Source organism: Balaenoptera borealis (assembly GCF_965194805.1).
Source record: "Balaenoptera borealis genome assembly, contig: HAP1_SCAFFOLD_336, whole genome shotgun sequence".
NCBI classification, from domain to species: Eukaryota; Metazoa; Chordata; class Mammalia; order Artiodactyla; family Balaenopteridae; genus Balaenoptera; species Balaenoptera borealis.
Window position 1 is genome coordinate 465,018 of NW_028123856.1, and position 285,511 is coordinate 750,528.

The window sequence follows — 285,511 nt, forward strand, 5'->3', positions numbered from 1 at the left end:
TTCTACCTCAGACCCTGACACTGTTCCTAACGAAGGGCCTGATACTACTCCCAACACAGGCACTGACACTCTCCCTATCTAAGGCCTTGACACTACTTTTAACTCATGCCCTGATGCTGTTCCCCCAAAAGACCCTGAGACTATTCCTAACTCAGGCACTGACACTCTCCCTAACTAAGACCCTGACACTACTCCCATCGCAGCCACTGACACTGTCCCTAATGCCCTGACACTACTTCCAACTCAGGCACTGACCCTGTCCCTAACTAGGCCCTGACACTACTCCCAACTCAGGCACTGACACTGTCCCTAATTAAGACCCTGACATAACTCCCAAATCCGGCACTGACACTTTCTCTAACTAAGGCCCTGAAAGTACTCACAACTCAGGCCCTGACACTGTTCCTAACTACCGGTCTCAGACTACTCCTAACTTAGGCCCTGACACTATTCCTAACACAGTCACTGACACTCTCCCTAACTAAGGTCCTGAGACTATTCCTAACTCAGAACCTGACACTGTCCATCACTTACGCCATGTCACTACTCCCAACTCAGGCACTGACGCTGTTCCTAACTAAGGGTCTGACACTACTCCAAACTGAGACACTGACACTCTTCCAAATTAAGGCCTTGACACTACTCTTAACTCAGGCCCTGACACTGTCCATAATAAAGACCCTGACAAAAATCCCAACTTAGGCACTGACAATGTCCGTAACTAAGGCCCTGACACTATTCCCATCTCAGCCACTGGCACTGCCCCTAACTATGGCCCTGACATTACTCCCAACGCAAGCACTGGCGCTGTCCCTAACTAAGGCACTGGCACTACTCCCAACTCGCCCTGGCGCTGTCCCTAACTAAGGCTCTGACACTACTCCCAATTCAGGCAATGACAGTGTCCCTAACTGAGGCAATGATACTACTCCCAACTCAAGCACTAAGGCTCTGGATCATTGTGATGACAAGCGCCATGGAGCACTGTGATGACAAGGGCCATGGAGAATTGTGATGACGGGTCCTGGAGCATTGTGGTGACAAGGGCCATGGAGCATTTGGATTACAGGGGTCATGGGGCATTGTGATGAAAGTGGTCATGGGGCATTGTGATGAAAGTGGTCATGGAGCATTGTGATTAAAGTGGTCATGGAACATGGTGATAAAAGTGGTCATGTAGCATTGTGATGAAAAGTGCTATGGAGCATTGGGATGACAGGGGTCATGGAGCATTGTGATGACAAATGCGTAGAGATTTGTGATGACGAGGACCATGGAGCATTGAGATTATAAGGATCATGCAGCATTGTGATGACAGGGGCCATGGATCATTTTAATGACAAGGGACATGGAGCATTGTGATGACAGATGTCATGGAGCATTGTGGTGACCAGCGGCATGGAGCATTGTGAAGAAAGGGGTACTGTAACATTGTGATGAAAGGGTCAAGGAGCATTTTGATTACAAGGCTCATGGAGCATTGTGATGACAAGGGCCATGGAGCATTGTGATGACAGGGCTCATGTGGCATTATGATGACAGTGGTCATGGAGCAATGTGATGAACGTTGTCATGGAGCACTGTGATTACAGGGGCCATGGAGAACTGTGATGACAAAGGCCAGGGAACATTGTGATGACAGGGGTCATGGAACCTTGTGATGAAAACGGACCTGGAGCATTGTGATGAAAGGGGTCATGGCTCATTGTGATGACAGGGGGCCTGGAACATTGTGATGACAGGGGCCATGAAGCATTGTGATGACAAGAGTCATGGAGACTTGTGATGACAGGGGGCATGGAGCTTTGTGATTTCACAGGCATGTAGCATTTTAGACAAGGGTCATGGAGCATTGTGATGATAAGGGCATGGAGCATTGTGATGACAATGGCATGTAGCATTGCGATGACAAAGGTCATGGAGCATTGTGATGACAGGGGTTATGGAGCACTGTGATGACAAGGGCGTGGAGCATTGTGATGAGAGTGGTCATGGAACATTGTGACGATAAGGGCATCGAGCCGAGTTAGGGACAGTCTAGCGGCCTTGGCACTAAATTCAGTGCCTGAATTAGGCACAGCATAAGGTTTTTATTTAGCATAAGAGGTAGGACATTAGCTCGGGACAGGGTTAGGGTAAAGGCTTGGAATCGTGTCAGGAAATGACCTAAGGATAGTGTGAAGACCTTTGTTACTGAGACTCTCAGGGACTTATTCAGAAGCAGTGTTAGGGCTTCAGATAGGGACAGCATCAGGGCCTGACTTAGGGAGAGCAACAGGGCCTGAGTGAGGCCTAATGCCAGGCCCTTAGCTGGGGACACTGTCAGGGAATGACTTAGGAGCAGCATCAGTGCCTTTGTTGGATCAGCTTTAGGCTCTTAGTTAAAGACATGACCGGAGCCCTAGTTAGTCACAGCGTCAAGGCCTCAGTTAGGGAAAGCTTCAGGGTCTGAGTTACAGACAGCCTCAGGTCTTCACTTAAAGACAGCGACAGGGCTTTCTTAGGGACAGTGTCAGGACCTTGGTTAGAAATGGGTCAGGATATTAGCTCAGGAGAGTGTCAGGATTTTATATTGCTGGCAGCAGGGCCTATATTAAGGACAGATTCCGGGCCTTTGTTAGATTCAGTGTCATGGCCTTAGTTAGGAGTAGTCAGGGCCTTAGTTAGGGAGAGCATTAGGGTTTCAGTTAGCATAAGATGCAGGAGATTATCTCGGGACAGAGTCAGGTTCCAGGTCAGAGATAGTGAAAGGAAATGATCAAGGGATAACGAGAAGACCTTAGTTATTGAGAGCATCAGGGCCTTAGTTAGCAGCAGCGTGAGTGCCTTAATCAGGACCAGCGCCAGGGCTTGATGCATGGACAGCATCAGAGCCTAACTAAGGTACAGCAACAGGGCCTAAGTGAGGCCTATCTTTAGGGCCTGAGTAAGGGACAGTATCAGGGCATGACTTAGGAGCAGCATAAAGGCCTCTGTAAGATCAGCATTAGGGTCTTCGTTAAAGCTATTATCAGGGCCTCCTTTAGGGAGAGCCTCAAGGCCTCACTTAGGGACAGCGTCAGGGCTTAATTTGGGAAAGTTTCAGGACCTTGGTAAGACATGGGTCAGGCTATTAGCTCAGGATAATATCAGGTGTTCAGATATTGACGGCAGCAGGGCCTTACTTAGAGGCAGTGTCAGGGCCTAAGTTAGGACTAGCATCAGAGCCTTTGTTAGGTACAGTGTCAGTGACTGAGTTAGGTGTAGTGTCAGAGCCTTAGTTAGGGACAGTGTCAGGGCCTGCATTAGGACGAGCCTCCAGGCCTCAGTTAGGGACAGGTTCCCGGCCTCGGACCTAAATTCAGGGCCTCATTTAGGGACAGAATCAGGGATTTAGCTAGCATAAGGGGATCTACAGCTGAAAGCAACCTGAACACCACCACAAGCAGATGCAGAAGTGAACCATGCACGCTCCTATGAAGGAATATTCCACAGCAGTTGAGTACATTTTGTTTAATGTTAGTAACACCATAAAAATTAGGTTTTGAAGAACGCTATATTCAGAAGATGAAAGAATCTCGTTCTAAAGAATCTCTTTAGCTAATCTCGACATTAGCTAAAGAGAAGGTTAGGTTAAGGTCTAAGGAGAGTGTCAGGAAATGACCTAAGGATAGTGTCAAGACCTTAGTTACTTAGCACATCAGGACCTAATTTAGGAGCCGTGAGTGTCAGGGCTTCGGGTAGGAACAGCGTCAGAGCCTGACTTAGGGAGTGGGACAGGGCCTGAGTGAGGCCTAGCGTCAGGGCCTTAGCTAGAGACAGTGTCAGGGCATGACTTAGGAGCAGCATAAGAGCCAAGGTAGGATCAGCCTCAGGGGCTATGTGAAAGATATTATCAGGGCCTCTGTTAGGGACAGCCTCAAGGCCTCACTTAGAGACAGCATCAGGGCTTCCTTAGGGACAGTTTCAGGACCTTGGTAAGAGATGGGTCAAGAAATTAGCACAGGATAGTGTCAGGACTTGAGATATTGACGGCAGCAGGGCCTTAGTTAGGGACAGTGTCAGGCCCTGAATTAGGACGAACATCGAGGCCTTAGGTACGGACAGGGTCACAGCCTCGAGAGAATTTTAGGCCCTTAGTTAAGGACAGCAGCAGGGCTGTAGTTAGCATAAGAGGCACGACATTTGCTAGGGACAGGGTCAGGTTATGGTCTAGGGATAGTGTCAGGAAAGGACCTAAGCATAGTGTCAAAACCTTAGTTACTGAGAGTATCAGATCCTTATTTCGAACCAGTGTCAGGGCTTCAGGTAGGGACAGCATCAGAGCCTGACTTAGGGAGAGCGACAGGGCCTGAGTGAGGCCTAGGGTCAGGCCCTTAGCTGAGGACACTGTCATGGCATGACTTAGGAACAGAATCAGCGCCTCTGTTGGATCAGCCTTAGCGTCTTTGTTACAGATATGATCAGGGCCTGACTTAGTCACAGCTTCAAGGCCTCAGTTAGGGAAAGCTTTAGGGCCTGAGTTAGGGACAGCCTCAGTTCTTAACATAGGGACAGCGTCAGGGCTTTCTTAGGGACAGTGTCAGGACCTTGGTTGGAAATATGTCAGGATATTAACTCAGGCTAGTGTCCAGTTTTTAGTTATTGCTGACAGCAGGGCCTATATTAGGGGCAAATTCTGAGCCTCACTTAGAGACAGTGTCAGGGCCTGAGTTAGGACTAGCATCAGAGCCCTTGGAAAGTACAGTTTCAGGGACTGAGTTAGGTGCAGTGTCAGGGCTTTAGTTAGGGACAGTGTCAGCGCCTCAGTTAGGATGAGCCTCCAACCTCAGTTAGGGACAGGTTGACGGCCTCGGGACTAATTTCAGGCTCTTAGTTAGAGACAGCATCAGGGATTTAGTTAGCATAAGAGGCTCGACAATAGCTAAAGACAAGTTTAGGTTAAGATCTAGGGATAGTGTCAGGAAATGACCTAGGGATAGTGTCAAGACCATAGCTAATTAGAGCATCAGTGCCTAATTTAGGCCCAGTGTCAGGGCTTCCGTTAGGGACAGAGTCTTAGCCTGACTTAGGGAGAGCGACAGGGCCTGAGTGATGCCTAGAGTCAGGGCCTTAGCTACGGACCGCGTCAGGGCATGACATAGGATCAACATAAGGATCTCTGTAAGATCAGCATTAGAGTTTAGTTAAAGACATTACCAGGACCTCTGTGAGGGACAGCCTCAGGGCCTCACTTAGGGACAGTGTCAGGGCTAACTTTGGGAGAGTTTCAGGACCTTGGTAAGACATGGGTCAGGATATTAGCTCAGGATAATGTCAGGACTTTTGATATTGATGGTAGCAGCGCCTACTTTAGGAAAAGTTTCAAGGCGTTAGTTAGGAGTAGCGGGCCTCTGATAGGTCCAGTGTCAGATCCTCAGTTAGCAATAGTGTTAGGGCCTTAGTTAGGGACAGTGTCAGGGCCGGATGTAGGGCGAGCATCTAGGCCTTAGTTCGGGACAGTTTCATGGTCTTGGGACTAAATTCAGTGCCTGAGGTAGGCACAGCCTAAGGGCTTCAGTTAGCATAAGAGGCAGGACATTAGCTAGTGACCGTGTCAGTTTAACATCTAGGGATATTGTCAGGAAATGACCTAAGGATAGTGTGAAGACCTTTGTTACGGAGACTCTCAGGGCCTTATTCAGAACCAGTGTTAGGGCTTCAGGTAGGGACAGCATCAGAGCCTGACTTAGGGAGAGCGTTAGGGTCTGAGTGAGGCCTAGCATCAGACACTTAGTGGGGGACACTATCGGGGCATGACTTAGGAGCAGCATCAGGGCCTCTGTTGGATCAGCCTTAGGGTCTTAGTTAAAGACATGATCAGGGTCTGAGTTAGTCACAGCATCAAGGCCTGAGTTAGTTAGGGAAAGCTTCAGGGCCTCACTTAGGGACAGCGTCAGGGCTTACTTTGGGACAGTTTCAGGACCTTGGTAAGACATGGGTCAGGTTATTAGCTCCGGATAATATCAGGTGTTCAGATATTGACGGCAGCAGGGCCTTAGATAGAGGCAGTGTCAGGCCCTGAGTTACGACTAGCATCAGAGCCTTTGTTAGATACAATGTACGGGACTGAATTAGGAGTAGAGTCAGGGCCTTAGTTAGTGACAGTGTCAGGGCCTGACTTAGGGAGAGCGACAGGGCCTGCGTGAGGCTTAGCATCAGGCCCTTAGCTGCGCCCACTGTCAGGGCATGACTTTGGAGCAGCATCAGCGTCTTTGTTGGATCAGCATTAAGGTCTTCGTTAGGTACATGATCAGGGCGTGAATTAGTCACAGCTTCAAGGCTTCAGTTCAGGAAAGCTTCAGGGCCTGAGTTAGGGACAGCCTCCGTTCTTCACTTAGGGACAGCGTCAGGGCTTACTTTGGGACAGTTTCAGGACCTTGGAAAGACATAGGTCAGGATATTAGCTCAGGATAATGTCAGGACTTTTGATAGTGATGGCAGCAGGGCCTTAGTTACAGACGGTTTCAGGGCCTGAGTTAGGCCTAGCATCAGAGACTTTGTTAGGTACAGTGTAAGGGACTGAGCTAGGAGTAGTGTCAGGGCCTTGCTTAGGGACAGTGTCAGGGTCTGATTTAGGTGTACTCTCTGAGACCTAGTTAGGGACAGTGCTAGGGCCTGAGTTAGGATTAGTGTCAAGGCCTTAGTTAGGACCAATTTTAGGGCTTTAGTTTGGACTAGCAACAAAGCCTTTGTTAGGTATCATGTCGGGGCCTCAGTTAGGTGTAGTGTCAGGGCCATTGTTAGGGACAGTATCAGGGCCTGACTTAGGAGAAGTTCAGGGCCTTAGCCAGGGAAAGTGTCAGGGCCTTAGTTAGGGACATTATCAGGGCCTGAATTAGCAGTAGTGTCAAAAGCCCTTAGTGAGGAGAGTAAGGAGTAAGTCAGGACTCAGGCCCTGGCACTGTTCTTAAATAAGGCCCTGACATTACCTGTAACACAGGTCCTGATCTGATTCCTATCATAGGCGCTGATGTTGGACTTAACTAAGGCCCTGACACTGGTCCTCACTAAAGCTGTGACACTACTCTTAACTCAGGCCCTGACACTGTCCCTAACAAAGCCTCTGACACTACTCCTAAATCAGGCACTAACACTGTCCCTAACTAAGGCCCCGACACTACTGCTTACTCAGGCCCTGACACTGTCTCTAACTAAGGCCCTGATACTACTCCAAACTCAGCACTGACACTGTCACTAACTAAGGCCCTGACACTATTCATAGCTCACGCCCTAACACAACTCCTAAATCATGCCCTGACAATGTCCCTAACTAAGGCCCTGACATTATTCCTAACTCAGGCGCTGACACAATACTTAAGGAAGGCCCTGGCATTACCCCTAACTCAGGCCCTGAAAAGTTCCCTAACTAAGGCCGACACAACTCCTAACTCCGGTACTAACACTGTCCCTAAATAAGGCCCTGAAACTATTCCTAACTGAGGCGCTGATACAATACCTAACGAAGGCACTGATGCTACTCCTACCTAAGGCCCTAACACTACTCCTATCTCAGGCACTTACCCTGTCCCTAACTTAGGCCCTGACTCTACTCCTGACTCAGACACTGACACTGGCCCTAACTTAGGCCGTGACACTACTCCTAACTAAGCAGCTGACATTGTCCCTAACTAACGCCCGGACACTACTCCTTACTCAGACACTGACAATGTCACTAACTAAGGCCGTGACACTACTCCCAAAATAGGCACTGAGACTGTCCCTAAATATGCCCTAACAGTACTCCAAACTCAGGCACTGACACTGTCCTGAACTAAGGCCCTGATACCACTTCCACCTCAGGGACTGACATTCTCCCTAAGTAAGCCCTGACATTACTTCCAATTCCGGCATTGACACTTTCGCTAACTAAGGCCCTGAAACTATTCACAACTCAGGCCCTTACGCTGTTACTAACTACCGGTCTCAGACTACTCCTAACTCAGGCCCTGGCACTGTCCATAACTTAGGCTCTGGCACTATTCCTAACTCAGACACTGACGCTGTCCCTAACTAAGGGTCTGACACTACTACCAACTCAGACACTGACACTCTCCCTAACAAAGGCCCTGACACTACTCTTAACTAATACCCTGACACTGTCCCTAACAAAGACCCTGACACTATTCCCAACTCAAGCGCTGTCACTCTCCCTAACTAAGACCGTGACACTACTCCCATCTCAGCCACTGACACTGTCCCTAAGGCCCTGACACTACCTCCAACTCAGGCACTGACACTATCCCTAACTACAGCCCTGACACTTCTCCTAACTCAGGCACTGACACTGTCCCTAAATAAGGCCCTGACACTACTCCCAAAGTAGGCACTGACATTGTCCCTAACTAAGGTCTTGACATTAATCTCAACTCAGGCACTAACACTGTCCCTAACTAAGGACTTGACACTAATCTTAACTCAGGCCCTGGCACAGTCCCTAACAAAGGCCTGCCACTACCACCAACTCTGGCACTGAGACTGTCCCAAACTACGGCCATCACACTACTCCTAACTAAGGCAATGATGCTGTCCCTAAGTAAGGCCCTGACACTACTCCCAACTCAGGCACTGACGTTGTCCCTAACTAAGTCTCTGACACTACTCCCAACACAAGCATTGACACTCTCCCAAACTAAGGCCCTCACACTACTACTTACTTAGGCACTGACACGCAACCTAACTAATGCCCTGAGACTATTTCTACCTCAGACCCTGACACTGTCCCTAACGAAGGGCCTGATACTACGCCCAACACAGGCACTGACAATCTCCCTAACTAAGGCCCTGACATAACTCCCAACTCCGGCACTGACACTTTCTCTAACTAAGGCCCTGAAACTACTCACAAGTCAGGCACTGACCCTGTCCCTAACTAGGCCCTGACACTACTCACAACTCAGGCCCTGACACTGTTCCTAACTACCGGTCTCAGACTACTCCTAACTTAGGCCCTGACACTATTCCTAACACAGTCACTGACACTCTCCCTAACTAAGGTCCTGAGACTATTCCTAACTCAGACCCTGACACTGTCCATCACTTAGGCCATGTCACTACTCCCAACTCAGGCACTGATGCTGTTCCTAACTAAGGGTCTGACACTCCTCCAAACTGAGACACTGACACTCTTCCAAATTAAGGCCTTGACACTACTCTTAACTCAGGCCCTGACACTGTCCATAATAAAGACCCTGACAAAAATCCCAACTTAGGCACTGACAATGTCCGTAACTAAGGCCCTGACACTATTCCCATCTCAGCCACTGGCACTGCCCCTAACTATGGCCCTGACACTACTCCCAACGCAAGCACTGGCGCTGTCCCTAACTAAGGCACTGGCACTACTCCCAACTCGCCCTGGCGCTGTCCCTAACTAAGGCTCTGACACTACTCCCAATTCAGGCAATGACAGTGTCCCTAACTGAGGCAATGATACTACTCCCAACTCAAGCACTAAGGCTCTGGATCATTGTGATGACAAGCGCCATGGAGCACTGTGATGACAAGGGCCATGGAGAATTGTGATGACGGGTCCTGGAGCATTGTGGTGACAAGGGCCATGGAGCATTTGGATTACAGGGGTCATGGGGCATTGTGATGAAAGTGGTCATGTAGCATTGTGATGAAAAGTGCTATGGAGCATTGGGATGACAGGGGTCATGGAGCATTGTGATGACAAATGCGTGGAGATTTGTGATGACGAGGACCATGGAGCATTGAGATTATAAGGATCATGTAGCATTGTGATAACAGGGGCCATGGAGCATTTTAATGACAAGGGACATGGAGCATTGTGATGACAGAGGTCATGGAGCATTGTGGTGACCAGCGGCATGGAGCATTGTGAAGAAAGGGGTACTGTAACATTGTGATGAAAGGGTCAAGGAGCATTTTGATTACAAGGCTCATGGAGCATTGTGATGACAAGGGCCATGGAGCATTGTGATGACAGGGCTCATGTGGCATTATGATGACAGTGGTCATGGAGCAATGTGATGAACGTTGTCATGGAGCACTGTGATTACAGGGGCCATGGAGAACTGTGATGACAAAGGCCAGGGAACATTGTGATGACAGGGGTCATGGAGCCTTGTGATGAAAACGGACCTGGCGCATTGTGATGAAAGGGGTCATGGCTCTTTGTGGTGACAGGGGGCCTGGAACATTGTGATGACAGGGGCCATGAAGCATTGTGATGACAAGAGTCATGGAGACTTGTGATGACAGGGGGCATGGAGCTTTGTGATTTCACAGGCATGTAGCATTTTAGACAAGGGTCATGGAGCATTGTGTGACAAGGGCATGGAGCATTGTGATGACAATGGCATGTAGCATTGCGATGACAAAGGTCATGGAGCATTGTGATGACATGGGTTATGGAGCACTGTGATGACAAGGGCGTGGAGCATTGTGATGACAGTGGTCATGGAACATTGTGACGATAAGGGCATCGAGCCGAGTTAGGGACAGTCTAGCGGCCTTGGCACTAAATTCAGTGCCTGAATTAGGCACAGCATAAGGTCTTTAGTTAGCATAAGAGGTAGGACATTAGCTCGGGACAGGGTTAGGGTAAAGGCTTGGAATCGTGTCAGGAAATGACCTAAGGATAGTGTGAAGACCTTTGTTACTGAGACTCTCAGGGACTTATTCAGAAGCAGTGTTAGGGCTTCAGGTAGGGACAGCATCAGGGCCTGACTTAGGGAGAGCAACAGGGCCTGAGTGAGGCCTAATGCCAGGCCCTTAGCTGGGGACACTGTCAGGGAATGATTTAGGAGCAGCATCAGTGCCTTTGTTGGATCAGCTTTAGGCTCTTAGTTAAAGACATGACGGAGCCCTAGTTAGTCACAGCGTCAAGGCCTCAGTTAGGGAAAGCTTCAGGGTCTGAGTTACAGACAGCCTCAGGTCTTCACTTCAAGACAGTGACAGGGCTTTCTTAGGGACAGTGTCAGGATCTTGGTTAGAAATGGGTCAGGATATTGGCTCAGGAGGGTGTCAGGATTTTAGTTATTGCTGGCAGCAGGGTCTATATTAAGGACAGATTCCGGGCCTTTGTTAGATTCAGTGTCATGGCCTTAGTTAGGAGTAGTCAGGGCCTTAGTTAGGGAGAGCATTAGGGTTTCAGTTAGCATAAGATGCAGGAGATTATCTCGGGACAGAGTCAGGTTCCAGGCCAGAGATAGTGAAAGGAAATGACCAAGGGATAACGAGAAGACCTTAGTTATTGAGAGCATCAGGGCCTTAGTTAGCAGCAGCGTGAGTGCCTTAATCAGGACCAGCGCCAGGGCTTGATGCATGGACAGCATCAGAGCCTAACTAAGGTACAGCAACAGGGCCTAAGTGAGGCCTATCTTTAGGGCCTGAGTAAGGGACAGTATCAGGGCATGACTTAGGAGCAGCATAAAGGCCTCTGTAAGATCAGCATTAGGGTCTTCGTTAAAGCTATTATCAGGGCCTCCTTTAGGGAGAGCCTCAAGGCCTCACTTAGGGACAGCGTCAGGGCTTACTTTGGGAAAGTTTCAGGACCGTGGTAAGACATGGGTCAGGCTATTAGCTCAGGATAATATCAGGTGTTCAGATATTGACGGCAGCAGGGCCTTACTTAGAGGCAGTGTCAGGGCCTAAGTTAGGACTAGCATCAGAGCCTTTGTTAGGTACAGTGTCAGTGACTGAGTTAGGTGTAGTGTCAGAGCCTTAGTTAGGGACAGTGTCAGGGCCTGCATTAGGACGAGCCTCCAGGCCTCAGTTAGGGACAGGTTCCCGGCCTCGGACCTAAATTCAGGGCCTCATTTAGGGACAGAATCAGGGATTTAGCTAGCATAAGGGGATCTACAGCTGAAAGCAACCTGAACACCACCACAAGCAGATGCAGAAGTGAACCATGCACGCCCCTATGAAGGAATATTCCACAGCAGTTGAGTACATTTTGTTTAAAGTTTGTAACACTATAAAAATTATGTTTTGAAGAAAACTATATTCAGAAGATGAAAGAATCTCGTTCTAAAGAATCTCTTTAGCTCATCTCGACATTAGCTAAAGAGAAGGTTAGGTTAAGGTCTAGGGAGAGTGTCAGGAAATGACCTAGGGATAGTGTCAAGACCTTAGTTACTTAGCACATCAGGACCTAATTTAGGAGCAGTGAGTGTCAGGGCTTTGGGTAGGAAGAGCGTCAGTGCCTGACTTAGGGAGTGGGACAGGGCCTGAGTGAGGCCTAGCGTCAGGGCCTTAGCTAGAGACAGTGTCAGGGCATGACTTAGGAGCAGCATAAGAGCCACGGTAGGATCAGCCTCAGGGGCTATGTGAAAGATATTATCAGGGCCTCTGTTAGGGACAGCCTCAAGGCCTCACTTAGAGACAGCATCAGGGCTTCCTTAGGGACAGTTTCAGGACCTTGGTAAGAGATGGGTCAAGAAATTAGCTCAGGATAGTGTCAGGACTTGAGATATTGACGGCAGCAGGGCCTTAGTTAGGGACAGTGTCAGGCCCTGAATTAGGACGAACATCGAGGCCTTAGGTACGGACAGGGTCACAGCCTCGAGAGTAATTTTAGGCCCTTAGTTAAGGACAGCAGCAGGGCTGTAGTTAGCATAAGAGGCACGACATTTGCTAGGGACAGGGTCAGGTTATGGTCTAGGGATAGTGTCAGGAAAGGACCTAAGCATAGTGTCAAAACCTTAGTTACTGAGAGTATCAGATCCTTATTTCGAACCAGTGTCAGGGCTTCAGGTAGGGACAGCATCAGAGCCTGACTTAGGGAGAGCGACAGGGCCTGAGTGAGGCCTAGCGTCAGGCCCTTAGCTGAGGACACTGTCAGGGCATGACTTAGGAACAGAATCAGCGCCTCTGTTGGATCAACCTTAGCGTCTTTGTTACAGATATGATCAGGGCCTGACTTAGTCACAGCTTCAAGGCCTCAGTTAGGGAAAGCTTCAGCGCCTGAGTTAGGGACAACCTCAGTTCTTAACATAGGGACAGCGACAGGGCGTTGTTAGGAACAGTGTCAGGACCTCGGTTAGAAATATGTCAGGATATTAACTCAGGCTAGTGTCCAGTTTTTAGTTATTGCTGACAGCAGGGCCTATATTAGGGGCAAATTCTGAGCCTCACTTAGAGACAGTGTCAGGGCCTGAGTTAGGACTAGCATCAGAGCCCTTGGGAAGTACAGTGTCAGGGACTGAGTTAGATGCAGTGTCAGGGCTTTAGTTAGGGACAGTGTCAGCGCCTCAGTTAGGATGAGCCTCCAACCTCAGTTAGGGACAGGTTGACGGCCTCGGGACTAATTTCAGGCTCTTAGTTAGAGACAGCATCAGGGATTTAGTTAGCATAAGAGGCTCGACAATAGCTAAAGACAAGTTTAGGTTAAGATCTAGGGATAGTGTCAGGAAATGACCTAGGGATAGTGTCAAGACCATAGCTAATTAGAGCATCAGTGCCTAATTTAGGCCCAGTGTCAGGGCTTCCGTTAGGGACAGAGTCTTAGCCTGACTTAGGGAGAGTGACAGGGCCTGAGTGATGCCTAGAGTCAGGGCCTTAGCTACGGACAGCGTCAGGGCATGACATAGGATCAACATAAGGGTCTCTGTAAGATCAGCATTAGAGTTTAGTTAAAGACATTATCAGGAACTCTGTGAGGGACAGCCTCAGGGCCTCACTTAGGGACAGTGTCAGGGCTAACTTTGGGAGAGTTTCAGGACCTTGGTAAGACATGGGTCAGGATATTAGCTCAGGATAATGTCAGGACTTTAGATATTGATGGTAGCAGCGCCTACGTTAGGAAAAGTTTCAAGGCGTTAGTTAGGAGTAGCGGGCCTCTGATAATCCAGTGTCAGATCCTCTGTTAGCAATAGTGTTAGGGCCTTAGTTAGGGACAGTGTCAGGGCCGGATGTAGGGCGAGCATCTAGGCCTTAGTTCGGGACAGTTTCATGGTCTTGGGACTAAATTGAGTGCCTGAGGTAGGCACAGCCTAAGGGCTTCAGTTAGCATAAGAGGCAGGACATTAGCTAGTGACCGTGTCAGTTTAACATCTAGGGATAGTGTCAGGAAATGACCTAAGGATAGTGTGAAGACCTTTGTTACGGAGACTCTCAGGGCCTTATTCAGAACCAGTGTTAGGGCTTCAGGTAGGGACAGCATCAGAGCCTGACTTAGGGAGAGCGTTAGGGTCTGAGTGAGGCCTAGCATCAGACACTTAGTGGGGGACACTATTGGGGCATGACTTAGGAGCAGCATCAGGGCCTCTGTTGGATAAGCCTTAGGGTCTTAGTTAAAGACATGATCAGGGTCTGAGTTAGTCACAGCATCAAGGCCTGAGTTAGTTAGGGAAAGCTTCAGGGCCTCACTTAGGGACAGTGTCAGGGCTTACTTTGGGACAGTTTCAGGACCTTGGTAAGACATGGGTCAGGTTATTAGCTCCGGATAATATCAGGTGTTCAGATATTGACGGCAGCAGGGCCTTAGATAGAGGCAGTGTCAGGCCCTGAGTTACGACTAGCATCAGAGCCTTTGTTAGATACAATGTACGGGACTGAATTAGGAGTAGAGTCAGGGCCTTAGTTAGTGACAGTGTCAGGGCCTGACTTAGGGAGAGCGACAGGGCCTGCGTGAGGCTTAGCATCAGGCCCTTAGCTGGGCACACTGTCAGGGCATGACTTTGGAGCAGCATCAGCGTCTTTGCTGGATCAGCATTAAGGTCTTCGTTAGGTACATGATCAGGGCGTGAATTAGTCACAGCTTCAAGGCTTCAGTTAAGGAAAGCTTCAGGGCCTGAGTTAGGGACAGCCTCAGGTCTTCACTTAGGGACAGCGTCAGGGCTTACTTTGGGACAGTTTCAGGACCTTGGAAAGACATAGGTCAGGATATTAGCTCAGGATAATGTCAGGACTTTTGATAGTGATGGCAGCAGGGCCTTAGTTACAGACGGTTTCAGGGCCTGAGTTAGGCCTAGCATCAGAGACTTTGTTAGGTACAGTGTAAGGGACTGAGCTAGGAGAAGTGTCAGGGCCTTGCTTAGGGACAGTGTCAGGGTCTGATTTAGGTGTACTGTCTGAGACCTAGTTAGGGATAGTGCTAGGGCCTAAGTTAGGATTAGTGTCAAGGCCTTAGTTAGGACCAATTTTAGGGCTTTAGTTTGGACTAGCAACAAAGCCTTTGTTAGGTATCATGTCGGGGCCTCAGTTAGGTGTAGTGTCAGGGCCATTGTTAGGGACAGTATCAGGGCCTGACTTAGGAGAAGTTCAGGGCCTTAGCCAGGGAAAGTGTCAGGGCCTTAGTTAGGGACATTATCAGGGCCTGAATTAGCAGTAGTGTCAAAAGCCCTTAGTGAGGAGAGTAAGGAGTAAGTCAGGACTCAGGCCCTGGCACTGTTCTTAAATAAGGCCCTGACATTACCTGTAACACAGGTCCTGATCTGATTCCTATCATAGGCGCTGATGTTGGACTTAACTAAGGCCCTGACACTGGTCCTAACTAAAGCTGTGACACTACTCTTAACTCAGGCCCTGACACTGTCCCTAACAAAGCCTCTGACACTACTCCTAAATCAGGCACTAACACTGTCCCTAACTAAGGCCCCGACACTACTGCTTACTCAGGCCCTGACACTGTCTCTAACTAAGGCCCTGATACTACTCCAAACTCAGCACTGACACTGTCACTAACTAAGGCCCTGACATTATTCGTAGCTCACGCCCTAACACAACTCCTAAATCATGCCCTGACAATGTCCCTAACTAAGGCCCTGACATTATTCCTAACTCAGGCGCTGACACAATACTTAAGGAAGGCCCTGGCATTACCCCTAACTCAGGCCCTGAAAAGTTCCCTAACTAAGGCCGACACAACTCCTAACTCCGGTACTAACACTGTCCCTAAATAAGGCCCTGAAACTATTCCTAACTGAGGCGCTGATACAATACCTAACGAAGGCACTGATGCTACTCCTACCTAAGGCCCTAACACTACTCCTATCTCAGGCACTGACCCTGTCCCTAACTTAGGCCCTGACTCTACTCCTGACTCAGACACTGACACTGGCCCTAACTTAGGCCGTGACACTACTCCTAACTAAGCAGCTGACATTGTCCCTAACTAACGCCCGGACACTACTCCTTACTCAGACACTGACAATGTCACTAACTAAGGCCGTGACACTACTCCCAAAATAGGCACTGAGACTGTCCCTAAATATGCCCTAACAGTACTCCAAACTCAGGCACTGACACTGTCCTGAACTAAGGCCCTGATACCACTTCCACCTCAGGGACTGACATTCTCCCTAAGTAAGCCCTGACATTACTTCCAATTCCGGCATTGACACTTTCGCTAACTAAGGCCCTGAAACTATTCACAACTCAGGCCCTTACGCTGTTACTAACTACTGGTCTCAGACTACTCCTAACTCAGGCCCTGGCACTGTCCATAACTTAGGCTCTGGCACTATTCCTAACTCAGACACTGACGCTGTCCCTAACTAAGGGTCTGACACTACTACCAACTCAGACACTGACACTCTCCCTAACAAAGGCCCTGACACTACTCTTAACTAATACCCTGACACTGTCCCTAACAAAGACCCTGACACTATTCCCAACTCAAGCGCTGTCACTCTCCCTAACTAAGACCGTGACACTACTCCCATCTCAGCCACTGACACTGTCCCTAAGGCCCTGACACTACCTCCAACTCAGGCACTGACACTATCCCTAACTACAGCCCTGACACTTCTCCTAACTCAGGCACTGACACTGTCCCTAAATAAGGCCCTGACACTACTCCCAAAGTAGGCACTGACATTGTCCCTAACTAAGGTCTTGACATTAATCTCAACTCAGGCACTAACACTGTCCCTAACTAAGGACTTGACACTAATCTTAACTCAGGCCCTGGCACAGTCCCTAACAAAGGCCTGCCACTACCACCAACTCTGGCACTGAGACTGTCCCAAACTACGGCCATCACACTACTCCTAACTAAGGGAATGATGCTGTCCCTAAGTAAGGCCCTGACACTACTCCCAACTCAGGCACTGACGTTGTCCCTAACTAAGTCTCGGACACTACTCCCAACACAAGCATTGACACTCTCCCTAACTAAGGCCCTCACATTACTACTTACTTAGGCACTGACACGCAACCTAACTAATGCCCTGAGAGTATTTCTACCTCAGACCCTGACACTGTCCCTAACGAAGGGCCTGATACTACGCCCAACACAGGCACTGACAATCTCCCTAACTAAGGCCCTGACATAACTCCCAACTCCGGCACTGACACTTTCTCTAACTAAGGCCCTGAAACTACTCACAAGTCAGGCACTGACCCTGTCCCTAACTAGGCCCTGACACTACTCACAACTCAGGCCCTGACACTGTTCCTAACTACCGGTCTCAGACTACTCCTAACTTAGGCCCTGACACTATTCCTAACACTGTCACTGACACTCTCCCTAACTAAGGTCCTGAGACTATTCCTAACTCAGACCCTGACACTGTCCATCACTTAGGCCATGTCACTACTCCCAACTCAGGCACTGACGCTGTTCCTAACTAAGGGTCTGACACTACTCCAAACTGAGACACTGACACTCTTCCAAATTAAGGCCTTGACACTACTCTTAACTCAGGCTCTGACACTGTCCATAATAAAGACCCTGACAAAAATCCCAACTTAGGCACTGACAATGTCCGTAACTAAGGCCCTGACACTATTCCCATCTCAGCCACTGGCACTGCCCCTAACTATGGCCCTGACACTACTCCCAACGCAAGCACTGGCGCTGTCCCTAACTAAGGCACTGGCACTACTCCCAACTCGCCCTGGCGCTGTCCCTAACTAAGGCTCTGACACTACTCCCAATTCAGGCAATGACAGTGTCCCTAACTGAGGCAATGATACTACTCCCAACTCAAGCACTAAGGCTCTGGATCATTGTGATGACAAGCGCCATGGAGCACTGTGATGACAAGGGCCATGGAGAATTGTGATGACGGGTCCTGGAGCATTGTGGTGACAAGGGCCATGGAGCATTTGGATTACAGGGGTCATGGGGCATTGTGATGAAAGTGGTCATGGAGCATTGTGATGAAAGTGGTCATGGAACATGGTGATAAAAGTGGTCATGGAGCATTGTGATGAAAAGTGCTATGGAGCACTGGGATGACAGGGGTCATGGAGCATTGTGATGACAAATGCGTGGAGATTTGTGGTGACGAGGACCATGGAGCATTGAGATTATAAGGATCATGCAGCATTGTGATGACAGGGGCCATGGAGCATTTTAATGACAAGGGACATGGAGCATTGTGATGACAGAGGTCATGGAGCATTGTGGTGACCAGCGGCATGGAGCATTGTGAAGAAAGGGGTACTGTAACATTGTGATGAAAGGGTCAAGGAGCATTTTGATTACAAGGCTCATGGAGCATTGTGATGACAAGGGCCATGGAGCATTGTGATGACAGGGCTCATGTGGCATTATGATGACAGTGGTCATGGAGCAATGTGATGAACGTTGTCATGGAGCACTGTGATTACAGGGGCCATGGAGAACTGTGATGACAAAGGCCAGGGAACATTGTGATGACAGGGGTCATGGAGCCTTGTGATGAAAACCGACCTGGCGCATTGTGATGAAAGGGGTCATGGCTCTTTGTGGCGACAGGGGGCCTGGAACATTGTGATGACAGGGGCCATGAAGCATTGTGATGACAAGAGTCATGGAGACTTGTGATGACAAGGGGCATGGAGCTTTGTGATTTCACAGGCATGTAGCATTTTAGACAAGGGTCATGGAGCATTGTGTGACAAGGGCATGGAGCATTGTGATGACAATGGCATGTAGCATTGCGATGACAAAGGTCATGGAACATTGTGATGACATGGGTTATGGACCACTGTGATGACAAGGGCGTGGAGCATTGTGATGACAGTGGTCATGGAACATTGTGACGATAAGGGCATCGAGCCGAGTTAGGGACAGTCTAGCGGCCTTGGCACTAAATTCAGTGCCTGAATTAGGCACAGCATAAGGTCTTTAGTTAGCATAAGAGGTAGGACATTAGCTCGGGACAGGGTTAGGGTAAAGGCTTGGAATCGTGTCAGGAAATGACCTAAGGATAGTGTGAAGACCTTTGTTACTGAGACTCTCAGGGACTTATTCAGAAGCAGTGTTAGGGCTTCAGGTAGGGACAGCATCAGGGCCTGACTTAGGGAGAGCAACAGGGCCTGAGTGAGGCCTAATGCCAGGCCCTTAGCTGGGGACACTGTCAGGGAATGATTTAGGAGCAGCATCAGTGCCTTTGTTGGATCAGCTTTAGGCTCTTAGTTAAAGACATGACGGAGCCCTAGTTAGTCACAGCGTCAAGGCCTCAGTTAGGGAAAGCTTCAGGGTCTGAGTTACAGACAGCCTCAGGTCTTCACTTCAAGACAGTGACAGGGCTTTCTTAGGGACAGTGTCAGGATCTTGGTTAGAAATGGGTCAGGATATTGGCTCAGGAGGGTGTCAGGATTTTAGTTATTGCTGGCAGCAGGGCCTATATTAAGGACAGATTCCGGGCCTTTGTTAGATTCAGTGTCATGGCCTTAGTTAGGAGTAGTCAGGGCCTTAGTTAGGGAGAGCATTAGGGTTTCAGTTAGCATAAGATGCAGGAGATTATCTCGGGACAGAGTCAGGTTCCAGGCCAGAGATAGTGAAAGGAAATGGCCAAGGGATAACGAGAAGACCTTAGTTAATGAGAGCATCAGGGCCTTAGTTAGCAGCAGCGTGAGCGCCTTAATCAGGACCCGCGCCAGGGCTTCATGTATGGACAGCATCAGAGCCTAACTAAGGTACAGCAACAGGGCCTAAGTGAGGCCTATCTTTAGGGCCTGAGTAAGGGACAGTATCAGGGCATGACTTAGGAGCAGCATAAAGGCCTCTGTAGGATCAGCATTAGGGTCTTCGTTAAAGCTATTATCAGGGCCTCCGTTAGGGATAGCCTCAAGGCCTCACTTAGGGACAGCGTCAGGGCTTACTTTGGGAAAGTTTCAGGACCTTGGTAAGACATGGGTCAGGCTATTAGCTCAGGATAATATCAGGTGTTCAGATATTGACGGCAGCAGGGCCTTACTTAGAGGCAGTGTCAGGGCCTAAGTTAGGACTAGCATCAGAGCCTTTGTTAGGTACAGTGTCAGTGACTGAGTTAGGTGTAGTGTCAGAGCCTTAGTTAGGGACAGTGTCAGGGCCTGCATTAGGACGAGCCTCCAGGCCTCAGTTAGGGACAGGTTCCCGGCCTCGGACCTAAATTCAGGGCCTCATTTAGGGACAGAATCAGGGATTTAGCTAGCATAAGGGGATCTACAGCTGAAAGCAACCTGAACACCACCACAAGCAGATGCAGAAGTGAACCATGCACGCCCCTATGAAGGAATATTCCACAGCAGTTGAGTACATTTGTTTAAAGTTTGTAACACTATAAAAATTATGTTTTGAAGAAAACTATATTCAGAAGATGAAAGAATCTCGTTCTAAAGAAGCTCTTTAGCTAATCTCGACATTACCTAAAGAGAAGGTTAGGTTAAGGTCTAGGGAGAGTGTCAGGAAATGACCTAGGGATATTGTCAAGACCTTAGTTACTTAGCACATCAGGACCTAATTTAGGAGCAGTGAGTGTCAGGGCTTCGGGTAGGAACAGCGTCAGAGCCTGACTTAGGGAGTGGGACAGGGCCTGAGTGAGGCCTAGCGTCAGGGCCTTAGCTAGAGACAGTGTCAGGGCATGACTTAGGAGCAGCATAAGAGCCACGGTAGGATCAGCCTCAGGGGCTATGTTAAAGATATTATCAGGGATTCTGTTAGGGACAGCCTCAAGGCCTCACTTAGAGACAGCATCAGGGCTTCCTTAGGGACAGTTTCAGGACCTTGATAAGAGATGGGTCAAGAAATTAGCTCAGGATAGTGTCAGGACTTTAGATATTGACGGCAGCAGAGCCTTAGTTAGGGACAGTGTCAGGCCCTGAATTAGGACGAACATCGAGGCCTTAGGTACGGACAGGATCACAGCCTCGAGAGTAATTTTAGGCCCTTAGTTAAGGACAGCAGCAGGGCTGTAGTTAGCATAAGAGGCACGACATTTGCTAGGGACAGGGTCAGGTTATGGTCTAGGGATAGTGTCAGGAAAGGCCCTAAGCATACTGTCAAAACCTTAGTTACTGACAGTATCAGATCCTTATTTAGAACCAGTGTCAGGGCTTCAGGTAGGGAAAGCATCAGAGCCTGACTTAGGGAGAGCGACAGGGCCTGAGTGAGGCCTAGCGTCAGGCCCTTAGCTGAGGACACTGTCAGGGCATGACTTAGGAACAGAATCAGCGCCTCTGTTGGATCAGCCTTAGCGTCTTTGTTACAGATATGATCAGGGCCTGACTTAGTCACAGCTTCAAGGCCTCAGTTAGGGAAAGCTTCAGGGCCTGAGTTAGGGACAGCCTCAGTTCTTAACGTAGGGACAGTGACAGGGCTTTCTTAGGGACAGTGTCAGGACCTTGGTTAGAAATATGTCAGGATATTAACTCAGGCTAGTGTCCAGTGTTTAGTTATTGCTGACAGCAGGGCCTATATTAGGGGCAAATTCTGAGCCTTACTTAGAGACAGTGTCAGGGCCTGAGTTAGGACTAGCATCAGAGCCCTTGTAAAGTTCAGTGTCAGGGATTGAGTTAGGTGTAGTGTCAGGGCTTTAGATAGGGACAGTGTCAGCGCCTCAGTTAGGATGAGCCTCCAACCTCAGTTAGGGACAGGTTGACGGCCTCGGGACTAATTTCAGGCTCTTAGTTAGAGACAGCATCAGGGATTTAGTTAGCATAAGAGGCTCGACAATAGCTAAAGACAAGTTTAGGTTAAGATCTAGGGATAGTGTCAGGAAATGACCTAGGGATAGTGTCAAGACCATAGCTAATTAGAGCATCAGTGCCTAATTTAGGCCCAGTGTCAGGGCTTCAGGTAGGGACAGAGTCTTAGCCTGACTTAGGGAGAGCGACAGGGCCTGAGTGATGCCTAGAGTCAGGGCCTTAGCTACGGACAGCGTCAGGGCATGACATAGGATCAACATAAGGGATTCTGTAAGATCAGCATTAGAGTTTAGTTAAAGACATTATCAGGACCTCTGTGAGGGACAGCCTCAGGGCCTCACTTAGGGACAGTGTCAGGGCTAACTTTGGGAGAGTTTCAGGACCTTGGTAAGACATGGGTCAGGATATTAGCTCAGGATAATGTCAGGACTTTAGATATGGATGGTAGCAGCGCCTACGTTAGGGAAAGTTTCAAGGCGTTAGTTAGGAGTAGCGGGCCTCTGATAGGTCCAGTGTCAGATCCTCTGTTAGCAATAGTGTTAGGGCCTTAGTTAGGGACAGTGTCAGGGCCGGATGTAGGGCGAGCCTCTAGGCCTTAGTTCGGTACAGTTTCATGGTCTTGGGACTAAATTCAGTGCCTGAGGTAGGCACAGCCTAAGGGCTTCAGGTAGCATAAGAGGCAGGACATTAGCTAGTGACCGTGTCAGTTTAACATCTAGGGATAGTGTCAGGAAATGACCTAAGGATAGTGTGAAGACCTTTGTTACGGAGACTCTCAGGGCCTTATTCAGAACCAGTGTTAGGGCTTCAGGTAGGGACAGCATCAGAGCCTGACTTAGGGAGAGCGTTAGGGTCTGAGTGAGGCCTAGCATCAGACACTTAGTGGGGGACACTATCGGGGCATGACTTAGGAGCAGCATCAGGGCCTCTGTTGGATCAGCCTTAGGGTCTTAGTTAAAGACATGATCAGGGTCTGAGTTAGTCACAGCATCAAGGCCTGAGTTAGTTAGGGAAAGCTTCAGGGCCTCACTTAGGGACAGCGTCAGGGCTTACTTTGGGACAGTTTCAGGACCTTGGTAAGACATGGCTCAGGTTATTAGCTCCGGATAATGTCAGGACTTTAGATGTTGATGGCAGCAGCCCTTAGTTAGAGACAGTGTCAGGCCCTGAGTTACGACTAGCATCAGAGCCTTTGTTAGATACAATGTACGGGACTGAATTAGGAGTAGAGTCAGGGCCTTAGTTAGTGACAGTGTCAGGGCCTGACTTAGGGAGAGCGACAGGGCCTGAGTGAGGCTTAACATCAGGCACTTAGCTGGGCACACTGTCAGGGCATGACTTTGTAGCAGCATCAGCGTCTTTGCTGGATCAGCATTAGGGTCTTCATTAGGTACATGATCAGGGCCTGACTTAGTCACGGCTTCAAGGCTTCAGTTAAGGAAAGCTTCAGGGTCTGAGTTAGGGACAGCCTCAGGTCTTCACTTAGGGTCAGCGTCAGGGCTTACTTCGGGACAGATTCAGGACCTTGAAAAGACATAGGTCAGGATATTAGCTCAGGATAATGTCAGGACTTTTGATAGTGATGGCAGCAGGGCCTTCGTTACAGACGGTTTCAGGGCCTGAGTTAGGCCTAGCATCAGAGACTTTGTTAGGTTCAGTGTAAGGGACTGAGTTAGGAGTAATGTCAGGGCCTTGCTTAGGGACAGTGTCAGGGTCTGATTTAGGTGTACTGTCTGAGACCTAGTTAGGGACAGTGCTAGGGCCTGAGTTAAGATTAGTGTCATGGCCTTCTTTAGGACCCGTTTCAGGGCCTTAGTTTGGAATAGCATCAGAGCCATTGTTAGGAATCCTATGAGGGCCTGAGTTAGGCATACTATCAGGGCCTTAGTTAGGGACAGTTTTAGGGCCTGAGTTAGGATTCGTGTCAAGGCCTTATTTAGGACCAATTTTAGGGCTTTAGTTTGGACTAGCAACAAAGCCTTTGTTAGGTATCATGTCGGGGCCTCAGTTAGGTGTAGTGTCAGGGCCATTGTTAGGGACAGTATCAGGGCCTGACTTAGGAGAAGTTCAGGGCCTTAGCCAGGGAAAGTGTCAGGGCCTTAGTTAGGGACATTATCAGGGCCTGAATTAGCAGTAGTGTCAAAAGTCCTTAGTGAGGAGAGTAAGGAGTAAGTCAGGACTCAGGCCCTGACACTGTTCTTAAATAAGGCCCTGACATTACCTGTCACACAGGTCCTGATCTGATTCCTATCATAGGCGCTGATGTTGGACTTAACTAAGGCCCTGACACTGGTCCTCACTAAAGCTGTGACACTACTCTTAACTCAGGCCCTGACACTGTCCCTAACAAAGCCTCTGACACTACTCCTAAATCAGGCACTGACACTGTCCCTAAATAAGGCCCTGACATACACCTAACTCAGGCCCTGGCACTGTCTCTAACTAAGGCCCTGATACCACTCCAAACTCAGCACTGACACTGTCACTAACTAAGGCCCTGACACTATTCATAGCTCACGCCCTAACACAACTCCGAAATCATGCCCTGACAATGTCCCTAACTAAGACCCTGACACTACTCCTATCTCAAGCAATGACACTGTCCATAACTTAGGCCCTGACTCTACTCCTGACTCAGGCACTGACACTGGCCCTAACTTAGGCCGTGGCACTACTCCTAACTAAGCAACTGACACTGTCCCTAACTAAGGACCGGACACTACTCCTTACTCAGGCACTGACAATGTCACTAACTAAGGCCGTGACACTACTCCCAAAATAGGCCCTGAGACTCTCCCGAAATATGCCCTGACAGTACTCCCAACTCAGCCACTGACACTGTCCCTAACTTAGGTCCTGACACTACTCCCAAACGAGGCACTGACATTGTCCCTAACTAAGGCCTTGGCATTACTCTCAACTCAGGCACTAACTCTGTCCCTAACTAAGGACTTGACACTACTCTTAACTCAGGCCCTGGCACAGTCCCTAACAAAGACCTGCCACTACCCCCACCTCTGGCGCTGAGAGTGTCCCTAACTATGGCCATCACACTACTCCTAACTCAGGCACTGACGCTGTCCCTAAGTAAGGCCCTGACACTACTCCCAACTCAGGCACTGACGCTGTCCCTAACTAAGGCTCTGACACTACTCCCAACTCAGGCACAGACGCTGTCCCTTACTAAGTCTCTGACACTACTCCCAACACAGCCATTGACACTGTCCCTAACTAAGGCCTTCACACTACTACTTACTTAGGCACTGACACGCTACCTAACTAAGGCCCTGAGACTCCTTCTACCTCAGACCCTGACACTGTCCCTAACGAAGGGCCTGATACTATTCCCAACACAGGCACTGACACTCTCCCTAGCTAAGACCCTGACAGTACTCCCATCTCAGCCACTGACACTGTCCCTAATGGCCTGACACTACTTCCAACTCAGGCACTGACACTGTCCCTAACTAGGTCCTGACACTACTCCCAACTCAGGCACTGACACTGTCCCTAACTAAGGCCCTGACATAACTCCCAACTCCGGCACTGACACTTTCTCTAACTAAAGCCCTTACATACACCTAATTCAGGCCCTGACACTGTCTCTCACTAAGGCCCTGATACCACTCCAAACTCAGCACTGACATTGTCACTAACTAAGGCCCTGACACTATTCATAGCTCATGCCCTAACACAACTCCTAAATCATGCCCTGACAATGTCCCTAACTAAGACCCTGACACTACTCCTATCTCAAGCATTGACACTGTCCTTAACTTAGGCCCTGACTCTACTCCTGACTCAGGCACTGACACTGGCCCTAACTAAGTCCCGGACAGTACTCCTTACTCAGGCACTGACAATGTCACTAACTAAGGCCGTGACACTACTCCCTAAATCGCATTGAGACTGTCCCGAAATACGTCCTGACAGTACTCCCAACTCAGGCACTGACACTGTCCCTAACTAAGGCCCTGACACTACTCCCAAACTAAGCACTGACATTGGCCCTAACTAAGGCCTTGACATTACTCTCAACTCAGGCACTAACACTGTCCCTAACTAAGGACTTGACACTACTCTTAACTCAGGCCCTGGCACAGTCCCTATCAAAGGCCTGCCACTACCCCCAACTCCGGCACTGAGAGTGTCCCTAACTACGGCCATCACACTACTCCTAACTCAGGCACTGACGCTGTCCCTAAGTAAGGCCCTGACACTACTCCCAACGCAGGCACTGACGCTGTCCCTTACTAAGTCTCTGACACTACTCCCAACACAGGCATTGACACTGTCCCTAACTAAGGCCCTCACACTACTACTTACTTAGGCACTGACACCCTACCTAACTAAGGCCCTGAGACTACTTCTACCTCAGACCCTGACACTGTCCCTAACGAAGGGCCTGATACTACTCCCAACACAGGCACTGACACTCTTCCTAACTAAGGCCTTGACACTACTTTTAACTCATGCCCTGATGCTGTCCCCAAAAAAGACCCTGAGACTATTCCCAACTCAGGCACTGACACTCTCCCTAACTAAGACCCTGACACTACTCCCATCTCAGCCACTGACACTGTCCCTAATGCCCTGACACTACTCCCAACTCAGGCACTGACACTGTCCCTAACTAAGGCCCTGACATAACTCCCAACTCCGGCACTGACACTTTCTCTAACTAAGGCCCTGAAACTACTCACAACTCAGGCACTGACCCTGTCCCTAACTAGGCCCTGACACTACTCCCAACTCAGGCACTGACACTGGCACTAACTAAGGCCCTGAAACTGCTCACAACTCAGGCCCTGACACTGTCACTAACTAAGGCCCTGAAACTGCTCACAACTCAGGCCCTGACACTGTTCCTAACTACCGGTCTCAGACTACTCCTAACTTAGGCCCTGACACTATTCCTAACACAGTCACTGACACTGTCCCTAACTAAGGCCCTGAGACTATTCCTAACTCAGACCCTGACACTGTCCATAACTTAGGCCATGTCACTACTCCCAACTCAGGCACTGACGCTGTTCCTAACTAAGGGTCTGACACTACTCCAAACTGAGACATTGACACTCTTCCAAATTAAGGCCTTGACACTACTCTTATCTCAGGCCCTGACACTGTCCATAATAAAGACCCTGACAAAAATCCCAACTTAGGCACTGACAATGTCCGTAACTAAGGCCCTGACACTATTCCCATCACAGCCACTGACACTGTCCCTTACTATGGCCCTGACACTACTCCCAACGCAAGCACTGGCACTGTCCCTAACTAAGGCCCTGGCACTACTCCCAACTCGCCTTGGCACTGTCCCTAACTAAGGCTCTGACACTACTCCCAATTCAGGCAATGACAGTGTCCCTAACTGAGGCAATGATACTACTCCCAACTCAAGCACTAAGGCTCTGGATCATTGTGATGACAAGCGCCATGGAGCATTGTGATGACAAGGGCCATGGAGAATTGTGATGACGGGTCCTGGAGCATTGTGGTGACAAGGGCCATGGAGCATTTTGATTACAGGGGTCATGGGGCATTGTGATGAAAGTGGTCATGGAGCATTGTGATGAAAAGTGCTATGGAGCATTGGGATGACAGGGGTCATGGAGCATTGTGATGACAAATGCGTGGAGATTTGTGATGACGAGGACCATGGAGCGTTGAGATTATAAGGATCATGCAGCATTGTGATGACAGGGGCCATGGAGCATTTTAATGACAAGGGACATGGAGCATTGTGATGACAGAGGTCATGGAGCATTGTGGTGACCAGCGGCATGGAGCATTGTGAAGAAAGGGGTACTGTAACATTGTGATGAAAGGGTCAAGGAGCATTTTGATTACAAGGATCATGGAGCATTGTGATGACAAGAGTCATGGAGACTTGTGATGACAGGGGGCATGGAGCTTTGTGATTTCACAGACATGTAGCATTTTAGACAAGGGTCATGGAGCATTGTGATGAAAGGGGTCATGGAGCATTGTGATGATAAGGGCATAGAGCATTGTGATGACAATGGCATGTAGCATTGCGATGACAAAGTTCATGGAGCATTGTGATGACAGTGGTCATGGAACATTGTGACGATAAGGGCATCGAGCCGAGTTAGGGACAGTCTAGCGGCCTTGGGACTAAATTCAGTGCCTGAATTAGGCACAGCATAAGGTCTTTAGTTAGCATAAGAGGTAGGACATTAGCTCGGGACAGGGTTAGGGTAAAGGCTTGGAATCGTGTCAGGAAATGACCTAAGGATAGTGTGAAGACCTTTGTTACTGAGACTCTCAGGGACTTGTTCAGAAGCAGTGTTAGGGTTTCAGGTAGGGACAGCATCAGGGCCTGACTTAGGGAGAGCGACAGGGCCTGAGTGAGGCCTAATGTCAGGCCCTTAGCTGGGGACACTGTCAGGGAATGACTTAGGAGCAGCATCAGTGCCTTTGTTGGATCAGCTTTAGGCTCTTAGTTAAAGACATGACCGGAGCCCAAGTTAGTCACAGCGTCAAGGCCTCAGTTAGGGAAAGCTTCAGGGTCTGAGTTACAGACAGCCTCAGGTCTTCACTTAAAGACAGCGACAGGGCTTTCTTAGGGACAGTGTCAGGACCTTGGTTAGAAATGAGTCAACATATTAGCTCAGGAGAGTGTCAGGATTTTAGTTATTGCTGGCAGCAGGACCTATATTAAGGACAGATTCCGGGCCTTTGTTAGATTCAGTGTCATGGCCTTAGTTGGGAGTAGTCAGGGCCTTAGTTAGGGACAGCATTAGGGTTTCAGTTAGCATAAGATGCAGGAGATTATCTCGGGACAGAGTCAGGTTCCAGGCCAGAGATAGTGAAAGGAAATGGCCAAGGGATAACGAGAAGACCTTAGTTAATGAGAGCATCAGGGCCTTAGTTAGCAGCAGCGTGAGCGCCTTAATCAGGACCCGCGCCAGGGCTTCATGTATGGACAGCATCAGAGCCTAACTAAGGTACAGCAACAGGGCCTAAGTGAGGCCTATCTTTAGGGCCTGAGTAAGGGACAGTATCAGGGCATGACTTAGGAGCAGCATAAAGGCCTCTGTAGGATCAGCATTAGGGTCTTCGTTAAAGCTATTATCAGGGCCTCCGTTAGGGATAGCCTCAAGGCCTCACTTAGGGACAGCGTCAGGGCTTACTTTGGGAAAGTTTCAGGACCTTGGTAAGACATGGGTCAGGCTATTAGCTCAGGATAATATCAGGTGTTGAGATATTGATGGCAGCAGGGCCTTAGTTCGAGGCAGTGTCAGGGCCTAAGTTAGGACTAGCATCAGAGCCTTTGTTAGGTACAGTGTCAGTGACTGAGTTAGGTGTAGTGTCAGAGCCTTAGTTAGGGACAGTGTCAGGGCCTGCATTAGGACGAGCCTCCAGGCCTCAGTTAGGGACAGGTTCACGGCCTCGGACCTAAATTCAGGGCCTCATTTAGGGACAGAATCAGGGATTTAGCTAGCATAAGGGGATCTACATCTGAAAGCAACCTGAACACCACCACAAGCAGATGCAGAAGTGAACCATGCACGCTCCTATGAAGGAATATTCCACAGCAGTTGAGTACATTTTGTTTAAAGTTAGTAACACTATAAAAATTATGTTTTGAAGAAAACTATATTCAGAAGATGAAAGAATCTCGTTCTAAAGAATCTCTTTAGCTAATCTCGACATTAGCTAAAGAGAAGGTTAGGCTAAGGTCTAGGGAAAGTGTCAGGAAATGACCTAGGGATATTGTCAAGACCTTAGTTACTTAGCACATCAGGACCTAATTTAGGAGCAGTGAGTGTCAGGGCTTCGGGTAGGAAGAGCGTCAGAGCCTGACTTAGGGAGTGGGACAGGGCCTGAGTGAGGCCTAGCATCAGGGCCTTAGCTAGAGACAGTGTCAGGGCATGACTTAGGAGCAGCAGAAGAGCCACGGTAGGATCAGCCTCAGGGGCTATGTTAAAGATATTATCAGGGCTTCTGTTAGGGACAGCCTCAAGGCCTCACTTAGAGACAGCATCAGGGCTTCCTTAGGGACAGGTTCAGGACCTTGATAAGAGATGGCTCAAGAAATTAGCTCAGGATAGTGTCAGGACTTTAGATATTGACGACATCAGGGCCTTAGTTAGGGACAGTGTCAGGCCCTGAATTAGGACGAACATCGAGGCCTTAGGTACAGACAGGATCACAGCCTCGAGAGTAATTTTAGGCCCTTAGTTAAGGACAGCAGCAGGGCTGTAGTTAGCATAAGAGGCACGACATTTGCTAAGGACAGGGTCAGGTTATGGTCTAGGGATAGTGTCAGGAAAGGACCTAAGCATAGTGTCAAAACCTTAGTTACTGAGAGTATCAGATCCTTATTTAGAACCAGTGTCAGGGCTTCAGGTAGGGAAAGCATCAGAGCCTGACTTAGGGAGAGTGACAGGGCCTGAGTGAGGCCTAGCGTCAGGCCCTTAGCTGAGGACACTGTCAGGGCATGACTTAGGAACAGAATCAGCGCCTCTGTTGGATCAGCCTTAGCGTCTTTGTCAGATATGATCAGGGCCTGACTTAGTCACAGCTTCAAGGCCTCAGTTAGGGAAAGCTTCAGGGCCTGAGTTAGGGACAGCCTCAGTTCTTAACATAGGGACAGCGACAGGGCTTTCTTAGGGACAGTGTCAGGACCTTGGTTAGAAATATGTCAGGATATTAACTCAGGCTAGTGTCCTGTGTTTAGTTATTGCTGACAGCAGGGCCTATATTAGGGGCAAATTCTGAGCCTTACTTAGAGACAGTGTCAGGGCCTTAGTTAGGACTAGCATCAGAGCCCTTGTAAAGTACAGTGTCAGGGATTGAGTTAGGTGTAGTGTCAGGGCTTTAGATAGGGACAGTGTCAGCGCCTCAGTTAGGATGAGCCTCCAACCTCAGTTAGGGACAGGTTGACGGCCTCGGGACTAATTTCAGGCTCTTAGTTAGAGACAGCATCAGGGATTTAGTTAGCATAAGAGGCTCGACAATAGCTAAAGACAAGTTTAGGTTAAGATCTAGGGATAGTGTCAGGAAATGACCTAGGGATAGTGTCAAGACCATAGCTAATTAGAGCATCAGTGCCTAATTTAGGCCCAGTGTCAGGGCTTCAGGTAGGGACAGAGTCTTAGCCTGACTTAGGGAGAGCGACAGGGCCTGAGTGATGCCTAGAGTCAGGGCCTTAGCTACGGACAGCGTCAGGGCATGACATAGGATCAACATAAGGGTCTCTGTAAGATCAGCATTAGAGTTTAGTTAAAGACATTATCAGGACCTCTGTGAGGGACAGCCTCAGGGCCTCACTTAGGGACAGTGTCAGGGCTAACGTTGGGAGAGTTTCAGGACCTTGGTAAGACATGGGTCAGGATATTAGCTCAGGATAATGTCAGGACTTTAGATATGGATGGTAGCAGCGCCTACATTAGGGAAAGTTTCAAGGCGTTAGTTAGGAGTAGCGGGCCTCTGATAGGTCCAGTGTCAGATCCTCAGTTAGCAATAGTGTTAGGGCCTTGGTTAGGGACAGTGTCAGGGCCGGATGTAGGGCGAGCATCTAGGCCTTAGTTCGGTACAGTTTCATGGTCTTGGGACTAAATTCAGTGCCTGAGGTAGGCACAGCCTAAGGGCTTCAGGTAGCATAAGAGGCAGGACATTAGCTAGTGACCGTGTCAGTTTAACATCTAGGGATAGTGTCAGGAAATGACCTAAGGATAGTGTGAAGACCTTTGTTACGGAGACTCTCAGGGCCTTATTCAGAACCAGTGTTAGGGCTTCAGGTAGGGACAGCATCAGAGCCTGACTTAGGGAGAGCGTTAGGGTCTGAGTGAGGCCTAGCATCAGACACTTAGTGGGGGACACTATTGGGGCATGACTTAGGAGCAGCATCAGGGCCTCTGTTGGATCAGCCTTAGGGTCTTAGTTAAAGACATGATCAGGGTCTGAGTTAGTCACAGCATCAAGGCCTGAGTTAGTTAGGGAAAGCTTCAGGGCCTCACTTAGGGACAGCGTCAGGGCTTACTTTGGGACAGTTTCAGGACCTTGGTAAGACATGGCTCAGGTTATTAGCTCCGGATAATGTCAGGACTTTAGATGTTGATGGCAGCAGCCCTTAGTTAGAGACAGTGTCAGGCCCTGAGTTACGACTAGCATCAGAGCCTTTGTTAGGTACAATGTACGGGACTGAGTTAGGAGTAGAGTCAAGGCTTTAGTTAGTGACAGTGTCAGGGCCTGACTTAGGAAGAGCGACAGGGCCTGAGGGAGGCCTAGCTTCAGGCCCTTAGCTGGGCACTCTGTCACGGCATGACTTTGGAGCAGCATCAGCGTGTTTGCTGGATCAACATTAAGGTCTTCGTTAGGTACATGATCAGTGCCTGAATTAGTCACAGCTTCAAGGCTTCAGTTAAGGAAAGCTTCAGGGCCTGAGTTAGGGACAGCCTCAGGTCTTCACTTAGGGACAGCGTCAGGGCTTACTTTGGGACAGTTTCAGGACCTTGGAAAGACATAGGTCAGGATATTAGCTCAGGATAATGTCAGGACTTTAGATAGTGATGGCCGCAGGGCCTTAGTTACACACAGTTTCAGGGCCTAAGTTAGGCTTAGCATCAGAGACTTTGTTAGGTACAGTGTAAGGGACTGAGTTAGGAGTAGTGTCAGCGCCTTGCTTAGGGACTGCGTCAGGATCTGAGTTAGGTGTACTGTCTGAGACCTAGTTAGGGACAGTGTTAGGGCCTGAGTTAGGATTAGTGTCAAGGCCTTATTTAGGAACAATTTCAGGGCCTTAGTTTGGACTAGCATCAGAGCCATTGTTAGGAATCGTTTGAGGGCCTGAGTTAAGGCATACTGTCCGGGTCTTAGTTAGGGACAGTTTTAGGGCCTGAGTTAGGATTAGTGTCAAGGCCTTATTTAGGACAAATTTTAGGGCTTTAGTTTGGACTAGCAACAGAGCCTTTGTTAGGTATCATGTCAGGGACTAACTTAGGTGTAGTGTCAGGGCCATTTTTAGGGACAGTTTCAGGGCCTGATTTAGGAGAAGTTCAGGGCCTTAGCCAGGGAAAGTGTCAGGGCCTTCGTTAGGGACAGTATCAGGGCCTGAAATAGCAGTAGTGTCAAAAGTCCTTAGTGAAGAGAGTAAGGAGTAAGTCAGGTGTCAGGCCCTGACACTGCCCTTAACTAACGCCCTGACACTGCGCGTAACACAGGCTCTGATCTGATTCCTATCATAGGCCCTGATGCTGGTCTTAACTAAGGCCCTGACACTGGTCCTAACTAAAACTGTGACACTACTCTTACCTCAGGCCCTGACACTGTCCCTAACAAAGCCTCTGACACTACTCCTAACTCAGGCATTGACTATGTCCCTAACTAAGGCCCTTAGACTATTTCTACCTCAGACCCTGACACTGTCCCTAACTAAGGCCCTGATACTACTCCCTACTCAGGCACTGACACTCTCCCTAATAAGGCCCTGATACTACTCCCATCTCAGGAACTGACACTATCCCTTACTAATGTCCTGACACTACTCCCACCTCAGGCACTGAAACTGTCCCTAAATAAGGCAGTGAAAATACTCCCAATATAGGCACTGACACTCTCCCTAACTAGGCTCTGATACAACTCCAGTATCAGGCACTGACACTGTCCCTTACTAAGGCCCTGACATTACTCCCAACTCAGGCACTGATACTGTGGCTAACGTAGATCCTTACATTACTCACAACACAAACCCTGACACTGTCCTTAAATACCGCTCTCACACTACTCCTAAATCAGGCCCTAACACTATTTCGTAACACAGTCACTGACACTGTCCCTAACTAAGGCCCTGAGAATGCTCCTTACTCAGGCCCTGACTCTGTCCCTAACCAAGGCCGTGACTCTACCCCTAACTCAGGCCCTGACACGATAACTAAGAAAGACCCTCACACTACTCCTAACTCTGGCAATGACACTGGCCATAACTTAGGCCCTGACACTACTTCTAACTCAGGCACTGACAATCTCCCTAACTAAGGCCTTAACACTACTCTTAGCTAAGGCCCTGACACTGTCCGTAACATAGACCCTGACACTACTCCCAACTCCTGCAATGGCGCTGTCCCTAAGTAAGACCTTGACACGACTCCCAAATCAGGCACTGACACTGTCCCTAACAAGCCCCTGGCACTACTCCCAACTCAGGCACTAACACTGCCCCTAAATAAAGCCCTGACACTACTCCCAACTCAGGCAATGATGCTGTCCCTAACTAGGGCCCTAACACTACTCCCAAGTCAGGCACAAACGCTGTCCCTAACTAAAGCCCTGACTCTCTTTCCAGCTCAGGCACTGACGCTGTCTCTAACTAAGGCTATGAGACTACTCCCAAAACAGGCATTCACACTCTCCCTAACTAAGGCCTTGACACTACTCTTACCTCATGCCCTGACACTGTCCCTAACTAAGACCCTGAGACTACTCCCATTTCAGCCACTGACACTGTCCCTAAGGCCCTGACACTACTTTCAACTCAGGCACTGATATTGTCCTTACCTAAGCCCCTGACACTATTCTCAACTCAGGCACTAACACTATCCCTTACTAATGCCCTGACACTACATGCAACTCAGGCACTCACACTGCCCCTAACTAGTCCTAACTAGACACGTCTCCCAACTCAGGCACAGACACTGTCTCTAACTAAGGCCCTGAAAATACTCCCAAATTCGGCACAGACACTTTCGCTAACTAAAGCCCTGAAACTACTGACAACTCAGCCCTGACACTGCTTCTAACTACCGGTCTCAGATCACTCCTAATTCAGGCCCTGACACTATTCCTAACACAGTCACTAACACTTTCCCTAACTAAGGCCCTGAGACTACTCCTAACTGAGTTCCTGACATAGTCCGTAATATAGACCCTGGCACTCCTCCCAACTGAGGCAAAGATGCTGTCCCTAACTAAGGGTCTGACACTACTCCCAACTCAGGCACTGACACTCTCTCAAATTAAGGCCTTGAAAATACTCTTAACTCAGGCCCTGACACTGTCCATAATAAAGACCCTGACACTAATCCCAACTCAGCCACTGACACCATCCCTAACTATGGTGCTGACACTACTCCCAACTCAGGCACTGGCGCTGTCCCTAACTAAGGCACTGGCACTAATTCCAACTCAGGCCCTGAAGCTGCCCCTAATTAAGACCCTGACACTACTCCCAACTCAGGCACTGACACTGTCCCTAAATAAGGCCCTGACACTACTCCCAAATAAGACGCTGACACTGTCCCTAACTAAGGTCCTGTCACTACTCTCAACTCATGCACTAACACTGTCTCTAACTAAGGCCTTGACACTACTCTTAACTCAGGCCCTGACACTCTCCCTAACAAAGACTCTGACACTATTCCCAGCTCAGGCACTGATATTGTCCCTAACAAAGGCCCTGACACTACTCCCAACTAAGCCATTGACACTTTCCCTAACTACGGCCCTAACACTACTGCTAACTCAGGCACTGACACTGTCCCTTACTAATGTCCTGACACTACTCCCAACTAAGGCACTGACATTGTTCCTAACAAAGGCCCTGACATTACTCCCAACATAGGCTCTGAGACTGTACCTAAATATGCCCTGACAGTACTCCCAACTCAGGCATAGACACTGTACCTAACTAAAGCCCAGAGACTACTCATAACTCATGCAATGACATTGTCCCTAACTAAGGCCCTGACACTACTCCCATCTAAGACACTGACACTGTCCCTAACTAAGGCCCTGTCACTACTCTCAACTCAGGCACTAACACTGTCCCTATCTAAGGACTTGACACTACTCTTACCTCAAACCCTGGCACAGTCCTTAACAAAGGCCCTGACACTACCCCACTTCAGACACTGAGAGTGTCCCTAACTACAGCCCTCACACTACTCCCAACTAAGGCACTGATGCCGTCCCTAAGTACATAAGGCCCTGACACTACTCCCAACTCAGGCACTGATATTGTCCCTAACTAAGGCCCTGATATTACTCCCAACCCCAGCACTGACACTTTCGCTAACTAAGGCCCTGAAACTACTCACAACTCAGGCCCTGACACTATTCCTAACACAGTCACTGACACTGTCCCTAACTAAGGCCCTGAGACTACTCCTAACTCAGGCCCTGACATAGTCCATAACATAGGCCCTGGCACTACTCCCAACTGAGGCAAAGACGCTGTCCCTAACTAAGGGTCTGACACTTCTCCCAACTCAGACACTGACACTCTCCCAAATTAAGGCCTTGGAAATACTCTTAACTCAGGCCCTGATACTGTCCATAACAAAGAACCTGACACTAATCCCAACTCAGACACTGACACTGTCCCTAACTAAGACCGTGACACTACTCCTAACTCAGGGCCTTACACTGTCCCTAACTAAGGCCGTGACACTACTCCTAACTCAGGCCCTGACAATGTCCGTAACTAAGGCCCTGACACTTCTCAACTCAGGCACTGACACTGTCCCTAAGTTAGGCCGTGATATTCCCCCTATTCAGGCACTGACACTCTCCTTATCTAAAGCCTTGACACTATTGTTAACACAGTCACTGACACTACCCCTAACTAAGGCCCTGACACTACTCTGTTCTCAGTCACTGACCCTGTCCCTAAGTAAGGTCCTCAAAATAATCCTAACTCAGGCCCTAGCACTATTCCGAACTCAGGCACTGACACTGACAATAACTAAGGCCATTACACTACTTCTAACTCAGGCCCTGACACTGTCCGTAACATAGGGCCTGGCACTACTCCCAACTCAGGCAATGACGGTGTCCCTAACTAAGGGTCTGACACTACTCCCAACTCAGACACTGACATGCCACCAAATTAAGGACTTGACACTACCCTTAACTCAGGCCCTGACACTACTCTTAACTCAGGCCCTGACACTGTCTGTAATAAAGACCCTGACACTAATCCCAACTCAGGCACTGACACTGTCTGTAACTAAGGCCCTGACGCTACTCCCATCTCAGCCACTGACACCGTCCCTAACTATGGCCTTGACACTACTACCAACTCAGGCACTAACGATGTCACTAACTAAGGCCATAACACATCTCCCAACTCAGGCACTGGTACTGTCCCTAACTAAGGCTCTAACACTACTCCTAACTCAGACACTGACACTCTCCCTAATTAAGGCCCTAACACTACTCCCAACTCAGGCACTGACACTGTCCCTAACTAAGGCCCTGACTCCACTCCTAACTCAGGCACTGTCACTGTCACTAACTAAGGCCATTACAATACTCTTAACTCAAGAACTGACACTCTCCATAACGAAGGCTTTGACACAATACTTAAATCGTGCCCTGACACTGTCCTTAACTAACACGCTGACACTACTCCCAACTCAGTCACTGACACTGTTCCTAACTTAGGCCCAGAGACTACTCCCATTTCAGGCCCTGACACTGTCCTAAACTAAGGCACTGATACTACTCCCAACTCAGGCACTGACACTGTCCCTAACTAAGACGCTGATACTACTCCTAACTTAGGCCCTGACACTATAACTAAAAAGGCCCTCACACTACTCCTAACTCAGGCACTGACACTGTCCCTAACTAAGAGCCTGCCACTACTCAGAACTCAGACACTGAAGCTGTCCTTAAATAAGGCTCTGACACTATTCCCAATTTTGGCAGTGACGCTGTCCCTAAGGCCTTGACACTACTCCCAATTCAGGCAATGACACTGTCCATAATAAAGACCCTGACACTAATCACAACTCAGGCACTGACACTGTTCCTAACTAAAGCCCTGACACTACTCCCAACTCAGGCAATGACACTGTCCCTAACTAAGGCCCTGACGCTGTCCATAACTAAAGTCCTGATTCTGTTCCCAACTCAGGCACTGACGCTGTCCCTAATTAAGGCTCTGACACTACTCCCAACTCAGGCACTGAAACTATCCCTAACTAAGGAACTGACATTACTCCCAATTAAGCCACTGACACTGTTGCTAACTACGGCCTTGACACTACTCCTAACTCAGGCACTGACACTGTCCTTTACTAATGTCCTGACACTACTCCCAACTCAGGCACTGATATTGTTCCTAACAAAGGCCCTGACACTACTCCCAAAATAGGCAATGAGACTGTCCCTAAATAGGCCCTGATAGTATTCCAAACTCAGGCACTGAGACTGTCCCTAACTAAAGCCCTGAGACTACTCCTAATTTAGCCCTAAAATTGTCCCTAACTAAGGGTCTGACACTGCTCGCAACTCCGACACTGACAAACTCCCTAACTAAGGCCTTAATACTACTCTTAGCTAAGACCCTGAAACTGTCCATAACTAGGCCCTGAAACTATTCCCAACTCAGACACTGATAGTGTCCCTAACTACGGGCTTCACACTACTCCCAAATCAGACACTGATGCCGTCCATAAGTAAGGCCCTGACACTACTCCCAACTCAGGCACTGACGCTGTCCCTAACTAAGGCCCTGAGACTACTCCCAACTCAGGCACTGACACTGTCCCTAACTAAGTCCCTGACACTACTCCGAACACAGGCTCTGACACTGTCCTTAACTAAGGACCTCACACTACTCCCAATTCAGGCTCTGACACTGTCCCTAACTTAGGCCCTGACACTACTCCTTACTTAGGCACTGACACGCTCCAAAACTAAGGCCCTGAGACTATTTCTACCTCAGGCCCTGACACTATTCCTAACTAAGGCCCTGATACTACTCCCAACTCAGGCACTGACACTCTCCCTAACTAAGGCCTTGACACTATTCTTAACTCATGCCCTGACACTGTCCATAACAAAGACCCTGACACTATTCCCAACTCAGGCACTGACACTGTCCCTATCTAAGGCCTTGACACTAGTCTTAACACAGGCAATGACACTGCCCCTAACTAAGGCTCTGACACTACTCTCAATTCAGGCATTGACACTTTAAGTAACTAAGAACCTGACACTACTCCTAACTCAGGATCTGACACTGTCCTGAATTAAGGTCGTGACACTACTCCTAACTCAGGCACTGGCACTGTCCGTAACAAAGTCCGTGACACTATTCTGAACTCACGGCCTTACACTGTCCCTAAATAAGGCCCTGAGACTACTCCCAACTCAGGCACTAACACTTTCCATAACTAAGACCCTGACACTTCTCCTAATTCTGACACTGACACTGTCAATAATTAAAATCTTGACACTACTCCTAACTCAGGCACTGACACTGACCATAACTAAATCCGTGACACTACTCCTAATGTAGGCCCTGACACTGTCCCTAAGTAAGGCCCTGACACTTCACATAACTCAGGCACTGACACTCCCCATAACAAAGGCCTTGACACTACTCAACACAGGCCCTGAGAATGTCCATAACAAGGGCCCTGACACAACTGCTAAACCAGGCACTGACACTGTCCCTAAATGAGGCCCCCACACAACTCCTAACTTAGGCCCTAACACTACTCCTAACTCAGGCACTGACACTGTCCCTAACTAAGGCCCTCACACTACTTGTATCTGAGCCCCTAACACTACTCCTAATCCAGGCACTGACACTGTCCCTAACTAAGGCCCTGACACTATTCCCAACGCAGGTGCTGACACTATCCCTATCTAAGGCCATGACACTACTCCCAAATCAGGAACTGACACTTTCTGTAACTATGACCCTGACATTACTCCTAACTCAGGCACTGACACTGTCCCTAATTAAGGTCATGACCCTACTTCTAACTCAGGTACTGACACTGTCCCGAACTAAGGCCGTGACACTATTCTTAGCTAAGGCACTGACACTGTCCCTAACTAAGGCCCTCACACTACTCCTAACAGAGGCCCTAACACTACTGCTAACTCAGGGAGTGACTCTCTCCTTAACTAAGGCCCTCACACTACTCCTAACTCAAGTCCTAACACTACTTTTAACTCAGGCACTGACCCTGTCACTAACTAAGTCTGGGACACTACTCCTAACTCAGGGCCGTACAATGTCCCTACCTAAGGCTGTGACACTACTCCTAACTCAGGCACTGACACTCTCCGTAACTAAGGCCTTGACACTAGTGTAAACACAGGACCTGACACCATCCCTAACTAAGGCCCTGACTCTACTCTTAACTCAGGCTGTGACTTTGTCCCTAACTAAGGCCCTCACACTACTGTTAACTCAGGCCTTAACATTACTCTTAACTCAGGTACTGACACTGTCCCTAACTAAGGCCATGTCACTTCTCATAACTCAGGCACTGACACTGTCTCTAACGAAGGGCCTGAGACTACTCCTCACTCAGACCCTGACACTGTCCCTAACTAAGGCCCTGACACTACTCCCTCCTCAGGCACTGACACTTTCCAGAACTAAAACCCTGGCACTTCTCCTAACTCAGGCACTGACACTGTTCTTAACTAAGTTTGTGACACGACTCCTAACTCAAGCATGGATACTGTCCCTAACTAAGGCCGTGACAGTACTCCTAACTCAGGTACTGACACTGTCCGTAACAAAGGGATGACACTACTCGTAACTCAGGCACTGACACGGTCCCTAACTAAGTCCCAGAGACTACTCATCACAGAGACCCTGACACTGTCCCTAACTAAGGCCCTAACACTACTCCCAACTGAGGCACTGACACTTTCTGTAACTAAGACCCTGACACTACTCCTAACTCAGGCACTGACACTCTCCCTACCTAAGGCCTTGACACTACTCTTAACACAGGCACTGACACAGTCCCTAACAAAGGCCCCGACTCTACTCCTAACTCAGGCACAGACTCTATCCCTAACTATGTCCTGACACTACTCCTAACTCAGGCACTGACACTGACCCTAACTAAGGCAGTGACACTACTCCTAACTCAGGCCCTGATACTGTCCCTAACTAAGGCCCTTACACTACTCCTTTCTCAGGCACTGACACATTTTCCCTCCAGGATCACTGAGTACCTCCAGACCCCTGTGGGCCTGCTGAGCCACATCAAGGCTCATAGGTACCTGAGAGGCCCTCTGTGTATGCCGAGTGATGGGCAACACTCTGCACGTTCCTTCAGGAGAGCTACATTTCGAGAACACTGGAACAGCATCACGACCAGAGTTCTAGCCAGTCCAACGTGCCCTGGAAGTCTTCATCATGGCCCTCGTCTGAGCTGCCATGAGAAAGCATGCTGCTTAGAATTCTTTGAGGACCTCGTACCTGAAGTCACTCTACTCAAGGAGAAAGCCAGCATCCTACCATGCTGTGTCGCTCACGGGACACTCAACGTGAGGGCTCACCTCAAGGTAGGGCCCTGAATTGCCATGCAGAAGCGGAGGCATGCAGCAGTTTCCATGAGGCCGTAGTCTCTGCTCTGCAGCATTTTAATGCCAGTATGCTTTTCAGGACACCTAGGAGCCTCACGTGGGCACCTTATTCCCTGCAAGAACACTGAGCATCCCCAGGCTGCACTGTGCCTGCAAAGTAACGTCCAGGCCCGTAGCCCTTCGGACTCACTCTGTGTAGGGCGAGTGTAGGGAAACACAGTGCACTCTTTCTTGGGACATCTTGATTTCTCCAGCACTCGCAGAGGTTCACGAACAACTTTCTAGCGAGTTCCAACATGCCGTGGATGTCGCACTCATTCCCTAGTCGGAGCTGCACTGAGAAAAAGCCTCGGCTTCGCATTCCATCTTGGACCTCCTACCTGCAGTCACCCTGCCTCCAGGAGAAAGTCGGCTTGCCTTCCTATTGCCACTAAAACACAGTTCTTCCTGTAGCACTGCAGGCTTTTGAAGAGCCATAGGCCCAGAAGCCTAGCTAGGGCATTTCTTGGTTGAGGCAATTCACTAGATGCAGAACACCCTGCCTCGAGAAGTTGATTCAGGGAAGGATATAGTGTGTACTCTGTGTGTCTTTTGACTTGTTAGACACCACAGGGATGTATGCTGCGTGTGCCCATGGAAATTGGGGCGTGATTGTACTAGCCTTGCTTTTCCATTTGGAAAGCTCCATTCATGCTGCCTTGAAGCTACCTGAAATTCTCTGCTGTTGACAGGCCTCTGGCCACTGTAGGCATGGGTCTGGGAAGAAAATGAGTTTTCTCCGGCTACACAAGATGCTTCCATGGCCGGGTTGGGGCTCATCCTGCCATGTGCTTGAGCTAAAGGGAAACTCATCGTGAATAATTGCCTTGAGGAAAGGCCCTGGTAACAATGTAGAAAGGGAGGCATGCAGCTGTTTCCTTGTGGTCCTAGATGCTGTTCCATTATATTTTAAAGGAAGTACCCTTTTCAGGACTCCTAGTCCCCTCTGGTGTGCATCATTCTCCCACCAAGATCACTGGGTGCCTCCAGTCCCCTGTGGGCCTGCCGAACAACATTGAGGCCCATAGGTCCCTCGGTGGCCCTCTGTGCCTGCCGATTGTTGGGCAACACAGTGCACATCACTTCAGGAGAGCTACATTTCCAGGGCACTCGAACAGCCTCAGGATCATATTTCTAGGCAGTCCAACATGCCCTGGAAGTCTTCGTCATAGCCCTTGTCTGAGCTGCAGTGAGAAAACACTCTGCTTAGAATTCTTCGCGGACCTCGTACCTGAAGTCACTCTACTCAAGGAGAAAGTCAGCAACCTACCATGCTGTGTCACTTACGGGACACTCAACGTGAGGACTTGCCTCGAGGTAAGGCCCTGAATTGCCATGAAGAAGCGGAGGTGTGCAGCACTTTCCATGAGGCCGTATTTGCTGCTCTGCAGTATTTTAAAGCCAGTACCCTTTTCAGGACACCTAGGAGCCACACGCGGGAACTGTATTCCATGCAAGAACACTGAGTATCCCCAGGCTCCCCTGGGCCTTCTAAGCAACATCCAGGCCTGTAGTCCTTCAGAGTCACTCTATGTATGCCGAGTGTCGGGCAACACACTGCACTCTTTCCTGGGACTGCTTGAAGTTTCCACCACTCCCACAGGTTCACAAACATGGGAGGTAGGAGTAGTAGTGTCTGTGGTAGAAGTAGGAGCGCTCGTGGTGGTTGTAGGTGTAGTAGTTCCTGTGGTAGAATTAGTGGCACTTTTGAAGGTGGTAGGAGTAGTAGTGACTGTGGTAGAAGTAGTGGCAATGGTGGTGGTGTTAGGAGTAGCAGGTTCTGTGGTAGAAGTCGGAGTGCTCCTGGTGGTGGTAAGAGTAGTAGTCTCTGTGGTAGAAGTAGGAGCGCTAGTGGTGGTGGTAGTAGTTGCATGGTCTGTGGTAGAAGTAGGAGGGATCATGGTGGTAATAGGAGTATTAGTGTCTGTGGTAAAAGTAATTTTGCTCGTGGTGGGAGTAGGAGTAGCAGGTATTGTGGTAGAAGTAGTACCACTCGTGGTGGTGGTAAGAGTAGTCATTTCTGAGGGAGAAATAGGAGCACTCTTGTTGTTGGTAGGAGTAGTAGTTTCTGTGGTAGAATTTGTAGCACTTGTGGTGGTGGTAGGAGTAGCAGGGCCTGTGGTAGAAGTAGGTGATCTCGAGGTAGTGGTAGGTGTAGCAGGGTCTGTGGTAGACGTAGTTGCGATCGTGGTTGTCGTAGGAGTAGCAGATTCTGTAGTAGATGTAGGAGTGCTCGTGGTGGTTGTAGCAGTTGCAAGGTATGTGGTCGAAGTAGGAGCGCTCGTGGTCGTGGTAGGAGTAGTAGTGTCTGTGGTAGAAATATGAGCGCTCATGGTGTTCGTAGGAGTAGTACTGTCTGAGTTAGAAGTAGGAACGTTCGTGGTGTTGGTAGGAGTAGTAGTGTCTGTGGTAGAAATAGGATCGCTCGTGATGGTGGTAGGAGTAGTAGATCCTGTGGTAGAAATACTTGTGCTTGTGGTGGAGGTAAGAGTAGCATATTCTGTGTTAGAAGTAGGAGAGCTCGTTGTGGTGGTCGAGTTGCACAGTCTGTGGTAGAAGAAGTAGTGCTCATTTTGGTGGTAGTAGTAGTTTCTCTGGTAGAAGTAGGAGAGCTAGTGGTGATGGTAGGAGTCGTAGTCTCTTTGGGAGAAGTAGGAGCGCTCGTGGTGGTGGAAGGAGTAGTACTATCTATGGTAGAAGTAGGAGCTCTCGTGGTGGTGGTGGGATTAGTAATGTCTGAGCAAGAAGGAGGATTGCTCATCTTTGTGGTAAGAGTAATAGTGTCTGTGGTAGAAGTAGTATCACTCGTGATGGTGGTAGGAGTAGCAGGTTCTGTGAAAATATGGGATCGTTCTTGTGGGTTGTGGTAGTAGTAGTTTCTGGGGTAGAAGTAGGGACTCTTGCTGTGGTGGTAGGAGAAGTAATTTCTGTGTTAGAAGTAGTTGTGCTCGTGGTGTTGGTAGGATTAGTAGTTTCTGTGGCAGAAGTACGATCACTCTTGGTGTTGGTAGGAGTAGTAATTTCTGTTGTAGAAGTAGGATCGCTCGTGATGGAGGTAGAGGTTGCAGGACCTTTGGTAGAAGTAGGTGCTCTCGTGGTGGTGATAGGAGTTGAAGGTGTTGTGGTACAAGTAGTTCCACTCATGGTGGTGGTAGAGTAACAGGTTTTGTGGTAGAAGTAGTAATGCTTGTGGTGGTGGTAGGAGTTGCATATTCTGTGGTAGAAGTAGGAGTGCTCATGGTGGTGGTAAGGTAGTAGTTTGTTTGATAGAAGTAGGAGCGCTTGTTGTGTTGGTAGGAGTAGTAGTGTCTGTGGTAGAAGTAGGAGCGCTCTTGGTGGTGCTTGGAGTAGTAGTGTCTTTGGCAGAAGTAGGAGCGTTCATGGTGGTGGTAGGAGTAGTACTGTCTCTGGTAGTAGTAGTTGTGCTCATGGTGGAGGTAGGAGTAGTAGTTTCTGCGGTAGAAGTAGGAGTGCTCGTGTTGGTGGTAGGAGTAGTAGTTTCTGTGGTAGAAGTAGGTGCTCTCGTGGTGGTGGTAGGATTAGTAGTGTCTGAGATAGAAGTAGTGGTGCTTGTACTGGTAGTAGGAGTAGTAATGTCTTTGGTAGAAGTATGAGCGCTCGTGGTGGTGGCAGGGGTAGTAGTGTCTGTGGTAGAATTATGAGTGCTCTTGGTGGTGTTAAGAGTAGTAGTTTCTGCGGTAGAAGTAGGAGTCCTCGTTGTGGTGCTAGGAGTCATACTTTCTGTGGTAGAAGTCACAGTGCTGATGGTGGTGGTAGGAGTAGGAGGGTCTGTGGTACGTATGTGCTCTCGTGGTGGTCAAAGGGGTAGTAGTGTCTGTGTTTGAAGCAGTGATTCTCGTGGGGATGGTGGGAGTAGTAATGTGTTTTGTAGCTGTATAAGCACCCACGATGGTGGCAAGAGTAGTAGTGTCTGTAGAAGAAGTAGGAGCACTCATGGTGGTCGTAGGAGTAGTAGTGTCTGTGTTAGAAGCAGTGGTTCTCGTGGGGGTGCTAGGAGTAGTTATGTCTTTTGTAGTTGTATGAGCGCTCGTGGTGGTGGCAGGAGTAGTAGTGTCTGTGGTAGAAGTAGGAGCACTTCTGGTGGTGTTAGGAGTAGTAGTGTCTGTGTTAGAAGCAGTGGTTCTTGTCGGGGTGGTAGGAGTAATAATGTCTTTGTAGTTGTATAAGCGCTTGTGGTGTTGGTAGGAGTAGTAGTTTCTGTGGTAGAAGTTGGAGCGCTCGTGGTGGTGTTAGCAGTAGTAGTGTCTTTGGTAGAAGTAGTTGCATTCGTGGTGGTGCTAGGAGTAGTAGATTCTGACGTAGAAGTAGGAGCACTCGTGGTGGTGGTAGTAGTAGTAGTTTCTGCTGTAGAAGTAGGAACGTCCATGGTGGTGGTAGGAGTAGTAGTTTCTGTGGAAGAAGTAATTGCGCTCGTGGTGATGGTAGAAGTAGTAGTGTCTGTGGTAGAAGTAGTATTGCTCGTGGTGGTGGTAGGTGTTTCATGTTCTGTGGTAGAAGTAGGAGCACTCATGGTGGTGGTAGGGTAGTAGTTTCTTTGATAGAAGTAGAAGTGCTCGTTGTTTTGGTAGGAGTAGTAGTGTCTGTGGTAGAAGTAGGAGCGCTCGTGGTGGTTCTTGGAGTAGTAGTGTCTGTGGTAGAAGTAGGATCGCTCATGATGGTGTAGGAGTAGCAAGGCCTGTGGTAGAAGTAGATGCTCTCATGGTGGTGGGAGTAGTAGTTTCTGCCGTAGAGGTAGTAGCACTTGTGGTGGTTGTAGGAGTAGTATTTTATGTGGTAGAAGTAGTAGCGCTCGTGGTGGTGGTAGAAGTAGTAGTCTCTGTGGAAGAAGTAGGAGCTCTAGTGGTGGTGGTACTAGTTGCATGGTCTGTGGTAGAAGTAGGAGTGTTCATGGTGGTGTTAAGAGTAGTAGTGTCTGTGGTAGAAGTAGGAGCACTCGTGGTGGTAGTAGGGGTAGTAGTGTCTGTGGTCAAAGTAGTGGCAATCTTGGTGGTAGTAGGGGTAGTAGTGTTTGTGGTCAAAGTAGTGGCCCTCGTGGTGGTGGTAGGAGTAGTTGTGTCTGTGGAGAAGTAGGAGCGCTCATGGTGTTGGTAGGAGAAATAGTGTCTGTGGTAGAAGTAGGATCGCTCATGGTGGCGGTAGGAGTAATAGTTTCTGTGGTAGAAGTATTTGCGCTCGTGGTGGAGGTAGGTGTAGTGTTGTCTGTGGTAGAAGTCGGAATACTCGTGGAGGTGGTAGGAAGAGTATTCTCTGTGGTAGAATTAGGAGTGCTCATTTTGGAGGTAGGAGTTGCAAAGTCTGTGGTAGAAGTAGTAGTGCTCGTGGTGGTGGTAGTAGTAGTTTCTTTGGTAGAAATAGGAGAGATAGTTGTGTTGGTAGGAGAAGTAGTTTCTTTGGTAGAAGTAGGAGCTCCCATGGTGGTGGAAGTTTTAGTACTGCCTGTGGTAGAAGTAGGAGCGCTCGTAGTGGCGGTGGTAGTAGTAGTGTCTGTTCTAGAAGGAGGAGTGCTTGTCTTGGTGGTAAGAATAGTAGTGTCTGTGGTAGAAGTAGTATTGCTCATGGTGGTGGTAGGTGTTGCATGTTCTGTGGTAGAAGTAGGAGCACTCATGGTGGTGGTAGGGTAGTAGTTTCTTTGATAGAATTAGGAGCACTCGTTGTGTTGGTAAGAGTAGTAGTGTCTGTGGTAGAAGTAGGATTGCTCATGGTGGTGGTAGGAGAAGCAGGGGCTGTGGTAGAAGTAGATAGTCTCGTGGTGGTGGGAGAAGTAGGAGGTTTTGTGGGAGAAGTAGGAGCACTCGTGGTGTTGGTGGTAGTAGTTGTTTCTGGGGTAGAAGTAGGAGCTCTCGTTGTGGTGGTATGAGTAGTAGTTTCTGTGGTAAAAGTCCCAGTGCTCGTGATGGTGGTAGGAGTAGCAGGGTCTGTGGTACAAATAGGTTCTCTCGTGGTGGTGGTAGGATTAGTAGTGTCTGTGTTAAAAGCAGTGGTTCTCGTGGGGGTGGTAGGAGTAGTAAAGTGTTTCATAGTTGTATGAGCCCTCGTGGTTGTGTCAGGAGTAGTAGCATCTGTGGTAGTAGTAGGAGTGCTCATGGTGGTGTTAGGAGTAATAGTGTCTGTGGTAGAAGTAGTTGTGCTCTTGGTGGTGATAGGAGTAGTAGTTTCTGTGGTAGAATTAGGGGCACTCGTGGTGGTGGTAGAAGTAGTAGTGTCTGTGGAAGAAATAGGAGCGCTAGTGTTGGTGGTAGATTTTTCATGGTCTGTGGTAGAAGTAGGAGGGCTCCTAGTGGTGATAGGGGTAGTAGTGTCTGTGGTTGAATTAGGAGCGCTCATGGTGGTGGTGGGAGTAGCAGGGCCTGTGGTAGAAGTAGGTGTGCTCCTGGATGTTGTAGGAGTAGCAGGGTCTGTGGTAGAAGTAGTTGCAATCGTGTTGGAGTTAGAAGTAGCAGATTGTGTGGTAGAAGTAGGAACGCTCGTGGTGGTGTTAGGAGTTGCACGATCTGTGGTAGAAGTAGGAGTGCTCGTGGTCCTGGTAGGAGTAGTAGTGTCTGTGGTAGAAGTAGTTGCGCTCGTGGTGGTGGTAGAAATAGTAGTGTCTGTGGAAGAATTAGGAGCGCTAGTGGTGGTGGTAGTTTTTGCACAGTCTGTGGTAGAAGTAGGAGGGCTCATAGTGCTGATAGGTGTAGTACTGTCTGTGGTACAATTAGGAGTGCTCATTGTGGTGGTAGGAGTAGCAGGGCCTGTGGTAGAAGTAGGTGCTCTCATGGTTGTGGTAGGAGTATCAGGGTCTGTGGTAGAAGTAGTTGCAATAGTGGTGGTGTTAGGAGTAGTTGTGTCTGTGGTAGAAGTACTTGCGCTAGAGGTGGTGGTAGAAGTAATAGTTTCTGTGGTAGAAGTAGGAGCGTTGGGCTTCCCTGGTGGCGCAGTGGTTGAGAGTCTGCCTGCCAATGCAGGGGACACGGGTTCGAGTCCTGGTCTGGGAAGATCCCACATGCCGCGGAGCAACTAGGCCCGTGAGCCACAGCTACTGAGCCTGCGCGTCTGGAGCTTGTGCTCCGCCACAAGAGAGGCCGCGACAGTGAGAGGCCCGCACACTGCGATGAAGAGTGGCCCCTGCTCGCTGCAACTAGAGGAAGCCCTCGCATAGAAAACAAAGACCCAACACAGCCAAAAATAAATAAATTAATTAATTAAAAAAAAAAAAAAAAAAAAAAAGAAGTAGGAGCGTTGCTGACAGTGGTAGGGGTAGTAGTATCTGTAGTAGAAGTAGGAGCGCTCGTGGTGCTGGTGGGAGTAGTAGTTTCTGTGGTAGAAGTAGGAGCGCTCGTTGTGGTGGTAGGAGTTTCAGGGCCTGTCGTTAAAGAGGGTGGTCTCGTGGTGGTTGTAGGTTTAGTAGTGTCTTTGGTAGAAGCAGTGGTTCTCTTGGGGGTGGTAGGAGTAGCAATGTCTTTCATAGTTGTATGAGCGCTCGTGGTGGTGGCAGGTGTAGTCATATCTGTGGTAGAAGTAGGATGCTCGTGGTGGTGTTAGGAGTAGTACTTTCTGTGGTAGAAGTGTTTGTGCTCATGGTGGTGGTAAGAGTAGTAGTTTCTGCCGTAGAAGTTGGAGCACTCTTGGTGGTCGTAGGAGTAGTAGTTTCTGTGGTAGAAGTAGTTGCGCTCGTGGTGCTGGTAGAAGTAGTAGTGTCTGTGGAAGAAGTAGGAGCGCTAGTGGTGGTGGTAGTTGTTGCACTGTCTGTGGTAGAAGTAGGAGGGCTCATAGTGGTGATAGGGGTAGTAGTGTCTGTGGTAGAATTAGGAGCGCTCGTGGTGAAGGTAGGAGTAGCAGGGCCTCTGGTAGGAGTAGGTGCTCTCGTGGTTGTGGTAGGAGTAGCAGGGTCTGTGGTAGAAGTAGTTGCAATTGTGGTGGTTTTAGGAGTAGCAGAACCTGTGGTAGCAGTATTAGCGCTCGTGGTGGTTGTAGGTGTTGCATGGTCTGTGGTAGAAGTAGGAGTGCTCATGGTCGTGGTAAGAGTAGTAGTGTCTGTGGTAGAAGTATTTGCGCTCATGTTGATATTAGGAGTAGTAGTGTCTGTGGTAGAAGTAGGAGCACTAGTGGTGGTGGTAATAGTTGCATGGTCTGTGGTAGAAGTAGGAGGGCTCGTGGTGGTGATAGGAGTAGTAGTGTCTGTGGTAGAAGTAGTTGCACTCGTGGTGGTGGTAGAAGTAGTAGTTTCTGTGCTAGAAGTAGGAGCATTCCTGGTGGTGGTAGAGGTAGTAGTGTCTGTAGTAGAAGTAGGGGCACTCGTGGTGCTGGTGGGAGTAGTTGTTTCTGTGGTAGAAGAAGGAGCGCTTGTGGTGGTGGTAGGAGTAGCATGAACTGTGTTAGAAGTAGGAGCGCTTGTTGTGGTGGTAGAAGTTGCACAATCTGTGGTAGAAGTAGTAGTGCTTGTGGTGGTGGTAGTAGTAGTTTCTCTGTTAGAAGTAGGAGAGCTAGTGGTGATGGTAGGAGTAGTAGTGTCTTTGGTAGAAGTAGGAGCGCTTGTGGTGGTGGAAAAAGTAGTACTTTCTGTTGTAGAAGTTGGAGTGCTCGTGGTGGTGGTGGGAGTAGTAGTGTCTGTGCTAGAAGGAAGAGTGCTCGTCTTGGTGATTATGGTAGTAGTGTCTGTGGTAGAAGTAGTATTGCTCATGGTGGTGGTAGGTGTTGCATGTTCTGTGGTAGAAGTAGGAGCGCTCATGGTGGTGGTAGGGTAGTAGTTTCTTTGATAGAAGTAGGAGTGCTCGTTGTGTTGGTAAGAGTAGTAGAGTCTGTGGTAGAAGTAGGATGGCTCACGGTGGTGGTAAGTGTAGCACGAACTGTGGTAGATGTAGGTGCTCTCCTGGTGGTGGGAGGAGTAGGAGGTTTTGTGAGAGAAGTAGGAGCGCTCGTGGTGGTGGTGGTAGTAGTAGTTCCTGGGGTAGAAGTAGGAGGTCTCCTTGTGGTGGTAGGAGTAGTAGTTTCTATGGTATAAGCAGGAGCACTAGTGGTGGTGGTAGGTGTAGTAGTGCCTGGGGTAGAAGTAGTTGCGCTCGTGGTGTTGATAGGAGCAGTAGTGTCTGTGGAAGAAGTAGGAGCGAACATGGTCTTGGTAGTTGTAGTTTCTGTGATAGAAGTAGAAGAGCTCATGGTGGTGTTAGTAGTAGTACGTTCTTTGGTAGAAGTAGGAGCACTCGTGGTCGTGGTAGGAGTAGAACTGTCTGTGGTAGAAGTAGGAGCACTCATGGTGCTAGTGGGAGTAGTAGTGACTGTGGTAGAAGTAGGAGTGCTCATGGTGGTCGTAGGAGTAGCAGGGTCTGTTGTAGAAGTAGGTGCTCTCGTGGTGGTGGTAGGATAAGTAATGTCTGTGATAGAAGTAGTGGTGCTCATAGTGGTAGTAGGAGTAGTAATGTCTTTGGTAGAAGTATGAGCATTCGTGGTGGTGACAGGAGTAGTAGTGTCTGTGATAGAAGTATGAGCGCTCGTAGTGGTGTTAGGAGTAGTCTTTTCTGCGGTAGAAGTAGGAGTGCTCGTTGTGGTGGTAAAAGTAATAGTTTCTGTGGTAGAAGTCGCAGTGCTCGTGGTGGTGGTAGGAGTAACAGGGTCTGTGGTACAAGTAGTTGCTCTTGTGGTGGTGGTAGAAGTAGTAGTGTCTGTGGTAGAAGTAGAGGTGCTCGTGATGGTGGCAGGAGTGGTAATGTTTTTGGTAGAAGTACGAGCGCTTGTGGTGGTGGTAGGAGTAGTACTGTCTGTGGTAGAAGTAGGAATGCTAGAGGTGGTGGTAGGAGTTGCAGGGTCTGTGGTACAAGTAGGTCCTATCATGGTGGTAGTAGGAGTAGTAGTGTCTGTGGTAGAAGCAATGGTGCTCTTGGGGGTGGTAGGAGTAGTAAGGTCTTTCGTAGAAGTATGAGTGCTCGTGGTGGTGGCAGGAGTAGTAGGAGTGTCCATTGTAGAAGTAGGAGCGCTTGTGGTGGTGTTAGGAGTATTAGTGTCTGTGGTAGAAGTAGTTGCACTCGTGGTGGTGGTAAGAGTAGTAGTTTCTGCCGTAGAAGAAGGTGCGCACCTTGTGGTGGTAGGAGTAGTACTTTCTGTGGTAGAAGTAATTGCGCTCGTGGTGGTGGTAGAAGTAGTAGTGTCTGTGGTAAAAGTTTGAGCGCTCGTGGTTGTGTTCAGAGTAGTAGTTTCTGCAGTAGAAGTAGGAGTCTTCTTTTTGGTGGTAGGAGAAGTATTTTCTGTGGTAGAAGTCTCAGTGCTCATGGTGGTGGTAGGAGTAGCAGGGTCTGTGGTACAAGTAGGTGCTCTCGTGGTGGTCGTAGGAGTAGTAGTGTCTGTGTTACAAGTAGTTGTGCTCATGGTGGGGGTAGGAGTAGCAGGTATTGTAGTAGAAGTAGTACCGCTCATGGTGGTGGTAGGAGTAGTCGTTTCTGTGGGAGAAGTAGGAGCACTCTTGGTGTTGGTAGGAGTAGTAGTTTCTGTGGTAGAATTAGGAGCGCTCATGGTGGTGGTAGGACTAGTAGTGTCTGTGGTGGAAGAAGGAGCGATAGTAGTGGTGGTAGTAGTTGCATGGTCTTTGGTGGATGTAGGAGGGCTCGTGGTGTTGGTAGGAGTAGCAGGGTCTGTGTTAGAAGTAGTTGCACTCATGGTATTGGTAGGAGTTGCACGGTCTGTGGTAGAAGTCAGAGCCCTCGTGATGGTGGTAGCTGTTGTAATGTCTGTGGTTGAAGTAGGAGCACTCGTGGTGGTGGTAGCAGTACTTTCTGGGGTAGAAGTAGTTGAGCTAGTGGTGGTGGTAGGAATAGTAGTGTCTGTGGGAGAAGAAGGATTGCTCGTGGTGGGGGTAGGAGTGGTACTGTCTGTGGTAGAATTAGGAGGGCTTGTGGTGTTAGTAGTAATAGAAGAGTCTGTGGTAGAAATAGGAGTGTGCATTGTGTTGGTGGGAGTAGTAATTTCTGTTATAGGAGTAGGAGTGCTCGTGGTGGTGGTAAGAGTAGTAGTGTCTGAAGTAGTAGTAGGAGTGCTCGTGATGGTGATAAGAATATTAGTGTCTGTGGTAGAAGTAGTAGCGCTTGTGGTGGTGGTAAGAGTAGAAGTTTCTGTAGTAGAAGTAGGAGCACTCCCGGATGTGGTAGGAGTAGCAGGGACTGTGGTACAAGTAGGTGCTCTCGTGGTGTTGGTAGAGGTACTAGTGTCTGTGGTAGAAATAGGTGCGCTCGTGGTGGTTGTAGGAGTAGTAGTGTCTGTGGAGCAAGTAGGAGCACTAGTGGTGGTGGTTGTAGTTGCACGGTCTGTGGTACAAGTAGGAAGGCGCGTGGTGGTGATAGGATTATTAGTGTTTGTGGTAGAAGGAATTGCGCTGGTGGTTGTTTTAGGAGTAGCAGGTTTTGTGGTACAAGTAGTTGCACTCGTGGTGGTGGTAGGAGTAGCAGGTACTGTTTTAGAAATAGTACCACCTGTGGTGGTGGTAGGAGTAGCAGGTTTTGTGGTACAAACAGATGCGCTCGTGGTGGTGGTAGGAGTAGTAGTTTCTGCCGTAGAAGTAGGAGCACTCGTGGTGGTGGTAGCTGTTGCATGGTCCATGGTAGAAGTAGGAGGGCCCGTAGTGGTGATAGGGGAAGTAGTGACTGTGGTAGAATTAGCAGTGCTCATGGTGGTGGTAGGAGAAGCAGGGCTTGTGGTAGAAGTAGGTGCTCTCATGGTTGTGATAGGAGTAACAGGGTCTGTGGTAGAAGTAATTGCAATCATGTTGGTGTTAGGAGTAGCGATCAGACTACTTGTAACTGAGGCCCTAACGCTACTCCTAACTCAGGCACTGAAAATCTCCCAACTAAGACCTTGACACTACTCTTAACACAGGCACTGACACTGCCCCTAACTAAAGCCCTGACAATACTGCTGACACAGGCACTGACACTGTCCCTAACTAAGGCCCTCACACTACCCTTAACAAAGTCCGAGACACTACTCGTAACACAGGGCCTTACACTGTCTCTAACTAAGGCTCTAACACTACTTCTAACACAGGCACTTACACTGTCCCTAACTAAGGCCCTCACACTACTCCTAACTCAGGCCCTTTCACTACTCCTAAATCAGGCACTGACACTGTACCTAAATAAGGCCCTGAGACTACTCCCAACACAGGTGCTGACACTGTCCTTACTAAGGCCCTGCCACTACTCCTAACACAAGTGCTGACTCTGTCCCTAAATAAGGCCCTCAAACTACTCCTAACTTTGGCCGTAACAGTACTCCTAACGCAGGGCCTGACACTGTCCCTAAGTAAGGCCCAGACACTAAGCCTAACTCAGGCACTGACACTATCCCTAATAAAGGCCCTCACACTACTCCTATCTCAGGCCTTAACACTACTCCTAACTCAGGAACTGACACTGTCCCTAACTATGTCCTTGACACTACTCCTAACTCAGGGACCTACATTTTCCTAATTAAGGCTCTGACACTACTCCTAACTAACACACTGAAACTGTTCCTAACTACGGCCCTGACACTACTCCTAACTCAGACTCTGACACTGTCCCTAACTTATGCCCTGACACTACTCCCATCTCAAGCACTGACACTCTCCCTAAGTAAGGCCTTAACACTACTCTGAACACAGACACTGACACTGTCAATATCTAAGGCCCTGACACTCCTCTCAACACAGGCAGTGACACTGTCCCTAAATAAGGCCGTGGCACTACTCCTAACGCAGGCCCTCACACTGTCCCTAAATAACGCCCTGACAGTACACCTAAATAATTCCCGACACTCTCCCTAATTAAGGCCTGGGCACTACTCTTAACACAGGCACTAGCACTGTCCCTAACTAAGGCTCTGACACTACTCTTAACTCAGGCACTGACACTGTCCCTACCTAAGGCCCTCTCACTACTCCTAACACAATCACTTACACTGTCCCTAACTAAGGCCCTAACACTACTGCTAACTCAGGCACTGACACTCTGCTTAACAAAGGCCTTGACACTACTCTTAACACAGGCAGTGACACTGCCCCTAACTAAGGCCCTGACACTACTCCCAACTCAGGCACTGACACATTGCGAAAGTAAAACCCTCACACTACGCCTAACCCAGGCACTGACTCTGTCCCTAATTAAGGTCGTGACACTACTCCTAACTCAGGCACTGAACTGTCCCTAACTAAGGGATGACACTACTCCTAATTCAGGCCCTAACACTATACCTAACACAGGCACTGATTCTGTCCCTATCTAAGTCCGTGACTCTATTCCTACTTCAGGGCCTTACACTTTCACAAAGTAAGACCCTCACATTACTTGTAACACAGGCACTAACACTACTCTTAATTCAGGCAGTGACACTATCCCTAACTAATGCCCTGACACTACTCCTATCTCAGGCAATGACACTGTCCCTAACTAAGCCGATGACACTACTCCCAACACAGGCGCTGACACTTTTCCTAACTAAGGCCATGTCACTTCTAACACAGGCACTGAGCCTGTCCCTAACTAAGGCCCTGAGACTACTCCTCACTCAGACACTTACCCTGCCCCTAACTAAAGCCCTGACACTACTCCCAACTCAGGCACTGAAACTTTCCCTAATTAAGACTCTGACATTACTCCTAACTCAAACACTGACACTGTCCCTAATTAAGGTCATGACACTACACCTAACTCAGGCCCTGACATTATCCATAAGTAAAGCCCTGACAATACACCTAACTCAGGCCCCGACACTCTCCCTAACTAAGGCCTGGGCACAACTCTTAGCACAGGCACTGGCACTGTCCCTAACTAAGGCCCTGACACTACTCCTAGATCAGGCCCTGAAACTACTCCCTACTCTGGCACTGACACCCTTGCTAACTAAGGCCCTGAAACTACTCCCAACACAGCTGCTGACACAGTCCCTCACTAAGGCCATGACACTACTCCTAACTGAGGCACTGACACTGTCCCTAACTAAGACCTTGAGACTATTCCTCACTCAGACCCTGACACTGTCCCTAACTAAGGTCCTGAGAGTACACGTAACTCATTCCCTGACGCTCTCCCTAACTAAGGCCGTGACACTACTCCTAACACTGGCCCTATCACTAATACCAACTCAGGCACTGACACTGTCCCTAACTAAGTCCGTGACACTATTCCTAACTCAGGGTGTTACAGTGTCCCTAACTATGGCTCTGAGACTACTCCTACCTCAGACCGTGACACTGTCCCTAACTAAGGCCCTGACACTACTCCCTCCTCAGGCACTGACACTTTCCGTAACTAAAACCCTGACACTTCTCCTAACTCAGGCACTGACACTTTCCCTAATTAAGTTTGTGACACTACTCCTAACTCAAACACTGACACTATCCCTAACGAAGGCCCTAACACTACTCCCAACACAGGCACTGACACTATCTTTAACAAGACCCTGACACTACTCCTAACTCAGGCACTGACACTCTCCCTAACTAAGGCCTTGACACTACTCTTAACACAGGCACTGACCCTGTCCCTAACAAAGGCCCCGACTCTACTCCTAACTCACGCACTGACTCTGTCCCTAACTATGTACTCACACTACTCCTAACTCAGGCCCAAACAGTACTCCTAACTCAGGCACTGACACTGACCCTAACTAAGCCATGACACTACTCCTAATGCAGGCCGTGACACTGTCCCTAACTAAGGCCCTGACACTACTCCCAACACAGGCAATGGCACTATACTTAACACAGGATCTGACACTACTTCTAACTTATGGACTGACACTGTCCATAACGAAGGCCGTGACACTACTCCTAACTAAGGCCCTGACACTGTCCCTAACTAAGGCCCTTACACTACTCCTTTTTCAGGCAGTGACACATTTTCCCTCCAGGATCACTGAGTACCTCCAGACACCTGTGGGCCTGCTGAGCAACATCAAGGCTCATAGGTCCCTGGGAGGCCCTCTGTGTATGCTGAGTGATGGGCAACACTCTGTACGTTCCTTCAGGAGAGCTACATTTCGAGAGCACTCGAACAGCATCAGGACCAGAGTTCTAGCCAGTCCAACGTGCCCTGGAAGTCTTCATCATGGCCTTCGTCTGAGCTGCCATGAGAAAGCACGCTGCTTAGAATTCTTTGAGGACCTCGTTCCTGAAGTCACTCTACTCAAGGGGAAAGCCAGCATCCTACCATGCTGTGTTGCTCACGGGACACTCAACGTGATTACTCGCCTCAAGGTAAGGCCCAGAATTGCCATGCAGAAGCGGAGGCATGCAGCAGTTTCCTGAGGCCGTAGTCTCTGCTCCACAGCCTTTTAATGCCTGTATGCTTTTCAGGACACCTAGGAGCCTCACGTGGGCACTCTATTCCCTGCAAGAACACTGAGTATCCCCAGGCTGCACTGGGCCTGCAAAGCAACATCCAGGCCCGTAGCCCTTTGGACTCACTCTGTGTAGGACGACTGTAGGGCAACACAGTGCACTCTTTCTTGGGACATCTTGATTTCTCCAGCACTCGCACAGGTTCATGAACACCTTTCTAGCGAGTTCCAACATGTCGTGGATGTCGCACTCATTCCCTAGTCTGAGCTGCACTGAGAAAAAGCCTCGGCTTCGCATTCCATCTTGGACCTCCTACCTGCAGTCACCCTGCCTCCAGGAGAAAGTCGGCTTGCATTTCTATTGCCACTAAAACATAGTTCTTCCTGTAGCACTGCAGGCTTTTGAAGAGTCATAGGCCCAGAGGCCTAGCTAAGGCACTACTTGGTTGAGGCAATTCACTAGATGCAGAATACCCTGCCTCGAGAAGTTGATTCAGGGAAGGAATCAGTGTGTACTCTGTGTGTCTTCTGAGTTGTTAGAAACCACAGGGATATATGCTGCATGTGCCCATGGAAATGGGGGTGTGATGGTACTAGCCTTGCTTTTCCATTTGGAAAGCTCCATTCATGCTGCCTTGAAGCTCCCTGAAATTCTCTGCTGTTGACAGGCCTTTGGCCACTCTAGGCATGGGTCTGGGAAGAAAATGAGTTTTCTCTGGCTACACAGGGTGCTTCCATGGCTGGGGTGGGGCTCATCCTGCCATGCACTTGAGCTAAAGGGAAACTCATCGTGAATAATTGCCTTGAGGAAAGGCCCTGGTAACCATGTAGAAAGGGAAGCATGCAGCTGTTTCCTTGTAGTCCTAGACGCTGTTCCACTTTATTTTAAAGGAAGTACCCTTTTCAGGACTCCTAGTCCCCTCGGGTGTGCATCATTCTCCCACCAAGTTCACTGAGTGCCTCCAGTCCCCTGTGGGCCTGCCAAACAACATCAAGGCCCATAGGTCCCTCGGTGGCCCTCTGTGTCTGCCGAATGTTGGGCAACACACTGCACGTTACTTCAGGAGAGCTACATTTCGAGAGCACTCGAACAGCATCAGGATCACATTTCTAGGCAGTCCAACGTGCCCTGGAAGTCTTCATCTTAGCCCTCGTCTGAGCTGCAGTGAGAAAACACTCTGCTTAGAATTCTTCGCAGACCTCGTACCTGAAGTCAATCTACTCAAGGAGAAACTCAGCAACCTACTATGCTCTGTCACTCATGGGGCACTCAAAGTGAGGACTTGCCTCGAGGTAAGGCCCTAAATTGCCATGAAGAAGCGGAGGTGTGCAGCACTTTCTATGAGGCCGTATTGGCTGCTCTGCAGTATTTTAAAGCCAGTACGATTTTCAGGACACCTAGGAGCATCACGTGGGCATAGTATTCCATGCAAAAACACTGAGTATCCCCAGGCTCCCCTGGCCTTCTAAGCAACATCCAGGCCTGTAGTCCTTCGGAGTCACTCTGTGTAAGTCGAGTGTCGGGCAACACACTGCACTCTTTCCTGGGACTGCTTGATGTTTCGATCATTCCCACAGGTTCACGAACCTGCGAGGTAGGAGTAGTAGTGTCTGTGGTAGAAGTAGTAGCGTCCGTGGTGGTGGTAGGAATAGTAGTTTCTGTGGTAGAAGTAGAAGGGCTCGTGGTGGTGTTAGGAGTAGTAGTGTTTGTGGTAAAAGTAGGAGTGCTAGTGGTAGTGGTAGTAGTTGAACGGTCTGTGGTAGAACAAGGAGCGCTCTTGGAGATGGTAGGAGTAGTAGTGACTGTGGTAGAAGTAGTGGCAATGGTCGTGGTGTTAGGAGTAGCAGGTTCTGTGGTAGAATTAGGAGCGCTCCTGGTGGTGGTAGGAGTAGTAGTGTCTGTGGTAGAAGTAGGAGCGCTAGTGGTGGTGGTAGTAGTTGCACGGTCTATGGTAGAAGTAGGAGGTTTCATGTTGGTAATAGGAGTACTAGTGTCTTTGGTAGAAATAGTTGAGCTCGTTTTGGAGATAGGAGTAGCAGGGCCTGTGGTAGAAGTAGGTGATCTCTAGGTGGTGGTAGGTGTAGCAGGCTCTGTGGTAGAAGTAGTTGCAATCATGGTTGTCGTAGGTGTAGCAGATTCTGTAGTAGATGTAGGAGCCCTCGTGGTGGTTGTAGGAGTTACAAGGTATGTGGTAGAAGTAGGAGAGCTCGTGGTCGTGGTAGGAATTGTAGTGTCTGTGGTAGAAGTATGAGCGCTCGTGTTGGTGGTAGGTGTAGTAGTGTCTGTGGTTGAAGTAGAAGCACTAGTGGTAGTGGTAGTATTTGCATGACCTGTGGTAGAAGTAGGAGGGCTCGTGGTGGTGATAGGAGTTGTACTGTCTGTGGTAGAAGTAGTTGGACTCGTGGTGGAGGTAGGAGTAGTAGTGTCTGTAGTAGAAGTAATTGCACTTGTGGTGGGGGTAAGAGTAGTAGTGTCTGTAGTAGAAGTAGGAGCGCTCACGGTGGTGATAAGAGTAGGAGTTTCTGTGGTAGAAATACTTGCACTCATGGTGGTGGTAATAGTAGTAGTGTCTGTGGTAGAAGTAGGAGGGCTCGTGGTGGTGGTAGTATTTTCATGGTCCGTGGTAGAAATTGGAAGGCTCGTGTTGATGATAGGCTTAGTAGGGTCTGTGGTAGAAGTAGGTGTGCTGGTTGTTTATTTAGGAGTAGCAGGTTGTGTGGTAGAAGTACTAACGTTCATGGTGGTGGGAGTAATAATAGTGTATTTGGTAGAAGTAGTTGCTCTCATGGTGGTGGTAGGAGTAGTAATGTCTGTGGTAGAAGGATGAGCGCTCATGTTAGTGGTAGGTTAAGTAGTGACTGTTGTTGAAGTAGGAGCGCTAGTGGTGGTGGTAGTAGTTGCATGGTCTGTGGTAGAAATAGGAGTGTTCGTGGTGGTGGTAGGAGTAATAGTGTCTGTGGTAGAAGTAGGATCGCTCATTGTGGCAGCAGGAGTAGTAGTTTGTGTGGTAGAAGTAGGAGTGCTCGTGGTGGTGGAAGGAGTAGTACTGTCTGTCGTAGAATTAGGAGTGCTCGTGGTGGTGGTGGTTGTAGTAATGTCTGTTCTAAAAGGAGGATCGCTCATCTTGGTGGTAAGAATAGTAGTGTCTGTGGTAGAAGTAGTATCGCTGGTGGTGATAGTAGGTGTTGCATGTTCTGTGGTAGAAGTAGGAGCGCTCATGGTGGTGGTAGTGTAGTAGTTTCTTTGATAGAAGTAGAAGCGCTCGTTGTGTTGGTAGGAGTTGTAGTGTCTGTGGTAGAAGTAGGAGTGCTCGTGGTGGTGTTTGGAGTAGTAGTGTCTGTTGTAGAAGTAGGATCGCTCGTGGTGGTGGTAAGAGTAGAACGGCCTGTGGTAGAAGTAGATGCTCTCGTGGTCGTGGGAGGGGTAGTAGTTTCTGCCATAAAAGTAGGAGCGCTCCTGGTGGTTGTAGGAGTAGTATTTTCTGTGGCAGAAATAGCAGCACTGTTGGTGTTGGTAGGAGTAGTAGTTTCTATGGTAAACGTAGGATCGCCCATGGTAGTGGAAGGAGTAGCAGGGCCTTTGGTAAAAGTAGGTGCTCTCATGGTGATGGTAGAAGTAGCAGGTTTTGTGGTAGAAGTAGGATCACTCGTGGTGGTGGCAGGAGTTGCATGTTCTGTGGTAGAAGTAGTAGCGCTCATGGTGGTGGTAGGGTAGTAGTTTCTTTGGTAGAAGTAGGAGCGCTCATGGTGTTGGTAGGAGGAGTAGTGTCTGTGGTAGAAGTAGCAACTCTTGTGGTGGTGCTTGGAGTAGTAGTGTCTGTGGTAGAAGTAGGAGCACTAGTCCTGCTGGTATTAGTTGCATGGTCTCTGGTAGTAGAGGGGGGCTCGTGGTTGTGATAGCAGTAGTAGTGTCTGTGGTAGAAGTAGTTGTGCTCGTTGTGAGGGTAGGAGTAGTAGTGTCTGTGGTAGAAGTACAAGAACTCATGGTGGTGGTAGGAGTAATAGTGTCTGTAGTAGAAGTAGGAGCGCACATGGTGGTGGTAGGAGTAGTAGTTTCTGTGGTAGAAGTAGGAGCACTCTTGGTGTTGGTAGGAGTAGTAGTTTCTTTGGTAGAATTAGCAGTGCTCGTGGTGGTGATAAGAGTAGCAGGGACTGTGGTAGAAGAAGATGCTCTCGTGGTGGTGGTAGGAGTAGAAGGGTGTTTGGTAGAAGTAGTTGCAATCGTGGTGGTGGTAGGAGTAGCAGATTCTGTGGTAGAAGTAGGAGCATTCGTGGTGGTGGTAGATGTTGCATGGTCTGTGGTAGATGTAGGAGCGCTTGTGGTTGTGGTAGGAGTAGTAGTGTCTGTGGTCAAAGTAGTTGCGCTCGTGGTGGTGGTAGGAATAGTAGTTTCTGTGGTAGAAGTAGGATGCTCGTGGTGGTGGTAGGAGTAGTTGATTCTGGGGTAGAAATAGGAGCACTCGTAGTGGTGGTAGGAGTAGCAGTTTCTGTGTTAAATGTGAGAGTGCTCGTGGTTGTGGTAGGAGTTGCACGGTCTGTTGTAGAAGTAGGATCGCTCGTGGTCGTGGTAGGAGTAACAAGGCCTGTGGTAGTAGTAGGTGCTCTCGTGCTGGTGGGAGGAGTAGCAGGTTTTGTGGGAGAAATAGGAGCGCTCGTGTTGTTGGTGGTAGTAGTAGGCTCTGTGGTAGAATTAGGAGGTCTCGTTGTGGTGGTAGAAGTAGTAGTTTTTATGGTACAAGTAGGAGTGCTCGTGGTGGTGGTAGAGGTATTAGTGTCTGTGGTAGATGTAGTTGAACTCGTGGTGGTAGTATGAGTAGTAGTTTCTGCCGTAGAAATAGGACCATTTGTGGTGGTGGTAGGAGTAGTAATTTCTGTGGTAGAAGTAGGAATACTTGTGGTGCTGGTGGGAGTATTAGATTCTGTGTTAGAAGTAGGAGCGCTCGTGGTTGTGGTAGGAGTTCTAGGGCCTGTGGTAGAAGTAGGTGCGCTCATGGTGGTGGTAGGAGTAGAAATTTCTGTAGTAGAAGTAGGAGCGCTCATGGTTGTGGTAGGGGTAGCAGTGTCTGTGGTACAAGTAGGTGCTCTCGTGGTGTTGGAAGGAGTACTAGGGTCTGTGGTAGAAGTAGGTGCACTCGTGGTGGTTGTAGGAGTAGTAGTGTCTGTTGTAGAATTAGGAGCACTAGTGGTGGTCATTGTAGGTGCACGGTCTCTGGTACAAGCAGGAAGGCTCGTTGTGGTGATAGGATTTAGTGTCTGTGGTAGAAGTAATTGCACTGGTGGTTGTTTTAGGAGTAGCAGGTTCTGTGGTAGAAATATGAGCACTCGTGGTGGTGGTGGGAGTAGTAGTGTCTGTGGTAGATATAGGAGCTCTAGTGGTGGTGGTAGTAGGTGCACGCTCTGTGGTAGAAGTAGGAGGGCTCGTGGTGGTGATAGGAATTGTAATGTCTGTGGTAGAAGTATTTGCACTCGTGGTGGATGAAGGAGTAGTAGTGTCTGTAGTAGAAGTAATTGCACTCATGGTGTTGGTAGGAGTAGTAGTGTCTATGGTAGAAGTAGGAGTGCTCATGGTGGTGGTAGTATTTGCATGGTCAGTGGTAGAAGTAGGAAGGCTAGTGTTGGTGAGAGGCTTAGTAGTGTCTGTGGTAGAAGTAGTTCCGCTGGTTGTTTGTTAGGAGTAGCAGGTTGTGTGGTAGAACTACTAACGTTCGTGGTGGTGGTAGGAGTAGTAGTGTCGTTGGTAGAAGTAGTTGCTCTCGTGGTGGTGATAGGAGTGGTAATTTCTATGGTAGATGTATGAGCACTCATGGTAGTGGTAGGTTTAGTAGTGACTGTGGTTGAAGTAGGAGCGTTAGTGGTAGTGGTAGTAGTTTCATGGTCTGTGGTACAAGTAGGATTGCTCGTGGTGGTGGTAGGTGTATTAGTGTCTGTGGTAGAAGTAGGATCGCTCGTGGTGGTGGTAGGCATAACAGGATTTGTGGTAGAAGAAGGAGCAATCGTGGTGTTTGTGGTAGTAGTAGTTTCTAGGGTAGAAGTAGTGGCTCTCGTTCTGGTGGTAGGAGTAGTAGTGTGTGTGGTAGAAGTAGTTGTGCTCGTGGAGGTGGGAGAACTAGTAGTTTCTGTGGTAGAAGGAGGAGCACTCTTGGTGGTAGGAGTAGTAGTTTCTGCGGTAGAAGTATGATCGCTCATGATGGAGGTAGGAGTAGCAGGGCCTATGGTAGAAGTAGGTGCTCTCATGGTGTTGGAAGGAGTAGCATGTTTTGTGGTGCAAGTAGTTGCACTCGTGGTGGTGGTAGGAGTAGCAGGTTTTGTGCTAGAAGTTGTATTGCCTGTGGTGGTGGTTGGAGTTGAATGTTCTGTGGTAGAATTAGGAGCACTCATGGTGGTGGTAGGGTAGTAGTTACTTTGGTAGAAGTAGGACTGCACGTTTTGTTGGTAGGAGTAGTAGTGTCTGTGGTAGATGTAGGAGTGCTCATGGAGGTGCTTGGAGTAGTAGTGTCTGTGGTAGAAGTAGGAGCACTGGTGGTGTTGGTAGGAGTAGTACTGTCTGTGGTAGTAGTAGTTGTGCTCTAGGTGGAGGGAGGAGTAGTAGTTTCTGTGGTAGGGGTGCTCGTGTTGGTGGTAGTAGTAGTAGGTTCTGCGGTAGAAGTAGGAACACTCAGGGTGGTGGTAGGAAGAGCAGGGTCTGTGGTAAAAGTAGGTGCTCTCGTGGTGGTGGTAGGATTAGTAGCGTTTGTGACAGCAGTAGTGGTGTTCGTAGTGGTAGTAGGAGTAATACTGTCTTTGGTAGAAGTATGAGCGCTCGTGGTGGTGGCAGGGGTAGTAGTGTCTCTGGTAGAAGTAGGAGCGCCTGTGGTGGTGTTACAAGCAGTAGTTTCTGTCGTAGAAGTCGCAGTGCTCTTGGTGGTGATAGGAATAGCAGGGTCTGTGGTACAAATAGGTTCTCTTGTAATGGTGGTAAGAGTAGTAGTGTCTGTGTTAGAAGCAGTGATTCTCGTGGGGGTGGTAGGAGTAGTATTGTCTTTCATAGTTGTATGAGCACTCGGGGTGGTGGCAGCAGTAGTAGTGTCTGTGGTAGAAGTAGTTGTGCTCATTGTGGTGGGAGCATGTATTATGGTATAAGTAGGAGTGATAGTGATGGTGGTAGGCACAGTAGTGTCTGTGTTAGAAGGAAGAGCGCTAGTTCTCCTGGTAGTAATTGCACGGTCTCTGATAGAAGTAGGAGGCTCATGGTTGTGATAGCAGTAGTAGTGTCTGTGGTAGAAGTAGTTGCGCTCGTGGTGGGTGTAGGAGTAGTAGTTTCTGTGGTAGAAGTACTGGCACTCGTGTTGGTGGTAGGAGTAGTAGAGTGTGTGGTAGAAGTACTTGCAGTCGTGGTGGTGGTAAGAGTAGTTTTGTCTCTGGTAGAAGTTCTTACACTCGGGGTGGTGGTAGGAGTAGTAGTGTCTGTGGTAGAAGTAGGAGAGCTCTTGTTGTTGGTAGGAGTATTAGCTTCTGTAGTAGAAGTACTTGCTCTCGTGTTGGTGGTGGGAGAAGTATTTTCTGTAGTAGAAGTACTTGTGCTCATGTAGGTGGTAGGAGTAGTCTTTTCTTTGGTAGAAGCAGGAGCACTCGTGGTGGTGGTAGGAGTATTTGATTCTGTGTTAGAAGTAGGAGCCATTGTTGTGGTGGTAGGAGAAGTAGTGTCTGTGGTAGAATTAGGAGTGCTCATGGTTGTGGTAGTAGTAGCAGGGCCTGTGGTAGAAGTAGATGCTCTCGTGGTTGTCATAAAAATAGCAGGGTCTGTGGTAGAAGTAGTTGCAATCATGGTGGTGGTAGGAGTAGTACTGTCTGTGGTAGAATTAGTTGCGCTCGTGGTGGTAGTAGGAATAGTAGTTTCTGTAGAAGAAGTAGGAGCTCTCTTCCTGTTGGTAGGAGTAGTAGTTTCTGTTGTAGAAATAGGATCGCTCGTGATGGAGGTCGAGGTAGCAGGGCCTGTGGTAGAAGTAGGTGCTCTCGTTGTGTTGGTAGGAGTAGAAGGTTTTGGGGTACAAGAAGATCCACTCGCGGTGGTGGTAGGAGAAGCAGGTATTGTGGTAGAAGTAGTAACACTTGTGGTGGTGGTATGAGTTGCATGTTCTGTGGTAGAAGTAGGAGCGTTCATGGTGGTGGTGGGGTAATAGTTTATTTGATAGAAGTAGGAGCGCTTGTTGTGTTGGCAGGAGGAGTAGTGTCTGTGGTAGAGGGAGGAGATCGCTCATGGTGCTTCTTGGAGTAATAGAGTCTGTGGTAGAAGTAGGAGCACTCGTGATGGTGTTAGTAGTAGTAGTGTCTGTGGTAGATGTAGTTCGCACGTGGTGGTGATAGGAGCAGTATTTTCTGCAGTAGAAGTAGAAGTGTTCGTTGTGGTGGTTGGAATAGTAGTTTCTGTGGTAGAAGTAGGAGTGCTCTTGGTGGTGGTAGGAGTCACAGGGTCTGTGGAACAAGTAGGTGCTCTTGTGGTGGAGGTAGGAGTAGTAGTTTCTGTGGTAGAAGGACTGGTGATCGTGGGGCAGGTAGGAGTAGTAAAGTCTTTCAGAAATATGTGCACTCGTGGTGCTGGTAGGAGTAGTAGTGTCAGTGGTAGTAGTAGTTGCACTCGTGGTGGTGGTAGAAGTAGTAGTTTGTGTGCTAGAAGTACTAGTGCTCGTGGTGGAGGTAGTAGTATTGTCTGTGGTAGAAGTACGGGAACTCGTGGTGGTGGTAGGAATAGTTCTGTCTGTGGTAAAAGTTATTGTGCTCGTTCCCGTGGTATTAGTAGTAGTTTCTGTGGTAGAAGTAGGAGCATTCCTGGTGGTGGTAGGAGTACTAGTGTCTGTACTAGAAGTAGGGGCGCTCGTGGTGCAGGTGGGTGTTTTAGTTTCTGTGGTTGTATTAGGAGTGCTCATTGTGGTGGTAGGAGTTGCCGTGCCTGTGGTAGAAGTAGGTGCTCTCGTGGTGGTACGAGTAGCAGGGTCTCTGTTAGAAGTAGTTTTGCTCGTGGTGGCGGTAGGAGCAGCATGTTCTGTGTTAGAAGTAGGAGCGCACTTGGTGGTGGTAGGAGTTGCACAGTCTGTGGAAGAAGTAGGAGCGTTCGTGGTCTTGGTAGTAGTAGTTTCTCTAGTAGAAGTAGGAGAGCTCGTGGTGGTGTTCAGAGTACTAGATACTTTCTTAGAGGTAGGAGCGCTCGTGGTGGTGTTAGGAGTAGGACTGTCTGAGGTAGAAGTAAGAGCACTCGTGGTGTTGGTGGGAGTAGTAGTGACTGTGGTAGAAGTAGGAGCACTCATCTTGGTTGTAGGTGTATTAGTGTCTGTAGTAGAAGTTGTTGCGCTCGTGCAGTGGTAGGAGTAGTAGTTTCTGTGGTAGAAGCAGGAGCGCTCGTGGTGGTGTTAGGAGTAGTTGATTCTGTGGTAGAAGTAGGATTGCTCGTGGTGGTGGTAGGTGTAGTAGTGTCTGTGGTAGAAGTAGGATCGCTCGTGGTGGTGGTAGGCATAACAGGTTTTGTGGTAGAAGAAGAAGCACTCGTGGTGTTTGTGGTAGTAGTAGTTTCTAGGGTAGAAGTAGTGGCTCTCGTTCTGGTGGTAGGAGTAGTAGTGCTCTGGTAGAAGTAGTTGTGCTCGTGGGGGTGGGAGAACTAGTAGTTTCTGTGGTAGAAGTAGGAGCACTCTTGGTGGCAGGAGCAGTAGATTCTGTGGTAGAAGTATGATTGCTCGTGATGGAGGTAGGAGTAGCAGGGCCTGTGGTAGAAGTAGGTGCTCTCGTCGTGTTGGAAGGAATAGCATATTTTGTGGTACAAGAAGTTGCACTCGTGGTGGTGGTAGGAGTAGCAGGTTTTGTGCTAGAAGTAGTATCGCCTGTGGTGGTGCTAGGAGTTGCATGTTCTGTGGTAGAAGTAGGAGTGCTCATGGTGGTGGTAGGGTAGTAGTTTCTTTGGTAGAAGTAGGAGTTCTCATTTTGTTGGTAGGAGTAGTAGTGTCTGTGGTAGATGTAGGAGTGCTCGTGGAGGTGCTTGGAGTAGTAGTGTCTGTGGTAGAAGTAGGAGCACTGGTGGTGGTTGTAAGAGTAGTATTGTCTGTGGTAGTAGAAGCTGTGCTCGTGTTGGTGGTAGTAGTAGTAGTTTCTGTGGTAGAAGTAGGAGCGCTCAGGGTGTTGGTAGGAATAGCAGGGTCTGTGGTAGAAGTAGGTGCTCCCGTGGTTGTGGTAGGATTAGTAGCGTTTGTGATAGCAGTAGTGGTGATCGTAGTGGTTCTAGGAGTAATAATGTCTTTGGTAGAAGTATGAGCGCTCGTGGTGGTTGAAGGTGTAGTAGTGTCTTTGGTAGAAGTATGAGTGCCCATGGTGGTGTTATGACTAGTAGTTTCTGTGGTAGAAGTCGCAGTGCTCGTGGTGGTGATAGGAATAGCAGGGTCTGTGGTACAAATAGGTTCTCTTGTGATAGTGGTAAGAGTAGTAGTGTCTGTGTTAGAAGCAGTGGTTCTTGTGGGGGTGGTAGGAGTAGTATTCTGTTTCGTATTTGTATGAGCATTCGTGGTGGTGACAGGAGTCGTAGTGTCTGTGGTAGAAGTAGTTGTGCTCATGGTGGTGGTAGAAGTAGCAGGTATGGTGGTAGAAGTAGGAGGGATAGTGATGGAGGTAGGCGTAGTAGTGTCTGTGTTAGAAGGAAGAGCGCTAGTCCTCCTGGTAGTAATTGCATGGTCTCTGATAGAAGTAGGAGGCTCATGGTTGTGATAGCAGTAGAAGTGTCTGTGGTAGAAGTAGTTGTGCTCGTGGTGGGTGTAGGAGTAGTAGTTTCTGTGGTAGAAGTACTGGCACTCGTGTTGGTGGTAGGAATAGTAGTGTCTGTGGTAGAAGTACTTGCACTCGTGGTGGTGGTAAGAGCAGTAGTGTCTGTGGTAGAAGTACTTACACTCGGGATGGTGGTAGGAGTAGTACTGTCTGTGGTAGAAGTAGTTGCGCTCGTGGTGGTAGTAGGAATAGTAGTTTCTGAAGAAGAAGTAGGAGCTCTCTTCCTGTTGGTAGGAGTAGTAGTTTCTGTTGTAGAAATAGGATCGCTCGTGATGGAGGTCGAGGTAGCAGGGCCTGTGGTAGAAGTAGGTGCTCTCGTTGTGTTGGTAGGAGTAGAAGGTTTTGGGGTACAAGAAGATCCACTCGCGGTGGTGGTAGGAGAAGCAGGTATTGTGGTAGAAGTAGTAACACTTGTGGTGGTGGTATGAGTTGCATGTTCTGTGGTAGAAGTAGGAGCGTTCATGGTGGTGGTAGGGTAGTAGTTTCTTTGACAGAAGTAGGAGCGTTCGTTGTGTTGATAGGAGGAGTAGTGTTTATGGCAGAGGGAGGAGAGCTCATGGTGTTTCTTGGAGTAATAGTGTCTGTGGTAGAAGTAGGAGCGCTCGTGATGGTGTTAGGCATAGTAGTGTCTGTGGTAGATGTAGTTCGCTCGTGGTGGTGGTAGGAGCAGTAGTTTCTGCAGTAGAAGTAGCAGTGTTCGTTGTGGTGGTTGGAGTAGTGGTTTCTGTGGTAGAAGTAGGAGTGCTCTTGGTGGTGGTAGGAGTCACAAGGTCTGTGGAACAAGTAGGTGCTCTTGTGGTGGAGGTAGGAGTAGTAGTTTCTGTGGTTGAAGGACTGGTGATCGTGGGGCAGATAGGAGTAGTAAAGTCTTTCATAGAAATATGTGCACTCATGGTGATCGTAGGAGTAGTAGTGTCAGTGGTAGTAGTAGTTGCACTCGTGGTGGTGGTAGGAGTAGTAGTGTCTGTGGTAGAAGTAGGAGAGCTCGTGGTGGTGGTAGGAATAGCACTGTCTGTGGTAGAAGTTGTTGTGCTCGTTCCCGTGGTATTAGTAGTAGTTCCTGTGCTAGAAGTAGGAGCGTTCCTGGTTGTGGTAGGAGTACTAGTGTCTGTAGTAGAAGTAGGGGCGCTCGTGGTGCTGGTGGGAGTTTTTGTTTCTGTGGTTGAATTAGGAGCGCTCATTGTGGTGGTAGGAGTTGCAGTGCCTGTGGTAGAAGTAGGTGCTCTCAGGGTGGTGTTACGAGTAGCAGGGTCTCTGTTAGAAGTAGTTTTGCTCGTGGTGGTGGTAGGAGCAGCATGTTCTGTGTGAGAAGTAGGAGTGCACTTGGTTGTGGTAGGAGTTGCACAGTCTGTGGAAGAAATAGGAGCGCTCGTGGTCTTGGTAGTAGTAGTTCCTCTAGTAGAAGTAGGAGAGCTCGTGGTGGTGTTCAGAGTACTAGATACTTTGTTAGAGGTACGAGCGCTCGTGGTGGTGGTAGGGCAATAGTTTCTTTGATAGAAGTAGGAGCGCTCATTGTGTTGTTAGGAGGAGTAGTGTCTGTGGTAGAGGGAGGAGATCGCTCATGGTGCTTCTTGGAGTGATAGTGTCTGTGGTAGAAGTAGGAGCGCTCGTGATGGTGTTAGGAGTAGTAGCGTCTATGGTAGATGTAGTTCGCTCGTGGTGGTGATAGGAGCAGTATTTTCTGCAGTAGAAGTAGGAGTGTTCGTTGTGGTGGTTGGAGTAGTAGTTTCTGTGGTAGAAGTAAGAGTGCTCTTGGTGGTGGTAGGAGTAACAGGGTCTGTGGCACAAGGAGGGGTTCTTCTGTTGGTGGTAGGTGTAGTAGTTTCTGTGGTTGAAGGACTGGTGATCGTGGGGCAAGTAGGAGTAGTAAAGTCTTTTGTAGAAATATGCGCACTCGTGCTGGTGGTAGGAATAGTAGTGTCAGTGGTAGTAGTAGTTGCACTCGTGGTGGTGGTAGGAGTAGTAGTTTGTCTGTTAGAAGTACTTGTGCTCCTGGTGGAGGTAGTAGTATTGTCTGTGATATAAGTACGGGAACTCGTGGTGGTGGTAGGAATAGTTCTGTCTGTGGTAGAAGTTGTTGTGCTCGTTCCCGTGGTATTAGTAGTAGTTTCTGTGGTAGAAGTAGGAGCGTTCCTGGTGGTGGTAGGAGTACTAGTGTCTGTACTAGAAGTATTGGCGCTCGTGGTGCTGGTGGGTGTTTTAGTTTCTGTGGTTGAATTAGGAGCGCTCATTGTGGTGGTAGGAGTTGCCATGCCTGTGGTAGAAGTAGGTGCTCTCGTGGTGGTACGAGTAGCAGGGTCTCTGTTAGAAGTAGTTTTGCTCGTGGTGGCGGTAGGAGCAGCATGTTCTGTGTGAGAAGTAGGAGCGCACTTGGTGGTGGTAGGAGTTGCACAGTCTGTGGAAGAAGTAGGAGCGTTCGTGGTCTTGGTAGTAGTAGTTTCTCTAGTAGAAGTAGGAGAGCTCGTGGTGGTGTTCAGAGTACTAGATACTTCCTTAGAGGTAGGAGCGCTCGTGGTGGTGGTAGGAGTAGGACTGTCTGTGGTAGAAGTAGGAGCGCTCGTGGTGTTGGTGGGAGTAGTGGTGACGGTGGTAGAAGTAGGAGCACTCATCTTGGTTGTAGGTGTATTAGTGTCTGTAGTAGAAGTTGTTGCGCTCGTGCTGGTGGTAGGAGTAGTAGTTTCTGTGGTAGAAGCAGAAGCGCTCTTGGTGGTGTTAGGAGTAGTTGATTCTGTGGTAGAAGTAGGATTGCTCGTGGTGGTGGTAGGTGTAGTAGTGTCTGTGGTAGAAGTAGGATCGCTCGTGGTGGTGGTAGGCGTAACAGGTTTTGTGGTAGAAGAAGAAGCATTCGTGGTGTTTGTGGTAGTAGTAGTTTCTAGGGTAGAAGTAGTGGCTCTCGTTCTGGTGGTAGGAGTAGTAGTGCTCTGGTAGAAGTAGTTGTGCTCGTGGGGGTGCGAGAACTAGTAGTTTCTGTGGTAGAAGTAGGAGCACTCTTGGTGGTAGGAGCAGTAGATTCTGTGGTAGAAGTATGATCGCTCGTGATGGAGGTAGGAGTAGCAGGGCCTGTGGTAGAAGTAGGTGCTCTCGTCGTGTTGGAAGGAGTAGCATATTTTGTGGTACAAGTAGTTGCACTCGTGGTGGTGGTAGGAGTAGCAGGTTTTGTGCTAGAAGTAGTATCGCCTGTGGTGGTGCTTGGAGTTGCATGTTCTGTGTTAGAATTAGGAGTGCTCATGGTGGTGGTAGGGTAGTAGTTTCTTTGGTAGAAGTAGGAGTGCTCATTTTGTTGGTAGGAGTAGTAGTGTCTGTGGTAGATGTAGGAGTGCTCGTGGAGGTGCTTGGAGTAGTGTTGCCTGTGGTAGAAGTAGGAGCACTGGTGGTGGTGGTAAGAGTAGTGTTCTCTGTGGTAGTAGAAGCTGTGCTCGTGGTGGAGGGAGAATTAGTAGTTTCCGTGGTAGAAGTAGGAGTGCTCGTGTTGGTGGTAGTAGTAGTAGTTTCTGTGGTAGAAGTAGGAGCGCTCAGGGTGTTGGTAGGAATAGCAGGGTCTGTGGTAGAAGTAGGTGCTCCCGTGGTTGTGGTAGGATTAGTACCGTTTGTGATAGCAGTAGTGGTGATCGTAGTGGTTCTAGGAGTAATAATGTCTTTGGTAGAAGTATGAGCGCTCGTGGTGGTTGAAGGTGTAGTAGTGTCTTTGGTAGAAGTATGAGCGCCCATGGTGGTGTTATGACTAGTAGTTTCTGTGGTAGAAGTCGCAGTGCTCGTGGTGGTGATAGGAATAGCAGGGTCTGTGGTACAAATAGGTTCTCTTGTGATAGTGGTAAGAGTAGTAGTGTCTGTGTTAGAAGCAGTGGTTCTCGTGGGGGTGGTAGGAGTAGTATTCTGTTTCGTATTTGTATGAGCATTCGTGGTGGTGACAGGAGTCGTAATGTCTGTGGTAGAAGTAGTTGTGCTCATGGTGGTGGTAGAAGTAGCAGGTATGGTGGTAGAAGTAGGAGGGCTAGTGATGGAGGTAGACGTAGTAGTGTCTGTGTTAGAAGGAAGAGCGCTAGTCCTCCTGGTAGTAATTGCACGGTCTCTGATAGAAGTAGGAGGCTCATGGTAGTGATAGCAGTAGAAGTGTCTGTGGTAGAAGTAGTTGCGCTCGTGGTGGGCGTAGGAGTAGTAGTTTCTGTGGTAGAAGTACTGGCACCAGTGTTGGTGGTAGGAACACTAGTGTCTGTGGTAGAACTATTTGCACTCGTGGTGGTGGTAAGAGCAGTAGTGTCTGTGGTAGAAGTACTTACACTTGGGGTGGTGGTAGGAGTAGTACTGTCTGTGGTAAAAGTAGGTGCGCTCGTGGTGGTAGTAGGAATAGTAGTTTCTGTAGAAGAAGTAGGAGCTCTCTTCTTGTTGGTAGGAGTAGTAGTTTCTGTTGTAGAAATAGGATCGCTCGTGATGGAGGTCGAGGTAGCAGGGCCTGTGGTAGAAGTAGGTGCTCTCGTTGTGTTGGTAGGAGTAGAAGGTTTTGGGGTACAAGAAGATCCACTCGCGGTGGTGGTAGGAGAAGCAGGTATTGTGGTAGAAGTAGTAACACTTGTGGTGGTGGTATGAGTTGCATGTTCTGTGGTAGAAGTAGGAGCGTTCATGGTGGTGGTAGGGTAGTAGTTTCTTTGACAGAAGTAGGAGCGTTCGTTGTGTTGATAGGAGGAGTAGTGTTTATGGCAGAGGGAGGAGAGCTCATGGTGTTTCTTGGAGTAATAGTGTCTGTGGTAGAAGTAGGAGCGCTCGTGATGGTGTTAGGCATAGTAGTGTCTGTGGTAGATGTAGTTCGCTCGTGGTGGTGGTAGGAGCAGTAGTTTCTGCAGTAGAAGTAGCAGTGTTCGTTGTGGTGGTTGGAGTAGTGGTTTCTGTGGTAGAAGTAGGAGTGCTCTTGGTGGTGGTAGGAGTCACAAGGTCTGTGGAACAAGTAGGTGCTCTTGTGGTGGAGGTAGGAGTAGTAGTTTCTGTGGTAGAAGGACTGGTGATCGTGTGGTTGGTAGGAGTAGTAATGACTTTCGTAGACATATGTGCACTCATGGTGGTGGTAGGAATAGTAGTTTCAGTGGTAGTAGTAGTTGCACTCGTGGTGGTGGTAGGAGTAGTAGTGTCTGTGGCAGAAATAGGAGAGCTCGTGGTGGTGGTAGCAATAGTACTGTCTGTCGTAGAAGTTGTTGTGCTCGTTCCCGTGGTATTAGTAGTAATTCCTGTGGTAGAAGTAGGAGCGTTCCTGGTTGTGGTAGGAGTACTAGTGTCTGTAGTAGAAGTAGGGGCGCTCGTGGTGCTGGTGGGAGTTTTTGTTTCTGTGGTTGAATTGGGAGTGCTCATTGTGGTGGTAGGAGTTGCAGTGCCTGTGGTAGAAGTAGGTGCTCTCAGGGTGGTGTTACGAGTAGCAGGGTCTCTGTTAGAAGTAGTTTTGCTCGTGGTGGTGGTAGGAGCAGCATGTTCTGTGTGAGAAGTAGGAGTGCACTTGGTGGTGGTAGGTGTTGCACAGTCTGTGGAAGAAATAGGAGCGCTCGTGGTCTTGGTAGTAGTAGTTCCTCTAGTAGAAGTAGGAGAGCTCGTGGTGGTGTTCAGAGTACTAGATACTTTGTTAGAGGTACAAGCGCTCGTGGTGGTGGTAGGGTAATAGTTTCTTTGACAGAAGTAGGAGTGCTCGTTGTGTTGTTAGGAGGAGTAGTGTCTGTGGTAGAGGGAGGAGATCGCTCATGGTGCTTCTTGGAGTAATAGTGTCTGTGGTAGAAGTAGGAGCGCTCGTGATGGTGTTAGGAGTAGTAGTGTCTGTGGCAGATGTAGTTCGCTCGTGGTGGTGATAGGAGCAGTATTTTCTGCAGTAGAAGTAGGAGTGTTCGTTGTGGTGGTTGGAGTAGTAGTTTCTGTTGTAGAAGTAGGAGTGCTCTTGGTGGTGGTAGGAGTAACAGGGTCTGTGGTACAAGGAGGTGTTCTTCTGTTGCTGGTAGGTGTAGTAGTTTCTGTGGTTGAAGGACTGGTGATCATGGGGCAGGTAGGAGTAGCAAAGTCTTTCGTAGAAATATGCGCACTCGTGGTGGTGGTAGGAGTAGTAGTGTCAGTGGTAGTAGTAGTTGCACTCGTGGTGGTGGTAGGAGTAGTAGTTTGTGTGCTAGAAGTACTTGTGCTCGTGGTGGAGGTAGTAGTATTGTCTGTGGTAGAAGTACGGGAACTCGTGGTGGTGGTAGGAATAGTTCTGTCTGTGGTAGAAGTTGTTGTGCTCGTTCCCGTGGTATTAGTAGTAGTTTCTGTCGTAGAAGTAGGAGCGTTCCTGGTGGTGGTAGGAGTACTAGTGTCTGTATTAGAAGTAGGGGCGCTCGTGGTGCTGGTGGGTGTTTTAGTTTCTGTGGTTGAATTAGGAGCGCTCATTGTGGTGGTAGGAGTTGCCGTGGCTGTGGTAGAAGTAGGTGCTCTCGTGGTGGTACGAGTAGCAGGGTCTCTGTTAGAAGTAGTTTTGCTCGTGGTGGTGGTAGGAGCAGCATGTTCTGTGTTAGAAGTAGGAGCGCACTTGGTGGTGGTAGGAGTTGCACAGTCTGTGGAAGAAGTAGGAGCGTTCGTGGTCTTGGTAGTAGTAGTTTCTCTAGTAGAAGTAGGAGAGCTCGTGGTGGTGTTCAGAGTACTAGATACTTCCTTAGAGGTAGGAGCGCTCGTGGTGGTGGTAGGAGTAGGACTGTCTGTGGTAGAAGTAGGAGCGCTCGTGGTGTTGGTGGGAGTAGTGGTGACTGTGGTAGAAGTAGGAGCACTCATCTTGGTTGTAGGTGTATTAGTGTCTGTAGTAGAAGTTGTTGCACTCGTGCTGGTGGTAGGAGTAGTAGTTTCTGTGGTAGAAGCAGGAGCGCTCGTGGTGGTGTTAGGAGTAGTTGATTCTGTGGTAGAAGTAGGATTGCTCGTGGTGGTGGTAGGTGTAGTAGTGTCTGTGGTAGAAGTAGGATCGCTCGTGGTGGTGGTAGGCATAACAGGTTTTGTGGTAGAAGAAGAAGCACTCGTGGTGTTTGTGGTAGTAGTAGTTTCTAGGGTAGAAGTAGTGGCTCTCGTTCTGGTGGTAGGAGTAGTAGTGCTCTGGTAGAAGTAGTTGTGCTCGTGGGGGTGCGAGAACTAGTAGTTTCTGTGGTAGAAGTAGGATTGCTCATGATGGAGGTAGTAGTAGCAGGGCCTGTGGTAGAAGTAGGTGCTCTCATGGTGGTGGTAGGAGTAGCAGGTTTTGTGGTACAAGTAGTTACTCTTGGTGGTGGTAAGAGTAGCAGGTATTTTTGTACAAATAGTATCACCTGTGGTGGTGGTAGATGTTCCATGTTCTGTGGTAGAAGTAGGAGTGCTCATGGTGGTGGTAGGGTGGTAGTTTCTTTGGTAGAAGTAGGAGGGCTTGTAGTGGTGATAGGAGTAGTAGTGTCTTTGGTAGAATTAACAGCTCTCATGGTGGTGGTAGGAGTAGCAGGGCCTGTGGTAGAAGTAGGTGCTCTCGTGTTTGTGGTAGGTGTAGCAGGGTCTGTGGTAGAAGTAATTGCAATCGTGGTGGCGTTAGGAGTAGCCCTCACAGTACTTGTAACTCAGGCACTAATATTACTCCTAACTCAGGCATTGACAGTGTCCCTAACTAAGGTGCTGACACTACTCCTATCACAGGCACTGACACTGTCCCTAAGATGCTGACACTACTCCCAACACAGGCACTGACACTGCCCCTAACAAAGACCCTGACACTACTGCTAACTGAGGCATTGACACTGTCCCTAAATAAGGCCCTCACACTACTCCTAACTCAGGCCCTAACACTACTCCTAACTCAGGTACTGAATCTGTCCCTAAGTAAGTCCTTGTCACACTCCTAACTCAGGGCCTTACAATGTCCCTAAATAAGACTCTGACACTACTCCTAACTCAGGCCCTGACAATGTTCGTAATTAAGGCCCTGACACTTATCCTAACTCAGGCACTGAACCTTTCCCTAACTAAGGCCCTGAGACTACTCCTCACTCAGACCCAGACACTGTCCCTAACTAGGGCTTTGACACTTGTCCCAACTTAGGCACTGACACTGTCTCTATCTAAGGCCTTGACACTACTCTTAACACAGGCACTGACACTGCCCCTAACTAAGGCCCTGACACTACTCCCAACTCAGGCATTGACAATTTCAGTAACTAAGACCCTGACACTACTCCTAAATCAGGCACTGACAATGTCCCTAACTAAGGCCGTGACACTACTCTTAACTCAGGCACTGACACTCTTCCTAACTAAGGCCTTGACACTACTCTTAACAAAGGCACTGTCACTGTCCCTAAATAAGGACCTCACACTACTCCTAACATAGGCCCTAACACTACTCCTAACTCAGGCAGTGTTTCTCCTTAACTAAGGCCCTAGCACTACTCCTCTCAGGCCTTAACACTACTCCTAACTCAGGCCCTGACACTGACCCTAACTAAATCCGTGACACTTCTCCTAACTCACGGCCTTACAATGTCCCTAACTAAGGCCCTGACACTACTCCTAACTCAGGCCCTGAAACTACTCCCTATGCAGGCACTAACACTGTCCCTAACAATGGCCCTGACACTTCTCCCAACAAAGGCGCTGAAACAGTTCCTAACTAAAGCCAAGACACTATTCCTAACTCAGGCACTGACACTGTCCCTAACTAAGGGATGATACTACTCCTAACTCAGGCACTGACACTGGCTCTAACTAAGGCCCTCACACTACTCCTAACTTAGGCCCTAACACAACTCTTAACTCAGACACTGACGCTGTCCCTAACTAAGACCGTGACACTACTCCTAACTCAGGGCATTGCACTGTCCTGAACTAAGGCTCAGAAAATACTCTTAACTCAGGCACTGACACTATCCCTACCTAAGGCCCTCCCACTACTCATAACACAATCACTGACACTGTCCTTAACTAAGGCCCTAACACTACTGCTAACTCAGGCACTGACACTCTCCTTAACAAAGGCCTTGACACTACTCTTAACACAGGAAGTTACACTGACCCTAACTAAGGCCCTGACACTACTCACAACTCAGGCACTGACACTTTCCGAAAGTAAAACCCTCACACTACGCCTAACTCAGGCATTGACACTATCCCTAATGAAGGTAGTGACACTACTCCTGACTCAGGCACTGACACTGTCCCTAACTAAGGCCGTAACACTACTCCTAACTCAGGCACTGACACTGTCCCTAACTAGGGATAGACACTACTCCTAATTCAGGCCCTAACACTATTCCTAAAACAGGCACTGACTCTGTCCCTATCTAAGTCCGAGACACTATTCCTACTTCAGGGCCTTACACTTTCACAAACTAAGGCCCTCACACTACTTGTAACTCAGGTACTAACACTACTCCTAACTCAGGCAGTGTCACCTTCCCTAACTAAGGCCCTGACACTAATCCTATCTCAGGCACTGACACTGTCCCTATCTTAGGCCCTGACACTACTCCCAACTCAGGCACTGACACTGTCCCTAATGAAGGTCGTGACACTACACCTAATTCAGGCCCTGACACTGTCCATAAGTAAAGCCCTGACAATACACCTAACTCAGGCCCCGACACTCTCCCTAACTAAGGCCTGGGCACTACTCTTAGCACAGGCACTGGCGCTGTCCCTAACTAAGGCCCTGACACTACTCCCAACACAGCCGCTGACACAGTCCCTCACTAAGGCCATGAAACTACTCCTAACTGAGGCACTGACACTGTCCCTAACTAAGGCCTTGAGACTATTCCTCACTCAGACACTGACACTGTCTCTAACTAAGGTCCTGACACTACACCTAATTCAGGCACTGACAATGTCCCTAACTAAGTCCGTGACACTACTCCTTACTCAGGGCGTTACAGTGTCCCTAAACATGGCCCTGAGACTACTCCTACCTCAGACCCTGACACTGTCTCTAACTGAGGCCCTGATACTACTCCCATCTCAAGCACTGACACTATCCCTAACTAAGGCCTTAACACTACTCTGAACACAGACACTGACACTGTCAATAACTAAGGCCCTGACACTACTTTCAACTCAGGCACTGACACTGACCCTAACTAAGTCGTGACACTACTGCTAATGCAGGCTGACATTGTCCCTAACTAAGGCCCTGACACTACTCCCAACACAGGCAATGGCACTGTACATAACACAGGATCTGACACTACTTCTAACTTATGGCCTGACACTGTCTGTAACGAAGGCCATGACACTACTCCTAACTCAGGCCCTGACACTGTTCCTAACTAAGGCCCTTACACCACTCCTTTCCCAGGCACTGACACATTTTCCCTCCAGGATCACTGAGTACCTCCAGACCCCTGTGGGCCTGCTGAGCCACATCAAGGCTCATAGGTCCTTGGGAGGCCCTCTGTGTATGCCGAGTGATGGGCAACACTCTGCACGTTACTTCAGGAGAGCTATATTTCGAGAGCACTCGAACAGCATCAGGATCACAGGTCAAACCAGTGAAACGTGCCACTGAAGTCTTCATCATGACCCTCGTCTGAGCTGCCATGAGAAAACACTCTGCTTAGCATTCTTCGAGGACCTTGTCCCTGAAGTCACTCTACTCAATGAGAAAGTCAGCATTCGACCATGCTGTGTCGCTCACGGGACACTCAACGTGAGGACTTGCCTCGAGGTAAGGCCCTGAATTGCTCTGCAGAAGCAGAGGCATGCAACAGTTTCCATGAGGCCGTAGTCGCTGCTCTGCCGCATTTTAACGCCAGTACGCTTTTAAGGACACCTAAGTGCCTCGCCTGGAAACCCTAATCCCTGCAAGAATACTGAGTACCCCCAGGCTCCCCTGGCCCTTCTAAGCAATATCCAGGGCCGTAGCTTTCGGAATCACATTGTGTATGCCGAGTATAGGGCAACAGAGTTCACTGTTTCTGGGGACATCTTGATTTACCCAGCACTCGCACAGGTTCATGAGCACAGTTCTAGCAAGTTCCAACATGCCGTGGAAGTCGCAATCATTCCCTAGTCTTAGCTGCACTGAAAAAAACACTCGGCTTCGCCTTCCATCCAGGACCTCCTACCTGAAGTCACCCTGCCTCCAGGAGAAAGTCGGCTTGCGTTCCTATTGCAACTAAAGCACAGTATTTCCTGTAGCATTGCAGACTTTTGGAGAGGCATGGGCCCAGAGGCCCAGCTAGGGCGTTCCTTGGTTGAGGAAGTTCTCAACATGCAAAACACCCTGCCTCGAAAAGTTGATTCAAGGAAGGAACCAGTGTGTCCTCTGTGTCTCTTTGGACTTGTTAAAAACCACAGGGATGTATGCTTCGTGTGCCCATGGAAATGGGGGCGTGTTGGTAGTAGATTTGCTTTTCCATATTGAAAACTCCATTCATGCTGCCTTGAAGCTCCCTGAAATACTCTGCTCTTGACAGGCCTCTGGCTACTGTAGGCATGAGTCTGGGAAGAAAATGAGTTTTCTCTGGCTACACAGGGTGATTCATTGGCCGGGGTGGGGCTCATCTTGCCATGCTCTAGAGCTAAAGGGAATCTCAACGTGAGTCCTTGCTTAGAGGTAAGGCCCTGAGTATCCATGCGGACAGGGAGGCATGCAGCTCTTTCCATGAGCTCTTACTCTCCGTTCTGCTTTATTTGAAAGGAAGTACCCTTTTCAGGACTCCTAGGACCCTAGGGTGAGCATCATTTTTGTTCCAAGATCACTGAGTACCTCCACACCCCTGTAGGCCTGCTGAGCAAAAACGAGGCCCTTTGGTCCCTCGGAAGTTCTCTGTCTCTGCTGAGTCATGGGCAACACACTGCGCTCTTTCTTGTGATATCTTGATTCACAGCACTTGCACAGGTTCAAGAGCAATGTTCCAGCAAATTCCAACATGCCGTGGAAGTCGCACTCATTCCCTAGTCTGATCTGCACTGAGAAAAACACTCGGCTTCACCTTCCATCCAGCACCTCCTACCTGAAGTCACCCTGCTTCCAGTAGAAAGTCCGCTTCCATTCCTATTGCAACTAAAGCAAATATTTTCCTGTAGGACTGCACGCTTTTGAAGAGGCACAGTCCCAGAGGCCTAGCTACGGCGTTCCTTTGTTGAGGCCGTTCACTAGATGCAGAACACCCTGCCTCGAGAAGTAGACTCAGGGAAGCAACCAGTGTGTACTCTGTGTCTCATTTGACTTGTTAAATACCACAGAGATATATGCTGCCTGTGCCCATGGAAATGGGGGCATGATGGTACTAGCCTTGCTTTCCATTTGGAAAGCTCTATTCTTGCTGCCGTGAAGCTCCCTGAAATTCTCTGCTGTTGACAGGACCCCAGGCACTGTAGGCATGGGTTTGGGAAGAAAATGAGTTTTCTCTGGCTACACACGGAGCTTCATTGGCCCGGGGAGGGGCTCACGTTGCCATGCTCTAGAGCTAAAGGCAATCTCAACGAGAGTCATTGCCTCGAGGTAAGGCCCTGAGTAGCCCTGCAGAAAGGGAGGCATGCAGCTCTTTCCATGAGCTCTTAGTGGAGGTTCTGCTTTATTTGAAAGGAAGTACCCTTTTCAGGACTCCTAGGCCCTTCGGGTGAGCATCATTTTATTTCCAAGTTCACTGACTCCCTCCACACCCCTGTGGGCCTGCTGAGCAGCATTGATTCCCATACATCCCTCGGAGGCCCTCTGTGTCTGCCGAGTCTCGGGCAACACACTGTACGTTACTTCAGGAGAGCTACATTTCCAGAGAACTCGAACAGCATCAGAACCACATTTCTAGGCAGTCCAACATACCCTGGAAGTCTTCGACATTGCCCTCGTTTGAGCTGCCCTGAGAAAACACTCTGCTTAGAATTTATCGAGGACCTCTTTCCTGAAGTCACTCTATTCAAGGAGAAATACAGCATCCTAACATGCTGTGTCGCTCACAGGGCAAGCAACGTGAGAACTTGCCTCGAGGTAAGGCCCTGAAATGCTATGCACAAGCGGAGGCGTGTAGCAGTTTCCATGAGACCATAGTCGCTACTCTGCAGCATTTTAACGCCAGTACGCTTTTCAGGACAACTAGGTGCCTCGCCTGGAAACCCTATTCCCTGCAAGAACACCGAGTACACTCAGGCTCCCCTGGCCCTTCTAAGCAATATCCAGGCCCGTAGCTTTCCGACTCACAGTGTGTATGCCGAGTGTAGGGCAACACAGTGCACTCTTATTGGGATATGTTGATTTAGCCAGCACTCGCACAGGTTCACAAGCACCATTCTACCAAGTTCCAACATGCCAAGGAAGTCGCACTCATTCCGTAGTCTGAGCTGCACAGAGAAAACACTAGGCTTCTCCTTCCATCCAGGACCTCCTACCTGAAGTCACCCTGCCTCCAGGAAAAAGACGGCTTGCGTTCCTATTGCAACTAAAGCACAGTTTTTCCTGTAGCACTGCAGGCTTTTGAAGAGGCACAGGTCCACAGGCCTAGCTAGGGCTTTCCTTGGTGAGGCCGCTCACTAGATGCAGAACACCCTGCCTCGAGAAGTTGATTCAGGGAAGAAAACAGTGTGGACTCTGTGTCTCATTTAACTTGTTAAAAACCACCGAGATGTATGCTGCCTGTGTCCATTGAGATAGGGGCATGATGGTAGTAGCCTTGCTTTCCATTTGGAAAGGTCCATTCTTGAGGCCGTGAAGCTCCATGAAATTCTCTGCTGTTGCAGGCCCCTGGCCACTGTAGGCATGGGTGTGGGAAGAAAACGAGTTTTCTCTGGCTACACACGGAGCTCCTTTGGCTGGGTTGGGGCTCACCTTGCCATGCTCTAGAGCTAAAGGGAATCTCAACGTGAGTCCTTGCCTCGAGGTAAGGCCCTGATTAGCCATGCAGAAAGGGAGGCATGCAGCTCTTTCCATTAGCTCTAAGTCGCTGTTCTTATTTACTTTAAAGGAAATACCCTTTTCAGGACTCCTAGGACCCTCGGATGAGAATAATTTTTGTTCCAAGGTCTCTGAGTACCTCGACACCCCTGTAGGCCTGCTGAGCTACAACGAGGCCCATTGTTCCCTCAGGGGTCCTCTGTGTCTGCTGAGTCATGGGCAACACACTACACTCTTTCTTTTGATATCTTGATTCACAGCACTCGGAAAGGTTCAAGAGCAACGTTTTAGCAAGTTCCAACATGCCGTGGAAGTCGCACTCATTCCCTAGTCTGAGCTGCACAGAGAAAAACACTAGGCTTCTCCTTCCATCTAAGACCTCCTATCTGAAGTCATCCTGCCTCCAGGAGAAAGATGGCTTGCGTTCTTATTGCAACTAAAGCACACTTTTTCCTGTAGCACTGCAGGCTTTTGAAGAGGCACGGGCCCAGAGGCCTAGCTATGTTGTTCCCTGGTGAGGGCGTTCACTAGATGCAGAACACTCTGCCTCGAGAAGTTGATTCAGGGAAGCAACCAGTGTGTACTCTGTGTCTCTTTTGACTTGTTAGAAAACACAGAGATGTATGCTGCCTGTGCCCATGGAAATGGGGGCATGATGGTACTAGCCTTGCCTTCCATTTGGAAAGCTCCATTCTTGCTGCCGTGAAGCTCCCTGAAATTCTCTGCTGTTGACAGGCCCCTGGCCACTGTAGGCATGGGTGTGGGAAGAAAATGAGTTTTCTCTGGCTACACACGGAGCTTCTCTTGCCGGGGTGCGGGGCTCACCTTGTCATGCTCTAGAGCTATAGGGAATCTCAACGTGAGTCCTTGCCTCGAGGTAAGGCCCTGAGTAGGCCTGCAGAAAGGGAGGCATGCAGCTCTTTCTAAAGCCTTTAGTCGCTGTTCTGCTTTACTTTAAAGGAAGTACCCTTTTCTGGACTCCTAAGCCCCTTGGGTGAGCATCATTTTCGTTCCAAGATCACTGAGTACCTCCACACCCCTGTAGTCCTGCTGAGCAACAACGAGGCCCATAGGTCCCTCGGAGGCCCTCTTTGTCTGCCGAATCAGAGGCAACACACTGCACTCTTTTTGGGTCATCTTGATTTACCCAGCACTCGCACAGTTTCATAAGCACCGTTCTAGCAAGTTCCAACATGCCGTGGAAGTTGCACTCATTCCCTAGTCTGAGCTGCACAAAGAAAAACACTCGGTTTCGCCTTCCATACAGGACCTCCTACCTGAAGACACCCTGCCTCTAGGAGAAAGTCGGCTTGCGTTCCGATTCCAACTAAAGCACAGTTTTTCCTGTAGCACTGAGGCTTTTGAAGAGGCAAGGGCCCAGAGGCCCAGCTAGGGCATTCCTTGGTTGACTCAGTCCACTAGATGCAGAACACCCTGCCTGGAGATGTTGATTCAGTGAAGGAATTAGTGTGTACTCTGTGTCTCTTTTGACTCGTTAGAAAACACAGGGATATATCCTGCGTGTGCCCATGGAAATGTGGGCGTGATACTAGCCTTGCTTTTCCATTTGGAAAGCTCCATTCTTGGTGCCGTGAAGCTCCCTGAAATTCTGTGCTGTTGACAGGCCTCTGGCCACAGTAGGCATGGGTCTGAGAAGAAAATGAGTTTTTTCTGGTTCCACACGGAGCTTCAGTGGCCGGCGTGTAGCTCATCTAGCCCTGCTCTAGAGCTAAAAGGTATCTCAACGTGAGTCCTTGCCTCGAGGTAAGGCCCTGAGTAGCCCTGCAGAAAGGGAGGCATGGAACTCTTTCCAAAGCCTTTAGTCGCTGTTCTGCTTTACTTTAAAGGAAGTACCCTTTTCAGGACTCCAGGTCCCTCGTGTGAGCATCATTTTCGTTACAAAATCTCTGAGTACCTCCACACCCCAGTAGGCCTGCTGAGCAACAACGAGGCCCATTGGTCGCTCGGAGGTCCTCTGTATCTGCTGAGTCATGGGCAACACACTACACTCTTTCTTGTGATATCTTGATTCACAACACTCGCACAGATTTAAGAGAATCGTTCTAGCAAGTTCCAACATGCCGTGGAAGTCGCACTCATTCCCTAGTCTGAGCTGCACAGAGATAAACACTAGGCTTCTCCTTCCATCCAAGACCTCCTACCTGAAGTCACCCTGCCTCCAGGAGAAAGATGGCTTGCGTTCCTATTGTAACTAAAGCACAGTTTTTCCTGTAGCACTGCAGGCTTTTGAACAGGCACGGGCCCAGTAGCCTAGCTAGGGCTTTACTTAGTGAGGCCGTTCACTAGATGCAGAACACCCTGCCTCGAGAAGTTGATTCAGGGAAGCAACCAGTGTGTACCCTGTGGTTCTTTTGACTTGTTAGAAACCACAGAGATGTACGCTGCCTGTGCCCAGGGTAATGGGGGCATGATGGTACTAGCCTTGCTTTCCATTTGGAAAGCTCCATTCTTGCTGCCGTGAAGCTCCTTGAAATTCTCTGCTGTTGACAGGCCCCTGGCCAATTTAGGCATAGGTGTGGGAAGAAAAGGAGTTTTCTCTGGCTACACACGGAGCTTCATTGGCCCGGGTGGGGCTCTCCTTGCCATGCTCTAGAGCTAAAAGGAATCTCAACGTGAGTCCTTGCCTCGAGGTAAGGCCCTGAGTAGCCCTGCAGAAAGGGAGGCACGCAGCTCTTTCCATGAGCTTTTAGTGGAGGTTCTGCTTTATTTTAAAGGAAGTACCCTTTTCAGGACTCCTAGGCCCCTCGGGTGAGCATCATTTTGGTTCCAAGATCACTGACTTCCTCCACACCCCTGTTGGCCTCCTGAGCAGCATTGAGTCCGATACGTCCCTCGGAGGCCCTCTGTATCTGCCGAATCTCGGGCATCACACTGTACGTTACTTCAGGAGAGCTACATTTCCAGAGCACTCGAACAGCATTAGAACCACATTTCTAGGCAGTCCAACATTCCCTGGAAGTTTTCGACATTGCCCTGGTCTGAGCTGCCCTGAGAAAACACTCTGCTTAGAATTTATCGAGGACCTCGTTCCTGAAGTCACTCTATTCAAGGAGAAATACAGCATCCTAACATGCTGTTTCGCTCACAGGGCCAGCAACGTGAGAACTTGCCTCGAGGTAATGCCCTGAAATGCTATGCACAAGCGGAGGCGTGTAGCAGTTTCCATGAGGCCGTAGTCGCTGCTCTGCAGCATTTTCACCCTAGTACGCTTTTCAGGACACCTAGGAGCCTCGCCTGGAAATCCTTTTACCTGCAAGAACACCGAGTACCCTCAGGCTCCGCTGGCCCTTCTAAGCAATATCCAGGCCGATAGCTTTCCGACTCACAGTGGGTATGCCGAGTGTAGGGTAACACAGTGCACTCTAATTGGGACATCTTGATTTAGCCAGCACCTGCACAGTTTTATGAGCACCGTTCTAGCAAGTTCCAACATACCGTGGAAGTCGCAATCATTCCCTAGTCTGAGCTGCACACAGAAAAACACTAGGCTTCTCCTTCCATCCAGGACCTCCTACCTGAAGTCACCCTGCCTCCAGGAGAAAGATGGCTGCGTTCCTATTGCAACTAAAGCACAGTTTTTCTTGTAGCACTGCAGGCTTTTGAAGAGGCACGGGTCCAGAGGCCTAGCTAGGGCTTTCCTTGGTGAGGCCGTTAAGTAGATGCAGAACACCCTGCCTCGAGAAGTTGATTCAGGGAAGCAACCAGTGTGGACTCTGTGTCTCATTTGACTTGTTAAAAACCGCAGAGTTGTATGCTGCCTATGCCCATGGAAATGGTGGCATTATGATACTAGCCTTGCTTTCCATTTGGAAAGCACCATTCCTGCTGCCGTGAAGTTCCCTGAAATTCTCTGCTGTTGACAGGCCGCTGGCCACAGTAGGCATGGGTCTGAGAAGAAAATGAGTTTTTTCTGGTTCCACACGGAGCTTCAGTGGCCGGCGTGTAGCTCATCTAGCCCTGCTCTAGAGCTAAAAGGAATCTCAACGTGAGTCCTTGCCTCGAGGTAAGGCCCTGAGTAGCCCTGCAGAAAGGGAGGCATGCAACTCTTTCCAAAGCCTTTAGACGCTGTTCTGCTTTACTTTAAAGGAAGTACCCTTTTCAGGACTCCAGGTCCCTCCTGTGAGCATCATTTTCGTTACAATATCTCTGAGTACCTCCACACCCCAGTAGGCCTGCTGAGCAACAACGAGGCCCATTGGTCGCTCGGAGGTCCTCTGTATCTGCTCAGTCATGGGCAACACACTACACTCTTTCTTGTGATATCTTGATTCACAGCACTCGCACAGATTTAAGAGCAACGTTCTAGCAAGTTCCAACATGCCGTGGAAGTCACACTCATTCCCTAGTCTGAGCTGCACAGAGAAAAACACTAGGTTTCTCCTTCCATCCAGGACCTCCTACCTGAAGTCACCCTGCCTCCAGGAGAAAGATGGCTTGCGTTCCTATTGTAACTAAAGCACAGTTTTTCCTGTAGCACTGCAGGCTTTTGAACAGGCACGGGCCCAGTAGCCTAGCTAGGGCTTTACTTAGTGAGGCCATTCACTAGATGCAGAACACCCTGCCTCGAGAAGTTGATTCAGGGAAGCAACCAGTGTGGACTCTGTGTCTCATTTGACTTGTTAAAAACCAAAGAGTTGTATGCTGCCTATGCCCATGGAAATGGTGGCATTATGGTACTAGCCTTGCTTTCCATTTGGAAAGCTCCATTCTTGCTGCGTGAAGCTCCTTGAAATTCTCTGCTGTTGACAGGCCCCTGGCCAATGTAGGCATGGGTGTGGGAAGAAAATGAGTTTTCTCTGGCTACACACGGAGCTTCATTGGCCGGGGTGGGGCTCACCTTGCCATGCTCTAGAGCTAAAGGGAATCTCAACGTGAGTCCTTGCCTAGAGGTAAGGACCTGAGTAGCCCTGCAGAAAGGGAGGCATGCAGCGCTTTCCATGAACTCTGAGTGGAGATTCTGCTTTATGTTAAAGGAAGAACCCTTTTCAGGACTCCTAGGCCCCTCGGGTGAGCATCATTTTTGTTCCAAGATCACTGACTTCCTCCACACCCCTGTAGGACTGCTGAGCAACAACGAGGCCCATTGGTCTCTCGGAGGTCCTCTGTGTCTGCTGAGTCATGGGCAACACACTGCACTCTTTCTTCTGATATCTTGATTCACAGCACTCGCACAGGTTAAAGGGCAACGTTCTAGCAAGTTCCAACATGCGGTGGAAACGCACTCATTCCCTAGTCTGAGCTGCACAGAGAAAAACACTAGGCTTCTCCTTCCATCTAAGACCTCCTACCTGAAGTCATCCTGCCTCCAGGAGAAAGACTGCTTGCGTTCCTATTGCAACTAAAGCACAGTATTCCTGTAGCACTGCAGGCTTTTGAAGAGTCACGAGCCCAGAGGCCTAGCTAGGGCATTCCTTGGTGAGGCCGTTCACTAGATGCAGAACACCCTGCCTCGAGAAGTTGATTCAGGGAAGCAACCAATGTGGACTCTGTGTCTCTTTTGACTTGTTAGAAACCACAGAGATGTATGCTGCCTGTGCCAATGGTAATGGGGGCATGATCTTACTAACCTTGCTTTCCATTTGGAAAGCTCCATTCTTGCTGCCGTGAAGCTCCCTGAAATACTCTGCTGTTGACAGCCCTCTGGCCACTGTAGGCATGGGTGTGGGAAGAAAATGAGTTTTCTCTGGCTACACACGGAGCTTCATTGGCCGGGGTGGGGCTCACCTTGCCATGCTCTAGAGCTAAAGGGAATCTCAACGTGAGTCCTTGCCTCGAGGTAAGGCCCTGAGTAGCCCTGCAGAAAGGGAGGCATGCAGGTCTTTCCATGAGCTCTAAGTCGCTGTTCTGCTTTACTTTAAAAGAAGTACCCTTTTCAGCACTCCTAGGCCTCTTGGGTGAGCATCATTTTTGTTCCAAGATCCCTGAGTACCTCCACACCCCTGTAGGCCTGCTGAGCAACAACGAGGCCCATTGGTCCCTCGGAGGTCCTCTGTGTCTGCTGAGTCATGGGCAACACACTGCAATCTTTCTTGTGATATCTTGATTAACAGCACTCGCACAGGTTCAAGAGAAACGTTCTAGCAAGATCCAACATGCCTTGGAAGTCGCACTCATTCCCTAGTCTGAGCTGCACAGAGAAAAACACTAGGCTTCTCCTTCCATCTAAGACCTACTACCTGAATCACCCTGCCATCAGGAGAAACACTGCATGCCTTCTTATTGCAACGAAAGCACAGTTTTTCCTGTAGCACTGCAGGCTTTTGAAGAGGCACAGGCCCAGAGGCCTAGCTAGGGCGTTCCTTGGTGAGGCCGTTCACTAGATGCAGAACACCCTGCCTCGAGAAGTTGATTCAGGGAAGCAACCAATGTGGACTCTGTGTCTCTTTTGACTTGTTAGAAACCACAGAGATGTATGCTGCCTGTGCCAATGGTAATGGGGGCATGATGGTACTAGCCTTGCTTTCCATTTGGAAAGCTCCATTCTTGCTGCCGTGAAGCTCCCTGAAATTCTCTGCTGTTGACAGCCCTCGGGCCACTGTAGGCATGGGTGTGGGAAGAAAATGAGTTTTCTTTGGCTACACACGGAGCTTCATTGCCCGGGGTGGGGCTCACCTTGCCATGCTCTAGAGCTAAAGGGAATCTCAACGTCAGTCCTTGCCTCGAGGTAAGGCCCTGAGTAGCCCTGCAGAAAGGGAGGCATGCAGCTCTTTCCATGAGCTCTTAGTGGAGGTTCCACTTTATGTTAAAGGAAGTACCCTTTTCAGGACTCCTAGGCCCCAGTGGGCCTGCTGAGCAGCATTGATTCCCATACGTCCCTCGGAGGCCCTCTGTGTCTGCCGAGTCTCGGGCAACACACTGTACGTTACTTCAGGAGAGCCATATTTCCAGAGCAGTCGAACAGCATCAGAACCACATTTCTAGGCAGTCCAACATGCCCTGGAAGTTTTCGACATTGCCCTCGTCTGAGCTCCCCTGAGAAAACACTTTTCTTAGAATTTATCGAGGACCTCTTTCCTGAAGTCACTCTATTCAAGGAGAAATACAGCATCCTAACATGCTGTGTCGCTCACAGTGCAAGCAACGTGAGAACTTGCCTCGAGGTAAGGCCCTGAAATGCTATGCAGAAGCGGAGGCGTGTAGCAGTTTCCATGAGGCCGTAGTCGCTGCTCTGCAGCATTTTAACACCAGTACGCTTTTCAGGACACCTTGGTGCCTCGCCTGGAAACCCTGTTCCCTGCAAGAACACCGAGTGCCCTCAGGCTCCCCTGGCCCTTCTAAGCAACATCCAGGCCCGTAGCTTTCCGACTCACAGTGTGTATGCCGAGTGTAGGGCAACGCAGTGCACTCTAATTGGGACATCTTGATTTAGCCAGCACCTGCACAGTTTTATGAGCACCGTTCTAGCAAGTTCCAACATGCCGTGGAAGTCGCACTCATTCCCTAGTCTGAGCTGCACAGAGAAAAACACTAGGCTTCTCCTTCCATCCAGGACCTCCTACCTGAAGTCACCCTGCCTCAGGAGAAAGACGGCTTGCGTTCCTATTGCAACTAAAGCACAGTTTTTCCTGTAGCACTGCAGGTTTGGAAGAGGCAAGGGCCCAGACGCCTAGCTAAGGCTTTCCTTGGTGAGGCCGTTCACTAGATGCAGAACACGCTGCCTCGAGAAGTTGATTCAGGGAAGCAACCAGTGTGTACTCTGTGTCTCATTTGACTTGTTAAAAACCACAGAGATGTATGCTGCCTGTGCCCATCTAAATGGGGGCATGATGGTACTAGCCTTGCTTTCCATTTAGAAAGCTCCATTCTTGTTGCCGTGAAGCTCCCTGAAATTCTCTGCTGTTGACAGGCCTCTGGTCACTCTAGAATTGGTGTGGGAAGAAAATGAGTTTTCTCTGGTTACACACGGAGCTTCTTTGGCCGGGGTGGGGCTCACCTTGCCATGCTCTAGAGCTAAAGGGAATCTCAACGTGAGTCCTTGCCTCGAGGTAAGGCCCTGAGTAGCCCTGCAGAAAGGGAAGCATACAGCTCTTTCCATTAGTTCTTAGTCGCTGTTCTGCTTTACTTTAAAGGAAGTACCCTTTTTAGGACTCCTAGGCCTCTCGGGTGAGCATCATTTTTGTTCCAAGATCCCTGAATACCTCCACACCCCTGTAGGCCTGCTGAGCAGCAACGAGGCCCACTGGTCCCTCGGAGGTCCTCTGTGTCTGCTGAGTCATGGGCAACACACTGCACTCTTTCTTGTGATATCTTGATTCACAGCACTCGCACAGGTTCACGAGCACCGTTCTAGCAGGTTCCAACATCCCGTGGAAGTCGCACTCATTCCCTAGTCTGAGCTGCACCGGGAAAAACACTAGGCTTCTCCTTCCATCTAAGACCTCCTACCTGAAGTCACCCTGCCATCAGGAGAAACACTGCTTGCGTTCTTATTGCAACTAAAGCAGAGTTTTTCCTGTAGCACTGCAGGCTTTTGAAGAGGCACGGGCCCAGAGGCCTAGCTAGGGCGTTCCTTGGTGAGGCTGTTCACTAGATGCAGAACACCCTGCCACGAGAAGTTGATTCAGGGAAGCAACCAGTGTGGACTCTGTGTCTCTTTTGACTTGTTAGAAACCACAGAGATGTATGCTGCCTGTGCCCATGGTAATGGGGGCATGATGGTACTAGCCTTGCTTTCCATTTGGAAAGCTCCATTCTTGCTGCCGTGAAGCTCCCTGAAATTCTCTTCTATTGTCAGCCCTCTGGCCACTGTAGGCATGGGTGTGGGAAGAAAATGAGTTTTCTTTGGCTACACACGGAGCTTCATTTACCGGGGTGGGGCTCACCTTGCCATGCTCTAGAGCTAAAGGGAATCTCAACGTGAGTCCTTGCCTCGAGGTAAGGCCCTGAGTAGCCCTACAGAAAGGGAGGCATGCAGCTCTTTCCATGAGCTCTTTTTTTTTTTTTTTAACATCTTTATTGAAGTATAATTGCCTTACAATGGTGTGTTAGCTTCTGCTTTATAACAAAGTTAATCAGTTATACATATACAATATGTTCCCATATCTCTTCCCTCTTGCATCTCCCTCCCTCCCACCCTCCCTATCCCACCCCTCTAGGTGGTCACAAAGCACCGAGCTGATCTCCCTGTGCTATGCGGCTGCTTCCCACTAGCTATCTATTTTACATTTGGTAGTGTATATATGTCCATGACACTCTCTCACCCTGTCACATCTCACTCGCCCCCCCCCCATATCCTCAAGTCCATTCTCTAGTAGGTCTGTGTCTTTATTCCCGTCTTGCCACTAGGTTCTTCATGGCTTTTTTTTTTCCCCTTAGATTCCGTATATATGTGTTAGCATACTGTATTTGTTTTTCTCTTTCTGACTTACTTCACTCTGTATGACAGACTCTAACTCCATCCACCTCATTACAAATACCTCCATTTCATTTCTTTTTATGGCTGAGTAATATTCCATTGTATATATGTGCCACATCTTCTTTATCCATTCATCTGTCGATGGACATTTAGGTTGCTTCCATGTCCTGGCTATTGTAAATAGAGCTTCAATGAACATTTTGGTACATGACTCTTTTTGACCTATGGTTTTCTCAGGGTATATGCCCAGTAGTGGGATTGCTGGGTCGTATGGTAGTTCTATTTGTAGTTTTTTAAGGAACCTCCATACTGTTCTCCATAGTGGCTGTATCAATTTACATTCCCACCAACAGTGCAAGAGAGTTCCCTTTCCTCCACACCCTCTCCAGCATTTATTGTTTCTAGATTTTTTGATGATGGCCATTCTGACCGGTGTGAGATGATATCTCATTGTAGTTTTGATTTGCATTTCTCTAATGATTAATGATGTTGAGCAATCTTTCATGTGTCTGTTGGCCATCTGTATATCTTCTTTGGAGAAATGTCTATTTAGGTCTTCTGCCCATTTTTGGATTGGGTTGTTCGTTTTTTTGTTATTGAGCTGCATGTGCTGCTTGTAAATCTTGGAGATTAATCCTTTGTCAGTTGCTTCATTTGCAAATATTTTCTCCCATTCTGATGGTTGTCTTTTGGTCTTGTTTATGGTTTCCTTTGCTGTGCAAAAGCTTTTAAGTTTCATTAGGTCCCATTTGTTTATTTGTGTTCTTATTTCCATTTCTCTGGGAGCTGGGTCAAAAAGAATCTTGCTGTGATGTATGTCATAGAGTGTTCTGCCTATGTTTTCCTCTAAGAGTTCGATAGTGTCTGGTCTTACACTTAGGTCTTTAATCCATTTTGAGTTTATTTTTGTGCATGGTGTCAGGGAGTGTTCTAATTTCATACTTTTACATGTACCTGTCCAATTTTCCCAGCACCACTTATTGAAGAGGCTGTCTTTTCTCCACTGTATATGCTTGCCTCCTTTATCAAAGATAAGGTGACCATATGTGCGTGGGTTTATCTCTGGGCTTTCTATCCTGTTCCATTGATCTATATTTCTGTTTTTGTGCCAGTACCAAACTGTCTTGATTACTGTAGCTTTGTAATATAGTCTGAAGTCAGGGAGCCTGATTCCCCCAGCTCCATTTTTCGTTCTCAAGATTGCTTTGGCTATTCGGGGTCTTTTGTGTTTCCATACAAATTGTGAAATTTTTTGTTCTAGTTCTGTGAAAAATGCCAGTGGTAGTTTGATAGGGATTGCATTGAATCTGTAGATTGCTTTGGGTAGTAGACTCATTTTCACAATGTTGATTCTTCCAATCCAGGAACATGGTATATCTCTCCATCTGTTTGTATCATCTTTAATTTCTTTCATCAGTGTCTTATAATTTTCTGCATACAGGTCTTTTGTCTCCTTAGGTAGGTTTATTCCTAGATATTTTATTCTTTTTGTTGCAATGGTAAACGGGAGTGTTTTCTTAATTTCACTTTCAGATTTTTCGTCATTAGTGTATAGAAATGCAAGAGATTTCTGTGCATTAATTTTGTATCCTGCTACTTTACCAAATTCATTGATTAGCTCTAGGAGTTTTCTGGTAGCATCTTTAGGATTCTCTATGTATAGTATCATGTCATCTGCAAACAGTGACAGCTTTACTTCTTCTTTTCCGATTTGGATTCCTTTTATTTCTTTGTCTTCTCTGATTGCTGTGGCTAACACTTCCAAAACTATGTTGAATAATAGTGGTGAGAGTGGGCAACCTTGTCTTGTTCCTGATCTTAGTGGAAATGGTTTCAGTTTTTCACCATTGAGGACAATGTTGGCTGTGGGTTTGTCATATATGGCCTTTATTATGTTGAGGAAAGTTCCCTCTATGCCTACTTTCTGCAGGGCTTTTATCATAAATGGGTGTTGAATTTTGTCGAAAGCTTTCTCTGCATCTATTGAGATGATCATATGGTTTTTCTCCATCAATTTTTTAATATGGTGTATCACATTGATTGATTTACGTATATTGAAGAATCCTTGCATTCCTGGGATAAACCCCACTTGATCATGGTGTATGATCCTTTTAATGTGCTGTTGGATTCTGTTTGCGAGTATTTTGTTGAGGATTTTTGCATCTATGTTCATCAGTGATATTGGCCTGTAGTTTTCTTTCTTTGTGACATCTTTGTCTGGTTTTGGTATCAGGGTTATGGTGGCCTCGTAGAATGAGTTTGGGAGTGTTCCTCCCTCTGCAATATTTTGGAAGAGTTTGAGAAGGATAGGTGTTAGCTCTTCTCTAAATGTTTGATAGAATTCACCTGTGAAGCCATCTGGTCCTGGGCTTTTGTTTGTTGGAAGGTTTTTAATCACAGTTTCAATTTCAGTACTTGTGATTGGTCTGTTCATATTTTCTATTTCTTCCTGGTTCAGTCTCGGCAGTTTGTGCATTTCTAAGAATCTGTCCATTTCTTCCAGGTTGTCCATTTTATTGGCGTAGAGTTGCTTGTAGTAATCTCTCATGATCTTTTGTATTTCTGCAGTGTCAGTGGTTACTTCTCCTTTTTCATTTCTAATTCTATTGATTTGAGTCTTCTCCCTTTTTCTCTTGATGAGTCTGGCTAATGGTTTATCAATTTTGTTTATCTTCTCAAAGAACCAGCTTTTAGTTTTATTGATTTTTGCTATTGTTTCCTTCATTTCTTTTTCATTTGTTTCTGACCTGATCTTTATGATTTCTTTCCTTCTGCTAGCTTTGGGGTTTTTTTGTTCTTCTTTCTCTAATTGCTTTAGGTGCAAGGTTAGATTGTTTATTCGAGATGTTTCCTGTTTCTTGAGGTAGGCTTGTATTGCTATAAACTTCCCTCTTAGCACTGCTTTTGCTGCGTCCCATAGGTTTTGGGTCGTCGTATCTCCATTGTCATTTGTTTCTAGGTATTTTTTGATTTCCCCTTTGATTTCTTCAGTGATCACTTCATTATTAAGTAGTGTATTGTGTAGCCTCCATGTGTTTGTATTTTTTACAGATCTTTTCCTGTAATTGATATCTAGTCTCATAGCGTTGTGGTCGGAAAAGATACTTGATACGATTTCAATTTTCTTAAATTTACCAAGGCTTGATTTGTGACCCAAGATATGATCTATCCTGGAGAATGTTCCATGCGCACTTGAGAAAAATGTGTATTCTGTTGTTTTGGGGTGGAATGTCCTATAAATATCAATTAAGTCCATCTTGTTTAATGTATCATTTAAAGCTTGTGTTTCCTTATTTATTTTCATTTTGGATGATCTGTCCATTGGTGAAAGTGGGGTGTTAAAGTCCCCTACTATGATTGTGTTGCTGTCAATTTCCCCTTTTATGGCTGTTAGTATTTGCCTTATGTATTGAGGTGTTCCTATGTTGGGTTCATAAATATTTACAATTGTTATACCTTTCTCTTGGATCGATCCCTTGATCATTATATAGTGTCCTTCTTTGTCTCTTATAATATTCTTTATTTTAAAGTCTATTTTGTCTGATATAAGAATTGCTACTCCAGCTTTCTTTTGATTTCCATTTGCATGGAATATCTTTTTCCATCCCCTCACTTTCAGTCTGTATGTGTCTCTAGGTCTGAAGTGGGTCTCTTGTAGACAGCATATATATGGGTCTTGTTTTTGTATCCATTCAGCCAGTCTGTGTCTTTTGGTGGGAGCATTTAATCCATTTACATTCAAGGTAATTATCGATATGTATGTTCCCATTCCCATTTTCTTAAATGTTTTGGGTTTGTTATTGTAGGTGTTTTCCTTCTCTTGTGTTTCCTGCCTAGAGAAGTTCCTTTAGCATTTGTTGTAAAGCTGGTTTTGTGGTGCTGAACTCTCTCAGCTTTTGCTTGTCTGTAAAGGTTTTAATTTCTCCATCAAATCTGAATGAGATCCTTGCTGGGTAGAGTAACCTTGGTTGTAGGTTTTTCTCCTTCATCACTTTAAGTATATCCTGCCACTCCCTTCTGGCTTGCAGAGTTTCTGCTGAAAGATCAGATGTTAACCATATGGGGATTCCCTTGTGTGTTATTTGTTGTTCTTCCCTTGCTGCTTTTAATATGTTTTCTTTATATTTAATTTTTGACAGTTTGATTAATATGTGTCTTGGCGTGTTTCTCCTTGGGTTTATCCTGTATGGGACTCTCTGTGCTTCCTGGACTTGATTAACTATTTCCTTTCCCATATTAGGGAAGTTTTCAACTATAATCTCTTCAAATATTTTCTCAGTCCCTTTCTTTTTCTCTTCTTCTTCTGGGACCCCTATAATTCGAATGTTGGTGCGTTTAATGTTGTCCCAGAGGTCTCTGAGACTGTCCTCAGTTCTTTTCATTCTTTTTTCTTTATCCTGCTCTGCAGTAGTTATTTCCACCATTTTATCTTCCAGGTCACTTATCCTTTCTTCTGCCTCAGTTATTCTGCTATTGATCCCATCTAGAGTATTTTTAATTTCATTTATTGTGTTTTTCATCGTTGCTTGGTTCCTCTTTAGTTCTTCTACGTCCTTGTTAAATGTTTCTTGCATTTTGTCTATTCTATTTCCAAGATTTTGGATCATCCTTACTATCATTATTCTGAATTCTTTTTCAGGTAGACTACCTATTTCCTCTTCATTTGTTAGGTCTGGTGTGTTTTGACCCTGCTCCTTCAACTGCTGTGTGTTTTTCTGTCGTCTCATTTTGCTTATCTTACTGTGTTTGGGGTCTCCTTTTCACAGGCTGCAGGTTCGTAGTTCCCGTTGTTTTTGGTATCTATCCCCAGTGGGTAAGGTTGGTTCAGTGGGTTGTGTAGGCTTCCTGGTGGAGGGGACTAGTGCCTGTGTTCTGGTGGATGAGGTTGAATCTTGTCTTTCTGGTGGGCACGTCCACGTCTGGTGGTGTGTTTTGGGGTGTCTGTGGCCTTATGATTTTAGGCAGCCTCCCTGCTAATGGATGGGGCTGTGTTCCTGTCTTGCTACTTGTTTGGCATAGGGTGTCCAGCCCTGTAGCTTGCTGGTCGTTGAGTGAAGCTGGGTCTTGATGTTGAGATGGAGATCTCTGAGAGATTTTTGCCGTTTGGTATTACGTGGAGCTGGTAGGTCTCTTGTGGACCAGTGTCCTGAAGTTGGCTCTCCCACCTCAGAGGCACAGCCCTGATGCCTGGCTGGAGCACCAAGAGCCTTTCATCCACACAGCTCAGAATATAAGGGAGAAAAAAATAGAAAGATAAAAAGAGGATAAAATAAAATAAAGCTATTATAATAAAAAATAAGAAAAAAAATTTTTAAGAGTAAATGTATTCAGAAAAATTTTTTTTTTAATTTTTAGAAACAGATTTATTAAATTTTTATGGTAAAAAATAAGAAAAAGATTTTTAAGAAAAAAATTTATTAAGAAAAAAATTTTAATTTTTTAAAATAAAAAATATGAAAAAACTTATTAAAAAATTTTTTAATTTCTAAAAATAGAAAATACGGAAAAAATTATTAAGAAAGCATATATTAGGAAAAAAAATTTTTTTAAGTAAAAAAAAAAAAAAAAAAAAAAAAATGGACGGACCTAACCCTAGGAATGATGGTGAAAGCAAAGCTATACAGACAAAATCTCACCCAGAAGCATACACATATACACTCACAAAAAAAGGAAAAGGGGAAATTAATATATCCTGCTCCTAAAGTCCACCTTTTGAATTTGGGATGATTCGTTGTCTATTCAGGTATTCAACAGATGCAGGCACATCAAGTTGTTTGTGGAGCTTTAATCAGCTGCTTCTGAGGCTGCTGGGGGAGATTTCCCTTTCTCTTCTTTGTTCGTACAGCTCCCAGCGTTCAGCTTTGGATTTGGACCCGCCTCTGCGTGTAGGTCGCCTGAGGGCATCATTTCCCCGCCCAGACAGAACGGGGTTAAAGGAGCAGCTGCTTCGGGGGCTCTGGCTCACTCAGGCGGGGGGAGGGAGGGGTACGGAGGAGGCGGGGCGAGCCTGCGGCGTCAGAGGCGTCGTTGCAGCAGCCTGAGGCGCGCCCTGTGTTCTCCAGGGGAAGTTGTCCCTGGATCACGGGAGCCTGGCAGTGGCGAGCTGCACCGGCTCCCGGGAGGGGCAGTGTGGAGAGTGACCTGGGCTCGCACACAGGCTTCTTGGTGGCAGCAGCAGCAGCCTTAGCGTTTCCTACCAGTCTCTGGGGTCCGTGCTGTTAGCCGCGGCTCACGCCCGCCTCTGGAGTTCGTCTAGGCGGCGCTCTGAATCCCCTCTCCTTGCGCGCCGCGAAACAAAGAGGCAAGAAAAAGTCTCTTGCCTCTTCGGCGGCTGCAGACCTCCTCTCCGGTTCCCTCCTGGCTCGCCGCGGCACGCCAACCTCTTCAGGCTGTGTTCACGCCGCCAACCCCAGTCCTCTCCCTGCGATCCGACCGAAGCCCGCACCTCAGCTCCCAGCCCCGCCTGCCCCAGCGGGTGAGCAGACAAGCCTCTCGGGCTGGTGAGCGCTGCTCGGCGCTGAGCCTCTGTGCGGGAATCTCTCCGTTTTTCCCTCTGCGCCCCTGTTGCTGTGGGATCCGCGCTGATAGCCGCGGCTCGCACCCGTCTCTGGATTTCGTTTAGGCAGCGCTCTGAATCCCCTCTCCTTGCGCGCCGCGAAACAAAGAGGCAAGAAAAAGTCTCTTGCCTCTTCGGCAGCTGCAGACTTTTTCCCGGACTCCCTCCCGGCTCGCACCAAAGCCCGAGCCTCAGCTCCCAGCCCCCGCCTGCCCCGGCGAGTGAGCAGACAAGCCTCTCGGGCTGGTGAGTGCTGGTTGGCGCCGAGCCTCTGTGCGGGAGTCTCTCCGCTTTGCCCTCCGCACCCCTGTGGCTGCGCTCTCCTCCGCGGCTCCGAAGTTTCCCCCCTCTGCCACCCGCAGTCTCTGCCCACAAAGGGGCTTCCTAGTGCCTGGAAACCTTTCCTCCTTCACGGCTGCCTCCCACTGGCGCAGGACCCGTCGCTATTCTTTTGTCTGTGTTATTTCTTTTTTCTTTTACCCTACCCAAGTACGTGGGGATTTTCTTGCCTTTTGGGAGGTCTGACGTCTTCTGCCAGCGTTCAGTGGGTGTTCTGTAGAAGCAGTTCCACGTGTAGATGTATTTCTGCTGTATCTGTGGGAAGGAAGGTGATCTCCGCGTCTTACTCTTCCGCCATCTTGCCCCTACTCCCAGCAATATATTCTTATATCTGTCTCTAGAAGATCATCTGTTCATTTTCCATAGACAACTGATGTTGAAGCTTTTCTTTTCCTTTGTGCTTAGTCCAGTCTCACTTGCTTGTAGGGCACTGCGTACAGAAGCCTCACACCCAGCCCATCAGATACTAGTGAGAAACGGTTACACGGGTACCTCAGTCAGACGTGCGCAGAAGCCTCCAAGAGCTCTTAGTGGAGGTTCTGCTTTATGTTAAAGGAAGTACCCTTTTCAGGACTCCTAGGCCTGTGTGGGCCTGCTGAGCAGCATTGATTCCCATACGTCCTCGGAGGCCCTCTGTGTCTGCCGAGTCTCGGGCAACACACTGTACGTTACTTCAGGAGAGCTATATTTCCAGTGCAGTCGAACAGCATCAGAACTACATTTCTAGGCAGTCCAACATGCCCTGGAAGTTTTCGACATTGCCCTCGTCTGAGCTGCCCTGAGAACACACTCTTCTTAGAATTTATCGAGGACCTCTTTCCTGAAGTCACTCTATTCAAGGAGAAATACAGCATCCTAACATGCTGTGTCGCTCACAGTGCAAGCAACGGGAGAACTTGCCTCGAGGTAAGGCCCTGAAATGCTATGCAGAAGCGGAGGTGTGTAGCCGTTTCCATGAGGCCGTAGTCGCCGCTCTGCAGCATTTTAACGCCAGTACGCTTTTCAGGACTCCTAGGTGCCTCGCCTGGAAACCCTGTTCCCTGCAAGAACACCGAGTACCCTCAGGCTCCCCTGGCCCTTCTAAGCAATATCCAGGCCCGTAGCTTTCCAACTCACAGTGTGTATGCCGAGTGTAGGGCAACACAGTGCACTCTTATTGGGACATCTTGATTTAGCCAGCACTCGCACAGGTTCACAAGCACCATTCTAGCAAGTTCCAAAATGCCGTGGAAGTCGCACTCATTCCCTAGTCTGAGCTGCACAGCGAAAACACTAGGCTTCTCCTTCCATCCAGGACCTCCTACCTGAAGTCACCCTGCCTCTATGAGAAAGACGGCTTGCGTTCCTATTGCAACTAAAGCACAGTTTTTCCTGTAGCACTGCAGGCTTTTGAAGAGGCACAGGCCCAGAGGCCTAGCTAGTGCTTTCCTTGGTGAGGCCGTTCACTAGATGCAGAACACCCTGCCTCGAGAATTTCATTCAGGGAAGCAACCAGTGTGTACTCTGTGTCTCATTTAATTTGTTAAAAACCACCGAGATGTATGCTGCCTGTGCCCATGGAGATGGGGGCATGATGGTACTAGCCTTGCTTTCCATTTGGAAACCTCCATTCTTGAGGCAGTGAAGCTCTCTGAAATTCTCTGCTGTTGACAGGACCCTGGCCACTGTAGGCATGTGTCTGGGAAGAAAATGAGTTTTCACTGGCTACACACGGAGCTTCTTTGGCCGGGGTTGGTCTCACCTTGCCATGCTCTAGAACTAAAGGGAATCTCAACGTGAGTCCTTGCCTCGAGGATAGGCCCTGAGTAGCCCTGCAGAAAGGGAGGCATACCGCTCCTTCCATTAGCTCTTAGTCGCTGTTCTTCTTTACTTTAAAGGAAGTACCCTTTTCAGGACTACTAGGCCCCTTGGCTTAGCATCATTTTTGTTCCATGCTCTCTGAGTACTTCCACACCCCGTTAAGCCTGCTGCGCAACAACGAGGCCCATTGGTCCCTCGGGGGTCCTCTGTGTCTGCTGAGTCATGGGCAACACACTGCACTCTTTCTTGTGATATCTTGATTCACAGCACTCACACAGGTTCACGAGCACCGTTCTGGCAAGTTCCAACATGCCGTGGAAGCCGCACTCATTCCCTAGTCTGAGCTGCACAGAGATAAACACTAGGCTTCTCCTTTCATCCAGGACCTCCTACCTGAAGTCACCCTGCCTCAGGAGAAAGACGGCTTGCGTTCCTATTGCAACTGAAGCACATTATTTCCCGTAGCACTGCAGGCTTTTGAAGAGGCACAGGCCCAGAGGCCTAGCTAGGGCGTTCCTTGGTGAGGCCGTTCACTAGATGCAGAACACCCTGCCTCGAGAAGTTGATTCAGGGAAGCAACCAGTGTGTACTCTGTGTCTCTTTTGACTTGTTAGAAACCACAGAGATGTATGCTGCCTGTGCCCATGGAAATGGGGGCATGATAGTAGTAGCCTTGCTTTCCATTTAGAAAGCTCCATTCTTGCTGCGTGAAGCTCCCTGAAATTCTCTGCTGTTGACAGCCCTCTGGCCACTGTAGGCATGGGTGTTGGAAGAAACTGAGTTTTCTCTGGCTACACACGGAGCTTCATTGACCGGGGTGGGGCTCACCATGCCATGCTCTAGTGCTAAAGGGAATCTCAACGTGAGTCCTTGCCTCGAGGTAAGGCCCTGAGTAGCCCTGCAGAAAGGGAGGCATGCAGGTCTTTCCATGAGCTCTAAGTCGCTGTTCTACTTTACATTAAAGGAAGTACCCTTTTCAGGACTCCTAGGCCTCTCGGGTGAGCATCATTTTTGTTCCAAGAACCCTGAGTACCTCCACACCCCTGTAGGCCTGCTGAGCAACAACGAGGCCCATTGGTCCCTCGGAGGTCCTCTGTGTCTGCTGAGTCATGGGCAACACACTGCACTCTTTCTTGTCATATCTTGATTCACAGCACTCACAGAGGTTCACGAGCACCGTTCTAGCAAGTTCCAACATGCCGTGGAAGTCGCACTCATTCCCTAGTCTGAGCTGCACAGAGAAAAACACTAGGCTTCTCCTTTCATCCAGGACCTCCTACCTGAAGTCATCCTGCCTCCAGGAGAAAGACGGCTTGCGTTCCTATTGCAACTAAAGCACAGTATTCCTGTAGCACTGCAGGCTTTTGAAGAGGCACGGGCCCAGAGGCCTAGCTAGGGCGTTCCTTGGTGAGGCCGTTCACTAGATGCAGAACACCCTGCCTCGAGAAGTTGATTCAGGGAAGCAACCAGTGTGTACTCTGTGTCTCTTTTGTCTGTTAGAATCCACAGAGATGTATGCTGCCTGTGCCAATGGTAATGGGGGCATGATGGTAATAGCCTTGCTTTCCATTTGGAAAGCTCCATTCTTGCTGCCGTGAAGCTCCCTGAAATTCTCTGCTGTTGAAAGCCCTCTGGCCACTGTAGGCACGGGTGTGGGAAGAAAATGAGTTTTCTTTGGCTACACACGGAGCTTCATTGGCCGGGGTGGGGCTCACCTTGCCATGCTCTAGAGCTAAGGGGAATCTCAACGTGAGTCCTTGCCTCGAGGTAAGGCCCTGAGTAGCCCTGCAGAAAGGGAGGCATGCAGGTCTTTCCATTAGCTCTAAATCACTGTTCTGCTTTACTTTAAAGGAAGTACCCTTTTCAGGACTCCAACTCCTCTCGGGTGAGCATCAGTTTTGTTACAAGGTCCCTGAGTACCTCCACACCCCTGTAGGCCTGCTAAGCAAAAACGAGGCCCATTGGTCCCTCGGAGGTCCTCTTTGTCTCCTGAGTCATGGGCAACACACTGCACTCTTTCTTCTGATATCTTGATTCACAGCACTCGCACAGGTTCAGGAGCAACGGTCTAGCAAGTTCCTACATGCCGTGGAAGTCACACTCATTCCCTGGTCTGAGCTGCACAGAGAAAAACACTAGGCTTCTCCTTCCATCCAGGACCTCCTACCTGAAGTCCCCCTGCCTCCAGGAGAAAGACGGCTTGCGTTCCTATTGCAGCTAAAGCACAGTATTTGCTGTAGCACTGCAGGCTTTTGAAGGCGCACGGGCCCAGAGGCCTAGCTAGGGCTTTCATTTGTGAGGCCGTTCACTAGATGTAGAAAACCCGGTCTCGAGAAGTTGATTCAGGGAAGCAAGCAAGTGTACTCTGTGTCTCTTTTGACTTGTTAGAAACCACAGAGATGTATGCTGCCTGTGCCCATGGAAATGGGGGCATGATGGTACTAGCCTTGCTTTCCATTTGGAAAGCTCCATTCTTGTTGCCATGAAGCTCCCTGAAATTCTGTGCTGTTGACAGGTCCCTGGCAACTCTAGCATTGGTGTGGGAAGAAAATGAGTTTTCTTTGGCTACACACGGAGCTTCATTGGCCGGGGTGGGGCTCACCTTGCCATGCTCTAGAGCTAAAGGGAATCTCAACGTGAGTCCTTGCCTCGAGGTAAGGCCGTGAGTAGCCCTACAGAAAGGGAGGCATGCAGCTCTTTCCATGAGCTCTTAGTGGAGGTTGTGCTTTATGTTAAAGGAAGTACTCTTTTCAGGACTCCTAGGCCCCCGTGGGCCTGCTGAGCAGCACTGATTCCCATACATCCCTCGGAGGCCCTCTGTGTCTGCCGAGTCTCGGGCAACACACTGTACGTTATTTCAGGAGAGCTATATTTCCAGAGCAGTCGGACAGCATCAGAACCACATTTCTAGGCAGTCCAACATGCCCTGGAAGTTTTCGACCTTGCCCTCGTCTGAGCTGCCCTGAGAAAACACTCTTCTTAGAAATTATCGAGGACCTCTTTCCTGTAGTCACTCTATTCAAGGAGAAATACAGCATCCTAACATGCTGTGTCGCTCACAGTGCAAGCAACGTGAGAACTTGCCTCGAGGTAAGGCCCTGAAATGCTATGCAGAAGCGGAGGCGTGTAGCAGTTTCCATGAGGCCGTAGTCGCTGCTCGGCAGCATTTTAACGCCAGTACGCTTTTCAGGACACCTAGGTGCCTCGCCTGGAAACCCTGTTCCCTGCAAGAACACCGAGTACCCTCAGGCTCCTTTGGCTCTTCTAAGCAATATACAGGCCCGTAGCTTTCCGACTCACAGTGTGTATGCCGACTGTAGGGCAACACAGTGCACTCTAATTGGGACATCTTGATTTAGCCAGCACCTGCACAGTTTTATGAGCACCGTTCTAGCAAGTTCCAACATGCCGTGGAAGTCGCACTCATTCCTTAGTCTGAGCTGCACAGAGAAAAACACTAGGCTTCTCCTTCCATTCAGGACCTCCTACCTGAAGTCACCCTGCATCAGGAGAAAGACGGCTTGCGTTCCTATTGCAACTAAGGCACAGTTTTTCCTGTAGCACTGCAGGTTTGGAAGAGGCCAGGGCCCAGACGCCTAGCTAAGGCTTTCCTTGGTGAGGCCTTTCACTAGATGCAGAACACGCTGCCTCGAGAAGTTGATTCAGTGAAGCAACCAGTGTGTACTCTGTGTCTCATTTGACTTGTTAGAAACCACAGAGATGTATGTTGCCTGTGCCCATGGAAATGGGGACATGATGGTACTAGCATTGCTTTCCATTTGGAAAGCTCCATTCTTGTTGTCATGAAGCTCCCTGAAATTCTCTGCTGTTGACAGGCCCCTGGCCACTCTAGCATTGGTGTGGGAAGAAAATGAGTTTTCTCTGGCTACACACGGAGCTTCATTGACCCGGTTGGGGCTCACCTTGCCATGCTCTAGAGCTAAAGGGAATCTCAACGTGAGTCCTTGCCTCGAGGTAAGGCCCTGAGTAGCCCTGCAGAAAGGGAGGCATGCAGCTCTTTCCATGAGCTCTTAGTGGAGGTTCTGCTTTATGTTAAAGGAAGCACCCTTTTCAGGACTCCTAGGCCCTTCGTGTGAGCATCATTTTTGTTCCAAGATCACTGACGCCCTCCACACCCCTGTGGGCCTGCTGAGCAGCATTGATTCCCATACGTCCCTCGGAGGTCCTCTGTGTCTGCCGAGTCTCTGGCAACACACTGTACTATACTTCAGTAGAGCTATATTTCCAGAGCAGTCGAACAGTATCAGAACCACATTTCTAGGCAGTCCAACATGTCCTGCAAGTTTTCGTCGTTGCCCTCGTCTGAGCTGCCCTGAGAAAACACTCTTCTTAGAATTTATCGAGGACCTCTTTCCTGAAGTCACTCTATTCAAGGAGAAATACAGCATCCTAACATGCTGTTTCGCTCACAGTGCAAGCAACGTGAGAAGTTGCCTCGAGGTAAGGCCCTGACATGCTATGCAGAAGCGGAGGTGTGTAGCAGTTTCCATGAGGCCGTAGTCGCTGCTCTGCAGCATTTTAACGCCAGTACGCTTTTCAGGACTCCTAGGTGCCTGGCCTGGAAACCTATTCCCTGCAAGAACAGCAAGAACCCTCAGGCTCCCCTGGCCCTTCTAAGCAATATCCAGGCCCGTAGCTTTCCGACTCACAGTGTGTATGCCGAGTGTAGGGCAGCACAGTGCACTCTTATTGGGACATCTTGAGTAAGCCAGCACTCATACAAGGTTCACGAGCACCGTTCTAGCAAGTTCCTACATGCCGTGGAAGTCGCACTCATTCCCTGGTCTGAGCTGCACAGAGAAAAACACTAGGCTTCTCCTTCTATCTAAGACCTCCTACCTGAAGTCACACTGCCATCAGGAGAAACACTGCTTGCGTACTTATTGCAACTAAAGCACAGTTTTTTTGTAGCACTGCAGGCTTTTGAAGAGGCACGGGTCCAGAGGCCTAGCTAGGGCGGTCCTTGGTGAGGCCGTTCACAAGATGCAGAACACCCTGCCTCGAGAAGTTGATTCAGGGAAGCAACCAGTGTGTACTCTGTGTCTCTTTTGACTTGTTAGAATCCACAGAGATGTATGCTGCCTGTGCCAATGGTAATGGGGGCATGATGGTACTAGCCTTGCTTTCCATTTGGAAAGCTCCATTCTTGCTGCCGTGAAGCTCCCTGAAATTCTCTGCTGTTAACAGCTCTCTGGCCACTGTAGGCATGGGTGTGGGAAGAAAATGAGATTTCTTTGGCTACACACGGAGCTTCATTGGCCCGGTTGGGGCTCACCTTGCCATGCTCTAGAGCTAAAGGGAATCTCAACGTGAGTCCTTGCCTCGAGGTAAGGCCCTGAGTAGCCCTGCAGAAAGGGAGGCATGCAGCTCTTTCCATGAGCTCTTAGTGGAGGTTCTGCTTTATGTTAAAGGAAGCACCCTTTTCAGGACTCCTAGGCCCTTCGTGTGAGCATCATTTTTGTTCCAAGATCACTGACGCCCTCCACACCCCTGTGGGCCTGCTGAGCAGCATTGATTCCCATACGTCCCTCGGAGGCCCTCTGTGTCTGCCGAGTCTCTGGCAACACACTGTACGTTACTTCAGTAGAGCTATATTTCCAGAGCAGTCGAACAGCATCAGAACCACATTTCTAGGCAGTCCAACATGTCCTGCAAGTTTTCGTCGTTGCCCTCGTCTGAGCTGCCCTGAGAAAACACTCTTCTTAGAATTTATCGAGGACCTCTTTCCTGAAGTCACTCTATTCAAGGAGAAATACAGCATCCTAACATGCTGTTTCGCTCACAGTGCAAGCAACGTGAGAACTTGCCTCGAGGTAAGGCCCTGAAATGCTATGCAGAAGCGGAGGTGTGTAGCAGTTTCCATGAGGCCGTAGTCGCTGCTCTGCAGCATTTTAACGCCAGTACGCTTTTCAGAACTCCTAGGTGCCTGGCCTGGAAACCTATTCCCTGCAAGAACAGCAAGAACCCTCAGGCTCCCCTGGCCCTTCTAAGCAATATCCAGGCCCGTAGCTTTCCGACTCACAGTGTGTATGCCGAGTGTAGGGCAACACAGTGCACTCTTATTGGGACATCTTGAGTTAGCCAGCACTCATACAGGTTCACGAGCACCGTTCTAGCAAGTTCCTACATGCCGTGGAAGTCGCACTCATTCCCTGGTCTGAGCTGCACAGAGAAAAACACTAGGCTTCTCCTTCCATCCAGGACCTCCTACCTGAAGTCACCCTGCCTCCAGGAAAAAGACGGCTTGCGTTCCTATTGCAACGAAAGCACAGTTTTTCCTGAAGCACTGCAGACTTTTGAAGAGGCACGGGCCCAGAGGCCTAGCTTAGGCTTTCCTTGGTGAGGCCGTTCACTAGTTGCAGAACACCCTGCCTCGAGAAGTGGATTAAGGGAAAAAAACAGTGTGTACTCTGTGTCTCATTTGACTTGTTAAAAACCACAGAGATGTATGCTGCCTGTGCCCATGGAAATGGGGGCATGATGGTACTAGCCTTGCTTTCCATTTGGAAAGCTCCATTCTTGCTGCCGTGAAGCTCCCTGAAATTCTCTGCTGTTGACAGGCCTCTGGTCCCTCTACATTGGTGTGGGAAGAAAATGAGTTTTCTCTGGCTACACACGGAGCTTCTTTGGCCGGGGTGGGGCTCACCTTGCCATGCTCTAGAGCTAAAGGGAATCTCAACGTGAGTCCTTGCCTCGAGGTAAGGCCCTGAGTAGCCCTGCAGAAAGGGAGGCATTCAGCTCTGTCCATTAGTTCTTAGTCGCTGTTCTGCTTTACTTTAAAGGAAGTACCCTTTTCAGGACTCCTAGGCCTCTCGGGTGAGCATCATTTTTGTTCCAAGATCCCTGAGTACCTCCACACCCCTGTAGGCCTGCTGAGCAACAACGAAGTCCATTGGTCACTCGGAGTTCCTCTGTGTCTGCTGAGTCATGGGCAACACACTGCACTCTTTCTTGTCATATCTTGATTCACAGCACTCGCACAAGTTCAAGAGCACCGTTCTAGCAAGTTCCCACATGCCGTGGAAGTCGAACTCATTCTTTAGACTGAGCTGCACAGAGAAAAACACTAGGCTTCTTCTTCCATCTAAGACCTCTTACCTGAAGTTACACTGCCATCAGGAGAAACACTGCTTGCATTCTTATTGCAACTAAAGCAGAGTTTTTCCTGTAGCACTGCAGGCTTTTGAAGAGGCACGGGCCCATGGGCCTAGCTAGGGCGTTCCTTGGTGAGGCCGTTCACAAGGTGCAGAACACCCTGCCTCGAGAAGTTGATTCAGGGAAGCAACCAGTGTGTACCCTGTGGTTCTTTTGACTTGTTAGAAACCACAGAGACGTATGCTGCCTGTGCCAATGGTAATGGGGGCATGATGGTACTAGCCTTGCTTTCCATTTGGAAAGCTCCATTCTTGCTGCCGTGAAGCTCCCTGAAATTCTCTGCTGTTAACAGCTCTCTGGCCACTGTAGGCATGGGTGTGGGAAGAAAAAGAGATTTCTCTGGCTACACACGGAGCTTCATTGGACAGGTTGGGGCTCACCTTGCCATGCTCTAGAGCTAAAGGGAATCTCAACGTGAGTCCTTGCCTCGAGGTAAGGCCCTGAGTAGCCCTGCAGAAAGGGAGGCATGCAGCTCTTTCCATGAGCTCTTAGTGGAGGTTCCGCTTTATGTTAAAAGAAGCACCCTTTTCAGGACTCCTAGGCCCTTCGGGTTTGCATCATTTTTGTTCCAAGATCACTGACGCCCTCCACACCCCTGTGGGCCTGCTGAGCAGCATTGATTCCCATACGACCCTCGGAGGCCCTCTGTGTCTGCCGAGTCTCTGGCAACACACTGTACTTTACTTCAGTAGAGCTATATTTCCAGAGCAGTCGAACAGCATCAGAACCACATTTCTAGGCAGTCCAACATGTCCTGCAAATTTTCGACATTGCCCTCATCTGAGCTGCCCTGAGAAAACATTCTTCTTAGAATTTATCGAGGACCTCTTTCCTGAAGTCACTCTATTCAAGGAGAAATACAGCATCCTAACATGCTGTGTCACTCACAGTGCAAGCAACGGGAGAACTTGCCTCGAGGTAAGGCCCTGAAATGCTATGCAGAAGCGGAGGCGTGTAGCAGTTTCCATGAGGCCGTAGTCGCTGCTCTGCAGCATTTTAACGCCAGTACGCTTTTCAGGACTCCTAGGTGCCTGGCCTGGAAACCCTATTCCCTGCAAGAACAGCAAGTACCCTCAGGCTCCCCTGGCCCTTCTAAGCAATATCCAGGCCCGTAGATTTCCGACTCACAGTGTGTATGCCGAGTGTAGGGCAACACAGTGCACTCTTATTGGGACATCTTGAGTTAGCCAGCACTCATTCAGGTTCACGATCACCGTTCTAGCAAGTTCCTACATGCCGTGGAAGTCGCACTCATTCCCTGGTCTGAGCTGCACAGAGAAAAACACTAGGCTTCTCCTTCCATCCAGGACCTCCTACCTGAAGTCACCCTGCCTCCAGGAAAAAGACGGCTTGCGTTCCTATTGCAACTAAAGCACAGTTTTTCCTGAAGCCCTGCAGACTTTTGAAGAGGCACGGGCCCAGAGGCCTATCTTAGTCTTTCCTTGGTGAGGCCGTTCACTAGATGCGGAACACCCTGCCTCGAGAAGTGGATTAAGGGAAAAAAACAGTGTGTACTCTGTGTCTCATTTGACTTGTTAAAAACCACCGAGATGTATGCTGCCTCTGCCCATGGAAATGGGGGCATGATGATACTAGCCTTGCTTTCCATTTGGAAAGCTCCATTCTTGCTGCCGTGAAGCTCCCTGAAATTCTCTGCTGTTGACAGGCCTCTGGTCCCTCTACATTGGTGTGGGAAGAAAATGAGTTTTCTCTGGCTACACACGGAGCTTCTTTGGCCGGGGTGGGGCTCACCTTGCCATGCTCTAGAGCTAAAGGGAATCTCAACGTGAGTCCTTGCCTCGAGGTAAGGCCCTGAGTAGCCCTGCAGAAAGGGAGGCATTCAGCTCTTTCCATTAGTTTTAGTCGCTGTTCTCCTTTACTTTAAAGGAAGTACCCTTTTCAGGACTCCTAGGCCTCTCGGGTGAGCATCATTTTTGTTCCAAGATCCCTGAGTATCTCCACACCCCTGTAGGCCTGCTGAGCAAAAAAGAGGCCCATTGGCCCCTCGGAGTTCCTCTGTGTCTGCTGAGTCATGGGCAACACACTGCACTCTTTCTTGTCATATCTTGATTCACAGCACTCGCACAAGTTCACGAGCACCGTTCTAGCAAGTTCCCACATGCCGTGGAAGTCGAACTCATTCTTTAGACTGAGCTGCACAGAGAAAAACACTAGGCTTCTTCTTCCATCTAAGACCTCTTACCTGAAGTTACACTGCCATCAGGAGAAACACTGCTTGCATTCTTATTGCAACTAAAGCAGAGTTTTTCCTGTAGCACTGCAGGCTTTTGAAGAGGCACGGGCCCATGGGCCTAGCTAGGGCGTTCCTTGGTGAGGCCGTTCACAAGGTGCAGAACACCCTGCCTCGAGAAGTTGATTCAGGGAAGCAACCAGTGTGTAGCCTGTGTTTCTTTTGACTTGTTAGAAACCACAGAGATGTATGCTGCCTGTGCCAATGGTAATGGGGGCATGATGGTACTAGCGTTGCTTTTCATTTGGAAAGCTTCATTCTTGCTGCCGTGAAGCTCCCTGAAATTCTCTGCTGTCAACAGCTCTCTGGCCACTGTAGGCATGGGTGTGGGAAGAAAATGAGATTTCTCTGGCTACACACGGAGCTTCATTGGCCCGGTTGGGGCTCACCTTGCCATGCTCTAGAGCTAAAGGGAATCTCAACGTGAGTCCTTGCCTCGAGGTAAGGCCCTGAGTAGCCCTGCAGAAAGGGAGGCATGCAGCTCTTTCCATGAGCTCTTAGTGGAGGTTCTGCTTTATGTTAAAGGAAGCACCCTTTTCAGGACTCCTAGGCCCTTCGTGTGAGCATCATTTTTGTTCCAAGATCACTGACGCCCTCCACACCCCTGTGGGCCTGCTGAGCAGCATTGATTCCCATACGTCCCTCGGAGGCCCTCTGTGTCTGCCGAGTCTCTGGCAACACACTGTACTTTACTTCAGTAGAGCTATATTTCCAGAGCAGTCGAACAGCATCAGAACCACATTTCTAGGCAGTCCAACATGTCCTGCAAGTTTTCGTCGTTGCCCTCGTCTGAGCTGCCCTGAGAAAACACTCTTCTTAGAATTTATCGAGGACCTCTTTCCTGAAGTCACTCTATTCAAGGAGAAATACAGCATCCTAACATGCTGTTTCGCTCACAGTGCAAGCAACGTGAGAACTTGCCTCGAGGTAAGGCCCTGAAATGCTATGCAGAAGCGGAGGTGTGTAGCAGTTTCCATGAGGCCGTAGTCGCTGCTCTGCAGCATTTTAACGCCAGTACGCTTTTCAGGACTCCTAGGTGCCTGGCCTGGAAACCTATTCCCTGCAAGAACAGCAAGAACCCTCAGGCTCCCCTGGCCCTTCTAAGCAATATCCAGGCCCGTAGCTTTCCGACTCACAGTGTGTATGCCGAGTGTAGGGCAGCACAGTGCACTCTTATTGGGACATCTTGAGTAAGCCAGCACTCATACTGTTTCACGAGCACCGTTTTAGCAAGTTCCAACATGCCGTGGAAGTCGCACTCATCCGTACACTGAGCTGCACAAAGAAAAACACTAGGCTTCTCCTTCTATCTAAGACCTCCTACCTGAAGTCACACTGCCATCAGGAGAAACACTGCTTGCGTACTTATTGCAACTAAAGCACAGTTTTTTTGTAGCACTGCAGGCTTTTGAAGAGGCACGGGTCCAGAGGCCTAGCTAGGGCGGTCCTTGGTGAGGCCGTTCACAAGATGCAGAACACCCTGCCTCGAGAAGTTGATTCAGGGAAGCAACCAGTGTGTAGCCTGTGTCTCTTTTGACTTGTTAGAATCCACAGAGATGTATGCTTCCTGTGCCAATGGTAATGGGGGCATGATGGTACTAGCCTTGCTTTCCATTTGGAAAGCTCCATTCTTGCTGCCGTGAAGCTCCCTGAAATTCTCTGCTGTTAACAGCTCTCTGGCCACTGTAGGCATGGGTGTGGGAAGAAAATGAGATTTCTCTGGCTACACACGGAGCTTCATTGGCCCGGTTGGGGCTCACCTTGCCATGCTCTAGAGCTAAAGGGAATCTCAACGTGAGTCCTTGCCTCGAGGTAAGGCCCTGAGTAGCCCTGCAGAAAGGGAGGCATGCAGCTCTTTCCATGAGCTCTTAGTGGAGGTTCTGCTTTATGTTAAAGGAAGCACCCTTTTCAGGACTCCTAGGCCCTTCGTGTGAGCATCATTTTTGTTCCAAGATCACTGACGCCCTCCACACCCCTGTGGGCCTGCTGAGCAGCATTGATTCCCATACGTCCCTCGGAGGCCCTCTGTGTCTGCCGAGTCTCTGGCAACACACTGTACGTTACTTCAGTAGAGCTATATTTCCAGAGCAGTCGAACAGCATCAGAACCACATTTCTAGGCAGTCCAACATGTCCTGCAAGTTTTCGTCGTTGCCCTCGTCTGAGCTGCCCTGAGAAAACACTCTTCTTAGAATTTATCGAGGACCTCTTTCCTGAAGTCACTCTATTCAAGGAGAAATACAGCATCCTAACATGCTGTTTCGCTCACAGTGCAAGCAACGTGAGAACTTGCCTCGAGGTAAGGCCCTGAAATGCTATGCAGAAGCGGAGGTGTGTAGCAGTTTCCATGAGGCCGTAGTCGCTGCTCTGCAGCATTTTAACGCCAGTACGCTTTTCAGAACTCCTAGGTGCCTCGCCTGGAAACCTATTCCCTGCAAGAACAGCAAGAACCCTCAGGCTCCCCTGGCCCTTCTAAGCAATATCCAGGCCCGTAGCTTTCCGACTCACAGTGTGTATGCCGAGTGTAGGGCAACACAGTGCACTCTTATTGGGACATCTTGAGTTAGCCAGCACTCATACAGGTTCACGAGCACCGTTCTAGCAAGTTCCTACATGCCGTGGAAGTCGCACTCATTCCCTGGTCTGAGCTGCACAGAGAAAAACACTAGGCTTCTCCTTCCATCCAGGACCTCCTACCTGAAGTCACCCTGCCTCCAGGAAAAAGACGGCTTGCGTTCCTATTGCAACGAAAGCACAGTTTTTCCTGAAGCACTGCAGACTTTTGAAGAGGCACGGGCCCAGAGGCCTAGCTTAGGCTTTCCTTGGTGAGGCCGTTCACTAGTTGCAGAACACCCTGCCTCGAGAAGTGGATTAAGGGAAAAAAACAGTGTGTACTCTGTGTCTCATTTGACTTGTTAAAAACCACAGAGATGTATGCTGCCTGTGCCCATGGAAATGGGGGCATGATGGTACTAGCCTTGCTTTCCATTTGGAAAGCTCCATTCTTGCTGCCGTGAAGCTCCCTGAAATTCTCTGCTGTTGACAGGCCTCTGGTCCCTCTACATTGGTGTGGGAAGAAAATGAGTTTTCTCTGGCTACACACGGAGCTTCTTTGGCCGGGGTGGGGCTCACCTTGCCATGCTCTAGAGCTAAAGGGAATCTCAACGTGAGTCCTTGCCTCGAGGTAAGGCCCTGAGTAGCCCTGCAGAAAGGGAGGCATTCAGCTCTGTCCATTAGTTCTTAGTCGCTGTTCTGCTTTACTTTAAAGGAAGTACCCTTTTCAGGACTCCTAGGCCTCTCGGGTGAGCATCATTTTTGTTCCAAGATCCCTGAGTATCTCCACACCCCTGTAGGCCTGCTGAGCAACAACGAGGCCCATTGGTCCCTCGGAGTTCCTCTGTGTCTGCTGAGTCATGGGCAACACACTGCACTCTTTCTTGTCATATCTTGATTCACAGCACTCGCACAAGTTCACGAGCACCGTTCTAGCAAGTTCCCACATGCCGTGGAAGTCGAACTCATTCTTTAGACTGAGCTGCACAGAGAAAAACACTAGGCTTCTTCTTCCATCTAAGACCTCTTACCTGAAGTTACACTGCCATCAGGAGAAACACTGCTTGCATTCTTATTGCAACTAAAGCAGAGTTTTTCCTGTAGCACTGCAGGCTTTTGAAGAGGCACGGGCCCATGGGCCTAGCTAGGGCGTTCCTTGGTGAGGCCGTTCACAAGGTGCAGAACACCCTGCCTCGAGAAGTTGATTCAGGGAAGCAACCAGTGTGTACCCTGTGGTTCTTTTGACTTGTTAGAAATCACAGAGACGTATGCTGCCTGTGCCAATGGTAATGGGGGCATGATGGTACTAGCCTTGCTTTCCATTTGGAAAGCTCCATTCTTGCTGCCGTGAAGCTCCCTGAAATTCTCTGCTGTTAACAGCTCACTGGCCACTGTAGGCATGGGTGTGGGAAGAAAAAGAGATTTCTCTGGCTACACACGGAGCTTCATTGGACAGGTTGGGGCTCACCTTGCCATGCTCTAGAGCTAAAGGGAATCTCAACGTGAGTCCTTGCCTCGAGGTAAGGCCCTGAGTAGCCCTGCAGAAAGGGAGGCATGCAGCTCTTTCCATGAGCTCTTAGTGGAGGTTCCGCTTTATGTTAAAAGAAGCACCCTTTTCAGGACTCCTAGGCCCTTCGGGTTTGCATCATTTTTGTTCCAAGATCACTGACGCCCTCCACACCCCTGTGGGCCTGCTGAGCAGCATTGATTCCCATACGACCCTCGGAGGCCCTCTGTGTCTGCCGAGTCTCTGGCAACACACTGTACTTTACTTCAGTAGAGCTATATTTCCAGAGCAGTCGAACAGCATCAGAACCACATTTCTAGGCAGTCCAACATGTCCTGCAAATTTTCGACATTGCCCTCATCTGAGCTGCCCTGAGAAAACATTCTTCTTAGAATTTATCGAGGACCTCTTTCCTGAAGTCACTCTATTCAAGGAGAAATACAGCATCCTAACATGCTGTGTCACTCACAGTGCAAGCAACGGGAGAACTTGCCTCGAGGTAAGGCCCTGAAATGCTATGCAGAAGCGGAGGCGTGTAGCAGTTTCCATGAGGCCGTAGTCGCTGCTCTGCAGCATTTTAACGCCAGTACGCTTTTCAGGACTCCTAGGTGCCTGGCCTGGAAACCCTATTCCCTGCAAGAACAGCAAGTACCCTCAGGCTCCCCTGGCCCTTCTAAGCAATATCCAGGCCCGTAGATTTCCGACTCACAGTGTGTATGCCGAGTGTAGGGCAACACAGTGCACTCTTATTGGGACATCTTGAGTTAGCCAGCACTCATTCAGGTTCACGATCACCGTTCTAGCAAGTTCCTACATGCCGTGGAAGTCGCACTCATTCCCTGGTCTGAGCTGCACAGAGAAAAACACTAGGCTTCTCCTTCCATCCAGGACCTCCTACCTGAAGTCACCCTGCCTCCAGGAAAAAGACGGCTTGCGTTCCTATTGCAACTAAAGCACAGTTTTTCCTGAAGCCCTGCAGACTTTTGAAGAGGCACGGGCCCAGAGGCCTATCTTAGTCTTTCCTTGGTGAGGCCGTTCACTAGATGCGGAACACCCTGCCTCGAGAAGTGGATTAAGGGAAAAAAACAGTGTGTACTCTGTGTCTCATTTGACTTGTTAAAAACCACCGAGATGTATGCTGCCTCTGCCCATGGAAATGGGGGCATGATGGTACTAGCCTTGCTTTCCATTTGGAAAGCTCCATTCTTGCTGCCGTGAAGCTCCCTGAAATTCTCTGCTGTTGACAGGCCTCTGGTCCCTCTACATTGGTGTGGGAAGAAAATGAGTTTTCTCTGGCTACACACGGAGCTTCTTTGGCCGGGGTGGGGCTCACCTTGCCATGCTCTAGAGCTAAAGGGAATCTCAACGTGAGTCCTTGCCTCGAGGTAAGGCCCTGAGTAGCCCTGCAGAAAGGGAGGCATTCAGCTCTTTCCATTAGTTTTAGTCGCTGTTCTCCTTTACTTTAAAGGAAGTACCCTTTTCAGGACTCCTAGGCCTCTCGGGTGAGCATCATTTTTGTTCCAAGATCCCTGAGTATCTCCACACCCCTGTAGGCCTGCTGAGCAAAAAAGAGGCCCATTGGCCCCTCGGAGTTCCTCTGTGTCTGCTGAGTCATGGGCAACACACTGCACTCTTTCTTGTCATATCTTGATTCACAGCACTCGCACAAGTTCACGAGCACCGTTCTAGCAAGTTCCCACATGCCGTGGAAGTCGAACTCATTCTTTAGACTGAGCTGCACAGAGAAAAACACTAGGCTTCTTCTTCCATCTAAGACCTCTTACCTGAAGTTACACTGCCATCAGGAGAAACACTGCTTGCATTCTTATTGCAACTAAAGCAGAGTTTTTCCTGTAGCACTGCAGGCTTTTGAAGAGGCACGGGCCCATGGGCCTAGCTAGGGCGTTCCTTGGTGAGGCCGTTCACAAGGTGCAGAACACCCTGCCTCGAGAAGTTGATTCAGGGAAGCAACCAGTGTGTAGCCTGTGTTTCTTTTGACTTGTTAGAAACCACAGAGATGTATGCTGCCTGTGCCAATGGTAATGGGGGCATGATGGTACTAGCGTTGCTTTTCATTTGGAAAGCTTCATTCTTGCTGCCGTGAAGCTCCCTGAAATTCTCTGCTGTCAACAGCTCTCTGGCCACTGTAGGCATGGGTGTGGGAAGAAAATGAGATTTCTCTGGCTACACACGGAGCTTCATTGGCCCGGTTGGGGCTCACCTTGCCATGCTCTAGAGCTAAAGGGAATCTCAACGTGAGTCCTTGCCTCGAGGTAAGGCCCTGAGTAGCCCTGCAGAAAGGGAGGCATGCAGCTCTTTCCATGAGCTCTTAGTGGAGGTTCTGCTTTATGTTAAAGGAAGCACCCTTTTCAGGACTCCTAGGCCCTTTGTGTGAGCATCATTTTTGTTCCAAGATCACTGACGCCCTCCACACCCCTGTGGGCCTGCTGAGCAGCATTGATTCCCATACGTCCCTCGGAGGCCCTCTGTGTCTGCCGAGTCTCTGGCAACACACTGTACTTTACTTCAGTAGAGCTATATTTCCAGAGCAGTCGAACAGCATCAGAACCACATTTCTAGGCAGTCCAACATGTCCTGCAAGTTTTCGTCGTTGCCCTCGTCTGAGCTGCCCTGAGAAAACACTCTTCTTAGAATTTATCGAGGACCTCTTTCCTGAAGTCACTCTATTCAAGGAGAAATACAGCATCCTAACATGCTGTTTCGCTCACAGTGCAAGCAACGTGAGAACTTGCCTCGAGGTAAGGCCCTGAAATGCTATGCAGAAGCGGAGGTGTGTAGCAGTTTCCATGAGGCCGTAGTCGCTGCTCTGCAGCATTTTAACGCCAGTACGCTTTTCAGGACTCCTAGGTGCCTGGCCTGGAAACCTATTCCCTGCAAGAACAGCAAGAACCCTCAGGCTCCCCTGGCCCTTCTAAGCAATATCCAGGCCCGTAGCTTTCCGACTCACAGTGTGTATGCCGAGTGTAGGGCAGCACAGTGCACTCTTATTGGGACATCTTGAGTAAGCCAGCACTCATACTGTTTCACGAGCACCGTTTTAGCAAGTTCCAACATGCCGTGGAAGTCGCACTCATCCGTACACTGAGCTGCACAAAGAAAAACACTAGGCTTCTCCTTCTATCTAAGACCTCCTACCTGAAGTCACACTGCCATCAGGAGAAACACTGCTTGCGTACTTATTGCAACTAAAGCACAGTTTTTTTGTAGCACTGCAGGCTTTTGAAGAGGCACGGGTCCAGAGGCCTAGCTAGGGCGGTCCTTGGTGAGGCCGTTCACAAGATGCAGAACACCCTGCCTCGAGAAGTTGATTCAGGGAAGCAACCAGTGTGTAGCCTGTGTCTCTTTTGACTTGTTAGAATCCACAGAGATGTATGCTTCCTGTGCCAATGGTAATGGGGGCATGATGGTACTAGCCTTGCTTTCCATTTGGAAAGCTCCATTCTTGCTGCCGTGAAGCTCCCTGAAATTCTCTGCTGTTAACAGCTCTCTGGCCACTGTAGGCATGGGTGTGGGAAGAAAATGAGATTTCTCTGGCTACACACGGAGCTTCATTGGCCCGGTTGGGGCTCACCTTGCCATGCTCTAGAGCTAAAGGGAATCTCAACGTGAGTCCTTGCCTCGAGGTAAGGCCCTGAGTAGCCCTGCAGAAAGGGAGGCATGCAGCTCTTTCCATGAGCTCTTAGTGGAGGTTCTGCTTTATGTTAAAGGAAGCACCCTTTTCAGGACTCCTAGGCCCTTCGTGTGAGCATCATTTTTGTTCCAAGATCACTGACGCCCTCCACACCCCTGTGGGCCTGCTGAGCAGCATTGATTCCCATACGTCCCTCGGAGGCCCTCTGTGTCTGCCGAGTCTCTGGCAACACACTGTACGTTACTTCAGTAGAGCTATATTTCCAGAGCAGTCGAACAGCATCAGAACCACATTTCTAGGCAGTCCAACATGTCCTGCAAGTTTTCGTCGTTGCCCTCGTCTGAGCTGCCCTGAGAAAACACTCTTCTTAGAATTTATCGAGGACCTCTTTCCTGAAGTCACTCTATTCAAGGAGAAATACAGCATCCTAACATGCTGTTTCGCTCACAGTGCAAGCAACGTGAGAACTTGCCTCGAGGTAAGGCCCTGAAATGCTATGCAGAAGCGGAGGTGTGTAGCAGTTTCCATGAGGCCGTAGTCGCTGCTCTGCAGCATTTTAACGCCAGTACGCTTTTCAGAACTCCTAGGTGCCTCGCCTGGAAACCTATTCCCTGCAAGAACAGCAAGAACCCTCAGGCTCCCCTGGCCCTTCTAAGCAATATCCAGGCCCGTAGCTTTCCGACTCACAGTGTGTATGCCGAGTGTAGGGCAACACAGTGCACTCTTATTGGGACATCTTGAGTTAGCCAGCACTCATACAGGTTCACGAGCACCGTTCTAGCAAGTTCCTACATGCCGTGGAAGTCGCACTCATTCCCTGGTCTGAGCTGCACAGAGAAAAACACTAGGCTTCTCCTTCCATCCAGGACCTCCTACCTGAAGTCACCCTGCCTCCAGGAAAAAGACGGCTTGCGTTCCTATTGCAACGAAAGCACAGTTTTTCCTGAAGCACTGCAGACTTTTGAAGAGGCACGGGCCCAGAGGCCTAGCTTAGGCTTTCCTTGGTGAGGCCGTTCACTAGTTGCAGAACACCCTGCCTCGAGAAGTGGATTAAGGGAAAAAAACAGTGTGTACTCTGTGTCTCATTTGACTTGTTAAAAACCACAGAGATGTATGCTGCCTGTGCCCATGGAAATGGGGGCATGATGGTACTAGCCTTGCTTTCCATTTGGAAAGCTCCATTCTTGCTGCCGTGAAGCTCCCTGAAATTCTCTGCTGTTGACAGGCCTCTGGTCCCTCTACATTGGTGTGGGAAGAAAATGAGTTTTCTCTGGCTACACACGGAGCTTCTTTGGCCGGGGTGGGGCTCACCTTGCCATGCTCTAGAGCTAAAGGGAATCTCAACGTGAGTCCTTGCCTCGAGGTAAGGCCCTGAGTAGCCCTGCAGAAAGGGAGGCATTCAGCTCTGTCCATTAGTTCTTAGTCGCTGTTCTGCTTTACTTTAAAGGAAGTACCCTTTTCAGGACTCCTAGGCCTCTCGGGTGAGCATCATTTTTGTTCCAAGATCCCTGAGTATCTCCACACCCCTGTAGGCCTGCTGAGCAACAACGAGGCCCATTGGTCCCTCGGAGTTCCTCTGTGTCTGCTGAGTCATGGGCAACACACTGCACTCTTTCTTGTCATATCTTGATTCACAGCACTCGCACAAGTTCACGAGCACCGTTCTAGCAAGTTCCCACATGCCGTGGAAGTCGAACTCATTCTTTAGACTGAGCTGCACAGAGAAAAACACTAGGCTTCTTCTTCCATCTAAGACCTCTTACCTGAAGTTACACTGCCATCAGGAGAAACACTGCTTGCATTCTTATTGCAACTAAAGCAGAGTTTTTCCTGTAGCACTGCAGGCTTTTGAAGAGGCACGGGCCCATGGGCCTAGCTAGGGCGTTCCTTGGTGAGGCCGTTCACAAGGTGCAGAACACCCTGCCTCGAGAAGTTGATTCAGGGAAGCAACCAGTGTGTACCCTGTGGTTCTTTTGACTTGTTAGAAATCACAGAGACGTATGCTGCCTGTGCCAATGGTAATGGGGGCATGATGGTACTAGCCTTGCTTTCCATTTGGAAAGCTCCATTCTTGCTGCCGTGAAGCTCCCTGAAATTCTCTGCTGTTAACAGCTCACTGGCCACTGTAGGCATGGGTGTGGGAAGAAAAAGAGATTTCTCTGGCTACACACGGAGCTTCATTGGACAGGTTGGGGCTCACCTTGCCATGCTCTAGAGCTAAAGGGAATCTCAACGTGAGTCCTTGCCTCGAGGTAAGGCCCTGAGTAGCCCTGCAGAAAGGGAGGCATGCAGCTCTTTCCATGAGCTCTTAGTGGAGGTTCCGCTTTATGTTAAAAGAAGCACCCTTTTCAGGACTCCTAGGCCCTTCGGGTTTGCATCATTTTTGTTCCAAGATCACTGACGCCCTCCACACCCCTGTGGGCCTGCTGAGCAGCATTGATTCCCATACGACCCTCGGAGGCCCTCTGTGTCTGCCGAGTCTCTGGCAACACACTGTACTTTACTTCAGTAGAGCTATATTTCCAGAGCAGTCGAACAGCATCAGAACCACATTTCTAGGCAGTCCAACATGTCCTGCAAATTTTCGACATTGCCCTCATCTGAGCTGCCCTGAGAAAACATTCTTCTTAGAATTTATCGAGGACCTCTTTCCTGAAGTCACTCTATTCAAGGAGAAATACAGCATCCTAACATGCTGTGTCACTCACAGTGCAAGCAACGGGAGAACTTGCCTCGAGGTAAGGCCCTGAAATGCTATGCAGAAGCGGAGGCGTGTAGCAGTTTCCATGAGGCCGTAGTCGCTGCTCTGCAGCATTTTAACGCCAGTACGCTTTTCAGGACTCCTAGGTGCCTGGCCTGGAAACCCTATTCCCTGCAAGAACAGCAAGTACCCTCAGGCTCCCCTGGCCCTTCTAAGCAATATCCAGGCCCGTAGATTTCCGACTCACAGTGTGTATGCCGAGTGTAGGGCAACACAGTGCACTCTTATTGGGACATCTTGAGTTAGCCAGCACTCATTCAGGTTCACGATCACCGTTCTAGCAAGTTCCTACATGCCGTGGAAGTCGCACTCATTCCCTGGTCTGAGCTGCACAGAGAAAAACACTAGGCTTCTCCTTCCATCCAGGACCTCCTACCTGAAGTCACCCTGCCTCCAGGAAAAAGACGGCTTGCGTTCCTATTGCAACTAAAGCACAGTTTTTCCTGAAGCCCTGCAGACTTTTGAAGAGGCACGGGCCCAGAGGCCTATCTTAGTCTTTCCTTGGTGAGGCCGTTCACTAGATGCGGAACACCCTGCCTCGAGAAGTGGATTAAGGGAAAAAAACAGTGTGTACTCTGTGTCTCATTTGACTTGTTAAAAACCACCGAGATGTATGCTGCCTCTGCCCATGGAAATGGGGGCATGATGATACTAGCCTTGATTTCCATTTGGAAAGCTCCATTCTTGCTGCCGTGAAGCTCCCTGAAATTCTCTGCTGTTGACAGGCCTCTGGTCCCTCTACATTGGTGTGGGAAGAAAATGAGTTTTCTCTGGCTACACACGGAGCTTCTTTGGCCGGGGTGGGGCTCACCTTGCCATGCTCTAGAGCTAAAGGGAATCTCAACGTGAGTCCTTGCCTCGAGGTAAGGCCCTGAGTAGCCCTGCAGAAAGGGAGGCATTCAGCTCTTTCCATTAGTTTTAGTCGCTGTTCTCCTTTACTTTAAAGGAAGTACCCTTTTCAGGACTCCTAGGCCTCTCGGGTGAGCATCATTTTTGTTCCAAGATCCCTGAGTATCTCCACACCCCTGTAGGCCTGCTGAGCAAAAAAGAGGCCCATTGGCCCCTCGGAGTTCCTCTGTGTCTGCTGAGTCATGGGCAACACACTGCACTCTTTCTTGTCATATCTTGATTCACAGCACTCGCACAAGTTCACGAGCACCGTTCTAGCAAGTTCCCACATGCCGTGGAAGTCGAACTCATTCTTTAGACTGAGCTGCACAGAGAAAAACACTAGGCTTCTTCTTCCATCTAAGACCTCTTACCTGAAGTTACACTGCCATCAGGAGAAACACTGCTTGCATTCTTATTGCAACTAAAGCAGAGTTTTTCCTGTAGCACTGCAGGCTTTTGAAGAGGCACGGGCCCATGGGCCTAGCTAGGGCGTTCCTTGGTGAGGCCGTTCACAAGGTGCAGAACACCCTGCCTCGAGAAGTTGATTCAGGGAAGCAACCAGTGTGTAGCCTGTGTTTCTTTTGACTTGTTAGAAACCACAGAGATGTATGCTGCCTGTGCCAATGGTAATGGGGGCATGATGGTACTAGCGTTGCTTTTCATTTGGAAAGCTTCATTCTTGCTGCCGTGAAGCTCCCTGAAATTCTCTGCTGTCAACAGCTCTCTGGCCACTGTAGGCATGGGTGTGGGAAGAAAATGAGATTTCTCTGGCTACACACGGAGCTTCATTGGCCCGGTTGGGGCTCACCTTGCCATGCTCTAGAGCTAAAGGGAATCTCAACGTGAGTCCTTGCCTCGAGGTAAGGCCCTGAGTAGCCCTGCAGAAAGGGAGGCATGCAGCTCTTTCCATGAGCTCTTAGTGGAGGTTCTGCTTTATGTTAAAGGAAGCACCCTTTTCAGGACTCCTAGGCCCTTCGTGTGAGCATCATTTTTGTTCCAAGATCACTGACGCCCTCCACACCCCTGTGGGCCTGCTGAGCAGCATTGATTCCCATACGTCCCTCGGAGGCCCTCTGTGTCTGCCGAGTCTCTGGCAACACACTGTACTTTACTTCAGTAGAGCTATATTTCCAGAGCAGTCGAACAGCATCAGAACCACATTTCTAGGCAGTCCAACATGTCCTGCAAGTTTTCGTCGTTGCCCTCGTCTGAGCTGCCCTGAGAAAACACTCTTCTTAGAATTTATCGAGGACCTCTTTCCTGAAGTCACTCTATTCAAGGAGAAATACAGCATCCTAACATGCTGTGTCACTCACAGTGCAAGCAACGGGAGAACTTGCCTCGAGGTAAGGCCCTGAAATGCTATGCAGAAGCGGAGGCGTGTAGCAGTTTCCATGAGGCCGTAGTCGCTGCTCTGCAGCATTTTAACGCCAGTACGCTTTTCAGGACTCCTAGGTGCCTGGCCTGGAAACCCTATTCCCTGCAAGAACAGCAAGTACCCTCAGGCTCCCCTGGCCCTTCTAAGCAATATCCAGGCCCGTAGATTTCCGACTCACAGTGTGTATGCCGAGTGTAGGGCAACACAGTGCACTCTTATTGGGACATCTTGAGTTAGCCAGCACTCATTCAGGTTCACGATCACCGTTCTAGCAAGTTCCTACATGCCGTGGAAGTCGCACTCATTCCCTGGTCTGAGCTGCACAGAGAAAAACACTAGGCTTCTCCTTCCATCCAGGACCTCCTACCTGAAGTCACCCTGCCTCCAGGAAAAAGACGGCTTGCGTTCCTATTGCAACTAAAGCACAGTTTTTCCTGAAGCCCTGCAGACTTTTGAAGAGGCACGGGCCCAGAGGCCTATCTTAGTCTTTCCTTGGTGAGGCCGTTCACTAGATGCGGAACACCCTGCCTCGAGAAGTGGATTAAGGGAAAAAAACAGTGTGTACTCTGTGTCTCATTTGACTTGTTAAAAACCACCGAGATGTATGCTGCCTCTGCCCATGGAAATGGGGGCATGATGGTACTAGCCTTGCTTTCCATTTGGAAAGCTCCATTCTTGCTGCCGTGAAGCTCCCTGAAATTCTCTGCTGTTGACAGGCCTCTGGTCCCTCTACATTGGTGTGGGAAGAAAATGAGTTTTCTCTGGCTACACACGGAGCTTCTTTGGCCGGGGTGGGGCTCACCTTGCCATGCTCTAGAGCTAAAGGGAATCTCAACGTGAGTCCTTGCCTCGAGGTAAGGCCCTGAGTAGCCCTGCAGAAAGGGAGGCATTCAGCTCTTTCCATTAGTTTTAGTCGCTGTTCTCCTTTACTTTAAAGGAAGTACCCTTTTCAGGACTCCTAGGCCTCTCGGGTGAGCATCATTTTTGTTCCAAGATCCCTGAGTATCTCCACACCCCTGTAGGCCTGCTGAGCAAAAAAGAGGCCCATTGGCCCCTCGGAGTTCCTCTGTGTCTGCTGAGTCATGGGCAACACACTGCACTCTTTCTTGTCATATCTTGATTCACAGCACTCGCACAAGTTCACGAGCACCGTTCTAGCAAGTTCCCACATGCCGTGGAAGTCGAACTCATTCTTTAGACTGAGCTGCACAGAGAAAAACACTAGGCTTCTTCTTCCATCTAAGACCTCTTACCTGAAGTTACACTGCCATCAGGAGAAACACTGCTTGCATTCTTATTGCAACTAAAGCAGAGTTTTTCCTGTAGCACTGCAGGCTTTTGAAGAGGCACGGGCCCATGGGCCTAGCTAGGGCGTTCCTTGGTGAGGCCGTTCACAAGGTGCAGAACACCCTGCCTCGAGAAGTTGATTCAGGGAAGCAACCAGTGTGTAGCCTGTGTTTCTTTTGACTTGTTAGAAACCACAGAGATGTATGCTGCCTGTGCCAATGGTAATGGGGGCATGATGGTACTAGCGTTGCTTTTCATTTGGAAAGCTTCATTCTTGCTGCCGTGAAGCTCCCTGAAATTCTCTGCTGTCAACAGCTCTCTGGCCACTGTAGGCATGGGTGTGGGAAGAAAATGAGATTTCTCTGGCTACACACGGAGCTTCATTGGCCCGGTTGGGGCTCACCTTGCCATGCTCTAGAGCTAAAGGGAATCTCAACGTGAGTCCTTGCCTCGAGGTAAGGCCCTGAGTAGCCCTGCAGAAAGGGAGGCATGCAGCTCTTTCCATGAGCTCTTAGTGGAGGTTCTGCTTTATGTTAAAGGAAGCACCCTTTTCAGGACTCCTAGGCCCTTTGTGTGAGCATCATTTTTGTTCCAAGATCACTGACGCCCTCCACACCCCTGTGGGCCTGCTGAGCAGCATTGATTCCCATACGTCCCTCGGAGGCCCTCTGTGTCTGCCGAGTCTCTGGCAACACACTGTACTTTACTTCAGTAGAGCTATATTTCCAGAGCAGTCGAACAGCATCAGAACCACATTTCTAGGCAGTCCAACATGTCCTGCAAGTTTTCGTCGTTGCCCTCGTCTGAGCTGCCCTGAGAAAACACTCTTCTTAGAATTTATCGAGGACCTCTTTCCTGAAGTCACTCTATTCAAGGAGAAATACAGCATCCTAACATGCTGTTTCGCTCACAGTGCAAGCAACGTGAGAACTTGCCTCGAGGTAAGGCCCTGAAATGCTATGCAGAAGCGGAGGTGTGTAGCAGTTTCCATGAGGCCGTAGTCGCTGCTCTGCAGCATTTTAACGCCAGTACGCTTTTCAGGACTCCTAGGTGCCTGGCCTGGAAACCTATTCCCTGCAAGAACAGCAAGAACCCTCAGGCTCCCCTGGCCCTTCTAAGCAATATCCAGGCCCGTAGCTTTCCGACTCACAGTGTGTATGCCGAGTGTAGGGCAGCACAGTGCACTCTTATTGGGACATCTTGAGTAAGCCAGCACTCATACTGTTTCACGAGCACCGTTTTAGCAAGTTCCAACATGCCGTGGAAGTCGCACTCATCCGTACACTGAGCTGCACAAAGAAAAACACTAGGCTTCTCCTTCTATCTAAGACCTCCTACCTGAAGTCACACTGCCATCAGGAGAAACACTGCTTGCGTACTTATTGCAACTAAAGCACAGTTTTTTTGTAGCACTGCAGGCTTTTGAAGAGGCACGGGTCCAGAGGCCTAGCTAGGGCGGTCCTTGGTGAGGCCGTTCACAAGATGCAGAACACCCTGCCTCGAGAAGTTGATTCAGGGAAGCAACCAGTGTGTAGCCTGTGTCTCTTTTGACTTGTTAGAATCCACAGAGATGTATGCTTCCTGTGCCAATGGTAATGGGGGCATGATGGTACTAGCCTTGCTTTCCATTTGGAAAGCTCCATTCTTGCTGCCGTGAAGCTCCCTGAAATTCTCTGCTGTTAACAGCTCTCTGGCCACTGTAGGCATGGGTGTGGGAAGAAAATGAGATTTCTCTGGCTACACACGGAGCTTCATTGGCCCGGTTGGGGCTCACCTTGCCATGCTCTAGAGCTAAAGGGAATCTCAACGTGAGTCCTTGCCTCGAGGTAAGGCCCTGAGTAGCCCTGCAGAAAGGGAGGCATGCAGCTCTTTCCATGAGCTCTTAGTGGAGGTTCTGCTTTATGTTAAAGGAAGCACCCTTTTCAGGACTCCTAGGCCCTTCGTGTGAGCATCATTTTTGTTCCAAGATCACTGACGCCCTCCACACCCCTGTGGGCCTGCTGAGCAGCATTGATTCCCATACGTCCCTCGGAGGCCCTCTGTGTCTGCCGAGTCTCTGGCAACACACTGTACGTTACTTCAGTAGAGCTATATTTCCAGAGCAGTCGAACAGCATCAGAACCACATTTCTAGGCAGTCCAACATGTCCTGCAAGTTTTCGTCGTTGCCCTCGTCTGAGCTGCCCTGAGAAAACACTCTTCTTAGAATTTATCGAGGACCTCTTTCCTGAAGTCACTCTATTCAAGGAGAAATACAGCATCCTAACATGCTGTTTCGCTCACAGTGCAAGCAACGTGAGAACTTGCCTCGAGGTAAGGCCCTGAAATGCTATGCAGAAGCGGAGGTGTGTAGCAGTTTCCATGAGGCCGTAGTCGCTGCTCTGCAGCATTTTAACGCCAGTACGCTTTTCAGAACTCCTAGGTGCCTCGCCTGGAAACCTATTCCCTGCAAGAACAGCAAGAACCCTCAGGCTCCCCTGGCCCTTCTAAGCAATATCCAGGCCCGTAGCTTTCCGACTCACAGTGTGTATGCCGAGTGTAGGGCAACACAGTGCACTCTTATTGGGACATCTTGAGTTAGCCAGCACTCATACAGGTTCACGAGCACCGTTCTAGCAAGTTCCTACATGCCGTGGAAGTCGCACTCATTCCCTGGTCTGAGCTGCACAGAGAAAAACACTAGGCTTCTCCTTCCATCCAGGACCTCCTACCTGAAGTCACCCTGCCTCCAGGAAAAAGACGGCTTGCGTTCCTATTGCAACGAAAGCACAGTTTTTCCTGAAGCACTGCAGACTTTTGAAGAGGCACGGGCCCAGAGGCCTAGCTTAGGCTTTCCTTGGTGAGGCCGTTCACTAGTTGCAGAACACCCTGCCTCGAGAAGTGGATTAAGGGAAAAAAACAGTGTGTACTCTGTGTCTCATTTGACTTGTTAAAAACCACAGAGATGTATGCTGCCTGTGCCCATGGAAATGGGGGCATGATGGTACTAGCCTTGCTTTCCATTTGGAAAGCTCCATTCTTGCTGCCGTGAAGCTCCCTGAAATTCTCTGCTGTTGACAGGCCTCTGGTCCCTCTACATTGGTGTGGGAAGAAAATGAGTTTTCTCTGGCTACACACGGAGCTTCTTTGGCCGGGGTGGGGCTCACCTTGCCATGCTCTAGAGCTAAAGGGAATCTCAACGTGAGTCCTTGCCTCGAGGTAAGGCCCTGAGTAGCCCTGCAGAAAGGGAGGCATTCAGCTCTGTCCATTAGTTCTTAGTCGCTGTTCTGCTTTACTTTAAAGGAAGTACCCTTTTCAGGACTCCTAGGCCTCTCGGGTGAGCATCATTTTTGTTCCAAGATCCCTGAGTATCTCCACACCCCTGTAGGCCTGCTGAGCAACAACGAGGCCCATTGGTCCCTCGGAGTTCCTCTGTGTCTGCTGAGTCATGGGCAACACACTGCACTCTTTCTTGTCATATCTTGATTCACAGCACTCGCACAAGTTCACGAGCACCGTTCTAGCAAGTTCCCACATGCCGTGGAAGTCGAACTCATTCTTTAGACTGAGCTGCACAGAGAAAAACACTAGGCTTCTTCTTCCATCTAAGACCTCTTACCTGAAGTTACACTGCCATCAGGAGAAACACTGCTTGCATTCTTATTGCAACTAAAGCAGAGTTTTTCCTGTAGCACTGCAGGCTTTTGAAGAGGCACGGGCCCATGGGCCTAGCTAGGGCGTTCCTTGGTGAGGCCGTTCACAAGGTGCAGAACACCCTGCCTCGAGAAGTTGATTCAGGGAAGCAACCAGTGTGTACCCTGTGGTTCTTTTGACTTGTTAGAAATCACAGAGACGTATGCTGCCTGTGCCAATGGTAATGGGGGCATGATGGTACTAGCCTTGCTTTCCATTTGGAAAGCTCCATTCTTGCTGCCGTGAAGCTCCCTGAAATTCTCTGCTGTTAACAGCTCACTGGCCACTGTAGGCATGGGTGTGGGAAGAAAAAGAGATTTCTCTGGCTACACACGGAGCTTCATTGGACAGGTTGGGGCTCACCTTGCCATGCTCTAGAGCTAAAGGGAATCTCAACGTGAGTCCTTGCCTCGAGGTAAGGCCCTGAGTAGCCCTGCAGAAAGGGAGGCATGCAGCTCTTTCCATGAGCTCTTAGTGGAGGTTCCGCTTTATGTTAAAAGAAGCACCCTTTTCAGGACTCCTAGGCCCTTCGGGTTTGCATCATTTTTGTTCCAAGATCACTGACGCCCTCCACACCCCTGTGGGCCTGCTGAGCAGCATTGATTCCCATACGACCCTCGGAGGCCCTCTGTGTCTGCCGAGTCTCTGGCAACACACTGTACTTTACTTCAGTAGAGCTATATTTCCAGAGCAGTCGAACAGCATCAGAACCACATTTCTAGGCAGTCCAACATGTCCTGCAAATTTTCGACATTGCCCTCATCTGAGCTGCCCTGAGAAAACATTCTTCTTAGAATTTATCGAGGACCTCTTTCCTGAAGTCACTCTATTCAAGGAGAAATACAGCATCCTAACATGCTGTGTCACTCACAGTGCAAGCAACGGGAGAACTTGCCTCGAGGTAAGGCCCTGAAATGCTATGCAGAAGCGGAGGCGTGTAGCAGTTTCCATGAGGCCGTAGTCGCTGCTCTGCAGCATTTTAACGCCAGTACGCTTTTCAGGACTCCTAGGTGCCTGGCCTGGAAACCCTATTCCCTGCAAGAACAGCAAGTACCCTCAGGCTCCCCTGGCCCTTCTAAGCAATATCCAGGCCCGTAGATTTCCGACTCACAGTGTGTATGCCGAGTGTAGGGCAACACAGTGCACTCTTATTGGGACATCTTGAGTTAGCCAGCACTCATTCAGGTTCACGATCACCGTTCTAGCAAGTTCCTACATGCCGTGGAAGTCGCACTCATTCCCTGGTCTGAGCTGCACAGAGAAAAACACTAGGCTTCTCCTTCCATCCAGGACCTCCTACCTGAAGTCACCCTGCCTCCAGGAAAAAGACGGCTTGCGTTCCTATTGCAACTAAAGCACAGTTTTTCCTGAAGCCCTGCAGACTTTTGAAGAGGCACGGGCCCAGAGGCCTATCTTAGTCTTTCCTTGGTGAGGCCGTTCACTAGATGCGGAACACCCTGCCTCGAGAAGTGGATTAAGGGAAAAAAACAGTGTGTACTCTGTGTCTCATTTGACTTGTTAAAAACCACCGAGATGTATGCTGCCTCTGCCCATGGAAATGGGGGCATGATGATACTAGCCTTGCTTTCCATTTGGAAAGCTCCATTCTTGCTGCCGTGAAGCTCCCTGAAATTCTCTGCTGTTGACAGGCCTCTGGTCCCTCTACATTGGTGTGGGAAGAAAATGAGTTTTCTCTGGCTACACACGGAGCTTCTTTGGCCGGGGTGGGGCTCACCTTGCCATGCTCTAGAGCTAAAGGGAATCTCAACGTGAGTCCTTGCCTCGAGGTAAGGCCCTGAGTAGCCCTGCAGAAAGGGAGGCATTCAGCTCTTTCCATTAGTTTTAGTCGCTGTTCTCCTTTACTTTAAAGGAAGTACCCTTTTCAGGACTCCTAGGCCTCTCGGGTGAGCATCATTTTTGTTCCAAGATCCCTGAGTATCTCCACACCCCTGTAGGCCTGCTGAGCAAAAAAGAGGCCCATTGGCCCCTCGGAGTTCCTCTGTGTCTGCTGAGTCATGGGCAACACACTGCACTCTTTCTTGTCATATCTTGATTCACAGCACTCGCACAAGTTCACGAGCACCGTTCTAGCAAGTTCCCACATGCCGTGGAAGTCGAACTCATTCTTTAGACTGAGCTGCACAGAGAAAAACACTAGGCTTCTTCTTCCATCTAAGACCTCTTACCTGAAGTTACACTGCCATCAGGAGAAACACTGCTTGCATTCTTATTGCAACTAAAGCAGAGTTTTTCCTGTAGCACTGCAGGCTTTTGAAGAGGCACGGGCCCATGGGCCTAGCTAGGGCGTTCCTTGGTGAGGCCGTTCACAAGGTGCAGAACACCCTGCCTCGAGAAGTTGATTCAGGGAAGCAACCAGTGTGTAGCCTGTGTTTCTTTTGACTTGTTAGAAACCACAGAGATGTATGCTGCCTGTGCCAATGGTAATGGGGGCATGATGGTACTAGCGTTGCTTTTCATTTGGAAAGCTTCATTCTTGCTGCCGTGAAGCTCCCTGAAATTCTCTGCTGTCAACAGCTCTCTGGCCACTGTAGGCATGGGTGTGGGAAGAAAATGAGATTTCTCTGGCTACACACGGAGCTTCATTGGCCCGGTTGGGGCTCACCTTGCCATGCTCTAGAGCTAAAGGGAATCTCAACGTGAGTCCTTGCCTCGAGGTAAGGCCCTGAGTAGCCCTGCAGAAAGGGAGGCATGCAGCTCTTTCCATGAGCTCTTAGTGGAGGTTCTGCTTTATGTTAAAGGAAGCACCCTTTTCAGGACTCCTAGGCCCTTCGTGTGAGCATCATTTTTGTTCCAAGATCACTGACGCCCTCCACACCCCTGTGGGCCTGCTGAGCAGCATTGATTCCCATACGTCCCTCGGAGGCCCTCTGTGTCTGCCGAGTCTCTGGCAACACACTGTACTTTACTTCAGTAGAGCTATATTTCCAGAGCAGTCTAACAGCATCAGAACCACATTTCTAGGCAGTCCAACATGTCCTGCAAGTTTTCGTCGTTGCCCTCGTCTGAGCTGCCCTGAGAAAACACTCTTCTTAGAATTTATCGAGGACCTCTTTCCTGAAGTCACTCTATTCAAGGAGAAATACAGCATCCTAACATGCTGTTTCGCTCACAGTGCAAGCAACGTGAGAACTTGCCTCGAGGTAAGGCCCTGAAATGCTATGCAGAAGCGGAGGTGTGTAGCAGTTTCCATGAGGCCGTAGTCGCTGCTCTGCAGCATTTTAACGCCAGTACGCTTTTCAGGACTCCTAGGTGCCTGGCCTGGAAACCTATTCCCTGCAAGAACAGCAAGAACCCTCAGGCTCCCCTGGCCCTTCTAAGCAATATCCAGGCCCGTAGCTTTCCGACTCACAGTGTGTATGCCGAGTGTAGGGCAGCACAGTGCACTCTTATTGGGACATCTTGAGTAAGCCAGCACTCATACTGTTTCACGAGCACCGTTTTAGCAAGTTCCAACATGCCGTGGAAGTCGCACTCATCCGTACACTGAGCTGCACAAAGAAAAACACTAGGCTTCTCCTTCTATCTAAGACCTCCTACCTGAAGTCACACTGCCATCAGGAGAAACACTGCTTGCGTACTTATTGCAACTAAAGCACAGTTTTTTTGTAGCACTGCAGGCTTTTGAAGAGGCACGGGTCCAGAGGCCTAGCTAGGGCGGTCCTTGGTGAGGCCGTTCACAAGATGCAGAACACCCTGCCTCGAGAAGTTGATTCAGGGAAGCAACCAGTGTGTAGCCTGTGTCTCTTTTGACTTGTTAGAATCCACAGAGATGTATGCTTCCTGTGCCAATGGTAATGGGGGCATGATGGTACTAGCCTTGCTTTCCATTTGGAAAGCTCCATTCTTGCTGCCGTGAAGCTCCCTGAAATTCTCTGCTGTTAACAGCTCTCTGGCCACTGTAGGCATGGGTGTGGGAAGAAAATGAGATTTCTCTGGCTACACACGGAGCTTCATTGGCCCGGTTGGGGCTCACCTTGCCATGCTCTAGAGCTAAAGGGAATCTCAACGTGAGTCCTTGCCTCGAGGTAAGGCCCTGAGTAGCCCTGCAGAAAGGGAGGCATGCAGCTCTTTCCATGAGCTCTTAGTGGAGGTTCTGCTTTATGTTAAAGGAAGCACCCTTTTCAGGACTCCTAGGCCCTTCGTGTGAGCATCATTTTTGTTCCAAGATCACTGACGCCCTCCACACCCCTGTGGGCCTGCTGAGCAGCATTGATTCCCATACGTCCCTCGGAGGCCCTCTGTGTCTGCCGAGTCTCTGGCAACACACTGTACGTTACTTCAGTAGAGCTATATTTCCAGAGCAGTCGAACAGCATCAGAACCACATTTCTAGGCAGTCCAACATGTCCTGCAAGTTTTCGTCGTTGCCCTCGTCTGAGCTGCCCTGAGAAAACACTCTTCTTAGAATTTATCGAGGACCTCTTTCCTGAAGTCACTCTATTCAAGGAGAAATACAGCATCCTAACATGCTGTTTCGCTCACAGTGCAAGCAACGTGAGAACTTGCCTCGAGGTAAGGCCCTGAAATGCTATGCAGAAGCGGAGGTGTGTAGCAGTTTCCATGAGGCCGTAGTCGCTGCTCTGCAGCATTTTAACGCCAGTACGCTTTTCAGAACTCCTAGGTGCCTCGCCTGGAAACCTATTCCCTGCAAGAACAGCAAGAACCCTCAGGCTCCCCTGGCCCTTCTAAGCAATATCCAGGCCCGTAGCTTTCCGACTCACAGTGTGTATGCCGAGTGTAGGGCAACACAGTGCACTCTTATTGGGACATCTTGAGTTAGCCAGCACTCATACAGGTTCACGAGCACCGTTCTAGCAAGTTCCTACATGCCGTGGAAGTCGCACTCATTCCCTGGTCTGAGCTGCACAGAGAAAAACACTAGGCTTCTCCTTCCATCCAGGACCTCCTACCTGAAGTCACCCTGCCTCCAGGAAAAAGACGGCTTGCGTTCCTATTGCAACGAAAGCACAGTTTTTCCTGAAGCACTGCAGACTTTTGAAGAGGCACGGGCCCAGAGGCCTAGCTTAGGCTTTCCTTGGTGAGGCCGTTCACTAGTTGCAGAACACCCTGCCTCGAGAAGTGGATTAAGGGAAAAAAACAGTGTGTACTCTGTGTCTCATTTGACTTGTTAAAAACCACAGAGATGTATGCTGCCTGTGCCCATGGAAATGGGGGCATGATGGTACTAGCCTTGCTTTCCATTTGGAAAGCTCCATTCTTGCTGCCGTGAAGCTCCCTGAAATTCTCTGCTGTTGACAGGCCTCTGGTCCCTCTACATTGGTGTGGGAAGAAAATGAGTTTTCTCTGGCTACACACGGAGCTTCTTTGGCCGGGGTGGGGCTCACCTTGCCATGCTCTAGAGCTAAAGGGAATCTCAACGTGAGTCCTTGCCTCGAGGTAAGGCCCTGAGTAGCCCTGCAGAAAGGGAGGCATTCAGCTCTGTCCATTAGTTCTTAGTCGCTGTTCTGCTTTACTTTAAAGGAAGTACCCTTTTCAGGACTCCTAGGCCTCTCGGGTGAGCATCATTTTTGTTCCAAGATCCCTGAGTATCTCCACACCCCTGTAGGCCTGCTGAGCAACAACGAGGCCCATTGGTCCCTCGGAGTTCCTCTGTGTCTGCTGAGTCATGGGCAACACACTGCACTCTTTCTTGTCATATCTTGATTCACAGCACTCGCACAAGTTCACGAGCACCGTTCTAGCAAGTTCCCACATGCCGTGGAAGTCGAACTCATTCTTTAGACTGAGCTGCACAGAGAAAAACACTAGGCTTCTTCTTCCATCTAAGACCTCTTACCTGAAGTTACACTGCCATCAGGAGAAACACTGCTTGCATTCTTATTGCAACTAAAGCAGAGTTTTTCCTGTAGCACTGCAGGCTTTTGAAGAGGCACGGGCCCATGGGCCTAGCTAGGGCGTTCCTTGGTGAGGCCGTTCACAAGGTGCAGAACACCCTGCCTCGAGAAGTTGATTCAGGGAAGCAACCAGTGTGTACCCTGTGGTTCTTTTGACTTGTTAGAAATCACAGAGACGTATGCTGCCTGTGCCAATGGTAATGGGGGCATGATGGTACTAGCCTTGCTTTCCATTTGGAAAGCTCCATTCTTGCTGCCGTGAAGCTCCCTGAAATTCTCTGCTGTTAACAGCTCACTGGCCACTGTAGGCATGGGTGTGGGAAGAAAAAGAGATTTCTCTGGCTACACACGGAGCTTCATTGGACAGGTTGGGGCTCACCTTGCCATGCTCTAGAGCTAAAGGGAATCTCAACGTGAGTCCTTGCCTCGAGGTAAGGCCCTGAGTAGCCCTGCAGAAAGGGAGGCATGCAGCTCTTTCCATGAGCTCTTAGTGGAGGTTCCGCTTTATGTTAAAAGAAGCACCCTTTTCAGGACTCCTAGGCCCTTCGGGTTTGCATCATTTTTGTTCCAAGATCACTGACGCCCTCCACACCCCTGTGGGCCTGCTGAGCAGCATTGATTCCCATACGACCCTCGGAGGCCCTCTGTGTCTGCCGAGTCTCTGGCAACACACTGTACTTTACTTCAGTAGAGCTATATTTCCAGAGCAGTCGAACAGCATCAGAACCACATTTCTAGGCAGTCCAACATGTCCTGCAAATTTTCGACATTGCCCTCATCTGAGCTGCCCTGAGAAAACATTCTTCTTAGAATTTATCGAGGACCTCTTTCCTGAAGTCACTCTATTCAAGGAGAAATACAGCATCCTAACATGCTGTGTCACTCACAGTGCAAGCAACGGGAGAACTTGCCTCGAGGTAAGGCCCTGAAATGCTATGCAGAAGCGGAGGCGTGTAGCAGTTTCCATGAGGCCGTAGTCGCTGCTCTGCAGCATTTTAACGCCAGTACGCTTTTCAGGACTCCTAGGTGCCTGGCCTGGAAACCCTATTCCCTGCAAGAACAGCAAGTACCCTCAGGCTCCCCTGGCCCTTCTAAGCAATATCCAGGCCCGTAGATTTCCGACTCACAGTGTGTATGCCGAGTGTAGGGCAACACAGTGCACTCTTATTGGGACATCTTGAGTTAGCCAGCACTCATTCAGGTTCACGATCACCGTTCTAGCAAGTTCCTACATGCCGTGGAAGTCGCACTCATTCCCTGGTCTGAGCTGCACAGAGAAAAACACTAGGCTTCTCCTTCCATCCAGGACCTCCTACCTGAAGTCACCCTGCCTCCAGGAAAAAGACGGCTTGCGTTCCTATTGCAACTAAAGCACAGTTTTTCCTGAAGCCCTGCAGACTTTTGAAGAGGCACGGGCCCAGAGGCCTATCTTAGTCTTTCCTTGGTGAGGCCGTTCACTAGATGCGGAACACCCTGCCTCGAGAAGTGGATTAAGGGAAAAAAACAGTGTGTACTCTGTGTCTCATTTGACTTGTTAAAAACCACCGAGATGTATGCTGCCTCTGCCCATGGAAATGGGGGCATGATGGTACTAGCCTTGCTTTCCATTTGGAAAGCTCCATTCTTGCTGCCGTGAAGCTCCCTGAAATTCTCTGCTGTTGACAGGCCTCTGGTCCCTCTACATTGGTGTGGGAAGAAAATGAGTTTTCTCTGGCTACACACGGAGCTTCTTTGGCCGGGGTGGGGCTCACCTTGCCATGCTCTAGAGCTAAAGGGAATCTCAACGTGAGTCCTTGCCTCGAGGTAAGGCCCTGAGTAGCCCTGCAGAAAGGGAGGCATTCAGCTCTTTCCATTAGTTTTAGTCGCTGTTCTCCTTTACTTTAAAGGAAGTACCCTTTTCAGGACTCCTAGGCCTCTCGGGTGAGCATCATTTTTGTTCCAAGATCCCTGAGTATCTCCACACCCCTGTAGGCCTGCTGAGCAAAAAAGAGGCCCATTGGCCCCTCGGAGTTCCTCTGTGTCTGCTGAGTCATGGGCAACACACTGCACTCTTTCTTGTCATATCTTGATTCACAGCACTCGCACAAGTTCACGAGCACCGTTCTAGCAAGTTCCCACATGCCGTGGAAGTCGAACTCATTCTTTAGACTGAGCTGCACAGAGAAAAACACTAGGCTTCTTCTTCCATCTAAGACCTCTTACCTGAAGTTACACTGCCATCAGGAGAAACACTGCTTGCATTCTTATTGCAACTAAAGCAGAGTTTTTCCTGTAGCACTGCAGGCTTTTGAAGAGGCACGGGCCCATGGGCCTAGCTAGGGCGTTCCTTGGTGAGGCCGTTCACAAGGTGCAGAACACCCTGCCTCGAGAAGTTGATTCAGGGAAGCAACCAGTGTGTAGCCTGTGTTTCTTTTGACTTGTTAGAAACCACAGAGATGTATGCTGCCTGTGCCAATGGTAATGGGGGCATGATGGTACTAGCGTTGCTTTTCATTTGGAAAGCTTCATTCTTGCTGCCGTGAAGCTCCCTGAAATTCTCTGCTGTCAACAGCTCTCTGGCCACTGTAGGCATGGGTGTGGGAAGAAAATGAGATTTCTCTGGCTACACACGGAGCTTCATTGGCCCGGTTGGGGCTCACCTTGCCATGCTCTAGAGCTAAAGGGAATCTCAACGTGAGTCCTTGCCTCGAGGTAAGGCCCTGAGTAGCCCTGCAGAAAGGGAGGCATGCAGCTCTTTCCATGAGCTCTTAGTGGAGGTTCTGCTTTATGTTAAAGGAAGCACCCTTTTCAGGACTCCTAGGCCCTTCGTGTGAGCATCATTTTTGTTCCAAGATCACTGACGCCCTCCACACCCCTGTGGGCCTGCTGAGCAGCATTGATTCCCATACGTCCCTCGGAGGCCCTCTGTGTCTGCCGAGTCTCTGGCAACACACTGTACTTTACTTCAGTAGAGCTATATTTCCAGAGCAGTCGAACAGCATCAGAACCACATTTCTAGGCAGTCCAACATGTCCTGCAAGTTTTCGTCATTGCCCTCGTCTGAGCTGCCCTGAGAAAACACTCTTCTTAGAATTTATCGAGGACCTCTTTCCTGAAGTCACTCTATTCAAGGAGAAATACAGCATCCTAACATGCTGTTTCGCTCACAGTGCAAGCAACGTGAGAACTTGCCTCGAGGTAAGGCCCTGAAATGCTATGCAGAAGCGGAGGTGTGTAGCAGTTTCCATGAGGCCGTAGTCGCTGCTCTGCAGCATTTTAACGCCAGTACGCTTTTCAGGACTCCTAGGTGCCTGGCCTGGAAACCTATTCCCTGCAAGAACAGCAAGAACCCTCAGGCTCCCCTGGCCCTTCTAAGCAATATCCAGGCCCGTAGCTTTCCGACTCACAGTGTGTATGCCGAGTGTAGGGCAGCACAGTGCACTCTTATTGGGACATCTTGAGTAAGCCAGCACTCATACTGTTTCACGAGCACCGTTTTAGCAAGTTCCAACATGCCGTGGAAGTCGCACTCATCCGTACACTGAGCTGCACAAAGAAAAACACTAGGCTTCTCCTTCTATCTAAGACCTCCTACCTGAAGTCACACTGCCATCAGGAGAAACACTGCTTGCGTACTTATTGCAACTAAAGCACAGTTTTTTTGTAGCACTGCAGGCTTTTGAAGAGGCACGGGTCCAGAGGCCTAGCTAGGGCGGTCCTTGGTGAGGCCGTTCACAAGATGCAGAACACCCTGCCTCGAGAAGTTGATTCAGGGAAGCAACCAGTGTGTAGCCTGTGTCTCTTTTGACTTGTTAGAATCCACAGAGATGTATGCTTCCTGTGCCAATGGTAATGGGGGCATGATGGTACTAGCCTTGCTTTCCATTTGGAAAGCTCCATTCTTGCTGCCGTGAAGCTCCCTGAAATTCTCTGCTGTTAACAGCTCTCTGGCCACTGTAGGCATGGGTGTGGGAAGAAAATGAGATTTCTCTGGCTACACACGGAGCTTCATTGGCCCGGTTGGGGCTCACCTTGCCATGCTCTAGAGCTAAAGGGAATCTCAACGTGAGTCCTTGCCTCGAGGTAAGGCCCTGAGTAGCCCTGCAGAAAGGGAGGCATGCAGCTCTTTCCATGAGCTCTTAGTGGAGGTTCTGCTTTATGTTAAAGGAAGCACCCTTTTCAGGACTCCTAGGCCCTTCGTGTGAGCATCATTTTTGTTCCAAGATCACTGACGCCCTCCACACCCCTGTGGGCCTGCTGAGCAGCATTGATTCCCATACGTCCCTCGGAGGCCCTCTGTGTCTGCCGAGTCTCTGGCAACACACTGTACGTTACTTCAGTAGAGCTATATTTCCAGAGCAGTCGAACAGCATCAGAACCACATTTCTAGGCAGTCCAACATGTCCTGCAAGTTTTCGTCGTTGCCCTCGTCTGAGCTGCCCTGAGAAAACACTCTTCTTAGAATTTATCGAGGACCTCTTTCCTGAAGTCACTCTATTCAAGGAGAAATACAGCATCCTAACATGCTGTTTCGCTCACAGTGCAAGCAACGTGAGAACTTGCCTCGAGGTAAGGCCCTGAAATGCTATGCAGAAGCGGAGGTGTGTAGCAGTTTCCATGAGGCCGTAGTCGCTGCTCTGCAGCATTTTAACGCCAGTACGCTTTTCAGAACTCCTAGGTGCCTCGCCTGGAAACCTATTCCCTGCAAGAACAGCAAGAACCCTCAGGCTCCCCTGGCCCTTCTAAGCAATATCCAGGCCCGTAGCTTTCCGACTCACAGTGTGTATGCCGAGTGTAGGGCAACACAGTGCACTCTTATTGGGACATCTTGAGTTAGCCAGCACTCATACAGGTTCACGAGCACCGTTCTAGCAAGTTCCTACATGCCGTGGAAGTCGCACTCATTCCCTGGTCTGAGCTGCACAGAGAAAAACACTAGGCTTCTCCTTCCATCCAGGACCTCCTACCTGAAGTCACCCTGCCTCCAGGAAAAAGACGGCTTGCGTTCCTATTGCAACGAAAGCACAGTTTTTCCTGAAGCACTGCAGACTTTTGAAGAGGCACGGGCCCAGAGGCCTAGCTTAGGCTTTCCTTGGTGAGGCCGTTCACTAGTTGCAGAACACCCTGCCTCGAGAAGTGGATTAAGGGAAAAAAACAGTGTGTACTCTGTGTCTCATTTGACTTGTTAAAAACCACAGAGATGTATGCTGCCTGTGCCCATGGAAATGGGGGCATGATGGTACTAGCCTTGCTTTCCATTTGGAAAGCTCCATTCTTGCTGCCGTGAAGCTCCCTGAAATTCTCTGCTGTTGACAGGCCTCTGGTCCCTCTACATTGGTGTGGGAAGAAAATGAGTTTTCTCTGGCTACACACGGAGCTTCTTTGGCCGGGGTGGGGCTCACCTTGCCATGCTCTAGAGCTAAAGGGAATCTCAACGTGAGTCCTTGCCTCGAGGTAAGGCCCTGAGTAGCCCTGCAGAAAGGGAGGCATTCAGCTCTGTCCATTAGTTCTTAGTCGCTGTTCTGCTTTACTTTAAAGGAAGTACCCTTTTCAGGACTCCTAGGCCTCTCGGGTGAGCATCATTTTTGTTCCAAGATCCCTGAGTATCTCCACACCCCTGTAGGCCTGCTGAGCAACAACGAGGCCCATTGGTCCCTCGGAGTTCCTCTGTGTCTGCTGAGTCATGGGCAACACACTGCACTCTTTCTTGTCATATCTTGATTCACAGCACTCGCACAAGTTCACGAGCACCGTTCTAGCAAGTTCCCACATGCCGTGGAAGTCGAACTCATTCTTTAGACTGAGCTGCACAGAGAAAAACACTAGGCTTCTTCTTCCATCTAAGACCTCTTACCTGAAGTTACACTGCCATCAGGAGAAACACTGCTTGCATTCTTATTGCAACTAAAGCAGAGTTTTTCCTGTAGCACTGCAGGCTTTTGAAGAGGCACGGGCCCATGGGCCTAGCTAGGGCGTTCCTTGGTGAGGCCGTTCACAAGGTGCAGAACACCCTGCCTCGAGAAGTTGATTCAGGGAAGCAACCAGTGTGTACCCTGTGGTTCTTTTGACTTGTTAGAAACCACAGAGACGTATGCTGCCTGTGCCAATGGTAATGGGGGCATGATGGTACTAGCCTTGCTTTCCATTTGGAAAGCTCCATTCTTGCTGCCGTGAAGCTCCCTGAAATTCTCTGCTGTTAACAGCTCACTGGCCACTGTAGGCATGGGTGTGGGAAGAAAAAGAGATTTCTCTGGCTACACACGGAGCTTCATTGGACAGGTTGGGGCTCACCTTGCCATGCTCTAGAGCTAAAGGGAATCTCAACGTGAGTCCTTGCCTCGAGGTAAGGCCCTGAGTAGCCCTGCAGAAAGGGAGGCATGCAGCTCTTTCCATGAGCTCTTAGTGGAGGTTCCGCTTTATGTTAAAAGAAGCACCCTTTTCAGGACTCCTAGGCCCTTCGGGTTTGCATCATTTTTGTTCCAAGATCACTGACGCCCTCCACACCCCTGTGGGCCTGCTGAGCAGCATTGATTCCCATACGACCCTCGGAGGCCCTCTGTGTCTGCCGAGTCTCTGGCAACACACTGTACTTTACTTCAGTAGAGCTATATTTCCAGAGCAGTCGAACAGCATCAGAACCACATTTCTAGGCAGTCCAACATGTCCTGCAAATTTTCGACATTGCCCTCATCTGAGCTGCCCTGAGAAAACATTCTTCTTAGAATTTATCGAGGACCTCTTTCCTGAAGTCACTCTATTCAAGGAGAAATACAGCATCCTAACATGCTGTGTCACTCACAGTGCAAGCAACGGGAGAACTTGCCTCGAGGTAAGGCCCTGAAATGCTATGCAGAAGCGGAGGCGTGTAGCAGTTTCCATGAGGCCGTAGTCGCTGCTCTGCAGCATTTTAACGCCAGTACGCTTTTCAGGACTCCTAGGTGCCTGGCCTGGAAACCCTATTCCCTGCAAGAACAGCAAGTACCCTCAGGCTCCCCTGGCCCTTCTAAGCAATATCCAGGCCCGTAGATTTCCGACTCACAGTGTGTATGCCGAGTGTAGGGCAACACAGTGCACTCTTATTGGGACATCTTGAGTTAGCCAGCACTCATTCAGGTTCACGATCACCGTTCTAGCAAGTTCCTACATGCCGTGGAAGTCGCACTCATTCCCTGGTCTGAGCTGCACAGAGAAAAACACTAGGCTTCTCCTTCCATCCAGGACCTCCTACCTGAAGTCACCCTGCCTCCAGGAAAAAGACGGCTTGCGTTCCTATTGCAACTAAAGCACAGTTTTTCCTGAAGCCCTGCAGACTTTTGAAGAGGCACGGGCCCAGAGGCCTATCTTAGTCTTTCCTTGGTGAGGCCGTTCACTAGATGCGGAACACCCTGCCTCGAGAAGTGGATTAAGGGAAAAAAACAGTGTGTACTCTGTGTCTCATTTGACTTGTTAAAAACCACCGAGATGTATGCTGCCTCTGCCCATGGAAATGGGGGCATGATGGTACTAGCCTTGCTTTCCATTTGGAAAGCTCCATTCTTGCTGCCGTGAAGCTCCCTGAAATTCTCTGCTGTTGACAGGCCTCTGGTCCCTCTACATTGGTGTGGGAAGAAAATGAGTTTTCTCTGGCTACACACGGAGCTTCTTTGGCCGGGGTGGGGCTCACCTTGCCATGCTCTAGAGCTAAAGGGAATCTCAACGTGAGTCCTTGCCTCGAGGTAAGGCCCTGAGTAGCCCTGCAGAAAGGGAGGCATTCAGCTCTTTCCATTAGTTTTAGTCGCTGTTCTCCTTTACTTTAAAGGAAGTACCCTTTTCAGGACTCCTAGGCCTCTCGGGTGAGCATCATTTTTGTTCCAAGATCCCTGAGTATCTCCACACCCCTGTAGGCCTGCTGAGCAAAAAAGAGGCCCATTGGCCCCTCGGAGTTCCTCTGTGTCTGCTGAGTCATGGGCAACACACTGCACTCTTTCTTGTCATATCTTGATTCACAGCACTCGCACAAGTTCACGAGCACCGTTCTAGCAAGTTCCCACATGCCGTGGAAGTCGAACTCATTCTTTAGACTGAGCTGCACAGAGAAAAACACTAGGCTTCTTCTTCCATCTAAGACCTCTTACCTGAAGTTACACTGCCATCAGGAGAAACACTGCTTGCATTCTTATTGCAACTAAAGCAGAGTTTTTCCTGTAGCACTGCAGGCTTTTGAAGAGGCACGGGCCCATGGGCCTAGCTAGGGCGTTCCTTGGTGAGGCCGTTCACAAGGTGCAGAACACCCTGCCTCGAGAAGTTGATTCAGGGAAGCAACCAGTGTGTACCCTGTGTTTCTTTTGGCCTGTTAGAAACCACAGAGATGTATGCTGCCTGTGCCCATGGTAATGGGGGCATGATGGTACTAGCCTTGCTTTCCATTTGGAAAGCTCCATTCTTGCTGCCGTGAAGCTCCCTGAAATTCTCTGCTGTTAACAGCTCTCTGGCCACTGTAGGCATGGGTGTGGGAAGAAAATGAGATTTCTCTGGCTACACACGGAGCTTCATTGGCCCGGTTGGGGCTCACCTTGCCATGCTCTAGATCTAAAGGGAATCTCAACGTGAGTCCTTGCCTCGAGGTAAGGCCCTGAGTAGCCCTGCAGAAAGGGAGGCATGCAGCTCTTTCCATGAGCTCTTAGTGGAGGTTCCGCTTTATGTTAAAGGAAGCACCCTTTTCAGGACTCCTAGGCCCTTCGGGTTTGCATCATTTTTGTTCCAAGATCACTGACGCCCTCCACACCCCTGTGGGCCTGCTGAGCAGCATTGATTCCCATACGACCCTCGGAGGCCCTCTGTGTCTGCCGAGTCTCTGGCAACACACTGTACTTTACTTCAGTAGAGCTATATTTCCAGAGCAGTCGAACAGCATCAGAACCACATTTCTAGGCAGTCCAACATGTCCTGCAAATTTTCGACATTGCCCTCATCTGAGCTGCCCTGAGAAAACATTCTTCTTAGAATTTATCGAGGACCTCTTTCCTGAAGTCACTCTATTCAAGGAGAAATACAGCATCCTAACATGCTGTGTCACTCACAGTGCAAGCAACGGGAGAACTTGCCTCGAGGTAAGGCCCTGAAATGCTATGCAGAAGCGGAGGCGTGTAGCAGTTTCCATGAGGCCGTAGTCGCTGCTCTGCAGCATTTTAACGCCAGTACGCTTTTCAGGACTCCTAGGTGCCTGGCCTGGAAACCCTATTCCCTGCAAGAACAGCAAGTACCCTCAGGCTCCCCTGGCCCTTCTAAGCAATATCCAGGCCCGTAGATTTCCGACTCACAGTGTGTATGCCGAGTGTAGGGCAACACAGTGCACTCTTATTGGGACATCTTGAGTTAGCCAGCACTCATTCAGGTTCACGATCACCGTTCTAGCAAGTTCCTACATGCCGTGGAAGTCGCACTCATTCCCTGGTCTGAGCTGCACAGAGAAAAACACTAGGCTTCTCCTTCCATCCAGGACCTCCTACCTGAAGTCACCCTGCCTCCAGGAAAAAGACGGCTTGCGTTCCTATTGCAACTAAAGCACAGTTTTTCCTGAAGCCCTGCAGACTTTTGAAGAGGCACGGGCCCAGAGGCCTATCTTAGTCTTTCCTTGGTGAGGCCGTTCACTAGATGCGGAACACCCTGCCTCGAGAAGTGGATTAAGGGAAAAAAACAGTGTGTACTCTGTGTCTCATTTGACTTGTTAAAAACCACCGAGATGTATGCTGCCTCTGCCCATGGAAATGGGGGCATGATGGTACTAGCCTTGCTTTCCATTTGGAAAGCTCCATTCTTGCTGCCGTGAAGCTCCCTGAAATTCTCTGCTGTTGACAGGCCTCTGGTCCCTCTACATTGGTGTGGGAAGAAAATGAGTTTTCTCTGGCTACACACGGAGCTTCTTTGGCCGGGGTGGGGCTCACCTTGCCATGCTCTAGAGCTAAAGGGAATCTCAACGTGAGTCCTTGCCTCGAGGTAAGGCCCTGAGTAGCCCTGCAGAAAGGGAGGCATTCAGCTCTTTCCATTAGTTTTAGTCGCTGTTCTCCTTTACTTTAAAGGAAGTACCCTTTTCAGGACTCCTAGGCCTCTCGGGTGAGCATCATTTTTGTTCCAAGATCCCTGAGTATCTCCACACCCCTGTAGGCCTGCTGAGCAAAAAAGAGGCCAATTGGCCCCTCGGAGTTCCTCTGTGTCTGCTGAGTCATGGGCAACACACTGCACTCTTTCTTGTCATATCTTGATTCACAGCACTCGCACAAGTTCACGAGCACCGTTCTAGCAAGTTCCAACATGCCGTGGAAGTCGAACTCATTCTTTAGACTGAGCTGCACAGAGAAAAACACTAGGCTTCTTCTTCCATCTAAGACCTCTTACCTGAAGTTACACTGCCATCAGGAGAAACACTGCTTGCATTCTTATTGCAACTAAAGCAGAGTTTTTCCTGTAGCACTGCAGGCTTTTGAAGAGGCACGGGCCCATGGGCCTAGCTAGGGCGTTCCTTGGTGAGGCCGTTCACAAGGTGCAGAACACCCTGCCTCGAGAAGTTGATTCAGGGAAGCAACCAGTGTGTACCCTGTGTTTCTTTTGGCCTGTTAGAAACCACAGAGATGTATGCTGCCTGTGCCCATGGTAATGGGGGCATGATGGTACTAGCCTTGCTTTCCATTTGGAAAGCTCCATTCTTGCTGCCGTGAAGCTCCCTGAAATTCTCTGCTGTTAACAGCTCTCTGGCCACTGTAGGCATGGGTGTGGGAAGAAAATGAGATTTCTCTGGCTACACACGGAGCTTCATTGGCCCGGTTGGGGCTCACCTTGCCATGCTCTAGATCTAAAGGGAATCTCAACGTGAGTCCTTGCCTCGAGGTAAGGCCCTGAGTAGCCCTGCAGAAAGGGAGGCATGCAGCTCTTTCCATGAGCTCTTAGTGGAGGTTCCGCTTTATGTTAAAGGAAGCACCCTTTTCAGGACTCCTAGGCCCTTCGGGTTTGCATCATTTTTGTTCCAAGATCACTGACGCCCTCCACACCCCTGTGGGCCTGCTGAGCAGCATTGATTCCTATACGACCCTCGGAGGCCCTCTGTGTCTGCCGATTCTCTGGCAACACACTGTACTTTACTTCAGTAGAGCTATATTTCCAGAGCAGTCGAACAGCATCAGAACCACATTTCTAGGCAGTCCAACATGTCCTGCAAATTTTAGACATTGCCCTCGTCTGAGCTGCCCTGAGAAAACATTCTTCTTAGAATTTATCGAGGACCTCTTTCCTGAAGTCACTCTATTCAAGGAGAAATACAGCATCCTAACATGCTGTGTCACTCACAGTGCAAGCAACGTGAGAACTTGCCTCGAGGTAAGGCCCTGAAATGCTATGCAGAAGCGGAGGCGTGTAGCAGTTTCCATGAGGCCGTAGTCGCTGCTCTGCAGCATTTTAACGCCAGTACGCTTTTCAGGACTCCTAGGTGCCTGGCCTGGAAACCCTATTCCCTGCAAGAACAGCAAGTACCCTCAGGCTCCCCTGGCCCTTCTAAGCAATATCCAGGCCCGTAGATTTCCGACTCACAGTGTGTATGCCGAGTGTAGGGCAACACAGTGCACTCTTATTGGGACATCTTGAGTTAGCCAGCACTCATTCAGGTTCACGATCACCGTTCTAGCAAGTTCCTACATGCCGTGGAAGTTGCACTCATTCCCTGGTCTGAGCTGCACAGAGAAAAACACTAGGCTTCTCCTTCCATCCAGGACCTCCTACCTGAAGTCACCCTGCCTCCAGGAAAAAGACGGCTTGCGTTCCTATTGCAACTAAAGCACAGTTTTTCCTGAAGCACTGCAGACTTTTGAAGAGGCACGGGCCCAGAGGCCTATCTTAGTCTTTCCTTGGTGAGGCCGTTCACTAGATGCGGAACACCCTGCCTCGAGAAGTGGATTAAGGGAAAAAAACAGTGTGTACTCTGCGTCTCATTTGACTTGTTAAAAACCACCGAGATGTATGCTGCCTCTGCCCATGGAAATGGGGGCATGATGGTACTAGCCTTGCTTTCCATTTGGAAAGCTCCATTCTTGCTGCCGTGAAGCTCCCTGAAATTCTCTGCTGTTGACAGGCCTCTGGTCCCTCTACATTGGTGTGGGAAGAAAATGAGTTTTCTCTGGCTACACACGGAGCTTCTTTGGCCGGGGTGGGGCTCACCTTGCCATGCTCTAGAGCTAAAGGGAATCTCAACGTGAGTCCTTGCCTCGAGGTAAGGCCCTGAGTAGCCCTGCAGAAAGGGAGGCATTCAGCTCTTTCCATTAGTTTTAGTCGCTGTTCTCCTTTACTTTAAAGGAAGTACCCTTTTCAGGACTCCTAGGCCTCTCGGGTGAGCATCATTTTTGTTCCAAGATCCCTGAGTATCTCCACACCCCTGTAGGCCTGCTGAGCAAAAAAGAGGCCAATTGGCCCCTCGGAGTTCCTCTGTGTCTGCTGAGTCATGGGCAACACACTGCACTCTTTCTTGTCATATCTTGATTCACAGCACTCGCACAAGTTCACGAGCACCGTTCTAGCAAGTTCCAACATGCCGTGGAAGTCGAACTCATTCTTTAGACTGAGCTGCACAGAGAAAAACACTAGGCTTCTTCTTCCATCTAAGACCTCTTACCTGAAGTTACACTGCCATCAGGAGAAACACTGCTTGCATTCTTATTGCAACTAAAGCAGAGTTTTTCCTGTAGCACTGCAGGCTTTTGAAGAGGCACGGGCCCATGGGCCTAGCTAGGGCGTTCCTTGGTGAGGCCGTTCACAAGGTGCAGAACACCCTGCCTCGAGAAGTTGATTCAGGGAAGCAACCAGTGTGTAGCCTGTGTTTCTTTTGACTTGTTAGAAACCACAGAGATGTATGCTGCCTGTGCCCATGGTAATGGGGGCATGATGGTACTAGCCTTGCTTTCCATTTGGAAAGCTCCATTCTTGCTGCCGTGAAGCTCCCTGAAATTCTCTGCTGTTAACAGCTCTCTGGCCACTGTAGGCATGGGTGTGGGAAGAAAATGAGATTTCTCTGGCTACACACGGAGCTTCATTGGCCCGGTTGGGGCTCACCTTGCCATGCTCTAGATCTAAAGGGAATCTCAACGTGAGTCCTTGGCTCGAGGTAAGGCCCTGAGTAGCCCTGCAGAAAGGGAGGCATTCAGCTCTTTCCATTAGTTCTTAGTCGCTGTTCTCCTTTACTTTAAAGGAAGTACCCTTTTCAGGACTCCTAGGCCTCTCGGGTGAGCATCATTTTTGTTCCAAGATCCCTGAGTATCTCCACACCCCTGTAGGCCTGCTGAGCAACAACGAGGCCCATTGGTCCCTCGGAGTTCCTCTGTGTCTGCTGAGTCATGGGCAACACACTGCACTCTTTCTTGTCATATCTTGATTCGCAGCACTCGCACAAGTTCACGAGCACCGTTCTAGCAAGTTCCAACATGCCGTGGAAGTCGAACTCATTCTTTAGACTGAGCTGCACAGAGGAAATACACTAGGCTTCTTCTTCCATCTAAGACCTCTTACCTGAAGTTACACTGCCATCAGGTGAAACACTGATTGCATTCTTATTGCAACTAAAGCAGAGTTTTCCCTGTAGCACTGCAGGCTTTTGAAGAGGCACGGGCCCATGGGCCTAGCTAGGGCCTTCCTTGGTGAGGCCGTTCACAAGACGCAGAACACCCTGCCTCGAGAAGTTGATTCAGGGAAGCAACCAGTGTGTACCCTGTGTTTCTTTTGACTTGTTAGAAACCACAGAGATGTATGCTGCCTGTGCCCATGGTAATGGGGGCATGATGGTACTAGCCTTGCTTTCCATTTGGAAAGCTCCATTCTTGCTGCCGTGAAGCTCCCTGAAATTCTCTGCTGTTAACAGCTCTCTGGCCACTGTAGGCATGGGTGTGGGAAGAAAATGAGATTTCTCTGGCTACACACGGAGCTTCATTGGCCCGGTTGGGGCTCACCTTGCCATGCTCTAGATCTAAAGGGAATCTCAACGTGAGTCCTTGCCTCGAGGTAAGGCCCTGAGTAGCCCTGCAGAAAGGGAGGCATGCAGCTCTTTCCATGAGCTCTTAGTGGAGGTTCCGCTTTATGTTAAAGGAAGCACCCTTTTCAGGACTCCTAGGCCCTTCGGGTTTGCATCATTTTTGTTCCAAGATCACTGACGCCCTCCACACCCCTGTGGGCCTGCTGAGCAGCATTGATTCCCATACGACCCTCGGAGGCCCTCTGTGTCTGCCGAGTCTCTGGCAACACACTGTACTTTACTTCAGTAGAGCTATATTTCCAGAGCAGTCGAACAGCATCAGAACCACATTTCTAGGCAGTCCAACATGTCCTGCAAGTTTTCGTCGTTGCCCTCGTCTGAGCTGCCCTGAGAAAACACTCTTCTTAGAATTTATCGAGGACCTCTTTCCTGAAGTCACTCTATTCAAGGAGAAATACAGCATCCTAACATGCTGTTTCGCTCACAGTGCAAGCAACGTGAGAACTTGCCTCGAGGTAAGGCCCTGAAATGCTATGCAGAAGCGGAGGTGTGTAGCAGTTTCCATGAGGCCGTAGTCGCTGCTCTGCAGCATTTTAACGCCAGTACGCTTTTCAGGACTCCTAGGTGCCTGGCCTGGAAACCTATTCCCTGCAAGAACAGCAAGAACCCTCAGGCTCCCCTGGCCCTTCTAAGCAATATCCAGGCCCGTAGCTTTCCGACTCACAGTGTGTATGCCGAGTGTAGGGCAGCACAGTGCACTCTTATTGGGACATCTTGAGTAAGCCAGCACTCATACTGTTTCACGAGCACCGTTTTAGCAAGTTCCAACATGCCGTGGAAGTCGCACTCATCCGTACACTGAGCTGCACAAAGAAAAACACTAGGCTTCTCCTTCTATCTAAGACCTCCTACCTGAAGTCACACTGCCATCAGGAGAAACACTGCTTGCGTACTTATTGCAACTAAAGCACAGTTTTTTTGTAGCACTGCAGGCTTTTGAAGAGGCACGGGTCCAGAGGCCTAGCTAGGGCGGTCCTTGGTGAGGCCGTTCACAAGATGCAGAACACCCTGCCTCGAGAAGTTGATTCAGGGAAGCAACCAGTGTGTACTCTGTGTCTCTTTTGACTTGTTAGAATCCACAGAGATGTATGCTGCCTGTGCCAATGGTAATGGGGGCATGATGGTACTAGCCTTGCTTTCCATTTGGAAAGCTCCATTCTTGCTGCCGTGAAGCTCCCTGAAATTCTCTGCTGTTAACAGCTCTCTGGCCACTGTAGGCATGGGTGTGGGAAGAAAATGAGATTTCTCTGGCTACACACGGAGCTTCATTGACCCGGTTGGGGCTCACCTTGCCATGCTCTAGAGCTAAAGGGAATCTCAACGTGAGTCCTTGCCTCGAGGTAAGGCCCTGAGTAGCCCTGCAGAAAGGGAGACATGCAGCTCTTTCCATGAGCTCTTAGTGGAGGTTCTGCTTTATGTTAAAGGAAGCACCCTTTTCAGAACTCCTAGGCCCTTCGTGTGAGCATCATTTTTGTTCCAAGATCACTGACGCCCTCCACACCCCTGTGGGCCTGCTGAGCAGCATTGATTCCCATACGTCCCTCGGAGGCCCTCTGTGTCTGCCGAGTCTCTGGCAACACACTGTACTTTACTTCAGTAGAGCTATATTTCCAGAGCAGTCGAACAGCATCAGAACCACATTTCTAGGCAGTCCAACATGTCCTGCAAGTTTTCGTCGTTGCCCTCGTCTGAGCTGCCCTGAGAAAACACTCTTCTTAGAATTTATCGAGGACCTCTTTCCTGAAGTCACTCTATTCAAGGAGAAATACAGCATCCTAACATGCTGTTTCGCTCACAGTGCAAGCAACGTGAGAACTTGCCTCGAGGTAAGGCCCTGAAATGCTATGCAGAAGCGGAGGTGTGTAGCAGTTTCCATGAGGCCGTAGTCGCTGCTCTGCAGCATTTTAACGCCAGTACGCTTTTCAGAACTCCTAGGTGCCTCGCCTGGAAACCTATTCCCTGCAAGAACAGCAAGAACCCTCAGGCTCCCCTGGCCCTTCTAAGCAATATCCAGGCCCGTAGCTTTCCGACTCACAGTGTGTATGCCGAGTGTAGGGCAACACAGTGCACTCTTATTGGGACATCTTGAGTTAGCCAGCACTCATACAGGTTCACGAGCACCGTTCTAGCAAGTTCCTACATGCCGTGGAAGTCGCACTCATTCCCTGGTCTGAGCTGCACAGAGAAAAACACTAGGCTTCTCCTTCCATCCAGGACCTCCTACCTGAAGTCACCCTGCCTCCAGGAAAAAGACGGCTTGCGTTCCTATTGCAACTAAAGCACAGTTTTTCCTGAAGCACTGCAGACTTTTGAAGAGGCACGGGCCCAGAGGCCTAGCTTAGGCTTTCCTTGGTGAGGCCGTTCACTAGTTGCAGAACACCCTGCCTCGAGAAGTGGATTAAGGGAAAAAAACAGTGTGTACTCTGTGTCTCATTTGACTTGTTAAAAACCACAGAGATGTATGCTGCCTGTGCCCATGGAAATGGGGGCATGATGGTACTAGCCTTGCTTTCCATTTGGAAAGCTCCATTCTTGCTGCCGTGAAGCTCCCTGAAATTCTCTGCTGTTGACAGGCCTCTGGTCCCTCTACATTGGTGTGGGAAGAAAATGAGTTTTCTCTGGCTACACACGGAGCTTCTTTGGTCGGGGTGGGGCTCACCTTGCCATGCTCTAGAGCTAAAGGGAATCTCAACGTGAGTCCTTGCCTCGAGGTAAGGCCCTGAGTAGCCCTGCAGAAAGGGAGGCATTCAGCTCTGTCCATTAGTTCTTAGTCGCTGTTCTGCTTTACTTTAAAGGAAGTACCCTTTTCAGGACTCCTAGGCCTCTCGGGTGAGCATCATTTTTGTTCCAAGATCCCTGAGTACCTCCACACCCCTGTAGGCCTGCTGAGCAACAACGAAGTCCATTGGTCACTCGGAGTTCCTCTGTGTCTGCTGAGTCATGGGCAACACACTGCACTCTTTCTTGTCATATCTTGATTCACAGCACTCGCACAAGTTCAAGAGCACCGTTCTAGCAAGTTCCCACATGCCGTGGAAGTCGAACTCATTCTTTAGACTGAGCTGCACAGAGAAAAACACTAGGCTTCTTCTTCCATCTAAGACCTCTTACCTGAAGTTACACTGCCATCAGGAGAAACACTGCTTGCATTCTTATTGCAACTAAAGCAGAGTTTTTCCTGTAGCACTGCAGGCTTTTGAAGAGGCACGGGCCCATGGGCCTAGCTAGGGCGTTCCTTGGTGAGGCCGTTCACAAGGTGCAGAACACCCTGCCTCGAGAAGTTGATTCAGGGAAGCAACCAGTGTGTACCCTGTGGTTCTTTTGACTTGTTAGAAACCACAGAGACGTATGCTGCCTGTGCCAATGGTAATGGGGGCATGATGGTACTAGCCTTGCTTTCCATTTGGAAAGCTCCATTCTTGCTGCCGTGAAGCTCCCTGAAATTCTCTGCTGTTAACAGCTCACTGGCCACTGTAGGCATGGGTGTGGGAAGAAAAAGAGATTTCTCTGGCTACACACGGAGCTTCATTGGACAGGTTGGGGCTCACCTTGCCATGCTCTAGAGCTAAAGGGAATCTCAACGTGAGTCCTTGCCTCGAGGTAAGGCCCTGAGTAGCCCTGCAGAAAGGGAGGCATGCAGCTCTTTCCATGAGCTCTTAGTGGAGGTTCCGCTTTATGTTAAAAGAAGCACCCTTTTCAGGACTCCTAGGCCCTTCGGGTTTGCATCATTTTTGTTCCAAGATCACTGACGCCCTCCACACCCCTGTGGGCCTGCTGAGCAGCATTGATTCCCATACGACCCTCGGAGGCCCTCTGTGTCTGCCGAGTCTCTGGCAACACACTGTACTTTACTTCAGTAGAGCTATATTTCCAGAGCAGTCGAACAGCATCAGAACCACATTTCTAGGCAGTCCAACATGTCCTGCAAATTTTCGACATTGCCCTCATCTGAGCTGCCCTGAGAAAACATTCTTCTTAGAATTTATCGAGGACCTCTTTCCTGAAGTCACTCTATTCAAGGAGAAATACAGCATCCTAACATGCTGTGTCACTCACAGTGCAAGCAACGGGAGAACTTGCCTCGAGGTAAGGCCCTGAAATGCTATGCAGAAGCGGAGGCGTGTAGCAGTTTCCATGAGGCCGTAGTCGCTGCTCTGCAGCATTTTAACGCCAGTACGCTTTTCAGGACTCCTAGGTGCCTGGCCTGGAAACCCTATTCCCTGCAAGAACAGCAAGTACCCTCAGGCTCCCCTGGCCCTTCTAAGCAATATCCAGGCCCGTAGATTTCCGACTCACAGTGTGTATGCCGAGTGTAGGGCAACACAGTGCACTCTTATTGGGACATCTTGAGTTAGCCAGCACTCATTCAGGTTCACGATCACCGTTCTAGCAAGTTCCTACATGCCGTGGAAGTCGCACTCATTCCCTGGTCTGAGCTGCACAGAGAAAAACACTAGGCTTCTCCTTCCATCCAGGACCTCCTACCTGAAGTCACCCTGCCTCCAGGAAAAAGACGGCTTGCGTTCCTATTGCAACTAAAGCACAGTTTTTCCTGAAGCCCTGCAGACTTTTGAAGAGGCACGGGCCCAGAGGCCTATCTTAGTCTTTCCTTGGTGAGGCCGTTCACTAGATGCGGAACACCCTGCCTCGAGAAGTGGATTAAGGGAAAAAAACAGTGTGTACTCTGTGTCTCATTTGACTTGTTAAAAACCACCGAGATGTATGCTGCCTCTGCCCATGGAAATGGGGGCATGATGGTACTAGCCTTGCTTTCCATTTGGAAAGCTCCATTCTTGCTGCCGTGAAGCTCCCTGAAATTCTCTGCTGTTGACAGGCCTCTGGTCCCTCTACATTGGTGTGGGAAGAAAATGAGTTTTCTCTGGCTACACACGGAGCTTCTTTGGCCGGGGTGGGGCTCACCTTGCCATGCTCTAGAGCTAAAGGGAATCTCAACGTGAGTCCTTGCCTCGAGGTAAGGCCCTGAGTAGCCCTGCAGAAAGGGAGGCATTCAGCTCTTTCCATTAGTTTTAGTCGCTGTTCTCCTTTACTTTAAAGGAAGTACCCTTTTCAGGACTCCTAGGCCTCTCGGGTGAGCATCATTTTTGTTCCAAGATCCCTGAGTATCTCCACACCCCTGTAGGCCTGCTGAGCAAAAAAGAGGCCAATTGGCCCCTCGGAGTTCCTCTGTGTCTGCTGAGTCATGGGCAACACACTGCACTCTTTCTTGTCATATCTTGATTCACAGCACTCGCACAAGTTCACGAGCACCGTTCTAGCAAGTTCCCACATGCCGTGGAAGTCGAACTCATTCTTTAGACTGAGCTGCACAGAGAAAAACACTAGGCTTCTTCTTCCATCTAAGACCTCTTACCTGAAGTTACACTGCCATCAGGAGAAACACTGCTTGCATTCTTATTGCAACTAAAGCAGAGTTTTTCCTGTAGCACTGCAGGCTTTTGAAGAGGCACGGGCCCATGGGCCTAGCTAGGGCGTTCCTTGGTGAGGCCGTTCACAAGGTGCAGAACACCCTGCCTCGAGAAGTTGATTCAGGGAAGCAACCAGTGTGTAGCCTGTGTTTCTTTTGACTTGTTAGAAACCACAGAGATGTATGCTGCCTGTGCCAATGGTAATGGGGGCATGATGGTACTAGCCTTGCTTTTCATTTGGAAAGCTTCATTCTTGCTGCCGTGAAGCTCCCTGAAATTCTCTGCTGTCAACAGCTCTCTGGCCACTGTAGGCATGGGTGTGGGAAGAAAATGAGATTTCTCTGGCTACACACGGAGCTTCATTGGCCCGGTTGGGGCTCACCTTGCCATGCTCTAGAGCTAAAGGGAATCTCAACGTGAGTCCTTGCCTCGAGGTAAGGCCCTGAGTAGCCCTGCAGAAAGGGAGGCATGCAGCTCTTTCCATGAGCTCTTAGTGGAGGTTCTGCTTTATGTTAAAGGAAGCACCCTTTTCAGGACTCCTAGGCCCTTCGTGTGAGCATCATTTTTGTTCCAAGATCACTGACGCCCTCCACACCCCTGTGGGCCTGCTGAGCAGCATTGATTCCCATACGTCCCTCGGAGGCCCTCTGTGTCTGCCGAGTCTCTGGCAACACACTGTACTATACTTCAGTAGAGCTATATTTCCAGAGCAGTCGAACAGCATCAGAACCACATTTCTAGGCAGTCCAACATGTCCTGCAAGTTTTCGTCGTTGCCCTCGTCTGAGCTGCCCTGAGAAAACACTCTTCTTAGAATTTATCGAGGACCTCTTTCCTGAAGTCACTCTATTCAAGGAGAAATACAGCATCCTAACATGCTGTTTCGCTCACAGTGCAAGCAACGTGAGAACTTGCCTCGAGGTAAGGCCCTGAAATGCTATGCAGAAGCGGAGGTGTGTAGCAGTTTCCATGAGGCCGTAGTCGCTGCTCTGCAGCATTTTAACGCCAGTACGCTTTTCAGGACTCCTAGGTGCCTGGCCTGGAAACCTATTCCCTGCAAGAACAGCAAGAACCCTCAGGCTCCCCTGGCCCTTCTAAGCAATATCCAGGCCCGTAGCTTTCCGACTCACAGTGTGTATGCCGAGTGTAGGGCAGCACAGTGCACTCTTATTGGGACATCTTGAGTAAGCCAGCACTCATACTGTTTCACGAGCACCGTTTTAGCAAGTTCCAACATGCCGTGGAAGTCGCACTCATCCGTACACTGAGCTGCACAAAGAAAAACACTAGGCTTCTCCTTCTATCTAAGACCTCCTACCTGAAGTCACACTGCCATCAGGAGAAACACTGCTTGCGTACTTATTGCAACTAAAGCACAGTTTTTTTGTAGCACTGCAGGCTTTTGAAGAGGCACGGGTCCAGAGGCCTAGCTAGGGCGGACCTTGGTGAGGCCGTTCACAAGATGCAGAACACCCTGCCTCGAGAAGTTGATTCAGGGAAGCAACCAGTGTGTACTCTGTGTCTCTTTTGACTTGTTAGAATCCACAGAGATGTATGCTTCCTGTGCCAATGGTAATGGGGGCATGATGGTACTAGCCTTGCTTTCCATTTGGAAAGCTCCATTCTTGCTGCCGTGAAGCTCCCTGAAATTCTCTGCTGTTAACAGCTCTCTGGCCACTGTAGGCATGGGTGTGGGAAGAAAATGAGATTTCTCTGGCTACACACGGAGCTTCATTGGCCCGGTTGGGGCTCACCTTGCCATGCTCTAGAGCTAAAGGGAATCTCAACGTGAGTCCTTGCCTCGAGGTAAGGCCCTGAGTAGCCCTGCAGAAAGGGAGGCATGCAGCTCTTTCCATGAGCTCTTAGTGGAGGTTCTGCTTTATGTTAAAGGAAGCACCCTTTTCAGGACTCCTAGGCCCTTCGTGTGAGCATCATTTTTGTTCCAAGATCACTGACGCCCTCCACACCCCTGTGGGCCTGCTGAGCAGCATTGATTCCCATACGTCCCTCGGAGGCCCTCTGTGTCTGCCGAGTCTCTGGCAACACACTGTACTATACTTCAGTAGAGCTATATTTCCAGAGCAGTCGAACAGCATCAGAACCACATTTCTAGGCAGTCCAACATGTCCTGCAAGTTTTCGTCGTTGCCCTCGTCTGAGCTGCCCTGAGAAAACACTCTTCTTAGAATTTATCGAGGACCTCTTTCCTGAAGTCACTCTATTCAAGGAGAAATACAGCATCCTAACATGCTGTTTCGCTCACAGTGCAAGCAACGTGAGAACTTGCCTCGAGGTAAGGCCCTGAAATGCTATGCAGAAGCGGAGGTGTGTAGCAGTTTCCATGAGGCCGTAGTCGCTGCTCTGCAGCATTTTAACGCCAGTACGCTTTTCAGAACTCCTAGGTGCCTCGCCTGGAAACCTATTCCCTGCAAGAACAGCAAGAACCCTCAGGGTCCCCTGGCCCTTCTAAGCAATATCCAGGCCCGTAGCTTTCCGACTCACAGTGTGTATGCCGAGTGTAGGGCAACACAGTGCACTCTTATTGGGACATCTTGAGTTAGCCAGCACTCATACAGGTTCACGAGCACCGTTCTAGCAAGTTCCTACATGCCGTGGAAGTCGCACTCATTCCCTGGTCTGAGCTGCACAGAGAAAAACACTAGGCTTCTCCTTCCATCCAGGACCTCCTACCTGAAGTCACCCTGCCTCCAGGAAAAAGACGGCTTGCGTTCCTATTGCAACGAAAGCACAGTTTTTCCTGAAGCACTGCAGACTTTTGAAGAGGCACGGGCCCAGAGGCCTAGCTTAGGCTTTCCTTGGTGAGGCCGTTCACTAGTTGCAGAACACCCTGCCTCGAGAAGTGGATTAAGGGAAAAAAACAGTGTGTACTCTGTGTCTCATTTGACTTGTTAAAAACCACAGAGATGTATGCTGCCTCTGCCCATGGAAATGGGGGCATGATGGTACTAGCCTTGCTTTCCATTTGGAAAGCTCCATTCTTGCTGCCGTGAAGCTCCCTGAAATTCTCTGCTGTTGACAGGCCTCTGGTCCCTCTACATTGGTGTGGGAAGAAAATGAGTTTTCTCTGGCTACACACGGAGCTTCTTTGGCCGGGGTGGGGCTCACCTTGCCATGCTCTAGAGCTAAAGGGAATCTCAACGTGAGTCCTTGCCTCGAGGTAAGGCCCTGAGTAGCCCTGCAGAAAGGGAGGCATTCAGCTCTTTCCATTAGTTTTAGTCGCTGTTCTCCTTTACTTTAAAGGAAGTACCCTTTTCAGGACTCCTAGGCCTCTCGGGTGAGCATCATTTTTGTTCCAAGATCCCTGAGTATCTCCACACCCCTGTAGGCCTGCTGAGCAAAAAAGAGGCCCATTGGCCCCTCGGAGTTCCTCTGTGTCTGCTGAGTCATGGGCAACACACTGCACTCTTTCTTGTCATATCTTGATTCACAGCACTCGCACAAGTTCACGAGCACCGTTCTAGCAAGTTCCCACATGCCGTGGAAGTCGAACTCATTCTTTAGACTGAGCTGCACAGAGAAAAACACTAGGCTTCTTCTTCCATCTAAGACCTCTTACCTGAAGTTACACTGCCATCAGGAGAAACACTGCTTGCATTCTTATTGCAACTAAAGCAGAGTTTTTCCTGTAGCACTGCAGGCTTTTGAAGAGGCACGGGCCCATGGGCCTAGCTAGGGCGTTCCTTGGTGAGGCCGTTCACAAGGTGCAGAACACCCTGCCTCGAGAAGTTGATTCAGGGAAGCAACCAGTGTGTAGCCTGTGTTTCTTTTGACTTGTTAGAAACCACAGAGATGTATGCTGCCTGTGCCAATGGTAATGGGGGCATGATGGTACTAGCGTTGCTTTTCATTTGGAAAGCTTCATTCTTGCTGCCGTGAAGCTCCCTGAAATTCTCTGCTGTCAACAGCTCTCTGGCCACTGTAGGCATGGGTGTGGGAAGAAAATGAGATTTCTCTGGCTACACACGGAGCTTCATTGGCCCGGTTGGGGCTCACCTTGCCATGCTCTAGAGCTAAAGGGAATCTCAACGTGAGTCCTTGCCTCGAGGTAAGGCCCTGAGTAGCCCTGCAGAAAGGGAGGCATGCAGCTCTTTCCATGAGCTCTTAGTGGAGGTTCTGCTTTATGTTAAAGGAAGCACCCTTTTCAGGACTCCTAGGCCCTTCGTGTGAGCATCATTTTTGTTCCAAGATCACTGACGCCCTCCACACCCCTGTGGGCCTGCTGAGCAGCATTGATTCCCATACGTCCCTCGGAGGCCCTCTGTGTCTGCCGAGTCTCTGGCAACACACTGTACTATACTTCAGTAGAGCTATATTTCCAGAGCAGTCGAACAGCATCAGAACCACATTTCTAGGCAGTCCAACATGTCCTGCAAGTTTTCGTCGTTGCCCTCGTCTGAGCTGCCCTGAGAAAACACTCTTCTTAGAATTTATCGAGGACCTCTTTCCTGAAGTCACTCTATTCAAGGAGAAATACAGCATCCTAACATGCTGTTTCGCTCACAGTGCAAGCAACGTGAGAACTTGCCTCGAGGTAAGGCCCTGAAATGCTATGCAGAAGCGGAGGTGTGTAGCAGTTTCCATGAGGCCGTAGTCGCTGCTCTGCAGCATTTTAACGCCAGTACGCTTTTCAGGACTCCTAGGTGCCTGGCCTGGAAACCTATTCCCTGCAAGAACAGCAAGAACCCTCAGGCTCCCCTGGCCCTTCTAAGCAATATCCAGGCCCGTAGCTTTCCGACTCACAGTGTGTATGCCGAGTGTAGGGCAGCACAGTGCACTCTTATTGGGACATCTTGAGTAAGCCAGCACTCATACTGTTTCACGAGCACCGTTTTAGCAAGTTCCAACATGCCGTGGAAGTCGCACTCATCCGTACACTGAGCTGCACAAAGAAAAACACTAGGCTTCTCCTTCTATCTAAGACCTCCTACCTGAAGTCACACTGCCATCAGGAGAAACACTGCTTGCGTACTTATTGCAACTAAAGCACAGTTTTTTTGTAGCACTGCAGGCTTTTGAAGAGGCACGGGTCCAGAGGCCTAGCTAGGGCGGTCCTTGGTGAGGCCGTTCACAAGATGCAGAACACCCTGCCTCGAGAAGTTGATTCAGGGAAGCAACCAGTGTGTACTCTGTGTCTCTTTTGACTTGTTAGAATCCACAGAGATGTATGCTGCCTGTGCCAATGGTAATGGGGGCATGATGGTACTAGCCTTGCTTTCCATTTGGAAAGCTCCATTCTTGCTGCCGTGAAGCTCCCTGAAATTCTCTGCTGTTAACAGCTCTCTGGCCACTGTAGGCATGGGTGTGGGAAGAAAATGAGATTTCTCTGGCTACACACGGAGCTTCATTGGCCCGGTTGGGGCTCACCTTGCCATGCTCTAGAGCTAAAGGGAATCTCAACGTGAGTCCTTGCCTCGAGGTAAGGCCCTGAGTAGCCCTGCAGAAAGGGAGGCATGCAGCTCTTTCCATGAGCTCTTAGTGGAGGTTCTGCTTTATGTTAAAGGAAGCACACTTTTCAGGACTCCTAGGCCCTTCGTGTGAGCATCATTTTTGTTCCAAGATCACTGACGCCCTCCACACCCCTGTGGGCCTGCTGAGCAGCATTGATTCCCATACGTCCCTCGGAGGCCCTCTGTGTCTGCCGAGTCTCTGGCAACACACTGTACTTTACTTCAGTAGAGCTATATTTCCAGAGCAGTCGAACAGCATCAGAACCACATTTCTAGGCAGTCCAACATGTCCTGCAAGTTTTCGTCGTTGCCCTCGTCTGAGCTGCCCTGAGAAAACACTCTTCTTAGAATTTATCGAGGACCTCTTTCCTGAAGTCACTCTATTCAAGGAGAAATACAGCATCCTAACATGCTGTTTCGCTCACAGTGCAAGCAACGTGAGAACTTGCCTCGAGGTAAGGCCCTGAAATGCTATGCAGAAGCGGAGGTGTGTAGCAGTTTCCATGAGGCCGTAGTCGCTGCTCTGCAGCATTTTAACGTCAGTACGCTTTTCAGAACTCATAGGTGCCTCGCCTGGAAACCTATTCCCTGCAAGAACAGCAAGAACCCTCAGGCTCCCCTGGCCCTTCTAAGCAATATCCAGGCCCGTAGCTTTCCGACTCACAGTGTGTATGCCGAGTGTAGGGCAACACAGTGCACTCTTATTGGGACATCTTGAGTTAGCCAGCACTCATACAGGTTCACGAGCACCGTTCTAGCAAGTTCCTACATGCCGTGGAAGTCGCACTCATTCCCTGGTCTGAGCTGCACAGAGAAAAACACTAGGCTTCTCCTTCCATCCAGGACCTCCTACCTGAAGTCACCCTGCCTCCAGGAAAAAGACGGCTTGCGTTCCTATTGCAACGAAAGCACAGTTTTTCCTGAAGCACTGCAGACTTTTGAAGAGGCACGGGCCCAGAGGCCTAGCTTAGGCTTTCCTTGGTGAGGCCGTTCACTAGTTGCAGAACACCCTGCCTCGAGAAGTGGATTAAGGGAAAAAAACAGTGTGTACTCTGTGTCTCATTTGACTTGTTAAAAACCACAGAGATGTATGCTGCCTGTGCCCATGGAAATGGGGGCATGATGGTACTAGCCTTGCTTTCCATTTGGAAAGCTCCATTCTTGCTGCCGTGAAGCTCCCTGAAATTCTCTGCTGTTGACAGGCCTCTGGTCCCTCTACATTGGTATGGGAAGAAAATGAGTTTTCTCTGGCTACACACGGAGCTTCTTTGGCCGGGGTGGGGCTCACCTTGCCATGCTCTAGAGCTAAAGGGAATCTCAACGTGAGTCCTTGCCTCGAGGTAAGGCCCTGAGTAGCCCTGCAGAAAGGGAGGCATTCAGCTCTGTCCATTAGTTCTTAGTCGCTGTTCTGCTTTACTTTAAAGGAAGTACCCTTTTCAGGACTCCTAGGCCTCTCGGGTGAGCATCATTTTTGTTCCAAGATCCCTGAGTACCTCCACACCCCTGTAGGCCTGCTGAGCAACAACGAAGCCCATTGGTCCCTCGGAGTTCCTCTGTGTCTGCTGAGTCATGGGCAACACACTGCACTCTTTCTTGTCATATCTTGATTCACAGCACTCGCACAAGTTCAAGAGCACCGTTCTAGCAAGTTCCCACATGCCGTGGAAGTCGAACTCATTCTTTAGACTGAGCTGCACAGAGAAAAACACTAGGCTTCTTCTTCCATCTAAGACCTCTTACCTGAAGTTACACTGCCATCAGGAGAAACACTGCTTGCATTCTTATTGCAACTAAAGCAGAGTTTTTCCTGTAGCACTGCAGGCTTTTGAAGAGGCACGGGCCCATGGGCCTAGCTAGGGCGTTCCTTGGTGAGGCCGTTCACAAGGTGCAGAACACCCTGCCTCGAGAAGTTGATTCAGGGAAGCAACCAGTGTGTAGCCTGTGTTTCTTTTGACTTGTTAGAAACCACAGAGACGTATGCTGCCTGTGCCAATGGTAATGGGGGCATGATGGTACTAGCCTTGCTTTCCATTTGGAAAGCTCCATTCTTGCTGCCGTGAAGCTCCCTGAAATTCTCTGCTGTTAACAGCTCTCTGGCCACTGTAGGCATGGGTGTGGGAAGAAAAAGAGATTTCTCTGGCTACACACGGAGCTTCATTGGACAGGTTGGGGCTCACCTTGCCATGCTCTAGAGCTAAAGGGAATCTCAACGTGAGTCCTTGCCTCGAGGTAAGGCCCTGAGTAGCCCTGCAGAAAGGGAGGCATGCAGCTCTTTCCATGAGCTCTTAGTGGAGGTTCCGCTTTATGTTAAAAGAAGCACCCTTTTCAGGACTCCTAGGCCCTTCGGGTTTGCATCATTTTTGTTCCAAGATCACTGACGCCCTCCACACCCCTGTGGGCCTGCTGAGCAGCATTGATTCCCATACGACCCTCGGAGGCCCTCTGTGTCTGCCGAGTCTCTGGCAACACACTGTACTTTACTTCAGTAGAGCTATATTTCCAGAGCAGTCGAACAGCATCAGAACCACATTTCTAGGCAGTCCAACATGTCCTGCAAATTTTCGACATTGCCCTCATCTGAGCTGCCCTGAGAAAACATTCTTCTTAGAATTTATCGAGGACCTCTTTCCTGAAGTCACTCTATTCAAGGAGAAATACAGCATCCTAACATGCTGTGTCACTCACAGTGCAAGCAACGGGAGAACTTGCCTCGAGGTAAGGCCCTGAAATGCTATGCAGAAGCGGAGGCGTGTAGCAGTTTCCATGAGGCCGTAGTCGCTGCTCTGCAGCATTTTAACGCCAGTACGCTTTTCAGGACTCCTAGGTGCCTGGCCTGGAAACCCTATTCCCTGCAAGAACAGCAAGTACCCTCAGGCTCCCCTGGCCCTTCTAAGCAATATCCAGGCCCGTAGATTTCCGACTCACAGTGTGTATGCCGAGTGTAGGGCAACACAGTGCACTCTTATTGGGACATCTTGAGTTAGCCAGCACTCATTCAGGTTCACGATCACCGTTCTAGCAAGTTCCTACATGCCGTGGAAGTCGCACTCATTCCCTGGTCTGAGCTGCACAGAGAAAAACACTAGGCTTCTCTTTCCATCCAGGACCTCCTACCTGAAGTCACCCTGCCTCCAGGAAAAAGACGGCTTGCGTTCCTATTGCAACGAAAGCACAGTTTTTCCTGAAGCACTGCAGACTTTTGAAGAGGCACGGGCCCAGAGGCCTATCTTAGTCTTTCCTTGGTGAGGCCGTTCACTAGATGCGGAACACCCTGCCTCGAGAAGTGGATTAAGGGAAAAAAACAGTGTGTACTCTGTGTCTCATTTGACTTGTTAAAAACCACCGAGATGTATGCTGCCTGTGCCCATGGAAATGGGGGCATGATGGTACTAGCCTTGCTTTCCATTTGGAAAGCTCCATTCTTGCTGCCGTGAAGCTCCCTGAAATTCTCTGCTGTTGACAGGCCTCTGGTCCCTCTACATTGGTGTGGGAAGAAAATGAGTTTTCTCTGGCTACACACGGAGCTTCTTTGGCCGGGGTGGGGCTCACCTTGCCATGCTCTAGAGCTAAAGGGAATCTCAACGTGAGTCCTTGCCTCGAGGTAAGGCCCTGAGTAGCCCTGCAGAAAGGGAGGCATTCAGCTCTTTCCATTAGTTTTAGTCGCTGTTCTCCTTTACTTTAAAGGAAGTACCCTTTTCAGGACTCCTAGGCCTCTCGGGTGAGCATCATTTTTGTTCCAAGATCCCTGAGTATCTCCACACCCCTGTAGGCCTGCTGAGCAAAAAAGAGGCCCATTGGCCCCTCGGAGTTCCTCTGTGTCTGCTGAGTCATGGGCAACACACTGCACTCTTTCTTGTCATATCTTGATTCACAGCACTCGCACAAGTTCACGAGCACCGTTCTAGCAAGTTCCCACATGCCGTGGAAGTCGAACTCATTCTTTAGACTGAGCTGCACAGAGAAAAACACTAGGCTTCTTCTTCCATCTAAGACCTCTTACCTGAAGTTACACTGCCATCAGGAGAAACACTGCTTGCATTCTTATTGCAACTAAAGCAGAGTTTTTCCTGTAGCACTGCAGGCTTTTGAAGAGGCACGGGCCCATGGGCCTAGCTAGGGCGTTCCTTGGTGAGGCCGTTCACAAGGTGCAGAACACCCTGCCTCGAGAAGTTGATTCAGGGAAGCAACCAGTGTGTACCCTGTGGTTCTTTTGACTTGTTAGAAACCACAGAGACGTATGCTTCCTGTGCCAATGGTAATGGGGGCATGATGGTACTAGCCTTGCTTTCCATTTGGAAAGCTCCATTCTTGCTGCCGTGAAGCTCCCTGAAATTCTCTGCTGTTAACAGCTCTCTGGCCACTGTAGGCATGGGTGTGGGAAGAAAAAGAGATTTCTCTGGCTACACACGGAGCTTCATTGGACAGGTTGGGGCTCACCTTGCCATGCTCTAGAGCTAAAGGGAATCTCAACGTGAGTCCTTGCCTCGAGGTAAGGCCCTGAGTAGCCCTGCAGAAAGGGAGGCATGCAGCTCTTTCCATGAGCTCTTAGTGGAGGTTCCGCTTTATGTTAAAAGAAGCACCCTTTTCAGGACTCCTAGGCCCTTCGGGTTTGCATCATTTTTGTTCCAAGATCACTGACGCCCTCCACACCCCTGTGGGCCTGCTGAGCAGCATTGATTCCCATACGACCCTCGGAGGCCCTCTGTGTCTGCCGAGTCTCTGGCAACACACTGTACTTTACTTCAGTAGAGCTATATTTCCAGAGCAGTCGAACAGCATCAGAACCACATTTCTAGGCAGTCCAACATGTCCTGCAAATTTTCGACATTGCCCTCATCTGAGCTGCCCTGAGAAAACATTCTTCTTAGAATTTATCGAGGACCTCTTTCCTGAAGTCACTCTATTCAAGGAGAAATACAGCATCCTAACATGCTGTGTCACTCACAGTGCAAGCAACGGGAGAACTTGCCTCGAGGTAAGGCCCTGAAATGCTATGCAGAAGCGGAGGCGTGTAGCAGTTTCCATGAGGCCGTAGTCGCTGCTCTGCAGCATTTTAACGCCAGTACGCTTTTCAGGACTCCTAGGTGCCTGGCCTGGAAACCCTATTCCCTGCAAGAACAGCAAGTACCCTCAGGCTCCCCTGGCCCTTCTAAGCAATATCCAGGCCCGTAGATTTCCGACTCACAGTGTGTATGCCGAGTGTAGGGCAACACAGTGCACTCTTATTGGGACATCTTGAGTTAGCCAGCACTCATTCAGGTTCACGATCACCGTTCTAGCAAGTTCCTACATGCCGTGGAAGTCGCACTCATTCCCTGGTCTGAGCTGCACAGAGAAAAACACTAGGCTTCTCCTTCCATCCAGGACCTCCTACCTGAAGTCACCCTGCCTCCAGGAAAAAGACGGCTTGCGTTCCTATTGCAACTAAAGCACAGTTTTTCCTGAAGCCCTGCAGACTTTTGAAGAGGCACGGGCCCAGAGGCCTATCTTAGTCTTTCCTTGGTGAGGCCGTTCACTAGATGCGGAACACCCTGCCTCGAGAAGTGGATTAAGGGAAAAAAACAGTGTGTACTCTGTGTCTCATTTGACTTGTTAAAAACCACCGAGATGTATGCTGCCTCTGCCCATGGAAATGGGGGCATGATGGTACTAGCCTTGCTTTCCATTTGGAAAGCTCCATTCTTGCTGCCGTGAAGCTCCCTGAAATTCTCTGCTGTTGACAGGCCTCTGGTCCCTCTACATTGGTGTGGGAAGAAAATGAGTTTTCTCTGGCTACACACGGAGCTTCTTTGGCCGGGGTGGGGCTCACCTTGCCATGCTCTAGAGCTAAAGGGAATCTCAACGTGAGTCCTTGCCTCGAGGTAAGGCCCTGAGTAGCCCTGCAGAAAGGGAGGCATTCAGCTCTTTCCATTAGTTTTAGTCGCTGTTCTCCTTTACTTTAAAGGAAGTACCCTTTTCAGGACTCCTAGGCCTCTCGGGTGAGCATCATTTTTGTTCCAAGATCCCTGAGTATCTCCACACCCCTGTAGGCCTGCTGAGCAAAAAAGAGGCCAATTGGCCCCTCGGAGTTCCTCTGTGTCTGCTGAGTCATGGGCAACACACTGCACTCTTTCTTGTCATATCTTGATTCACAGCACTCGCACAAGTTCACGAGCACCGTTCTAGCAAGTTCCCACATGCCGTGGAAGTCGAACTCATTCTTTAGACTGAGCTGCACAGAGAAAAACACTAGGCTTCTTCTTCCATCTAAGACCTCTTACCTGAAGTTACACTGCCATCAGGAGAAACACTGCTTGCATTCTTATTGCAACTAAAGCAGAGTTTTTCCTGTAGCACTGCAGGCTTTTGAAGAGGCACGGGCCCATGGGCCTAGCTAGGGCGTTCCTTGGTGAGGCCGTTCACAAGGTGCAGAACACCCTGCCTCGAGAAGTTGATTCAGGGAAGCAACCAGTGTGTACCCTGTGTTTCTTTTGGCCTGTTAGAAACCACAGAGATGTATGTTGCCTGTGCCCATGGTAATGGGGGCATGATGGTACTAGCCTTGCTTTCCATTTGGAAAGCTCCATTCTTGCTGCCGTGAAGCTCCCTGAAATTCTCTGCTGTTAACAGCTCTCTGGCCACTGTAGGCATGGGTGTGGGAAGAAAATGAGATTTCTCTGGCTACACACGGAGCTTCATTGGCCCGGTTGGGGCTCACCTTGCCATGCTCTAGATCTAAAGGGAATCTCAACGTGAGTCCTTGCCTCGAGGTAAGGCCCTGAGTAGCCCTGCAGAAAGGGAGGCATGCAGCTCTTTCCATGAGCTCTTAGTGGAGGTTCCGCTTTATGTTAAAGGAAGCACCCTTTTCAGGACTCCTAGGCCCTTCGGGTTTGCATCATTTTTGTTCCAAGATCACTGACGCCCTCCACACCCCTGTGGGCCTGCTGAGCAGCATTGATTCCCATACGACCCTCGGAGGCCCTCTGTGTCTGCCGATTCTCTGGCAACACACTGTACTTTACTTCAGTAGAGCTATATTTCCAGAGCAGTCGAACAGCATCAGAACCACATTTCTAGGCAGTCCAACATGTCCTGCAAATTTTAGACATTGCCCTCGTCTGAGCTGCCCTGAGAAAACATTCTTCTTAGAATTTATCGAGGACCTCTTTCCTGAAGTCACTCTATTCAAGGAGAAATACAGCATCCTAACATGCTGTGTCACTCACAGTGCAAGCAACGTGAGAACTTGCCTCGAGGTAAGGCCCTGAAATGCTATGCAGAAGCGGAGGCGTGTAGCAGTTTCCATGAGGCCGTAGTCGCTGCTCTGCAGCATTTTAACGCCAGTACGCTTTTCAGGACTCCTAGGTGCCTGGCCTGGAAACCCTATTCCCTGCAAGAACAGCAAGTACCCTCAGGCTCCCCTGGCCCTTCTAAGCAATATCCAGGCCCGTAGATTTCCGACTCACAGTGTGTATGCCGAGTGTAGGGCAACACAGTGCACTCTTATTGGGACATCTTGAGTTAGCCAGCACTCATTCAGGTTCACGATCACCGTTCTAGCAAGTTCCTACATGCCGTGGAAGTCGCACTCATTCCCTGGTCTGAGCTGCACAGAGAAAAACACTAGGCTTCTCCTTCCATCCAGGACCTCCTACCTGAAGTCACCCTGCCTTCAGGAAAAAGACGGCTTGCGTTCCTATTGCAACTAAAGCACAGTTTTTCCTGAAGCACTGCAGACTTTTGAAGAGGCACGGGCCCAGAGGCCTATCTTAGTCTTTCCTTGGTGAGGCCGTTCACTAGATGCGGAACACCCTGCCTCGAGAAGTGGATTAAGGGAAAAAAACAGTGTGTACTCTGTGTCTCATTTGACTTGTTAAAAACCACCGAGATGTATGCTGCCTCTGCCCATGGAAATGGGGGCATGATGGTACTAGCCTTGCTTTCCATTTGGAAAGCTCCATTCTTGCTGCCGTGAAGCTCCCTGAAATTCTCTGCTGTTGACAGGCCTCTGGTCCCTCTACATTGGTGTGGGAAGAAAATGAGTTTTCTCTGGCTACACACGGAGCTTCTTTGGCCGGGGTGGGGCTCACCTTGCCATGCTCTAGAGCTAAAGGGAATCTCAACGTGAGTCCTTGCCTCGAGGTAAGGCCCTGAGTAGCCCTGCAGAAAGGGAGGCATTCAGCTCTTTCCATTAGTTTTAGTCGCTGTTCTCCTTTACTTTAAAGGAAGTACCCTTTTCAGGACTCCTAGGCCTCTCGGGTGAGCATCATTTTTGTTCCAAGATCCCTGAGTATCTCCACACCCCTGTAGGCCTGCTGAGCAACAAAGAGGCCCATTGGTCCCTCGGAGTTCCTCTGTGTCTGCTGAGTCATGGGCAACACACTGCACTCTTTCTTGTCATATCTTGATTCACAGCACTCGCACAAGTTCACGAGCACCGTTCTAGCAAGTTCCAACATGCCGTGGAAGTCGAACTCATTCTTTAGACTGAGCTGCACAGAGAAAAACACTAGGCTTCTTCTTCCATCTAAGACCTCTTACCTGAAGTTACACTGCCATCAGGAGAAACACTGCTTGCATTCTTATTGCAACTAAAGCAGAGTTTTTCCTGTAGCACTGCAGGCTTTTGAAGAGGCACGGGCCCATGGGCCTAGCTAGGGCATTCCTTGGTGAGGCCGTTCACAAGGTGCAGAACACCCTGCCTCGAGAAGTTGATTCAGGGAAGCAACCAGTGTGTACCCTGTGTTTCTTTTGACTTGTTAGAAACCACAGAGATGTATGCTGCCTGTGCCCATGGTAATGGGGGCATGATGGTACTAGCCTTGCTTTCCATTTGGAAAGCTCCATTCTTGCTGCCGTGAAGCTCCCTGAAATTCTCTGCTGTTAACAGCTCTCTGGCCACTGTAGGCATGGGTGTGGGAAGAAAAAGAGATTTCTCTGGCTACACACGGAGCTTCATTGGACAGGTTGGGGCTCACCTTGCCATGCTCTAGAGCTAAAGGGAATCTCAACGTGAGTCCTTGCCTCGAGGTAAGGCCCTGAGTAGCCCTGCAGAAAGGGAGGCATGCAGCTCTTTCCATGAGCTCTTAGTGGAGGTTCCGCTTTATGTTAAAAGAAGCACCCTTTTCAGGACTCCTAGGCCCTTCGGGTTTGCATCATTTTTGTTCCAAGATCACTGACGCCCTCCACACCCCTGTGGGCCTGCTGAGCAGCATTGATTCCCATACGACCCTCGGAGGCCCTCTGTGTCTGCCGAGTCTCTGGCAACACACTGTACTTTACTTCAGTAGAGCTATATTTCCAGAGCAGTCGAACAGCATCAGAACCACATTTCTAGGCAGTCCAACATGTCCTGCAAATTTTCGACATTGCCCTCATCTGAGCTGCCCTGAGAAAACATTCTTCTTAGAATTTATCGAGGACCTCTTTCCTGAAGTCACTCTATTCAAGGAGAAATACAGCATCCTAACATGCTGTGTCACTCACAGTGCAAGCAACGGGAGAACTTGCCTCGAGGTAAGGCCCTGAAATGCTATGCAGAAGCGGAGGCGTGTAGCAGTTTCCATGAGGCCGTAGTCGCTGCTCTGCAGCATTTTAACGCCAGTACGCTTTTCAGGACTCCTAGGTGCCTGGCCTGGAAACCCTATTCCCTGCAAGAACAGCAAGTACCCTCAGGCTCCCCTGGCCCTTCTAAGCAATATCCAGGCCCGTAGATTTCCGACTCACAGTGTGTATGCCGAGTGTAGGGCAACACAGTGCACTCTTATTGGGACATCTTGAGTTAGCCAGCACTCATTCAGGTTCACGATCACCGTTCTAGCAAGTTCCTACATGCCGTGGAAGTCGCACTCATTCCCTGGTCTGAGCTGCACAGAGAAAAACACTAGGCTTCTCCTTCCATCCAGGACCTCCTACCTGAAGTCACCCTGCCTCCAGGAAAAAGACGGCTTGCGTTCCTATTGCAACTAAAGCACAGTTTTTCCTGAAGCCCTGCAGACTTTTGAAGAGGCACGGGCCCAGAGGCCTATCTTAGTCTTTCCTTGGTGAGGCCGTTCACTAGATGCGGAACACCCTGCCTCGAGAAGTGGATTAAGGGAAAAAAACAGTGTGTACTCTGTGTCTCATTTGACTTGTTAAAAACCACCGAGATGTATGCTGCCTCTGCCCATGGAAATGGGGGCATGATGGTACTAGCCTTGCTTTCCATTTGGAAAGCTCCATTCTTGCTGCCGTGAAGCTCCCTGAAATTCTCTGCTGTTGACAGGCCTCTGGTCCCTCTACATTGGTGTGGGAAGAAAATGAGTTTTCTCTGGCTACACACGGAGCTTCTTTGGCCGGGGTGGGGCTCACCTTGCCATGCTCTAGAGCTAAAGGGAATCTCAACGTGAGTCCTTGCCTCGAGGTAAGGCCCTGAGTAGCCCTGCAGAAAGGGAGGCATTCAGCTCTTTCCATTAGTTTTAGTCGCTGTTCTCCTTTACTTTAAAGGAAGTACCCTTTTCAGGACTCCTAGGCCTCTCGGGTGAGCATCATTTTTGTTCCAAGATCCCTGAGTATCTCCACACCCCTGTAGGCCTGCTGAGCAAAAAAGAGGCCCATTGGCCCCTCGGAGTTCCTCTGTGTCTGCTGAGTCATGGGCAACACACTGCACTCTTTCTTGTCATATCTTGATTCACAGCACTCGCACAAGTTCACGAGCACCGTTCTAGCAAGTTCCCACATGCCGTGGAAGTCGAACTCATTCTTTAGACTGAGCTGCACAGAGAAAAACACTAGGCTTCTTCTTCCATCTAAGACCTCTTACCTGAAGTTACACTGCCATCAGGAGAAACACTGCTTGCATTCTTATTGCAACTAAAGCAGAGTTTTTCCTGTAGCACTGCAGGCTTTTGAAGAGGCACGGGCCCATGGGCCTAGCTAGGGCGTTCCTTGGTGAGGCCGTTCACAAGGTGCAGAACACCCTGCCTCGAGAAGTTGATTCAGGGAAGCAACCAGTGTGTACCCTGTGGTTCTTTTGACTTGTTAGAAACCACAGAGACGTATGCTGCCTGTGCCAATGGTAATGGGGGCATGATGGTACTAGCCTTGCTTTCCATTTGGAAAGCTCCATTCTTGCTGCCGTGAAGCTCCCTGAAATTCTCTGCTGTTAACAGCTCTCTGGCCACTGTAGGCATGGGTGTGGGAAGAAAAAGAGATTTCTCTGGCTACACACGGAGCTTCATTGGCCCGGTTGGGGCTCACCTTGCCATGCTCTAGAGCTAAAGGGAATCTCAACGTGAGTCCTTGCCTCGAGGTAAGGCCCTGAGTAGCCCTGCAGAAAGGGAGGCATGCAGCTCTTTCCATGAGCTCTTAGTGGAGGTTCCGCTTTATGTTAAAAGAAGCACCCTTTTCAGGACTCCTAGGCCCTTCGGGTTTGCATCATTTTTGTTCCAAGATCACTGACGCCCTCCACACCCCTGTGGGCCTGCTGAGCAGCATTGATTCCCATACGACCCTCGGAGGCCCTCTGTGTCTGCCGAGTCTCTGGCAACACACTGTACTTTACTTCAGTAGAGCTATATTTCCAGAGCAGTCGAACAGCATCAGAACCACATTTCTAGGCAGTCCAACATGTCCTGCAAATTTTCGACATTGCCCTCATCTGAGCTGCCCTGAGAAAACATTCTTCTTAGAATTTATCGAGGACCTCTTTCCTGAAGTCACTCTATTCAAGGAGAAATACAGCATCCTAACATGCTGTGTCACTCACAGTGCAAGCAACGGGAGAACTTGCCTCGAGGTAAGGCCCTGAAATGCTATGCAGAAGCGGAGGCGTGTAGCAGTTTCCATGAGGCCGTAGTCGCTGCTCTGCAGCATTTTAACGCCAGTACGCTTTTCAGGACTCCTAGGTGCCTGGCCTGGAAACCCTATTCCCTGCAAGAACAGCAAGTACCCTCAGGCTCCCCTGGCCCTTCTAAGCAATATCCAGGCCCGTAGATTTCCGACTCACAGTGTGTATGCCGAGTGTAGGGCAACACAGTGCACTCTTATTGGGACATCTTGAGTTAGCCAGCACTCATTCAGGTTCACGATCACCGTTCTAGCAAGTTCCTACATGCCGTGGAAGTCGCACTCATTCCCTGGTCTGAGCTGCACAGAGAAAAACACTAGGCTTCTCCTTCCATCCAGGACCTCCTACCTGAAGTCACCCTGCCTCCAGGAAAAAGACGGCTTGCGTTCCTATTGCAACTAAAGCACAGTTTTTCCTGAAGCCCTGCAGACTTTTGAAGAGGCACGGGCCCAGAGGCCTATCTTAGTCTTTCCTTGGTGAGGCCGTTCACTAGATGCGGAACACCCTGCCTCGAGAAGTGGATTAAGGGAAAAAAACAGTGTGTACTCTGTGTCTCATTTGACTTGTTAAAAACCACCGAGATGTATGCTGCCTCTGCCCATGGAAATGGGGGCATGATGGTACTAGCCTTGCTTTCCATTTGGAAAGCTCCATTCTTGCTGCCGTGAAGCTCCCTGAAATTCTCTGCTGTTGACAGGCCTCTGGTCCCTCTACATTGGTGTGGGAAGAAAATGAGTTTTCTCTGGCTACACACGGAGCTTCTTTGGCCGGGGTGGGGCTCACCTTGCCATGCTCTAGAGCTAAAGGGAATCTCAACGTGAGTCCTTGCCTCGAGGTAAGGCCCTGAGTAGCCCTGCAGAAAGGGAGGCATTCAGCTCTTTCCATTAGTTTTAGTCGCTGTTCTCCTTTACTTTAAAGGAAGTACCCTTTTCAGGACTCCTAGGCCTCTCGGGTGAGCATCATTTTTGTTCCAAGATCCCTGAGTATCTCCACACCCCTGTAGGCCTGCTGAGCAAAAAAGAGGCCCATTGGCCCCTCGGAGTTCCTCTGTGTCTGCTGAGTCATGGGCAACACACTGCACTCTTTCTTGTCATATCTTGATTCACAGCACTCGCACAAGTTCACGAGCACCGTTCTAGCAAGTTCCCACATGCCGTGGAAGTCGAACTCATTCTTTAGACTGAGCTGCACAGAGAAAAACACTAGGCTTCTTCTTCCATCTAAGACCTCTTACCTGAAGTTACACTGCCATCAGGAGAAACACTGCTTGCATTCTTATTGCAACTAAAGCAGAGTTTTTCCTGTAGCACTGCAGGCTTTTGAAGAGGCACGGGCCCATGGGCCTAGCTAGGGCGTTCCTTGGTGAGGCCGTTCACAAGGTGCAGAACACCCTGCCTCGAGAAGTTGATTCAGGGAAGCAACCAGTGTGTACCCTGTGGTTCTTTTGACTTGTTAGAAACCACAGAGACGTATGCTGCCTGTGCCAATGGTAATGGGGGCATGATGGTACTAGCCTTGCTTTCCATTTGGAAAGCTCCATTCTTGCTGCCGTGAAGCTCCCTGAAATTCTCTGCTGTTAACAGCTCTCTGGCCACTGTAGGCATGGGTGTGGGAAGAAAAAGAGATTTCTCTGGCTACACACGGAGCTTCATTGGCCCGGTTGGGGCTCACCTTGCCATGCTCTAGAGCTAAAGGGAATCTCAACGTGAGTCCTTGCCTCGAGGTAAGGCCCTGAGTAGCCCTGCAGAAAGGGAGGCATGCAGCTCTTTCCATGAGCTCTTAGTGGAGGTTCCGCTTTATGTTAAAAGAAGCACCCTTTTCAGGACTCCTAGGCCCTTCGGGTTTGCATCATTTTTGTTCCAAGATCACTGACGCCCTCCACACCCCTGTGGGCCTGCTGAGCAGCATTGATTCCCATACGACCCTCGGAGGCCCTCTGTGTCTGCCGAGTCTCTGGCAACACACTGTACTTTACTTCAGTAGAGCTATATTTCCAGAGCAGTCGAACAGCATCAGAACCACATTTCTAGGCAGTCCAACATGTCCTGCAAATTTTCGACATTGCCCTCATCTGAGCTGCCCTGAGAAAACATTCTTCTTAGAATTTATCGAGGACCTCTTTCCTGAAGTCACTCTATTCAAGGAGAAATACAGCATCCTAACATGCTGTGTCACTCACAGTGCAAGCAACGGGAGAACTTGCCTCGAGGTAAGGCCCTGAAATGCTATGCAGAAGCGGAGGCGTGTAGCAGTTTCCATGAGGCCGTAGTCGCTGCTCTGCAGCATTTTAACGCCAGTACGCTTTTCAGGACTCCTAGGTGCCTGGCCTGGAAACCCTATTCCCTGCAAGAACAGCAAGTACCCTCAGGCTCCCCTGGCCCTTCTAAGCAATATCCAGGCCCGTAGATTTCCGACTCACAGTGTGTATGCCGAGTGTAGGGCAACACAGTGCACTCTTATTGGGACATCTTGAGTTAGCCAGCACTCATTCAGGTTCACGATCACCGTTCTAGCAAGTTCCTACATGCCGTGGAAGTCGCACTCATTCCCTGGTCTGAGCTGCACAGAGAAAAACACTAGGCTTCTCCTTCCATCCAGGACCTCCTACCTGAAGTCACCCTGCCTCCAGGAAAAAGACGGCTTGCGTTCCTATTGCAACTAAAGCACAGTTTTTCCTGAAGCCCTGCAGACTTTTGAAGAGGCACGGGCCCAGAGGCCTATCTTAGTCTTTCCTTGGTGAGGCCGTTCACTAGATGCGGAACACCCTGCCTCGAGAAGTGGATTAAGGGAAAAAAACAGTGTGTACTCTGTGTCTCATTTGACTTGTTAAAAACCACCGAGATGTATGCTGCCTCTGCCCATGGAAATGGGGGCATGATGGTACTAGCCTTGCTTTCCATTTGGAAAGCTCCATTCTTGCTGCCGTGAAGCTCCCTGAAATTCTCTGCTGTTGACAGGCCTCTGGTCCCTCTACATTGGTGTGGGAAGAAAATGAGTTTTCTCTGGCTACACACGGAGCTTCTTTGGCCGGGGTGGGGCTCACCTTGCCATGCTCTAGAGCTAAAGGGAATCTCAACGTGAGTCCTTGCCTCGAGGTAAGGCCCTGAGTAGCCCTGCAGAAAGGGAGGCATTCAGCTCTTTCCATTAGTTTTAGTCGCTGTTCTCCTTTACTTTAAAGGAAGTACCCTTTTCAGGACTCCTAGGCCTCTCGGGTGAGCATCATTTTTGTTCCAAGATCCCTGAGTATCTCCACACCCCTGTAGGCCTGCTGAGCAAAAAAGAGGCCAATTGGCCCCTCGGAGTTCCTCTGTGTCTGCTGAGTCATGGGCAACACACTGCACTCTTTCTTGTCATATCTTGATTCACAGCACTCGCACAAGTTCACGAGCACCGTTCTAGCAAGTTCCCACATGCCGTGGAAGTCGAACTCATTCTTTAGACTGAGCTGCACAGAGAAAAACACTAGGCTTCTTCTTCCATCTAAGACCTCTTACCTGAAGTTACACTGCCATCAGGAGAAACACTGCTTGCATTCTTATTGCAACTAAAGCAGAGTTTTTCCTGTAGCACTGCAGGCTTTTGAAGAGGCACGGGCCCATGGGCCTAGCTAGGGCGTTCCTTGGTGAGGCCGTTCACAAGGTGCAGAACACCCTGCCTCGAGAAGTTGATTCAGGGAAGCAACCAGTGTGTACCCTGTGTTTCTTTTGGCCTGTTAGAAACCACAGAGATGTATGTTGCCTGTGCCCATGGTAATGGGGGCATGATGGTACTAGCCTTGCTTTCCATTTGGAAAGCTCCATTCTTGCTGCCGTGAAGCTCCCTGAAATTCTCTGCTGTTAACAGCTCTCTGGCCACTGTAGGCATGGGTGTGGGAAGAAAATGAGATTTCTCTGGCTACACACGGAGCTTCATTGGCCCGGTTGGGGCTCACCTTGCCATGCTCTAGATCTAAAGGGAATCTCAACGTGAGTCCTTGCCTCGAGGTAAGGCCCTGAGTAGCCCTGCAGAAAGGGAGGCATGCAGCTCTTTCCATGAGCTCTTAGTGGAGGTTCCGCTTTATGTTAAAGGAAGCACCCTTTTCAGGACTCCTAGGCCCTTCGGGTTTGCATCATTTTTGTTCCAAGATCACTGACGCCCTCCACACCCCTGTGGGCCTGCTGAGCAGCATTGATTCCCATACGACCCTCGGAGGCCCTCTGTGTCTGCCGATTCTCTGGCAACACACTGTACTTTACTTCAGTAGAGCTATATTTCCAGAGCAGTCGAACAGCATCAGAACCACATTTCTAGGCAGTCCAACATGTCCTGCAAATTTTAGACATTGCCCTCGTCTGAGCTGCCCTGAGAAAACATTCTTCTTAGAATTTATCGAGGACCTCTTTCCTGAAGTCACTCTATTCAAGGAGAAATACAGCATCCTAACATGCTGTGTCACTCACAGTGCAAGCAACGTGAGAACTTGCCTCGAGGTAAGGCCCTGAAATGCTATGCAGAAGCGGAGGCGTGTAGCAGTTTCCATGAGGCCGTAGTCGCTGCTCTGCAGCATTTTAACGCCAGTACGCTTTTCAGGACTCCTAGGTGCCTGGCCTGGAAACCCTATTCCCTGCAAGAACAGCAAGTACCCTCAGGCTCCCCTGGCCCTTCTAAGCAATATCCAGGCCCGTAGATTTCCGACTCACAGTGTGTATGCCGAGTGTAGGGCAACACAGTGCACTCTTATTGGGACATCTTGAGTTAGCCAGCACTCATTCAGGTTCACGATCACCGTTCTAGCAAGTTCCTACATGCCGTGGAAGTCGCACTCATTCCCTGGTCTGAGCTGCACAGAGAAAAACACTAGGCTTCTCCTTCCATCCAGGACCTCCTACCTGAAGTCACCCTGCCTTCAGGAAAAAGACGGCTTGCGTTCCTATTGCAACTAAAGCACAGTTTTTCCTGAAGCACTGCAGACTTTTGAAGAGGCACGGGCCCAGAGGCCTATCTTAGTCTTTCCTTGGTGAGGCCGTTCACTAGATGCGGAACACCCTGCCTCGAGAAGTGGATTAAGGGAAAAAAACAGTGTGTACTCTGTGTCTCATTTGACTTGTTAAAAACCACCGAGATGTATGCTGCCTCTGCCCATGGAAATGGGGGCATGATGGTACTAGCCTTGCTTTCCATTTGGAAAGCTCCATTCTTGCTGCCGTGAAGCTCCCTGAAATTCTCTGCTGTTGACAGGCCTCTGGTCCCTCTACATTGGTGTGGGAAGAAAATGAGTTTTCTCTGGCTACACACGGAGCTTCTTTGGCCGGGGTGGGGCTCACCTTGCCATGCTCTAGAGCTAAAGGGAATCTCAACGTGAGTCCTTGCCTCGAGGTAAGGCCCTGAGTAGCCCTGCAGAAAGGGAGGCATTCAGCTCTTTCCATTAGTTTTAGTCGCTGTTCTCCTTTACTTTAAAGGAAGTACCCTTTTCAGGACTCCTAGGCCTCTCGGGTGAGCATCATTTTTGTTCCAAGATCCCTGAGTATCTCCACACCCCTGTAGGCCTGCTGAGCAACAAAGAGGCCCATTGGTCCCTCGGAGTTCCTCTGTGTCTGCTGAGTCATGGGCAACACACTGCACTCTTTCTTGTCATATCTTGATTCACAGCACTCGCACAAGTTCACGAGCACCGTTCTAGCAAGTTCCAACATGCCGTGGAAGTCGAACTCATTCTTTAGACTGAGCTGCACAGAGAAAAACACTAGGCTTCTTCTTCCATCTAAGACCTCTTACCTGAAGTTACACTGCCATCAGGAGAAACACTGCTTGCATTCTTATTGCAACTAAAGCAGAGTTTTTCCTGTAGCACTGCAGGCTTTTGAAGAGGCACGGGCCCATGGGCCTAGCTAGGGCGTTCCTTGGTGAGGCCGTTCACAAGGTGCAGAACACCCTGCCTCGAGAAGTTGATTCAGGGAAGCAACCAGTGTGTACCCTGTGTTTCTTTTGACTTGTTAGAAACCACAGAGATGTATGCTGCCTGTGCCCATGGTAATGGGGGCATGATGGTACTAGCCTTGCTTTCCATTTGGAAAGCTCCATTCTTGCTGCCGTGAAGCTCCCTGAAATTCTCTGCTGTTAACAGCTCTCTGGCCACTGTAGGCATGGGTGTGGGAAGAAAATGAGATTTCTCTGGCTACACACGGAGCTTCATTGGCCCGGTTGGGGCTCACCTTGCCATGCTCTAGATCTAAAGGGAATCTCAACGTGAGTCCTTGGCTCGAGGTAAGGCCCTGAGTAGCCCTGCAGAAAGGGAGGCATGCAGCTCTTTCCATGAGCTCTTAGTGGAGGTTCCGCTTTATGTTAAAGGAAGCACCCTTTTCAGGACTCCTAGGCCCTTCGGGTTTGCATCATTTTTGTTCCAAGATCACTGACGCCCTCCACACCCCTGTGGGCCTGCTGAGCAGCATTGATTCCCATACGACCCTCGGAGGCCCTCTGTGTCTGCCGAGTCTCTGGCAACACACTGTACTTTACTTCAGTAGAGCTATATTTCCAGAGCAGTCGAACAGCATCAGAACCACATTTCTAGGCAGTCCAACATATCCTGCAAATTTTCGACATTGCCCTCGTCTGAGCTGCCCTGAGAAAACATTCTTCTTAGAATTTATCGAGGACCTCTTTCCTGAAGTCACTCTATTCAAGGAGAAATACAGCATCCTAACATGCTGTGTCGCTCACAGTGCAAGCAACGTGAGAACTTGCCTCGAGGTAAGGCCCTGAAATGCTATGCAGAAGCGGAGGCGTGTAGCAGTTTCCATGAGGCCGTAGTCGCTGCTCTGCAGCATTTTAACGCCAGTACGCTTTTCAGGACTCCTAGGTGCCTGGCCTGGAAACCCTATTCCCTGCAAGAACAGCAAGTACCCTCAGGCTCCCCTGGCCCTTCTAAGCAATATCCAGGCCCGTAGATTTCCGACTCACAGTGTGTATGCCGAGTGTAGGGCAACACAGTGCACTCTTATTGGGACATCTTGAGTTAGCCAGCACTCATTCAGGTTCACGATCACCGTTCTAGCAAGTTCCTACATGCCGTGGAAGTCGCACTCATTCCCTGGTCTGAGCTGCACAGAGAAAAACACTAGGCTTCTCCTTCCATCCAGGACCTCCTACCTGAAGTCATCCTGCCTCCAGGAAAAAGACGGCTTGCGTTCCTATTGCAACTAAAGCACAGTTTTTCCTGAAGCACTGCAGACTTTTGAAGAGGCACGGGCCCAGAGGCCTATCTTAGTCTTTCCTTGGTGAGGCCGTTCACTAGATGCGGAACACCCTGCCTCGAGAAGTGGATTAAGGGAAAAAAACAGTGTGTACTCTGTGTCTCATTTGACTTGTTAAAAACCACCGAGATGTATGCTGCCTCTGCCCATGGAAATGGGGGCATGATGGTACTAGCCTTGCTTTCCATTTGGAAAGCTCCATTCTTGCTGCCGTGAAGCTCCCTGAAATTCTCTGCTGTTGACAGGCCTCTGGTCCCTCTACATTGGTGTGGGAAGAAAATGAGTTTTCTCTGGCTACACACGGAGCTTCTTTGGCCGGGGTGGGGCTCACCTTGCCATGCTCTAGAGCTAAAGGGAATCTCAACGTGAGTCCTTGCCTCGAGGTAAGGCCCTGAGTAGCCCTGCAGAAAGGGAGGCATTCAGCTCTTTCCATTAGTTTTAGTCGCTGTTCTCCTTTACTTTAAAGGAAGTACCCTTTTCAGGACTCCTAGGCCTCTCGGGTGAGCATCATTTTTGTTCCAAGATCCCTGAGTATCTCCACACCCCTGTAGGCCTGCTGAGCAACAAAGAGGCCCATTGGTCCCTCGGAGTTCCTCTGTGTCTGCTGAGTCATGGGCAACACACTGCACTCTTTCTTGTCATATCTTGATTCACAGCACTCGCACAAGTTCACGAGCACCGTTCTAGCAAGTTCCAACATGCCGTGGAAGTCGAACTCATTCTTTAGACTGAGCTGCACAGAGAAAAACACTAGGCTTCTTCTTCCATCTAAGACCTCTTACCTGAAGTTACACTGCCATCAGGAGAAACACTGCTTGCATTCTTATTGCAACTAAAGCAGAGTTTTTCCTGTAGCACTGCAGGCTTTTGAAGAGGCACGGGCCCATGGGCCTAGCTAGGGCGTTCCTTGGTGAGGCCGTTCACAAGGTGCAGAACACCCTGCCTCGAGAAGTTGATTCAGGGAAGCAACCAGTGCGTACCCTGTGTTTCTTTTGACTTGTTAGAAACCACAGAGATGTATGCTGCCTGTGCCCATGGTAATGGGGGCATGATGGTACTAGCCTTGCTTTCCATTTGGAAAGCTCCATTCTTGCTGCCGTGAAGCTCCCTGAAATTCTCTGCTGTTAACAGCTCTCTGGCCACTGTAGGCATGGGTGTGGGAAGAAAATGAGATTTCTCTGGCTACACACGGAGCTTCATTGGCCCGGTTGGGGCTCACCTTGCCATGCTCTAGATCTAAAGGGAATCTCAACGTGAGTCCTTGGCTCGAGGTAAGGCCCTGAGTAGCCCTGCAGAAAGGGAGGCATGCAGCTCTTTCCATGAGCTCTTAGTGGAGGTTCCGCTTTATGTTAAAGGAAGCACCCTTTTCAGGACTCCTAGGCCCTTCGGGTTTGCATCATTTTTGTTCCAAGATCACTGACGCCCTCCACACCCCTGTGGGCCTGCTGAGCAGCATTGATTCCCATACGACCCTCGGAGGCCCTCTGTGTCTGCCGAGTCTCTGGCAACACACTGTACTTTACTTCAGTAGAGCTATATTTCCAGAGCAGTCGAACAGCATCAGAACCACATTTCTAGGCAGTCCAACATATCCTGCAAATTTTCGACATTGCCCTCGTCTGAGCTGCCCTGAGAAAACATTCTTCTTAGAATTTATCGAGGACCTCTTTCCTGAAGTCACTCTATTCAAGGAGAAATACAGCATCCTAACATGCTGTGTCGCTCACAGTGCAAGCAACGGGAGAACTTGCCTCGAGGTAAGGCCCTGAAATGCTATGCAGAAGCGGAGGCGTGTAGCAGTTTCCATGAGGCCGTAGTCGCTGCTCTGCAGCATTTTAACGCCAGTACGCTTTTCAGGACTCCTAGGTGCCTGGCCTGGAAACCCTATTCCCTGCAAGAACAGCAAGTACCCTCAGGCTCCCCTGGCCCTTCTAAGCAATATCCAGGCCCGTAGCTTTCCGACTCACAGTGTGTATGCCGAGTGTAGGGCAACACAGTGCACTCTTATTGGGACATCTTGAGTTAGCCAGCACTCATTCAGGTTCACGATCACCGTTCTAGCAAGTTCCTACATGCCGTGGAAGTCGCACTCATTCCCTGGTCTGAGCTGCACAGAGAAAAACACTAGGCTTCTCCTTCCATCCAGGACCTCCTACCTGAAGTCATCCTGCCTCCAGGAAAAAGACGGCTTGCGTTCCTATTGCAACTAAAGCACAGTTTTTCCTGAAGCACTGCAGACTTTTGAAGAGGCACGGGCCCAGAGGCCTAGCTTAGGCTTTCCTTGGTGAGGCCGTTCACTAGATGCGGAACACCCTGCCTCGAGAAGTGGATTAAGGGAAAAAAACCGTGTGTACTCTGTGTCTCATTTGACTTGTTAAAAACCACCGAGATGTATGCTGCCTGTGCCCATGGAAATGGGGGCATGATGGTACTAGCCTTGCTTTCCATTTGGAAAGCTCCATTCTTGCTGCCGTGAAGCTCCCTGAAATTCTCTGCTGTTGACAGGCCTCTGGTCACTCTACATTGGTGTGGGAAGAAAATGAGTTTTCTCTGGCTACACACGGAGCTTCTTTGGCGGGGGTGGGACTCACCTTGCCATGCTCTAGAGCTAAAGGGAATCTCAACGTGAGTCCTTGCCTCGAGGTAAGGCCCTGAGTAGCCCTGCAGAAAGGGAGGCATTCAGCTCTTTCCATTAGTTTTAGTCGCTGTTCTCCTTTACTTTAAAGGAAGTACCCTTTTCAGGACTCCTAGGCCTCTCGGGTGAGCATCATTTTTGTTCCAGGATCCCTGAGTATCTCCACACCCCTGTAGGCCTGCTGAGCAACAAAGAGGCCCATTGATCCCTCGGAGTTCCTCTGTGTCTGCTGAGTCATGGGCAACACACTGCACTCTTTCTTGTCATATCTTGATTCACAGCACTCGCACAAGTTCACGAGCACCGTTCTAGCAAGTTCCAACATGCCGTGGAAGTCGAACTCATTCTTTAGACTGAGCTGCACAGAGAAAAACACTAGGCTTCTTCTTCCATCTAAGACCTCTTACCTGAAGTTACACTGCCATCAGGAGAAACACTGCTTGCATTTTTATTGCAACTAAAGCAGAGTTTTCCCTGTAGCACTGCAGGCTTTTGAAGAGGCACGGGCCCATGGGCCTAGCTAGGGCGTTCCTTGGTGAGGCCGTTCACAAGGTGCAGAACACCCTGCCTCGAGAAGTTGATTCAGGGAAGCAACCAGTGTGTACCCTGTGTTTCTTTTGACTTGTTAGAAACCACAGAGATGTATGCTGCCTGTGCCCATGGTAATGGGGGCATGATGGTACTAGCCTTGCTTTCCATTTGGAAAGCTCCATTCTTGCTGCCGTGAAGCTCCCTGAAATTCTCTGCTGTTAACAGCTCTCTGGCCACTGTAGGCATGGGTGTGGGAAGAAAATGAGATTTCTCTGGCTACACACGGAGCTTCATTGGCCCGGTTGGGGCTCACCTTGCCATGCTCTAGATCTAAAGGGAATCTCAACGTGAGTCCTTGCCTCGAGGTAAGGCCCTGAGTAGCCCTGCAGAAAGGGAGGCATGCAGCTCTTTCCATGAGCTCTTAGTGGAGGTTCCGCTTTATGTTAAAGGAAGCACCCTTTTCAGGACTCCTAGGCCCTTCGGGTTTGCATCATTTTTGTTCCAAGATCACTGACGCCCTCCACACCCCTGTGGGCCTGCTGAGCAGCATTGATTCCCATACGACCCTCGGAGGCCCTCTGTGTCTGCCGAGTCTCTGGCAACACACTGTACTTTACTTCAGTAGAGCTATATTTCCAGAGCAGTCGAACAGCATCAGAACCACATTTCTAGGCAGTCCAACATGTCCTGCAAATTTTCGACATTGCCCTCGTCTGAGCTGCCCTGAGAAAACATTCTTCTTAGAATTTATCGAGGACCTCTTTCCTGAAGTCACTCTATTCAAGGAGAAATACAGCATCCTAACATGCTGTGTCGCTCACAGTGCAAGCAACGGGAGAACTTGCCTCGAGGTAAGGCCCTGAAATGCTATGCAGAAGCGGAGGCGTGTAGCAGTTTCCATGAGGCCGTAGTCGCTGCTCTGCAGCATTTTAACGCCAGTACGCTTTTCAGGACTCCTAGGTGCCTGGCCTGGAAACCCTATTCCCTGCAAGAATAGCAAGTACCCTCAGGCTCCCCTGGCCCTTCTAAGCAATATCCAGGCCCGTAGCTTTCCGACTCACAGTGTGTATGCCGAGTGTAGGGCAACACAGTGCACTCTTATTGGGACATCTTGAGTTAGCCAGCACTCATTCAGGTTCACGATCACCGTTCTAGCAAGTTCCTACATGCCGTGGAAGTCGCACTCATTCCCTGGTCTGAGCTGCACAGAGAAAAACACTAGGCTTCTCCTTCCATCCAGGACCTCCTACCTGAAGTCATCCTGCCTCCAGGAAAAAGACGGCTTGCGTTCCTATTGCAACTAAAGCACAGTTTTTCCTGAAGCACTGCAGACTTTTGAAGAGGCACGGGCCCAGAGGCCTAGCTTAGGCTTTCCTTGGTGAGGCCGTTCACTAGATGCGGAACACCCTGCCTCGAGAAGTGGATTAAGGGAAAAAAACCGTGTGTACTCTGTGTCTCATTTGACTTGTTAAAAACCACCGAGATGTATGCTGCCTCTGCCCATGGAAATGGGGGCATGATGGTACTAGCCTTGCTTTCCATTTGGAAAGCTCCATTCTTGCTGCCGTGAAGCTCCCTGAAATTCTCTGCTGTTGACAGGCCTCTGGTCACTCTACATTGGTGTGGGAAGAAAATGAATTTTCTCTGGCTACACACGGAGCTTCTTTGGCGGGGGTGGGACTCACCTTGCCATGCTCTAGAGCTAAAGGGAATCTCAACGTGAGTCCTTGCCTCGAGGTAAGGCCCTGAGTAGCCCTGCAGAAAAGGAGGCATTCAGCTCTTTCCATTATTTCTTAGTCGATGTTCTGCTTTACTTTAAAGGAAGTACCCTTTTCAGGACTCCTAGGCCTCTCGGGTGAGCATCATTTTTGTTCCAAGATCCCTGAGTATCTCCACACCCCTGTAGGCCTGCTGAGCAACAAAGAGGCCCATTGGTCCCTCGGAGTTCCTCTGTGTCTGCTGAGTCATGGGCAACACACTGCACTCTCTCTTGTCATATCTTGATTCACAGCACTCGCACAAGTTCACGAGCACCGTTCTAGCAAGTTCCAACATGCCGTGGAAGTCGAACTCATTCTTTAGACTGAGCTGCACAGAGAAAAACACTAGGCTTCTTCTTCCATCTAAGACCTCTTACCTGAAGTTACACTGCCATCAGGAGAAACACTGCTTGCATTCTTATTGCAACTAAAGCAGAGTTTTTCCTGTAGCACTGCAGGCTTTTGAAGAGGCACGGGCCCATGGGCCTAGCTAGGGCGTTCCTTGGTGAGGCCGTTCACAAGGTGCAGAACACCCTGCCTCGAGAAGTTGATTCAGGGAAGCAACCAGTGTGTACCCTGTGTTTCTTTTGACTTGTTAGAAACCACAGAGATGTATGCTGCCTGTGCCCATGGTAATGGGGGCATGATGGTACTAGCCTTGCTTTCCATTTGGAAAGCTCCATTCTTGCTGCCGTGAAGCTCCCTGAAATTCTCTGCTGTTAACAGCTCTCTGGCCACTGTAGGCATGGGTGTGGGAAGAAAATGAGATTTCTCTGGCTACACACGGAGCTTCATTGGCCCGGTTGGGGCTCACCTTGCCATGCTCTAGATCTAAAGGGAATCTCAACGTGAGTCCTTGGCTCGAGGTAAGGCCCTGAGTAGCCCTGCAGAAAGGGAGGCATGCAGCTCTTTCCATGAGCTCTTAGTGGAGGTTCCGCTTTATGTTAAAGGAAGCACCCTTTTCAGGACTCCTAGGCCCTTCGGGTTTGCATCATTTTTGTTCCAAGATCACTGACGCCCTCCACACCCCTGTGGGCCTGCTGAGCAGCATTGATTCCCATACGACCCTCGGAGGCCCTCTGTGTCTGCCGAGTCTCTGGCAACACACTGTACTTTACTTCAGTAGAGCTATATTTCCAGAGCAGTCGAACAGCATCAGAACCACATTTCTAGGCAGTCCAACATGTCCTGCAAATTTTCGACATTGCCCTCGTCTGAGCTGCCCTGAGAAAACATTCTTCTTAGAATTTATCGAGGACCTCTTTCCTGAAGTCACTCTATTCAAGGAGAAATACAGCATCCTAACATGCTGTGTCGCTCACAGTGCAAGCAACGGGAGAACTTGCCTCGAGGTAAGGCCCTGAAATGCTATGCAGAAGCGGAGGCGTGTAGCAGTTTCCATGAGGCCGTAGTCGCTGCTCTGCAGCATTTTAACGCCAGTACGCTTTTCAGGACTCCTAGGTGCCTGGCCTGGAAACCCTATTCCCTGCAAGAATAGCAAGTACCCTCAGGCTCCCCTGGCCCTTCTAAGCAATATCCAGGCCCGTAGCTTTCCGACTCACAGTGTGTATGCCGAGTGTAGGGCAACACAGTGCACTCTTATTGGGACATCTTGAGTTAGCCAGCACTCATTCAGGTTCACGATCACCGTTCTAGCAAGTTCCTACATGCCGTGGAAGTCGCACTCATTCCCTGGTCTGAGCTGCACAGAGAAAAACACTAGGCTTCTCCTTCCATCCAGGACCTCCTACCTGAAGTCATCCTGCCTCCAGGAAAAAGACGGCTTGCGTTCCTATTGCAACTAAAGCACAGTTTTTCCTGAAGCACTGCAGACTTTTGAAGAGGCACGGGCCCAGAGGCCTAGCTTAGGCTTTCCTTGGTGAGGCCGTTCACTAGATGCGGAACACCCTGCCTCGAGAAGTGGATTAAGGGAAAAAAACCGTGTGTACTCTGTGTCTCATTTGACTTGTTAAAAACCACCGAGATGTATGCTGCCTGTGCCCATGGAAATGGGGGCATGATGGTACTAGCCTTGCTTTCCATTTGGAAAGCTCCATTCTTGCTGCCGTGAAGCTCCCTGAAATTCTCTGCTGTTGACAGGCCTCTGGTCACTCTACATTGGTGTGGGAAGAAAATGAGTTTTCTCTGGCTACACACGGAGCTTCTTTGGCGGGGGTGGGACTCACCTTGCCATGCTCTAGAGCTAAAGGGAATCTCAACGTGAGTCCTTGCCTCGAGGTAAGGCCCTGAGTAGCCCTGCAGAAAGGGAGGCATTCAGCTCTTTCCATTAGTTTTAGTCGCTGTTCTCCTTTACTTTAAAGGAAGTACCCTTTTCAGGACTCCTAGGCCTCTCGGGTGAGCATCATTTTTGTTCCAGGATCCCTGAGTATCTCCACACCCCTGTAGGCCTGCTGAGCAACAAAGAGGCCCATTGGTCCCTCGGAGTTCCTCTGTGTCTGCTGAGTCATGGGCAACACACTGCACTCTTTCTTGTCATATCTTGATTCACAGCACTCGCACAAGTTCACGAGCACCGTTCTAGCAAGTTCCAACATGCCGTGGAAGTCGAACTCATTCTTTAGACTGAGCTGCACAGAGAAAAACACTAGGCTTCTTCTTCCATCTAAGACCTCTTACCTGAAGTTACACTGCCATCAGGAGAAACACTGCTTGCATTCTTATTGCAACTAAAGCAGAGTTTTTCCTGTAGCACTGCAGGCTTTTGAAGAGGCACGGGCCCATGGGCCTAGCTAGGGCGTTCCTTGGTGAGGCCGTTCACAAGGTGCAGAACACCCTGCCTCGAGAAGTTGATTCAGGGAAGCAACCAGTGTGTACCCTGTGTTTCTTTTGACTTGTTAGAAACCACAGAGATGTATGCTGCCTGTGCCCATGGTAATGGGGGCATGATGGTACTAGCCTTGCTTTCCATTTGGAAAGCTCCATTCTTGCTGCCGTGAAGCTCCCTGAAATTCTCTGCTGTTAACAGCTCTCTGGCCACTGTAGGCATGGGTGTGGGAAGAAAATGAGATTTCTCTGGCTACACACGGAGCTTCATTGGCCCGGTTGGGGCTCACCTTGCCATGCTCTAGAGCTAAAGGGAATCTCAACGTGAGTCCTTGCCTCGAGGTAAGGCCCTGAGTAGCCCTGCAGAAAGGGAGGCATGCAGCTCTTTCCATGAGCTCTTAGTGGAGGTTCCGCTTTATGTTAAAGGAAGCACCCTTTTCAGGACTCCTAGGCCCTTCGGGTTTGCATCAATTTTGTTCCAAGATCACTGACGCCCTCCACACCCCTGTGGGCCTGCTGAGCAGCATTGATTCCCATACGACCCTCGGAGGCCCTCTGTGTCTGCCGAGTCTCTGGCAACACACTGTACTTTACTTCAGTAGAGCTATATTTCCAGAGCACTCGAACAGCATCAGAACCACATTTCTAGGCAGTCCAACATGTCCTGCAAATTTTCGACATTGCCCTCGTTTGAGCTGCCCTGAGAAAACATTCTTCTTAGAATTTATCGTGGACCTCTTTCCTGAAGTCACTCTATTCAAGGAGAAATTCAGCATCCTAACATGCTGTGTCGCTCACAGTGCAAGCAACGGGAGAACTTGCCTCGAGGTAAGGCCCTGAAATGCTATGCAGAAGCGGAGGCGTGTAGCAGTTTCCATGAGGCCGTAGTCGCTGCTCTGCAGCATTTTAACGCCAGTACGCTTTTCAGGACTCCTAGGTGCCTGGCCTGGAAACCCTATTCCCTGCAAGAACAGCAAGTACCCTCAGGCTCCCCTGGCCCTTCTAAGCAATATCCAGGCCCGTAGATTTCCGACTCACAGTGTGTATGCCGAGTGTAGGGCAACACAGTGCACTCTTATTGGGACATCTTGAGTTAGCCAGCACTCATTCAGGTTCACGATCACCGTTCTAGCAAGTTCCTACATGCCGTGGAAGTCGCACTCATTCCCTGGTCTGAGCTGCACAGAGAAAAACACTAGGCTTCTCCTTCCATCCAGGACCTCCTACCTGAAGTCACCCTGCCTCCAGGAAGAAGACGGCTTGCCTTCCTATTGCAACTAAAGCACAGTTTTTCCTGAAGCACTGCAGACTTTTGAAGAGGCACGGGCCCAGAGGCCTATCTTAGTCTTTCCTTGGTGAGGCCGTTCACTAGATGCGGAACACCCTGCCTCGAGAAGTGGATTAAGGGAAAAAAACAGTGTGTACTCTGTGTCTCATTTGACTTGTTAAAAACCACCGAGATGTATGCTGCCTGTGCCCATGGAAATGGGGGCATGATGGTACTAGCCTTGCTTTCCATTTGGAAAGCTCCATTCTTGCTGCCGTGAAGCTCCCTGAAATTCTCTGCTGTTGACAGGCCTCTGGTCCCTCTACATTGGTGTGGGAAGAAAATGAGTTTTCTCTGGCTACACACGGAGCTTCTTTGGCCGGGGTGGGGCTCACCTTGCCATGCTCTAGAGCTAAAGGGAATCTCAACGTGAGTCCTTGCCTCGAGGTAAGGCCCTGAGTAGCCCTGCAGAAAGGGAGGCATTCAGCTCTTTCCAGTAGTTTTAGTCGCTGTTCTCCTTTACTTTAAAGGAAGTACCCTTTTCAGGACTCCTAGGCCTCTCGGGTGAGCATCATTTTTGTTCCAAGATCCCTGAGTATCTCCACACCCCTGTAGGCCTGCTGAGCAACAAAGAGGCCCATTGGTCCCTCGGAGTTCCTCTGTGTCTGCTGAGTCATGGGCAACACACTGCACTCTTTCTTGTCATATCTTGATTCACAGCACTCGCACAAGTTCACGAGCACCGTTCTAGCAAGTTCCAACATGCCGTGGAAGTCGAACTCATTCTTTAGACTGAGCTGCACAGAGAAAAACACTAGGCTTCTTCTTCCATCTAAGACCTCTTACCTGAAGTTACACTGCCATCAGGAGAAACACTGCTTGCATTCTTATTGCAACTAAAGCAGAGTTTTTCCTGTAGCACTGCAGGCTTTTGAAGAGGCACGGGCCCATGGGCCTAGCTAGGGCGTTCCTTGGTGAGGCCGTTCACAAGGTGCAGAACACCCTGCCTCGAGAAGTTGATTCAGGGAAGCAACCAGTGTGTACCCTGTGTTTCTTTTGACTTGTTAGAAACCACAGAGATGTATGCTGCCTGTGCCCATGGTAATGGGGGCATGATGGTACTAGCCTTGCTTTCCATTTGGAAAGCTCCATTCTTGCTGCCGTGAAGCTCCCTGAAATTCTCTGCTGTTAACAGCTCTCTGGCCACTGTAGGCATGGGTGTGGGAAGAAAATGAGATTTCTCTGGCTACACACGGAGCTTCATTGGCCCGGTTGGGGCTCACCTTGCCATGCTCTAGAGCTAAAGGGAATCTCAACGTGAGTCCTTGCCTCGAGGTAAGGCCCTGAGTAGCCCTGCAGAAAGGGAGGCATGCAGCTCTTTCCATGAGCTCTTAGTGGAGGTTCCGCTTTATGTTAAAGGAAGCACCCTTTTCAGGACTCCTAGGCCCTTCGGGTTTGCATCATTTTTGTTCCAAGATCACTGACGCCCTCCACACCCCTGTGGGCCTGCTGAGCAGCATTGATTCCCATACGACCCTCGGAGGCCCTCTGTGTCTGCCGAGTCTCTGGCAACACACTGTACTTTACTTCAGTAGAGCTATATTTCCAGAGCAGTCGAACAGCATCAGAACCACATTTCTAGGCAGTCCAACATGTCCTGCAAATTTTCGACATTGCCCTCGTCTGAGCTGCCCTGAGAAAACATTCTTCTTAGAATTTATCGAGGACCTCTTTCCTGAAGTCACTCTATTCAAGGAGAAATACAGCATCCTAACATGCTGTGTCGCTCACAGTGCAAGCAACGGGAGAACTTGCCTCGAGGTAAGGCCCTGAAATGCTATGCAGAAGCGGAGGCGTGTAGCAGTTTCCATGAGGCCGTAGTCGCTGCTCTGCAGCATTTTAACGCCAGTACGCTTTTCAGGACTCCTAGGTGCCTGGCCTGGAAACCCTATTCCCTGCAAGAACAGCAAGTACCCTCAGGCTCCCCTGGCCCTTCTAAGCAATATCCAGGCCCGTAGCTTTCCGACTCACAGTGTGTATGCCGAGTGTAGGGCAACACAGTGCACTCTTATTGGGACATCTTGAGTTAGCCAGCACTCATTCAGGTTCACGATCACCGTTCTAGCAAGTTCCTACATGCCGTGGAAGTCGCACTCATTCCCTGGTCTGAGCTGCACAGAGAAAAACACTAGGCTTCTCCTTCCATCCAGGACCTCCTACCTGAAGTCATCCTGCCTCCAGGAAAAAGACGGCTTGCGTTCCTATTGCAACTAAAGCACAGTTTTTCCTGAAGCACTGCAGACTTTTGAAGAGGCACGGGCCCAGAGGCCTATCTTAGTCTTTCCTTGGTGAGGCCGTTCACTAGATGCGGAACACCCTGCCTCGAGAAGTGGATTAAGGGAAAAAAACCGTGTGTACTCTGTGTCTCATTTGACTTGTTAAAAACCACCGAGATGTATGCTGCCTGTGCCCATGGAAATGGGGGCATGATGGTACTAGCCTTGCTTTCCATTTGGAAAGCTCCATTCTTGCTGCCGTGAAGCTCCCTGAAATTCTCTGCTGTTGACAGGCCTCTGGTCCCTCTACATTGGTGTGGGAAGAAAATGAGTTTTCTCTGGCTACACACGGAGCTTCTTTGGCGGGGGTGGGGCTCACCTTGCCATGCTCTAGAGCTAAAGGGAATCTCAACGTGAGTCCTTGCCTCGAGGTAAGGCCCTGAGTAGCCCTGCAGAAAGGGAGGCATTCAGCTCTTTCCATTAGTTCTTAGTCGCTGTTCTCCTTTACTTTAAAGGAAGTACCCTTTTCAGGACTCCTAGGCCTCTCGGGTGAGCATCATTTTTGTTCCAAGATCCCTGAGTATCTCCTAACCCCTGTAGGCCTGCTGAGCAACAAAGAGGCCCATTGGTCCCTCAGAGTTCCTCTGTGTCTGCTGAGTCATGGGCAACACACTGCACTCTTTCTTGTCATATCTTGATTCACAGCACTCGCACAAGTTCACGAGCACCGTTCTAGCAAGTTCCAACATGCCGTGGAAGTCGAACTCATTCTTTAGACTGAGCTGCACAGAGAAAAACACTAGGCTTCTTCTTCCATCTAAGACCTCTTACCTGAAGTTACACTGCCATCAGGAGAAACACTGCTTGCATTCTTATTGCAACTAAAGCAGAGTTTTTCCTGTAGCACTGCAGGCTTTTGAAGAGGCAAGGGCCCATGGGCCTAGCTAGAGCGTTCCTTGGTGAGGCCGTTCACAAGATGCAGAACACCCTGCCTCGAGAAGTTGATTCAGGGAAGCAACCAGTGTGTACCCTGTGTCTCTTTTGACTTGTTAAAAACCACAGAGATGTATGCTGCCTGTGCCCATGGTAATGGGGGCATGATGGTACTAGCCTTGCTTTCCATTTGGAAAGCTCCATTCTTGCTGCCGTGAAGCTCCCTGAAATTCTCTGCTGTTAACAGCTCTCTGGCCACTGTAGGCATGGGTGTGGGAAGAAAATGAGATTTCTCTGGCTACACACGGAGCTTCATTGGCCCGGTTGGGGCTCACCTTGCCATGCTCTACAGCTAAAGGGAATCTCAACGTGAGTCCTTGCCTCGAAGTAAGGCCCTGAGTAGCCCTGCAGAAAGGGAGGCATGCAGCTCTTTCCATGAGCTCTTAGTGGAGGTTCCGCTTTATGTTAAAGGAAGCACCCTTTTCAGGACTCCTAGGCCCTTCGGGTTTGCATCATTTTTGTTCCAAGATCACTGACGCCCTCCACACCCCTGTGGGCCTGCTGAGCAGCATTGATTCCCATACGACCCTCGGAGGCCCTCTGTGTCTGCCGAGTCTCTGGCAACACACTGTACTTTACTTCAGTAGAGCTATATTTCCAGAGCAGTCGAACAGCATCAGAACCACATTTCCAGGCAGTCCAACATGTCCTGCAAATTTTCGACATTGCCCTCGTCTGAGCTGCCCTGAGAAAATATTCTTCGTAGAATTTATCGAGGACCTCTTTCCTGAAGTCACTCTATTCAAGGAGAAATACAGCATCCTAACATGCTGTGTCGCTCACAGTGCAAGCAAAGGGAGAACTTGCCTCGAGGTAAGGCCCTGAAATGCTATGCAGAAGCGGAGGCGTGTAGCAGTTTCCATGAGGCCGTAGTCGCCGCTCTGCAGCATTTTAACGCCAGTACGCTTTTCAGGACTCCTAGGTGCCTCGCCTGGAAACCCTATTCCCTGCAAGAACAGCAAGAACCCTCAGGCTCCCATGGCCCTTCTAAGCAATATCCAGGCCCGTAGCTTTCCGACTCACAGTGTGTATGCCGAGTGTAGGGCAACACAGTGCACTCTTATTGGGACATCTTGAGTAAGCCAGCACTCATACAGGCTCACGAGCACCGTTCTAGCAAGTTCTAACATGCCGTGGAAGTCGCACTCATTCCGTTCACTGAGCTGCACAGAGAAAAACACTAGGCTTCTCCTTCTATCTAAGACCTCGTACCTGAAGTCACACTGCCATCAGGAGAAACACTGCTTGCGTACTTATTGCAACTAAAGCACAGTTTTTTTGTAGCACTGCAGGCTTTTGAAGAGGCACGGGTCCAGAGGCCTAGCTAGGGCGGTCCTTGGTGAGGCCGTTCACAAGATGCAGAACACCCTGCCTCGAGAAGTTGATTCAGGGAAGCAACCAGTGTGTACTCTGTGTCTCTTTTGACTTGTTAGAATCCACAGAGATGTATGCTGCCTGTGCCAATGGTAATGGGGGCCTGATGGTACTAGCCTTGCTTTCCATTTGGAAAGCTCCATTCTTGCTGCCGTGAAGCTCCCTGAAATTCTCTGCTGTTGACAGCCCTCTGGCCACTGTAGGCATGGGTGTGGGAAGAAAATGAGATTTCTCTGGCTACACACGGAGCTTCATTAGCCCGGTTGGGGCTCACCTTGCCATGCTCTAGAGCTAAAGGGAATCTCAACGTGAGTCCTTGCCTCGAGGTAAGGCCCTGAGTAGCCCTGCAGAAAGGGAGGCATTCAGCTCTTTCCATTATTTCTTAGTCGCTGTTCTGCTTTACTTTAAAGGAAGTACCCTTTTCAGGACTCCTAGGCCTCTCGGGTGAGCATCATTTTAGTTCCAAGATCCCTGAGTACCTCCACACCCCTGTAGGCCTGCTGAGCAACAACGAAGCCCATTGGTCCCTCGGAGTTCCTCTGTGTCTCCTGAGTCATGGGCAACACACTGCACTCTTTCTTGTCATATCTTGATTCACAGCACTCGCACAAGTTCACGAGCACCGTTCTAGCAAGTTCCAACATGCCGTGGAAGTCGAACTCATTCTTTAGACTGAGCTGCACAGAGAAAAACACTAGGCTTCTTCTTCCATCTAAGACCGCTTACCTGAAGTTACACTGCCATCAGGAGAAACACTGCTTGCATTCTTATTGCAACTAAAGCAGAGTTTTTCCTGTAGCACTGCAGGCTTTTGAAGAGGCACGGGCCCATGGGCCTAGCTAGGGCGTTCCTTGGTGAGGCCGTTCACAAGGTGCAGAACACCCTGCCTCGAGAAGTTGATTCAGGGAAGCAACCAGTGTGTACCCTGTGTTTCTTTTGACTTGTTAGAAACCACAGAGATGTATGCTGCCTGTGCCAATGGTAATGGGGGCATGATGGTACTAGCATTGCTTTCCATTTGGAAAGCTCCATTCTTGCTGCCATGAAGCTCCCTGAAATTCTCTGCTGTTGACAGCCCTCTGGCCACTGTAGGCATGGGTGTGGGAAGAAAATGAGATTTCTCTGGCTACACACGGAGCTTCATTGGCCCGGTTGGGGCTCACCTTGCCATGCTCTAGAGCTAAAGGGAATCTCAGCGTGAGTCCTTGCCTCGAGGTAAGGCCCTGAGTAGCCCTGCAGAAAGGGAGGCATGCAGCTCTTTCCATGAGCTCTTAGTGGAGGTTCCGCTTTATGTTAAAGGAAGCACCCTTTTCAGGACTCCTAGGCCCTTCGGGTTTGCATCATTTTTGTTCCAAGATCACTGACGCCCTCCACACCCCTGTGGGCCTGCTGAGCAGCATTGATTCCCATACGACCCTCGGAGGCCCTCTGTGTCTGCCGAGTCTCTGGCAACACACTGTACTTTACTTCAGTAGAGCTATATTTCCAGAGCAGTCGAACAGCATCAGAACCACATTTCTAGGAAGTCCAACATGTCCTGCAAGTTTTCATCGTTGCCCTCGTCTGAGCTGCCCTGAGAAAACACCCTTCTTAGAATTTTTCGAGGACCTCTTTCCTGAAGTCACTCTATTCAAGGAGAAATACCGCATCCTAACATGCTGTGTCGCTCACAGTGCAAGCAACGGGAGAACTTGCCTCGAGGTAAGGCCCTGAAATGCTATGCAGAAGCGGAGGCGTGTAGCAGTTTCCATGAGGCCGTAGTCGCTGCTCTGCAGCATTTTAACGCCAGTACGCTTTTCAGGACTCCTAGGTGCCTGGCCTGGAAACCCTATTCCCTGCAAGAACAGCAAGAACCCTCAGGGTCCACTGGCCCTTCTAAGCAATATCCAGGCCCGTAGCTTTCCGACTCACAGTGTGTATGCCGAGTGTAGGGCAACACAGTGCACTCTTATTGGGACATCTTGAGTAAGCCAGCACTCATACAGGCTCACGAGCACCGTTCTAGCAAGTTCCAACATGCCGTGGAAGTCGCACTAATTCCGTTCACTGAGCTGCACAGAGAAAAACACTAGGCTTCTCCTTCTATCTAAGACCTCCTACCTGAAGTCACACTGCCATCAGGAGAAACACTGCTTGCGTACTTATTGCAACTAAAGCACAGTTTTTTTGTAGCACTTCAGGCTTTTGAAGAGGCACGGGTCCAGAGGCCTAGATAGGGCGGTCCTTGGTGAGGCCGTTCACAAGATGCAGAACACCCTGCCTCGAGAAGTTGATTCAGGGAAGCAACCAGTGTGTACTCTGTGTCTCTTTTGACTTGTTAGAATGCACAGAGATGTATGCTGCCTGTGCCAATGGTAATGGGGGCATGTTGGTACTAGCCTTGCTTTCCATTTGGAAAGCTCCATTCTTGCTGCCGTGAAGCTCCCTGAAATTCTCTGCTGTTGACAGCCCTCTGGCCACTGTAGGCATGGGTGTGGGAAGAAAATGAGTTTTCTCTGCCTACACACGGAACTTCATTGGCCCGGGTGGGGCTCAACTTGCCATGCTCTAGAGCTAAAGGGAATCTCAACGTGAGTCCTTGCCTCGAGGTAAGGCCCTGAGTAGCCCTGCAGAAAGGGAGGCATTCAGCTCTTTCCATTAGCTCTTAGTCGCTGTTCTGCTTTACTTTAAAGGAACTACCCTTTTCAGGACTCCTAGGCCTCTCGGGTGAGCATCATTTTTGTTCCAAGATCCCTGAGTACCTCCACACCCCTGTAGGCCTGCTGAGCTACAACGAGGCCCATTGGTCCCTCGGAGGTCCTCTGTGTCTGCTGAGTCATGGGCAACACACTGCACTCTTTCTTGTCATATCTTGATTCGCAGCACTCGCACAAGTTCACGAGCACCGTTCTAGCAAGTTCCAACATGCCGTGGAAGTCGAACTCATTCTTTAGACTGAGCTGCACAGAGGAAAACACTAGGCTTCTTCTTCCATCTAAGACCTCTTACCTGAACTTACACTGCCATCAGGAGAAACACTGCTTGCATTCTTACTGCAACTAAAGCAGAGTTTTTCCCGTAGCACTGCAGGCTTTTGAAGAGGCACGGGCCCATGGGCCTAGCTAGGGCGTTCCTTGGTGAGGCCGTTCACAAGATGCAGAACACCCTGCCTCGAGAAGTTGATTCAGGGAAGCAACCAGTGTGTACCCTGTGGTTCTTTTGACTTGTTAGAAACCACAGAGATGTATGCTGCCTGTGCCCATGGTAATGGGGGCATGATGGTACTAGCCTTGCTTTCCATTTGGAAAGCTCCATTCTTGCTGCCGTGAAGCTCCCTGAAATTCTCTGCTGTTAACAGCTCTCTGGCCACTGTAGGCATGGGTGTGGGAAGAAAATGAGATTTCTCTGGCTACACACGGAGCTTCATTGGCCCGGTTGGGGCTCACCTTGCCATGCTCTAGAGCTAAAGGGAATCTCAGCGTGAGTCCTTGCCTCGAGGTAAGGCCCTGAGTAGCCCTGCAGAAAGGGAGGCATGCAGCTCTTTCCATGAGCTCTTAGTGGAGGTTCCGCTTTATGTTAAAGGAAGCACCCTTTTCAGGACTCCTAGGCCCTTCGGGTTTGCATCATTTTTGTTCCAAGATCACTGACGCCCTCCACACCCCTGTGGGCCTGCTGAGCAGCATTGATTCCCATACGTCCTTCGGAGACCCTCTGTGTCTGCCGAGTCTCTGGCAACACACTGTACGTTACTTCAGTAGAGCTATATTTCCAGAGCAGTCGAACAGCATCAGAACCACATTTCTAGGCAGTCCAACATGTCCTGCCAGTTTTCGACGTTGCCCTCGTCTGAGCTGCCCTGAGAAAACATTCTTCTTAGAATTTATCGAGGACCTCTTTCCTGAAGTCACTCTATTCAAGGAGAAATACAGCATCCTAACATGCTGTGTCGCTCACAGTGCAAGCAACGGGAGAACTTGCCTCGAGGTAAGGCCCTGAAATGCTATGCAGAAGCGGAGGTGTGTAGCCGTTTCCATGAGGCCGTAGTCGCCGCTCTGCAGCATTTTAACGCCAGTACGCTTTTCAGGACTCCTAGGTGCCTCGCCTGGAAACCCTATTCCCTGCAAGAAGAGCAAGTACCCTCAGGCTCCCCTGGCCCTTCTAAGCAATATCCAGGCCCGTAGCTTTCCGACTCACAGTGTGTATGCCGAGTGTAGGGCAACACAGTGCACTCTTATTGGGACATCTTGAGTAAGCCAGCACTCATACAGGTTCACGAGCACCGTTCTAGCAAGTTCCCACATGCCGTGGAAGTCGCACTCATTCCCTGGTCTGAGCTGCACAGAGAAAAACACTAGGCTTCTCCTTCCATCCAGGACCTCCTACCTGAAGTCACCCTGCCTCCAGGAAGAAGACGACTTGCCTTCCTATTGCAACTAAAGCACAGTTTTTCCTGAAGCACTGCAGACTTTTGAAGAGGCACGGGCCCAGAGGCCTAGCTTGGGCTTTCCTTGGTGAGGCCGTTCACTAGATGCAGAACACCCTGCCTCGAGAAGTTGATTAAGGGAGGAAAACAGTGTGTACTCTGTGTCTCATTGGACTTGTTAAAAACCACAGAGATGTATGCTGCCTGTGCCCATGGAAATGGGGGCATGATGGTACTAGCCTTGCTTTCCATTTGGAAAGCTCCATTCTTGCCGCCGGGAAGCTCCCTGAAATTCTCTGCTGTTGACAGGCCTCTGGTCCCTCTACATTGGTGTGGGAAGAAAATGAGTTTTCTCTGGCTACACACGGAGCTTCTTTGGCCGGGGTGGGGCTCACCTTGCCATGCTCTAGAGCTAAAGGGAATCTCAACGTGAGTCCTTGCCTCGAGGTAAGGCCCTGAGTAGCCCTGCAGAAAGGGAGGCATTCAGCTCTTTCCATTAGCTCTTAGTCGCTGTTCTGCTTTACTTTAAAGGAACTACCCTTTTCAGGACTCCTAGGCCTCTCGGGTGAGCATCATTTTTGTTCCAAGATCCCTGAGTACCTCCACACCCCTGTAGGCCTGCTGAGCTACAACGAGGCCCATTGGTCCCTCGGAGGTCCTCTGTGTCTGCTGAGTCATGGGCAACACACTGCACTCTTTCTTGTCATATCTTGATTCGCAGCACTCGCACAAGTTCACGAGCACCGTTCTAGCAAGTTCCAACATGCCGTGGAAGTCGAACTCATTCTTTAGACTGAGCTGCACAGAGGAAAACACTAGGCTTCTTCTTCCATCTAAGACCTCTTACCTGAAGTTACACTGCCATCAGGAGAAACACTGCTTGCATTCTTACTGCAACTAAAGCAGAGTTTTTCCCGTAGCACTGCAGGCTTTTGAAGAGGCACGGGCCCATGGGCCTAGCTAGGGCGTTCCTTGGTGAGGCCGTTCACAAGATGCAGAACACCCTGCCTCGAGAAGTTGATTCAGGGAAGCAACCAGTGTGTACCCTGTGGTTCTTTTGACTTGTTAGAAACCACAGAGATGTATGCTGCCTGTGCCCATGGTAATGGGGGCATGATGGTACTAGCCTTGCTTTCCATTTGGAAAGCTCCATTCTTGCTGCCGTGAAGCTCCCTGAAATTCTCTGCTGTTAACAGCTCTCTGGCCACTGTAGGCATGGGTGTGGGAAGAAAATGAGATTTCTCTGGCTACACACGGAGCTTCATTGGCCCGGTTGGGGTTCACCTTGCCATGCTCTAGAGCTAAAGGGAATGTCAACGTGAGTCCTTGCCTCGATGTAAGGCCCTGAGTAGCCCTGCAGAAAGGGAGGCATGCAGCTCTTTCCATGAGCTCTTAGTGGAGGTTCCACTTTATGTTAAAGGAAGCACCCTTTTCAGGACTCCTAGGCCCTTCGGGTTTGCATCATTTTTGTTCCAAGATCACTGACGCCCTCCACACCCCTGTGGGCCTGCTGAGCAGCATTGATTCCCATACGTCCTTCGGAGACCCTCTGTGTCTGCCGAGTCTCTGGCAACACACTGTACGTTACTTCAGTAGAGCTATATTTCCAGAGCAGTCGAACAGCATCAGAACCACATTTCTAGGCAGTCCAACATGTCCTGCCAGTTTTCGACGTTGCCCTCGTCTGAGCTGCCCTGAGAAAACATTCTTCTTAGAATTTATCGAGGACCTCTTTCCTGAAGTCACTCTATTCAAGGAGAAATACAGCATCCTAACATGCTGTGTCGCTCACAGTGCAAGCAACGGGAGAACTTGCCTCGAGGTAAGGCCCTGAAATGCTATGCAGAAGCGGAGGTGTGTAGCCGTTTCCATGAGGCCGTAGTCGCCGCTCTGCAGCATTTTAACGCCAGTACGCTTTTCAGGACTCCTAGGTGCCTCGCCTGGAAACCCTATTCCCTGCAAGAAGAGCAAGTACCCTCAGGCTCCCCTGGCCCTTCTAAGCAATATCCAGGCCCGTAGCTTTCCGACTCACAGTGTGTATGCCGAGTGTAGGGCAACACAGTGCACTCTTATTGGGACATCTTGAGTAAGCCAGCACTCATACAGGTTCACGAGCACCGTTCTAGCAAGTTCCCACATGCCGTGGAAGTCGCACTCATTCCCTGGTCTGAGCTGCACAGAGAAAAACACTAGGCTTCTCCTTCCATCCAGGACCTCCTACCTGAAGTCACCCTGCCTCCAGGAAGAAGACGACTTGCCTTCCTATTGCAACTAAAGCACAGTTTTTCCTGAAGCACTGCAGACTTTTGAAGAGGCACGGGCCCAGAGGCCTAGCTTGGGCTTTCCTTGGTGAGGCCGTTCACTAGATGCAGAACACCCTGCCTCGAGAAGTTGATTAAGGGAGGAAAACAGTGTGTACTCTGTGTCTCATTGGACTTGTTAAAAACCACAGAGATGTATGCTGCCTGTGCCCATGGAAATGGGGGCATGATGGTACTAGCCTTGCTTTCCATTTGGAAAGCTCCATTCTTGCCGCCGGGAAGCTCCCTGAAATTCTCTGCTGTTGACAGGCCTCTGGTCCCTCTACATTGGTGTGGGAAGAAAATGAGTTTTCTCTGGCTACACACGGAGCTTCTTTGGCCGGGGTGGGGCTCACCTTGCCATGCTCTAGAGCTAAAGGGAATCTCAACGTGAGTCCTTGCCTCGAGGTAAGGCCCTGAGTAGCCCTGCAGAAAGGGAGGCATTCAGCTCTTTCCATTAGTTCTTAGTCGCTGTTCTCCTTTACTTTAAAGGAAGTACCCTTTTCAGGACTCCTAGGCCTCTCGGGTGAGCATCATTTTTGTTCCAAGATCCCTGAGTATCTCCACACCCCTGTAGGCCTGCTGAGCAACAACGAGGCCCATTGGTCCCTCGGAGTTCCTCTGTGTCTGCTGAGTCATGGGCAACACACTGCACTCTTTCTTGTCATATCTTGATTCACAGCACTCGCACAAGTTCACGAGCACCGTTCTAGCAAGTTCCAACATGCCGTGGAAGTCGAACTCATTCTTTAGACTGAGCTGCACAGAGGAAAAACACTAGGCTTCTTCTTCCATCTAAGACCTCTTACCTGAAGTTACACTGCCATCAGGAGAAACACTGCTTGCATTCTCATTGCAACTAAAGCAGAGTTTTTCCTGTAGCACTGCAGGCTTTTGAAGAGGCACGGGCCCATGGGCCTAGCTAGGGCCTTCCTTGGTGAGGCCGTTCACAAGACGCAGAACACCCTGCCTCGAGAAGTTGATTCAGGGAAGCAACCAGTGTGTACCCTGTGGTTCTTTTGACTTGTTAGAAACCACAGAGATGTATGCTGCCTGTGCCCATGGTAATGGGGGCATGATGGTACTAGCCTTGCTTTCCATTTGGAAAGCCCCATTCTTGCCGCCGTGAAGCTCCCTGAAATTCTCTGCTGTTAACAGCTCTCTGGCCACTGTAGGCATGGGTGTGGGAAGAAAATGAGATTTCTCTGGCTACACACGGAGCTTCATTGGCCCGGTTGGGGCTCACCTTGCCATGCTCTAGAGCTAAAGGGAATCTCAACGTGAGTCCTTGCCTCGAGGTAAGGCCCTGAGTAGCCCTGCAGAAAGGGAGGCATGCAGCTCTTTCCATGAGCTCTTAGTGGAGGTTCCGCTTTATGTTAAAGGAAGCACCCTTTTCAGGACTCCTAGGCCCTTCGGGTGAGCATCATTTTTGTTCCAAGATCACTGACGCCCTCCACACCCCTGTGGGCCTGCTGAGCAGCATTGATTCCCATACGACCCTCGGAGGCCCTCTGTGTCTGCCGAGTCTCTGGCAACACACTGTACGTTACTTCAATAGAGCTATATTTCCAGAGCACTCGAACAGCATCAGAACCACATTTCTAGGCAGTCCAACATGTCCTGCAAGTTTTCGAGATTGCCCTCGTCTGAGCTGCCCTGAGAACACACTCTTCTTAGAATTTATCGAGGACCTCTTTCCTGAAGTCACTCTATTCAAGGAGAAATACAGCATCCTAACATGCTGTGTCGCTCACAGTGCAAGCAACGGGAGAACTTGCCTCGAGGTAAGGCCCTGAAATGCTATGCAGAAGCGGAGGTGTGTAGCAGTTTCCATGAGGCCGTAGTCGCCGCTCTGCAGCATTTTAACGCCAGTACGCTTTTCAGGACTCCTAGGTGCCTCGCCTGGAAACCCTATTCCCTGCAAGAACAGCAAGTACCCTCAGGCACCCCTGGCCCTTCTAAGCAATATCCAGGCCCGTAGCTTTCCTACTCACAGTGTGTATGCCGAGTGTAGGGCAACACAGTGCACTCTTATTGGGACATCTTGAGTAAGCCAGCACTCATACAGGTTCACGAGCACCGTTCTAGCAAGTTCCTTCATGCCGTGGAAGTCGCACTCATTCCCTGCTCTGAGCTGCACAGAGAAAAACACTAGGCTTCTCCTTCCATCCAGGACCTCCTATCTGAAGTCACCCTGCCTCCAGGAAAAAGACGGCTTGCCTTCCTATTGCAACTAAAGAACAGTTTTTCCTGAAGCACTTCAGACTTTTGAAGAGGCACGGGCCCAGAGGCCTAGCTTGGGCTTTCCTTGGTGAGGCCGTTCACTAGATGCAGAACACCCTGCCTCGAGAAGTTGATTCAGGGAAGCAACCAGTGTGTACCCTGTGGTTCTTTTGACTTGTTAGAAACCACAGAGATGTATGCTGCCTGTGCCCATGGTAATGGGGGCATGATGGTACTAGCCTTGCTTTCCATTTGGAAAGCTCCATTCTTGCTGCTGTGAAGCTCCCTGAAATTCTCTGCTGTTAACAGCTCTCTGGCCACTGTAGGCATGGGTGTGGGAAGAAAATGAGATTTCTCTGGCTACACACGGAGCTTCATTGGCCCGGTTGGGGCTCACCTTGCCATGCTCTAGAGCTAAAGGGAATCTCAACGTGAGTCCATGCCTCGAGGTAAGGCCCTGAGTAGCCCTGCAGAAAGGGAGGCATGCAGCTCTTTCCATGAGCTCTTAGTGGAGGTTCCGCTTTATGTTAAAGGAAGCACCCTTTTCAGGACTCCTAGGCCCTTCGGGTGAGCATCATTTTTGTTCCAAGATCACTGACGCCCTCCACACCCCTGTGGGCCTGCTGAGCAGCATTGATTCCCATACGACCCTTGGAGGCCCTCTGTGTCTGCCGAGTCTCTGGCAACACACTGTACCTTACTTCAATAGAGCTATATTTCCATAGCAGTCGAACAGCATCAGAACCACATTTCTAGGCAGTCCAACATGTCCTGCAAGTTTTCGACATTGCCCTCGTCTGAGCTGCCCTGAGAAAACACTCTTCTTAGAATTTATCGAGGACCTCTTTCCTGAAGTGACTCTATTCAAGGAGAAATACAGCATCCTAACATGCTGTGTCGCTCACAGTGCAAGCAACGGGAGAACTTGCCTCGAGGTAAGGCCCTGAAATGCTATGCAGAAGCGGAGGTGTGTAGCAGTTTCCATGAGGCCGTAGTCGATGCTCTGCAGCATTTTAACGCCAGTACGCTTTTCAGGACTCCTAGGTGCCTCGCCTGGAAACCCTATTCCCTGCAAGAACAGCAAGTACCCTCAGGCTCCCCTGGCCCTTCTAAGCAATATCCAGGACCGTAGCTTTCCGACTCACAGTGTGTATGCCGAGTGTAGGGCAACACAGTGCACTCTTATTGGGACATCTTGAGTTAGCCAGCACTCATACAGGTTCATGAGCACCGTGCTAGCAAGTTCCTACATGCCGTGGAAGTCGCACTCATTCCCTGGTCTGAGCTGCACAGAGAAAAACACTAGGCTTCTCCTTCCATCCAGGACCTCCTACCTGAAGTCACCCTGCCTCCAGGAAAAAGACGGCTTGCGTTCCTATTGCAACTAAAGCAGTTTTTCCTGAAGCACTGCAGACTTTTGAAGCGGCACGGGCCCAGAGGCCTAGCTAGGGCGGTCCTTGGTGAGGCCGTTCACAAGATGCAGAACACCCTGCCTCGAGAAGTTGATTCAGGGAAGCAACCAGTGTGTACTCTGTGTCTCTTTTGACTTCTTAGAAACCACAGAGATGTATGCTGCCTGTGCCAATGGTAATGGGGGCATGATGGTAGTAGCCTTGCTTTCCATTTGGAAAGCTCCATTCTTGCTGCCGTGAAGCTCCCTGAAATTCTCTGCTGTTAACAGCTCTCTGGCCACTGTAGGCATGGGTGTGGGAAGAAAATGAGATTTCTCTGGCTACACACGGAGCTTCATTGGCCCGGTTGGGGCTCACCTTGCCATGCTCTAGAGCTAAAGGGAATCTCAACGTGAGTCCTTGCCTCGAGCTAAGGCCCTGAGTAGCCCTGCAGAAAGGGAGGCATGCAGCTCTTTCCATGAGCTCTTAGTGGAGGTTCCGCTTTATGTTAAAGGAAGCACCCTTTTCAGGACTCCTAGGCCCTTCGGGTGAGCATCATTTTTGTTCCAAGATCACTGACGCCCTCCACACCCCTGTGGGCCTGCTGAGCAGCATTGATTCCCATACGACCCTCGGAGGCCCTCTTTGTCTGCCGAGTCTCTGGCAACACACTGTACGTTACTTCAATAGAGCTATATTTCCAGAGCAGTCGAACAGCATCAGAACCACATTTCTAGGCAGTCCAACATGTCCTGCAAGTTTTCGACATTGCCCTCGTCTGAGCTGCCCTGAGAACACACTCTTCTTAGAATTTATCGAGGACCTCTTTCCTGAAGTCACTCTATTCAAGGAGAAATACAGCATCCTAACATGCTGTGTCGCTCACAGTGCAAGCAAAGGGAGAACTTGCCTCGAGGTAAGGCCCTGAAATGCTATGCAGAAGCGGAGGTGTGTAGCAGTTTCCATGAGGCCGTAGTCGCCGCTCTGCAGCATTTTAACGCCAGTACGCTTTTCAGGACTCCTAGGTGCCTCGCCTGGAAACCCTATTCCCTGCAAGAACAGCAAGTACCCTCAGGCTCCCCTGGCCCTTGTAAGCAATATCCAGGCCCGTACCTTTCCGACTCACAGTGTGTATGCCGAGTGTAGGGCAACACAGTGCACTCTTATTGGGACATCTTGAGTAAGCCAGCACTCATACAGGTTCACGAGCACCGTTCTAGCAAGTTCCTACATGCCGTGGAAGTCGCACTCATTCCCTGGTCTGAGCTGCACAGAGAAAAACACTAGGCTTCTCCTTCCATCCAGGACCTCCTACCTGAAGTCACCCTGCCTCCAGGAAGAAGACGACTTGCCTTCCTATTGCAACTAAAGCACAGTTTTTCCTGAAGCACTGCAGACTTTTGAAGAGGCACGGGCCCAGAGGCCTAGCTTGGGCTTTCCTTGGTGAGGCCGTTCGCTAGATGCAGAACACCCTGCCTCGAGAAGTTGATTAAGGGAGGAAAACAGTGTGTACTCTGTGTCTCATTTGACTTGTTAAAAACCACAGAGATGTATGCTGCCTGTGCCCATGGAAATGGGGGCATGATGGTACTAGCCTTGCTTTCCATTTGGAAAGCTCCATTCTTGCCGCCGTGAAGCTCCCTGAAATTCTCTGCTGTTGACAGGCCTCTGGTCCCTCTACATTGGTGTGGGAAGAAAATGAGTTTTCTCTGGCTACACACGGAGCTTCTTTGGCCGGGGTGGGGCTCACCTTGCCATGCTCTAGAGCTAAAGGGAATCTCAACGTGAGTCCTTGCCTCGAGGTAAGGCCCTGAGTAGCCCTGCAGAAAGGGAGGCATTCAGCTCTTTCCATTAGTTCTTAGTCGCTGTTCTCCTTTACTTTAAAGGAAGTACCCTTTTCAGGACTCCTAGGCCTCTCGGGTGAGCATCATTTTTGTTCCAAGATCCCTGAGTATCTCCACACCCCTGTAGGCCTGCTGAGCAACAACGAGGCCCATTGGTCCCTCGGAGTTCCTCTGTGTCTGCTGAGTCATGGGCAACACACTGCACTCTTTCTTGTCATATCTTGATTCGCAGCACTCGCACAAGTTCACGAGCACCGTTCTAGCAAGTTCCAACATGCCGTGGAAGTCGAACTCATTCTTTAGACTGAGCTGCACAGAGGAAATACACTAGGCTTCTTCTTCCATCTAAGACCTCTTACCTGAAGTTACACTGCCATCAGGTGAAACACTGATTGCATTCTTATTGCAACTAAAGCAGAGTTTTTCCTGTAGCACTGCAGGCTTTTGAAGAGGCACGGGCCCATGGGCCTAGCTAGGGCCTTCCTTGGTGAGGCCGTTCACAAGACGCAGAACACCCTGCCTCGAGAAGTTGATTCAGGGAAGCAACCAGTGTGTACCCTGTGGTTCTTTTGACTTGTTAGAAACCACAGAGATGTATGCTGCCTGTGCCCATGGTAATGGGGGCATGATGGTACTAGCCTTGCTTTCCATTTGGAAAGCCCCATTCTTGCTGCCGTGAAGCTCCCTGAAATTCTCTGCTGTTAACAGCTCTCTGGCCACTGTAGGCATGGGTGTGGGAAGAAAATGAGATTTCTCTGGCTACACACGGAGCTTCATTGGCCCGGTTGGGGCTCACCTTGCCATGCTCTAGAGCTAAAGGGAATCTCAACGTGAGTCCTTGCCTCGAGGTAAGGCCCTGAGTAGCCCTGCAGAAAGGGAGGCATGCAGCTCTTTCCATGAGCTCTTAGTGGAGGTTCCGCTTTATGTTAAAGGAAGCACCCTTTTCAGGACTGCTAGGCCCTTCGGGTGAGCATCATTTTTGTTCCAAGATCAATGACGCCCTCCACACCCCTGTGGGCCTGCTGAGCAGCATTGATTCCCATACGACCCTCGGAGGCCCTCTTTGTCTGCCGAGTCTCTGGCAACACACTGTACGTTACTTCAATAGAGCTATATTTCCAGAGCAGTCGAACAGCATCAGAACCACATTTCTAGGCAGTCCAACATGTCCTGCAAGTTTTCGACATTGCCCTCGTCTGAGCTGCCCTGAGAACACACTCTTCTTAGAATTTATCGAGGACCTCTTTCCTGAAGTCACTCTATTCAAGGAGAAATACAGCATCCTAACATGCTGTGTCGCTCACAGTGCAAGCAACGGGAGAACTTGCCTCGAGGTAAGGCCCTGAAATGCTATGCAGAAGCGGAGATGTGTAGCAGTTTCCATGAGGCCGTAGTCGCTGCTCTGCAGCATTTTAACGCCAGTACGCTTTTCAGGACTCCTAGGTGCCTCGCCTGGAAACCCTATTCCCTGCAAGAAGAGCAAGTACCCTCAGGCTCCCCTGGCCCTTCTAAGCAATATCCAGGCCCGTAGCTTTCCGACTCACAGTGTGTATGCCGAGTGTAGGGCAACACAGTGCACTCTTATTGGGACATCTTGAGTAAGCCAGCACTCATACAGGTTCACGAGCACCGTTCTAGCAAGTTCCCACATGCCGTGGAAGTCGCACTCATTCCCTGGTCTGAGCTGCACAGAGAAAAACACTAGGCTTCTCCTTCCATCCAGGACCTCCTACCTGAAGTCACCCTGCCTCCAGGAAGAAGACGACTTGCCTTCCTATTGCAACTAAAGCACAGTTTTTCCTGAAGCACTGCAGACTTTTGAAGAGGCACGGGCCCAGAGGCCTAGCTTGGGCTTTCCTTGGTGAGGCCGTTCACTAGATGCAGAACACCCTGCCTCGAGAAGTTGATTAAGGGAGGAAAACAGTGTGTACTCTGTGTCTCATTGGACTTGTTAAAAACCACAGAGATGTATGCTGCCTGTGCCCATGGAAATGGGGGCATGATGGTACTAGCCTTGCTTTCCATTTGGAAAGCTCCATTCTTGCCGCCGGGAAGCTCCCTGAAATTCTCTGCTGTTGACAGGCCTCTGGTCCCTCTACATTGGTGTGGGAAGAAAATGAGTTTTCTCTGGCTACACACGGAGCTTCTTTGGCCGGGGTGGGGCTCACCTTGCCATGCTCTAGAGCTAAAGGGAATCTCAACGTGAGTCCTTGCCTCGAGGTAAGGCCCTGAGTAGCCCTGCAGAAAGGGAGGCATTCAGCTCTTTCCATTAGTTCTTAGTCGCTGTTCTCCTTTACTTTAAAGGAAGTACCCTTTTCAGGACTCCTAGGCCTCTCGGGTGAGCATCATTTTTGTTCCAAGATCCCTGCGTATCTCCACACCCCTGTAGGCCTGCTGAGCAACAACGAGGCCCATTGGTCCCTCGGAGTTCCTCTGTGTCTGCTGAGTCATGGGCAACACACTGCACTCTTTCTTGTCATATCTTGATTCACAGCACTCGCACAAGTTCACGAGCACCGTTCTAGCAAGTTCCAACATGCCGTGGAAGTCGAACTCATTCTTTAGACTGAGCTGCACAGAGGAAAAACACTAGGCTTCTTCTTCCATCTAAGACCTCTTACCTGAAGTTACACTGCCATCAGGAGAAACACTGCTTGCATTCTCATTGCAACTAAAGCAGAGTTTTTCCTGTAGCACTGCAGGCTTTTGAAGAGGCACGGGCCCATGGGCCTAGCTAGGGCCTTCCTTGGTGAGGCCGTTCACAAGACGCAGAACACCCTGCCTCGAGAAGTTGATTCAGGGAAGCAACCAGTGTGTACCCTGTGGTTCTTTTGACTTGTTAGAAACCACAGAGATGTATGCTGCCTGTGCCCATGGTAATGGGGGCATGATGGTACTAGCCTTGCTTTCCATTTGGAAAGCCCCATTCTTGCCGCCGTGAAGCTCCCTGAAATTCTCTGCTGTTAACAGCTCTCTGGCCACTGTAGGCATGGGTGTGGGAAGAAAATGAGATTTCTCTGGCTACACACGGAGCTTCATTGGCCCGGTTGGGGCTCACCTTGCCATGCTCTAGAGCTAAAGGGAATCTCAACGTGAGTCCTTGCCTCGAGGTAAGGCCCTGAGTAGCCCTGCAGAAAGGGAGGCATGCAGCTCTTTCCATGAGCTCTTAGTGGAGGTTCCGCTTTATGTTAAAGGAAGCACCCTTTTCAGGACTCCTAGGCCCTTCGGGTGAGCATCATTTTTGTTCCAAGATCACTGACGCCCTCCACACCCCTGTGGGCCTGCTGAGCAGCATTGATTCCCATACGACCCTCGGAGGCCCTCTGTGTCTGCCGAGTCTCTGGCAACACACTGTACGTTACTTCAATAGAGCTATATTTCCAGAGCACTCGAACAGCATCAGAACCACATTTCTAGGCAGTCCAACATGTCCTGCAAGTTTTCGAGATTGCCCTCGTCTGAGCTGCCCTGAGAACACACTCTTCTTAGAATTTATCGAGGACCTCTTTCCTGAAGTCACTCTATTCAAGGAGAAATACAGCATCCTAACATGCTGTGTCGCTCACAGTGCAAGCAACGGGAGAACTTGCCTCGAGGTAAGGCCCTGAAATGCTATGCAGAAGCGGAGGTGTGTAGCAGTTTCCATGAGGCCGTAGTCGCTGCTCTGCAGCATTTTAACGCCAGTACGCTTTTCAGGACTCCTAGGTGCCTCGCCTGGAAACCCTATTCCCTGCAAGAACAGCAAGTACCCTCAGGCACCCCTGGCCCTTCTAAGCAATATCCAGGCCCGTAGCTTTCCTACTCACAGTGTGTATGCCGAGTGTAGGGCAACACAGTGCACTCTTATTGGGACATCTTGAGTAAGCCAGCACTCATACAGGTTCACGAGCACCGTTCTAGCAAGTTCCTTCATGCCGTGGAAGTCGCACTCATTCCCTGCTCTGAGCTGCACAGAGAAAAACACTAGGCTTCTCCTTCCATCCAGGACCTCCTATCTGAAGTCACCCTGCCTCCAGGAAAAAGACGGCTTGCCTTCCTATTGCAACTAAAGAACAGTTTTTCCTGAAGCACTTCAGACTTTTGAAGAGGCACGGGCCCAGAGGCCTAGCTTGGGCTTTCCTTGGTGAGGCCGTTCACTAGATGCAGAACACCCTGCCTCGAGAAGTTGATTCAGGGAAGCAACCAGTGTGTACCCTGTGGTTCTTTTGACTTGTTAGAAACCACAGAGATGTATGCTGCCTGTGCCCATGGTAATGGGGGCATGATGGTACTAGCCTTGCTTTCCATTTGGAAAGCTCCATTCTTGCTGCTGTGAAGCTCCCTGAAATTCTCTGCTGTTAACAGCTCTCTGGCCACTGTAGGCATGGGTGTGGGAAGAAAATGAGATTTCTCTGGCTACACACGGAGCTTCATTGGCCCGGTTGGGGCTCACCTTGCCATGCTCTAGAGCTAAAGGGAATCTCAACGTGAGTCCATGCCTCGAGGTAAGGCCCTGAGTAGCCCTGCAGAAAGGGAGGCATGCAGCTCTTTCCATGAGCTCTTAGTGGAGGTTCCGCTTTATGTTAAAGGAAGCACCCTTTTCAGGACTCCTAGGCCCTTCGGGTGAGCATCATTTTTGTTCCAAGATCACTGACGCCCTCCACACCCCTGTGGGCCTGCTGAGCAGCATTGATTCCCATACGACCCTTGGAGGCCCTCTGTGTCTGCCGAGTCTCTGGCAACACACTGTACCTTACTTCAATAGAGCTATATTTCCATAGCAGTCGAACAGCATCAGAACCACATTTCTAGGCAGTCCAACATGTCCTGCAAGTTTTCGACATTGCCCTCGTCTGAGCTGCCCTGAGAAAACACTCTTCTTAGAATTTATCGAGGACCTCTTTCCTGAAGTGACTCTATTCAAGGAGAAATACAGCATCCTAACATGCTGTGTCGCTCACAGTGCAAGCAACGGGAGAACTTGCCTCGAGGTAAGGCCCTGAAATGCTATGCAGAAGCGGAGGTGTGTAGCAGTTTCCATGAGGCCGTAGTCGATGCTCTGCAGCATTTTAACGCCAGTACGCTTTTCAGGACTCCTAGGTGCCTCGCCTGGAAACCCTATTCCCTGCAAGAACAGCAAGTACCCTCAGGCTCCCCTGGCCCTTCTAAGCAATATCCAGGACCGTAGCTTTCCGACTCACAGTGTGTATGCCGAGTGTAGGGCAACACAGTGCACTCTTATTGGGACATCTTGAGTTAGCCAGCACTCATACAGGTTCATGAGCACCGTGCTAGCAAGTTCCTACATGCCGTGGAAGTCGCACTCATTCCCTGGTCTGAGCTGCACAGAGAAAAACACTAGGCTTCTCCTTCCATCCAGGACCTCCTACCTGAAGTCACCCTGCCTCCAGGAAAAAGACGGCTTGCGTTCCTATTGCAACTAAAGCAGTTTTTCCTGAAGCACTGCAGACTTTTGAAGCGGCACGGGCCCAGAGGCCTAGCTAGGGCGGTCCTTGGTGAGGCCGTTCACAAGATGCAGAACACCCTGCCTCGAGAAGTTGATTCAGGGAAGCAACCAGTGTGTACTCTGTGTCTCTTTTGACTTCTTAGAAACCACAGAGATGTATGCTGCCTGTGCCAATGGTAATGGGGGCATGATGGTAGTAGCCTTGCTTTCCATTTGGAAAGCTCCATTCTTGCTGCCGTGAAGCTCCCTGAAATTCTCTGCTGTTAACAGCTCTCTGGCCACTGTAGGCATGGGTGTGGGAAGAAAATGAGATTTCTCTGGCTACACACGGAGCTTCATTGGCCCGGTTGGGGCTCACCTTGCCATGCTCTAGAGCTAAAGGGAATCTCAACGTGAGTCCTTGCCTCGAGCTAAGGCCCTGAGTAGCCCTGCAGAAAGGGAGGCATGCAGCTCTTTCCATGAGCTCTTAGTGGAGGTTCCGCTTTATGTTAAAGGAAGCACCCTTTTCAGGACTCCTAGGCCCTTCGGGTGAGCATCATTTTTGTTCCAAGATCACTGACGCCCTCCACACCCCTGTGGGCCTGCTGAGCAGCATTGATTCCCATACGACCCTCGGAGGCCCTCTTTGTCTGCCGAGTCTCTGGCAACACACTGTACGTTACTTCAATAGAGCTATATTTCCAGAGCAGTCGAACAGCATCAGAACCACATTTCTAGGCAGTCCAACATGTCCTGCAAGTTTTCGACATTGCCCTCGTCTGAGCTGCCCTGAGAACACACTCTTCTTAGAATTTATCGAGGACCTCTTTCCTGAAGTCACTCTATTCAAGGAGAAATACAGCATCCTAACATGCTGTGTCGCTCACAGTGCAAGCAAAGGGAGAACTTGCCTCGAGGTAAGGCCCTGAAATGCTATGCAGAAGCGGAGGTGTGTAGCAGTTTCCATGAGGCCGTAGTCGCCGCTCTGCAGCATTTTAACGCCAGTACGCTTTTCAGGACTCCTAGGTGCCTCGCCTGGAAACCCTATTCCCTGCAAGAACAGCAAGTACCCTCAGGCTCCCCTGGCCCTTGTAAGCAATATCCAGGCCCGTACCTTTCCGACTCACAGTGTGTATGCCGAGTGTAGGGCAACACAGTGCACTCTTATTGGGACATCTTGAGTAAGCCAGCACTCATACAGGTTCACGAGCACCGTTCTAGCAAGTTCCTACATGCCGTGGAAGTCGCACTCATTCCCTGGTCTGAGCTGCACAGAGAAAAACACTAGGCTTCTCCTTCCATCCAGGACCTCCTACCTGAAGTCACCCTGCCTCCAGGAAGAAGACGACTTGCCTTCCTATTGCAACTAAAGCACAGTTTTTCCTGAAGCACTGCAGACTTTTGAAGAGGCACGGGCCCAGAGGCCTAGCTTGGGCTTTCCTTGGTGAGGCCGTTCGCTAGATGCAGAACACCCTGCCTCGAGAAGTTGATTAAGGGAGGAAAACAGTGTGTACTCTGTGTCTCATTTGACTTGTTAAAAACCACAGAGATGTATGCTGCCTGTGCCCATGGAAATGGGGGCATGATGGTACTAGCCTTGCTTTCCATTTGGAAAGCTCCATTCTTGCCGCCGTGAAGCTCCCTGAAATTCTCTGCTGTTGACAGGCCTCTGGTCCCTCTACATTGGTGTGGGAAGAAAATGAGTTTTCTCTGGCTACACACGGAGCTTCTTTGGCCGGGGTGGGGCTCACCTTGCCATGCTCTAGAGCTAAAGGGAATCTCAACGTGAGTCCTTGCCTCGAGGTAAGGCCCTGAGTAGCCCTGCAGAAAGGGAGGCATTCAGCTCTTTCCATTAGTTCTTAGTCGCTGTTCTCCTTTACTTTAAAGGAAGTACCCTTTTCAGGACTCCTAGGCCTCTCGGGTGAGCATCATTTTTGTTCCAAGATCCCTGAGTATCTCCACACCCCTGTAGGCCTGCTGAGCAACAACGAGGCCCATTGGTCCCTCGGAGTTCCTCTGTGTCTGCTGAGTCATGGGCAACACACTGCACTCTTTCTTGTCATATCTTGATTCGCAGCACTCGCACAAGTTCACGAGCACCGTTCTAGCAAGTTCCAACATGCCGTGGAAGTCGAACTCATTCTTTAGACTGAGCTGCACAGAGGAAATACACTAGGCTTCTTCTTCCATCTAAGACCTCTTACCTGAAGTTACACTGCCATCAGGTGAAACACTGATTGCATTCTTATTGCAACTAAAGCAGAGTTTTTCCTGTAGCACTGCAGGCTTTTGAAGAGGCACGGGCCCATGGGCCTAGCTAGGGCCTTCCTTGGTGAGGCCGTTCACAAGACGCAGAACACCCTGCCTCGAGAAGTTGATTCAGGGAAGCAACCAGTGTGTACCCTGTGGTTCTTTTGACTTGTTAGAAACCACAGAGATGTATGCTGCCTGTGCCCATGGTAATGGGGGCATGATGGTACTAGCCTTGCTTTCCATTTGGAAAGCCCCATTCTTGCTGCCGTGAAGCTCCCTGAAATTCTCTGCTGTTAACAGCTCTCTGGCCACTGTAGGCATGGGTGTGGGAAGAAAATGAGATTTCTCTGGCTACACACGGAGCTTCATTGGCCCGGTTGGGGCTCACCTTGCCATGCTCTAGAGCTAAAGGGAATCTCAACGTGAGTCCTTGCCTCGAGGTAAGGCCCTGAGTAGCCCTGCAGAAAGGGAGGCATGCAGCTCTTTCCATGAGCTCTTAGTGGAGGTTCCGCTTTATGTTAAAGGAAGCACCCTTTTCAGGACTGCTAGGCCCTTCGGGTGAGCATCATTTTTGTTCCAAGATCAATGACGCCCTCCACACCCCTGTGGGCCTGCTGAGCAGCATTGATTCCCATACGACCCTCGGAGGCCCTCTTTGTCTGCCGAGTCTCTGGCAACACACTGTACGTTACTTCAATAGAGCTATATTTCCAGAGCAGTCGAACAGCATCAGAACCACATTTCTAGGCAGTCCAACATGTCCTGCAAGTTTTCGACATTGCCCTCGTCTGAGCTGCCCTGAGAACACACTCTTCTTAGAATTTATCGAGGACCTCTTTCCTGAAGTCACTCTATTCAAGGAGAAATACAGCATCCTAACATGCTGTGTCGCTCACAGTGCAAGCAACGGGAGAACTTGCCTCGAGGTAAGGCCCTGAAATGCTATGCAGAAGCGGAGATGTGTAGCAGTTTCCATGAGGCCGTAGTCGCTGCTCTGCAGCATTTTAACGCCAGTACGCTTTTCAGGACTCCTAGGTGCCTCGCCTGGAAACCCTATTCCCTGCAAGAACAGCAAGTACCCTCAGGCTCCCCTGGCCCTTCTAAGCAATATCCAGGCCCGTAGCTTTCCGACTCACAGTGTGTATGCCGAGTGTAGGGCAACACAGTGCACTCTTATTGGGACATCTTGAGTAAGCCAGCACTCATACAGGTTCACGAGCACCGTTCTAGCAAGTTCTTACATGCCGTGGAAGTCGCACTCATTCCCTGGTCTGAGCTGCACAGAGAAAAACACTAGGCTTCTCCTTCCATCCAGGACCTCCTACCTGAAGTCACCCTGCCTCCAGGAAGAAGACGACTTGCCTTCCTATTGCAACTAAAGCACAGTTTTTCCTGAAGCACTGCAGACTTTTGAAGAGGCACGGGCCCAGAGGCCTAGCTTGGGCTTTCCTTGGTGAGGCCGTTCACTAGATGCAGAACACCCTGCCTCGAGAAGTTGATTAAGGGAGGAAAACAGTGTGTACTCTGTGTCTCATTTGACTTGTTAAAAACCACAGAGATGTATGCTGCCTGTGCCCATGGAAATGGGGGCATGATGGTACTAGCCTTGCTTTCCATTTGGAAAGCTCCATTCTTGCCGCCGTGAAGCTCCCTGAAATTCTCTGCTGTTGACAGGCCTCTGGTCCCTCTACATTGGTGTGGGAAGAAAATGAGTTTTCTCTGGCTACACACGGAGCTTCTTTGGCCGGGGTGGGGCTCACCTTGCCATGCTCTAGAGCTAAAGGGAATCTCAACGTGAGTCCTTGCCTCGAGGTAAGGCCCTGAGTAGCCCTGCAGAAAGGGAGGCATTCAGCTCTTTCCATTAGTTCTTAGTCGCTGTTCTCCTTTACTTTAAAGGAAGTACCCTTTTCAGGACTCCTAGGCCTCTCGGGTGAGCATCATTTTTGTTCCAAGATCCCTGAGTATCTCCACACCCCTGTAGGCCTGCTGAGCAACAACGAGGCCCATTGGTCCCTCGGAGTTCCTCTGTGTCTGCTGAGTCATGGGCAACACACTGCACTCTTTCTTGTCATATCTTGATTCGCAGCACTCGCACAAGTTCACGAGCACCGTTCTAGCAAGTTCCAACATGCCGTGGAAGTCGAACTCATTCTTTAGACTGAGCTGCACAGAGGAAATACACTAGGCTTCTTCTTCCATCTAAGACCTCTTACCTGAAGTTACACTGCCATCAGGTGAAACACTGATTGCATTCTTATTGCAACTAAAGCAGAGTTTTTCCTGTAGCACTGCAGGCTTTTGAAGAGGCACGGGCCCATGGGCCTAGCTAGGGCCTTCCTTGGTGAGGCCGTTCACAAGACGCAGAACACCCTGCCTCGAGAAGTTGATTCAGGGAAGCAACCAGTGTGTACCCTGTGGTTCTTTTGACTTGTTAGAAACCACAGAGATGTATGCTGCCTGTGCCCATGGTAATGGGGGCATGATGGTACTAGCCTTGCTTTCCATTTGGAAAGCCCCATTCTTGCTGCCGTGAAGCTCCCTGAAATTCTCTGCTGTTAACAGCTCTCTGGCCACTGTAGGCATGGGTGTGGGAAGAAAATGAGATTTCTCTGGCTACACACGGAGCTTCACTGGCCCGGTTGGGGCTCACCTTGCCATGCTCTAGAGCTAAAGGGAATCTCAACGTGAGTCCTTGCCTCGAGGTAAGGCCCTGAGTAGCCCTGCAGAAAGGGAGGCATGCAGCTCTTTCCATGAGCTCTTAGTGGAGGTTCCGCTTTATGTTAAAGGAAGCACCCTTTTCAGGACTCCTAGGCCCTTCGGGTGAGCATCATTTTTGTTCCAAGATCACTGACGCCCTCCACACCCCTGTGGGCCTGCTGAGCAGCATTGATTCCCATACGACCCTTGGAGGCCCTCTGTGTCTGCCGAGTCTCTGGCAACACACTGTACCTTACTTCAATAGAGCTATATTTCCATAGCAGTCGAACAGCATCAGAACCACATTTCTAGGCAGTCCAACATGTCCTGCAAGTTTTCGACATTGCCCTCGTCTGAGCTGCCCTGAGAAAACACTCTTCTTAGAATTTATCGAGGACCTCTTTCCTGAAGTCACTCTATTCAAGGAGAAATACAGCATCCTAACATGCTGTGTCGCTCACAGTGCAAGCAACGGGAGAACTTGCCTCGAGGTAAGGCCCTGAAATGCTATGCAGAAGCGGAGGTGTGTAGCAGTTTCCATGAGGCCGTAGTCGATGCTCTGTAGCATTTTAACGCCAGTACGCTTTTCAGGACTCCTAGGTGCCTCGCCTGGAAACCCTATTCCCTGCAAGAACAGCAAGTACCCTCAGGCTCCCCTGGCCCTTGTAAGCAATATCCAGGACCGTAGCTTTCCGACTCACAGTGTGCATGCCGAGTGTAGGGCAACACAGTGCACTCTTATTGGGACATCTTGAGTTAGCCAGCACTCATACAGGTTCACGAACACCGTGCTAGCAAGTTCCTACATGCCGAGGAAGTCGCTCTCATTCCCTGGTCTGAGCTGCACAGAGAAAAACACTAGGCTTCTCCTTCCATCCAGGACCTCCTACCTGAAGTCACCCTGCCTCCAGGAAAAAGACGGCTTGCGTTCCTATTGCAACTAAAGCAGTTTTTCCTGAAGCACTGCAGACTTTTGAAGCGGCACGGGCCCAGAGGCCTAGCTAGGGCGGTCCTTGGTGAGGCCGTTCACAAGATGCAGAACACCCTGCCTCGAGAAGTTGATTCAGGGAAGCAACCAGTGTGTACTCTGTGTCTCTTTTGACTTCTTAGAAACCACAGAGATGTATGCTGCCTGTGCCAATGGTAATGGGGGCATGATGGTAGTAGCCTTGCTTTCCATTTGGAAAGCTCCATTCTTGCTGCCGTGAAGCTCCCTGAAATTCTCTGCTGTTAACAGCTCTCTGGCCACTGTAGGCATGGGTGTGGGAAGAAAATGAGATTTCTCTGGCTACACACGGAGCTTCATTGGCCCGGTTGGGGCTCACCTTGCCATGCTCTAGAGCTAAAGGGAATCTCAACGTGAGTCCTTGCCTCGAGGTAAGGCCCTGAGTAGCCCTGCAGAAAGGGAGGCATGCAGCTCTTTCCATGAGCTCTTAGTGGAGGTTCCGCTTTATGTTAAAGGAAGCACCCTTTTCAGGACTCCTAGGCCCTTCGGGTGAGCATCATTTTTGTTCCAAGATCACTGACGCCCTCCACACCCCTGTGGGCCTGCTGAGCAGCATTGATTCCCATACGACACTCGGAGGCCCTCTTTGTCTGCCGAGTCTCTGGCAACACACTGTACGTTACTTCAATAGAGCTATATTTCCAGAGCAGTCGAACAGCATCAGAACCACATTTCTAGGCAGTCCAACATGTCCTGCAAGTTTTCGACATTGCCCTCGTCTGAGCTGCCCTGAGAACACACTCTTCTTAGAATTTATCGAGGACCTCTTTCCTGAAGTCACTCTATTCAAGGAGAAATACAGCATCCTAACATGCTGTGTCGCTCACAGTGCAAGCAACGGGAGAACTTGCCTCGAGGTAAGGCCCTGAAATGCTATGCAGAAGCGGAGGTGTGTAGCAGTTTCCATGAGGCCGTAGTCGCTGCTCTGCAGCATTTTAACGACAGTACGCTTTTCAGGACTCCTAGGTGCCTCGCCTGGAAACCCTATTCCCTGCAAGAACAGCAAGTACCCTCAGGCTCCCCTGGCCCTTCTAAGCAATATCCAGGCCCGTAGCTTTCCGACTCACAGTGTGTATGCCGAGTGTAGGGCAACACAGTGCACTCTTATTGGGACATCTTGAGTAAGCCAGCACTCATACAGGTTCACGAGCACCGTTCTAGCAAGTTCTTACATGCCGTGGAAGTCGCACTCATTCCCTGGTCTGAGCTGCACAGAGAAAAACACTAGGCTTCTCCTTCCATCCAGGACCTCCTACCTGAAGTCACCCTGCCTCCAGGAAGAAGACGACTTGCCTTCCTATTGCAACTAAAGCACAGTTTTTCCTGAAGCACTGCAGACTTTTGAAGAGGCACGGGCCCAGAGGCCTAGCTTGGGCTTTCCTTGGTGAGGCCGTTCACTAGATGCAGAACACCCTGCCTCGAGAAGTTGATTAAGGGAGGAAAACAGTGTGTACTCTGTGTCTCATTTGACTTGTTAAAAACCACAGAGATGTATGCTGCCTGTGCCCATGGAAATGGGGGCATGATGGTACTAGCCTTGCTTTCCATTTGGAAAGCTCCATTCTTGCCGCCGTGAAGCTCCCTGAAATTCTCTGCTGTTGACAGGCCTCTGGTCCCTCTACATTGGTGTGGGAAGAAAATGAGTTTTCTCTGGCTACACACGGAGCTTCTTTGGCCGGGGTGGGGCTCACCTTGCCATGCTCTAGAGCTAAAGGGAATCTCAACGTGAGTCCTTGCCTCGAGGTAAGGCCCTGAGTAGCCCTGCAGAAAGGGAGGCATTCAGCTCTTTCCATTAGTTCTTAGTCGCTGTTCTCCTTTACTTTAAAGGAAGTACCCTTTTCAGGACTCCTAGGCCTCTCGGGTGAGCATCATTTTTGTTCCAAGATCCCTGAGTATCTCCACACCCCTGTAGGCCTGCTGAGCAACAACGAGGCCCATTGGTCCCTCGGAGTTCCTCTGTGTCTGCTGAGTCATGGGCAACACACTGCACTCTTTCTTGTCATATCTTGATTCGCAGCACTCGCACAAGTTCACGAGCACCGTTCTAGCAAGTTCCAACATGCCGTGGAAGTCGAACTCATTCTTTAGACTGAGCTGCACAGAGGAAATACACTAGGCTTCTTCTTCCATCTAAGACCTCTTACCTGAAGTTACACTGCCATCAGGTGAAACACTGATTGCATTCTTATTGCAACTAAAGCAGAGTTTTTCCTGTAGCACTGCAGGCTTTTGAAGAGGCACGGGCCCATGGGCCTAGCTAGGGCCTTCCTTGGTGAGGCCGTTCACAAGACGCAGAACACCCTGCCTCGAGAAGTTGATTCAGGGAAGCAACCAGTGTGTACCCTGTGGTTCTTTTGACTTGTTAGAAACCACAGAGATGTATGCTGCCTGTGCCCATGGTAATGGGGGCATGATGGTACTAGCCTTGCTTTCCATTTGGAAAGCCCCATTCTTGCTGCCGTGAAGCTCCCTGAAATTCTCTGCTGTTAACAGCTCTCTGGCCACTGTAGGCATGGGTGTGGGAAGAAAATGAGATTTCTCTGGCTACACACGGAGCTTCATTGGCCCGGTTGGGTCTCACCTTGCCATGCTCTAGAGCTAAAGGGAATCTCAACGTGAGTCCTTGCCTCGAGGTAAGGCCCTGAGTAGCCCTGCAGAAAGGGAGGCATGCAGCTCTTTCCATGAGCTCTTAGTGGAGGTTCCGCTTTATGTTAAAGGAAGCACCCTTTTCAGGACTGCTAGGCCCTTCGGGTGAGCATCATTTTTGTTCCAAGATCACTGACGCCCTCCACACCCCTGTGGGCCTGCTGAGCAGCATTGATTCCCATACGACCCTCGGAGGCCCTCTTTGTCTGCCGAGTCTCTGGCAACACACTGTACGTTACTTCAATAGAGCTATATTTCCAGAGCAGTCGAACAGCATCAGAACCACATTTCTAGGCAGTCCAACATGTCCTGCAAGTTTTCGACATTGCCCTCGTCTGAGCTGCCCTGAGAACACACTCTTCTTAGAATTTATCGAGGACCTCTTTCCTGAAGTCACTCTATTCAAGGAGAAATACAGCATCCTAACATGCTGTGTCGCTCACAGTGCAAGCAACGGGAGAACTTGCCTCGAGGTAAGGCCCTGAAATGCTATGCAGAAGCGGAGGTGTGTAGCAGTTTCCATGAGGCCGTAGTCGCTGCTCTGCAGCATTTTAACGCCAGTACGCTTTTCAGGACTCCTAGGTGCCTCGCCTGGAAACCCTATTCCCTGCAAGAACAGCAAGTACCCTCAGGCTCCCCTGGCCCTTCTAAGCAATATCCAGGCCCGTAGCTTTCCGACTCACAGTGTGTATGCCGAGTGTAGGGCAACACAGTGCACTCTTATTGGGACATCTTGAGTAAGCCAGCACTCATACAGGTTCACGAGCACCGTTCTAGCAAGTTCTTACATGCCGTGGAAGTCGCACTCATTCCCTGGTCTGAGCTGCACAGAGAAAAACACTAGGCTTCTCCTTCCATCCAGGACCTCCTACCTGAAGTCACCCTGCCTCCAGGAAGAAGACGACTTGCCTTCCTATTGCAACTAAAGCACAGTTTTTCCTGAAGCACTGCAGACTTTTGAAGAGGCACGGGCCCAGAGGCCTAGCTTGGGCTTTCCTTGGTGAGGCCGTTCACTAGATGCAGAACACCCTGCCTCGAGAAGTTAATTCAGGGAAGCAACCAGTGTGTACCCTGTGGTTCTTTTGACTTGTTAGAAACCACAGAGATGTATGCTGCCTTTGCCCATGGTAATGGGGGCATGATGGTACTAGCCTTGCTTTCCATTTGGAAAGCTCCATTCTTGCTGCCGTGAAGCTCCCTGAAATTCTCTGCTGTTAACAGCTCTCTGGCCACTGTAGGCATGGGTGTGGGAAGAAAATGAGATTTCTCTGGCTACACACGGAGCTTCATTGGCCCGGTTGGGGCTCACCTTGCCATGCTCTAGAGCTAAAGGGAATGTCAACGTGAGTCCTTGCCTCGAGGTAAGGCCCTGAGTAGCCCTGCAGAAAGGGAGGCATGCAGCTCTTTCCATGAGCTCTTAGTGGAGGTTCCGCTTTATGTTAAAGGAAGCACCCTTTTCAGGACTCCTAGGCCCTTCGGGTGAGCATCATTTTTGTTCCAAGATCACTGACGCCCTCCACACCCCTGTGGGCCTGCTGAGCAGCATTGATTCCCATACGACCCTTGGAGGCCCTCTTTGTCTGCCGAGTCTCTGGCAACACACTGTACCTTACTTCAATAGAGCTATATTTCCATAGCAGTCGAACAGCATCAGAACCACATTTCTAGGCAGTCCAACATGTCCTGCAAGTTTTCGACATTGCCCTCGTCTGAGCTGCCCTGAGAACACACTCTTCTTAGAATTTATCGAGGACCTCTTTCCTGAAGTCACTCTATTCAAGGAGAAATACAGCATCCTAACATGCTGTGTCGCTCACAGTGCAAGCAACGGGAGAACTTGCCTCGAGGTAAGGCCCTGAAATGCTATGCAGAAGCGGAGGTGTGTAGCAGTTTCCATGAGGCCGTAGTCGCTGCTCTGCAGCATTTTAACGCCAGTACGCTTTTCAGGACTCCTAGGTGCCTCGCCTGGAAACCCTATTCCCTGCAAGAAGAGCAAGTACCCTCAGGCTCCCCTGGCCCTTCTAAGCAATATCCAGGCCCGTAGCTTTCCGACTCACAGTGTGTATGCCGAGTGTAGGGCAACACAGTGCACTCTTATTGGGACATCTTGAGTAAGCCAGCACTCATACAGGTTCACGAGCACCGTGCTAGCAAGTTCCTACATGCCGTGGAAGTCGCTCTCATTCCCTGGTCTGAGCTGCACAGAGAAAAACACTAGGCTTCTCCTTCCATCCAGGACCTCCTACCTGAAGTCACCCTGCCTCCAGGAAAAAGACGGCTTGCGTTCCTATTGCAACTAAAGCAGTTTTTCCTGAAGCACTGCAGACTTTTGAAGCGGCACGGGCCCAGAGGCCTAGCTAGGGCGGTCCTTGGTGAGGCCGTTCACAAGATGCAGAACACCCTGCCTCGAGAAGTTGATTCAGGGAAGCAACCAGTGTGTACTCTGTGTCTCTTTTGACTTCTTAGAAACCACAGAGATGTATGCTGCCTGTGCCAATGGTAATGGGGGCATGATGGTAGTAGCCTTGCTTTCCATTTGGAAAGCTCCATTCTTGCTGCCGTGAAGCTCCCTGAAATTCTCTGCTGTTAACAGCTCTCTGGCCACTGTAGGCATGGGTGTGGGAAGAAAATGAGATTTCTCTGGCTACACACGGAGCTTCATTGGCCCGGTTGGGGCTCACCTTGCCATGCTCTAGAGCTAAAGGGAATCTCAACGTGAGTCCTTGCCTCGAGGTAAGGCCCTGAGTAGCCCTGCAGAAAGGGAGGCATGCAGCTCTTTCCATGAGCTCTTAGTGGAGGTTCCGCTTTATGTTAAAGGAAGCACCCTTTTCAGGACTCCTAGGCCCTTCGGGTGAGCATCATTTTTGTTCCAAGATCACTGACGCCCTCCACACCCCTGTGGGCCTGCTGAGCAGCATTGATTCCCATACGACCCTCGGAGGCCCTCTTTGTCTGCCGAGTCTCTGGCAACACAGTGTACGTTACTTCAATAGAGCTATATTTCCAGAGCAGTCGAACAGCATCAGAACCACATTTCTAGGCAGTCCAACATGTCCTGCAAGTTTTCGACATTGCCCTCGTCTGAGCTGCCCTGAGAACACACTCTTCTTAGAATTTATCGAGGACCTCTTTCCTGAAGTCACTCTATTCAAGGAGAAATACAGCATCCTAACATGCTGTGTCGCTCACAGTGCAAGCAACGGGAGAACTTGCCTCGAGGTAAGGCCCTGAAATGCTATGCAGAAGCGGAGGTGTGTAGCAGTTTCCATGAGGCCGTAGTCGCCGCTCTGCAGCATTTTAACGCCAGTACGCTTTTCAGGACTCCTAGGTGCCTCGCCTGGAAACCCTATTCCCTGCAAGAACAGCAAGTACCCTCAGGCTCCCCTGGCCTTTGTAAGCAATATCCAGGCCCGTAGCTTTCCGACTCACAGTGTGTATGCCGAGTGTAGGGCAACACAGTGCACTCTTATTGGGACATCTTGAGTAAGCCAGCACTCATACAGGTTCACGAGCACCGTTCTAGCAAGTTCCTACATGCCGTGGAAGTCGCACTCATTCCCTGGTCTGAGCTGCACAGAGAAAAACACTAGGCTTCTCCTTCCATCCAGGACCTCCTACCTGAAGTCACCCTGCCTCCAGGAAGAAGACGACTTGCCTTCCTATTGCAACTAAAGCACAGTTTTTCCTGAAGCACTGCAGACTTTTGAAGAGGCACGGGCCCAGAGGCCTAGCTTGGGCTTTCCTTGGTGAGGCCGTTCACTAGATGCAGAACACCCTGCCTCGAGAAGTTGATTAAGGGAGGAAAACAGTGTGTACTCTGTGTCTCATTTGACTTGTTAAAAACCACAGAGATGTATGCTGCCTGTGCCCATGGAAATGGGGGCATGATGGTACTAGCCTTGCTTTCCATTTGGAAAGCTCCATTCTTGCCGCCGTGAAGCTCCCTGAAATTCTCTGCTGTTGACAGGCCTCTGGTCCCTCTACATTGGTGTGGGAAGAAAATGAGTTTTCTCTGGCTACACACGGAGCTTCTTTGGCCGGGGTGGGGCTCACCTTGCCATGCTCTAGAGCTAAAGGGAATCTCAACGTGAGTCCTTGCCTCGAGGTAAGGCCCTGAGTAGCCCTGCAGAAAGGGAGGCATTCAGCTCTTTCCATTAGTTCTTAGTCGCTGTTCTCCTTTACTTTAAAGGAAGTACCCTTTTCAGGACTCCTAGGCCTCTCGGGTGAGCATCATTTTTGTTCCAAGATCCCTGAGTATCTCCACACCCCTGTAGGCCTGCTGAGCAACAACGAGGCCCATTGGTCCCTCGGAGTTCCTCTGTGTCTGCTGAGTCATGGGCAACACACTGCACTCTTTCTTGTCATATCTTGATTCGCAGCACTCGCACAAGTTCACGAGCACCGTTCTAGCAAGTTCCAACATGCCGTGGAAGTCGAACTCATTCTTTAGACTGAGCTGCACAGAGGAAATACACTAGGCTTCTTCTTCCATCTAAGACCTCTTACCTGAAGTTACACTGCCATCAGGTGAAACACTGATTGCATTCTTATTGCAACTAAAGCAGAGTTTTTCCTGTAGCACTGCAGGCTTTTGAAGAGGCACGGGCCCATGGGCCTAGCTAGGGCCTTCCTTGGTGAGGCCGTTCACAAGACGCAGAACACCCTGCCTCGAGAAGTTGATTCAGGGAAGCAACCAGTGTGTACCCTGTGGTTCTTTTGACTTGTTAGAAACCACAGAGATGTATGCTGCCTGTGCCCATGGTAATGGGGGCATGATGGTACTAGCCTTGCTTTCCGTTTGGAAAGCTCCATTCTTGCTGCCGTGAAGCTCCCTGAAATTCTCTGCTGTTAACAGCTCTCTGGCCACTGTAGGCATGGGTGTGGGAAGAAAATGAGATTTCTCTGGCTACACACGGAGCTTCATTGGCCCGGTTGGGGCTCACCTTGCCATGCTCTAGAGCTAAAGGGAATCTCAACGTGAGTCCTTGCCTCGAGGTAAGGCCCTGAGTAGCCCTGCAGAAAGGGAGGCATGCAGCTCTTTCCATGAGCTCTTAGTGGAGGTTCCGCTTTATGTTAAAGGAAGCACCCTTTTCAGGACTCCTAGGCCCTTCGGGTGAGCATCATTTTTGTTCCAAGATCACTGACGCCCTCCACACCCCTGTGGGCCTGCTGAGCAGCATTTATTCCCATACGACCCTTGGAGGCCCTCTGTGTCTGCCGAGTCTCTGGCAACACACTGTACCTTACTTCAATAGAGCTATATTTCCATAGCAGTCGAACAGCATCAGAACCACATTTCTAGGCAGTCCAACATGTCCTGCAAGTTTTCGACATTGCCCTCGTCTGAGCTGCCCTGAGAACACACTCTTCTTAGAATTTATCGAGGACCTCTTTCCTGAAGTCACTCTATTCAAGGAGAAATACAGCATCCTAACATGCTGTGTCGCTCACAGTGCAAGCAACGGGAGAACTTGCCTCGAGGTAAGGCCCTGAAATGCTATGCAGAAGCGGAGGTGTGTAGCAGTTTCCATGAGGCCGTAGTCGCTGCTCTGCAGCATTTTAACGCCAGTACGCTTTTCAGGACTCCTAGGTGCCTCGCCTGGAAACCCTATTCCCTGCAAGAACAGCAAGTACCCTCAGGCTCCCCTGGCCCTTCTAATCAATATCCAGGCCCGTAGCTTTCCGACTCACAGTGTGTATGCCGAGTGTAGGGCAACACAGTGCACTCTTATTGGGACATCTTGAGTAAGCCAGCACTCATACAGGTTCACGGGCACCGTGCTAGCAAGTTCCTACATGCCGTGGAAGTCGCTCTCATTCCCTGGTCTGAGCTGCACAGAGAAAAACACTAGGCTTCTCCTTCCATCCAGGACCTCCTACCTGAAGTCACCCTGCCTCCAGGAAAAAGACGGCTTGCGTTCCTATTGCAACTAAAGCAGTTTTTCCTGAAGCACTGCAGACTTTTGAAGCGGCACGGGCCCAGAGGCCTAGCTAGGGCGGTCCTTGGTGAGGCCGTTCACAAGATGCAGAACACCCTGCCTCGAGAAGTTGATTCAGGGAAGCAACCAGTGTGTACTCTGTGTCTCTTTTGACTTCTTAGAAACCACAGAGATGTATGCTGCCTGTGCCAATGGTAATGGGGGCATGATGGTAGTAGCCTTGCTTTCCATTTGGAAAGCTCCATTCTTGCTGCCGTGAAGCTCCCTGAAATTCTCTGCTGTTAACAGCTCTCTGGCCACTGTAGGCATGGGTGTGGGAAGAAAATGAGATTTCTCTGGCTACACACGGAGCTTCATTGGCCCGGTTGGGGCTCACCTTGCCATGCTCTAGAGCTAAAGGGAATCTCAACGTGAGTCCTTGCCTCGAGGTAAGGCCCTGAGTAGCCCTGCAGAAAGGGAGGCATGCAGCTCTTTCCATGAGCTCTTAGTGGAGGTTCCGCTTTATGTTAAAGGAAGCACCCTTTTCAGGACTCCTAGGCCCTTCGGGTGAGCATCATTTTTGTTCCAAGATCACTGACGCCCTCCACACCCCTGTGGGCCTGCTGAGCAGCATTGATTCCCATACGACCCTCGGAGGCCCTCTTTGTCTGCCGAGTCTCTGGCAACACACTGTACGTTACTTCAATAGAGCTATATTTCCAGAGCAGTCGAACAGCATCAGAACCACATTTCTAGGCAGTCTAACATGTCCTGCAAGTTTTCGACATTGCCCTCGTCTGAGCTGCCCTGAGAACACACTCTTCTTAGAATTTATCGAGGACCTCTTTCCTGAAGTCACTCTATTCAAGGAGAAATACAGCATCCTAACATGCTGTGTCGCTCACAGTGCAAGCAACGGGAGAACTTGCCTCGAGGTAAGGCCCTGAAATGCTATGCAGAAGCGGAGGTGTGTAGCAGTTTCCATGAGGCCGTAGTCGCCGCTCTGCAGCATTTTAACGCCAGTACGCTTTTCAGGACTCCTAGGTGCCTCGCCTGGAAACCCTATTCCCTGCAGGAACAGCAAGTACCCTCAGGCTCCCCTGGCCCTTGTAAGCAATATCCAGGCCCGTAGCTTTCCGACTCACAGTGTGTATGCCGAGTGTAGGGCAACACAGTGCACTCTTATTGGGACATCTTGAGTAAGCCAGCACTCATACAGGTTCACGAGCACCGTTCTAGCAAGTTCCTACATGCCGTGGAAGTCGCACTCATTCCCTGGTCTGAGCTGCACAGAGAAAAACACTAGGCTTCTCCTTCCATCCAGGACCTCCTACCTGAAGTCACCCTGCCTCCAGGAAGAAGACGACTTGCCTTCCTATTGCAACTAAAGCACAGGTTTTCCTGAAGCACTGCAGACTTTTGAAGAGGCACGGGCCCAGAGGCCTAGCTTGGGCTTTCCTTGGTGAGGCCGTTCACTAGATGCAGAACACCCTGCCTCGAGAAGTTGATTAAGGGAGGAAAACAGTGTGTACTCTGTGTCTCATTTGACTTGTTAAAAACCACAGAGATGTATGCTGCCTGTGCCCATGGATGTGGGGGCATGATGGTACTAGCCTTGCTTTCCATTTGGAAAGCTCCATTCTTGCCGCCGGGAAGCTCCCTGAAATTCTCTGCTGTTGACAGGCCTCTGGTCCCTCTACATTGGTGTGGGAAGAAAATGAGTTTTCTCTGGCTACACACGGAGCTTCTTTGGCCGGGGTGGGGCTCACCTTGCCATGCTCTAGAGCTAAAGGGAATCTCAACGTGAGTCCTTGCCTCGAGGTAAGGCCCTGAGTAGCCCTGCAGAAAGGGAGGCATTCAGCTCTTTCCATTAGTTCTTAGTCGCTGTTCTCCTTTACTTTAAAGGAAGTACCCTTTTCAGGACTCCTAGGCCTCTCGGGTGAGCATCATTTTTGTTCCAAGATCCCTGAGTATCTCCACACCCCTGTAGGCCTGCTGAGCAACAACGAGGCCCATTGGTCCCTCGGAGTTCCTCTGTGTCTGCTGAGTCATGGGCAACACACTGCACTCTTTCTTGTCATATCTTGATTCACAGCACTCGCACGAGTTCACGAGCACCGTTCTAGCAAGTTCCAACATGCCGTGGAAGTCGAACTCATTCTTTAGACTGAGCTGCACAGAGGAAATACACTAGGCTTCTTCTTCCATCTAAGACCTCTTACCTGAAGTTACACTGCCATCAGGTGAAACACTGATTGCATTCTTACTGCAACTAAAGCAGAGTTTTTCCTGTAGCACTGCAGGCTTTTGAAGAGGCACGGGCCCATGGGCCTAGCTAGGGCCTTCCTTGGTGAGGCCGTTCACAAGACGCAGAACACCCTGCCTCGAGAAGTTGATTCAGGGAAGCAACCAGTGTGTACCCTGTGGTTCTTTTGACTTGTTAGAAACCACAGAGATGTATGCTGCCTGTGCCCATGGTAATGGGGGCATGATGGTACTAGCCTTGCTTTCCATTTGGAAAGCCCCATTCTTGCTGCCGTGTAGCTCCCTGAAATTCTCTGCTGTTAACAGCTCTCTGGCCACTGTAGGCATGGGTGTGGGAAGAAAATGAGATTTCTCTGGCTACACACGGAGCTTCATTGGCCCGGTTGGGGCTCACCTTGCCATGCTCTAGAGCTAAAGGGAATCTCAACGTGAGTCCTTGCCTCGAGGTAAGGCCCTGAGTAGCCCTGCAGAAAGGGAGGCATGCAGCTCTTTCCATGAGCTCTTAGTGGAGGTTCCGCTTTATGTTAAAGGAAGCACCCTTTTCAGGACTCCTAGGCCCTTCGGGTGAGCATCATTTTTGTTCCAAGATCACTGACGCCCTCCACACCCCTGTGGGCCTGCTGAGCAGCATTGATTCCCATACGACCCTCGGAGGCCCTCTTTGTCTGCCGAGTCTCTGGCAACACACTGTACGTTACTTCAATAGAGCTATATTTCCAGAGCAGTCGAACAGCATCAGAACCACATTTCTAGGCAGTCCAACATGTCCTGCAAGTTTTCGACATTGCCCTCGTCTGAGCTGCCCTGAGAACACACTCTTCTTAGAATTTATCGAGGACCTCTTTCCTGAAGTCACTCTATTCAAGGAGAAATACAGCATCCTAACATGCTGTGTCGCTCACAGTGCAAGCAACGGGAGAACTTGCCTCGAGGTAAGGCCCTGAAATGCTATGCAGAAGCGGAGGTGTGTAGCAGTTTCCATGAGGCCGTAGTCGCCGCTCTGCAGCATTTTAACGCCAGTACGCTTTTCAGGACTCCTAGGTGCCTCGCCTGGAAACCCTATTCCCTGCAGGAACAGCAAGTACCCTCAGGCTCCCCTGGCCCTTGTAAGCAATATCCAGGCCCGTAGCTTTCCGACTCACAGTGTGTATGCCGAGTGTAGGGCAACACAGTGCACTCTTATTGGGACATCTTGAGTAAGCCAGCACTCATACAGGTTCACGAGCACCGTTCTAGCAAGTTCCTACATGCCGTGGAAGTCGCACTCATTCCCTGGTCTGAGCTGCACAGAGAAAAACACTAGGCTTCTCCTTCCATCCAGGACCTCCTACCTGAAGTCACCCTGCCTCCAGGAAGAAGACGACTTGCCTTCCTATTGCAACTAAAGCACAGGTTTTCCTGAAGCACTGCAGACTTTTGAAGAGGCACGGGCCCAGAGGCCTAGCTTGGGCTTTCCTTGGTGAGGCCGTTCACTAGATGCAGAACACCCTGCCTCGAGAAGTTGATTAAGGGAGGAAAACAGTGTGTACTCTGTGTCTCATTTGACTTGTTAAAAACCACAGAGATGTATGCTGCCTGTGCCCATGGAAATGGGGGCATGATGGTAGTAGCCTTGCTTTCCATTTGGAAAGCTCCATTCTTGCCGCCGTGAAGCTCCCTGAAATTCTCTGCTGTTGACAGGCCTCTGGTCCCTCTACATTGGTGTGGGAAGAAAATGAGTTTTCTCTGGCTACACACGGAGCTTCTTTGGCCGGGGTGGGGCTCACCTTGCCATGCTCTAGAGCTAAAGGGAATCTCAACGTGAGTCCTTGCCTCGAGGTAAGGCCCTGAGTAGCCCTGCAGAAAGGGAGGCATTCAGCTCTTTCCATTAGTTCTTAGTCGCTGTTCTCCTTTACTTTAAAGGAAGTACCCTTTTCAGGACTCCTAGGCCTCTCGGGTGAGCATCATTTTTGTTCCAAGATCCCTGAGTATCTCCACACCCCTGTAGGCCTGCTGAGCAACAACGAGGCCCATTGGTCCCTCGGAGTTCCTCTGTGTCTGCTGAGTCATGGGCAACACACTGCACTCTTTCTTGTCATATCTTGATTCGCAGCACTCGCACGAGTTCACGAGCACCGTTCTAGCAAGTTCCAACATGCCGTGGAAGTCGAACTCATTCTTTAGACTGAGCTGCACAGAGGAAATACACTAGGCTTCTTCTTCCATCTAAGACCTCTTACCTGAAGTTACACTGCCATCAGGTGAAACACTGATTGCATTCTTACTGCAACTAAAGCAGAGTTTTTCCTGTAGCACTGCAGGCTTTTGAAGAGGCACGGGCCCATGGGCCTAGCTAGGGCCTTCCTTGGTGAGGCCGTTCACAAGACGCAGAACACCCTGCCTCGAGAAGTTGATTCAGGGAAGCAACCAGTGTGTACCCTGTGGTTCTTTTGACTTGTTAGAAACCACAGAGATGTATGCTGCCTGTGCCCATGGTAATGGGGGCATGATGGTACTAGCCTTGCTTTCCATTTGGAAAGCCCCATTCTTGCTGCCGTGTAGCTCCCTGAAATTCTCTGCTGTTAACAGCTCTCTGGCCACTGTAGGCATGGGTGTGGGAAGAAAATGAGATTTCTCTGGCTACACACGGAGCTTCATTGGCCCGGTTGGGGCTCACCTTGCCATGCTCTAGAGCTAAAGGGAATCTCAACGTGAGTCCTTGCCTCGAGGTAAGGCCCTGAGTAGCCCTGCAGAAAGGGAGGCATGCAGCTCTTTCCATGAGCTCTTAGTGGAGGTTCCGCTTTATGTTAAAGGAAGCACCCTTTTCAGGACTCCTAGGCCCTTCGGGTGAGCATCATTTTTGTTCCAAGATCACTGACGCCCTCCACACCCCTGTGGGCCTGCTGAGCAGCATTGATTCCCATACGACCCTCGGAGGCCCTCTTTGTCTGCCGAGTCTCTGGCAACACACTGTACGTTACTTCAATAGAGCTATATTTCCAGAGCAGTCGAACAGCATCAGAACCACATTTCTAGGCAGTCCAACATGTCCTGCAAGTTTTCGACATTGCCCTCGTCTGAGCTGCCCTGAGAACACACTCTTCTTAGAATTTATCGAGGACCTCTTTCCTGAAGTCACTCTATTCAAGGAGAAATACAGCATCCTAACATGCTGTGTCGCTCACAGTGCAAGCAACGGGAGAACTTGCCTCGAGGTAAGGCCCTGAAATGCTATGCAGAAGCGGAGGTGTGTAGCAGTTTCCATGAGGCCGTAGTCGCCGCTCTGCAGCATTTTAACGCCAGTACGCTTTTCAGGACTCCTAGGTGCCTCGCCTGGAAACCCTATTCCCTGCAGGAACAGCAAGTACCCTCAGGCTCCCCTGGCCCTTGTAAGCAATATCCAGGCCCGTAGCTTTCCGACTCACAGTGTGTATGCCGAGTGTAGGGCAACACAGTGCACTCTTATTGGGACATCTTGAGTAAGCCAGCACTCATACAGGTTCACGAGCACCGTTCTAGCAAGTTCCTACATGCCGTGGAAGTCGCACTCATTCCCTGGTCTGAGCTGCACAGAGAAAAACACTAGGCTTCTCCTTCCATCCAGGACCTCCTACCTGAAGTCACCCTGCCTCCAGGAAGAAGACGACTTGCCTTCCTATTGCAACTAAAGCACAGGTTTTCCTGAAGCACTGCAGACTTTTGAAGAGGCACGGGCCCAGAGGCCTAGCTTGGGCTTTCCTTGGTGAGGCCGTTCACTAGATGCAGAACACCCTGCCTCGAGAAGTTGATTAAGGGAGGAAAACAGTGTGTACTCTGTGTCTCATTTGACTTGTTAAAAACCACAGAGATGTATGCTGCCTGTGCCCATGGAAATGGGGGCATGATGGTAGTAGCCTTGCTTTCCATTTGGAAAGCTCCATTCTTGCCGCCGTGAAGCTCCCTGAAATTCTCTGCTGTTGACAGGCCTCTGGTCCCTCTACATTGGTGTGGGAAGAAAATGAGTTTTCTCTGGCTACACACGGAGCTTCTTTGGCCGGGGTGGGGCTCACCTTGCCATGCTCTAGAGCTAAAGGGAATCTCAACGTGAGTCCTTGCCTCGAGGTAAGGCCCTGAGTAGCCCTGCAGAAAGGGAGGCATTCAGCTCTTTCCATTAGTTCTTAGTCGCTGTTCTCCTTTACTTTAAAGGAAGTACCCTTTTCAGGACTCCTAGGCCTCTCGGGTGAGCATCATTTTTGTTCCAAGATCCCTGAGTGTCTCCACACCCCTGTAGGCCTGCTGAGCAACAACGAGGCCCATTGGTCCCTCGGAGTTCCTCTGTGTCTGCTGAGTCATGGGCAACACACTGCACTCTTTCTTGTCATATCTTGATTCGCAGCACTCGCACAAGTTCACGAGCACCGTTCTAGCAAGTTCCAACATGCCGTGGAAGTCGAACTCATTCTTTAGACTGAGCTGCACAGAGGAAATACACTAGGCTTCTTCTTCCATCTAAGACCTCTTACCTGAAGTTACACTGCCATCAGGTGAAACACTGATTGCATTCTTACTGCAACTAAAGCAGAGTTTTTCCTGTAGCACTGCAGGCTTTTGAAGAGGCACGGGCCCATGGGCCTAGCTAGGGCCTTCCTTGGTGAGGCCGTTCACAAGACGCAGAACACCCTGCCTCGAGAAGTTGATTCAGGGAAGCAACCAGTGTGTACCCTGTGGTTCTTTTGACTTGTTAGAAACCACAGAGATGTATGCTGCCTGTGCCCATGGTAATGGGGGCATGATGGTACTAGCCTTGCTTTCCATTTGGAAAGCCCCATTCTTGCTGCCGTGTAGCTCCCTGAAATTCTCTGCTGTTAACAGCTCTCTGGCCACTGTAGGCATGGGTGTGGGAAGAAAATGAGATTTCTCTGGCTACACACGGAGCTTCATTGGCCCGGTTGGGGCTCACCTTGCCATGCTCTAGAGCTAAAGGGAATCTCAACGTGAGTCCTTGCCTCGAGGTAAGGCCCTGAGTAGCCCTGCAGAAAGGGAGGCATGCAGCTCTTTCCATGAGCTCTTAGTGGAGGTTCCGCTTTATGTTAAAGGAAGCACCCTTTTCAGGACTCCTAGGCCCTTCGGGTGAGCATCATTTTTGTTCCAAGATCACTGACGCCCTCCACACCCCTGTGGGCCTGCTGAGCAGCATTTATTCCCATACGACCCTTGGAGGCCCTCTGTGTCTGCCGAGTCTCTGGCAACACACTGTACCTTACTTCAATAGAGCTATATTTCCATAGCAGTCGAACAGCATCAGAACCACATTTCTAGGCAGTCCAACATGTCCTGCAAGTTTTCGACATTGCCCTCGTCTGAGCTGCCCTGAGAACACACTCTTCTTAGAATTTATCGAGGACCTCTTTCCTGAAGTCACTCTATTCAAGGAGAAATACAGCATCCTAACATGCTGTGTCGCTCACAGTGCAAGCAACGGGAGAACTTGCCTCGAGGTAAGGCCCTGAAATGCTATGCAGAAGCGGAGGTGTGTAGCAGTTTCCATGAGGCCGTAGTCGCTGCTCTGCAGCATTTTAACGCCAGTACGCTTTTCAGGACTCCTAGGTGCCTCGCCTGGAAACCCTATTCCCTGCAAGAACAGCAAGTACCCTCAGGCTCCCCTGGCCCTTCTAATCAATATCCAGGCCCGTAGCTTTCCGACTCACAGTGTGTATGCCGAGTGTAGGGCAACACAGTGCACTCTTATTGGGACATCTTGAGTAAGCCAGCACTCATACAGGTTCACGGGCACCGTGCTAGCAAGTTCCTACATGCCGTGGAAGTCGCTCTCATTCCCTGGTCTGAGCTGCACAGAGAAAAACACTAGGCTTCTCCTTCCATCCAGGACCTCCTACCTGAAGTCACCCTGCCTCCAGGAAAAAGACGGCTTGCGTTCCTATTGCAACTAAAGCAGTTTTTCCTGAAGCACTGCAGACTTTTGAAGCGGCACGGGCCCAGAGGCCTAGCTAGGGCGGTCCTTGGTGAGGCCGTTCACAAGATGCAGAACACCCTGCCTCGAGAAGTTGATTCAGGGAAGCAACCAGTGTGTACTCTGTGTCTCTTTTGACTTCTTAGAAACCACAGAGATGTATGCTGCCTGTGCCAATGGTAATGGGGGCATGATGGTAGTAGCCTTGCTTTCCATTTGGAAAGCTCCATTCTTGCTGCCGTGAAGCTCCCTGAAATTCTCTGCTGTTAACAGCTCTCTGGCCACTGTAGGCATGGGTGTGGGAAGAAAATGAGATTTCTCTGGCTACACACGGAGCTTCATTGGCCCGGTTGGGGCTCACCTTGCCATGCTCTAGAGCTAAAGGGAATCTCAACGTGAGTCCTTGCCTCGAGGTAAGGCCCTGAGTAGCCCTGCAGAAAGGGAGGCATGCAGCTCTTTCCATGAGCTCTTAGTGGAGGTTCCGCTTTATGTTAAAGGAAGCACCCTTTTCAGGACTCCTAGGCCCTTCGGGTGAGCATCATTTTTGTTCCAAGATCACTGACGCCCTCCACACCCCTGTGGGCCTGCTGAGCAGCATTGATTCCCATACGACCCTCGGAGGCCCTCTTTGTCTGCCGAGTCTCTGGCAACACACTGTACGTTACTTCAATAGAGCTATATTTCCAGAGCAGTCGAACAGCATCAGAACCACATTTCTAGGCAGTCCAACATGTCCTGCAAGTTTTCGACATTGCCCTCGTCTGAGCTGCCCTGAGAACACACTCTTCTTAGAATTTATCGAGGACCTCTTTCCTGAAGTCACTCTATTCAAGGAGAAATACAGCATCCTAACATGCTGTGTCGCTCACAGTGCAAGCAACGGGAGAACTTGCCTCGAGGTAAGGCCCTGAAATGCTATGCAGAAGCGGAGGTGTGTAGCAGTTTCCATGAGGCCGTAGTCGCCGCTCTGCAGCATTTTAACGCCAGTACGCTTTTCAGGACTCCTAGGTGCCTCGCCTGGAAACCCTATTCCCTGCAGGAACAGCAAGTACCCTCAGGCTCCCCTGGCCCTTGTAAGCAATATCCAGGCCCGTAGCTTTCCGACTCACAGTGTGTATGCCGAGTGTAGGGCAACACAGTGCACTCTTATTGGGACATCTTCAGTAAGCCAGCACTCATACAGGTTCACGAGCACCGTTCTAGCAAGTTCCTACATGCCGTGGAAGTCGCACTCATTCCCTGGTCTGAGCTGCACAGAGAAAAACACTAGGCTTCTCCTTCCATCCAGGACCTCCTACCTGAAGTCACCCTGCCTCCAGGAAGAAGACGACTTGCCTTCCTATTGCAACTAAAGCACAGGTTTTCCTGAAGCACTGCAGACTTTTGAAGAGGCACGGGCCCAGAGGCCTAGCTTGGGCTTTCCTTGGTGAGGCCGTTCACTAGATGCAGAACACCCTGCCTCGAGAAGTTGATTAAGGGAGGAAAACAGTGTGTACTCTGTGTCTCATTTGACTTGTTAAAAACCACAGAGATGTATGCTGCCTGTGCCCATGGATGTGGGGGCATGATGGTACTAGCCTTGCTTTCCATTTGGAAAGCTCCATTCTTGCCGCCGGGAAGCTCCCTGAAATTCTCTGCTGTTGACAGGCCTCTGGTCCCTCTACATTGGTGTGGGAAGAAAATGAGTTTTCTCTGGCTACACACGGAGCTTCTTTGGCCGGGGTGGGGCTCACCTTGCCATGCTCTAGAGCTAAAGGGAATCTCAACGTGAGTCCTTGCCTCGAGGTAAGGCCCTGAGTAGCCCTGCAGAAAGGGAGGCATTCAGCTCTTTCCATTAGTTCTTAGTCGCTGTTCTCCTTTACTTTAAAGGAAGTACCCTTTTCAGGACTCCTAGGCCTCTCGGGTGAGCATCATTTTTGTTCCAAGATCCCTGAGTATCTCCACACCCCTGTAGGCCTGCTGAGCAACAACGAGGCCCATTGGTCCCTCGGAGTTCCTCTGTGTCTGCTGAGTCATGGGCAACACACTGCACTCTTTCTTGTCATATCTTGATTCACAGCACTCGCACGAGTTCACGAGCACCGTTCTAGCAAGTTCCAACATGCCGTGGAAGTCGAACTCATTCTTTAGACTGAGCTGCACAGAGGAAATACACTAGGCTTCTTCTTCCATCTAAGACCTCTTACCTGAAGTTACACTGCCATCAGGTGAAACACTGATTGCATTCTTACTGCAACTAAAGCAGAGTTTTTCCTGTAGCACTGCAGGCTTTTGAAGAGGCACGGGCCCATGGGCCTAGCTAGGGCCTTCCTTGGTGAGGCCGTTCACAAGACGCAGAACACCCTGCCTCGAGAAGTTGATTCAGGGAAGCAACCAGTGTGTACCCTGTGGTTCTTTTGACTTGTTAGAAACCACAGAGATGTATGCTGCCTGTGCCCATGGTAATGGGGGCATGATGGTACTAGCCTTGCTTTCCATTTGGAAAGCCCCATTCTTGCTGCCGTGTAGCTCCCTGAAATTCTCTGCTGTTAACAGCTCTCTGGCCACTGTAGGCATGGGTGTGGGAAGAAAATGAGATTTCTCTGGCTACACACGGAGCTTCATTGGCCCGGTTGGGGCTCACCTTGCCATGCTCTAGAGCTAAAGGGAATCTCAACGTGAGTCCTTGCCTCGAGGTAAGGCCCTGAGTAGCCCTGCAGAAAGGGAGGCATGCAGCTCTTTCCATGAGCTCTTAGTGGAGGTTCCGCTTTATGTTAAAGGAAGCACCCTTTTCAGGACTCCTAGGCCCTTCGGGTGAGCATCATTTTTGTTCCAAGATCACTGACGCCCTCCACACCCCTGTGGGCCTGCTGAGCAGCATTGATTCCCATACGACCCTCGGAGGCCCTCTTTGTCTGCCGAGTCTCTGGCAACACACTGTACGTTACTTCAATAGAGCTATATTTCCAGAGCAGTCGAACAGCATCAGAACCACATTTCTAGGCAGTCCAACATGTCCTGCAAGTTTTCGACATTGCCCTCGTCTGAGCTGCCCTGAGAACACACTCTTCTTAGAATTTATCGAGGACCTCTTTCCTGAAGTCACTCTATTCAAGGAGAAATACAGCATCCTAACATGCTGTGTCGCTCACAGTGCAAGCAACGGGAGAACTTGCCTCGAGGTAAGGCCCTGAAATGCTATGCAGAAGCGGAGGTGTGTAGCAGTTTCCATGAGGCCGTAGTCGCCGCTCTGCAGCATTTTAACGCCAGTACGCTTTTCAGGACTCCTAGGTGCCTCGCCTGGAAACCCTATTCCCTGCAGGAACAGCAAGTACCCTCAGGCTCCCCTGGCCCTTGTAAGCAATATCCAGGCCCGTAGCTTTCCGACTCACAGTGTGTATGCCGAGTGTAGGGCAACACAGTGCACTCTTATTGGGACATCTTGAGTAAGCCAGCACTCATACAGGTTCACGAGCACCGTTCTAGCAAGTTCCTACATGCCGTGGAAGTCGCACTCATTCCCTGGTCTGAGCTGCACAGAGAAAAACACTAGGCTTCTCCTTCCATCCAGGACCTCCTACCTGAAGTCACCCTGCCTCCAGGAAGAAGACGACTTGCCTTCCTATTGCAACTAAAGCACAGGTTTTCCTGAAGCACTGCAGACTTTTGAAGAGGCACGGGCCCAGAGGCCTAGCTTGGGCTTTCCTTGGTGAGGCCGTTCACTAGATGCAGAACACCCTGCCTCGAGAAGTTGATTAAGGGAGGAAAACAGTGTGTACTCTGTGTCTCATTTGACTTGTTAAAAACCACAGAGATGTATGCTGCCTGTGCCCATGGAAATGGGGGCATGATGGTAGTAGCCTTGCTTTCCATTTGGAAAGCTCCATTCTTGCCGCCGTGAAGCTCCCTGAAATTCTCTGCTGTTGACAGGCCTCTGGTCCCTCTACATTGGTGTGGGAAGAAAATGAGTTTTCTCTGGCTACACACGGAGCTTCTTTGGCCGGGGTGGGGCTCACCTTGCCATGCTCTAGAGCTAAAGGGAATCTCAACGTGAGTCCTTGCCTCGAGGTAAGGCCCTGAGTAGCCCTGCAGAAAGGGAGGCATTCAGCTCTTTCCATTAGTTCTTAGTCGCTGTTCTCCTTTACTTTAAAGGAAGTACCCTTTTCAGGACTCCTAGGCCTCTCGGGTGAGCATCATTTTTGTTCCAAGATCCCTGAGTATCTCCACACCCCTGTAGGCCTGCTGAGCAACAACGAGGCCCATTGGTCCCTCGGAGTTCCTCTGTGTCTGCTGAGTCATGGGCAACACACTGCACTCTTTCTTGTCATATCTTGATTCGCAGCACTCGCACAAGTTCACGAGCACCGTTCTAGCAAGTTCCAACATGCCGTGGAAGTCGAACTCATTCTTTAGACTGAGCTGCACAGAGGAAATACACTAGGTTTCTTCTTCCATCTAAGACCTCTTACCTGAAGTTACACTGCCATCAGGTGAAACACTGATTGCATTCTTACTGCAACTAAAGCAGAGTTTTTCCTGTAGCACTGCAGGCTTTTGAAGAGGCACGGGCCCATGGGCCTAGCTAGGGCCTTCCTTGGTGAGGCCGTTCACAAGACGCAGAACACCCTGCCTCGAGAAGTTGATTCAGGGAAGCAACCAGTGTGTACCCTGTGGTTCTTTTGACTTGTTAGAAACCACAGAGATGTATGCTGCCTGTGCCCATGGTAATGGGGGCATGATGGTACTAGCCTTGCTTTCCATTTGGAAAGCCCCATTCTTGCTGCCGTGTAGCTCCCTGAAATTCTCTGCTGTTAACAGCTCTCTGGCCACTGTAGGCATGGGTGTGGGAAGAAAATGAGATTTCTCTGGCTACACACGGAGCTTCATTGGCCCGGTTGGGGCTCACCTTGCCATGCTCTAGAGCTAAAGGGAATCTCAACGTGAGTCCTTGCCTCGAGGTAAGGCCCTGAGTAGCCCTGCAGAAAGGGAGGCATGCAGCTCTTTCCATGAGCTCTTAGTGGAGGTTCCGCTTTATGTTAAAGGAAGCACCCTTTTCAGGACTCCTAGGCCCTTCGGGTGAGCATCATTTTTGTTCCAAGATCACTGACGCCCTCCACACCCCTGTGGGCCTGCTGAGCAGCATTGATTCCCATACGACCCTCGGAGGCCCTCTTTGTCTGCCGAGTCTCTGGCAACACACTGTACGTTACTTCAATAGAGCTATATTTCCAGAGCAGTCGAACAGCATCAGAACCACATTTCTAGGCAGTCCAACATGTCCTGCAAGTTTTCGACATTGCCCTCGTCTGAGCTGCCCTGAGAACACACTCTTCTTAGAATTTATCGAGGACCTCTTTCCTGAAGTCACTCTATTCAAGGAGAAATACAGCATCCTAACATGCTGTGTCGCTCACAGTGCAAGCAACGGGAGAACTTGCCTCGAGGTAAGGCCCTGAAATGCTATGCAGAAGCGGAGGTGTGTAGCAGTTTCCATGAGGCCGTAGTCGCTGCTCTGCAGCATTTTAACGCCAGTACGCTTTTCAGGACTCCTAGGTGCCTCGCCTGGAAACCCTATTCCCTGCAAGAAGAGCAAGTACCCTCAGGCTCCCCTGGCCCTTCTAAGCAATATCCAGGCCCGTAGCTTTCCGACTCACAGTGTGTATGCCGAGTGTAGGGCAACACAGTGCACTCTTATTGGGACATCTTGAGTAAGCCAGCACTCATACAGGTTCACGAGCACCGTGCTAGCAAGTTCCTACATGCCGTGGAAGTCGCTCTCATTCCCTGGTCTGAGCTGCACAGAGAAAAACACTAGGCTTCTCCTTCCATCCAGGACCTCCTACCTGAAGTCACCCTGCCTCCAGGAAAAAGACGGCTTGCGTTCCTATTGCAACTAAAGCAGTTTTTCCTGAAGCACTGCAGACTTTTGAAGCGGCACGGGCCCAGAGGCCTAGCTAGGGCGGTCCTTGGTGAGGCCGTTCACAAGATGCAGAACACCCTGCCTCGAGAAGTTGATTCAGGGAAGCAACCAGTGTGTACTCTGTGTCTCTTTTGACTTCTTAGAAACCACAGAGATGTATGCTGCCTGTGCCAATGGTAATGGGGGCATGATGGTAGTAGCCTTGCTTTCCATTTGGAAAGCTCCATTCTTGCTGCCGTGAAGCTCCCTGAAATTCTCTGCTGTTAACAGCTCTCTGGCCACTGTAGGCATGGGTGTGGGAAGAAAATGAGATTTCTCTGGCTACACACGGAGCTTCATTGGCCCGGTTGGGGCTCACCTTGCCATGCTCTAGAGCTAAAGGGAATCTCAACGTGAGTCCTTGCCTCGAGGTAAGGCCCTGAGTAGCCCTGCAGAAAGGGAGGCATGCAGCTCTTTCCATGAGCTCTTAGTGGAGGTTCCGCTTTATGTTAAAGGAAGCACCCTTTTCAGGACTCCTAGGCCCTTCGGGTGAGCATCATTTTTGTTCCAAGATCACTGACGCCCTCCACACCCCTGTGGGCCTGCTGAGCAGCATTGATTCCCATACGACCCTCGGAGGCCCTCTTTGTCTGCCGAGTCTCTGGCAACACACTGTACGTTACTTCAATAGAGCTATATTTCCAGAGCAGTCGAACAGCATCAGAACCACATTTCTAGGCAGTCCAACATGTCCTGCAAGTTTTCGACATTGCCCTCGTCTGAGCTGCCCTGAGAACACACTCTTCTTAGAATTTATCGAGGACCTCTTTCCTGAAGTCACTCTATTCAAGGAGAAATACAGCATCCTAACATGCTGTGTCGCTCACAGTGCAAGCAACGGGAGAACTTGCCTCGAGGTAAGGCCCTGAAATGCTATGCAGAAGCGGAGGTGTGTAGCAGTTTCCATGAGGCCGTAGTCGCCGCTCTGCAGCATTTTAACGCCAGTACGCTTTTCAGGACTCCTACGTGCCTCGCCTGGAAACCCTATTCCCTGCAAGAACAGCAAGTACCCTCAGGCTCCCCTGGCCCTTGTAAGCAATATCCAGGCCCGTAGCTTTCCGACTCACAGTGTGTATGCCGAGTGTAGGGCAACACAGTGCACTCTTATTGGGACATCTTGAGTAAGCCAGCACTCATACAGGTTCACGAGCACCGTTCTAGCAAGTTCCTACATGCCGTGGAAGTCGCACTCATTCCCTGGTCTGAGCTGCACAGAGAAAAACACTAGGCTTCTCCTTCCATCCAGGACCTCCTACCTGAAGTCACCCTGCCTCCAGGAAGAAGACGACTTGCCTTCCTATTGCAACTAAAGCACAGGTTTTCCTGAAGCACTGCAGACTTTTGAAGAGGCACGGGCCCAGAGGCCTAGCTTGGGCTTTCCTTGGTGAGGCCGTTCACTAGATGCAGAACACCCTGCCTCGAGAAGTTGATTAAGGGAGGAAAACAGTGTGTACTCTGTGTCTCATTGGACTTGTTAAAAACCACAGAGATGTATGCTGCCTGTGCCCATGGAAATGGGGGCATGATGGTACTAGCCTTGCTTTCCATTTGGAAAGCTCCATTCTTGCCGCCGGGAAGCTCCCTGAAATTCTCTGCTGTTGACAGGCCTCTGGTCCCTCTACATTGGTGTGGGAAGAAAATGAGTTTTCTCTGGCTACACACGGAGCTTCTTTGGCCGGGGTGGGGCTCACCTTGCCATGCTCTAGAGCTAAAGGGAATCTCAACGTGAGTCCTTGCCTCGAGGTAAGGCCCTGAGTAGCCCTGCAGAAAGGGAGGCATTCAGCTCTTTCCATTAGTTCTTAGTCGCTGTTCTCCTTTACTTTAAAGGAAGTACCCTTTTCAGGACTCCTAGGCCTCTCGGGTGAGCATCATTTTTGTTCCAAGATCCCTGAGTATCTCCACACCCCTGTAGGCCTGCTGAGCAACAACGAGGCCCATTGGTCCCTCGGAGTTCCTCTGTGTCTGCTGAGTCATGGGCAACACACTGCACTCTTTCTTGTCATATCTTGATTCGCAGCACTCGCACAAGTTCACGAGCACCGTTCTAGCAAGTTCCAACATGCCGTGGAAGTCGAACTCATTCTTTAGACTGAGCTGCACAGAGGAAAAACACTAGGCTTCTTCTTCCATCTAAGACCTCTTACCTGAAGTTACACTGCCATCAGGTGAAACACTGATTGCATTCTTATTGCAACTAAAGCAGAGTTTTTCCTGTAGCACTGCAGGCTTTTGAAGAGGCACGGGCCCATGGGCCTAGCTAGGGCCTTCCTTGGTGAGGCCGTTCACAAGACGCAGAACACCCTGCCTCGAGAAGTTGATTCAGGGAAGCAACCAGTGTGTACCCTGTGGTTCTTTTGACTTGTTAGAAACCACAGAGATGTATGCTGCCTGTGCCCATGGTAATGGGGGCATGATGGTACTAGCCTTGCTTTCCATTTGGAAAGCCCCATTCTTGCTGCCGTGTAGCTCCCTGAAATTCTCTGCTGTTAACAGCTCTCTGGCCACTGTAGGCATGGGTGTGGGAAGAAAATGAGATTTCTCTGGCTACACACGGAGCTTCATTGGCCCGGTTGGGGCTCACCTTGCCATGCTCTAGAGTTAAAGGGAATCTCAACGTGAGTCCTTGCCTCGAGGTAAGGCCCTGAGTAGCCCTGCAGAAAGGGAGGCATGCAGCTCTTTCCATGAGCTCTTAGTGGAGGTTCCGCTTTATGTTAAAGGAAGCACCCTTTTCAGGACTGCTAGGCCCTTCGGGTGAGCATCATTTTTGTTCCAAGATCACTGACGCCCTCCACACCCCTGTGGGCCTGCTGAGCAGCATTGATTCCCATACGACCCTCGGAGGCCCTCTGTGTCTGCCGAGTCTCTGGCAACACACTGTACGTTACTTCAATAGAGCTATATTTCCAGAGCAGTCGAACAGCATCAGAACCACATTTCTAGGCAGTCCAACATGTCCTGCAAGTTTTCGACATTGCCCTCGTCTGAGCTGCCCTGAGAAAACACTCTTCTTAGAATTTATCAGGGACCTCTTTCCTGAAGTCACTCTATTCAAGGAAAAATACAGCATCTTAACATGCTGTGTCGCTCACAGTGCAAGCAACGGGAGAACTTGCCTCGAGGTAAGGCCCTGAAATGCTATGCAGAAGCGGAGGCGTGTAGCAGTTTCCATGAGGCCGTAGTCGCTGCTCTGCAGCATTTTAACGCCAGTACGCTTTTCAGGACTCCTAGGTGCCTGGCCTGGAAACCCTATTCCCTGCAAGAACAGCAAGTACCCTCAGGCTCCCCTGGCCCTTGTAAGCAATATCCAGGCCCGTAGCTTTCCGACTCACAGTGTGTATGCCGAGTGTAGGGCAACACAGTGCACTCTTATTGGGACATCTTGAGTTAGCCAGCACTCATTCAGGTTCACGATCACCGTTCTAGCAAGTTCCTACATGCCGTGGAAGTCGCACTCATTCCCTGGTCTGAGCTGCACAGAGAAAAACACTAGGCTTCTCCTTCCATCCAGGACCTCCTACCTGAAGTCACCCTGCCTCCAGGAAGAAGACGACTTGCCTTCCTATTGCAACTAAAGCACAGTTTTTCCTGAAGCACTGCAGACTTTTGAAGAGGCACGGGCCCAGAGGCCTAGCTTGTGCTTTCCTTGGTGAGGCCGTTCACTAGATGCAGAACACCCTGCCTCGAGAAGTTGATTAAGGGAAGAAAACAGTGTGTACTCTGTGTCTCATTTGACTTGTTAAAAACCACAGAGATGTATGCTGCCTGTGCCCATGGAAATGGGGGCATGATGGTAGTAGCCTTGCTTTCCATTTGGAAAGCTCCATTCTTGCCGCCGTGAAGCTCCCTGAAATTCTCTGCTGTTGACAGGCCTCTGGTCCCTCTACATTGGTGTGGGAAGAAAATGAGTTTTCTCTGGCTACACACGGAGCTTCTTTGGCCGGGGTGGGGCTCACCTTGCCATGCTCTAGAGCTAAAGGGAATCTCAACGTGAGTCCTTGCCTCGAGGTAAGGCCCTGAGTAGCCCTGCAGAAAGGGAGGCATTCAGCTCTTTCCATTAGTTCTTAGTCGCTGTTCTCCTTTACTTTAAAGGAAGTACCCTTTTCAGGACTCCTAGGCCTCTCGGGTGAGCATCATTTTTGTTCCAAGATCCCTGAGTATCTCCACACCCCTGTAGGCCTGCTGAGCAACAACGAGGCCCATTGGTCCCTCGGAGTTCCTCTGTGTCTGCTGAGTCATGGGCAACACACTGCACTCTTTCTTGTCATATCTTGATTCGCAGCACTCGCACAAGTTCACGAGCACCGTTCTAGCAAGTTCCAACATGCCGTGGAAGTCGAACTCATTCTTTAGACTGAGCTGCACAGAGGAAATACACTAGGCTTCTTCTTCCATCTAAGACCTCTTACCTGAAGTTACACTGCCATCAGGTGAAACACTGATTGCATTCTTATTGCAACTAAAGCAGAGTTTTTCCTGTAGCACTGCAGGCTTTTGAAGAGGCACGGGCCCATGGGCCTAGCTAGGGCCTTCCTTGGTGAGGCCGTTCACAAGACGCAGAACACCCTGCCTCGAGAAGTTGATTCAGGGAAGCAACCAGTGTGTACCCTGTGGTTCTTTTGACTTGTTAGAAACCACAGAGATGTATGCTGCCTGTGCCCATGGTAATGGGGGCATGATGGTACTAGCCTTGCTTTCCATTTGGAAAGCCCCATTCTTGCTGCCGTGTAGCTCCCTGAAATTCTCTGCTGTTAACAGCTCTCTGGCCACTGTAGGCATGGGTGTGGGAAGAAAATGAGATTTCTCTGGCTACACACGGAGCTTCATTGGCCCGGTTGGGTCTCACCTTGCCATGCTCTAGAGCTAAAGGGAATCTCAACGTGAGTCCTTGCCTCGAGGTAAGGCCCTGAGTAGCCCTGCAGAAAGGGAGGCATGCAGCTCTTTCCATGAGCTCTTAGTGGAGGTTCCGCTTTATGTTAAAGGAAGCACCCTTTTCAGGACTGCTAGGCCCTTCGGGTGAGCATCATTTTTGTTCCAAGATCACTGACGCCCTCCACACCCCTGTGGGCCTGCTGAGCAGCATTGATTCCCATACGACCCTCGGAGGCCCTCTGTGTCTGCCGAGTCTCTGGCAACACACTGTACGTTACTTCAATAGAGCTATATTTCCAGAGCACTCGAACAGCATCAGAACCACATTTCTAGGCAGTCCAACATGTCCTGCAAGTTTTCGACATTGCCCTCGTCTGAGCTGCCCTGAGAAAACACTCTTCTTAGAATTTATCAGGGACCTCTTTCCTGAAGTCACTCTATTCAAGGAAAAATACAGCATCTTAACATGCTGTGTCGCTCACAGTGCAAGCAACGGGAGAACTTGCCTCGAGGTAAGGCCCTGAAATGCTATGCAGAAGCGGAGGCGTGTAGCAGTTTCCATGAGGCCGTAGTCGCTGCTCTGCAGCATTTTAACGCCAGTACGCTTTTCAGGACTCCTAGGTGCCTGGCCTGGAAACCCTATTCCCTGCAAGAACAGCAAGTACCCTCAGGCTCCCCTGGCCCTTGTAAGCAATATCCAGGCCCGTAGCTTTCCGACTCACAGTGTGTATGCCGAGTGTAGGGCAACACAGTGCACTCTTATTGGGACATCTTGAGTTAGCCAGCACTCATTCAGGTTCACGATCACCGTTCTAGCAAGTTCCTACATGCCGTGGAAGTCGCACTCATTCCCTGGTCTGAGCTGCACAGAGAAAAACACTAGGCTTCTCCTTCCATCCAGGACCTCCTACCTGAAGTCACCCTGCCTCCAGGAAGAAGACGACTTGCCTTCCTATTGCAACTAAAGCACAGTTTTTCCTGAAGCACTGCAGACTTTTGAAGAGGCACGGGCCCAGAGGCCTAGCTTGGGCTTTCCTTGGTGAGGCCGTTCACTAGATGCAGAACACCCTGCCTCGAGAAGTTGATTAAGGGAAGAAAACAGTGTGTACTCTGTGTCTCATTTGACTTGTTAAAAACCACAGAGATGTATGCTGCCTGTGCCCATGGAAATGGGGGCATGATGGTAGTAGACTTGCTTTCCATTTGGAAAGCTCCATTCTTGCCGCCGTGAAGCTCCCTGAAATTCTCTGCTGTTGACAGGCCTCTGGTCCCTCTACATTGGTGTGGGAAGAAAATGAGTTTTCTCTGGCTACACACGGAGCTTCTTTGGCCGGGGTGGGGCTCACCTTGCCATGCTCTAGAGCTAAAGGGAATCTCAACGTGAGTCCTTGCCTCGAGGTAAGGCCCTGAGTAGCCCTGCAGAAAGGGAGGCATTCAGCTCTTTCCATTAGTTCTTAGTCGCTGTTCTCCTTTACTTTAAAGGAAGTACCCTTTTCAGGACTCCTAGGCCTCTCGGGTGAGCATCATTTTTGTTCCAAGATCCCTGAGTATCTCCACACCCCTGTAGGCCTGCTGAGCAACAACGAGGCCCATTGGTCCCTCGGAGTTCCTCTGTGTCTGCTGAGTCATGGGCAACACACTGCACTCTTTCTTGTCATATCTTGATTCACAGCACTCGCACAAGTTCACGAGCACCGTTCTAGCAAGTTCCAACATGCCGTGGAAGTCGAACTCATTCTTTAGACTGAGCTGCACAGAGGAAAAACACTAGGCTTCTTCTTCCATCTAAGACCTCTTACCTGAAGTTACACTGCCATCAGGAGAAACACTGCTTGCATTCTTATTGCAACTAAAGCAGAGTTTTTCCTGTAGCACTGCAGGCTTTTGAAGAGGCACGGGCCCATGGGCCTAGCTAGGGCCTTCCTTGGTGAGGCCGTTCACAAGACGCAGAACACCCTGCCTCGAGAAGTTGATTCAGGGAAGCAACCAGTGTGTACCCTGTGGTTCTTTTGACTTGTTAGAAACCACAGAGATGTATGCTGCCTGTGCCCATGGTAATGGGGGCATGATGGTACTAGCCTTGCTTTCCATTTGGAAAGCCCCATTCTTGCTGCCGTGTAGCTCCCTGAAATTCTCTGCTGTTAACAGCTCTCTGGCCACTGTAGGCATGGGTGTGGGAAGAAAATGAGATTTCTCTGGCTACACACGGAGCTTCATTGGCCCGGTTGGGTCTCACCTTGCCATGCTCTAGAGCTAAAGGGAATCTCAACGTGAGTCCTTGCCTCGAGGTAAGGCCCTGAGTAGCCCTGCAGAAAGGGAGGCATGCAGCTCTTTCCATGAGCTCTTAGTGGAGGTTCCGCTTTATGTTAAAGGAAGCACCCTTTTCAGGACTGCTAGGCCCTTCGGGTGAGCATCATTTTTGTTCCAAGATCACTGACGCCCTCCACACCCCTGTGGGCCTGCTGAGCAGCATTGATTCCCATACGACCCTCGGAGGCCCTCTGTGTCTGCCGAGTCTCTGGCAACACACTGTACGTTACTTCAATAGAGCTATATTTCCAGAGCACTCGAACAGCATCAGAACCACATTTCTAGGCAGTCCAACATGTCCTGCAAGTTTTCGACATTGCCCTCGTCTGAGCTGCCCTGAGAAAACACTCTTCTTAGAATTTATCAGGGACCTCTTTCCTGAAGTCACTCTATTCAAGGAAAAATACAGCATCTTAACATGCTGTGTCGCTCACAGTGCAAGCAACGGGAGAACTTGCCTCGAGGTAAGGCCCTGAAATGCTATGCAGAAGCGGAGGCGTGTAGCAGTTTCCATGAGGCCGTAGTCGCTGCTCTGCAGCATTTTAACGCCAGTACGCTTTTCAGGACTCCTAGGTGCCTGGCCTGGAAACCCTATTCCCTGCAAGAACAGCAAGTACCCTCAGGCTCCCCTGGCCCTTGTAAGCAATATCCAGGCCCGTAGCTTTCCGACTCACAGTGTGTATGCCGAGTGTAGGGCAACACAGTGCACTCTTATTGGGACATCTTGAGTTAGCCAGCACTCATTCAGGTTCACGATCACCGTTCTAGCAAGTTCCTACATGCCGTGGAAGTCGCACTCATTCCCTGGTCTGAGCTGCACAGAGAAAAACACTAGGCTTCTCCTTCCATCCAGGACCTCCTACCTGAAGTCACCCTGCCTCCAGGAAGAAGACGACTTGCCTTCCTATTGCAACTAAAGCACAGTTTTTCCTGAAGCACTGCAGACTTTTGAAGAGGCACGGGCCCAGAGGCCTAGCTTGGGCTTTCCTTGGTGAGGCCGTTCACTAGATGCAGAACACCCTGCCTCGAGAAGTTGATTAAGGGAAGAAAACAGTGTGTACTCTGTGTCTCATTTGACTTGTTAAAAACCACAGAGATGTATGCTGCCTGTGCCCATGGAAATGGGGGCATGATGGTAGTAGCCTTGCTTTCCATTTGGAAAGCTCCATTCTTGCCGCCGTGAAGCTCCCTGAAATTCTCTGCTGTTGACAGGCCTCTGGTCCCTCTACATTGGTGTGGGAAGAAAATGAGTTTTCTCTGGCTACACACGGAGCTTCTTTGGCCGGGGTGGGGCTCACCTTGCCATGCTCTAGAGCTAAAGGGAATCTCAACGTGAGTCCTTGCCTCGAGGTAAGGCCCTGAGTAGCCCTGCAGAAAGGGAGGCATTCAGCTCTTTCCATTAGTTCTTAGTCGCTGTTCTCCTTTACTTTAAAGGAAGTACCCTTTTCAGGACTCCTAGGCCTCTCGGGTGAGCATCATTTTTGTTCCAAGATCCCTGAGTATCTCCACACCCCTGTAGGCCTGCTGAGCAACAACGAGGCCCATTGGTCCCTCGGAGTTCCTCTGTGTCTGCTGAGTCATGGGCAACACACTGCACTCTTTCTTGTCATATCTTGATTCACAGCACTCGCACAAGTTCACGAGCACCGTTCTAGCAAGTTCCAACATGCCGTGGAAGTCGAACTCATTCTTTAGACTGAGCTGCACAGAGGAAAAACACTAGGCTTCTTCTTCCATCTAAGACCTCTTACCTGAAGTTACACTGCCATCAGGAGAAACACTGCTTGCATTCTTATTGCAACTAAAGCAGAGTTTTTCCTGTAGCACTGCAGGCTTTTGAAGAGGCACGGGCCCATGGGCCTAGCTAGGGCCTTCCTTGGTGAGGCCGTTCACAAGACGCAGAACACCCTGCCTCGAGAAGTTGATTCAGGGAAGCAACCAGTGTGTACCCTGTGGTTCTTTTGACTTGTTAGAAACCACAGAGATGTATGCTGCCTGTGCCCATGGTAATGGGGGCATGATGGTACTAGCCTTGCTTTCCATTTGGAAAGCCCCATTCTTGCTGCCGTGTAGCTCCCTGAAATTCTCTGCTGTTAACAGCTCTCTGGCCACTGTAGGCATGGGTGTGGGAAGAAAATGAGATTTCTCTGGCTACACACGGAGCTTCATTGGCCCGGTTGGGTCTCACCTTGCCATGCTCTAGAGCTAAAGGGAATCTCAACGTGAGTCCTTGCCTCGAGGTAAGGCCCTGAGTAGCCCTGCAGAAAGGGAGGCATGCAGCTCTTTCCATGAGCTCTTAGTGGAGGTTCCGCTTTATGTTAAAGGAAGCACCCTTTTCAGGACTGCTAGGCCCTTCGGGTGAGCATCATTTTTGTTCCAAGATCACTGACGCCCTCCACACCCCTGTGGGCCTGCTGAGCAGCATTGATTCCCATACGACCCTCGGAGGCCCTCTGTGTCTGCCGAGTCTCTGGCAACACACTGTACGTTACTTCAATAGAGCTATATTTCCAGAGCAGTCGAACAGCATCAGAACCACATTTCTAGGCAGTCCAACATGTCCTGCAAGTTTTCGACATTGCCCTCGTCTGAGCTGCCCTGAGAAAACACTCTTCTTAGAATTTATCAGGGACCTCTTTCCTGAAGTCACTCTATTCAAGGAAAAATACAGCATCTTAACATGCTGTGTCGCTCACAGTGCAAGCAACGGGAGAACTTGCCTCGAGGTAAGGCCCTGAAATGCTATGCAGAAGCGGAGGCGTGTAGCAGTTTCCATGAGGCCGTAGTCGCTGCTCTGCAGCATTTTAACGCCAGTACGCTTTTCAGGACTCCTAGGTGCCTGGCCTGGAAACCCTATTCCCTGCAAGAACAGCAAGTACCCTCAGGCTCCCCTGGCCCTTCTAAGCAATATCCAGGCCCGTAGATTTCCGACTCACAGTGTGTATGCCGAGTGTAGGGCAACACAGTGCACTCTTATTGGGACATCTTGAGTTAGCCAGCACTCATTCAGGTTCACGATCACCGTTCTAGCAAGTTCCTACATGCCGTGGAAGTCGCACTCATTCCCTGGTCTGAGCTGCACAGAGAAAAACACTAGGCTTCTCCTTCCATCCAGGACCTCCTACCTGAAGTCACCCTGCCTCCAGGAAGAAGACGACTTGCCTTCCTATTGCAACTAAAGCACAGTTTTTCCTGAAGCACTGCAGACTTTTGAAGAGGCACGGGCCCAGAGGCCTAGCTTGGGCTTTCCTTGGTGAGGCCGTTCACTAGATGCAGAACACCCTGCCTCGAGAAGTTGATTAAGGGAAGAAAACAGTGTGTACTCTGTGTCTCATTTGACTTGTTAAAAACCACAGAGATGTATGCTGCCTGTGTCCATGGAAATGGGGGCATGATGGTACTAGCCTTGCTTTCCATTTGGAAAGCTCCATTCTTGCCGCCGTGAAGCTCCCTGAAATTCTCTGCTGTTGACAGGCCTCTGGTCCCTCTACATTGGTGTGGGAAGAAAATGAGTTTTCTCTGGCTACACACGGAGCTTCTTTGGCCGGGGTGGGGCTCACCTTGCCATGCTCTAGAGCTAAAGGGAATCTCAACGTGAGTCCTTGCCTCGAGGTAAGGCCCTGAGTAGCCCTGCAGAAAGGGAGGCATTCAGCTCTTTCCATTAGTTCTTAGTCGCTGTTCTCCTTTACTTTAAAGGAAGTACCCTTTTCAGGACTCCTAGGCCTCTCGGGTGAGCATCATTTTTGTTCCAAGATCCCTGAGTATCTCCACACCCCTGTAGGCCTGCTGAGCAACAACGAGGCCCATTGGTCCCTCGGAGTTCCTCTGTGTCTGCTGAGTCATGGGCAACACACTGCACTCTTTCTTGTCATATCTTGATTCACAGCACTCGCACAAGTTCACGAGCACCGTTCTAGCAAGTTCCAACATGCCGTGGAAGTCGAACTCATTCTTTAGACTGAGCTGCACAGAGGAAAAACACTACGCTTCTTCTTCCATCTAAGACCTCTTACCTGAAGTTACACTGCCATCAGGAGAAACACTGCTTGCATTCTTATTGCAACTAAAGCAGAGTTTTTCCTGTAGCACTGCAGGCTTTTGAAGAGGCACGGGCCCATGGGCCTAGCTAGGGCCTTCCTTGGTGAGGCCGTTCACAAGACGCAGAACACCCTGCCTCGAGAAGTTGATTCAGGGAAGCAACCAGTGTGTACCCTGTGGTTCTTTTGACTTGTTAGAAACCACAGAGATGTATGCTGCCTGTGCCCATGGTAATGGGGGCATGATGGTACTAGCCTTGCTTTCCATTTGGAAAGCCCCATTCTTGCTGCCGTGTAGCTCCCTGAAATTCTCTGCTGTTAACAGCTCTCTGGCCACTGTAGGCATGGGTGTGGGAAGAAAATGAGATTTCTCTGGCTACACACGGAGCTTCATTGGCCCGGTTGGGTCTCACCTTGCCATGCTCTAGAGCTAAAGGGAATCTCAACGTGAGTCCTTGCCTCGAGGTAAGGCCCTGAGTAGCCCTGCAGAAAGGGAGGCATGCAGCTCTTTCCATGAGCTCTTAGTGGAGGTTCCGCTTTATGTTAAAGGAAGCACCCTTTTCAGGACTGCTAGGCCCTTCGGGTGAGCATCATTTTTGTTCCAAGATCACTGACGCCCTCCACACCCCTGTGGGCCTGCTGAGCAGCATTGATTCCCATACGACCCTCGGAGGCCCTCTGTGTCTGCCGAGTCTCTGGCAACACACTGTACTTTACTTCAGTAGAGCTATATTTCCAGAGCAGTCGAACAGCATCAGAACCACATTTCTAGGCAGTCCAACATGTCCTGCAAGTTTTCGACATTGCCCTCGTCTGAGCTGCCCTGAGAAAACACTCTTCTTAGAATTTATCAGGGACCTCTTTCCTGAAGTCACTCTATTCAAGGAAAAATACAGCATCTTAACATGCTGTGTCGCTCACAGTGCAAGCAACGGGAGAACTTGCCTCGAGGTAAGGCCCTGAAATGCTATGCAGAAGCGGAGGCGTGTAGCAGTTTCCATGAGGCCGTAGTCGCTGCTCTGCAGCATTTTAACGCCAGTACGCTTTTCAGGACTCCTAGGTGCCTGGCCTGGAAACCCTATTCCCTGCAAGAACAGCAAGTACCCTCAGGCTCCCCTGGCCCTTCTAAGCAATATCCAGGCCCGTAGATTTCCGACTCACAGTGTGTATGCCGAGTGTAGGGCAACACAGTGCACTCTTATTGGGACATCTTGAGTTAGCCAGCACTCATTCAGGTTCACGATCACCGTTCTAGCAAGTTCCTACATGCCGTGGAAGTCGCACTCATTCCCTGGTCTGAGCTGCACAGAGAAAAACACTAGGCTTCTCCTTCCATCCAGGACCTCCTACCTGAAGTCACCCTGCCTCCAGGAAGAAGACGATTTGCCTTCCTATTGCAACTAAAGCACAGTTTTTCCTGAAGCACTGCAGACTTTTGAAGAGGCACGGGCCCAGAGGCCTAGCTTGGGCTTTCCTTGGTGAGGCCGTTCACTAGATGCAGAACACCCTGCCTCGAGAAGTTGATTAAGGGAAGAAAACAGTGTGTACTCTGTGTCTCATTTGACTTGTTAAAAACCACAGAGATGTATGCTGCCTGTGCCCATGGAAATGGGGGCATGATGGTACTAGCCTTGCTTTCCATTTGGAAAGCTCCATTCTTGCCGCCGTGAAGCTCCCTGAAATTCTCTGCTGTTGACAGGCCTCTGGTCCCTCTACATTGGTGTGGGAAGAAAATGAGTTTTCTCTGGCTACACACGGAGCTTCTTTGGCCGGGGTGGGGCTCACCTTGCCATGCTCTAGAGCTAAAGGGAATCTCAACGTGAGTCCTTGCCTCGAGGTAAGGCCCTGAGTAGCCCTGCAGAAAGGGAGGCATTCAGCTCTTTCCATTAGTTCTTAGTCGCTGTTCTCCTTTACTTTAAAGGAAGTACCCTTTTCAGGACTCCTAGGCCTCTCGGGTGAGCATCATTTTTGTTCCAAGATCCCTGAGTATCTCCACACCCCTGTAGGCCTGCTGAGCAACAACGAGGCCCATTGGTCCCTCGGAGTTCCTCTGTGTCTGCTGAGTCATGGGCAACACACTGCACTCTTTCTTGTCATATCTTGATTCGCAGCACTCGCACAAGTTCACGAGCACCGTTCTAGCAAGTTCCAACATGCCGTGGAAGTCGAACTCATTCTTTAGACTGAGCTGCACAGAGGAAAAACACTAGGCTTCTTCTTCCATCTAAGACCTCTTACCTGAAGTTACACTGCCATCAGGTGAAACACTGATTGCATTCTTATTGCAACTAAAGCAGAGTTTTTCCTGTAGCACTGCAGGCTTTTGAAGAGGCACGGGCCCATGGGCCTAGCTAGGGCCTTCCTTGGTGAGGCCGTTCACAAGACGCAGAACACCCTGCCTCGAGAAGTTGATTCAGGGAAGCAACCAGTGTGTACCCTGTGGTTCTTTTGACTTGTTAGAAACCACAGAGATGTATGCTGCCTGTGCCCATGGTAATGGGGGCATGATGGTACTAGCCTTGCTTTCCATTTGGAAAGCCCCATTCTTGCTGCCGTGTAGCTCCCTGAAATTCTCTGCTGTTAACAGCTCTCTGGCCACTGTAGGCATGGGTGTGGGAAGAAAATGAGATTTCTCTGGCTACACACGGAGCTTCATTGGCCCGGTTGGGTCTCACCTTGCCATGCTCTAGAGCTAAAGGGAATCTCAACGTGAGTCCTTGCCTCGAGGTAAGGCCCTGAGTAGCCCTGCAGAAAGGGAGGCATGCAGCTCTTTCCATGAGCTCTTAGTGGAGGTTCCGCTTTATGTTAAAGGAAGCACCCTTTTCAGGACTGCTAGGCCCTTCGGGTGAGCATCATTTTTGTTCCAAGATCACTGACGCCCTCCACACCCCTGTGGGCCTGCTGAGCAGCATTGATTCCCATACGACCCTCGGAGGCCCTCTGTGTCTGCCGAGTCTCTGGCAACACACTGTACGTTACTTCAATAGAGCTATATTTCCAGAGCAGTCGAACAGCATCAGAACCACATTTCTAGGCAGTCCAACATGTCCTGCAAGTTTTCGACATTGCCCTCGTCTGAGCTGCCCTGAGAAAACACTCTTCTTAGAATTTATCAGGGACCTCTTTCCTGAAGTCACTCTATTCAAGGAAAAATACAGCATCCTAACATGCTGCGTCGCTCACAGTGCAAGCAACGGGAGAACTTGCCTCGAGGTAAGGCCCTGAAATGCTATGCAGAAGCGGAGGCGTGTAGCAGTTTCCATGAGGCCGTAGTCGCTGCTCTGCAGCATTTTAACGCCAGTACGCTTTTCAGGACTCCTAGGTGCCTGGCCTGGAAACCCTATTCCCTGCAAGAACAGCAAGTACCCTCAGGCTCCCCTGGCCCTTCTAAGCAATATCCAGGCCCGTAGATTTCCGACTCACAGTGTGTATGCCGAGTGTAGGGCAACACAGTGCACTCTTATTGGGACATCTTGAGTTAGCCAGCACTCATTCAGGTTCACGATCACCGTTCTAGCAAGTTCCTACATGCCGTGGAAGTTGCACTCATTCCCTGGTCTGAGCTGCACAGAGAAAAACACTAGGCTTCTCCTTCCATCCAGGACCTCCTACCTGAAGTCACCCTGCCTCCAGGAAGAAGACGACTTGCCTTCCTATTGCAACTAAAGCACAGATTTTCCTGAAGCACTGCAGACTTTTGAAGAGGCACGGGCCCAGAGGCCTAGCTTGGGCTTTCCTTGGTGAGGCCGTTCACTAGATGCAGAACACCCTGCCTCGAGAAGTTGATTAAGGGAAGAAAACAGTGTGTACTCTGTGTCTCATTTGACTTGTTAAAAACCACAGAGATGTATGCTGCCTGTGCCCATGGAAATGGGGGCATGATGGTACTAGCCTTGCTTTCCATTTGGAAAGCTCCATTCTTGCTGCCGTGAAGCTCCCTGAAATTCTCTGCTGTTGACAGGCCTCTGGTCCCTCTACATTGGTGTGGGAATAAAATGAGTTTTCTCTGGCTACACACGGAGCTTCTTTGGCCGGGGTGGGGCTCACCTTGCCATGCTCTAGAGCTAAAGGGAATCTCAACGTGAGTCCTTGCCTCGAGGTAAGGCCCTGAGTAGCCCTGCAGAAAGGGAGGCATTCAGCTCTTTCCATTAGTTCTTAGTCGCTGTTCTCCTTTACTTTAAAGGAAGTACCCTTTTCAGGACTCCTAGGCCTCTCGGGTGAGCATCATTTTTGTTCCAAGATCCCTGAGTATCTCCACACCCCTGTAGGCCTGCTGAGCAACAACGAGGCCCATTGGTCCCTCGGAGTTCCTCTGTGTCTGCTGAGTCATGGGCAACACACTGCACTCTTTCTTGTCATATCTTGATTCGCAGCACTCGCACAAGTTCACGAGCACCGTTCTAGCAAGTTCCAACATGCCGTGGAAGTCGAACTCATTCTTTAGACTGAGCTGCACAGAGGAAAAACACTAGGCTTCTTCTTCCATCTAAGACCTCTTACCTGAAGTTACACTGCCATCAGGAGAAACACTGCTTGCATTCTCATTGCAACTAAAGCAGAGTTTTTCCTGTAGCACTGCAGGCTTTTGAAGAGGCACGGGCCCATGGGCCTAGCTAGGGCCTTCCTTGGTGAGGCCGTTCACAAGACGCAGAACACCCTGCCTCGAGAAGTTGATTCAGGGAAGCAACCAGTGTGTACCCTGTGGTTCTTTTGACTTGTTAGAAACCACAGAGATGTATGCTGCCTGTGCCCATGGTAATGGGGGCATGATGGTACTAGCCTTGCTTTCCATTTGGAAAGCCCCATTCTTGCTGCCGTGTAGCTCCCTGAAATTCTCTGCTGTTAACAGCTCTCTGGCCACTGTAGGCATGGGTGTGGGAAGAAAATGAGATTTCTCTGGCTACACACGGAGCTTCATTGGCCCGGTTGGGTCTCACCTTGCCATGCTCTAGAGCTAAAGGGAATCTCAACGTGAGTCCTTGCCTCGAGGTAAGGCCCTGAGTAGCCCTGCAGAAAGGGAGGCATGCAGCTCTTTCCATGAGCTCTTAGTGGAGGTTCCGCTTTATGTTAAAGGAAGCACCCTTTTCAGGACTGCTAGGCCCTTCGGGTGAGCATCATTTTTGTTCCAAGATCACTGACGCCCTCCACACCCCTGTGGGCCTGCTGAGCAGCATTGATTCCCATACGACCCTCGGAGGCCCTCTGTGTCTGCCGAGTCTCTGGCAACACACTGTACGTTACTTCAATAGAGCTATATTTCCAGAGCAGTCGAACAGCATCAGAACCACATTTCTAGGCAGTCCAACATGTCCTGCAAGTTTTCGACATTGCCCTCGTCTGAGCTGCCCTGAGAAAACACTCTTCTTAGAATTTATCAGGGACCTCTTTCCTGAAGTCACTCTATTCAAGGAAAAATACAGCATCTTAACATGCTGTGTCGCTCACAGTGCAAGCAACGGGAGAACTTGCCTCGAGGTAAGGCCCTGAAATGCTATGCAGAAGCGGAGGCGTGTAGCAGTTTCCATGAGGCCGTAGTCGCTGCTCTGCAGCATTTTAACGCCAGTACGCTTTTCAGGACTCCTAGGTGCCTGGCCTGGAAACCCTATTCCCTGCAAGAACAGCAAGTACCCTCAGGCTCCCCTGGCCCTTCTAAGCAATATCCAGGCCCGTAGATTTCCGACTCACAGTGTGTATGCCGAGTGTAGGGCAACACAGTGCACTCTTATTGGGACATCTTGAGTTAGCCAGCACTCATTCAGGTTCACGATCACCGTTCTAGCAAGTTCCTACATGCCGTGGAAGTCGCACTCATTCCCTGGTCTGAGCTGCACAGAGAAAAACACTAGGCTTCTCCTTCCATCCAGGACCTCCTACCTGAAGTCACCCTGCCTCCAGGAAGAAGACGACTTGCCTTCCTATTGCAACTAAAGCACAGTTTTTCCTGAAGCACTGCAGACTTTTGAAGAGGCACGGGCCCAGAGGCCTAGCTTGGGCTTTCCTTGGTGAGGCCGTTCACTAGATGCAGAACACCCTGCCTCGAGAAGTTGATTAAGGGAAGAAAACAGTGTGTACTCTGTGTCTCATTTGACTTGTTAAAAACCACAGAGATGTATGCTGCCTGTGCCCATGGAAATGGGGGCATGATGGTACTAGCCTTGCTTTCCATTTGGAAAGCTCCATTCTTGCCGCCGTGAAGCTCCCTGAAATTCTCTGCTGTTGACAGGCCTCTGGTCCCTCTACATTGGTGTGGGAAGAAAATGAGTTTTCTCTGGCTACACACGGAGCTTCTTTGGCCGGGGTGGGGCTCACCTTGCCATGCTCTAGAGCTAAAGGGAATCTCAACGTGAGTCCTTGCCTCGAGGTAAGGCCCTGAGTAGCCCTGCAGAAAGGGAGGCATTCAGCTCTTTCCATTAGTTCTTAGTCGCTGTTCTCCTTTACTTTAAAGGAAGTACCCTTTTCAGGACTCCTAGGCCTCTCGGGTGAGCATCATTTTTGTTCCAAGATCCCTGAGTATCTCCACACCCCTGTAGGCCTGCTGAGCAACAACGAGGCCCATTGGTCCCTCGGAGTTCCTCTGTGTCTGCTGAGTCATGGGCAACACACTGCACTCTTTCTTGTCATATCTTGATTCACAGCACTCGCACAAGTTCACGAGCACCGTTCTAGCAAGTTCCAACATGCCGTGGAAGTCGAACTCATTCTTTAGACTGAGCTGCACAGAGGAAAAACACTACGCTTCTTCTTCCATCTAAGACCTCTTACCTGAAGTTACACTGCCATCAGGAGAAACACTGCTTGCATTCTTATTGCAACTAAAGCAGAGTTTTTCCTGTAGCACTGCAGGCTTTTGAAGAGGCACGGGCCCATGGGCCTAGCTAGGGCCTTCCTTGGTGAGGCCGTTCACAAGACGCAGAACACCCTGCCTCGAGAAGTTGATTCAGGGAAGCAACCAGTGTGTACCCTGTGGTTCTTTTGACTTGTTAGAAACCACAGAGATGTATGCTGCCTGTGCCCATGGTAATGGGGGCATGATGGTACTAGCCTTGCTTTCCATTTGGAAAGCCCCATTCTTGCTGCCGTGTAGCTCCCTGAAATTCTCTGCTGTTAACAGCTCTCTGGCCACTGTAGGCATGGGTGTGGGAAGAAAATGAGATTTCTCTGGCTACACACGGAGCTTCATTGGCCCGGTTGGGGCTCACCTTGCCATGCTCTAGAGCTAAAGGGAATCTCAACGTGAGTCCTTGCCTCGAGGTAAGGCCCTGAGTAGCCCTGCAGAAAGGGAGGCATGCAGCTCTTTCCATGAGCTCTTAGTGGAGGTTCCGCTTTATGTTAAAGGAAGCACCCTTTTCAGGACTGCTAGGCCCTTCGGGTGAGCATCATTTTTGTTCCAAGATCACTGACGCCCTCCACACCCCTGTGGGCCTGCTGAGCAGCATTGATTCCCATACGACCCTCGGAGGCCCTCTGTGTCTGCCGAGTCTCTGGCAACACACTGTACGTTACTTCAATAGAGCTATATTTCCAGAGCAGTCGAACAGCATCAGAACCACATTTCTAGGCAGTCCAACATGTCCTGCAAGTTTTCGACATTGCCCTCGTCTGAGCTGCCCTGAGAAAACACTCTTCTTAGAATTTATCAGGGACCTCTTTCCTGAAGTCACTCTATTCAAGGAAAAATACAGCATCTTAACATGCTGTGTCGCTCACAGTGCAAGCAACGGGAGAACTTGCCTCGAGGTAAGGCCCTGAAATGCTATGCAGAAGCGGAGGCGTGTAGCAGTTTCCATGAGGCCGTAGTCGCTGCTCTGCAGCATTTTAACGCCAGTACGCTTTTCAGGACTCCTAGGTGCCTGGCCTGGAAACCCTATTCCCTGCAAGAACAGCAAGTACCCTCAGGCTCCCCTGGCCCTTCTAAGCAATATCCAGGCCCGTAGATTTCCGACTCACAGTGTGTATGCCGAGTGTAGGGCAACACAGTGCACTCTTATTGGGACATCTTGAGTTAGCCAGCACTCATTCAGGTTCACGATCACCGTTCTAGCAAGTTCCTACATGCCGTGGAAGTCGCACTCATTCCCTGGTCTGAGCTGCACAGAGAAAAACACTAGGCTTCTCCTTCCATCCAGGACCTCCTACCTGAAGTCACCCTGCCTCCAGGAAGAAGACGACTTGCCTTCCTATTGCAACTAAAGCACAGTTTTTCCTGAAGCACTGCAGACTTTTGAAGAGGCACGGGCCCAGAGGCCTAGCTTGGGCTTTCCTTGGTGAGGCCGTTCACTAGATGCAGAACACCCTGCCTCGAGAAGTTGATTAAGGGAAGAAAACAGTGTGTACTCTGTGTCTCATTTGACTTGTTAAAAACCACAGAGATGTATGCTGCCTGTGCCCATGGAAATGGGGGCATGATGGTACTAGCCTTGCTTTCCATTTGGAAAGCTCCATTCTTGCCGCCGTGAAGCTCCCTGAAATTCTCTGCTGTTGACAGGCGTCTGGTCCCTCTACATTGGTGTGGGAAGAAAATGAGTTTTCTCTGGCTACACACGGAGCTTCTTTGGCCGGGGTGGGGCTCACCTTGCCATGCTCTAGAGCTAAAGGGAATCTCAACGTGAGTCCTTGCCTCGAGGTAAGGCCCTGAGTAGCCCTGCAGAAAGGGAGGCATTCAGCTCTTTCCATTAGTTCTTAGTCGCTGTTCTCCTTTACTTTAAAGGAAGTACCCTTTTCAGGACTCCTAGGCCTCTCGGGTGAGCATCATTTTTGTTCCAAGATCCCTGCGTATCTCCACACCCCTGTAGGCCTGCTGAGCAACAACGAGGCCCATTGGTCCCTCGGAGTTCCTCTGTGTCTGCTGAGTCATGGGCAACACACTGCACTCTTTCTTGTCATATCTTGATTCACAGCACTCGCACAAGTTCACGAGCACCGTTCTAGCAAGTTCCAACATGCCGTGGAAGTCGAACTCATTCTTTAGACTGAGCTGCACAGAGGAAAAACACTACGCTTCTTCTTCCATCTAAGACCTCTTACCTGAAGTTACACTGCCATCAGGAGAAACACTGCTTGCATTCTTATTGCAACTAAAGCAGAGTTTTTCCTGTAGCACTGCAGGCTTTTGAAGAGGCACGGGCCCATGGGCCTAGCTAGGGCCTTCCTTGGTGAGGCCGTTCACAAGACGCAGAACACCCTGCCTCGAGAAGTTGATTCAGGGAAGCAACCAGTGTGTACCCTGTGGTTCTTTTGACTTGTTAGAAACCACAGAGATGTATGCTGCCTGTGCCCATGGTAATGGGGGCATGATGGTACTAGCCTTGCTTTCCATTTGGAAAGCCCCATTCTTGCTGCCGTGAAGCTCCCTGAAATTCTCTGCTGTTAACAGCTCTCTGGCCACTGTAGGCATGGGTGTGGGAAGAAAATGAGATTTCTCTGGCTACACACGGAGCTTCATTGGCCCGGTTGGGGCTCACCTTGCCATGCTCTAGAGCTAAAGGGAATCTCAACGTGAGTCCTTGCCTCGAGGTAAGGCCCTGAGTAGCCCTGCAGAAAGGGAGGCATGCAGCTCTTTCCATGAGCTCTTAGTGGAGGTTCCGCTTTATGTTAAAGGAAGCACCCTTTTCAGGACTCCTAGGCCCTTCGGGTGAGCATCATTTTTGTTCCAAGATCACTGACGCCCTCCACACCCCTGTGGGCCTGCTGAGCAGCATTGATTCCCATACGACCCTCGGAGGCCCTCTTTGTCTGCCGAGTCTCTGGCAACACAGTGTACGTTACTTCAATAGAGCTATATTTCCAGAGCAGTCGAACAGCATCAGAACCACATTTCTAGGCAGTCAAACATGTCCTGCAAGTTTTCGACATTGCCCTCGTCTGAGCTGCCCTGAGAACACACTCTTCTTAGAATTTATCGAGGACCTCTTTCCTGAAGTCACTCTATTCAAGGAGAAATACAGCATCCTAACATGCTGTGTCGCTCACAGTGCAAGCAACGGGAGAACTTGCCTCGAGGTAAGGCCCTGAAATGCTATGCAGAAGCGGAGGTGTGTAGCAGTTTCCATGAGGCCGTAGTCGCTGCTCTGCAGCATTTTAACGCCAGTACGCTTTTCAGGACTCCTAGGTGCCTCGCCTGGAAACCCTATTCCCTGCAAGAACAGCAAGTCCCCTCAGGCTCCCCTGGCCCTTGTAAGCAATATCCAGGCCCGTAGCTTTCCGACTCACAGTGTGTATGCCGAGTGTAGGGCAACACAGTGCACTCTTATTGGGACATCTTGAGTAAGCCAGCACTCATACAGGTTCACGATCACCGTTCTAGCAAGTTCTTACATGCCGTGGAAGTCGCACTCATTCCCTGGTCTGAGCTGCACAGAGAAAAACACTAGGCTTCTCCTTCCATCCAGGACCTCCTACCTGAAGTCACCCTGCCTCCAGGAAGAAGACGACTTGCCTTCCTATTGCAACTAAAGCACAGTTTTTCCTGAAGCACTGCAGACTTTTGAAGAGGCACGGGCCCAGAGGCCTAGCTTGGGCTTTCCTTGGTGAGGCCGTTCACTAGATGCAGAACACCCTGCCTCGAGAAGTTGATTCAGGGAAGCAACCAGTGTGTACCCTGTGGTTCTTTTGACTTGTTAGAAACCACAGAGATGTATGCTGCCTGTGCCCATGGAAATGGGGGCATGATGGTACTAGCCTTGCTTTCCATTTGGAAAGCTCCATTCTTGCTGCCGTGAAGCTCCCTGAAATTCTCTGCTGTTAACAGCTCTCTGGCCACTGTAGGCATGGGTGTGGGAAGAAAATGAGATTTCTCTGGCTACACACGGAGCTTCATTGGCCCGGTTGGGGCTCACCTTGCCATGCTCTAGAGCTAAAGGGAATCTCAACGTGAGTCCTTGCCTCGAGGTAAGGCCCTGAGTAGCCCTGCAGAAAGGGAGGCATGCAGCTCTTTCCATGAGCTCTTAGTGGAGGTTCCGCTTTATGTTAAAGGAAGCACCCTTTTCAGGACTCCTAGGCCCTTCGGGTGAGCATCATTTTTGTTCCAAGATCACTGACGCCCTCCACACCCCTGTGGGCCTGCTGAGCAGCTGATTCCCATACGACCCTCGGAGGCCCTCTTTGTCTGCCGAGTCTCTGGCAACACACTGTACGTTACTTCAATAGAGCTATATTTCCAGAGCAGTCGAACAGCATCAGAACCACATTTCTAGGCAGTCCAACATGTCCTGCAAGTTTTCGACATTGCCCTCGTCTGAGCTGCCCTGAGAACACACTCTTCTTAGAATTTATCGAGGACCTCTTTCCTGAAGTCACTCTATTCAAGGAGAAATACAGCATCCTAACATGCTGTGTCGCTCACAGTGCAAGCAACGGGAGAACTTGCCTCGAGGTAAGGCCCTGAAATGATATGCAGAAGCGGAGGTGTGTAGCAGTTTCCATGAGGCCGTAGTCGCTGCTCTGCAGCATTTTAACGCCAGTACGCTTTTCAGGACTCCTAGGTTCCTCGCCTGGAAACCCTATTCCCTGCAAGAACAGCAAGTACCCTCAGGCTCCCCTGGCCCTTCTAAGCAATATCCAGGCCCGTAGCTTTCCGACTCACAGTGTGTATGCCGAGTGTAGGGCAACACAGTGCACTCTTATTGGGACATCTTGAGTAAGCCAGCACTCATACAGGTTCACGAGCACCGTTCTAGCAAGTTCCTACATGACCTGGAAGTCGCACTCATTCCCTGGTCTGAGCTGCACAGAGAAAAACACTAGGCTTCTCCTTCCATCCAGGACCTCCTACCTGAAGTCACCCTGCCTCCAGGAAGAAGACGACTTGCCTTCCTATTGCAACTAAAGCACAGTTTTTCCTGAAGCACTGCAGACTTTTGAAGAGGCACGGGCCCAGAGGCCTAGCTTGGGCTTTCCTTGGTGAGGCCGTTCACTAGATGCAGAACACCCTGCCTCGAGAAGTTGATTAAGGGAAGAAAACAGTGTGTACTCTGTGTCTCATTTGACTTGTTAAAAACCACAGAGATGTATGCTGCCTGTGCCCATGGAAATGGGGGCATGATGGTACTAGCCTTGCTTTCCATTTGGAAAGCTCCATTCTTGCCGCCGTGAAGCTCCCTGAAATTCTCTGCTGTTGACAGGCCTCTGGTCCCTCTACATTGGTGTGGGAAGAAAATGAGTTTTCTCTGGCTACACACGGAGCTTCTTTGGCCGGGGTGGGGCTCACCTTGCCATGCTCTAGAGCTAAAGGGAATCTCAACGTGAGTCCTTGCCTCGAGGTAAGGCCCTGAGTAGCCCTGCAGAAAGGGAGGCATTCAGCTCTTTCCATTAGTTCTTAGTCGCTGTTCTCCTTTACTTTAAAGGAAGTACCCTTTTCAGGACTCCTAGGCCTCTCGGGTGAGCATCATTTTTGTTCCAAGATCTCTGAGTATCTCCACACCCCTGTAGGCCTGCTGAGCAACAACGAGGCCCATTGGTCCCTCGGAGTTCCTCTGTGTCTGCTGAGTCATGGGCAACACACTGCACTCTTTCTTGTCATATCTTGATTCACAGCACTCGCACAAGTTCACGAGCACCGTTCTAGCAAGTTCCAACATGCCGTGGAAGTCGAACTCATTCTTTAGACTGAGCTGCACAGAGGAAAAACACTACGCTTCTTCTTCCATCTAAGACCTCTTACCTGAAGTTACACTGCCATCAGGAGAAACACTGCTTGCATTCTTATTGCAACTAAAGCAGAGTTTTTCCTGTAGCACTGCAGGCTTTTGAAGAGGCACGGGCCCATGGGCCTAGCTAGGGCCTTCCTTGGTGAGGCCGTTCACAAGACGCAGAACACCCTGCCTCGAGAAGTTGATTCAGGGAAGCAACCAGTGTGTACCCTGTGGTTCTTTTGACTTGTTAGAAACCACAGAGCTGTATGCTGCCTGTGCCCATGGTAATGGGGGCATGATGGTACTAGCCTTGCTTTCCATTTGGAAAGCCCCATTCTTGCTGCCGTGTAGCTCCCTGAAATTCTCTGCTGTTAACAGCTCTCTGGCCACTGTAGGCATGGGTGTGGGAAGAAAATGAGATTTCTCTGGCTACACACGGAGCTTCATTGGCCCGGTTGGGGCTCACCTTGCCATGCTCTAGAGCTAAAGGGAATCTCAACGTGAGTCCTTGCCTCGAGGTAAGGCCCTGAGTAGCCCTGCAGAAAGGGAGGCATGCAGCTCTTTCCATGAGCTCTTAGTGGAGGTTCCGCTTTATGTTAAAGGAAGCACCCTTTTCAGGACTCCTAGGCCCTTCGGGTGAGCATCATTTTTGTTCCAAGATCACTGACGCCCTCCACACCCCTGTGGGCCTGCTGAGCAGCATTGATTCCCATACGACCCTCGGAGGCCCTCTGTGTCTGCCGAGTCTCTGGCAACACACTGTATGTTACTTCAATAGAGCTATATTTCCAGAGCAGTCGAACAGCCTCAGAACCACATTTCTAGGCAGTCCAACATGTCCTGCAAGTTTTCGACATTGCCCTCGTCTGAGCTGCCCTGAGAAAACACTCTTCTTAGAATTTATCAGGGACCTCTTTCCTGAAGTCACTCTATTCAAGGAAAAATACAGCATCTTAACATGCTGTGTCGCTCACAGTGCAAGCAACGGGAGAACTTGCCTCGAGGTAAGGCCCTGAAATGCTATGCAGAAGCGGAGGTGTGTAGCAGTTTCCATGAGGCCGTAGTCGCTGCTCTGCAGCATTTTAACGCCAGTACGCTTTTCAGGACTCCTAGGTGCCTCGCCTGGAAACCCTATTCCCTGCAAGAACAGCAAGTACCCTCAGGCTCCCCTGGCCCTTGTAAGCAATATCCAGGCCCGTAGCTTTCCGACTCACAGTGTGTATGCCGAGTGTAGGGCAACACAGTGCACTCTTATTGGGACATCTTGAGTAAGCCAGCACTCATACAGGTTCACGAGCACCGTTCTAGCAAGTTCCTACATGCCGTGGAAGTCGCACTCATTCCCTGGTCTGAGCTGCACAGAGAAAAACACTAGGCTTCTCCTTCCATCCAGGACCTCCTACCTGAAGTCACCCTGCCTCCAGGAAGAAGACGACTTGCCTTCCTATTGCAACTAAAGCACAGTTTTTCCTGAAGCACTGCAGACTTTTGAAGAGGCACGGGCCCATGGGCCTAGCTAGGGCGTTCCTTGGTGAGGCCGTTCACAAGATGCAGAACACCCTGCCTCGAGAAGTTGATTAAGGGAAGAAAACAGTGTGTACTCTGTGTCTCATTTGACTTGTTAAAAACCACAGAGATGTATGCTGCCTGTGCCCATGGAAATGGGGGCATGATGGTACTAGCCTTGCTTTCCATTTGGAAAGCTCCATTCTTGCCGCCGTGAAGCTCCCTGAAATTCTCTGCTGTTGACAGGCCTCTGGTCCCTCTACATTGGTGTGGGAAGAAAATGAGTTTTCTCTGGCTACACACGGAGCTTCTTTGGCCGGGGTGGGGCTCACCTTGCCATGCTCTAGAGCTAAAGGGAATCTCAACGTGAGTCCTTGCCTCGAGGTAAGGCCCTGAGTAGCCCTTCAAAAAGGTAGGCATGCCGCTCTTTCCATTAGCTCTAAGTCGGTGTTCTGCGTTACTTTAAAGGAAGTACCCTTTTCAGGACTCCTAGGCCTCTCGGGTGAGCATCATTTTTGTTCCAAGATCCCTGAGTATCTCCACACCCCTGTAGGCCTGCTGAGCAACAACGAGGCCCATTGGTCCCTCGGAGTTACTCTGTGTCTGAGAGTCATGGGCAACACACTGCACTCTTTCTTGTCATATCTTGATTCACAGCACTCGCACAAGTTCAAGAGCACCGTTCTATCAAGTTCCAACATGCCGTGGAAGTCGAACTCATTCTTTAGACTGAGCTGCACAGAGAAAAACACTAGGCTTCTTCTTCCATCTAAGACCTCTTACCTGAAGTTACAGTGCCATCAGGAGAAACACTGCTTGCATTCTTATTGCAACTAAAGCAGAGTTTTTCCTGTAGCACTGCAGGCTTTTGAAGAGGCACGGGCCCATGGGCCTAGCTAGGGCGTTCCTTGGTGAGGCCGTTCACAAGATGCAGAACACCCTGCCTCGAGAAGTTGATTCAGGGAAGCAACCAGTGTGTACCCTGTGGTTCTTTTGACTTGTTAGAAACCACAGAGATGTGTGCTGCCTGTGCCAATGGTAATGGGGGCATGATGGTACTAGCCTTGCTTTCCATTTGGAAAGCTCCATTCTTGCTGCCGTGAAGCTCCCTGAAATTCTCTGCTGTTAACAGCTCTCTGGCCACTGTAGGCATGGGTGTGGGAAGAAAATGAGATTTCTCTGGCTACACACGGAGCTTCATTAGCCCGGTTGGGGCTCACCTTGCCATGCTCTAGAGCTAAAGGGAATCTCAACGTGAGTCCTTGCCTCGAGGTAAGGCCCTGAGTAGCCCTGCAGAAAGGGAGGCATGCAGCTCTTTCCATGAGCTCTTAGTGGAGGTTCCGCTTTATGTTAAAGGAAGCACCCTTTTCAGGACTCCTAGGCCCTTCGGGTGAGCATCATTTTCGTTCCAAGATCACTGACGCCATCCACACCCCTGTGGGCCTGCTGAGCAGCATTGATTCCCATACGTCCCTCGGAGGCCCTCTGTGTCTGCCGAGTCTCTGGCAACACACTGTACGTTACTTCAGTAGAGCTATATTTCCAGAGCAGTCGAACAGCCTCAGAACCACATTTCTAGGCAGTCCAACATGTCCTGCAAATTTTCGACATTGCCCTCGTCTGAGCTGCCCTGAGAACACACTCTTCTTAGAATTTATCGAGGACCTCTTTCCTGAAGTCACTCTATTCAAGGAGAAATACAGCATCCTAACATGCTGTGTCGCTCACAGTGCAAGCAACGGGAGAACTTGCCTCGAGGTAAGGCCTTGAAATGCTATGCAGAAGCGGAGGTGTGTAGCAGTTTCCATGAGGCCGTAGTCGCTGCTCTGCAGCATTTTAACGCCAGTACGCTTTTCAGGACTCCTAGGTGCCTCGCCTGGAAACCCTATTCCCTGCAAGAACAGCAAGTCCCCTCAGGCTCCCCTGGCCCTTGTAAGCAATATCCAGGCCCGTAGCTTTCCGACTCACAGTGTGTATGCCGAGTGTAGGGCAACACAGTGCACTCTTATTGGGACATCTTGAGTAAGCCAGCACTCATACAGGTTCACGAGCACCGTTCTAGCAAGTTCCAACCTGCCGTGGAAGTCGCTCTCATTCCCTGGTCTGAGCTGCACAGCGAAAAACACTAGGCTTCTCCTTCCATCCAGGACCTCCTATCTGAAGTCACCCTGCCTCCAGGAAAAAGACGGCTTGCCTTCCTATTGCAACTAAAGCAGAGTTTTTCCTGTAGCACTGCAGGCTTTTGAAGAGGCACGGGCCCATGGGCCTAGCTAGGGCGTTCCTTGGTGAGGCCGTTCACAAGATGCAGAACACCCTGCCTCGAGAAGTTGATTCAGGGAAGCAACCAGTGTGTACCCTGTGGTTCTTTTGACTTGTTAGAAACCACAGAGATGTGTGCTGCCTGTGCCAATGGTAATGGGGGCATGATGGTACTAGCCTTGCTTTCCATTTGGAAAGCTCCATTCTTGCTGCCGTGAAGCTCCCTGAAATTCTCTGCTGTTAACAGCTCTCTGGCCACTGTAGGCATGGGTGTGGGAAGAAAATGAGATTTCTCTGGCTACACACGGAGCTTCATTAGCCCGGTTGGGGCTCACCTTGCCATGCTCTAGAGCTAAAGGGAATCTCAACGTGAGTCCTTGCCTCGAGGTAAGGCCCTGAGTAGCCCTGCAGAAAGGGAGGCATGCAGCTCTTTCCATGAGCTCTTAGTGGAGGTTCCGCTTTATGTTAAAGGAAGCACCCTTTTCAGGACTCCTAGGCCCTTCGGGTGAGCATCATTTTTGTTCCAAGATCACTGACGCCCTCCACACCCCTGTGGGCCTGCTGAGCAGCATTGATTCCCATACGTCCCTCGGAGGCCCTCTGTGTCTGCCGAGTCTCTGGCAACACACTGTACGTTACTTCAGTAGAGCTATATTTCCAGAGCAGTCGAACAGCATCAGAACCACATTTCTAGGCAGTCCAACATGTCCTGCAAGTTTTCGACATTGCCCTCGTCTGAGCTGCCCTGAGAAAACACTCTTCTTAGAATTTATCGAGGACCTCTTTCCTGAAGTCACTCTATTCAAGGAGAAATACAGCATCCTAACATGCTGTGCCGCTCACAGTGCAAGCAACGGGAGAACTTGCCTCGAGGTAAGGCCCTGAAATGCTATGCAGAAGCGGAGGTGTGTAGCAGTTTCCATGAGGCCGTAGTCGCTGCTCTGCAGCATGTTAACGCCAGTACGCTTTTCAGGACTCCTAGGTTCCTCGCCTGGAAACCCTATTCCCTGCAAGAACAGCAAGTACCCTCAGGCTCCCCTGGCCCTTGTAAGCAATATCCAGGCCCGTAGCTTTCCGACTCACAGTGTGTATGCCGAGTGTAGGGCAACACAGTGCACTCTTATTGGGACATCTTGAGTAAGCCAGCACTCATACAGGTTCACGAGCACCGTTCTAGCAAGTTCCAACCTGCCGTGGAAGTCGCACTCATTCCCTGGTCTGAGCTGCACAGCGAAAAACACTAGGCTTCTCCTTCCATCCAGGACCTCCTATCTGAAGTCACCCGGCCTCCAGGAAAAAGACGGCTTGCCTTCCTATTGCAACTAAAGCAGAGTTTTTCCTGTAGCACTGCAGGCTTTTGAAGAGGCACGGGCCCATGGGCCTAGCTAGGGCCTTCCTTGGTGAGGCCGTTCACAAGAAGCAGAACACCCTGCCTCGAGAAGTTGATTCAGGGAAGCAACCAGTGTGTACCCTGTGGTTCTTTTGACTTGTTAGAAACCACAGAGATGTGTGCTGCCTGTGCCAATGGTAATGGGGGCATGATGGTACTAGCCTTGCTTTCCATTTGGAAAGCTCCATTCTTGCCGCCGTGAAGCTCCCTGAAATTCTCTGCTGTTGACAGCTCTCTGGCCACTGTAGGCATGGGTGTGGGAAGAAAATGAGATTTCTCTGGCTACACACGGAGCTTCATTGGCCCGGTTGGGGCTCACCTTGCCATGCTCTAGAGCTAAAGGGAATCTCAACGTGAGTCCTTGCCTCGAGGTAAGGCCCTGAGTAGCCCTGCAGAAAGGGAGGCATGCAGCTCTTTCCATGAGCTCTTAGTGGAGGTTCCGCTTTATGTTAAAGGAAGCACCCTTTTCAGGACCCCTAGGCCCTTCGGGTGAGCATCATTTTTGTTCCAAGATCACTGACGCCCTCCACACCCCTGTGGGCCTGCTGAGCAGCATTGATTCCCATACGTCCCTCGGAGGCCCTCTGTGTCTGCCGAGTCTCTGGCAACACACTGTACGTTACTTCAGTAGAGCTATATTTCCAGAGCAGTCGAACAGCATCAGAACCACATTTCTAGGCAGTCCAACATGTCCTGCAAGTTTTCGATATTGCCCTCGTCTGAGCTGCCCTGAGAAAACACTCTTCTTAGAATTTATCGAGGACCTCTTTCCTGAAGTCACTCTATTCAAGGAGAAATACAGCATCCTAACATGCTGTGTCGCTCACAGTGCAAGCAACGGGAGAACTTGCCTCGAGGTAAGGCCCTGAAATGCTATGCAGAAGCGGAGGTGTGTAGCAGTTTCCATGAGGCCGTAGTCGCTGCTCTGCAGCATGTTAACGCCAGTACGCTTTTCAGGACTCCTAGGTGCCTCGCCTGGAAACCCTATTCCCTGCAAGAACAGCAAGTACCCTCAGGCTCCCCTGGCCCTTGTAAGCAATATCCAGGCCCGTAGCTTTCCGACTCACAGTGTGTATGCCGAGTGTAGGGCAACACAGTGCACTCTTATTGGGACATCTTGAGTAAGCCAGCACTCATACAGGTTCACGAGCACCGTTCTAGCAAGTTCCAACCTGCCGTGGAAGTCGCACTCATTCCCTGGTCTGAGCTGCACAGCGAAAAACACTAGGCTTCTCCTTCCATCCAGGACCTCCTATCTGAAGTCACCCTGCCTCCAGGAAAAAGACGGCTTGCCTTCCTATTGCAACTAAAGCAGAGTTTTTCCTGTAGCACTGCAGGCTTTTGAAGAGGCACGGGCCCATGGGCCTAGCTAGGGCGTTCCTTGGTGAGGCCGTTCACAAGAAGCAGAACACCCTGCCTCGAGAAGTTGATTCAGGGAAGCAACCAGTGTGTACCCTGTGGTTCTTTTGACTTGTTAGAAACCACAGAGATGTGTGCTGCCTGTGCCAATGGTAATGGGGGCATGATGGTACTAGCCTTGCTTTCCATTTGGAAAGCTCCATTCTTGCTGCCGTGAAGCTCCCTGAAATTCTCTGCTGTTGACAGCTCTCTGGCCACTGTAGGCATGGGTGTGGGAAGAAAATGAGATTTCTCTGGCTACACACGGAGCTTCATTGGCCCGGTTGGGGCTCACCTTGCCATGCTCTAGAGCTAAAGGGAATCTCAACGTGAGTCCTTGCCTCGAGGTAAGGCCCTGAGTAGCCCTGCAGAAAGGGAGGCATGCAGCTCTTTCCATGAGCTCTTAGTGGAGGTTCCGCTTTATGTTAAAGGAAGCACCCTTTTCAGGACTCCTAGGCCCTTCGGGTGAGCATCATTTTTGTTCCAAGATCACTGACGCCCTCCACACCCCTGTGGGCCTGCTGAGCAGCATTGATTCCCATACGTCCCTCGGAGGCCCTCTGTGTCTGCCGAGTCTCTGGCAACACACTGTACGTTACTTCAGTAGAGCTATATTTCCAGAGCAGTCGAACAGCATCAGAACCACATTTCTAGGCAGTCCAACATGTCCTGCAAGTTTTCGACATTGCCCTCGTCTGAGCTGCCCTGAGAAAACACTCTTCTTAGAATTTATCGAGGACCTCTTTCCTGAAGTCACTCTATTCAAGGAGAAATACAGCATCCTAACATGCTGTGTCGCTCACAGTGCAAGCAACGGGAGAACTTGCCTCGAGGTAAGGCCCTGAAATGCTATGCAGAAGCGGAGGTGTGTAGCAGTTTCCATGAGGCCGTAGTCGCTGCTCTGCAGCATGTTAACGCCAGTACGCTTTTCAGGACTCCTAGGTGCCTCGCCTGGAAACCCTATTCCCTGCAAGAACAGCAAGTACCCTCAGGCTCCCCTGGCCCTTGTAAGCAATATCCAGGCCCGTAGCTTTCCGACTCACAGTGTGTATGCCGAGTGTAGGGCAACACAGTGCACTCTTATTGGGACATCTTGAGTAAGCCAGCACTCATACAGGTTCACGAGCACCGTTCTAGCAAGTTCCAACCTGCCGTGGAAGTCGCACTCATTCCCTGGTCTGAGCTGCAAAGCGAAAAACACTAGGCTTCTCCTTCCATCCAGGACCTCCTATCTGAAGTCACCCTGCCTCCAGGAAGAAGACGGCTTGCCTTCCTATTGAAACTAAAGCAGAGTTTTTCCTGTAGCACTGCAGGCTTTTGAAGAGGCACGGGCCCATGGGCCTAGCTAGGGCGTTCCTTGGTGAGGCCGTTCACAAGAAGCAGAACACCCTGCCTCGAGAAGTTGATTCAGGGAAGCAACCAGTGTGTACCCTGTGGTTCTTTTGACTTGTTAGAAACCACAGAGATGTGTGCTGCCTGTGCCAATGGTAATGGGGGCATGATGGTACTAGCCTTGCTTTCCATTTGGAAAGCTCCATTCTTGCTGCCGTGAAGCTCCCTGAAATTCTCTGCTGTTAACAGCTCTCTGGCCACTGTAGGCATGGGTGTGGGAAGAAAATGAGATTTCTCTGGCTACACACGGAGCTTCATTGGCCCGGTTGGGGCTCACCTTGCCATGCTCTAGAGCTAAAGGGAATCTCAACGTGAGTCCTTGCCTCGAGGTAAGGCCCTGAGTAGCCCTGCAGAAAGGGAGGCATGCAGCTCTTTCCATGAGCTCTTAGTGGAGGTTCCGCTTTATGTTAAAGGAAGCACCCTTTTCAGGACTCCTAGGCCCTTCGGGTGAGCATCATTTTTGTTCCAAGATCACTGACGCCCTCCACACCCCTGTGGGCCTGCTGAGCAGCATTGATTCCCATACGTCCCTCGGAGGCCCTCTGTGTCTGCCGAGTCTCTGGCAACACACTGTACGTTACTTCAGTAGAGCTATATTTCCAGAGCAGTCGAACAGCATCAGAACCACATTTCTAGGCAGTCCAACATGTCCTGCAAGTTTTCGACATTTCCCTGGTCTGAGCTGCCCTGAGAAAACACTCTTCTTAGAATTTATCAGGGACCTCTTTCCTGAAGTCACTCTATTCAAGGAGAAATACAGCATCTTAACATGCTGTGTCGCTCACAGTGCAAGCAACGGGAGAACTTGCCTCGAGGTAAGGCCCTGAAATGCTATGCAGAAGCGGAGGTGTGTAGCAGTTTCCATGAGGCCGTAGTCGCTGCTCTGCAGCATGTTAACGCCAGTACGCTTTTCAGGACTCCTAGGTGCCTCGCCTGGAAACCCTATTCCCTGCAAGAACAGCAAGTCCCCTCAGGCTCCCCTGGCCCTTGTAAGCAATATCCAGGCCCGTACCTTTCCGACTCACAGTGTGTATGCCGAGTGTAGGGCAACACAGTGCACTCTTATTGGGACATCTTGAGTAAGCCAGCACTCATACAGGTTCACGAGCACTGTTCTAGCAAGTTCCTACATGCCGTGGAAGTCGCACTCATTCCCTGGTCTGAGCTGCACAGAGAAAAACACTAGGCTTCTCCTTCCATCCAGGACCTCCTACCTGAAGTCACCCTGCCTCCAGGAAGAAGACGACTTGCCTTCCTATTGCAAGTAAAGCACAGTTTTTCCTGAAGCACTGCAGACTTTTGAAGAGGCACGGGCCCAGAGGCCTAGCTTGGGCTTTCCTTGGTGAGGCCGTTCACTAGATGCAGAACACCCTGCCTCGAGAAGTTGATTAAGGGAAGAAAACAGTGTGTACTCTGTGTCTCATTTGACTTGTTAAAAACCACAGAGATGTATGCTGCCTGTGCCCATGGAAATGGGGGCATGATGGTACTAGCCTTGCTTTCCATTTGGAAAGCTCCATTCTTGCCGCCGTGAAGCTCCCTGAAATTCTCTGCTGTTGACAGGCCTCTGGTCCCTCTACATTGGTGTGGGAAGAAAATGAGTTTTCTCTGGCTACACACGGAGCTTCTTTGGCCGGGGTGGGGCTCACCTTGCCATGCTCTAGAGCTAAAGGGAATCTCAACGTGAGTCCTTGCCTCGAGGTAAGGCCCTGAGTAGCCCTTCAAAAAGGTAGGCATGCCGCTCTTTCCATTAGCTCTAAGTCGGTGTTCTGCGTTACTTTAAAGGAAGTACCCTTTTCAGGACTCCTAGGCCTCTCGGGTGAGCATCATTTTTGTTCCAAGATCCCTGAGTATATCCACACCCCTGTAGGCCTGCTGAGCAACAACGAGGCCCATTGGTCCCTCGGAGTTCCTCTGTGTCTGAGAGTCATGGGCAACACACTGCACTCTTTCTTGTCATATCTTGATTCACAGCACTCGCACAAGTTCACGAGCACCTTTCTAGCAAGTTCCAATATGCCGTGGAAGTCGAACTCATTCTTTAGACTGAGCTGCACAGAGAAAAACACTAGGCTTCTTCTTCCATCTAAGACCTCTTACCTGAAGTTACACTGCCATCAGGAGAAACACTGCTTGCATTCTTATTGCAACTAAAGCAGAGTTTTTCCTGTAGCACTGCAGGCTTTTGAAGAGGCACGGGCCCATGGGCCTAGCTAGGGCGTTCCTTGGTGAGGCCGTTCACAAGATGCAGAACACCCTGCCTTGAGAAGTTGATTCAGGGAAGCAACCAGTGTGTACCCTGTGGTTCTTTTGACTTGTTAGAAACCACAGAGATGTGTGCTGCCTGTGCCAATGGTAATGGGGGCATGATGGTACTAGCCTTGCTTTCCATTTGGAAAGCTCCATTCTTGCTGCCGTGAAGCTCCCTGAAATTCTCTGCTGTTAACAGCTCTCTGGCCAATGTAGGCATGGGTGTGGGAAGAAAATGAGATTTCTCTGGCTACACACGGAGCTTCATTGGCCCGGTTGGGGCTCACCTTGCCATGCTCTAGAGCTAAAGGGAATCTCAACGTGAGTCCTTGCCTCGAGGTAAGGCCCTGAGTAGCCCTGCAGAAAGGGAGGCATGCAGCTCTTTCCATGAGCTCTTAGTGGAGGTTCCGCTTTATGTTAAAGGAAGCACCCTTTTCAGGACTCCTAGGCCCTTCGGGTGAGCATCATTTTCGTTCCAAGATCACTGACGCCATCCACACCCCTGTGGGCCTGCTGAGCAGCATTGATTCCCATACGTCCCTCGGAGGCCCTCTGTGTCTGCCGAGTCTCTGGCAACACACTGTACGTTACTTCAGTAGAGCTATATTTCCAGAGCAGTCGAACAGCCTCAGAACCACATTTCTAGGCAGTCCAACATGTCCTGCAAATTTTCGACATTGCCCTCGTCTGAGCTGCCCTGAGAACACACTCTTCTTAGAATTTATCGAGGACCTCTTTCCTGAAGTCACTCTATTCAAGGAGAAATACAGCATCCTAACATGCTGTGTCGCTCACAGTGCAAGCAACGGGAGAACTTGCCTCGAGGTAAGGCCCTGAAATGCTATGCAGAAGCGGAGGTGTGTAGCAGTTTCCATGAGGCCGTAGTCGCCGCTCTGCAGCATTTTAACGCCAGTACGCTTTTCAGGACTCCTAGGTGCCTCGCCTGGAAACCCTATTCCCTGCAAGAACAGCAAGTCCCCTCAGGCTCCCCTGGCCCTTGTAAGCAATATCCAGGCCCGTAGCTTTCCGACTCACAGTGTGTATGCCGAGTGTAGGGCAACACAGTGCACTCTTATTGGGACATCTTGAGTAAGCCAGCACTCATACAGGTTCACGAGCACCGTTCTAGCAAGTTCCTACATGCCGTGGAAGTCGCACTCATTCCCTGGTCTGAGCTGCACAGAGAAAAACACTAGGCTTCTCCTTCCATCCAGGACCTCCTACCTGAAGTCACCCTGCCTCCAGGAAGAAGACGACTTGCCTTCCTATTGCAACTAAAGCACAGTTTTTCCTGAAGCACTGCAGACTTTTGAAGAGGCACGGGCCCAGAGGCCTAGCTTGGGCTTTCCATGGTGAGGCCGTTCACTAGATGCGGAACACCCTGCCTCGAGAAGTTGATTAAGGGAAGAAAACAGTATGTACTCTGTGTCTCATTTGACTTGTTAAAAACCACAAAGATGTATGCTGCCTGTGCCCATGGATGTGGGGGCATGATGGTACTAGCCTTGCTTTCCATTTGGAAAGCTCCATTCTTGCTGCCGTGAAGCTCCCTGAAATTCTCTGCTGTTGACAGGCCCCTGGCCTCTCTAGCATTGGTGTGGAAAGAAAATGAGTTTTCTCTGGCTACACACGGAGCTTCTTTGGCCGGGGTGGGGCTCACCTTTCCATGCTCTAGAGCTAGAGGGAATCTCAACGTGAGTCCTTGCCTCGAGGTTAGGCCCTGAGTAGCCCTGCAAAAAGGTAGGCATGCCGCTCTTTCCATTAGCTCTAAGTCGGTGTTCTGCTTTACTTTAAAGGAAGTACCCTTTTCAGGACTCCTAGGCCTCTCGGGTGAGCATCATTTTTGTTCCAAGATCCCTGAGTATCTCCACACCCCTGTAGGCCTGCTGAGCAACAACGAGGCCCATTGGTCCCTCGGAGTTCCTCTGTGTCTGCTGAGTCATGGGCAACACACTGCACTCTTTCTTGTCATATCTTGATTCACAGCACTCGCACAAGTTCACGAGCACCGTTCTAGCAAGTTCCAGCATGCCGTGGAAGTCGAACTCATTCTTTAGACTGAGCTGCACAGAGGAAAAACACTAGGCTTCTTCTTCCATCTAAGACCTCTTACCTGAAGTTACACTGCCATCAGGAGAAACACTGCTTGCATTCTTATTGCAACTAAAGCAGAGTTTTTCCTGTAGCACTGCAGGCTTTTGAAGAGGCACGGGCCCATGGGCCTAGCTAGGGCCTTCCTTGGTGAGGCCGTTCACAAGACGCAGAACACCCTGCCTCGAGAAGTTGATTCAGGGAAGCATCCAGTGTGTACCCTGTGGTTCTTTTGACTTGATAGAAACCACAGAGATGTATGCTGCCTGTGCCAATGGTAATGGGGGCATGATGGTACTAGCCTTGCTTTCCATTTGGAAAGCTCCATTCTTGCTGCCGTGAAGCTCCCTGAAATTCTCTGCTGTTAGCTCTCTGGCCACTGTCGGCATGGGTGTGGGAAGAAAATGAGATTTCTCTGGCTACACACGGAGCTTCATTGGCCCGGTTGGGGCTCACCTTGCCATGCTCTAGAGCTAAAGGGAATCTCAACGTGAGTCCTTGCCTCGAGGTAAGGCCCTGAGTAGCCCTGCAGAAAGGGAGGCATGCAGCTCTTTCCATGAGCTCTTAGTGGAGGTTCCGCTTTATGTTAAAGGAAGCACCCTTTTCAGGACTCCTAGGCCCTTCGGGTGAGCATCATTTTTGTTCCAAGATCACTGACGCCCTCCACACCCCTGTGGGCCTGCTGAGCAGCATTGATTCCCATACGTCCCTCGGAGGCCCTCTGTGTCTGCCGAGTCTCTGGCAACACACTGTACGTTACTTCAATAGAGCTATATTTCCAGAGCACTCGAACAGCATCAGAACCACATTTCTAGGCAGTCCAACATGTCCTGCAAGTTTTCGACATTGCCCTCGTCTGAGCTGCCCTGAGAAAACACTCTTCTTAGAATTTATCGAGGACCTCTTTCCTGAAGTCACTCTATTCAAGGAGAAATACAGCATCCTAACATGCTGTGTCGCTCACAGTGCAAGCAACGGGAGAACTTGCCTCGAGGAAAGGCCCTGAAATGCTATGCAGAAGCGGAGGTGTGTAGCAGTTTCCATGAGGCCGTAGTCGCCGCTCTGCAGCATTTTAACGCCAGTACGCTTTTCAGGACTCCTAGGTGCCTCGCCTGGAAATCCTATTCCCTTCAAGAACAGCAAGTACCCTCAGGCTCCCCTGGCCCTTGTAAGCAATATCCAGGCCCGTAGCTTTCCGACTCACAGTGTGTATGCCGAGTGTAGGGCAACACAGTGCACTCTTATTGGGACATCTTGAGTAAGCCAGCACTCATACAGGTTCACGAGCACCGTTCTAGCAAGTTCCAACCTGCTGTGGAAGTCGCACTCATTCCCTGGTCTGAGCTGCACAGAGAAAAACACTAGGCTTCTCCTTCCATCCAGGACCTCCTACCTGAAGTCACCCTGCCTCCAGGAAAAAGACGGCTTGCCTTCCTATTGCAACTAAAGCAGAGTTTTTCCTGTAGCACTGCAGGCTTTTGAAGAGGCACGGGCCCATGGGCCTAGCTAGGGCGTTCCTTGGTGAGGCCGTTCACAAGAAGCAGAACACCCTGCCTCGAGAAGTTGATTCAGGGAAGCAACCAGTGTGTACCCTGTGGTTCTTTTGACTTGTTAGAAACCACAGAGATGTGTGCTGCCTGTGCCAATGGTAATGGGGGCATGATGGTACTAGCCTTGCTTTCCATTTGGAAAGCTCCATTCTTGCTGCCGTGAAGCTCCCTGAAATTCTCTGCTGTTAACAGCTCTCTGGCCACTGTAGGCATGGGTGTGGGAAGAAAATGAGATTTCTCTGGCTACACACGGAGCTTCATTGGCCCGGTTGGGGCTCACCTTGCCATGCTCTAGAGCTAAAGGGAATCTCAACGTGAGTCCTTGCCTCGAGGTAAGGCCCTGAGTAGCCCTGCAGAAAGGGAGGCATGCAGCTCTTTCCATGAGCTCTTAGTGGAGGTTCCGCTTTATGTTAAAGGAAGCACCCTTTTCAGGACTCCTAGGCCCTTCGGGTGAGCATCATTTTTGTTCCAAGATCACTGACGCCCTCCACACCCCTGTGGGCCTGCTGAGCAGCATTGATTCCCATACGTCCCTCGTAGGCCCTCTGTGTCTGCCGAGTCTCTGGCAACACACTGTACGTTACTTCAGTAGAGCTATATTTCCAGAGCAGTCGAACAGCATCAGAACCACATTTCTAGGCAGTCCAACATGTCCTGCAAGTTTTCGATATTGCCCTCGTCTGAGCTGCCCTGAGAAAACACTCTTCTTAGAATTTATCGAGGACCTCTTTCCTGAAGTCACTCTATTCAAGGAGAAATACAGCATCCTAACATGCTGTGTCGCTCACAGTGCAAGCAACGGGAGAACTTGCCTCGAGGTAAGGCCCTGAAATGCTATGCAGAAGCGGAGGTGTGTAGCAGTTTCCATGAGGCCGTAGTCGCTGCTCTGCAGCATGTTAACGCCAGTACGCTTTTCAGGACTCCTAGGTGCCTCGCCTGGAAACCCTATTCCCTGCAAGAACAGCAAGTACCCTCAGGCTCCCCTGGCCCTTGTAAGCAATATCCAGGCCCGTAGCTTTCCGACTCACAGTGTGTATGCCGAGTGTAGGGCAACACAGTGCACTCTTATTGGGACATCTTGAGTAAGCCAGCACTCATACAGGTTCACGAGCACCGTTCTAGCAAGTTCCAACCTGCCGTGGAAGTCGCACTCATTCCCTGGTCTGAGCTGCACAGCGAAAAACACTAGGCTTCTCCTTCCATCCAGGACCTCCTATCTGAAGTCACCCTGCCTCCAGGAAAAAGACGGCTTGCCTTCCTATTGCAACTAAAGCAGAGTTTTTCCTGTAGCACTGCAGGCTTTTGAAGAGGCACGGGCCCATGGGCCTAGCTAGGGCGTTCCTTGGTGAGGCCGTTCACAAGAAGCAGAACACCCTGCCTCGAGAAGTTGATTCAGGGAAGCAACCAGTGTGTACCCTGTGGTTCTTTTGACTTGTTAGAAACCACAGAGATGTGTGCTGCCTGTGCCAATGGTAATGGGGGCATGATGGTACTAGCCTTGCTTTCCATTTGGAAAGCTCCATTCTTGCTGCCGTGAAGCTCCCTGAAATTCTCTGCTGTTGACAGCTCTCTGGCCACTGTAGGCATGGGTGTGGGAAGAAAATGAGATTTCTCTGGCTACACACGGAGCTTCATTGGCCCGGTTGGGGCTCACCTTGCCATGCTCTAGAGCTAAAGGGAATCTCAACGTGAGTCCTTGCCTCGAGGTAAGGCCCTGAGTAGCCCTGCAGAAAGGGAGGCATGCAGCTCTTTCCATGAGCTCTTAGTGGAGGTTCCGCTTTATGTTAAAGGAAGCACCCTTTTCAGGACTCCTAGGCCCTTCGGGTGAGCATCATTTTTGTTCCAAGATCACTGACGCCCTCCACACCCCTGTGGGCCTGCTGAGCAGCATTGATTCCCATACGTCCCTCGGAGGCCCTCTGTGTCTGCCGAGTCTCTGGCAACACACTGTACGTTACTTCAGTAGAGCTATATTTCCAGAGCAGTCGAACAGCATCAGAACCACATTTCTAGGCAGTCCAACATGTCCTGCAAGTTTTCGACATTGCCCTCGTCTGAGCTGCCCTGAGAAAACACTCTTCTTAGAATTTATCGAGGACCTCTTTCCTGAAGTCACTCTATTCAAGGAGAAATACAGCATCCTAACATGCTGTGTCGCTCACAGTGCAAGCAACGGGAGAACTTGCCTCGAGGTAAGGCCCTGAAATGCTATGCAGAAGCGGAGGTGTGTAGCAGTTTCCATGAGGCCGTAGTCGCTGCTCTGCAGCATGTTAACGCCAGTACGCTTTTCAGGACTCCTAGGTGCCTCGCCTGGAAACCCTATTCCCTGCAAGAACAGCAAGTACCCTCAGGCTCCCCTGGCCCTTGTAAGCAATATCCAGGCCCGTAGCTTTCCGACTCACAGTGTGTATGCCGAGTGTAGGGCAACACAGTGCACTCTTATTGGGACATCTTGAGTAAGCCAGCACTCATACAGGTTCACGAGCACCGTTCTAGCAAGTTCCAACCTGCCGTGGAAGTCGCACTCATTCCCTGGTCTGAGCTGCAAAGCGAAAAACACTAGGCTTCTCCTTCCATCCAGGACCTCCTATCTGAAGTCACCCTGCCTCCAGGAAGAAGACGGCTTGCCTTCCTATTGAAACTAAAGCAGAGTTTTTCCTGTAGCACTGCAGGCTTTTGAAGAGGCACGGGCCCATGGGCCTAGCTAGGGCGTTCCTTGGTGAGGCCGTTCACAAGAAGCAGAACACCCTGCCTCGAGAAGTTGATTCAGGGAAGCAACCAGTGTGTACCCTGTGGTTCTTTTGACTTGTTAGAAACCACAGAGATGTGTGCTGCCTGTGCCAATGGTAATGGGGGCATGATGGTACTAGCCTTGCTTTCCATTTGGAAAGCTCCATTCTTGCTGCCGTGAAGCTCCCTGAAATTCTCTGCTGTTAACAGCTCTCTGGCCACTGTAGGCATGGGTGTGGGAAGAAAATGAGATTTCTCTGGCTACACACGGAGCTTCATTGGCCCGGTTGGGGCTCACCTTGCCATGCTCTAGAGCTAAAGGGAATCTCAACGTGAGTCCTTGCCTCGAGGTAAGGCCCTGAGTAGCCCTGCAGAAAGGGAGGCATGCAGCTCTTTCCATGAGCTCTTAGTGGAGGTTCCGCTTTATGTTAAAGGAAGCACCCTTTTCAGGACTCCTAGGCCCTTCGGGTGAGCATCATTTTTGTTCCAAGATCACTGACGCCCTCCACACCCCTGTGGGCCTGCTGAGCAGCATTGATTCCCATACGTCCCTCGGAGGCCCTCTGTGTCTGCCGAGTCTCTGGCAACACACTGTACGTTACTTCAGTAGAGCTATATTTCCAGAGCAGTCGAACAGCATCAGAACCACATTTCTAGGCAGTCCAACATGTCCTGCAAGTTTTCGACATTGCCCTCGTCTGAGCTGCCCTGAGAAAACACTCTTCTTAGAATTTATCGAGGACCTCTTTCCTGAAGTCACTCTATTCAAGGAGAAATACAGCATCCTAACATGCTGTGCCGCTCACAGTGCAAGCAACGGGAGAACTTGCCTCGAGGTAAGGCCCTGAAATGCTATGCAGAAGCGGAGGTGTGTAGCAGTTTCCATGAGGCCGTAGTCGCTGCTCTGCAGCATGTTAACGCCAGTACGCTTTTCAGGACTCCTAGGTTCCTCGCCTGGAAACCCTATTCCCTGCAAGAACAGCAAGTACCCTCAGGCTCCCCTGGCCCTTGTAAGCAATATCCAGGCCCGTAGCTTTCCGACTCACAGTGTGTATGCCGAGTGTAGGGCAACACAGTGCACTCTTATTGGGACATCTTGAGTAAGCCAGCACTCATACAGGTTCACGAGCACCGTTCTAGCAAGTTCCAACCTGCCGTGGAAGTCGCACTCATTCCCTGGTCTGAGCTGCACAGCGAAAAACACTAGGCTTCTCCTTCCATCCAGGACCTCCTATCTGAAGTCACCCTGCCTCCAGGAAAAAGACGGCTTGCCTTCCTATTGCAACTAAAGCAGAGTTTTTCCTGTAGCACTGCAGGCTTTTGAAGAGGCACGGGCCCATGGGCCTAGCTAGGGCCTTCCTTGGTGAGGCCGTTCACAAGAAGCAGAACACCCTGCCTCGAGAAGTTGATTCAGGGAAGCAACCAGTGTGTACCCTGTGGTTCTTTTGACTTGTTAGAAACCACAGAGATGTGTGCTGCCTGTGCCAATGGTAATGGGGGCATGATGGTACTAGCCTTGCTTTCCATTTGGAAAGCTCCATTCTTGCCGCCGTGAAGCTCCCTGAAATTCTCTGCTGTTGACAGCTCTCTGGCCACTGTAGGCATGGGTGTGGGAAGAAAATGAGATTTCTCTGGCTACACACGGAGCTTCATTGGCCCGGTTGGGGCTCACCTTGCCATGCTCTAGAGCTAAAGGGAATCTCAACGTGAGTCCTTGCCTCGAGGTAAGGCCCTGAGTAGCCCTGCAGAAAGGGAGGCATGCAGCTCTTTCCATGAGCTCTTAGTGGAGGTTCCGCTTTATGTTAAAGGAAGCACCCTTTTCAGGACTCCTAGGCCCTTCGGGTGAGCATCATTTTTGTTCCAAGATCACTGACGCCCTCCACACCCCTGTGGGCCTGCTGAGCAGCATTGATTCCCATACGTCCCTCGGAGGCCCTCTGTGTCTGCCGAGTCTCTGGCAACACACTGTACGTTACTTCAGTAGAGCTATATTTCCAGAGCAGTCGAACAGCATCAGAACCACATTTCTAGGCAGTCCAACATGTCCTGCAAGTTTTCGATATTGCCCTCGTCTGAGCTGCCCTGAGAAAACACTCTTCTTAGAATTTATCGAGGACCTCTTTCCTGAAGTCACTCTATTCAAGGAGAAATACAGCATCCTAACATGCTGTGTCGCTCACAGTGCAAGCAACGGGAGAACTTGCCTCGAGGTAAGGCCCTGAAATGCTATGCAGAAGCGGAGGTGTGTAGCAGTTTCCATGAGGCCGTAGTCGCTGCTCTGCAGCATGTTAACGCCAGTACGCTTTTCAGGACTCCTAGGTGCCTCGCCTGGAAACCCTATTCCCTGCAAGAACAGCAAGTACCCTCAGGCTCCCCTGGCCCTTGTAAGCAATATCCAGGCCCGTAGCTTTCCGACTCACAGTGTGTATGCCGAGTGTAGGGCAACACAGTGCACTCTTATTGGGACATCTTGAGTAAGCCAGCACTCATACAGGTTCACGAGCACCGTTCTAGCAAGTTCCAACCTGCCGTGGAAGTCGCACTCATTCCCTGGTCTGAGCTGCACAGCGAAAAACACTAGGCTTCTCCTTCCATCCAGGACCTCCTATCTGAAGTCACCCTGCCTCCAGGAAAAAGACGGCTTGCCTTCCTATTGCAACTAAAGCAGAGTTTTTCCTGTAGCACTGCAGGCTTTTGAAGAGGCACGGGCCCATGGGCCTAGCTAGGGCGTTCCTTGGTGAGGCCGTTCACAAGAAGCAGAACACCCTGCCTCGAGAAGTTGATTCAGGGAAGCAACCAGTGTGTACCCTGTGGTTCTTTTGACTTGTTAGAAACCACAGAGATGTGTGCTGCCTGTGCCAATGGTAATGGGGGCATGATGGTACTAGCCTTGCTTTCCATTTGGAAAGCTCCATTCTTGCTGCCGTGAAGCTCCCTGAAATTCTCTGCTGTTGACAGCTCTCTGGCCACTGTAGGCATGGGTGTGGGAAGAAAATGAGATTTCTCTGGCTACACACGGAGCTTCATTGGCCCGGTTGGGGCTCACCTTGCCATGCTCTAGAGCTAAAGGGAATCTCAACGTGAGTCCTTGCCTCGAGGTAAGGCCCTGAGTAGCCCTGCAGAAAGGGAGGCATGCAGCTCTTTCCATGAGCTCTTAGTGGAGGTTCCGCTTTATGTTAAAGGAAGCACCCTTTTCAGGACTCCTAGGCCCTTCGGGTGAGCATCATTTTTGTTCCAAGATCACTGACGCCCTCCACACCCCTGTGGGCCTGCTGAGCAGCATTGATTCCAATACGTCCCTCGGAGGCCCTCTGTGTCTGCCGAGTCTCTGGCAACACACTGTACGTTACTTCAGTAGAGCTATATTTCCAGAGCAGTCGAACAGCATCAGAACCACATTTCTAGGCAGTCCAACATGTCCTGCAAGTTTTCGACATTGCCCTCGTCTGAGCTGCCCTGAGAAAACACTCTTCTTAGAATTTATCGAGGACCTCTTTCCTGAAGTCACTCTATTCAAGGAGAAATACAGCATCCTAACATGCTGTGTCGCTCACAGTGCAAGCAACGGGAGAACTTGCCTCGAGGTAAGGCCCTGAAATGCTATGCAGAAGCGGAGGTGTGTAGCAGTTTCCATGAGGCCGTAGTCGCTGCTCTGCAGCATGTTAACGCCAGTACGCTTTTCAGGACTCCTAGGTGCCTCGCCTGGAAACCCTATTCCCTGCAAGAACAGCAAGTACCCTCAGGCTCCCCTGGCCCTTGTAAGCAATATCCAGGCCCGTAGCTTTCCGACTCACAGTGTGTATGCCGAGTGTAGGGCAACACAGTGCACTCTTATTGGGACATCTTGAGTAAGCCAGCACTCATACAGGTTCACGAGCACCGTTCTAGCAAGTTCCAACCTGCCGTGGAAGTCGCACTCATTCCCTGGTCTGAGCTGCAAAGCGAAAAACACTAGGCTTCTCCTTCCATCCAGGACCTCCTATCTGAAGTCACCCTGCCTCCAGGAAGAAGACGGCTTGCCTTCCTATTGAAACTAAAGCAGAGTTTTTCCTGTAGCACTGCAGGCTTTTGAAGAGGCACGGGCCCATGGGCCTAGCTAGGGCGTTCCTTGGTGAGGCCGTTCACAAGAAGCAGAACACCCTGCCTCGAGAAGTTGATTCAGGGAAGCAACCAGTGTGTACCCTGTGGTTCTTTTGACTTGTTAGAAACCACAGAGATGTGTGCTGCCTGTGCCAATGGTAATGGGGGCATGATGGTACTAGCCTTGCTTTCCATTTGGAAAGCTCCATTCTTGCTGCCGTGAAGCTCCCTGAAATTCTCTGCTGTTAACAGCTCTCTGGCCACTGTAGGCATGGGTGTGGGAAGAAAATGAGATTTCTCTGGCTACACACGGAGCTTCATTGGCCCGGTTGGGGCTCACCTTGCCATGCTCTAGAGCTAAAGGGAATCTCAACGTGAGTCCTTGCCTCGAGGTAAGGCCCTGAGTAGCCCTGCAGAAAGGGAGGCATGCAGCTCTTTCCATGAGCTCTTAGTGGAGGTTCCGCTTTATGTTAAAGGAAGCACCCTTTTCAGGACTCCTAGGCCCTTCGGGTGAGCATCATTTTTGTTCCAAGATCACTGACGCCCTCCACACCCCTGTGGGCCTGCTGAGCAGCATTGATTCCCATACGTCCCTCGGAGGCCCTCTGTGTCTGCCGAGTCTCTGGCAACACACTGTACGTTACTTCAGTAGAGCTATATTTCCAGAGCAGTCGAACAGCATCAGAACCACATTTCTAGGCAGTCCAACATGTCCTGCAAGTTTTCGACATTTCCCTGGTCTGAGCTGCCCTGAGAAAACACTCTTCTTAGAATTTATCAGGGACCTCTTTCCTGAAGTCACTCTATTCAAGGAGAAATACAGCATCTTAACATGCTGTGTCGCTCACAGTGCAAGCAACGGGAGAACTTGCCTCGAGGTAAGGCCCTGAAATGCTATGCAGAAGCGGAGGTGTGTAGCAGTTTCCATGAGGCCGTAGTCGCTGCTCTGCAGCATTTTAACGCCAGTACGCTTTTCAGGACTCCTAGGTGCCTCGCCTGGAAACCCTATTCCCTGCAAGAACAGCAAGTCCCCTCAGGCTCCCCTGGCCCTTGTAAGCAATATCCAGGCCCGTAGCTTTCCGACTCACAGTGTGTATGCCGAGTGTAGGGCAACACAGTGCACTCTTATTGGGACATCTTGAGTAAGCCAGCACTCATACAGGTTCACGAGCACTGTTCTAGCAAGTTCCTACATGCCGTGGAAGTCGCACTCATTCCCTGGTCTGAGCTGCACAGAGAAAAACACTAGGCTTCTCCTTCCATCCAGGACCTCCTACCTGAAGTCACCCTGCCTCCAGGAAGAAGACGACTTGCCTTCCTATTGCAACTAAAGCACAGTTTTTCCTGAAGCACTGCAGACTTTTGAAGAGGCACGGGCCCAGAGGCCTAGCTTGGGCTTTCCTTGGTGAGGCCGTTCACTAGATGCAGAACACCCTGCCTCGAGAAGTTGATTAAGGGAAGAAAACAGTGTGTACTCTGTGTCTCATTTGACTTGTTAAAAACCACAGAGATGTATGCTGCCTGTGCCCATGGAAATGGGGGCATGATGGTACTAGCCTTGCTTTCCATTTGGAAAGCTCCATTCTTGCCGCCGTGAAGCTCCCTGAAATTCTCTGCTGTTGACAGGCCTCTGGTCCCTCTACATTGGTGTGGGAAGAAAATGAGTTTTCTCTGGCTACACACGGAGCTTCTTTGGCCGGGGTGGGGCTCACCTTGCCATGCTCTAGAGCTAAAGGGAATCTCAACGTGAGTCCTTGCCTCGAGGTAAGGCCCTGAGTAGCCCTTCAAAAAGGTAGGCATGCCGCTCTTTCCATTAGCTCTAAGTCGGTGTTCTGCGTTACTTTAAAGGAAGTACCCTTTTCAGGACTCCTAGGCCTCTCGGGTGAGCATCATTTTTGTTCCAAGATCCCTGAGTATATCCACACCCCTGTAGGCCTGCTGAGCAACAACGAGGCCCATTGGTCCCTCGGAGTTCCTCTGTGTCTGAGAGTCATGGGCAACACACTGCACTCTTTCTTGTCATATCTTGATTCACAGCACTCGCACAAGTTCACGAGCACTTTTCTAGCAAGTTCCAATATGCCGTGGAAGTCGAACTCATTCTTTAGACTGAGCTGCACAGAGAAAAACACTAGGCTTCTTCTTCCATCTAAGACCTCTTACCTGAAGTTACACTGCCATCAGGAGAAACACTGCTTGCATTCTTATTGCAACTAAAGCAGAGTTTTTCCTGTAGCACTGCAGGCTTTTGAAGAGGCACGGGCCCATGGGCCTAGCTAGGGCGTTCCTTGGTGAGGCCGTTCACAAGATGCAGAACACCCTGCCTTGAGAAGTTGATTCAGGGAAGCAACCAGTGTGTACCCTGTGGTTCTTTTGACTTGTTAGAAACCACAGAGATGTGTGCTGCCTGTGCCAATGGTAATGGGGGCATGATGGTACTAGCCTTGCTTTCCATTTGGAAAGCTCCATTCTTGCTGCCGTGAAGCTCCCTGAAATTCTCTGCTGTTAACAGCTCTCTGGCCAATGTAGGCATGGGTGTGGGAAGAAAATGAGATTTCTCTGGCTACACACGGAGCTTCATTGGCCCGGTTGGGGCTCACCTTGCCATGCTCTAGAGCTAAAGGGAATCTCAACGTGAGTCCTTGCCTCGAGGTAAGGCCCTGAGTAGCCCTGCAGAAAGGGAGGCATGCAGCTCTTTCCATGAGCTCTTAGTGGAGGTTCCGCTTTATGTTAAAGGAAGCACCCTTTTCAGGACTCCTAGGCCCTTCGGGTGAGCATCATTTTCGTTCCAAGATCACTGACGCCATCCACACCCCTGTGGGCCTGCTGAGCAGCATTGATTCCCATACGTCCCTCGGAGGCCCTCTGTGTCTGCCGAGTCTCTGGCAACACACTGTACGTTACTTCAGTAGAGCTATATTTCCAGAGCAGTCGAACAGCCTCAGAACCACATTTCTAGGCAGTCCAACATGTCCTGCAAATTTTCGACATTGCCCTCGTCTGAGCTGCCCTGAGAAAACACTCTTCTTAGAATTTATCGAGGACCTCTTTCCTGAAGTCACTCTATTCAAGGAGAAATACAGCATCCTAACATGCTGTGTCGCTCACAGTGCAAGCAACGGGAGAACTTGCCTCGAGGTAAGGCCCTGAAATGCTATGCAGAAGCGGAGGTGTGTAGCAGTTTCCATGAGGCCGTAGTCGCCGCTCTGCAGCATTTTAACGCCAGTACGCTTTTCAGGACTCCTAGGTGCCTCGCCTGGAAACCCTATTCCCTGCAAGAACAGCAAGTCCCCTCAGGCTCCCCTGGCCCTTGTAAGCAATATCCAGGCCCGTAGCTTTCCGACTCACAGTGTGTATGCCGAGTGTAGGGCAACACAGTGCACTCTTATTGGGACATCTTGAGTAAGCCAGCACTCATACAGGTTCACGAGCACCGTTCTAGCAAGTCCCTACATGCCGTGGAAGTCGCACTCATTCCCTGGTCTGAGCTGCACAGAGAAAAACACTAGGCTTCTCCTTCCATTCAGGACCTCCTACCTGAAGTAACCCTGCCTCCAGGAAGAAGACGACTTGCCTTCCTATTGCAACTAAAGCACAGTTTTTCCTGAAGCACTGCAGACTTTTGAAGAGGCACGGGCCCAGAGGCCTAGCTTGGGCTTTCCATGGTGAGGCCGTACACTAGATGCGGAACACCCTGCCTCGAGAAGTTGATTAAGGGAAGAAAACAGTGTGTACTCTGTGTCTCATTTGACTTGTTAAAAACCACAAAGATGTATGCTGCCTGTGCCCATGGATGTGGGGGCATGATGGTACTAGCCTTGCTTTCCATTTGGAAAGCTCCATTCTTGCTGCCGTGAAGCTCCCTGAAATTCTCTGCTGTTGACAGGCCCCTGGCCTCTCTAGCATTGGTGTGGAAAGAAAATGAGTTTTCTCTGGCTACACACGGAGCTTCTTTGGCCGGGGTGGGGCTCACCTTTCCATGCTCTAGAGCTAGAGGGAATCTCAACGTGAGTCCTTGCCTCGAGGTTAGGCCCTGAGTAGCCCTGCAAAAAGGTAGGCATGCCGCTCTTTCCATTAGCTCTAAGTCGGTGTTCTGCTTTACTTTAAAGGAAGTACCCTTTTCAGGACTCCTAGGCCTCTCGGGTGAGCATCATTTTTGTTCCAAGATCCCTGAGTATCTCCACACCCCTGTAGGCCTGCTGAGCAACAACGAGGCCCATTGGTCCCTCGGAGTTCCTCTGTGTCTGCTGAGTCATGGGCAACACACTGCACTCTTTCTTGTCATATCTTGATTCACAGCACTCGCACAAGTTCACGAGCACCGTTCTAGCAAGTTCCAGCATGCCGTGGAAGTCGAACTCATTCTTTAGACTGAGCTGCACAGAGGAAAAACACTAGGCTTCTTCTTCCATCTAAGACCTCTTACCTGAAGTTACACTGCCATCAGGAGAAACACTGCTTGCATTCTTATTGCAACTAAAGCAGAGTTTTTCCTGTAGCACTGCAGGCTTTTGAAGAGGCACGGGCCCATGGGCCTAGCTAGGGCCTTCCTTGGTGAGGCCGTTCACAAGACGCAGAACACCCTGCCTCGAGAAGTTGATTCAGGGAAGCATCCAGTGTGTACCCTGTGGTACTTTTGACTTGATAGAAACCACAGAGATGTATGCTGCCTGTGCCAATGGTAATGGGGGCATGATGGTACTAGCCTTGCTTTCCATTTGGAAAGCTCCATTCTTGCTGCCGTGAAGCTCCCTGAAATTCTCTGCTGTTAGCTCTCTGGCCACTGTCGGCATGGGTGTGGGAAGAAAATGAGATTTCTCTGGCTACACACGGAGCTTCATTGGCCCGGTTGGGGCTCACCTTGCCATGCTCTAGAGCTAAAGGGAATCTCAACGTGAGTCCTTGCCTCGAGGTAAGGCCCTGAGTAGCCCTGCAGAAAGGGAGGCATGCAGCTCTTTCCATGAGCTCTTAGTGGAGGTTCCGCTTTATGTTAAAGGAAGCACCCTTTTCAGGACTCCTAGGCCCTTCGGGTGAGCATCATTTT